At 41.8% G+C, this 284,243-nt stretch overlaps 1 protein-coding gene across 1 annotated transcript; it reads left to right on the top strand.

The window, feature by feature from the left end:
• Positions 1-40,921: 40,921 nt before the first annotated feature.
• Positions 40,922-175,310, top strand: LOC132400112 (uncharacterized). The gene is made up of 30 exons (XM_059981189.1): positions 40,922-41,011; positions 51,826-52,014; positions 52,734-52,973; positions 53,652-53,770; positions 54,780-54,908; positions 56,318-56,495; positions 57,250-57,385; positions 59,295-59,398; positions 60,706-60,948; positions 64,119-64,388; positions 66,135-66,295; positions 67,982-68,118; positions 72,029-72,164; positions 86,509-86,531; positions 87,295-87,436; positions 96,510-96,644; positions 97,454-97,714; positions 103,122-103,143; positions 146,457-146,639; positions 148,682-148,921; positions 152,238-152,356; positions 158,184-158,312; positions 160,257-160,434; positions 165,915-166,041; positions 167,210-167,313; positions 167,790-168,032; positions 169,071-169,343; positions 169,756-169,916; positions 172,593-172,726; positions 175,160-175,310. The coding sequence occupies exons 1-30, from the start codon at positions 41,002-41,004 to the stop codon at positions 175,308-175,310; spliced, it is 4,677 nt and encodes a 1,558-aa protein (XP_059837172.1). The 5' UTR covers positions 40,922-41,001.
• The last annotated feature ends 108,933 nt before the right edge of the window (positions 175,311-284,243 follow it).

The following is a 284,243-nucleotide window of genomic DNA, read 5'->3' as shown; positions in this document are numbered from 1 at the left end:
GAGGTAGATGAAAATCCAGTGCGGGGACGTCAGCAAATATTACATCGGCCAAACTGGGAGAAAACCATGCATTATGATCCATGAATATCAATAGGCTGTAAAGTGGCATGACCAACTCTCCTTAATCTCCAACCACGAAGATAGAGAGGGGCACAAATTGAACTGGGCATCAGTGAAAGTGATGGCACAAGCAAACACACAGAATTCCTAGAACCATGGTTTTCTGTGAACAATTCTGTAAATGAACACGTAGACCTCAATCCTGTTTGTGAGCCAATGTGGGCAAAATTCCAGACTGCAACACACAAATTTTCCCATACAACCAATCAGTGGACAAGATATCCTCCCCACATCACAAAAGATTTTTTGAAATGACAATCAATAAGCTGATTGACAAGTATATAAAGTCCAAATATTTGGAGGGCACACCACTACCAGCAGCACACTAATGATATCTATTCATATAAGAACATAAGTAATAGGAGTAGAAGTAGGGCATCCAACCGGTCAAGCCTGTTCTGCCTTTTAACAAGATCATGGCTGATCTGACCATGGATTCATTTCCACCTACCTGCCTTTTCCTCACAACCCTTAATTCCCCTACTATGTAAAAGTCTATCCAACCTTGTCTTAAACATATTTACTGAGGTAGCCCCCACTGCTTCATTGGCCAGAGAATTACACAGATTCACCACTCACTGGGGAAAGCAGTTCCTTCTCATCTCCATCCTAAATCTACTTCCCTGTATTTTGAGGCTATGTCCCCTAGTTCTAGTCTCACCTACCAGTGGAAACAACTTTCCTGCCTTTACCTTATCTATCCCTTTCATAATTTTACATGTTTCTATAAAATCTCCTCTCATCCTTCTGAATTTCAAAGAGTACAGGCCTAGGCAACTCAATCTTTCCTCATAATCTAACCCCCTTATCTCTGAAATCAACATGGTGAACCTCCTTGCACTACCTCCAAAGCCAGTATATCTTTCCTCAAGTAAGGAGACCAGAACTGCATGCAATACTCCAGGTGCAGCCTCACCAGTAATTCTATCCCTTAGCAATGAAGGCCAACATTCCATTTTCCATTTGCCAGCTGCACCTGCAAACCAACCTTTTGTGATTCATGCACAAGCACTCCCAAGTCACTCGGCACAGCAGCATGCTGCAACATTTGTATGTATTCTGGTGTGAAACGTTTGTAAGTAAATTGCCAAGATCAGAGAAAAACTCAACCAAACCATCAACCATCTGAGCTACACATTTTCCAAAATATTTCCAATCTCTATCTTTATTTTTGACAGCTATGGACTGTGATGGAAAAATAAAGAATCGCTGTAGTGCTTTAGTGACGTAGTCACCTATGGTTTGGGTCTTAGGAGGGGAACGGGAGAACAGATTACCTCGGGGAGGTCTGAAGAAGGTTGCTAGTGCAGTTATGTGGTCTGTGGGGCAGCAGGGTGCTGGCTTCCACTTTACTGAAGGCAATGGCTAAGATATATATGAGTTTGGTGAAGTTGCGATTTTCCTCAGTCTCCATAGATTTACGGAGTGAAGTCAGCTGGGGTTACAACTCAGCAGTGAACTGCATGACCAGGCAACATGAAGGTTGTGAGTGGAGAGGACAGTTGGGTGAGTCAATCAGGAAGAACTGGAGGGATTTGTGGTGCTTTCCAATGTTCGTGTGATGCTGACGGGGTGAGAGGTAGATTCGCTTGGGAGCACATGCTGCACATACAGATTTTGTGACAGAATCCACTAGAGCCCCCTGTGCATAAAGGCGTTGGGGTGTGGAGGAAGACAGAGAAAGTGAGTTGGGCAGAGGTGCTGGAATGAAATGCCAGGGAGACACTATTGTATAAAAGGCCCCTCATCTCTACCTATTGTGATGTTTTCGTTAAGTCACATTTATTGTCATTTTGACCATATCTGCTGGTACAGTACACAGTAAAAATGAGACAACGTTTTTCAGGACCATGGTGCTACATGAAACAGTACAAAAACTACGCTGAACTACGTGAAAACAACACAGTAGCAGGGATGATGGCAGAACAGGCCGGTTTAACAACCTTGAATTCAGAAGGTGCAGAATGGATATATCCCCAAGTAGAAGAAATATCTAAAGCCAGGATGATGCAACCATAGCCTACAACGGAAGTCTAAAACAACATAAAAGTGAAAGAGAAGGCATATAATAGAGCAAAAATGAGTGGAAGTTAAAGGATTGGGAAGCCTTTAAAACCCAAAGAAAGCCAAATTTTAAAAAAGCTATAAGAAGGGAGAAGATGAAATATGAAGGTAAGCTAACCAGTAATATCAAAGACGACACCAAAAATCTTTTTTACCCTGATAGTTACCTACCGACCCAACTGATTGGCAGACAATGCAATAACCACAGCTCTACACACCATCCTTACACATCTGGAGAAGAAGGGTGCTATTATTGACAGATGATAGGATAATAAGAAGGATGCTTATGTGAGAATGCTATTCTTGGACTACAGTTCAGCATTCAACACCATAATTCCCTCCAGGCTCGACAAGAAACTCAGAGACCTCAGTCTTGACCTTGCCTTGTGCAGCTGGATCCTGGACTTCCTGTCAGATCACTAGCAGGTTGTAAGAGTGGGCTCCCTCACCTCCAACCCTCTGACTCTCAACACAGGTGCCCCTCAGTGTCCTAAGCCCCCTCCTTTACTCTCTGTATACTCTTGACTGTGTCGCCACCCATAGCTCCAATCTGTTTATTAATTTTGCTGATGACACCACTGATTGGCCTAATGTTAAAAAACAATGAGGCAGCTTGCAACGAAGAAGTTGTCTAAAAACAACCTCTCGCTCAATATCACAAAAACAAAGGAGCTGATTGTGGACTACTGAAGGAATAGATACAGGCTAACCCCTATTGACATCAGTGGATCTAGGATTGAGAGAGTGAACAGCTTTAAGTTCCTCAGCATAAACATCACCAAGGATCTTACATGGTCTGCACATGCTGGCTGTGTGGTGAAGAAGTTTGGTTTGGGCCCCCAAGTGCTGAGGACTTTCTATAGGGGTACATCTGAGAGCATCCAGACTGGCTGCATCACTGCCTGGTATGGAAACTGTACTTCCTCAATCGCAGGACTCTGCAGAGAGTGGTGCGGACAGCCTAGCGTATCTGTAGTTGTGAACTTCCCACTATTCAGGACATTTATCAGGACAGGTGTGTAAAAAAGATCACTGGGTATCCAAGTCAACCCACCCACAAACTGTTCCAACTGCTACAATCCGGGAAACGGTACCACAGCATAAAAGCCAGGACAAACAGATTCTTCCACCAGACCATCAGACTGCTTATTTAATGCTGACACAACTGTATTTCTGTGTTATATTGACTATCCTGTTGTAGATAACATTTATTATAAATTACTATAAATTGCACAGTGCACAATTAGATGGAGATGTAACGTAAAGATCTTTACTCCTCATGTGTATGAAAGATGTAAGTAATAAAGTCAATTCAATTTGATTCAATTCATACAGACAGTTCAAAAGCTTAACTCCAAAGAGAAGATACAGGCTATTGATTGCTGGGATCTTTTTTCCCAGAAAGAGTAGTTTTATTTGCTGCCAGCAAGGCGTCATTGTGTTCCTCCAGCACCATCTTGAACCAGAGCTTGATATCACCATAAACCTGATAACAATCATGAATACAGACACACTTTTGATCAACCGTTTTTTAAGTGAGTTCAGCTACCATTACAATCTATTTCAACAAGCTTGTCAAGCTTCTTGGTAGAACTATCCAGCCTGTTAGCGGTTAAAGGGTGGCATTGAAGCACAGCGGCAGTATAATGCTTTACTGCGTCAGATATAAGATGGTGGTTTAATTCCCTCCATTGTCTGTAAGGACTTCGTATTTTCTTCCTGTGACTGCTTGGGTTGCTTTCAAGTCCTCTGCTTTCCTCCCATGTTTCAATACATACAGGTTAGGGTTGGTAATTTGTAGTCCTGCTGTGTAAGTGCTGGAAAAATCGTTACACTTACAAGATGCTCACAGTGCATTCTCAGACTTTGTTATCGTTGATGCCATTAATATCTGTGTTGATTTTTTATTGTATATATGCCAAATTTACTTGTTTATTGAGATATAGTACAGAATAGGCCCTTCTCGCCTATTTAACCGTGCCACCAGCAATACCTGAATTAGCTCTATCTTAACTGAGTGACATTTTACAGTAGCCAATTAATCTATTCACTGGAAAGTCTTTGAACTGTGGGAGGAAAGTGGAGCAGACAGAGAAAACCAATACGTTCCATGTACAGACTCCTTACAGATGTCTTGGAAATGCACTCCAAACTCTGACGTCCCAGCTGTAATAGGGTCCCTTTCATGGCTACACTACCACGGTGACCAAATAAAGCCAATTTTTAAAGAAAATGTCTTTAGGGAAAAATTGATCACAAAATAGTCTGCGTTCTGCTAATATTACAACATTATTCACCACCTATACTGCATCAAGCGTCTTGCTGAGGAACTTGACCATTTAATCTACTGTATTTTGAGTTACATTGTACATGTATACGGCTTAATTTGCAAGGTTTAAACAGGGTCAACAGGATAATTTATCTGATACGAGGTGTCAGGTGTCTTTTGGCTGTTGGCGTTTTGCATAATGGGTGTGGATGCATTTTTTGACTGAAATTTTGGACTGAACCCAGGAAACTGAAAAGGAGTGAAGCATATGAGTCTTGTTTGCCTGAATCAATTTAGGCACTAACTCCAAAAGTAGTAGGTAAATTTAAATAAAAAATGTAGATTCTGCAAACCTGAAATAAAAAAGAAAATGATGAATGGCTCAACAAGTCAGGTAGCATTTGTGGAAGAAGCAATAGACTTAATTTTTCGTTGTCAGAACTGGATAATCAGAATCAGGTTTATTATCACTGACATATGAGGTGGTGTTCATGGATTCATAGGGCATTCAGAAACTGATGGAAGAGGGGAAGAAACTGTTCCTAAAATGCTGATTGTGGGTCTTCAGGCTCCTGTGCATGAAACCAGCTGAACCTCCAAGCTTCTGCAGCATTTTGCGATTCTGTGCATTGGAGCCTCTACGAGGAGTGACAATTCAACCAGTCAGAATATCCTCCACAGTACATGTGTAGAAATTTGCAAGAGTGCTAGCTGATGCACCAAAAAAGAGAAAACACGTTCTCATTGGAGAGAGGGTAGGATAAAAGGAATATCTCTGATAGGATGAGACCAGGTGAAATGGGTGCCTGTGGTGCTGAGAGGCAGATTATTGCCCCTGTTATGTTGCTAATAGCAATGCTGTGGGACATACCTAGCAGGTTAGATTCTACTAACGGAGAGAGGAAAACTGAGCCAGATCACAGATGAATGACTGGCAAATACAGAGAAGCCATGAGACTTCTGAAAACCCTGCTACCACCCAGCACAGGTTATTCATGACAGTGCCAGTAGCATTTAGGGGGCAAAGAAAAGTTACAATGGTGCTAAATGGCAACTCCTTTGCTTGCATCTTTGGAAACTGCTCTATTTCTGTCTTTGATATCTCTTTCTTTCCATTTCAAGGTTCTTTTGAAGACCCTGACCTAGAGTTAGGTTCTGACTTCACATCTTTGCAGGAATGGGACCCCCCTCTCAGGGCCTCATGTCCAGCCACTTTCAGCATCCCAAGGACACGGCCTGGAAGACTAGCATGCCTTCAGGGTGCCGGATATTTGTGGCTCTGGAGTCAGGCTGATTCGATGCTGGGGCAGGGTGGATCAGTAGTTTTTTGGGTGCTGCAGTCTGTGCCTTTATTAATATTTGCCGCAAGCTGGAGTGTTCGGTGGGGGGCAACGATGCTTTTTTTTACTGGTGGAGTTGGGGGTAGGGAGGTCGTTGCCTTGTTGCTGCTTTTGCGCAGGAGGGGAGAGCTGGAGAGGGGCTTTGGGGTTCTAACTTTTAACTGTCATTCATTCTTTGGGGCATGCCTCTGTTTTCAAGGATGTTTGTGAAGAGAAAGAATTTCAGGATGTATATTGTATACATGCCTCTGACATTAAATGTACCCATTGGGCCTATTGGTTATGCTGTTCAGAGCTCAAAGTTCAAAGTTAATTTATTATGAAAGTACATATATGTCACCATATACAATCCTGAGATTAGAATCCTTGTGGGCATATTCAATAAATCCAAAACAGAGTAATTACCCTAATACAGGGTTTCCCAAACATTCTTAGTCTAATGTCCCCCCCAAAGCACCTTCATACTTAACAACACCCACCTTAAGCACAATGTACTTTCCGGCACCCCTGTAGTGTAAAAACATGTGTAGCATATATTGACATGAGAAAAAGGATTCTGCTTTAAATTTTTATTTGTCTTTAAACTTAGCTTACAGAGTACCTGTGCACTATACAGCAGCTTCAATATCAATGTGATCCTTGAGCTTGATGGCTTTTAGCAAGAGTTCAAATATCTGGTTCAAGTCGTGTCAGCAAAAACCTCAAGTCCCCACGTGTAACAGTGTCCAAGTGGTTTGTTTTTTTTTTGTGAGTATGTGGTTCACTGCACTGAAGCCTCTTAACAAGGTAGGAGGATGGAAATACAATGAAGAGCAGTTTGGCTCTTCTTCAAACACCAGGAAATGTTGTATGACAGTGTAGCCACATACCACAAAAGCAGACATGTTTGAAAAGCATTTTTGCTTCTTCGACATTCTGAATTTTGCTAATTTATTCTTGTAAACATTCTTCCTGTTCTTTCACCTTGCAAAGAAATAGGTCACCGTAAATTCAGGTGTATAAAGTGACCCAGAGAATTAGATGACCCCTCATTTTCAAGGTTTAAAAAGTGACTTTTACATGTTACCTTTGTATAAGCCGACCCCTTTTGTAGAGGTTTTTGATTCAACCAGAAAAGCTCACAAGATCTCACATGCTGGTACTCAGCTTTGCCGGATCCAGAGCCTGGAAACTTGGTGAACCAGTACCTGCTAAGAAAACAGGCCTTCACATTGTAGAGCGTTATAAGTGAATTCTTAATAAATAAATCAGGGAGGAAAGCTTTGGATTAGGCTCCCAATGGTAAAAAATCCCCTGAAGTGTAACCCCTGTTAATCCATTGTAATCTCAGTAAAACATAACACAGGGTGACGAGATCAGTACATATACTCAGTATTGAGTTTATGACCTCCATGTACAAAAGATTAAAATGAATACAATATGATACTGGCTTCAAGCTGAAGGTTGTTGATTTTGCTAAAGGAGAGAATAATTCTGCAGCTGCAGAGAAGTTTAGTGTAAATGAGAAACAAGTGAGAGAGTGGAGACAGGCAGAGGACATGCTGAAGGAAATGCCAAAGCCGAAAAACATATCAGAGGCCAGAACTGGAAGAAAAAGTTTTAGAGAGGGTGAATCACCAGCGATCGTCTGGGTGCATTATTTCCAGGGAAATGATTTGAGTTCAAGCATTGAAATGGGCTGAAAAACATTGTGAGGTCAGTGAAAATTACAAAGCTACACGAAATTGGTGCACCCAATTTATGAATAGACGTGATCTTGTGTTGAGACAAAAAACAAAGATTGCTCAGTAAATTCCCACGAGATGTTCTTTACGTTCAAGGATGCTGCTGGATGGACAAAGCACGTTGCTTGAAGTGGGCTAAAGAGGTGTGGCGTCAACATCCCAAAGGTTTCAGGAAGGAAAAGTCGCTACTTTTCTGGGACATGTTCAAAGCGCACGTGGTGACCAGTAATACCTGAATTAACCCTATCTTAATTGTGCGACAGTTTACAGTGGCCAATTAACCTATTCACTGGAAAGTCTTTGAACTGTGGGAGGAAAGTGGAGCAGACAGAGAAAACCAATACGTTCCATGTACAGACTCCTTACAGATGTCTTGGAAATGCACTCCAAACTCTGACGTCCCAGCTGTAATAGGGTCCCTTTCATGGCTACACTACCACGGTGACCAAATAAAGCCAATCTTTAAAGAAAATGTCTTTAGGGAAAAATTGATCACAAAATGGCCTGCGTTCTGCTAATATTACAACATTATTCACCACCTATACTGCATCAACAGTGTCTTGCTGAGGAACTTCTTGTCCATTTAATCTACTGTATTTTGAGTTGCATTGTACATGTATACGGCTTAATTTGCAAGTTTTAAACAGGGTCAACAGGATAATTTATCTGATACGAGGTGTCAGGTGTCTTTTGGCTGTTGGCGTTTTGCATAATGGGTGTGGATGCATTTTTTGACTGAAATTTTGGACTGAACCCAGGAAACTGAAAAGGAGTGAAGCATATCAGTCTTGCTTGCCTGAATCAATTTAGGCACTAACTCCAAAAGTAGTAGGTAAATTTAAATAAAAAATGCAGATTCTGCAAACCTGAAATAAAAAAGAAAATGACGAATGGCTCAACAAGTCAGGTAGCATTTGTGGAAGAAGCAATAGACTTAATTTTTCGTTGTCAGAACTGGATAATCAGAATCAGGTTTATTATCACTGACATATGAGGTGGTGTTCATGGATTCATAGGGCATTCAGAAACTGATGGAAGAGGGGAAGAAAATGTTCCTAAAATGCTGATTGTGGGTCTTCAGGCTCCTGTGCCTCGTCCTTGATGGCAGTAATGAAAAGAGGCATGTCCCAGATGGTGAGGGTGCTTGAAGATAGATTCTGCCTTCTTGATGGTGGTGAGGATTGTACCCGTAATGAAACCAGCTGAATCTCCAAGCCTCTGCAGCCTTTTGCAATTCTGTGTATTGGAGCCTCTACGAGCAGTGACAATTCAACCAGTCAGAATATCCTCCACAGTACATGTGTAAAAATTTGCAAGAGTGCTAGCTGATGCACCAAAAAAAGAGAAAACATGTTCTTATTGGAGAGACGGTAGGATAAAGGGAATATCTCTGATAGGATGAGACCAGGTGAAATGGGTGCCTGTGGTGCTGAGAGGCAGATTATTGCCCCTGTTATGTTGCTAATAGCAATGCTGTGGGACATACCTAGCAGGTTAGATTCTACTAACGGAGAGAGGAAAACTGAGCCAGATCACAGATGAATGACTGGCAAATACGGAGAAGCCATGAGACTTCTGAAAACCCTGCTACCACCCAGCACAGGTTATTCATGACAGTGCCAGTAGCATTTAGAGGGCAAAGAAAAGTTACAATGGTGCTAAATGGCAACTCCTTTGCTTGCATCTTTGGAAACTGCTCTATTTCTGTCTTTGATATCTCTTTCTTTCCATTTCAAGGTTCTTTTGAAGACCCTGACCTAGAGTTAGGTTCTGACTTCACATCTTTGCAGGAATGGGACCCCCCTCTCAGGGCCTCATGTCCAGCCACTTTCAGCATCCCAAGGACACGGCCTGGAAGACTAGCATGCCTTCAGGGTGCCGGATATTTGTGGCTCTGGAGTCAGGCTGATTCGATGCTGGGGCAGGGTGGATCAGTAGTTTTTTGGGTGCTGCAGTCTGTGCCTTTATTAATATTTGCCGCAAGCTGGAGTGTTCGGTGGGGGGCAACGATGCTTTTTTTTACTGGTGGAGTTGGGGGTAGGGAGGTCGTTGCCTTGTTGCTGCTTTTGCGCAGGAGGGGAGAGCTGGAGAGGGGCTTTGGGGTTCTAACTTTTAACTGTCATTCATTCTTTGGGGCATGCCTCTGTTTTCAAGGATGTTTGTGAAGAGAAAGAATTTCAGGATGTATATTGTATACATGCCTCTGACATTAAGTGTACCCATTGGGCCTATTGGTTATGCTGTTCAGAGCTCAAAGTTCAAAGTTAATTTATTATGAAAGTACATATATGTCACCATATACAATCCTGAGATTAGAATCCTTGTGGGCATATTCAATAAATCCAAAACAGAGTAATTACCCTAATACAGGGTTTCCCAAACATTTTTAGTCTAATGTCCCCCCAAAGCATCTTCATTCTTAACAACACCCACCTTAAGCACAATGTACTTTCCGGCACCCCTGTAGTGTAAAAACATGTGTAACAAATACAGACATGAGGAAAAGGATTTTGCTTTAGATTTTTATTTGTCTTTAAACTTAGCTTACACAGTACCTGTGCACAGTACAACAGCTTCGATATCAATGTGATCCTTGAGCTTGTTGGCTTTTAGCAAGAGTTGAAATATCTGGTTCAAGTCGTGTCAGCAAAAACCTCAAGTCCCCACGTGTAACAGTGTCCAAGTGGTTTGTTTTTTTTGTGAGTATGTGGTTCACTGCACTGAAGCCTCTTTCAACAAGGTAGGAGGATGGAAATTCAGTGAAGAGCACTTTGGCTCTTCTTCAAACAGCAAGAAATGTCATATGACAGTGTATGACATGTCACAAAATCCAACAGTTTGGAAAAGCATTTTGGCTTCATCATTCTGAATTTTGCTAATTTATTCTTGTAAACTTTCTTCCTGTTCTTCCACCTTGCAAAGAAATAGGTTATTTGCCTAGTCTGGAATTTCCAGATCGTTTAAGTCCTTGAATCTATTCTGAAAATCCTTCTTCAGTGACTGCAGACGTAAGCAGTGCTCTGGCAGATCAGCGTCTGTGAGAGAGAGTGCTGTGGCGACCCATGTCCTGGCACATCCGAACCGGCTCACAATTAGACAGCCTACGGGGGTTTGCGAGCACAGAGCTTTGGAGCCTCTGCGCCACGGGGGGGGCAGGTTGAGGCAGGCTTAAAAGTGAGGCTGAGGATTTCGAATAAAGTTTTTTCCTTCGACCGCAGTTACCGACTCCGTGTCGTAATTTTAGCGCTGCGTGTAGCACACCGCTACAATTGGTGACCCCGACGGTCCAAACGATTTTTGGACCAGAAATGACTGACGCCGCCTCTGTTCATGCGGTTTCGTTGAAACTGCCGGGTTTCTGGACACAGCGACCTAACCTATGGTTCCAGCAAACCGAAGCCCAATTCCACGTTCGCCAGATCACCTCAGAAGACACCCGCTACTACTACGTGGTGAGCTCCCTCGACCAGGACACAGCGGCCCAGGTCGCGGAGTTCGTACAGTCGTCCCCGGCAGACGGCAAGTACACGGAATTCAAAGCCCTGCTCCTCAGGACTTTCGGACTCTCACAGCGCGAGCGGGCTGCCCGTTTACTGCATCTGGATGGCTTGGGCGACAGACCTCCTTCGGCTTTAATGAATGAGATGTTGTCTCTGGCTGACGGACACACACCCTGCTTGATGTTTGAGCAGGCGTTCCTGGAGCAGCTGCCCAAGGACATACGCCTGCTGCTGTCCGACGCGGATTTCAGTGACCCCCGGAAGGTGGCAGCCCGGGCGGACTTGCTGTGGAACGTCAAAAAGGTGAGCAGGGCGTCCATCGCACAGATCTCCCAGCCACGCTCCCGGCAGCAAACCAGTCCAGGCCCGGCCGCAGAGCCCACTAACCCCCGGCCCAATGAACACTGGTGCTTCTACCACCAGCGGTGGGGCGCAGAAGCCCGCCGTTGTCGCCCGCCCTGCAAGTTCCCGGGAAACGCCAGGGCCAGCTGCCGCTGATGGCTACGGCAGCTGGCCATCGGGATAGCCTCCTGTATGTGTGGGACAGAAGGTCGGGACGCCGGTTTTTGGTCGACACTGGTGCCGAGATCAGCGTTTTACCTCCGACGAGTTACGACACCCGCAGCAGGGCACCGGGGCCCCCCCTGAGGGCCGTGAACAGCAGCACTGTAAGGACCTATGGCACCCATCAGGTGCAGCTACAGTTCAGCTCCAGCCAGTTCACGTGGGACTTTACACTGGCCGCCGTAGCCCAACCGCTTCTGGGTGCGGATTTTTTGCGGGCTCACAGCCTACTGGTCGACCTGCCCAGGAAGAGACTGGTACACGCCGAGACCTTTCAGACGTTCTCCCTGGGTGCAGCCCAGTTGCCAGTCCCTCACCTCGGCTCCATCACGCTGTCCGACAACGACTTCACCAGGGTCCTGGCAGATTTCCCATCGGTTCTGGCACCGCAGTTCACAGCGGCCATGCCCCGACACGGCGTACAGCACCACATCCCGACCCAGGGACCACCCCTCCACGCCCACGCTCGGCGGCTTCCCCCGGACAAGCTCCGACTGGTGAAGGAGGAGTTCCAGAGGATGGAGGAATTGGGGATCATCCGGCGGTCCGACAGCCCATGGGCCTCCCCCCTGCACATGGTGCCCAAAGCGACGGGAGGCTGGAGACCGTGCGGCGACTACCGGAGGCTGAACGAGGCTACCACACCGGACCGCTACCCTGTGCCGCACATTCAGGACTTTGCAGCAAACCTGCACGGCGCACGGATCTTCTCCAAGGTAGACCTCGTCCGAGGGTACCATCAAATCCTGATGCATCCTGACGACGTCCCCAAAACGACTCTCATCACCCCGTTTGGCCTTTTCGAGTTCCTCTGCATGCCGTTCGGTCTGAAGAATGCCACACAGACGTTCCAGCGGTTAATGGACGCGGTGGGATGGGACCTGGACTTCGCGTTCACCTATTTGAATGACATCCTCATAGCCAGCAGCAGTCATCAGGAGCATCTGTCCCAGCTCCGTTAACTCTACGCCCGACTGAGTGAGTACGGTCTTACAATCAACCCCGCCAAATGCCAGTTCGGACTCGATACCATTGACTTCCTGGGCCACAGGATTACTAAAGACGGGGCAACCCCTCTGCCCGCTAAGGTAGATGCGGTCCGCCACTTCCCCCGACCCACCACGATCAAAGGCCTTCAGGAATTCGTAGGTATGGTCAATTTCTACCACCGCTTCCTCCCTTCAGCTGCCCAGATCATGCACCCCCTGTTCGCCCTGATGTCGGGTCCGAGCAAGGACATTACCTGGGACGAGGAGTCCGCCGCTGCTTTCGTTCAAACGAAGGAAGCTTTGGCGAACGCCGCAATGCTAGTACATCCCAGAATGGATGCCCCTACCGCCCTCACAGTGGACGCATCTAACACAGCAGTCGGTGGGGTGCTGGAGCAACTCATCGCAGGTCGCTGGCAACCCCTGGCGTTTTTCAGCAAACACCTGCGGCCACCCGAGCTCAAGTACAGTGCTTTCGACCGGGAACTGTTGGCGCTCTACCTGGTAATCCGGCATTTCAGGTACTTCCTAGAAGGTCGGCCCTTCACCGCGTTCACGGACCACAAACCGCTTACTTTTGCGTTTACGAAAGCGTCTGACCCCTGGTCGTCCCACCAGCAATGCCACCTGTCCTACATCTCTGAATACACGACGGATGTCCGGCACGTCTCGGGTAAGGACAATGTCATGGCGGATGCGCTCTCTCGCCCTACCGTTCATGCCCTTTCCCAAGGGGTAGACTTTGAGGCACTGGCAGAGGCACAGCAGGCAGATGAGGAGATTCCGAGTTACAGAACCACAGTCTCCGGTTTGCAGCTCCAGGACCTCCCCGTAGGCCCGGGTGAGAGGACCCTACTCTGTGACGTCGCCACCGGCCAGCCCCGTCCCGTCTTCCCGACAGCCTGGCGGCGCCGTGTTTTTGACTCCATTCATAACTTGGCGCATCCCTCCATCCGGACGACTGTCCGAATGGTTTCCAGCACAGACTCCGCAAACAGGTCAGCGAATGGGCCAAAACGTGCATGCACTGCCAGACGGCCAAGGTGCAGCGGCACACCAAAGCCCCACCGCAGCAGTTCCATCCTGCCCACCGGCATTTCGACCACATTCATGTGGATATCGTGGGCCCCCTGCCAGTGTCGCGCGGAGCACGGCACCTCCTGACTATCGTGGACCGGTTCACAAGATGGCCAGAGGCAGTCCCGCTCACCGACACCACCTCCGAATCTTGCGCCCGAGCCCTGATCACCACCTGGATATCTCGCTTTGGTGTACCGGCCCACATTACCTCCGACAGAGGCGCCCAGTTCACCTCCAGCCTGTGGTCAGCTATGGCCAGCCTTTTGGGGACACAGCTGCACCACACAACTGCCTACCACCAACAGTCGAACGGGCTAGTGGAGCATTTCCACCGTCACCTGAAGTCGGCCCTCATGGCCCGCCTGCGAGGAGCCAACTGGGCGGATGAGCTTCCCTGGGTCCTACTCGGCATCCGCACAGCGCCCAGGGACGACCTGCACGCCTCGTCGGCCGAGTTGGTATACGGCGCGCCCCTGGTCGTCCCCGGGGAGTTCCTACCAGCCCCACGGGGGCAAGAGGAAGACCCAGCAGCAGTCCTGGGCAGACTACACGAGAAGCTCGGTAACCTGACCCCCATACCCACTTCACAGCACAGGCGGAACCCGACCTGCGTACCCAAAGACCTGCAGAACTGTAAGTTTGTGTTTGTACGAAGGGACGGGCATCGGCTACCGCTGCAGCGGCCATACGAGGGGCCGTTTATGGTGCTCCGGAACAACTGGTCCACGTTCGTGCTGGACGTTGGGGGGAAAGAGGAGGTTTTCATGGTGGACCGCCTCAAACCGGCCCATGTGGACCTGGTGCAACCGGCCGAGTTTCCGGCACCTCGGCGCAGAGGCCGACCTCCCAAGCAGGTTCCAGCCCAGATTGTGGACATTGGGGGGTGTATCGCCGGTTCTGGGGTGGGGGGGTGTTATGTGGCGACCCATTTCCTGGCACATCCGAACCGGCTCACAATTAGACAGCCTACGGGGGTTTGCGAGCACAGAGCTTTGGAGCCTCTGCGCCACGGGGGGCAGGTTGAGGGAGGCTTAAAAGTGAGGCTGAGGATTTCAAATAAAGTTTTTTCCTTTGACCGCAGTTACCGACTCCGTGTCGTAATTTTCGCGCTGCATGTAGCACACCGCTACAGTGCCCTACTTTCCGTGCAAGGAAACTGAGAACATTCTTCTGCCAGTGTTTTGTTTATATATTTCTAATCTTTCCATAAAAGTGGAGACTGTACTTTTTATCTGGATTAAATTATCCTGTTCCAGGAGATCAGTGCTGAGTGTATACCTATGTTTGGAAGTGTTGGATCTCCTAATAAGGTGGTTAAGACCCCAGGGCCTGATGGGATTTATCTCAGGTTATTGATGGAGGCAAGAGATGAGATAGGTGGGGCCTTGACTGGTATCTTTATGTCCTCTCTAGCCACACACAAGGTTCTGGAGGACTGGCAAATGATTAATGTTTGTCTCTGTTTAAAAATTGCACATCTCCTGTGAACTTACCCCTTCTGACCTTAAATCCATGTAGATACTGCAGTGTTAGATGTTTATTCCCTGGGGGATGATCCTGATGATGGGTCGGCCCAAAACTTTGACTCAATTCCTCTCGATAATGCTGCCTGATCTGCTGAGTTCCTCCAGCATTTCTTGTGTTCCTCTGGATTACCATCATCTGTTGAATCTCTTGTGTTTATGATTATTAGCTGTCTAGTCTATTGATGCTTCTTATATTCCTATAAACCTATATCAGATCTCCTCTCAACTTCCAGCGCTTCAGAGAAAACAACCCAATTTTGTCCAACCTCTCTTATATGGAACTAGGTGAGAGTAAGCGTTCGGCACAGACTAGAAGGGCTGAGATGGCCTGTTTCCGTGCTGTAATTGTTATATGGTTATATGGAGTTTAATACTGATAAGTGTGAGGTGCTACATTTTGGTAGGACTAATCAAACTAGGACATACATGGTAAATGATAGGGCATTGAGGAATGCAGTAGAACAGAGTGATCTAGGAATAATGGTGCATAGTTCCCTGAAGGTGGAATCTCATGTGGATAGGGTGGTGAAGAAAGCTTTTGGTATGTTGGCCTTTATAAATCAGAGCATTGAGTATAGGAGTTGGGATGTAATATTAAAATTGTACAAGGCATTGGTGAGGCCAAATTTGGAGTATTGTGCACAGTTCTGGTCACCAAATTATAGGAAAGATGTCAACAAAATAGAGAGAGTACAGAGGAGATTTACTAGAATGTTACCTGGGTTTCAACACCTAAGTTACAGAGAAAGGTTGAACAAGCTAGGTCTTAATTCTTTGGAGCGTAGAAGGTTGAGGGGGGACTTGACGGAGGTATCTAAAATTATGAGGGGGATAGAGAGAGTTGACTTGGATAGGCTTTTTCCATTAAGAGTAGAAGAGATTCAAACAAGAGGACATGAGTTGAGAGTTAAGGGTCAAAAGTTTAAGGGTAACATGAGGGGGAACTTCTTTACTCAGAGAGTGGTAGCTGTGTGGAATGAGCTTCCAGTAGAAGTGGTAGAGGCAGGTTCGATTTTGTCATAAAAAAAAATTGGATAGTTATATGGACAGGAAAAGAATGGAAAGTTATGGTCTGAATGCAGGTAGGTGGGACAAGGTGAGAGTAAGTGTTTGGCATGGATTAGAAGGGCCGAGATGGCCTGTTTCCATGCTGTAATTGTTATATATGCTTTATATCTTATGTCTACAAAGCCAAACATCATCTGGTAATCTTCTTGCATACCATCGCCATTGACAATAGACAATAGGTGCAGAAGTAGACCATTCAGCCCTTCGAGCCTCCACCGCCATTTTGAGATCATGGCTGATCAACTACTATCAATACCTGGTTCCTGCCTTGTCCCCGTATCCCTTGATTCCCCTATCCATAAGATACCTATCTAGCTCCTTCTTGAAAGCATCCAGAGAATTGGCCTCCACTACCTTCCGAGGCAGTGCATTCTAGACCCCCACAACTCTCTGGAAGAAGAAGTTTTTCCTTAATTTTGTCCTAAATGACCTACCCCTTATTCTCAAACCATGCCCTCTGGTACTGGACTCTCCCAGCATCTGGAACATATTTCCTGCCTCTATCTTGTCCAATCCCTTAATAATCTTATATGTTTCAATCAGATCCCCTCTCAATCTCCTTAATTCATGCCTTCATATCCTTCCTATAATGATGCAGACAGACCTAGCAGAGGAATGTTACAGCAGACTCTGGCACTGAGTCCAGCTCAGTCTGACTTAGATGGAAGATGGAACAAGGGAGGAGCGGTAGTAGCAGGAGATTCATTGGTTAGGGGAAAAAGACAGAAGGTTCTGTGGACAAGAACCAGATTCCTGGACGGTATATTGATCTCAGGTGACAGGGTCACGGACATCTCAGATAAAGTCCATTCTTATGGGGCAGGTGAGTAGCCAGAGGTCTTGTTTTGCATCATTAACAATGATGTAGACAGAAAGGGCGATGAGGTCCTGAAAAATGAATTTAGGAGCTAAGTTAAAGGACAAGATTTCCAGAGTGGTGATCTCAGGATATCTACCTGTGCCATCTGCTAACGAGGCAAGAAGTAGGAACATAATACAGTTTCAAGTGTGGCTAAGGAGATGGTGCAGAAAGGAAGGCTTCAGAGGGCTCTCTTCCAGTGAATGTAGAACTTCTACAAAGGGATGGTTTGCACCTGAACTGGAAAGGATTGCGAGGGCTGCTCCAGGAAGGGGGAGGGGGTTAAACTAGAGTTGTAGAAGGATGCAAACCAGTGTGCCAGGGCAACTAGTGGAGTGAACATAGAATATAAAACAAAGAACCTTATCGCACAGTACAGGCCTTTTGGCCCACTATGCTATGCCAACCTTTTAATCTACTCCAGGAACAATGTAACCTTTCTCCCTTATGTATCCCCGTATTTTTATATGATCTATGTATCAATATAAGAATTCCGTAAGTGCATCTAAATCTGCCTCAACCACCACCCTTAGCAGGCATTCCACACATCTAACACTCTCTGCATAAAAAAATTTAACTGAGATTCCCCCCATACTTTCCTCTAATCACCTTAAAATTAACCATTTCCATCCAGTGAGAAAATTTCTGGGTATCCACTCAATCTACATTTCTTGTTTCGTTGTACACTTGTGTCAAATCACTTCTCAACCTCCTTTGCTGCAGCGAGAAAAGCCCAAGTTTGCTAAAGCTTACCCTCTTGGGCCATAGACGTTTAAATCCTGGTAAATCTCTTCTGCAACCTCCTAAAGCTTCCACATTCTTCCTATAATGAAGTGATTAGAAATAAACACAATACTCCATGTGTGGTCTAATCACTAATTTGTACAGTTGCAAAATTACCTTATGGCCCTTGAACTCAATCCCAGGACTATTTAAAGCCAACACAACACTCATCTTCTTAACTTGTGTGGCAACTTTGAGGAATCTATGGATGTGGACTCAAAGATCACTCCGTTCTTCCTCACTGCTAAGAATCCTGCTGATAACCTTGTATTATGCCATCAAATCTGACCTTTCCAAGTGAATCACTTGATACTTCTCTGGGTTGAGTACTGTCTACCATTTCTTAGCCCAGATCTACATCTTGTCAATATCTACAACATCCACAACTCCACCAACCTTCATGCCATCTGCACACCCTTACTAACCCACTCTTCCACTTCCTCATCCAAGTCATTTATAAAGATCACAAAGAACAGGGATCTCAGTACAGATCCTGGTGGAACACCAGTAATTACTGACCTCCAGGCTGAATATGCTCCATTTACAACCACCTTCTACTTTCTATGGGCAAGCCAATTCTACACCCACACAGCCAAGTATCACTGGATCTCATGCCTTTGACTTTCTGAATGAGCCTACTATGGGGAACCTTCTATAATGCCTTACTAAAATCCATATGCACCACATCGTGGAGATCGATGTTCTTGTTGCTTTTTTAAGTTAGTTTCTTCAGAAAACAGAGCAAATGTACAGGCCCTTCAGCCCACAAGTGTCCCTACCTTGGAAATGATTAGGCTTACACATAGCCCTCTATTTTTCTAAGCTCCATGTACCTATCCAAAAGTCTCTTAAAAGACCCTATCATATCCACTTCCACCAATACTCACCACTCTCTGAGTAAAAACTTAACCCTGTGGGAAGAAAGGGATTTGGAGGCCACTGTTCTTTTTGCATTTCATGCGGGGGAAGGGGTTTGTGGTCCATGGTCTTGTCGCGTTTTTGTTCATTTTTTTGTGTGTGGGGAGGGGCATTTGGGGGCCTATGTTCATATTGCGTTCCAAGTGGGGAAGTGGGGGGGGTTGAGGGTTAATGATCGTGTGCCATTCTTTTTTTTCTTGGTTTCAAGACCATTTGGAAAGGAAGCATCTCAGGATTGCATACTTTGATAATAAATGAACCTTGGAATCTTTTGAACCCTTTGAACCACCAAAAGTGCTGCTGATTCTCGGCACCATCAAAGGAGGGCAGCTGAAAGTAGACACCAATCACACAGGTAAGAATGCACATTCCAGCCAATTAAGGTTCCTTTTGTAGTTGTATTTAACACCTGTCTTTTGTTCCGGTCTTTTCAAGTCTTGACTGAACCACAGCAACAGCAATGCTCCCTGCTTACCTTGGTCAGTTCCAGAAAGAAGATTAGTGATTTAGATTGACACTGTTTAAGGAGTGGTACTAATTTAATACCAGGTTACTGCTTGCAAACCGCAGTGAATGCATTAGTTTTTAGATTGAGATTTTCCAGTTAGCAGCCCTGTTGGCCTGGCATGTATTATTTTTCTTGTGCTGTACATTTCTTATTAAAACTCTTTCCATTGCTCTGTCACTTCCTCTGCACTTGTGCCAACACTGAATTCTTGTCAGATCAGCACGTGGAGTTATCATATTGTAGCCATTAATGAGTCTTGGCTGCAGGAGAGGTAGGACTGGCAGCTCAATGTCCCTGTGTTCTGTTGTTCTGGACATGACAGAGTGGAAAGGATTAAAGGGGGAGTGCTGGCATTATTAGTTAGGAAAATCCTAACAGCAGTGTTCAGACAGGACAGACTGGAGAGGTCTTCAATATGGGTGGAACTGAGGAATAAAAAAGGGAAGATTATGTTAATGGGATTAAAATATAGACCACCAAATTAGAGGAGCAGATTTATAGAGATTGCAGACTGTTGTTAGAAACATAAGGTAGTGATTGCAGATGATTATAACTTTCCACATATTGACAAGGATAGAGTTTGTCAAATGGATTCAGGGAAGTTTCCTTAATTATACATTGATGTCTCAATTAGAGAAAGTGTGATACTAAATCTTCTGTTAGGGAATGAGACAGGGCAGGTGACAGAAGTTTGTGTGGGGGTATACTTTGCATCTAGTTGTTTTCTGGCAAAGGTGTGCTTAGTAACTAGGAGTCCTCCAAAATTGAAAATTTCAGAATCCAGTACTTGTATGCTCCTGCCAGAATAATAGGTAAGGAAAACAAGTTTAGGGAACTTTAGTTTTCAAAGGATCTTAAGGGTTTGGTTAAGAAGTAGAAGGAAGTGCATTGCAGGAATAGCCAAGAAGGAATGAATGTGATACCAGAGGAGTATAAGAAATGCAAGTGAACATGAGAAGGAAACCAGGAGGGCTAAGAGAAGCTATGAGCTTGCTGTAGCAGAGAAGGTGAAGGAGAATCCCAAGGGCATCTACAGATTTATTTACAGCAAACAGATAGCAAGGAACACCGTTGTTCCTCTGGAAAATCAGAGTGGTCATCTATGCATGGAGTTGAAAGAGATGGGACGATCTTAACTGGATGATAGCTTCTGTATGCTTTTCTGGAGCTGAACACAGAGTCTATAAAAGTGAGTCAAAACAGTAGGGAGGTTATTGACGATATACAGATTACAGAGGAGGAGGTGTTTACTGTTCTGTGGAAAACTAGGGTGGATATATCACCAGGGCCTGACAAAGTGTTCCCTTGGACCTTGTGGGAAGCTAGTGCAGAAATTGCCAGGGCCCCATTGGAGTTATTTAAATCATCCTTATCAACTGGTGAGGTGCCATGGAATTGGGGAATAGCTAATCTTGTTCCATGTTTAAGAAAGGCTCCAAGAATAAACCAAAACCATGAAATTATCAGCTGAGGAACCTGGCATCAGAAGTGGGTAAATTATTGGAAAGTATTCTAAGGGTCCAGCTACATAAATACATGGATGGACTGGGACAGGTTAGGGATAGTCAACATAGTGTGTGTGGTAGGTCATGTCTAACAAACATCAAAGAACTTCTTGAGGAATTTACCAAGAAAATTGACGAAGGCAAAGCAGTGGATGTTGTCTATATGGACTTTAGCAAGTCCTTTGACAAGGTTTCCCATGGAAGGTTAAACAATAGCGATTGGTTGCTTGCATTCAAGATGAGGTTGTAAATTGGATTAGACATTGATTTTGCAGAAGCAGCCGAAGAGTGGTAGCCTGGTGACTAGAGACTTGTGACTAGTGGTGTGCCATAGGGATCGGTGGTGGGTCCATTATTCTTTGTTATCTATATCAATGGACTGGATGCTAAATGTAGATTTCACCAAGTTTGGGTGCATATTGGATTGCAAGGAAGCCTATCAAATCTTGTACAGGAATCTGGACCAGTTGGAAAAGTGGGTGAGAAACGGTAGTTGGAATTCAATGTAGAAAAGTGTGAGGTTTTGCACTTTGGAAGAACAAACCAGGGTAGGAATTACACAGTGAACGGTAGGTCACTGAAGAGTGTTGTAGAACAGAAGGATCTGGAAACATATGTCCATAATTCCTTGAAAGTGGTGTCACAGGTAGATAGGTTCATAGACAAAGTTTTTGGCCTGGGCCCTCAGCATGAAGTTGGCTGCTTAAGAGATATGATTTATAAACTGATGTGATCATGAAAGGTTCTAATATTCATTGGGCAAATATAATACAATAGGATATGTTAATTGTCCTACGAAATGCTGCTAGGAGTGAGGGATCTGAGTTCCCAGGAGATGTTTGGCAGGCTAGAACCTTACTCTTTTAGTTGGGGGTCTGAATGGTGATGTCACAGAAGCATATAGAGTCAAAGAAGTGCATAGATCGGGTACATATATTCAGTATGTTTCCTAGGGAAGAGGAATCAAGATCTAGAGGGAAAAGGTTTAATATAAGGATGGAAAGATTTAAAATAGACCTAAGGGGCAGATTCTTTATAAAGGTCATGTGCAAATGGAATGAGCAGCTCGAGGATATGGTTGAGGAAGGCACAAGAACAGCATTTAAAAGACACATGGATAGGAACATAAATATGAAAGGTTTGGAGAGATATGGGCAAAATGTGGGCAAATGTAGATGGGCATCTTGATCTGCACAGATGAGTTCAACTGAAGGGCATGTTTCCATACTGATTTAGACCATAAAACATAGGAGCAGAATTAGGCCATTCGGCTCATAGAAATATCAGATTCAGAATCAAAATCAGGTTTATTATCACTGGCATGTGACGTGAAATTTGTTAACTTAGCAGCAGCAGTTCAATGCAATGCATAATCCAGCAGAGAAATAATAATAAATAAATCAATCAATCAATGACGGTATACATATATTGAATAGATTTTTAAAATATGTGCAAAAGTAGAAATACTATATAATAAAAAAAGTGAGGTAGTGTCCAAAGATTCAATGTCCATTTAGGAATCGGATGGCAGAGGGGAAGAAGCTGTTCCTGAATTGCTGAGTGTGTGCCTTCAGGCTTCTGTACCTCCTACCTGATGGGAACAGTGAGAAAAAGGCGTGCCCTGAATGCTGGAGGTCCTTAATAATGGACACTGCCTTTCTGAGAAACCACTCTTTGAAGATGTCCTGGGTGCTTTGTAGGCTAGTATCCAAGATGGAGCTGATCAGATTTACAACCTTCTGCAGCTTTTTTCAGTCCTGTGCAGTAGCCCCTCCATACCAGACAGTGATGCAGCCTGTCAGAATGCTCTCCATGTTACAACTATAGAAGTTTTTGAGTGTATTTTTTGACATGCCAAATCTCTTGAAGTTCCTATTAAAGTATAGCCACTGTCTCGCCTTCTTTATAACTACATCAATATGTTGGGACCAGGTTAGATCCTCAGAGATCTTGACACCCAGGAACTTGAAGCTGCTCACTCTCTCCACTTCTGATCCCTCTATGAGGATTGGTATGTGTTCCTTCGTCTTACCCTTCCTGAAGTCCACAATCAGCTCTTCTGTCTTACTGACGTTGAGTACCAGGGTGTTGCTGCAGCACCACTCCACTAGTTGGAGTATCTCCCTCTTGTCACCACTTGAAATTCTACCAACAATGGTTGTATCATCAACAAATTTATAGATGGTATTTGAGCTATGCGTAGCCACACAGTCATGTATATATAGAGAGTAGAGCAGTGGGCTAAGAACACACCCAACCCGAGGTGCGCCAGTGTTGATCGTCAGTGAGGAGGAGATGTTATCACCAATCTTCACAGATTATGGTCTTTTGGTTAGGAGGTCAAGGATCCAATTGCAGAGGGAGGTACAGAGGCCCAGGTTCTGCAACTTCTCAATCAGGATTGTGGGAATGATGGTATTAAATGCTGAGCTATAATCGATGAACAGCATCCTGACGTAGGTGTTTGTGTTGTCCAGGTGGTCTAAAGCAGGGTGGAGAGCCATTGAGATTGCGTCTGCCATTGACCTACTGTGGTGATAGGCAAATTGCAATGGGTTCAAGTCCTTTCTGAAGCAAGAGTTCAGTCTGGTCATGACCAGCCTCTCAAAGCACTGTCAATGTGAGTGCTACCAGGTGATAGTCATTAAGGCAGCTCACATTATTCTTCTTAGGCACTGGTATAATTGTTGCCTTTTTAAAGCAAGTGGGAACTTCTGCCTGTAGCAGTGAGAGGCTGAAAATGTCATTAAACTCTCCCACTAGTTGGTTTGCAACAGGCTTTCAGAGTCTTACCAGGTATTCCATTGGGACCTTCCTCCTTGCAAAGATTCTCTCTCTTTAAAGACAGCCTAACCCTGGCCTCTGAGACGGAGATCACAGGGTCATCAGGTGCAGCCGGCATCTTCACAGCTGTAGTTGTGTTCTCCCTTTCAAAGCAGGCATAGAAGGTGTTGAGTTCATCTGGTAGTGAAGCATCGCTGTCATTCATGCTATTGGGTTTCGCTTTGTAGGAAGTAACGTCTTGCAGACTCTGTCAAAGTTGCTGTGCATCTGATGTCACCTCCAACCTCATTTGAAATTGCCTCTTCACCCTTGAAATAGCCCTCTGCAAATCATAGCTGGTTTTCTGGTTTAGTCCTGGGTCACCAGACTTGAATGCCACAGATCTAGCCTTCAGCAGTGATGCACCATCAATAACTCTCGGAGACTGGAAGTGAACGATAGACTTTTATTAACAGCAAAAGGGAGCATGACATCTCAGAGACTGAGGGAGGAGCAGTGCCTCCAATTGCCTTTATACAGGGGTCTGTGGGAGGAGCCACAGCAGCAGCCAGCAGAGGGGCATGTCCAATCAGCTATACATAGTTTACTACAAGCAGACAACATACCTCCTGATTCATTCAAGGCTTTTGCTTTGGGAATGTACAGTAAGTCTTTGTGGGCACATACTCATCCACACAGGTTTTAATGAAGTCAGTAACAACAGCAGCATTACCCTACGACTCTATGGCACCAATAAAATTCAATCACACTGTTGGGAATCAGCATTATGTTAAGGCCAGGCAACATGAGAACAGGCAAAGTGCATTGGTTAATAAAGAGTTTTAAAAATCCAATCCCATCGTACTGTGAGATCAGTTTACTAAATATACTCTATTTAAATCCTCCAAGTAGAAACTGAATATATACCTATAGTTGAGGCCTACTGGAACAGAAGTCCAGTGATATAAATTGTTTTGCTATTAGCCATGTTCTTCAGACTTGACCCAAAAGGTGCATGACCACAACAGCCATTGAACAACCTGATTAAACATGGAAACTAGATTAGCAGATAGATAATCTGATTTAGTGTGGACCCCTGTGTTTATGAATATAAATATAAGCAAATATCCTTTAGCCCTCCGGCCAATACATAGGTTAAGGACTAGTAGATCGCTGAAGCTATTAACTTAAAATAGATATGAAAGGAAACTTGATTTTTTTCATAAAGCATGCTTAGCCCCACCTTAGTTTGTTTTAAAATGACAGCTGCTGAGCAGAAAACACAGATGCAAATTATTGACCTGGGTGCTCGAGGCTTGTCCTTAAGGAATCAGTGAAGCAGACCAGCGGGAGTTCATTATGTACCAATTCAAATTTGACATCTGCTTCATACCACACAGATTTTTTTCTTTCATTGAATTCAAATTGATAGAGCAGCCAAATATTCCAGAGGCATTTTTATTTGCAATGGAATTACAATTGCACTGTATATTTTTAACATAGTCTCACATTTTATCATATTATTATCATGCAAAATAGACAACTAAACAGCAGTTGTTTTTAGCTATTCTTATCTCTGACATGCATACTCAAATGGGTAAGCTTAAAACAAAATGCAAAATGTTTCCTAAATGGTTTGGGGAATCTTTCTTCCATTGTTGAATTGATATGATATTTGGGGGAATCTGTTTCACAGTTCAGAAACATACTGTTATTACTTCTTGTGAATGTCATCAGTGTTTCACAGTGATTCAAAGGCCTGAAGATTTCTACCTTAACAGAGCATTATATCATGTAAATGAATTTGGTTCTGTGGAGGAGCTGCGATAATTTCAATGAAGTTAAATACCCTAGACAAATCAGCAAGGTTACCTGCTGTTTTACTTAGCATTCCTTATATTTTTAAAAGACATTTGCCTCCAGTCTAGTGTAGATTTTAAACTGCTCAAAATCCATTTGTAACAGACACTTCACTTCCAAGTACATTAACTAAAAAATCTCATCTATTGACTTTTAACACCTCTGTTATGAATGGTGATTGTTCTTGCAAGTAGGGAATTCAAACATATAAGCCATTTCATCTGTCATCTCCATCTGGTTCCAATAGATATTCTGAAAACATGGAAGTAGAGAAGCTGTGCCTTTATGCAACTATTTGTTTACCAACCTTTTTTAAGCAAAATGCCCCTCTAATGCACCTTCATACTTGCCAACATCCCTCTTAGGCACAATATACTTTCCGGCATCCCCTTGGTGTCAACCATACGCTGACATAAGAAAAATGATTCTGCTTCAAATTTCAGTTGTCTTTAAATCTAGCTTACACAGCATCTGTGTGCTGTACAGCAGCTTCATTATCAATGTGATCCTTGAGCTTGGTGGTTTTTAGCAAAAGCTGAAATATCTGGTTCAAGTTGTGACAGCAAAAGCCTTAAGACCCATGTGTAACAATGTTCAAGAGGTTTCTGTTTTTTTATGTGAGTACAGTATGTGGCTTACTGCACTGAAGCCTCTTTCAACAAGGTAGGAGGATGGAAATGAAAATGAAGAGCAGCTTGACTATTTTCCAAAAGCCAACATATTTGAAAAGCATTTTTGCTTTTTCATCATTCCGAATTTCAATAATTTTGTCTTACACGCTCGCTTTCTGTTTTTCCATCTTGCAAAGAAATGGGTTAATTACCCATTCTGGAATTTCCAGATCATTCAAATATTTGAATCAATTCTGAAAATCCTTTTTCAGTGAATGCAAGTGTAAGCAGTACTCTTGCAAATCACTGTTTGTGAAAGAGTGTGCCATAATTTCATGCAGGAGAAATGAGAACATTTTTCTCATTTTGCTCATATAGTTCCAGTCACTCAAAGAGTGGTTGGTGCATGGAATGCACTGCCTGAATCAGTGGTGGAGGCAGATACACTAGTGAAGTTTAAGAGACTACTAGACAGGTATATGGAGAAATTTAAGGTGGAGGTTATACGGGAGGCAGATTTTGAGGGTCGGCACAACATTGTGGGCCGAAGGGCCTGTAATGTGCTGTACTATTCTATGTTCTATGTTCTGTGAAGCCTCAAAAGGATTCCTTGGGATCGGCAGGTTCACTGATTGCCTCTATATCGCTGTTTGGTTTCGGCCAGCACTGTATCATTGCACGAGCTGTTTTCCGTAGACCTGTAGAGAAAGTTAGGAGTGTGTACCTGACTTACCAAATGTTAAATTGCATGAACTCATTCCATGCTGCGTCAACTGTTGGTACCCTGCATGCTAAATTATGCATCAGGTCAGATAAGATTGCCGAATTTTAGACACGTTATGACAATGAATGCTCACTGTCCCCAGAACTGTGGTTCTTCCTGTATTCTAGTGGCCTTGTCCTTTTTTTTTGCAAGTCTCAGCTCTACTAACATTCAGTCAGGTCTTTAGTCTCAAACAAGAGAAAATTTGCAGGTGCTGCAAATCCAAGTAACACACACAAAATGCTGGAGGAAATCAGCAGGTTAGGCAGCATCTATGGAAAAGAGTAGTCGATGTTTCGGGCTGACACCCTTCAGGCTCTTGGCCTGATATGTCGAATGTACTTTTCCAGAGATGCTGCCTGGCCTGCTGATTTCAGTATTTTATGGTATGTTACTTGTGTCTCAAGTTAGGGATGCTGCTTACTGCCCCCGAAGAATCTTAAATGACACCCTCTCCTGATGACTTCTAGTTCTCCTAATGCCCCCTGAGGACACATAACCACCCCCATTGGGAATCACTAATTTAATTGTACAAAACTCTGATGTAAATAATTAAATAACTTCTATTACTGAATTGCTTTACATGAACATCTGATGATCAAATTGTCAATGACAGAACTGCAGGGGGTACTGGTGTGCCACTTGGAGTTTCACAAGTTATTTCCTTTGTAGTGCGTCCTCAAGCCAGGCGAGTGAGGTCTCTGTAAGCGAGACTTTTCTATAAAGGTCTTCCTAAAACAAACCATCCCTTTACACAATAGGGGTGCCAGAGACAGACGAGATAGGAATAATGGAAGGATGTTAAATACACCCTACAACTAAGGGACAATTGCTTTACTAACTTCAAAATATTGTCGGCTTGAAGTTTCGACTGACTTTTAACACCTCTATTGTGAATGGTAATTGAACTTGTAAGTAAGGAATTCAAACATATGCAATTTACCAGATGATCAATATCCATAAATGATAAAGGAATTCTGTATAAAAATGCATCTTACTGTCATAGAAACATAGAAAACCTACAGCACAATACACAAAGCTGTGCCAAACATCTCCTTACCTTAGAAGTTACCTAGGGTTATCCATAGCCCTCTATGTTTCTAATAAATTTACTGTCCTGGCTTCAGAATAGTGTGGGTGACAGGGGTCATGGTGTTCTCCCTGTACACAAGTAAAATGTAAGGCATGGTTGAGTTGTAACAGTGTGATTATAATGGGTCCAGTTATTTTAGTTATTTTATTTTGTTCTCAATGACGACACTGCAGGTGCAATAGACCTGAGAAAGATTATGTTTCCTCATTTCCTTTATCAGTCATGGAGAAAAAGCTTGTATCTATTGATGAAATTGCGATAGCAGAGTACTTAGAAATAATACAATAGATATTAAAGGAGAAATTGTGCTGAAGAATTTCAATTAGCATTTTTTGAGTTTGTAATAAGCAGCAGGAAATAAAATAATAGATAGGGTACAAATAAGAGAAAATCTGCAGATGCTGGAAATCCAAGTAACACACACAAAATGCTGGAGGAACTCAGCAGCCCAGGCAGCATCTATGGAAAAAAGTAGTTAACGTTTGGGTGGACTCCAAACTGACGAGGTGAACATCGACTTCTCAAACTTCTGGTAATGCCCCCCAACAACCCCCCCTCACCATTTCCCATCTCCTTTTCCCTCTCTCATCTTATCTCCTTGTCTGCCCATCAGCCCCCTTTTTCTTTCTTCCATGGCCTTCTGTTTCTTTCACCAATCAACTTCCCAGTTCTTTACTTCATTCCTCCCCCTCCAGGTTTCACTTGGTGCTTCTCTCTCCCCTCCCTCCACCTTTTAAATCTACTCCTCAGCTTTTTCTCTCCAGTCCTATCAAAGGTTTTCAGCCCAAAACGCTGACCGTACTTATTTCCATTTCTTATCACTGGCATAAATCCAGTAGCATAATTGCACCCACATTGTTCTTTGAGTCTGAAAGGGTAGGTGTTGTCTTTCACCACTTTGGGAAATTAACAGTGTACAAGGTGGAGCAAAGCGCTCCCTTGACATTTTGTCCAATGTTGCTCCCTCAGTAGATGATGATCCAGGTAAAATATCTATTATTGTCCAACTATGGAGCAATTTACCCTATAGGAACATGTTTGGGTAGCTGAGTCATCGCTGAATAAGGGTTTGTCCAATTAACTTCTGTAGACAGTCGCTGCATCTTTTGTACATCTATTTTGTACGTGAGTCGAATTCTCAGAGTGAGGTTGGGCTTCTCATTAGTGATGCCAGAACAACAACATCAATGTCAGCAAAATGAAAGAACAGCTTGTTGACGTCAAGCAGGGCGGGAGGAGAACATGTCCCAGTGTGCACAATGGGATCAGTGATGGTGTGAATCAGCAGTTTTTAAATCCTGGACATTGACAGCTTAGGGTCTGAGGAAAGGGATTTACTAAGGACTTGAGAGGGAGGCCAGTAAATGGAATGATTGAAGAAGATACATGAACAACATTTAATAGGCACTTGGGCAGGTAAATGGACAAGAATGGTTTAGAGGGACATGGCCAAATGCAGGGATATAGGATGGACTTAGTAATCTTGGTTGGCCGGAACCAGTTGGGCCATGTCGTGTGCCTCTCTATTATCTCACTTCAAGAGCTGGCTCAGATACTTTCACTTGGGAGGAATTAGCAAAAAGTGCTATAGATTAAATTACTTGGTACAAGACAACCAAATAAATAGGGTGCAGGTACTACCTAAACTGGGGTGGCATGGTTAACGCAATGCTTTACAGAACACCAGCTGTAAAATCAGGGATCAATTGCTGTTGCTGCCCGCAAGGAGTTTGTGCATTTTCCCCATGACCGTGTGGGTTTCCTCCCCCATTATCGGGTTGTGAGCACATTATTTTTGGTGCTGGAAGAGCGGCAACACTTGCGGGCTGCCAGGGACAGTCCTTACAAATTTGATTTGATGCAACCAACATGTTTCATCACGTGCTTCGATGTGCATGTGACAAATAAAGCTAATTTTTAAAATCATCTTCAGATCGAATGCCACTTGGAGTGGACTCAGAATTTCTGGATAATGCAGCTGATGATAAAATGTCATTGTACCTAAATTCAGCTTAAAGGCTCAGTCTCTGAGGGTGTATGCCCACTAACAATTGTGCCTTGAATAGGTAATTTACTGATCCTGTGATATTTGGAAGGTTTATATTGTGACAAATGTTACTGAACTGTGCAGCAGTTCCACTACAATATGCAGCAGACCTTTGCTGAAGTAACCAGGGACCTTTGGTACCTCCCTTTCTATGGAGAAGTCCAACATTTCACCACTTGCCTGGGGAGTGCATGCAATAGGATTTTATGTGCTCTTGTCTGCTCCCTACTTATCTGAAATTCTGAAGAGTTTTGATTTTAAGGAATGAGTGAGACCAGTTTCACAAATATTAGCCAATATATCTGTAGGAGTTCCCAGGCTAACATGAAATTTTGAGTTGGTGATTCAGCATTAGTTGATCTGACTTTCTGCACCCCAGAAGCTTATGGAATCATGTGAATTTCTGGACATTAGGACCAAGGAATATTTTATAAACAAAGATACCTCCACTCCCTAAAAAAGCAGCATAGAATAAGAAAATAATTGTTTGGGAAAATCCTCCACCCATGTCATTGATAATATAATGGTTCCTGATAGATAGATAGATCACAAAGGAAATTACAGTGTCACAGTAATATTACAAGTGCACAGGTATACAAATATACAAATATTAGAAGAAAAGTAAAAAAGAATAAAAAGTAAGTTACCGCAAATAGTCTAACAGGAAGGGGTCATCACTTCCCCAGCTATAGGTTGACTCATTGTAGAGCCTAATGCCCAAGCATATGGCACACTTTGGAGCAGCACAGTTGTCTTAGTCTGTTACTAAAAGTGCTCCACTGTTCAGTCAAGGTGGCATGCAGAGGGTGCGAAACATTGTCCAGAATTGACAGGATTTTCCACGGGGTTCTTAGTTCTACCACAGCCTCCAGTGCATCCAGTTTGACTCCTGTAACAGAGCCAGTCTTTCATAAGAAGTAGGAGCAGGAGTAGGCCATCCAGCCCATCAAACCTGCCCCACCATTCAATAAGATCATGGCTGATCTGTCCATAAATTCAGCTCCATTGACCTGCCTTTTCCCCATAACCCTAAATTCCCCTACTATGTAAGAATCTGTCTAACTGTGTCTGGAATATATTTAGTGAAGACGCCTCAACTGCTTTCCTGGGCAGAGAATTCCACAGATTCATCACTCTCTGGGAATAACAATTTCTCCTCAACTCTGTCCTAAATCTTCTCCCCTGGATCTTGAGGCAATGTCCCCTAGTTCTGGTCTCACCTACCAATGGAAACAATTTTCCTACTTCTATCCCTTTCAAAATTTTGTATGTTCCTATAAGATTCTCTCTCATTCTTCTGAATTTCAGACAGTATAGTCCTAGGTGACTCAATCGCTCATCATAGGTTAACTCCTTCATCTCTGGAACTTGGTGAACTTCCTCTGCACTGCTTCCAAAGCCAGTATATCCTTCCTCAAGTATGGAGACTAGAAGTGCACATTGCACTCCAGGTGCAGCCTCACCAGTACCCTGTATAGTTGCAACATGACCTCCCTGCTCTTGAATTCAATCCCTCTGGCAATGAAGGCCAACATTCCATTTGCCTTCTTAGAGAGTATAGGCTACAAAAAAAAAGGGAAAAAGGAATTCTGCTGATATCTGGCATTGATTGGCAGGGCAAATGTCTTTGTGCTATATTTTGCAAAGTGTAGAAAATGTGGAATATGAAATTAAGGAAACACCTACATAGAGGGATAAAGCCATATCACCTGTATGATACAGTAAGTTGTGGCAGAACTGCTACCTGCTGTACTGGAACAGAACTGGGCAGTTAATAGATAATGACAAATAACTTCTTAGTCATGATCTACCTCTAATTTGATCAACAGATTACAATATCTGTAGAATGGCTGTCATTACAGTCATCAATACTCTTCCAGACTTTGTGCAGCCAAATTTGTTTCTTTTCTATGCACTTGTGAGTGTTATCATCAGCAAAATAACACCAAAGAAAAACTTCAAATGAATGTCAGTCCTTCCTGCAGATCTATCATTGGCAATTTAATCATTAAGATATTCATTGCAGAGCAGCTTGCTTTCTCACTGCATGCTAGTGGATTAAGTTTCGTCAATTTTCAACGAGACTACCTTGACTATACAATGACTGGTCCCTTTAATATTGATTTAATTTTCTTGCTGGACATTTGCTTCACAAAATGGCTGACATTCTGATTCCTCGGAGAACCAGTTGCATTGAGTCTAAATCTTTCTGTTAAAAAAATTTAGGCAGTAAGTACGGTAACAGGCCATTTCGGCCCAGCAAACCTGCAATGTCCAATTATGCCCATGTGACCAAATAAGCTACTAACCTGTATATGTTTGGAATGTGGGAGGAATCCAGAGCACATGGTCAAAGGGGAATGTACCAGCTCCTTACAGATAGCAGTGCAAATTGGATCTGGGTCACTAGCACTGTAATAGTGTTACAATAACAGCTACTCTCCTGTGTTACGTATCCCGTAACTGGATAACTTACCAGCAAAGATAGAGAGGTCTGTTGAAGTCTGATGTCACTATTTTCAAACGTTTTTATTTATAAAGGGGCACAAAAGTAAGGTTAATGCAAACATTCAGATAATGCACATCACCAATACGCAATCTAAAGCCTGGATATAGTCATAATCATCATTAATCTCGGCTGTTGTCTAGGGGATAATATTTTTCTGTCCATTGGAAATCTAAAGAGTCATTCAAAAGTCTTTCGAGGAATTTCTGGGTGTCACGTGTCTTAGAGGGATCAGTGAGAACGAAAAGAAGACTTGCCCGTGTCTTTTTGACCACTCCGTTAAAATCAGGGGAGCGTTGGTTTCCCCGTTGTTAGTTCGAAGTCCTTCTCGGTATTATCAGCCACCCGCTCCCCAGGCAAAGGGGTTAGGAGCGCACGTGGCATTGAGTGGCTTCCAGCTCTCCCGGGAGCGTTGAGCGAGCAAGTTCCTCTGGTGCATCGCTAGGGTACTGCCTCCTGCAGTCCGCTTTTATCTTTACTTGCAGAGTTGTAGCTGTCCATCAAAGTGGGGGGATGCAATCTCCACCCCCACATGGCCCGAGGGTGTTCAGGTTCATGGTAGTTGTCACGTAGCCGGGACTTGCACGTGACACAGGTGCCTCGAAGAACAAATGGTCAAAACCGTTGCATTGTCTCTCACTTCCAAGTCCCGAATTAATAGCGATCTTGCGATTCTCTGGAAGGAGGGGGCTGCTCCCGCTCCTTCGGCCCCTCAGAGCTGTGGTACCTTCATAACACCTGTTCTTGCTGATCCAGTCTTTCTGCATTATCCTTTCTCAACTTGAGCTCAAGTAGAAGCCTCCTTTTAGTTTGCTGCCATTATATTTGAAATGGATTCAGGCCAAATTGTCCTTCTATACCTCTGAGATCAGAGAAAGCCTTAAATTCAGAAGTGCTTCTGTTGTGATAGGGTTCTAATCCCCCAATAAAATTAAAGATTAAAGATTTAGAATGTTCAATATTCCATTGGAATAAATTACTTCTCAACTTCTTGCTTTCTTTTTTTCTCAGATCAGAGTGTAATAATACATTTGTAACTGATTAGCTCAGTTTATCAACTCTATCAAATGGACTAAAAATGATGGAGGTCCATTTCCAATCCATGCTTCATGAAACTACAGTACATTTGAAAATGAGTTAAGAAATCCAGTAGAGGCTTCTTGAGTCCCTCTAACATCATGGCATTTAATTGTCTGTGCAAGTGCATGCTTAATAACACATACTCTAAGTGTCACATGCTGGATCAGAGAAAGGCAAAACATTTTCAATGGAACAGGACAGCTCAGTTTATTGCCTTTCTTTTACTTCTGATCCAGAGTGGTTATACAATATTTCCTTCTACCTTGGCAGGTTGACTGCAAGGAAAGACTCTGGCTTGGAGTTCCTATTATGGTACGGTTCAAGGACTCCTGCGTGGGTTTTCTCCAGGTCCATGTAACTATCCTTCATGTGCCCCAATTTCCTCTCACATTGCAAAGGCATATAGTTGAGTAATGGTTCATAACTTGTGGACATGTTCTTTTCACACCAGGAGCATGGTAACACTTGTAGGCTACCGCTGCACACCTTCAGACTCTGTTAGTCATTAACACAAACAATGCATTTTGCTTGTTTTTGATATTTTGATATACATGTGACAAATCAAGTTAATCTTTAAATCCTTATTCTAAACAAGCTCATATATAGATAGGTATAGCATACTCCATAATCTAATAAGAAAGGAGATGCATATTTCTGGTTTGAATACATCTTGTCAGATTGGGAATGATCAGGTTATTCCAAGCTCCATCATTATGTTATTTGCTGGAACATTATATTCCGTCAGAGTCTTTCAGGATCTGATTATACATTACATCTGCCCTCCCTACTCAAACTCCCCAATTAAATCTTAACCTTACTCATGTCTATTCTTGCTTACTCTTATTTATCCTATGATGTGGCATTCATTTCCTCACTACACTAAGATCTACTTTTCTCCTTGTCCGAATCACGAAAACGTAATGATTGGTAACACAGGAGATTCGGCAGTTTCTGGAAATCTTGAGCAGAACGCACAAAATGATGGAGGAAATTAGAAATAACCAGTTGACCCTTCATCAGGACTGGAAAAGAAGAGGACAAAAGCCAGAAATAGAAAGTGGGTGGAGGGGGATATGTAAAAACTAGTGATAGTTGGGACTAGGTGTAGGATCCCATTGGAGACGGTGGATGTTGCGGAGAATGATATGCTGGATATGAAGGTTTTGGAGTAGTTTCCATTGCATCTGATGGAATCATGTGACCAGACATCTCTCCCCACGCTCCTCCACCCTGTTTTTCACAGGGAATGATCTCTGCATGACTTCTTTCACTCATCCCTCCCTACATAGCTCCCTTCTGGCACCTAACTCCTCAATCATAATAAATGCTTTACCGTCCCCTACACCTTAACCCTCACCGCCATTCAGGGTCCTAAACAGTCCTTCCCAGTGAGGCAGTGCTTCAGCTGCAGTCTCTTTTGGAGTAATCTACTGCCCATTACCGCTCTCCCGTTCACACCTCCTTTGTTTATTCTCCTATCAGATTCCTTTCTCTTTAGCTCTTTGCCTCTATCAGCTCCCAGCTTCTCTCATCATCCCACCTTTGCCACCCACCCACTTCCACCCTCATCTAGTTTCACTTATCACTTTTTAGCTAATACTCCACCACCCTACACTTGCTTATTCTGACTTCTATCCCCTTTCTTTCCTGTCTAGATGAAGTGCTTCAGGCCGAAATTTCCTGTCTTTATTCCTCCAGATTAGATGCTGCCAGACGTGCCGAATTCCTCCAGCATTTTGTGAGTTTTGCTTAATGATTGGTTGCAGGGTCCAATCTTTTATCCTCTAAAGCGGATTGAAAATGTACATATTTACTGAATGGTGGAATTCTTTCCATTTCACAGGATTTTGATTTACGATATTCCATGTTGAATTTGCAGCAACACAGGCAGGTCACACAGTGAGAATTCTCTGTTGTTCCATCAACAAAATACATGAGATTATACCACCACTTTCAGTTCTCCATTCTTTGAATGGTTGCACAACTTAAAGCTTCATTTCTTGGACTCATATGTCCTCCTACACTGATTGGTTGTATTGCGAAGATGAATATCAGAGTTGTATTGTACATGCATACTTTGACAATAAAAATGAACCTATGAACTTTAAGAGTCATAGAGTTGTAGGTTTTCACAAATAAAATGAAGAGAGGTATTTTACATTTAATGTAACCCTTAACACATTTTATTAAACTCCAAAAGCTAAACACCAAAGCGTGCAACAAAATCTTTACATAATAATGTAGATACGTCAGACCAGCCTCTTAAAGTGAAATCTCAACTCAATGTCAATGGTTGTGAATTATGTACATTTCTGCTAATTCCATTACCCTACACAGCCCTGCAGAGAATTCACTGAAACCGACATTGTGAGTTTGTCTGGAGCTTGGACAAACCATTCAGCTTGGGTTCTGTGTTCCATGGGTGGAGGAAGAGCAGGAGCCTTTGGCTCATCTGGAAGTGTATCAGCACGCTCATGGCCATGTTGTGAATCCAGGGGCGTGGCAGCAGACTTCACCAAATCTTGGCGGGCCAGTTTAAGGTGATCTACTGAAATACTTTCAGATTTGCCCTCTTATCTATGATGAAAGTCTTTTCTCCCTGTTCCAGATTATGGAACATGCTATTGTAAGGGGGTCTAAGGGGATGTTGGTATGCATCATGTTGGACAAAAACAAATAAGGTAGAATGTAGGTCACAGGAACCCACAAGTGCTGTATGTCATGATGGGAGGTAGTAATGGGTGAAAAGGAATGGAGTTTACTGAAGTGGGTGGAACACTGTTGAGAGGCTGAACGGTTTCTTTAGGCATTAGGTCATGGCATTAGGAATGAAATCACCTGGCTTGTAATGGCTGCCGATATTCCAACTCTACCACAGATGTCCTCAGGTCTTCTGTTGGAGCAGGTCTGAACCCGAGCAGGACCCACTGGAGACAATTATGTCAACACTCATTGGTCAGGGAAGCCCTCAGAGCAGCCTTTATGGACCGGTGAAACCACCCACGTAGGCCATTGGGCTGTGGGAGAATACACTGTGGTGTGATGTAGCCTAATGCCGAGGTTCTGGGCCATCATAGCCCTGAGGTCTGAAATGAATTGGGGACCGCAGTCAGAGAAAATATCAAATGGGGTGTCAAACCAAGTGACCCAAGTGCTGATGAATGGTTGACACATGTCTGCTGCTGTCATCAATGCTCAAGGGATGACCTCTGGCTACTTGATAAGAAGGTGCATGACACAGTGGGAGGGAGGAAGAGGACCAACAAGGTCCACATTGACATGGTCAAACTGTGGCTCAGGGACCTCAAAAAGTGGCAATGGCGCCTGAACATGACGGCTAATTTTTGCCCACTGGCACTCCACATAAGCTGCAGTCCAGTCACTCATGTCCTTCCTGAGGTTGTGCCATACAAACGTTAGTGCAACCATTTGCTGTGAGACCTTCCAGCCTGGATGTGAGAGGCCATGTACGGAGTTGAAAACATTCCATCTCCAGTTTGCAGGCACGATGGGGCAAGGGTTGAGACTTTGCAGAGAACAGAAACCCCATTTTCCTCAAACTTCATATCAGCCAACTGCAGACCAGTGACTGCTGTTCAGTAAGCCTGGTCATTATCTTGGTCAGCTGCCATGCTGGCATAGTCAATCCCTATGTGTATGGCCTCAACGGCTGACCATGAGAGGCAACCAGCCACGGCATTATTTTTCCCTTTGACATGCTTTATATCAGTGGTGAACTCTGATATGTAGGCCTGGTCTTATATGCAGACCAATGGTCTGATATTTTGGTCATCACATGCACGAGGGGTTTGTGTTCAATAAACACTGTGAAATGGTGACCCACTAGAAGAAAAAAAAATGGTGGACAGCTAGATAGAGACCGAGAAGCTCATGGTCAAATGTTCTGCACTTCCTTTCGGGGGGACGGAGCTGTTGGCTGAAGAAAGAGAGTGGCTGCCACATGCCTCCAACCAACTGTTCATGCAAAACACCAATAGCATAGCCTGAGTCATCAGCTTAATGGCTATTGCTGCTTTGGGGAGTGGGTGTTCCAATGGGGTGGCATTAGTAGGTGCTTATTTGATATCATTGAATGCTCTGGTCATATCTGCTGACTAGTCAAGTATTTGATTCAAGGTATTGCCTTTTTGCACACTACACAGGGGGAGCATAAATTCAGCAGCTCACAGAATGGAAGATGATGGACTGGCAGGCCTTTTGTGGATATGTAGTGCTCGATCCCATGTTTTATGACTGTAGTGGAGAATGTGGGCTTGGTAAGATTTGGGAATTCGCCCAGCGGTCGAATAAACTCACCTGCAGTGGTGCATGCACTTGACAGAGTCATTGTGGAGAACTTACTGCTTGGAGTCAAGGATTCAAGGACCGCACCCTATCACCCACGGGGTGATCCCCAGCCAGAGACCTTTCCAGAAACGCTCTGGACCCTGGACATTAGCAAGAAGAGCAGGTGGAGTCAACATATTGGGCATCTGGTTCACAGTTATAATTGTACGCGAAGTGAAGCTATTGGGTACTCGCCATATTATCTGTTGTTCGGGTGCGAGGCGAGGTTGCCCTTTGACCTTTGTTTTGGGACTGACAAGGGTGACTTACCACCAAAGGCTTACCTGAAGTATGTGTCTGACATGAGAAAAGAGTTGAAAACGGCTTATGAATTAGCTGGGGTTGCGGCTGCCCAGCAGAATCAAGGGAATAAGAGAAGGTATGATCAAAAAATGAGGTTCTCCCAACTCCTGCCAGAAGACAGACTCCTCATAAGGAATTTGGGTCTACCTGGAATGCATAAGCTGGCTGACCGCTGGGTGGCTACGCCCCATGTGGTGGAGAGTCAGATGCCAAACCTAGCAGTTTTCCGGGTGAAACCAGAGGATAGGACTGGGCCTGTCAAGATTTTGCATCGGAACCACCTGTTGCCTCTGGTTCAAGAGGTGCAGATAGACCCAAGGCCCGACTTGGAGCCTACACCTAGTAAGAGAACTCTTCGTAATGTGCGGGGGCTTCTGGGCCCCCAACAGGCGAGGTTAGGCTGGTCCCCACCCCTGAGAGGAATAATGAGGACCTAAATGTATGGTATATGCTGCCTTTCGCTAACTCCCCAGTGATTCAGGAAGAGACTCCTGACCCTTCTCCTGCTGAGTCAGGTGAAGTGGGCAGCCTGGGTTACAGTGGGACACTGAAGGAGAGGAAGCGGAGCCTGGCCACAGGACAGAGGGCTCTGAGTTGCAGGGGGGGCATGAGTGACAGGTCGGGGGAGGACTCGCCAGGTAGACCAGAAGTATCCCCAGTAGCATCTGAGCCTGAAGAGGTAGGTGGGGAGGTACAGAGGTTTCAGAGAATTAGGAGATCACCAGATAGGCTGGCCTATGTAGCGCCAAGGGAACAGGGTGTGATCTCTACCATTTTGGGGAGCTAAGTCACTGCCTTTTACACCTGGATTGGGCTTTGTGTTTTGCAGGAAGTGTTGGCAAATTATCTCAATGTCATGAGGACATGACTAAATTTGGTGGGGGGGGGGGGAGAGTGTAATGCGCTGTAAGGAGTCACTGCTAATGTAATGGCAATAAAAATATTGAAAAAGGAAAGGCAATGACCAAGATACTACCTGAACTAGAGGACAGGGGTTATCTTGAGCAAGATATGGTTTTTCTCTTTGGACTGATGGAGCAAGAGATGTGACCTGGATTGCGGTGTACAAGGGTGATAAGAGTGAGAGCCAGAGACTAGAGGAAAGTAGTGGGGAGATGTTGGAGGTAATTTCTTTACACGGGGTGGTGGTATAGCAGATCTATTAGGGGCATTTAAGAAATTCTTAGATAGGCACATGGATGAAAGACAAACAGATGGCTATGTAGAAGAGAAGAGTTGTGTTGATCTTAGAGTACGTTAAAAGGTCAGCACAGCATCATGAATCGAAGGGCATGTACTGTGCTATGATATTCTATGCTCTATTTCTATTATAGTAATGGATAAAAAGGAATTGCTAATGAAGCAGCACACAGTCTCATATTTGTTTCCTTAGTTAAGTACCACAGAGTATTTCCTTCATCATCCTTCTGCATAGTGGATGAATTATTTCATTCCATTGCTGATTGAAGGATTTCATTTCCAAAGGCTTTTGTGAGTAAATATGGATTTGTTATAGCCAATTTTTTGTCTTGTGGAGAACTAAAAACACCAGAAGTATAGAGTGTAAATTTGCTTGTAAAACTTCAGCATCAATTGGTCCAACTCTCCTACTCCCCTTCAGCTCAAGGCTAAGTCATAGAACTATAATGTTCTGTAGCATGGAGTTGCACATTAAGCCAACTATCAAGCATGCATCTACACTAATTCTATTTTTAAGAATTCTGTCTACATTCCCATCAATCCCCTGAGATTTTATTACTCATTTGCACACTGGGGTGATTTGCAGTAGTCAGTTATCCCATGAACATTACAGACTCATGTCTACTACCATCCAGAAGAATGAAAACAGCAGAGAGCTGGGAACACCACCACTTGGAAATACCCCACCGAGTTACTCACCATCCTTTCGTGAAAACGTTCCTTCATTGCCGCTGGGTCAAAATCATGGAATTCCCTCCCTAACAGCTCTGCTGGTGTACCTACACCTCAGGGACTACAATGGTTCAAGAAGGCAGCTCATTACCACCTTTTCAAGGGCAACTAGGGATGGGCAATAAATGCTGACTTAGCTGGCAACGCCCACATCCCGTGAATGAATAAATTTAAAAATTTGAGGCAGTAGAATTGGGAACACCTGATTATTACCCATATGGTCATGGACCACTACAAACTTTTAAGTGAAGGCCACCCTAAAGGGAAATTCTTTTTGTAGAAAAAGGGGTTCTTTTTGATAATATTTCTGATACTCAGTATTATGTGAGCTTGTTTGTATCTGTTGTCTTTCCACTTCCAAAAGGCAGAGAATACCTGAATTCTTTCAGTCTTGCAACAGGAAGACATAGGGAGCTGCTCTATCCCAGGAGTTGTGCAAGGAACTTGACATTGTGCAAGTGTGGTTGCCCTTTTTGGATGGTTGTGCATCACATCTTTACTGACAGTTATTGTGGTTGAGTATTGGGTTATTTTACAAAAATCAGTAAACCATGGCTTCAAAAAGAAGATAACTGCATTCTGTCTTTTTATAGTCACAGCCCAAGGATGTAACAGGGTGGAACTGTGTGCATGTTTAGAATATACTGGATATTCTTTCAAAGATTAGCTTATTTGAGCGACTGGTTAAACAAAAGTAGCAGTTACATAATGTTTACGTGGATTCCTACTTAAGCACCCTCCTACTGGGGTGTGGCGATGGTTAGGTGCTGAAGCTATAGATATAAGCAGGACCTGCAGAAGTGGAAGTGACTTTTTCATTTGGAGACGTTGGTCAGAGCATTTGAGAAAAAGAATAAGAGATTACCTTGTTGCAACAGCATGGAGACTTGTGAGTTTGAAGTTTTAATGCTAAAAGATTGCTTGCTTTGCTTCCTGTATTTGTGGCAAATGATTTCTCTCTTCTGCTTTATGTAATTAGCTTGTGGTACAATTAAAGAATGCCTGCCACAGTGATTGACAATGGTGTCTAATTCTGTCCTGTGCTCCTATTTGTTCCGCATTTTGTTTTGAAAGCATGAACTCCTTTCTTTTTGGTATTATTTTGATCATGGATGTAAGTTTAAAATGTTTTGTACCTAGGCTTTTCTTCTAGATGTTTATACTTAGCTTATGTGCTTAACATGTGTTTTTAAGAGCGTTAGAACATTTTTTAGAAAAGACAGTTGGAGTGAACTTTATGAGTCATTTTAATGTTAGCAAAGGCACTCCTTCACAATGATAATCAGTGAACTCAGCAAGAAAAAAACAAGGATGTTGAAGCAAGATTGGGATACAATCTACAAATGTTTGTATTTGTATGCACATGGTATATAGATAGCTGTGCTAGTATCAGTTTATATGGGGGGCTAGAGCATGGTAGGTATTGGTATGATTGCCTCCAGGGTAGCAAGATGGTGTAGCAACAACTTACATTAGTTTATTGTTGTCACGTGTACTAAGATTCAGTGGAAAATTTGTCTTGCATGTTGTTAATACATCATTACATCATTGTTAATAAATCATTGCACTGTGCATTGAGCTTGAGTAGGTGGAAAAATAGCAAAGCAAGATAAAATCTAAACGCTACCAAAAAGTGCAGTGCATGTTAGCATAAAGTGTAAGTTCATAACAAGGTAGATTGTGATTTCTAGAGTCCATCTTATTGCACTAGAGGTCCAGTCAAGAGTCTGACTGATAACTGTGGGATAGAAGCTGTCCTTGAGCATGGTGGGACATGCTTTTGTATCTTCTGCGCAATGGGAGAGGGCAGATGAGAGACTGTCCAGTGTGGCTGGGGTCTTTTATTACAAGAATTATATTTGGAAACAGTGGGATGAGTGGAGTGGGGTAGGTTGGTTCCTTTGATGTGTTGAGCAGTGTCTACAACTCTCTGTAGTTTCTTGTGGTCATATGCAGAGCAATTGGCATATCAAGATGTTATTCATTCAGACAGAATGCTTTCTCTGGTGCATTGATAAAACATGATAAGAGTTGATGGGGACATGCTGAAATTCTTTAGCCTCCAGAGGAAGTAGAGGCACTGTTGTCTTTTTTTGGCCATGATATCAATGTGGTTGGACCAGGGAGGTCTATAGGTGATCTTCACATCTAGGAACTTGTAGCAGCTGTGTACGCTCTGAACCTCAACACCACTGATGTGAACCAACCCCCCCACTCCCACCTCAGCTGTCTGGAGTCAATGACCACTTCATTTGATTTTTGACATTGAGGAAAAGGTCATTGTCATGATAACATTTCCGCCTGTATCCTGACTCATTGTTATTTGAGATGTGGCCCACTGCAGTGGTATCATCTCCAAACTTGTAGATGGAGTTAGCGCAGAATCTAGCCATGCAGTCTTGAGTGTTCAGGGAGTGGAGCAGGGGGCTCAGAATACAAACTTGTGGAGCATCAGTGTTTAGAATCGTTGTGGCAGAGGTGGTGGTACTTATCCTAATTGTGGTCAGAAGGAAAAGGATCCAGTAACAGAGGGAAGCATTAACTCTCAGGGTTGGAATGTGGTGATGAGCTTGCTTGGAACGATAGTATTGAAAGCAAAAATGTAGTCAGTTATCAACAGTCTTCCACGGGTGTCTTTACTGTCTAGTTGCTTCATAAATGAGTGTGTGGTCTCTGCTGTTGATCTGTTTTGATAGTAGGCAAATTGTGAAAGGTCAACAGTGTTTGGAAAGCAGGAGTTGATGAGTCACTACTGAAACACCAAAGCTGGTGAAATAAAGATCTTTATTCATCACAATAAGCAGGAATTCTACTTGAATGCCCTCTCTGAAGACTCTTCCAAACTCAAAAAATACCATATATTATACCGTTAACATCAAAGGTAAGAGCTGGTAATTCAATACAATTTTTCATTAGTTACAATGACATCACTTCAATTTCTTGGGCTGACAATTCCTCCTTTGAATTACAGAGGTACAGTAGGAGACACATCTGGATGTTTAAATGCAGGGCCTCTTCATCCATCCTACCTATGTCATTGTTAGCAAACATGGATCACAACCTCTGGCTGCTCACTCTCCCACTTAAAGTGTGCTGTGGACTGTTTCTGAGGTGTCCCTGATCTGGAACACAGGAGGCAACAAATTACCCCAGAACCTCATTCTCATCTGTAGAACCTCTTTTCTGTTCCCCTAACCAATGAATCCACTCTCACTACCATTCATCCCTCTCCCTCCTTCCCTTCTGAGGGGCAGAGTCAGACTCATAGCCAATAACCTGACCCCTGTGGCTTTTCTCTGCTGGATCATCTCCCCAATAGTATCCAAAGCGGTAGGCCTGTTATTGAGGGGAATGGCCACAGGGAGATTCAGCACTGGCTGCCTATCCCCTTTCCCCTGCCTGATAGTTATCCAGTTACCGGCGTCCTGCACTTGGGATACAACTACTTACTTGTATGCCCTGTTTTTCAAACCCTCAGCTTCCTGTTCATCCAGTTCCAGCTCCAACTGCATAGTACAGTCTGTTGGAAGCTGCAGCTGGATACACTTCTTGCAAATGAGGGCATCAGGGACACTGGAGGTCTCCCTACATTCCCACACCCACTAGGGGAGCATTCCAGTATCCTGTCTGGAATCCACACTAAATGGGCAATAAGAAATAACTATCCTCACTGGAATTCAGGAGAGTGGGAGGAGATCTTATAGAAACATATAAAATTATGAAAGGGATAGATAAGATGGAGGCAGGAAAGTTGTTTCCACTGGTAGGTGAGACTAGAGTTAGGGGATGGTTTGGGGGAGTAGATTTAGGACGGAGATGAGGAGGAGGTGCTTTTTCCAGAGGTTGGCCAGATCTGCCATGATCTTATTGAATGTTGGAGCAGGCTTGATGAGCCAGAAAGAATAAATAATGAAAAATAATCTACCTACGGATGAGTCTCTCCTCGCTAAAGCCTCAACTTCCCACTCTGACATTAGCCTACTCTTACAATGGCCACTCTGCTTAAACGTTTTTTGATTAGTCCTTGCCAAGTGCCTAATAATGTGTAATCCAATGTCTCCTCAAGAATGTGACATGCAAAATGTTCCGACTACCTCCGCTTGCTTCTTTTAAACTTTCTCTCCCCAAGCAATCCGGTGCCTCCTTAATTTAAAGCTGTGGTATCTTCCCTCATTACTGCCATTTCCACCAGTTGACCACGTATCGCTCCACACTCCTGAGCTGGATCGTTTCCCATATTCCACCGTCATTTCACCTTAACCACTTGGCAAACCATATCTCTTGAGAAGCCAACATTTTGCTGCGGGCTATCAACTTGTGCAGTATAGACAGTACTGTATGTAAAGCTATACTTTCAACTTCAGACTGATTACTGCTTGCAATTTGCATTAAGAACTGAAGACTGGCTCTTGTTTGAATTAATACATTATATGCTGTATTCACATAACTCCAGAATATTCTTTAAAATATCTCATGACTAAGCTCTCGACGCTCTTCATGATGGTACATGTTAGAGCCATTAATGACTGTGCGGAAGTCATTAATGCACATTACCTAATGTTGCTACTCATAGCTCCACGGACCTGCATTCAACCTTGTTGTTAGGTCTATCTTTGTGGAGTTGCAGTTTCTTCCTGTTAAGGGATAGGTTCCTTTAATTGATGACAGTAAATTGCCCTTTGACGTAGGGAGGTCACAAATGACCCAAACATTGGTTGATAAGCAAATGAGAAAGTAAAAGCTGGAGGCAACAAGGAACGGAGCAATGAACCTGATGAGATCCTTCTATTGAGAGTTGGCATAAACTTCATGAGCAGAATGTATTGCGCATCATCTCAAATTAGATTCAGACAATGTGCCACATTGGAGTGAAACCAATGGCATTACTTGCCATTGCACTGGATAAGTCGAGCATGACAGGTTACTGTTTCAGACTTATTCCTGACGTATAATGGGTTGATGATTGGTACTTGTAGGATTATTTGAGGGTGGGGTTGGAAGGAGTGTTATTGCACCCAGAACAATGATCAGCTAAAATGCATATCGGGCAAATATCTTCTAGTTATGATAGATAGCTGAATTTAAATTTGAACAGCCACCACCTTAAAGCAAATGTGTCACAGTCAAATTTGATATCTGCAGGAAGGGAGAGGATGAGAATGACTGGGCAGATTACATGAGAATCAGAAATCAGGAACTAACAACACCTACAAAACCAGCTGAAGCAAATTATCCTAAAGAGATAATCAGAACAGTGTCGCACTCTAAGATTACAGGAAAATAAACTCAGGAATGAACTCCACCATGGATGCTCCCAAGGCAGACTGCGGAAGGAGAAGGGTTGGGCATGGGGCTAGTAACCCCGTCATGTAAAATTCAGAATTACAGAAACACTAACAGAAACTCTAAAGCCCAGACCACTGGGAGAGGGAGGATATCCAAAGATGGGCTACACCTGGGAACAACTTGAAAAACTGGCCCAGGAGAGGGGCTAAGGCAAGCTGCTTTCAATGGCTTATGTTCCAGTAGGGGTGTTGAGTTTAAGTGAGTAAGTTCAGTAATGGGATTGATAGGAATGCTTTGAGAGCAGAAAGGAGTCTAATCTACAATTGTTATGATACAGCAACAATGAATATAGAATTGAGGCAGGTTTTTTAATAAACAGATAAAACATTTATTAAACACTGCTCAATAAAGAAACCAAAAGTGAATAAACGACTAACTTAACCAGAAGTTAATGGCTCTATGGCAACTTGAACAGTTCTTAAAGCGATAAATGCAAAAGTCCAAATGATTTACACAGTCATTAAGGAGAGACTTTCCTGCAGTAATGAATTCCTTGACGATGTGACGTTACTGCTGATCCCAGCCAAAATATGTCTTGCCTGAAGGATTTACAATGAAGGAAATAAAAACAGCTTAAAAGAACTGACCTTCTCTTGACAAATAACACTGCGCACAGCTCTTTCTGCTTTCACAACACAGGAGCTATCTCGGATGTGGGTTACTACCCTCTGAATGTGGAATCAATAACGTCAATCCTGTACTACCAATGACTACACCAACTTTACTCAATCTTTCGGGTCTCCATACTTACATAAATTCTGCACTCTCCGACTGGACTAAACTGGCAGCATTTGGTGAGACTGCCAGCAATAACCTTTGAGACTTAAGGCAGAGAGTAAAACTCCACTTTAAAACAAAACTGCGTCATGAGATGAATACGCAGCATAACAGAGTCACTGACGAATTAAACCATGAACTGACCTGCGTCACAGCAGGCTTTCCCCTTTTATACCTGTTGAAACAGGCCATCACATGACCTCTTACTGATTGGAAAATTACATCATGTGATCTCACACTGGTGGGAAACTACATCACCCCACCATCACCAGATCATTACATCATGCTCACCAGATATTCAATTATGTTATGGCCATAAGACAGTCACAAGATACCCGCAGGGTATGTAACATAGTAAATAAATCAATTATGAGAACTCAGTCATATTAGTTTAAAAAAATTAACCAAATAGAAGCAAGAAACTATTTAGAAGAAACAGTATAATGGCTTATAAAATTCAAATCTTGTGTTAGTACACTTTATATCATGTGACTTAAAAACACATTTAAACTTACCTTGTCATTTTCCTTTAAAGCCCTGTATTTCAAACCAGACAGCTGGAGAATCAATACAACATTGAGACCATCGGACTTAATGAAGGTGTAGTGTTACGTACCCTGTAACTGGGTGTCTAACCAGCAGAGAAAGAAGAATCCGTTGGAGTCTGGTGGTACTATATTCAAAAGTGTTTATTAATAAAAATAAGCAAAAACCATATCAATAATGCAAATATATAGATAACACGAGTTAGCAATAATAAACCTCAAAGTGTAGGAATAATAATAAGCAATAATAAACAAGCTCTATCGATGTCTAGGGGTAAATGAATTGTCATAGAATATAAAGTTAAGTTCAGTTCATGTGTGCTGAGGTAGATATTGGTTGTTGTGTTGTAATCGTTGGAGAGAGCGAGAGAGAGAGCAAGTGAGAAGTAACAGCTACAGCAGTCAAACCTTCCTTTGCATTCTTGATCCGTCATGTCATTGTGGCTATTCAGTTATGACCCCTCTGTCCTTCAGCTAGATTGTTCTTCTGTGGTCTCAACTATCAATCAATTTTGAATGACAGACTCCATCAAACCAGCCCACTCTGGCTGTCGACTGAGGAATGTTAACGAACAGAATGGTATAAGATAAGTAACCCTCTCAGAAGTCATAATACGGTGAATCAACAAGTCTCTCTGCCCTCTCTTATCTGTAGCAGATGTTCTTGCATGTTTTCATCTCTCTCTCTCATGAGCAGCATAGCAACAGTAATGGTTCGTGATTCTCCCGGGGGGGGGGGGAATATGGGCAACTCTGCCCCCCATTGTCCATCAGAACTGTTCATCCTTCATAACAGTAGAAAGATTTTGATTCCCCCAGGGGATTTCCCAAGTTATCAGGTACACCAACTTAAAAAAAACTGTGCCTGTGTGAAATTCATAGAACACATTTAATAGTATATGCCTACATTTGAATATAAACCACAGTGGATTTCTGTCAACAGAGCTATACAGCGTGGAAGCAGGATCTTCCATTCATCAGGTCCGCGGCGACACTTAAGCATTCACAGAACATAAAACACTGAGCGGCACATGAGCATGACATTTGACCCATGACGTCTGCACCAAACAAGGTGCCGAATTAAATCTTTTCTGTGGTATGATCGATATTCCACCATTCCCTATGGATTCATGTATAAACACCACTATCATATCTTCTTCCTCTACCACTCTTGGCAGCACATTTCAGGGACCCACCACTCTCTGTGTAAGAACTTTACCCCTCACACCTCCTTTGAACTTTTCCTATCTCATCTTATAACCATATAACAATTACAGCACGGAAACAGGTCATCTCAGCCCTTCTAGTCTGTGCCTAGTCCCACCGACCCACACTCAGCCCATAACCCTCCATTCCTTTCCTGTCCATATACCTATTTAATTTTGCTTTAAATGACAATACCAAACCTGCCTCTACCACTTCTACTGGAAGCTCATTCCAGCATATCTTACATATATGCTGTCTAGTATTTGGCATTTCTACCCTGGGAGAAAGATTCCAACTATATACCCAATCCATGCTTCATTTTCATTTTATATTAAGTTCCCCCTCAGCCCCAGATTCTCCATAGAAAGCAACCCAAATATCTCCTTATAGAACACGCCCTTTAATCCAGGCAGCATCCTGGTAAACATTTTCTCCACCCTTTCACAAGCCTTAAATTCCTCTCTATCCTCCCTGTAATGGGGTGACCAGAATTGCACACAATCCTCCATGCAGCCTAACCAAAGATTTATGTAGCTGCAACATGACCTCTTTATCACACACAAAAATACAACTGCAGATGCTGTGGATCAAAGAATATGTACACGACGCTGGAAGAACTCAGCAGGTCAGGCAGCATCCGTGAGAAAAGAGTAGCCAACGTTTCGGGCTGAGACCCTTCATCAGGAATTTCCTGATGAATGGCCTCGGCCCGAAACGTTGGCTACTCTTTTCTCACGGATGCTGCCTGACCTGCTGAGTTCCTCCAGCGTTGTGTATGTATGACCTCTTTATCATTATTTTTTAACTCAATGCCTCATTCAGTGAAAGCAAGCATGTCATTTACAATACCTTCTTTTCTACCCTTAACTACTTGTGTGATCATTATCAGTGAGACATTTACTTTCACTCCTGATAAACTAATCCCATTTGATTCTTTCCACATTCCCATCGATTCTCACTGAATTCCATCATTTACTTATAGACTACGAGTAATATATAGTGGCCAATTAACCTTCCAAACAACACAATATTGTGATGTGAGTAGAAAGTTAAACATCCAGACAAGGCTTTATGAAGCACTGGTGTGCTCGCACTTGAAATATTGTGAACAGTTTTGAGCCCTTTAGCCAAGAAAGGATGTGTTGACATTACAGAGGTTTCAAATGAGGTCCATGAAAATAATCCAGAACTTAAAGGCTTGTCATATGAAGAGCATTTGATGGCTCTGGGCCTGCATTCTCTGGAATTCAGAAGAATGAGAGGTGGCCTCATTGGAACCTACTGAATGTTGAAAAGCCTCGACAGAGTGGATATGGAGAGGATACTTTCTATGGTGGGGGAGTCTAAGATCAGAGGACGCAGCCTCAGAAAAGTGGAGTTATCTTTTTAGAAGTGAGATGAGCAGGATTTTCTTTAGCCGGAGAATGGTGAATCTGTTGTATTTGTTGCCACAGGCAGCTATGGTGGCCAAGTCATTTGGTGTATTTAAGGCAGAGGTTGATAGATTCTCAATTAGGGAGGGCATAAAAGGATATATGGGGAGAAAGCAGGAGATTGGGACTGAGAGGGAAAATAGATAAGCCATGATAAAATGGCAGAGCAGACTCAATGAGCTATATAACCTATTTCTGCTCTTATATCTTGTGGTCTTATGGTCTAAATGCATGCAGTCATAGGGAGACCCCACACAGCCCTGGGTTGCTGGAGGCCTGAGGCAGCAGCAATACTAGCTGCACCTATGTGCCTTGCAAGTTTAGCTACTTTCATTAAAAATAGATGTTTTCCTCAAGGAACCAAGATGTAGCAGGTAGTGCAGCTGCTGCACAGAGCCAGTGACTTGAGTTCAGCCAGCGCCATCTGTGTGGAATTTACACATTCTACCTGTCATCATGTGGGTTTCCTGTGCATGCTCTCATACTCTCATTTCCTCCAAATCCACCAGATATACTGGCTGCAGGTTAATCGACTACTGCAGATTATCTCAGTATGGGTGGCTGGGAGGAAAATCAGGGAATTTGTGAAAGTTAACGCATGTGAGAGAGTATAGGTTATAGTGAAGTAAATGGGAGAGTGGAATTGACAGGATTTCTCTGCAAACTGGTGTTGGCTCCGTAGGTAATACTCCCTTCTTTATCATAAGGAAATAAATGCCAAAACTTGCACTGACTAAATTTATGAATGAGAAGAATGGCCCAGTTTTTGCAGGTAATGCAGGTGATATTTCCCCATTTGCAAATCAGCAGCTTTAGAATTTCTGATATACAAAGCGACAGGTGAAATCTCCATAAAGAGGAGATATTTGAGACCTTAGCATGCTTAAAGGGGAATAAATCCCCAGGGCTGTGAGTTGATCTCAGGTTGCTCTCCCAGACAAGGGAAGAAGTTGCTGGGGTGTTAATTGGGATTTTTAAAGCTTGCTGGCTATAAGTAACGTACCAGATGGCTGATGGAGAGCAAATGTGATCCACTTTTTCAAGAAAGCAACAGAGAAAAGCTTGGTGATTACAGACCTGGGAGCCTGACATCAGTAGCAGGGAAGTTAGTGGAAAAGGTTCTGAGAGGTAGGGGTAATGATCATTTAAAAAACAATAGCAGATTTTGCTTGACCATTCTAAAATTTTTTTTTTGAAGAGGTGTACTGAGTGCAGCATTGCGGTGGACATGTTTTACATGGATTTCAATAAGAGACTGGACTAAGGAGTTAGGGTCCGAAGAATCCAAGGAAAATTGGTAAATTGGATCCAAAATTGACTAGGCAATAGAAGATAAAGGGCGATCATATAAGGTCGTTTTTCATGTTTGGATGCCTCATACTAGTGGTGTTCCACACTGATCAGACCTTTGCTATTTGTAAAACATGAATATCTTTGATACAAGTGAAGGAAGCGTGATCAGCAAGATTTTACAAAGATTTTACAAAGGTTGCTGGAGTTGTTAATATGGAGGGTACACTTATGCTACTGGATGCTATCAGTCTGTTGGTGAAAAGGAACAAGAAATGGCAGATGGAGTATAGTCCAGATAAATGTGTGATGATGCAGATGGGGAGAGCTAATGAGGACATAACTTGTAGAGTTTGAGGGAGCACCAAGGAACAAAGTGGCCTTGCTGTACAAGTTCAAAGATCTTTGAAGGTGGCAGCATAGGTAGATCATTTGGGTATGGAGGCATATGGGATACTGGCCTTTGTTGGTTGCAACATTGAATAAAACAGGGAGTTCATGCTCCAAATTTATAAAAGATTGGCCAGAGCTCAGATGGAATAGAGCATCTGGTCCTGGTTTCCACACTATTGAAAGATGCATAGGCAATTCACCAGGTTGTTGCCTGCCATGGAATGCTTTTGCCTTAGGGAGAGATTGTAGAGATTAGTTGGACATGGTCTGTTCTCCTTGGTACAGTGATGTTAACAGGAGACAGGATTGTGATACATAAAATTTGGAGTGGTATAGATTGTGTGTCTTCATATTAGATGTAAATAAATCCAGAGAACATTCTGTAGCTTTAGGGTCAAAGGTAAGAGATGGATGAGAGAGGATCGAAGGGAGGACCTACTTCACCCAGAGAGTGGAGAGTTTTTTTTGCTGTCTGGTATGTATAAGCTAAATCCAAAGTTTTTTCAGTGCTAAGGCATCAATACTCATGACAAAAATTGATGGCAAGCATGATTAGCTACTGCCCGCCATGAATTCTGTCCCATTACTTCTCTTCAATTCATGTTATAGGTATTTTTATTCTTCCAGAATCACGGAGTCACAGAATCCACAATCAGGAGAGCTCAGCAACATTTAAAACTTTATCAGTAAATCTTTAATAATTCTTCTTAAAGCTGACAGGTGCCCAGCTGACAGGTGCCAAGTTGACTTCCAGTTTGAAAAGAATAACAAGGAACATCGAACAATTGAGATTAGCAACAAGCGACTGATAGTCAGAAGGGGACAAACCTTCAATATTAAGGTGACCTTCAAAGATGGATTCAATCCCCAAGACGGCAAAGTAATCTTGATTTTAGAAGCAGGTAATGAGACGTGCACTTTAAAATGTACTGCAATATTTCAATGCAACATGAAAGATATAAAAGATATATGTTAAAATTACTCTTATGATGTGATATTTATTTAATAAATGAACAAATATGATATATTTACTTGAATGTATAGTTGCACTAGCTTCCACCAAAATGCTCCCATGGGAGTCCGGTTAATAGTTATCCAATGCGCGTGATTGGGGAAAACTGCTTTGGACTAAAGCCAGAGCCTGTCCCCGGATATGAACTGAACGCTTAGAATTGGTACAATTTTCAATGTTTTCAGTGTATTAAAGTTGTACTGTAGGAGAATTATAAGTTCTAACAAACTATTATCTTGCAAAGGATTCGAGTCAGTATATACTTAAATACAAGAGATTCTGCAGATGCTGGAAATCCAGAGTAACACACACAAAATGCTGGAAGAGTTTGTCAAGTCAGGCAACACCTGTGGAGATGGATAAACAGTCAGCATTTTGGGCCAAGACCTTCTGTCCTGATGTGTGGTCTCAGCCTGAGATGCTTATTCCTCTCCATAGATGCTGCCTGACCTGTTCAGTTCCGTAGTATTTGCTACAGTGTATACTAAAATAAAATTGCACTGCCTTTACAAAATAGTTTGGTTCAAAGAGAATTATTATTGCATTTTCAAAACAAAATACTATTTGCTTTTGATATATGTTTAATTATTTCTGTTGGTCTTGCTTTAGGTCAACAAGCTAAGAGATCAAACAATTCCAAAATAGAGGTTCGCTTCACTGAGTCAATAAATACAAAAAGATGGAGTGGAGTAATCTCCTCTGCCACCACAGATGAATTATGCTTGGCCATATCACCATCGCCACAAGCCATAATTGGTTACTACAGATTATTTCTGCAGCATGCTTACAAAGAGGATGTGAAGTACTGTCTTGGAAATTTTGTTGTACTCTTCAACCCCTGGTGCTCAGGTACATCTCATTTTAGGTAACTGTATTTCTGCAGTTAGTGACTCATTGCAATAAACACTTTGATGAATTTTCCCAATGTAAGTTTGACTATGTTTAACAGATGGCACTGAAGCTAGTGCTTTGTAAGTTTCAGTTGAATTTGCATTGTTAATATCTTACAAATCAGAATCGGGTTTAATATCATGAGCGCATGTTGTGAAATCTGTTAACTTTACAGTAGCAGTAAAATGAAATATGTGATAAATAAATAAATAGAAAAAAATTAAGTTCCATTAAGTATGTGTGTGTGTGTATGTATATATATATATTTATAAAATTGTTAAGTTAAAATAAGTAGTGCAGAAGAAAACAGAAAGTAGTGAGATGGTGTTCATGGGTTCAATGTCCATTTCGGAATTGGATGGCGGAGGGGAAGAAGCTGTTCCTCAATCACTGAGTGTGTACCTTCAGGCTTCTGTACCTCCTACCTGATGGTAACAATGGGAAGTGGGTATGTCCTGGGTGGTGGGGATCCTTAATGATGGACACTGCCTTCCCTAGGCACCGCGCCTTGAAGATGACTTGGATACTATGGAGTCTAGTACCCATGATGTAGCTGACTAATTTTACAAGTTTCTGCAACTTACTTTGATATTGTCATGATCATATGATTATTGCCTTGTCTTCTTTATCTTTCAGAGGATGAAGTTTTTCTCAACAGTGATGTTCAACGAAATGAATATTTGTTGAATGAAAATGGAGTTATTTATGTTGGTAGTGGTGATTATATCAGTGACAGAAAATGGAATTTTGGACAGGTATATGAGTGTTAGGAAATATTTTATTGCTTTACTTTGGTGGACAGAGTAACATCACATAACATTTTTATATTTCTACTGGTTAGCATGGAAAGAGCTCTTCTGATTCCGTGGTCATGTATCTTTGTGTTAAATAATTTAAAGAACTAAATGTATTCATTTTGCACTAAAATAGTGGAAATCAGCTGAGAAATGCTCATTTCCAGAGTACATTAGTGTTTCAAAGTGCTGATTTGGGTTAGAATATTGTACATAGAACAATGTAGCACTGTCTGGGCTCTTTGATCACTGATTTTGTGCTGATCTAGATCAGCCAACTTCTTTATCCCTTCCCTCCTACATATTCCATAACTCTTCAATTTTTTTCCATCCATGCGCCTATATAAGAGTCTCTTAAAAGCCACTGCGACTACCACCAGCACACACAACTCTGACATCTCTAGAAAACTTTCCATCACTCAGCTTTTAGGGTTGCATGTTCCAGAGCGTCTTTTTCACATTACATAACAAACTGAAGTTAAGCTGTATATACTGTTCCTGTAACCAAAGACTTGCTGATTCTTGCTTTGGGCCTATGTCTGAATACTGAAAGTGTGAATGCTTGAGTTGTATAGCCATGAGTACAGAATCCTGATCTGCAAATAAAAAACTGTTACATGAAATAATCACTGCAGTAAGCTAGCTTTACGTTTGATAGCAGAAATTGTCAGATGGCCTTTGAAATTGAAACAAAGGAAGAAGGCAGCTGCCTCCAATGTTGGGATTAAAAATCTGTACTTTAATTGACAAGGCAAGTGAAGTGAGAAAGGATGAGCCACTTATGGATTCAAGGTCAAAAGACTGAAGAAAAAATGCTAAGAGCAGCTGAAACATTACTTTCTTAATTACCGGAGAAAAGGAAAACACAATTAAATAACTCTAAGTTAAATTTAAATGAATATAGCATGGGAATAACTCTGGGAATTAAATTTGTGATGTTTAATGCTGATATAAACATTCATTTCTCTAGTTTGAAGAAGATATTTTGGACATCTGCCTGAAGATATTGAACAACACTCCCAAATATCTAAAATCACCGAACAAGGAGATTCGAAAGCGATGCTCTGCTGTGTACATTGCTAGAACTGTGTCTGCCATGGTAAGCATTTAAATGTCAAGGATAAAGCTACGGCATCCCTGGTGTACTCCTGGCAGAGTCACTCTGTCAGAAATAGTGCAAGCATGAAGGTATCTTAACTGATCTAGGATAGAAAGACCATTTTTGCACACCAGTTAGCCCCAGCCTCTGGGTCAAGGAAGAGTGAATATGGTCAGGTTCAGATACTGCACTCCTGCGGAGGTCTATTGAGAGAATTAGTGGTACATTAATTTGCCAATTCTCACTTTGAATAAGTACCACTTTGATGAGGAACTGAAGAATGCATGACATTGAACGAAACCCACAAGGCAGGAAACTCAGAAAAGGAGGAGGAGAATAAAACATTGAGCATTGACAATACAGCACAGTACAGCCCCTTTAGTCCACAATGCTGTGCCAACCCTTTAACCTATTTTAAGATCAATCTACTCCTTCCCTCCCACATAGCCCTCCATTTTTCTTTCATCCAAGTGCCTATCTAAGATTCTCTTATATGTTGCTAATATATCTGTCTCTACCCCCACTACAAGCAGCGCATTCCATGCACCAACGTCTCTTTATGTGAAACAAAAAACTATCTCTGATATCCCACCCACACCCCACCATGCTTTCTACCAAACATCTTCAAATTATTCCCCTTTGCAATTAGCCATTCCCTTCCAGGGGAAAAATGTCTCTGATGCTCACAAACACTCAATGAACCATTTATTAGATAAATCCTGTTATTAATAAAGTGGCCACTGAGTATATGTTCATGTGAGGGAAATGGACAATCAATGCCTGGAATCAGAACCTTTATCTGAACTGATCTGGACTGGATGTAGATTTCTTTATGTTTTCTCACTAATAGCAAAACTGTGATTTAATAGTCTATCCCATGCCTTTGGTCCAAACAAAATCTTGTCTGCTCACCCCTGGACACTCATCTTCTATTTTCTCTTTTCTGCCACCTTGATTCTAGCTTAGGTATTAATAGGGACTTTTCACAGTGATTTGACTTCAAATGCATGTCAGCTCAGGAAATATTGAGGGTGGGGGGTGTTGCAGAAGATAGGAGATTGGGGCTGAGAGGAAAATTGGATCAGTCGTGATGAAATATCGGAGTAGACGAAGAGCCAAATAGCCTAATTCTGCTCCTATATTTTATGGTCTTAAAATAAATAAGGTTATCCCTTACCACCATGTTTGTGGATTATTAATTTCCTTAGCAGTAGACCCAGAAAAATAATATGATGTAGGACCAAATAATATGTTGAAAAAAGTGAAATTGTCATGACTGTCAGATACAAAAATGGGAGCTAGTTTTTTGTAAGTGATTGTAAATTATCCAATATACTCATTCTTTTTATTTGTTTATCATTGTCACATTTTTGCATTTTCAAAAAATATCTGTACACATTTATTTCCAGGTGAATTCTTCAGATGATAAAGGAGTTCTGACTGGTAGATGGAGTCCCCCATATACTGACGGAGTGTATCCAGGGAGATGGAATGGAAGTGTTGCAATTCTTCGGAAATGGAATGATGGGAACTGTAGAGCAGTTTGCTATGGGCAGTGCTGGGTGTTTGCTGCAGTGACTTGCACAGGTAGAGAGACAATTGGCATTTGAGCTATCAACAAAAATGACAGGTGAAATTTGTGTTAAATGTACATATATATTTAAACATTTCTAAGTATAATTAAAATATATTTTTCATTAGTAAGTGGTTATAGAAAAATATTTTAATATTAAATGACATATTCCCACATTTTGCATGGGAACAGCATTTCAGTAGCAGATTAACATAAATCCAATGGAATAGTACAAACAACAGTTTACATAATGTCACTAATGGTAAGAACTCAGGAGAGTATGAAAATATAAGTAGTGTGTGAAGAGGCTGGTTCTCTATATCAAAGTAAGCATATGGTAAAAATAGAGGAAAAAGCTCCAAAGCATGCACCATAGGCTCAAGTGATATTAACTAGTGATATTATGCCTTTGTCACAACAGAAAATATGATAACCTGACAGATTTAATGAATGAAATCAGAGAAGTACAACTGGTTGCAATGAGCAGTGTCCTGGAATTTACTCTGCAGATGATCCACATTAAAGTGAAAGATTTTATTATAACTTTTTTTACTGCCAGTAAAAAAGCAGTTACTGAAATCAATTTTCCATCTGAATTATTAGCTGGTTACTTTGAATTTGCTATTGACATTTAAATCGCTGATGATAATTTTCAGTGGAAATATTTATTATTTTAAATTTTAAAATTTCATTCACTCAACCAAGAAGATATTTTGGCACTACTGGAAACATATGCACAATATTTAAATTAATAACTTCTTTCTTCAGTTTTAAGATGCTTAGGAATTCCAACCCGTGTGGTTACAAACTTTGACTCTGCTCACGATGCTGATGCAAACTTAACCATTGACAAATACTATAATGTTGAAGGATATAACACCGGAGAATCATCTGACAGTGTTTGGTGAGTTAAAAGATATGAATGTTGAAATAGAACCATGCTTTGCTACCAAATGCATTCTGCAAAACATTGTAATATGAATTCTAATTGTAGAAAATTTCATTGCAACAATCCCTTGAGTCATGGAAGAATGGGGGGGGTGTATGGGTTGAGGGTGATGAACATCCTTCTTTGTATCATTAAGTTATTGAGCCGCACAGCACAGAAATAAGCTTTATGACCCAATTTTTCCAGGTCAAATAAGTTGCTTACCTGAGCTAGTTCTATCTTCTTGCATTTGGCCCCTCAACTTCAACCTTCCCTGTATGTGTACATCTAAGTAATTTTAAATGTTACGATTTTACTCACTTCTATCACGTCCTCTGGCAACTTGTTCCATATACCTAAAATTGTCTGAGTAGAAAAGTTGTCCATCAGTTACCTTTTAAGTCTCTCACAACACCTCTGTCTTCTAGTTTTAGATTCCCATATCTTGGGAAAAGACTGTGACTATTCACCTTTTCTATGCTCCTCGTGATTTATAAACCTCCAAAAGGTCATGCTTGATAGTCAGTATATAGTACCAGAAGTAAAACCAAAGGATAGGAAGAAAGGAAATTGAAATGAAAGAAGAATGAAACTAAGAAGAAGGGCATATCCAATCAACAGGTGGAGCTAGACTGGGAAATATTCCAGCCGCACTTCTGAGTGCAGTGATAGTTTTGGTAATAGAGAATATTTTAGTACTGCAGAAAAAATGTCTAGCTGTCAACATTTCAGAAGTTGAAGTAAAGTTTGTGTTGTAAGTATGTTGCTACTCACATATATAGATTCACTGATCTGTATGAAGTTACTAAGTCTGTGAAATTTCTGAAAGTGTTCAAGTACCTGTAAGATTTGGGAATATTACTAATTGCTCTTGTCAACTGGAACTCTATAAATGTACCCAACTATTGACAAGCATTGCCATCACAAAATATTTAGTTGAGGTTGTCAGTTATAAATATTTATAAAAATAGTGTAGTTTAAGAGCTCAACATAAGATGTTAATATTGAAAGAGGGTGCATTGCATGTAAAATATTAAATGCATTGGTAGTTTAGTCACAGTTAGATGTTTGCTTGGAGTACCTAGTGAATAACCGTTTAAACTAAAGAGCAACAAAGCAAGCTCATTGATGTACACCAGGGTAGTAACCTCTGGACTGCTGCCTGTATCACATGCCTGTGAGGATGAGAGCAGGAAGATTTGGCAGGTGAATGTGTGGCTGAGAAATTGGTGCAGGGCGGCAGGAAGTTGGGGGGGGGGTGTTGCTGAAGAGCAGGACCACCAAGGTAGTAAATTCTGGATTAATCCAGGTATCACATGCTAATCAGGGCAGGAATAGGATGATAGTACAGATGAATGAGTGGTTGGAGAAGTGGTGCAAGGGGCAGAGTGACAGATTTCTAGATCATTGGGATCTCTTCTGGGGAAGGAATGGCCTGTACATGAGAGACCACATGCAGATGATAGGACAAAACTCTAGTCAGTGAGATGAGTTGAAATGTAACATGGAGGCAAAAGCAGATGATAGAGCTGACTAATTTTACAATTCTGCTCCTTATTTTGATCTTGTGCAGTAGACTCCTCATCCCCCCCATACCAGGTGGTGATGCAGCCTGTCAGAATGCTCTCCACATTACATCTATAGAAGTTTTTGAGTATTTTTGTTTACAAACCAATTCTCCCCAAACTCCCAATGAAATATAGCTGCTGCCTTGTCTTCTTTACAGCTGCGTCGATAAGTTGTGACCAGGTTAGGTTCTCAGAGATACTGACACCTAGGAACTTGAAATTACTCACTCTCTCCACTTTTGATCCCTCTATGAAGATTGGTTTGTGTTCCCTCATCTTACCCTTCCCCTGATTCATGCCTATTCCTTTTTTTTCAGGAACTTTCATGTTTGGGATGAGTGCTGGATAGCACGAAATGACTTACCCTCAGGATTTGATGGATGGCAGGTTGTGGATGCCACACCACAGGAGGAAAGTGGAGGTAATGCAGGCTGGGGCATGCTATATGCACCAGGAACATGGCAAGATCCCTGGATTCCAGTCTGGTATTTAATTAAATCTCAGTTTAGTCTTTCTTTTCTCCTATTGAATCCTTAAAGAAAGGAATCACAGGGGAAGCGATCTTTGAAACATCTCTTCACTTTTTTAAGAATAATTAGGAATTTTACCCTGTAGCCAATGGTCTGGGTAGAACTGACAATGCCTTGGGAAGACTGGATTGAGGAGGTGTTTGAATGTAAGAAAGCCAAATACCAGGAACTGGTAAGCAGTGCCAGAGACAGTCGTGGGGGGCACCATGTGAGCCCATAAAGGTGACGTATAGAGGTTTTGCTGGTTTCTTGCTCTGCAGAACCTACTCTCTCCTTGTCATTATGGGAGTAGCAAAGAAATGGGCTATCAGGACTGTCAGATAGGCTGATGCGAGAACCTACAGATGGCTATGGATCAAGAGGTGTAACCTGTGAATCCTGGGACTTAAGCCAAGGCCTGATCAATCCTGGCTGGATTACCTGGCGAGAGTATTTTATGTTGAAAGACCTGAAACAGCCGATGATCCCAGGTTACATCACTGATGATGTCCCCATCCTAGGATGCATCTCAGCATCTTACAGAAATGTAGCTCCAGAGTTACCTCATTTAAGGGAATGGTTCTAGTTTTAGCAGATTTGCCTGTATAGTTCCTTCTGTCAAAGTACATGAGACAGCTAGCCTATTTACATACAATATTAATAGGAGTAGATGTGTTTGCTAAGATAACAACTTTCTACAGGAGCACAACTGAGAGCATCCTGACTGGCTGATCATTGCCTGATATGAGAACTTAATCACAGGATTCTGTAGAGAGTGATGGATAGCCCAGTGCATCTGTAGTTGTGGACTTCCAATGATTCAGGACATTTACAAAGACAGGTGGGTAAAAAGGGCCCGAAGGATCATTGGCAACCTGAGTCACCCCAACTACAATCTATTCCAGTTGCTACCAACCGGGAAGTAGTACCGCAGCACAAAAGCCAAGACCAGCAGACTCCAGAACAGCTTCTTCCACCAGGCTATCAGACTGATTAACTCAAGCTGAATCGAGTGTATTTTCATGTTGCATTGACTGTTCTATTTATTATAAATTACTATGATTGCACATTGAACATTTAGATGGAGACGTAAGGTAAAGATTGGTATTCCTCACATATCTGAAGGATGTAAACAGTAAAATCAATTCCATTCAGTTAATTGTTATACTTATTTTGATATCATTTATTTGAATTCTCAATAATTTGTTCATACTTTAAGGTATTTATCGCTGTGGTCCAGCACCAGTAAGAGCAATCAAAGAGGGAGACGTGCACATGAATTATGATGTGCCATTTGTTTTCGCTGAAGTGAATGCACAATGTGTGAGCTGGCTGGTGTTCGAAGATGGAACAAAAATGAAAATTGACGTTGATACAGAAAAGGTTGGCCACCATGTGAGCACAAAGAAGTGTGGCAGTGATGACCTTGAGGACATCACACATCTCTACAAATATCCTGATGGTAAGAAAATAAAAATTAGCACAAAGTAAATAGAGGCAAAGAAAATTTTATCTCCAAACTCAAGATTGAAGATTATTTATTATGTGTACCTTGAAAACGTGCCAGTTGTGTAAACAACCAATGTACCTGAGGGTCACCACTCATTCCAGCTCCAACATAGCATACCCACAATGCTCAGAACACAATCAAACAGAACAGATGAAGCAATAACAGTGAAACAAGTCACATTTTTCCCTCCACCCACAGACTGCTCACCCTCGCACATAAACAGCTCTCTAACCCCAGGATAGGCTGACTTTGGTCTCCAGCCTCAAGCAGCCTGTGACTCTGCATACACAAGGCCCCAACTACCCCAGTGAACTCAGCCAGGCTTTCAGACCTTGGGCTCTGGCCATTTGGCCTAGACCAGACTTCCAAATGACTTTCAGGGTTCAATAATGGGCCTCCTATCAACTGGACATTGAAATGGACCTCTGGTCGATCTTCAAGCTTTAATCTGTGGTATTGACCCAGCACTCACAGATGATGACAAATTAAAACCTTGGATCGGGGCCTGAACTCCAGGCCTCAAATACCAGACTCACTGATAATGGGGCCTTAAAACCCAGACCTCGAACACTCATTAGCTCATGCCACTGGTCTTTGAACATGCAGTAGTTTAGACTTTTACTCCAGCCTGTCCTCTAAATATCCCCCAAGTCTGTCTCTAACCTAACCTGACCCCTAATCTCCCTTTCTGTCTCCAAAACTATCCTCATGAAACTAAAAAAACTAAAAACTGAGTAAATCTGAGCTGTGACCTCAAAGGAGACCACAGCTTTGGTACATTTTGACCCACAGCTCTCTACTCTTTACTTCCAAGTGTTTTAAAAACCGTGATAAGAAAAAAGAGATAGTAAAACCTGCCAAGGATATCATCGGGATCTTCCTCTCCTCCTATCTGTGATATTTATCGGAAGCACTGTATACAAAGGATCGAAGCATGGTTGAGGATCCCTACCACCCATCCTACAATCACTTTGACTCACCACCATCAGGAAGGAGGTACAGGAACATCGAGACTAGGACTGTCAGACTGGGTAACAGTTTCTCCCCTCAGCCTGTGACCCTGCCACCACCAAGGTCTCCTCACGAGGGCAGCAAGCTATTTATGGTTTATTCTTTACCTGCACTGTGCACTATACACACTTCGAGTTCCATATTATTAACTTATTTGTGTGGGTGTACCGTGGCCTGGAACAACAGTGTTTCATTTGGTTGTATACATGTACAGTACAGTCAGATGACAGTAACCTTGACCGAGAACTTCTACTTGAAATAAGCTGAAATGCCATATATTGTGCAATGAACTTTGTTACCTTTTTGAGCCCACTCCTGCTGTTGTAAAATCCACATTCCCTCAAAAAACAGCTTGTTTTTAACAACGTGCTATTTGGATACTTCAATGAAACTAGTAAGTCAAGGGAAAGAAAAGGAAATCTGCTTTTTTCGGTAATCTGGTCCAGAATGATCTGTGTTCTAGATTCTTAACTGCTTCCTCATTTTCAGGACCATTAGGGTTGGTCAATAAATGCTGGCATTGACAGCAGTATCCATATTACTCAAAAGAGTGAATAAACCAATATCATAAATGAGTCAATTCAACAAAACAAAACAAGATCAACAATTTTCTGTTCATGCTGAAGTTAAAATTTTGTCAAAGGGGAACTGGAAGAGGATCGTGGGGGGTGAGGTGGTGTCAGGGAAATATCTGAGAATAAGATTTTATTACCATCCACAGATTCTTAATCACCTCCAACACAACAACTCTCTAAGAAATTTACACTTCTCTTTTTCTTGGCTGGTTTGAATTGCCTTTTTATTTGCAACATCACTAGCACAATCTTTTAAAGTAATCCAAATCCTAAACTACAAAATTCTCTCTCTAAACTTCACCTGCCTCTCTGTCCCTATTTTAACCAATATACAAATTAAGTACTCTGTATATAAGTACCAAATTTTACCTTGTAAGCGTCTTTCTGAGTCAGTGTTTTGAAGTAACTAAGATATAGTTGAGTTGTATCTTACTGCAAATGTTCAGTGCTAACTGAGGTTGTGGACTGCAAGTAATGGGCTCCTGGACCGGCTGCAGTGATGACTGACCTTTTGGCTGCAAACTCACTTTTGTGAACTTTAGTTCTGAATGTAATTTGCTTACTTTATATTGTTTGCACAATTTGTTTCTTTTTGCACTTTGGGTGTTTGACAATCATCTTTTATTTTAATGGGTTGTATTGGGTTTCTTTGCATTCTGGCTGCCTGTAAGGAGATGTAAGGTTGGATATAATATATAATTTGATAATAAATGTACTTTGAACTTTTAGTTTCAATATATATCCTGAAATTCTTTTTCTTCGCAAACATCCACGAAAACAGAGGGGTGCCCCAAAGAATGAATGACAGTTAAACGTTAGAAAGCCAAAGTCCCCCCCACTCCCCCTCCCACACACAAGCAGCAGCAATGCAACGACCCACCCCCCACCAGCAAAGAAGCATTGTGCCCTCCAATGAATACTCAAGTGTGCAGCAAAGCCTCAATAAATACAGACTTGCAGTACCCCAAAGCCTACTTTTTCACCTGGTAACTCGACATACCACAGGCTCTCTCTCTCTCTCCCTAGTAATGGAAAAAGAGGTGATCCCCCCTTTATTCCCACTGATAAGTCAGGAGTTCTGGTAGACTTGAATTACAACAATTCAGGGATAAAATTTCACTTGTTGAGTCTAACAATGTAATGAAATCTGCCAATGTTTAACCTTACAAATTTTTTGGGAATTAAAAAAAAGGTTTCTTAAAGCATGTGTTTAAAGAGTAGAGTGACAGTATCTTGTAAAAATGAATTAGTTTAAAGGAAAGCTTGAAACTGACATAAGTATTTAATAATTAAGACCATAAGACCTTAAACCAGAATTCAAAAAACTTGTCAGATTATGAAACTATTAAATTCTAAAAACAAGAACAATCGATCTTAATCGTGTAGCTATCAGAATGTGATTAGGTACTGAAGGTTTCAATATTGGGTCATTTGATTTTGGTGCCAATGGATACAGCTCTGTCAGAATACAATTATAAAATAAAAATAGCAGCTGTTTCTATTTTACACAACGACACTTTTTTTTTTAATTCTAAGGCTCCACGCAAGAAGCAGAAGTGTTTGAAAAGGCTAACAAGAAACAAAATATTCCACCGCCCAAAAAGTCACTACAAGTGTCTCTGCTCACTGAGCAGCCCATTTACACTGGAAGTTCTGTTCCAATCTCCATAGTAGTTACCAACAAGTCTTCAGAGAAAAAGGTCTATGACCTCAAATTTTGGGCTAAGAAAAGAAAATATAATGGAGATACAGAGAAACAATGCTTCAAGAAACATAAAGAAGAGATCAAACTTGGCCCTGATCAAGGTAATAAAAGACATTTCAAGGGGAATTTTAATTAATTGCTAAATTACTAGGGATCCAGTTCTTTATTCCACTACTGAGGGACCGCAGAATATTTTGAATTAAATAAATTATAAACACAAGAGGTTCTGCAGATGCGGGAAGTCCAGAACAAAACATACAGTATGCAGGAGGAGCTCAGCAGATCAGACAACATTTATGAAAATTAATAGTTGACATTTCAGGCCAAGTTCCTTCTTCAGGACTGGAAGGAAAGGGGGTGATGCCAGAATAAAAAGGTGGGGGGAGGGGAAAGAAGACTAGCTAGAAGGTGATAGGTGGGAAAGGTAAAGCGTGTGAGAAGAAAGGATCTGATAGAATAGGAGAGGAGAGGACCATGGAAGAAAGAGATGAAGGAGAGGCACTAATGGGAGGTGATAGGCAGGTGAGAAGAAGAGTTAAGAGGCCAGAGTGGAGAATAGAAGAAGAAGGAAAGGGGAGGGGAATAATTTACTGGAAGGAGAACTTTTTTTCATGAATGCTTCATAGACAGAATATGAGATGTTGCTCCTCCATCCTGAGTGTGGTCTCATTGTGGCAAAAGAGGAGGCCATTTGTTGGTATGTTGGAATGGGAATAAGAATAAGACTTTATGTAGTTGGCCACCGAGAAATTCTGCTTTTGGTGGATGGAGCAGAGGTGCTTTCAGAGTGGCCATCCAATTTACGCTAAGTCCCACCTATGTAGAGGAAGCCGCATTGGCAGCACCATATGCAACAGAGAACTCCAACAGTTCAGCACGTGAAATGTTGCCTCACCAAGAAGAACTGTTTGGAGCTCTGAGTGAAGATAAGGGAGGAGGTGAATGGGCAAGTGCAGCATACCTGTTGCTTGCAAGAATATGTGCCAGGAAGGAGGTTAGTGGGAAGGGACAAATGGACTAGGGAGTCATGGAGGAAGCAATCCTTACAGAAAGCAGAGAGAGGGAAGAAGGTAGGATCTTATTGAAGATGGCAGAAGTTTCAGAGAATGATGTATTGGATGTCTTGGAAAGGGAACCCTCATCCTAGGAACAAATGAAGTGAAGATAAAGGAAATGAAAAAAGGGAATGGATTAAATTAAAAAGAATAAATTTAATGAGTTAAATTTGAGAAAGTGACAATTTTCTTCTGGCATTTTGAAAGTAATCTTTCAGTCAGCACCAATGCTTCACATTAGCTAGACATCTGTTTCCTGATTACATCAAAAGTCTTGCTATATGCATTATTACTGCATGTGTAATATATAGTCTCAGCACTTCAGAAGTAACCGTAAGTATGTATTGACATTTTCTTGTGCATTCTCTTATTTAAAGTTTTAACAGACTTTCAAGTATAATTCTCTTAAAATAATAACTTCTTTGAAAATAATCTATTATTGACATCAGGCATTCATCAGTTAACAATGGCACTACAAAGCCTTGGTGAAATCTGTGCTCACCTTCATTTAACTGGAGCCGGAATTATATAACCCACATAGAAGTCGAGGTGCAGTGTATTGTTTCAACTTGAATTCATGAGTAGACAGCTTTGCTACGGAATATAGCCTTATTACTGTTGCGAAGGGGGATCAGCTCTGTTAGCATTTTTGTCAAATACCTGATTCAGAGGAAATAATATTTGAGCCTATATTTGCACCCCCCCTCACCCCCAAATCTATAGCTGGTTTGTATCAAAAATTCCATATGATCCTTAAGTATAAGCCATTTGCTATTTCCTAATATTTCATAGTTAAGAACATTTCTTTGGAAGTGAGCTACAAAGAATATGGATCATTCCCTGACATGTACAACCTGATGAAGCTGATAACTATTGTAACTGACAAAAAATCTCAAGAGAATGCAGCTGTTATAAAAGATCTTGGTTTGATCAACCCTCCCCTCACAATTAAGGTAAGGATCTATTTATGTCTTCCTCACTGAAGTCAAAAGTAAATTGATGTTTCTTACAATGCCAGGGCAGATTATGTGCTGATGAACTTTATCATACTGAATGGAAATCAATGTATGAGTGTCAGGAAATCAAATCAAATTGCCTGAGTTTTATTGCACAAAATATATAAGAAGTATTCCAAACTTATCAAGAATGTCATTGTCCAATTAGACATTCGACATTAGGCTCTAGCCTATTGGGGAAATGAGCATGAACAGATTACTCTATGGATTAAAATCAAGTATAGTGACAGTTCAGGCAAATTGTATGGCACATCTTCAAGGACCAGGAAGAAACCATTCTGGTGGGAAATTTGTTCACCTTTTCATATGAAGAGTTGTAGATGTTAAAGAGCTGACAACTTTAAGACTAAGAGAAGCTTTTGGCTAAGAGATGTAGATCAAGTATAGACAAATTACACTGAACTGGAGATCAGCCGAATAAATCAAAAACAGAAAACAATTAAACTAAATAAATCAGAAAAAAACCATAAAATTTATTTAAAACATGCCTATCTTCATAATTATTCATCTTTATTGAAATGAATGCAGTTCCTAAATCTGTGCTAGATCTCACAGGAAACTGTTGTAAGATTTTCTTTTGCAATTGAGCTCCATGAGGAGTCCAGCCTTGGAAAGAGCGCTGAAATAGATCCTTTGGTCTGTCATGCTTATGCCAGCCATAAATTTCCTCAGTGCTTTAAGTACTGATATGAATGTTTCACAGTTGTTGTGAGACTATCTGCCTCTTTCGCCAATAGGAATACCTGAATGTTTTCAAATACAGTTTACTAGAGATTTTGTAGATGCTGAAAATCCAGAGTGACAAACTCAAAATCAGCATCAATATAAAGGAATAAAGAGTCAACATTTCAGGCTGAAAACCTTCATTATTCCTAATGAGGAGTCTTAGCCCAAAACATTAATTCTTCACTACTTTTCTATAGATGCTGTCTGATCTGCATCTGAAGATTTTCATAATCTTTTCACAGTTACTAACCCATGAGGTGTGACTTAGCTGGTTTCCAAAACGATGATGGGAATTGATCTTTCTACTTCCAGAGCAAAACACGTTGACGATCAGGCCCAGATTGGCCCAGATTGCTACACTGTAAAAGAGAGAACCATGAAGCAATAGAAGGGGCAACATGTAGTTTATTGAAACCAAGTTGGATTAAAGCAGTCTTTTGTTATATTATGCATCAAGGATTTAAAATTAATGACAGGGCTTGGTTTTATAGAAACTTCCAAGAAGCTTTAAAGCTAAGCAAGACCTGCCTGTGTGCTTGTAACTTTGTCTCCCTTCATCTATTGGTTAAGCCACCAATCATATCTACAAACCTTGCCAGATGTCAGCAATAATATCTAACTTCACTAATATCAGGTCTGAAAATTGTGATAGCTGTGTTGGGTGACCAAGGTTTGCATACTTATTTTTTTTCAATACTCAGTTGCCTACCATCCTTTTATGACCTGTTTCTGGTATCTGAGTTGAAAATTTAAAATGTAAACTAGATATATTGATTTTATATGTTGTTTTCATTTGGTTCCCATTTATTCGTGAATTGAGTCATGACTAAGCCGTTCGATTAATCTTTATGTTCCAAAGTATCAGTTACAATGCTAAAAATTGATTTACTTCATCAGATGCTGGACAATCGTGCTACCATGAATAGAATGATATTCATACAGGTCAGCTTTAAGAACCCTTTTCCTGATGTACTGAAGGATTGTGTCATGACCCTTGAGGGAAAAGGTCTGATTAAAGATGAAATGAGTGTAACGTAAGTTGACATTGAAAAGAACATGAACCACACATATCTGTGATGTCTGGTTACTAGTAATTATGTTGTAAGACTTGATAAAATAATTAAGGATGACAGAGAGTGCAAACAAGTTTTTGAAACGTTATGTTAGGGACTACTGGTGAATGCACAAAGGTTCTAAAATCTGCTTTAATACGCTTAGCCAGATGGTAACTCAGCTTCTCCTGAAATCAGACTGAAGTCTGGTCTCCTAGAGAGTGAGTGCCAGCATGGAGACTCCTGTCCAAGGGCTCCAGTCGGCAGCACACTCTTCGTCAGATTTCCCACACCGTATGCAGGGAGATCTGCCAGCTGAGTCTGTGGCAAGTTCACCTGGAAAGTGCAAGTGTATCTACTGAAATGAAGGTACTAAGGAGGGGGAAAAGGCAATTTCCTATTTTTACAGTTACTTTAAATGGATTTGAATGCTCTTAGTATGATTTTGTGTATGTGGTGTGTGCGTGTGTGTGTAAAAGGCAATTGCAGGTGTTGAATTTAAACACGATCAGTGAGCTTGGGGCACACTTTTCTAGGAGGGAGCTGGTCCATTATGCTCAGGAAGCTCCAGTGCTACACTGCTTCACTCTGATCAGCTAGCATTTGGTCTACTAGGACAGTGGTCACCAACCTTTTTTTGCACCGTGGACCAGCTTAATATTGGCAATATTCTTGCGGACCGGCCAATGTGGGGGAGGGATGTAGGTGTTAATCATGACTGGAATATAGGTGATATGTCAACTATAAGTCACTGTTAATTGACTAATACACTCAATTTTGTTTCTGAAAGAGTTTATCTAACAAATTTAATATTAAACACACAGCGCATATTTTCCTCACATAAACATAGTGATAAGTCAATTATAACTCACTTGTAAGTCAATAGCATCATAACATTTTAAGTGACGTTTGGATATTAAACACACAGTGCTTATTTTCCTCGTATGAACATATAAAATCATTGCAAAACACCAGTGAGAGGACAAGGTAAGGGCTGGAGGTCCCCATACTGGAGCCACAGCGGTCGCAGTCCGGAGAGAATGACTGACTGAGCGAGGAGTGCGATAGGGCGTGTGCCTGCCACCCCTTGTAGGATCTATCAGCTGACAAAAGTTTGGCTCAAGGGATGACTTTCAGTAGATCACCGTGAGGTAGCTGCTCTGTTACTTTTGAAACCCTGAGCCTGAATTAGGTTGTCTGCGAAAACTTTAGCACCGGGTTCCCCACAAACATTCCGTGTGCTAAACAGGTTTAGAGGCGGCGCCCATCTGTCCGCGCTCCAGGCTGGTAACAGCAGCACTTCTCGCCGGCTATGCAGGGCAGCCGGTTACCCAAGGCCAACCAGTGATCCCTGGTGCTAGGGTATCACTGTGTTTAAGCGACGGATGACCTCGCATGGGTAATGACTTCGCGTGCATAATGACCTCAAGTGCGTTCAAGTTCAACAGTGGGCATGACAGGGAATGAGGAAAGGTGCAGCTGACTCATATAATTTCATATTGACAAATCATCTCGTTTCCTCGTGGCCCGATAGCGCATGCTTTGCGGCCCGGTGGTTGGGGACCACTGTACTAGAAGACTGTGCTGGGCATTAGAATAGTACATCTTGTAAGGGGAGTTGTTGGTGAGCTCAGACATTTGGCAGCCAGTACAAGATCGGGGTCTGTCTGAGAATATGTGAGAAGCATCCAAGTCCTTACAGGAGGATTTCTTTTATAACCATATAACAATTACAGCACGGAAACAGGACACCTCAGTCCTTCTAGTCCATGCTGAACATTTACTCTCACCTAGTCCCACCTACCCGCACTCAGTCCATAACCCTCCATTCCTTTCCTGTCCATATACCTATCCAATTTTACTTTGACAAAATCGAAACTGCCTCTACCACTTCTACTGGAAGCTCGTTCCACACAGCTACCACTCTCTGAGTAAAGAAGTTCCCCCTCATGTTACCCCTAAACTTTTGCCCTCTAACTCTCAACTCATGTCACCTTGTTTGAATTTCCCCTACTTTCAGTGGAAAAAGCCTATCCATGTCAACTCTATCTATCCCCCTCATAATTTTAAATACCTCTATCAAGCCCCCCCCCCCCCACAATCTTCTATGCTCCAAAGAATAAAGACCTAACTTGTTCAACCTTTCTCTGTAACTTAGGCACTGAAACCCAGGTAACATTCTAGCAAATCTCCTCTGTATTCTCTCTATTTTGTTTTGACATCTTTCCTATAATTCAGTGACCAGAACTGTACATAATACTCCAAATTTGGCCTTACCAATGCCTTGAACAATTTTAACATTACATCCCAACTCCTGTACTCCTGACTATTCTCTTTGCAACTATTGTGACTGTGATCAAAGTCACTGGAGACACATAGAAGTTGGTGATTTAGGTCACCACAAGCATTGTGGAGATGCTTTCAGTTGAGGCTCAAGAGCTCCAAAGTACATTGTATTTAATACCCTTCAGATCAATAGGTGATTCTACACCATTTCAATAGTTACAAATGACATCATTTACTTAAGTACTTTGGGTGAACAGTGCTTCCTTTGAATTCTATTTCTACAGTGGAAGACATATTCAAATACCTTTTCTAATTGCAAGCTTGCTTGAGCTTATTTACATTGGTGCAAATTACATAAATCTATAATTTCCTGGTCTGATGCAGGTCAATTAACACAACCCCATTGTCTTAACATTTGGTTCATGCATACACAAATGTCTCCTGTCATAATTTTGCAAAGCATATCTCGTAGTCTGTGTGCTTTAACTCTAGTTTACTGCTTGTCAATGCAGGCTAGTGGCAAGCTTCCTGAACTTAATTTTACATTTACAATAAGAACTGAAGCCTGGTTCATGTTTAAATTAATATCTGCTCTATTCCCATAACTCCAGAATATTTGCTAACACCAACCATTTTCGCTTCTGAACAAGAAATGTAGTGTAATTCACTTTCAACCGTGCTTTCCAAATTGCAACTCTTTATTCCTCCTCTCGTCATGACATTCCTATGACATCACTTAGCTCCTTCTGTGATGACCTGTTTGCATTAAAGTTATCGCTCCCCTTGGCCATTATCCCTATTATAGCCTTCACCTCAATTTCATAATGCCATGGATATAGATTTAAATCAATATGGAAGACAACCATGCATCATCAGATCTGTCAGGACCACATTAAGCAACACCAGGACCTATCTACTGTCAAAACTGTTCCTTGTTTTAGGATTTCCTTGGAATACAATGACATGCTATCAGTGTTTTGCTGCAAATGGCCTTCTCAAAATTCCTTTATCCTGCCTCATCCCTTATCACATCTCACATATGTAATAAATACAGTTGTCCGGGAGGATATAATTAAGCTAATGTCTTTGATTTCTTTTCTAAACATCATGTTGAGGCCAAACAAGACTTGCTTTTTCTGTATCTTTACCACTCCAGTTCAGTTAGGAACCTAATAAAATGTGACAAAATTAAAAATGCTTGATTGTGCAACGTTTTGGGTGAGCTGGTGTTTGGGTGCCTGCCAGTCTTCTGTGGAAGCTCGGTGCCTTGTGAAGAACAAAGACACCATATGTTAGACAGTGGTTTTAGAAGCTGTTGGACCTTTTTATGCATGAACAGGAGTTATTTCAGTGAATAGATTGATTAGTGAATTGTGTTGTTAAAAAGATGAATATGATTGTATTTTTGGAATATGGACAAAGTTTCAGCCAAGTGCTTATGTTTAATGCTTATCCTCCAAAGAATTGATTTTCCTTTTTAAATATTCAAACAGAAACTGGAGTTATTATGATGTAGTTATTGATAGTGGCTAGCCATGCATTAGTCTTGACTTAATAATTTCATATATTTAAGTAAAGATCATTTTGTTTCCCTTGATTTTTTTAGGTTTAAAGATGTAGAAGCAAATGGAAATGCGAAAGTGAATTGTAACTTCACTCCCATTAAGGCAGGGAAAAGAAATCTCCTTGTGGATATTGACTGCAATCTAATGAAAAATATAAAAGGTAGCTTGGAGATTGATGTCCATGAAGAATAGAGAAAGAAGACAATATGAAAAGTTTTTTGTTTTATTTAATGTATTTCTGTGATTTTTGCATATCATTATGTATCTGTGGACAGTCTACATGTTTGAATGTGCTTGGCTATAATTGTAATAATGGTTCAGCTTTGGTAAATGGTAATATGGTTGTGGGAGATTTTATTGGAGTAAGCTTATCCAGATATCCAGGCTGCAGAAGGAGTATTGAAAGACTGAAGAGTCAGTCAAACAGTACAAACGATGCTTACATGAACTTTTAGACAGTTACCTATTGTACTCACATCTGTTCTCTCTGTGGCCAGAAAAGTTCAGTTCAAAGGAGAATGGAGATAAGTTTCCCCCAGTCACCTATTATTATTAAATTTATTTTTCACATAGCACTACTGTCTATAGAATATGGAAATTTTGCCACCTGGAAGGTCCCGTTGTGTGGACCTGATACCTGAATAATTGAATTAGTTTTAGATTTTTGAAATAATGCAAGGAGATATTTGTATTCCTTGTTCTTAGGTTTCATTTAATTCTCTTTGAGGTATGACAATATGAAAAGCTGGTTCCAAATTGCTGATATGGCTAATGTCACATTTTCCTCTTTCCCTGTCTATTTGTGCACAGTGCAATTTTGATTTTAGTTGAATGATCTCTGTGCCTGTTGATTTTGGTTTTCTTGCAAACTGATAACTTGCATTTGACAAAATAGTGAATGCCAAATTGAAGTATCCTTGAGGCAAATTAAATTGATTGTTTGGTTTTGGTGCTAAGTATTTTAACAGCTAATAGCAAGGGTAAATTTCTGCCACAAATGAGGCATGCTTCATCATATACCTGCATGGATTTTGGGATTTCTGTTGCTCTGAGTTATGTCATGCTTTTCATGAAATAATAAAATTGACATAGAAATCCTAAATATATTCTGACATCGGGAAACTATTTAAAAAAATTTCTGGATGCATATTCTTTCCACAAGCAATGATGTAAGCTAATTAATTTTGTGTACACTCTGCTTCTAGTTAAACATTTCCACACTGAGTTCCTGTAACTAATTGTAATTGAAATACCTTTTTGGCAGTAGACTCTAGAAATGTTACAGCACAGTTAGCAAGTGTAAGCCAAAAGATTGCAAGTTCAAAGTTTACTCCAGGAACTTGAGAATATGTGTCGAAGCAGCCCTGCCAGTGTGACACTGAGGAAATGCTGTTGTTGGAAGAGCTGGTATTCCGAGGAGGGTGATAAGCCTGAGTTCTGTCTGCCCATTCAGATGGATGTTAAATAGCCCACGTTACAACTGTGATGAAAAGGTATTCAAGGCAAATGTGTTAATATCAGAATCCAGAGAATCAAAATCAGGTTTATTATCAGAGTCTCGGCCCGAAACATCGACAGTGCTTCTCCTATTGATGTTGCCTGGCCTGCTGTGTTCCACCAGCATTTTGTGTGTGTTGTTTGAATTTCCAGCATCTGCAGATTTCCTCGTGTTATTATCAACATCATGAGTTGTGAAATTTGTTAGCATAGCAGCAGCAGTACAATGCAAAACATCGAAACAAAAAGAATAAAGGAAATCAATTACAGTAAGTGTGTGTGTGTGTGTGCTCATGGGTTCAATATCCATTTAGGAATAAAATAGCAGTGGGGAGGAAGGTATTCATGAATTGCTGAGTGTGTCCCTTCAAGCTTCTGTACCACTTTCCTGACAGTAACAATGAGAAGAGGCCATATCCTAGGTGATGGGGGTCCTTAACAATGGACGCTGCCTTTCTGAGACACCGCTCCTAGAAGATGTCTTGGATACTATGCAAGTTAGCACCCAAGATAGAGCTGATTAAATTTACAACTTTCTATTGTTTTTTTCGGTCCTTTGCTATAGTTCTCACACCCACAGCTCCCCCCCCCCCCCCACCTCCCATACCAGACAGTAATGAGGAATGCAGCCTGACAGAATGCTCTCCACGGTACATCTATAGAAGTTTTTGAGTGTTTTAGATGACAAACCAACTCTCTTCAAACTCTCAAAGAAATATACCCATTGTCTTGCCTTCTTTACAGCTGCGTAAATATGCCGGTACCTGGTTAGATCCTCAGAGATCTTAACACTCTGGAACTTAAAATTGCTCACTCTGTCTACTTCTGAACCCTCGATGAGGATTGGTTCATTTTCCTTTGCCTTACCCTTCCTGAAGTCCACAATCAGTTCTTTCCCCTTACTGACGTCAAGTGCAAGGTTGTTGCTGCGACTCCACTCAACCAAATGGTATATCTTGCTCCCATGCACCCTCTCATCTCCATCTGAGATTCTATCAGCAATGCTTGTGTCATCAGCAAATTTATAGATGGCATTTGAGCTATACTGAGCACACAGTCATGGGTATAAAGGGAGTAGAGAGCTAAGCACACACCTCTGAGGTGTACCAGTGTTGATCTTCAGTGAGGAGGAGGTATTATCATCAATCTGCACAGATTGTGGTCTGTAGACTTCCTGTACAAATGGGATGGGTTGCACTTGAATCAGAGGGTGACCAAAATCCTTGCAGGCAGATTTACTAGAGCTGTTGGGAGTGGTTTAAACTAATATGGCAGGAATATAAAAAGTAAGATGATAGAGCTGAGGATGAGCCAGCAGATTTACAAGTAGGTTATTGGTGTAACATGAATCTAAGGAAGGACAAGCCAGTGATTGAGTACAAATGGAACAGAGCAAAGTGTTATGTTGTACCAAAGTAACAAAATTCAAAAGGGTGAAGAATGCAGGACTGAAGGTGCTGTATTTTAATGCGTGTAGTATTTGGAATAAGGTGGACGAACTTGTGGCACATTTGAGATTGGTCGGTGTGACATTGTGAGCATCACTGAGTTGTGGCTGAAAGAAGGACACAGTTGGGATCTTAACATGAAAGGATATACTTTGTATTGAAAGGACAGGCAGGAAGGCATAGGCAGTGGTGTGGCTCTGTTGGTAAGAGATGGAATTATGTCTTTAGAAAGAGGTGACATAGGGTCAGAGAATGTTGAATCTTTGTGGGTGAAGTTAAGAAACTGCAAAGGTAAAAAAAAAAAATCATTTATAGACCTACAAATAGTAGCCAAGATGTGGGGTTGAGATTGCAAAGGGATCTGGTAAAGGCATGCAATAACAGGGATACAATTGTAAAGGAGGACTTCAATATGCAAGGGAATTGGGAAAATCAGGTTGGCATCAAATTGCAAGAGAAGGAATTTGTTGTATGCCTATGAGATGGCATTTTAGAGAGGCTTGTGCATGAGCCTACTTGGAGAAAGGCCATCTTAGTTGGAAAGTGCTGGAGTCTATCATTAAGGGGACTTAGAAACTAATGATAAAATAAGTCAAAGTTATTAGTAAGTTAATAAGTCATATCTTTCCTGACCAATTTGTTAGAGTTCTTCAAGGAAGTTATAAGCAGGGTGGATGAAGGAGTGGCTGTAGATGCAATTAACTTGGATTTTCAGAAGGTATTTGATAAAGTGTCACACATGAGACTGCTTAACAAGGGAAATCCTCTGATGTTACAGGAAAGATACTGGCATGGATAGAGAGATGGCTGACAGGCTGGAGGCAATAAGTAGGCATAAAAGGGGTCTTTTCTGGTTGGCTATCAGTGGCTAATGGTCAGTACTGGGACCTCTACTTTTCACATTGTTTGATTGGATAATGGAATTGATGGCTTTGTGGCAAAGTTTGTGAATGATACAAAGATAGGTGGAGGGGTAGGTGGTGCTGAGGAAGCAAAAGGACTTAGCCAAATTGGAAGAATGGGCAAAAAAGTGGCAGATTGAATAGAATGTTTGGATATGTATAAGAATGCATTTTGGTAAAAGGAACAATTGTGCCAACTGTCATCTAAATGGGGAGAAGGCTCAAACATCAGAGGTGCAGAGGGTCTTGGGAGTCCTCGTATAAGCCTCCTAGAAGGTTAATTTACAGTTTGAGTCTGTGGCATAGAAGGCAAGTGCAATGTTGGCATTTATTTCAAGAGGAATGAAATATAAAAGCATGGAGATGATGCTGAGCCTTTTTAAGGCACTAGTCAGGCTGCACTTGGAGTATTGTCAACAGGTATCGAATCAATATCTCAGAAAGGGTGTGTTGTCATTGGAGACAGTCCAGAAGAAGGTCACAAGAATGAAGGGGTTAACATATGAGGAGCATTTGGCAGCCTTGGGTTTGCACTCACTAGAATTTAGAAGAATGCCTGAGGATCTCTTTGAAACCTACCGAATATTGAAAGGACTAGACAGGGTTGATATGGAGGGGATGTTTCCTATGATGGGGATATCCAGAACTAGAGGGCACAGCCTCAAAATTAAGTGGTGACCATTTAGAACAGAGGAAAGGAGGATTTTTTTTTTTAGCTAGAGAGTAGTGACTCTGTGGAATGCTCTGCCACAGACTGGAGTGAGGCCAAGTTCATGGGTATATCGGAAGTTGATCATTTCCTGATCGGTCAGGGCATCAGAAGATTATGGTGAGAAGACAGCTATATAGGGTTGAGTGAGATCCGGGATCAGCCATGATGGAGTGACAGAGCAGACTTGATGGACTGAATGGCCTAATTCTGCTCCTAAGTCTTATGATCTTAAGGTTAAGGTAGAAGAATGGGGTTGAGAGGAATAATAAATTAGTCATGATGGAATGGGCCGAATGGCCTAATTCTGCCCTGGGTCTTTTGGACTTCCTGTGTAAGCCAATTCTATATCCAATTAGCTAGCTGTCCCTGGATCCCATGGAAACAGACTTTACATGACAGTCTACCATCCAGAAACTTATTAAAGGCTTTACTATAATTAATATATACTACATTTCCCATGCTGTCTCAATAAGCACCTTGGTTACTTCTTTAAAAAAAATCTCATCAATTTTTTTAGACATGATCTTTCATGCAAAATGCTGCATTGATTTGTTCTGATCAACTATTGCCTTTACAAATGAATACATGTCTCATCCCTCAGAATTCCTTCTTATAACTTGCCCATCACAAATATTAGGCTTACTACTGTATAGTCCCCAGGTTTCTCTAAGCAGCTTTTCTTAAGTTAAGGCACAACATTACTCACCCTTCAGTCTTCTAGCACTTCACCGATAATTAATGATAATGCCAAATATCAAAGCCAAAGCTCCTGCATGTTCTTTTCCAAATTTGCAGTATTCTTTTTCATACCTGAACACATCCTGGAGATTTATCTACCCTCATATGCTTCATGACATCCAGTATCTCCTCTGGTTTAATGCAGTCTACCTCCATTAGCTACTCAAGTTCTGAAGTCTTTATTTACTTCTCCATGATAACAACAGAAGAGAATTATTAATTGATGGTCTCACCCATCTCCTGCATCTCCACACAAAGATGTCCATTTTGATCTCTGAGACCCCTAGTTTCTCTCTAGTTAATCTCTTTTCCTGTAATCTTTCTGCCATAGCTATCTCATGCTCCTTTTTATTTTGGATTTCTGGTTTTATTCCCTGATTCAATCATGGATATTAAGAAATCTGTATATTTATAATGGTAGTGTAATTTGCATTCTAAATAATGAAGAATAATTGACTATAGTTTTAGACAAGCTTGACAGATTTGTGGGTCAGCTCCTATTTTTAATATTCAGTGTTTCCAATGAAGTTCTTTCTTTCTTTCTTTCTTTCTTTCTTTCTTTTTCAATCTTTTTATTGATTTTCATATATACACAAAAAAAACATAACATAATAATAAGTAAATTATAAATACAATAGACTTGAAATCACATTGATAATAAGATAACAATATCCTATTAAACATCAACAGAACAAAATACCTTAATCAATCAAGTCCATATGATTATATGAAAAGAAAACAAAAATAACCATTAAAAAAGAAAAAAAAATTGAAAATATGTGAAAAAAAGTATATATTAAGAAAAATAAAACACTAAACTAAACTAACATGGGCAATAATAACAGTTTACAAGTATATGATAGTGTCAAAGAACTCCGGAACTCCATACCTGAACAAGAATAAACAAAGAGAAGGTCTGGGAAAGGCCAAATTAATTCATATGAAAATGTCGGATGAACGGTCCCCAAGTTTCAATGAAGTTACATGAGTTTTTATGAACTGTATTAGATACTATGGGTGTAGTAACCAACTGACATTTTAACTTACCTACCACAAATGTTAGGCTTACTGCTGTATAGCCCCCAGGTTTTAAAATGTACCATTTTCTCCAGCAGGTGTATTCATTCAATTTTCCATATGTCTATTACAAACACTTTGCTCTGCAAGTTTAATCATGTGAAAATGAATATAATGAGCATTTTGTCATTTGACTCTGACACATTAAACAAATAGCTTATTATAAATGTCATAGTTGCGCAGTTCATTGCTCTTCTCAATAGAATTAGAAAACAAAAAGCAAGCAGGAAGAGAAAAAAAAACTTATATTATTCCTATTTATTCCTTCAGGATTAAAAACTATTTGGAGTAGCTCCATAAAATCTGCAAAGGCAGCTCCTTATATATTTTATGATCAGATAGTATTTCAGACAGAGTATATGCTGATTCCACGTAATCATGGTAGATAGCCAGAGATTTGCTTTGATCTTTTTACCGTAAGACAAAAAACACCTCTGAACAGAGGAGCAGATTGATAATAGTTATGATTGTCCCTGGGACTATCATAAGGTGATGATTTCAGAGAGATTTCCACAGAGGGTTGAGCAATAACATGACAGGGCAACAGATTTTCTAGAATTATGTTCATAATGCATCGACAGATCCTGTAGAACACTACAATGTAAATGAACCTGAGTACCTCATATCATTCTGACAGGTGATTGCTTCAAAATACTGCCCTTGTAGAAGGTTTACAATGAGAGATTGTCTTGCATTCTGCAATGTTTACAAGTGTAATAGTAGTGAATTTATTGAAATCTGCAATAGCTAGATATGATCCGGAACTTTGTGTACACCTTGGCAAATGTCTGGATTTTAGGTATGTGTGATGCACATAAGCATGAAGGCTGCTCAGCACAAGCACAGTATCAAATGGTGCATAATGCATGCTCTGAAGCCAACTGTGCAAACTTCTTCAGCCTTAGAAATAGACCTTAGTTGAATCTTTGAGATCTGCTTTGATTATTATCCAAATGGGTTAAACTCAGCTGATGAGTCACGGGGCTTGGTATTCATAGTCCTAGAGGAAGTCCTTCTTTCATATTTCTTCTTTCTTTGATGTTTCTTCATACCTGATGTCCTCAGGTTTCCTAATAGCACACTGAATGGAGCTTCTCATCTCCTCATCCAGATCCGTTTTGGCTCATTCAGTTGTCAGCCAGTTGGGATTCTTCTCCCATGATACCATGTTCTTACCCAATATACCCAATGTTTAATACTTCTTTCTTTGAAGGTCCCTGATGCTTCCTGCTATGAATGTTCCCAGTGCTCTTTATGCTGATATTTCCTGTGTCCCATAATGCTTCCAACTTCTTGATCTGCTCTCCTCCAGCAGGACAGTTCTTTTCAAAATTCAAAAGTTCAATGTGAATTTATTATCAAATCACAAATGTGTCACCATATGCTATGCTGAGATTCATTTTCTTGCGCACATTTACAGTAGATGTGAAGAAACACAATAGAATCAATGAAAAACCGATCATAACAAAGATGTAGATATAGTCAATTCAAGCACACATAACATAATACAGAAATCAGTAAGTAAAAAACATCAGAAAAATGTTAAATTAAAAGAGGAAATTGAAAGACTATGGAACATCAACAGCTGTACATTGTCCCAATCGTAATATCTATGGCTGGTGTAATCCCTAAGTCTCTATACAATAACATTAAACAATTAGGTCTACACAGCAATATTTATGTAAATCTTCAGAAAGCCGCAATACTAAACACCATTAGAATGGTCCGAAAGCTCCTAGTAATCGAGAAATGAGTGGTGCTTGGCTATGCCAGTACCTCTGGTTTTACCAGCTTGAGCTAAGGAAAATAAAAGTATAACAGCAACAATAAACAAATGAATGAATAATAAATAAATGCATAAATACCCATGAAATAAATATCAAGAACCTGAGTAAAAGATTGTAGAATCAGTTTAGTGCTGGGTGAGTGAAGTTCAAGAGCCTAATAGTTGAGGGGTAATAACTGTTCCTGAACCTGGTGGTGTGAGACTTGAGGCTCCTTGACCACTTTCCTGATGGTATCAGTGAGAAGAGAGCATGACCTGTTTGGTGGGGGGCCTTGGGGATGGATGTTGCTTTCCCGCAATGAGCTCCTTGTAAATGTCATTACCATCGCATAAATCACAAAGGTTGAAAACATAAGGATGAACATACAACTATCTTTTTTTCATCAACACTGTTAACTTAAGTGTGATGCCATCATTAAGTTCTACCTGATTAGAATAGCTCTTTAAAGTTTGCTCCTTGTGATATACCAGAGCTAATCTGCTGATTCTGCAGGGTGCCCACTTTATGCCATGAGAATGAACATAGACCATTCTCTCTAAACCAAAAGAACCTCAGTTTCCGTAAATCTCTCGGTTGTAAAATGAAAGGGTGATAAAATTAAGTTTTGCAGTTCTGTTTTGTTCAACCACTGCAAAGCACAAGAAGGAAGTTGGCTTTTTATCAATTTCTAAGAAGGAAGTAATGTGAAATGAATCTTTTGTGGTTGGGGATTTTGTCTAAAGCAGATAAACAGTGTGCAAAGCGCAACAAGCTGTACCTAATAAGAGATCGGTATCAATTGACAGAAAAGCCTTCATCAGTTATTGAAGGATACAATCCAAAAAAGGATGGAGTTGGAGTAATTGATGTGACAGGTTAGGAATGATGATAAATGAATTAAAACTAAGATTAAAAATAAGTCTAACATGCATTCGAATGAGAAGACAAACACATAAATTTATTTTTGACCCTTTAATCTTTTCTGTCGATAATCAAACTGGGAAATCTATACATTCCTTTATATGTAGAGTCTTCAGTTTGCTGATGTATTTCTTGTTAAATAGTCCACAAGAAACAGATGAGATTGTGATTAGACCTAATACTATGTAATTAGCAACATAGTACCTTCAATCTTTAAATAAGATTATGGATTAAAATCTATTTCAATTCTTCTTTCCATCCATAGCTCAATGCACTCTGTGCTCCATTACAGTCATTAATGAATGTTCTATCTTTGACCTCCTGATGAGGCAGCTAAATATAAGCTTAGGATACTGCCCTAAGGAGAATTTGTGACGATATCCTGGGGATGAAATGATCACCCATATTGAACTATAACTATCTTTTCTGTGCAAATTATGCCTCCACTCATTGGGGGTGAAGGTGGAGGGAGTCCTGCTGATACCCATGACTTTGTTTTTCCTTGATGCCATATTTGGCTATATGATGCCTGATGTCAAGTGCAGTCACTCTTACTTCGCCCATGAAAAGCATCCAGCACAGACAGGGTACCTGGTCAACTACTGAGGACCTGTGCTGATCAAATGGCTGGAGTGTTCACTGAGATCTTTAACACCTTGCTTCAAGCAGCTTTCCATTATGCTGATGCCAAAGAAGAACATGGGAACATGTCTCAATGACTATCATCTAGTAGTTCTTACATCCACAATGACCAAAGGTATGAGAGGCTGGTGGTGAAACATACCAACTTTAGGAAGGATATACTGACACTGGAGAGGGTTCAGAGAAGATTCATGAGAATGATTCCAGGAATGAAAGGGTTACCATAAGAGGAACATCTGGAAGCTCTTGGGCTGTATTTCCTGGAGTTCAGGAGAATGAGGGGGGATTTTATAGAAACATTCTGAATGTTTAAAAGCCTGAACAGATTAGATATGGCAAAATTATTTCCCATTGTAGGGGATTCTAGGACAAGAGGTCACAACTTCAGGACTGAAGGATGTCCTTTTAGAATTGAGATGTAGAGAAATTACTTTGGTCAGAGGGTGGTATATCTGTGGAATTTGTTGCCACAAGCGGCTGAGGAGGCCAAGTTATTGGGTGTATTTAAGGGAGAGATAGATAGGTTCTTGATTAGCCAGGACATCAAATGTTATGGGATGAAAGCAGGGGAATGGGGATGACTGGAGGAATTGGATCAGCCCATGATTGAATGACAGAGCAGACTCTAAGGGCCAAATGACCCAAATAGGTTGGATGGAAGCGACCAACAACGCTGATAGAGGCAGATGCCAAGTTGCTAGGGAAACTGTCCTGTCTCCCTTTCTCTTCACCATGTACACCTCAGACTTCAACTACTGCACAGAGTCTTGCCATCTTCAGAGTCTGCCATAGTTGGATGCATCAGCATGGGAGATGAGGCTGAGTACAGGGCTACGGTGGGAAACTTTGTCACATGGTGTGAGCAGAATCATCTGCAGCTTAATGTGAAAAAGACTAAGGAGCTGGTGGTGGACCTGAGGAGGGTAAGGCACTGGTGACCCCTGTTTCCATCAAGGGGTCAGAGTGGACATGGTGGAGGATTACAAATACCTGGGGATATGAATTGACAATAAATTGGACTGGTCAAAGAACACTGAGGCTGTCTACAAGAAGGGTCAGAGCCGTCTCTACTTCCTGAGGAGACTGAGGTCCTTTAGCATCTGCTGGACGATGCTGAGGATGTTCTATGAGGCTGTGGTGGCCAGTGCTATCATGTTTGCTGTTGTGCGCTGGGGCAGCAGGCTGAGGGTAGCAGACACCAAAAGAATCAACAAGCTCATTTGTAAGGCCAGTGATGTTGTGGGGGTGGAACTGGACTCTCTGACGGTGGTGTCTGAAAAGAGGATGCTGTCCAAGTTGCATGCCATCTTGGGCAATGACTCCCATTCACTCCATAATGTACTGGTTAGGCACAGGAATACATTCAACCAAAGTCTCATGCCACCGAGATGCAAGCGTCATAAGAAGTCATTCCTCCCTGCGGCCATCAAACTTTACAACTCCTCCTTCGGAGTGTCAGACACCCTGAGCCAATAGGCTGGTCCTGGATTTATTTCCACATGACATAATTTACCTATTATTATTTAATTATTTGTGGTTTTATATTGCTATATTGTCTACACTATTCTTCATTGGTGTGACTGTAACGAAACCCAATTTCCCTGGGGATCAATAACGTCTGTCTGTCTGTCTGTTTGCTAAGCTCACCAGTGGGAGGTGGTGCTTTAGCACTGCTGGCCCACCACCTTGAGGGAGTCTTGATCATAGGCGGGCTGAAACTCCTGAAGACAGGTGGCAGATCAACTGATGATCCCACTGATGACAGCACAGGACAGTTAACATCTTAGTTCATGTGTTTTCTCAATTCATTCTTGGTCTTCTGGTCTAAGACCTGCCTGAGAACGGACTTGGATCCAGTCCAACCTGCCTACCAGAGCAAAAGGCCCACGCCAGATGTCATCTCGTTAGCTCTTCACTCAACCCTGGAACATCTCGACAGCAAATATGAATACATAAGGATGCTCTTTATAGACTACAGCTTAGCATTTAATACCATCATCCCCTCAAACTAATCAATAAGCTTCAAAATGCCTCCTTGTGCAATTGGATCCTGACTTTCCTCACTTGCAGGTCCCAATCAGTTTGGATTGAGAACAACATTTCCTCCACGATCTCCATCAATCCAAGTGCACCTCAAGGCTGTATGCTTTGCTGCCTTCTGCTCTGTTTGTTTTACACTTGCAACTGTGTGGCTACGCACAGCTCCAAAGCCATATTCAAGTTTGCTGACGACATCACTGTCATGGGCCTAATCAAAGATGGTGATGAATCAGCATATAGAATGGTGATTAAAAATCTGGCTGAGTGGTTCTATAACAACACCTTCCCTTGCAATGTCAGCAAGACCAAACAGCAGATTATTGACTTCAGGAGGACAATAACAAAGGTTGATGAGCCAGTCCACATTGGAGGATCATAGGTGGACAGAGTGAGCAACTTTAAATTCCTCAGTGTTATTACTTCAGAGAACTTGTCCTGGGCCCAGCATGTAAGTGCAATCACAAAGAAAGCGCAGCAGTGCCTCTACTTCCTTAGGAGTCTGCAAAAATTTGGCATGACATCTACAACTTTGACAAACTTCTGTAGATGTGTGGTGGAATATATTGACTGGCTGCCTAGAATGGAAAAACAAATGCCCTTCAATGGAAAATCCTACAAAAAGTAGTGGATACAACCCTGTCCATCATGGGTAAAAGCTTCCCCAACATTGAGCACATCTAGATGAAGCACTGCTGCAGGAAAGCAATATCCATCATTTGGGACCTCCACCACCCACGATTTCTTCTCCTCTCACTGTTACCATCAGGAAGAACATACAAAAACCTCAGGACTCACACCACCAGATTCAGGAACAATTATTACCTCTCAACAATCAGGCTCTTGAACCAAATGGGATAACTTAACTCAACTTCACCTGTCCCATCATTGAAACGTTCTCACAACATTTGGACTTTTCATCTGATATTCTTGATATTTATTGCTTATTTATTATTATTATTATTATGTTTCTTTTTGTATTTTCACAGTTTGTATTTTGCACACTGAACTCCCTAGATTGTGTGATCTTGCATTAATTCTTTGATGGTTATTTTTCTATTTTGGATTTATTGTGCATATCCACAAGAAAATGAATCTCAAAGTTGTAAATGGTGATATATATATATATATATATATATATATATATACTTTGTTAATGAATTTACTTTGAATGCTGAACTTTGAACTTCAAACATGTTTGTATCAAGGCTTTGACGAGTCTAGAGACGAATGAGGATGAGGAAATCTGCAGATTCTTGAAATCCAAGTAACAAACACAAAATGCTGGAGGAACTTGGCAGGCCAGGCTGCATCGATGGAAAAGAGTAATGACGAAGTCTGGGCTCAAAATGTCAACTGCTTACCCTTTTCCATCGATGCTGCCTGGCGGGGGCAACAATAACTGCCACTGGTCTCTCAGGGGCCTGCTGCCATGCAGCACACCCCACAGCAGCCCAGCACAAGGCAGCAGAACCAGGATCAAATGGTGGTGGTGGCACTGACGGCAACATAGACCTCCACAGCATTGACCAGCTGCTGTCCAGCGAGCAGGTGAATGATCTGCGATGGCTCAATTGAAGGGATGGTTGAGCACGGGACAACAGGCAGGATGGGAAGAGCTTTCCGACCGGGATCCGGAGATCTACTCTCAGCGGGACACACTGGAGATGCACAAAGGGTTGCTGTTCCATCAGTGGCCATTTTCGGATGATGACAGACATCTCCTTCGGGTGGTGATCCCTCGGGGGTCCGCGCCACGGTGCTGCGGTCAGTGCACGGGCTGGTGGGGGCTGGTCGCAAAGCTGTTGGGCAAGTTGCATGAACGTGTCCACTGGCCTGGGTACAGGCAGGATGTGGAGCTGCTCGTGCTCTGTCCCGATGCTTGCACGTCCCAGAAGGGGCCGGGCCGCCATTGCAGCAGTACCTGGTGGGGACCCCACATGGAAGAAGGATCTATGTCCTGAGCTTGGAAGCTGTTGGAAGGGGCCTGGAACGATGCTTGATTGTGTCTGCAATGTGGTATATCAGTCACAACTGCCCGATTGGCAGAAGCCAGTCATACTGCACTGGGACTGGCTGGGATCGTGTTGGCCCTCAGCCACCCCTAACCCAGTGAGGCTGAAGGAAGGAAATACACTCTGGGACTTTGGGCAGCAGAAAAGGAGGATCTGTGAAATGCTGGGAGTAGGACTAACATAGCTAAAGGCTTCCTTTTGCCTCACCAAACAGTGTCTCCTAATTGGCAGGGGCAGGGGGGATCCACAGGCTCCCCAAAGTGCTCCAGGCAGCAGAGTCGAACACTTTTAGACTTTGTTGTGAACTCTAGGGTTGCCAAGGATGGCTGACTCCTCAGGAGGGGGCGCGTGTAGTGCTCCAGGTGGGGTGGGGGGGGCAGTGTAGTTGAGAACACAACCTCAACAAACATTCATAGTGGCTAGTTCTAATTATTGTTCTTGTTTTACACTGCTTTCATGGGATTATAGTGGGATGTTCTTCTTACATTTTAGCTTGGATTATACAGTTACTTGCATGTGTATTTGTCGGCCACTCTGAATGTAAATGGGGTGTGTAATAATCACTTCCCCCCCTGTATGCGGCAAAGTGGGTACTCTCCCAGGGTCTTAACGTCCAGTCTGTTTTTGTGCTTGTCGCAATCAAGATGTCAGTTGAGACAAACGAGTTTTTCTCATCTGTCATCATGGACCGAATGTTAGCCATTTACTGCTGAATTGTCTCCACTCTTCTGATTTTGGGTTAACATTTTGTGATACCTTTCTTCAGAGCTCTGAAAATTCAGATGACAGGTATGTCAGTGCAGTTCTAATTAAAGTCATTAAACTGTTCAGCCACTTCAGTGCCTCACTCCCTGCTCTTGGGCCACATCCGAATATTTTGGCAGCACAGCCTGACCATGAAAATGGATCCAGAAAAGAGTGCAGCTGACCTTGGTCCTGAGACTCATTGGCCAGGCCGTGAAGATACAGGTGATCGGATCTGTGTTGAGTGTAGTGACCGAAGCAATGCGACAGATAAACTCAGTTCAACATCTCCAGTCTCCGCTGGAGAAACGGGTGTCATCCATCCCTCTCGGCAACGGTTTGGCAGCTCACCACAAACGATCAGGTGGCAGTGACCTCTGCTCGCACAGCCACAGTCCATGACCTTACAGCTGACAGCTTTTAGCATTCTCACAAATGCAATTCAGAAGCCTTTGGCTATGTTAGCCCAACTCCCATTTCTGCTGCCCTAACAACCTCAACCACTAATGTCCCAACTCCTGTATCTGGACCAGAGCCAAGTATTCCTCCACTGGGCATATACTCTGGTGGCCCCAACAGCTGCTGGAATTTCATTGCCCAGTGTGAGCTGACTTTCCACCCTGGTCAGTTTGGTAATGATGCACACAAACTGGCATTCATGGTAAATTTCCTGGATGGCCTGTTCAATGCTCAATCTGAGATTTTTGACCTTCTAGTACAGGATCAGAGGCTGCCCACTGACCCCTGAACTTGCACCAAGGTAGAGGGAAAGTGAGGGACGAAGCAGTTAAATTCCACACGCTTGCAGTGGAGACAGGATGGAACAAAAGATCCCTCATTGCTACCTTCCAGAACGAACTGAACGCAGGGTCTGGCACGAGATCACTGTCCGTGATGAGCAGGATGACCCGGATGACCTGATTAATCTGGTCATTCGAGTTGGCAACCAGGTAACTGAGTGAATGACTTGAGCTTCATACTCATTGGATCACCATCTGTCTCTACCCAATACCCAGTCCATGAAGGAGCCTGCGTGAGTGTGGTGCATGTGCCTATCTCAGGAGGAATGAGATCAGCAGAAGAGAACAGCTTCCTGCCTCTATTGTGGCAATGCAGGACACTTCTTGTGTCACATCCCAAGCAAACTGTAGAACAGAATTCTCGCCATTAGGGAGGGGAGCTCTGATAGATCAGTTCTCCTGTAATCAGCCTCTGCTAATCATGTTATGATCCCACCTTTCTTGTCATGGGGGCCTCAGATCTGTGAATGTCAGGCATTTATCCACTCCAGGGCAGCTGGGAATCTCATGGACATTTCTCTGGTTCAAAGATGGGGAGTTCTGACTCAGAAATAGTGAGAAAAGATTGACGTCACGGACCTGGATGGTTGACCTCTGGGCACTGGCCATATCCACCTTTCCACCGAATTCTTTCAACTTGTGCTAGAAGGCAACTAAAGGGAACAACTATCCTTCTATCTGGTTAATTCACCTGAACTGACACTGGTGCTTGGTCTTCTCTGGTTATCCCTACATAACCCATGAATTGATTGGTCCCTTGAAGCACTCCAAGAGCGGAGACTGACATGCTTGCTTACCTGTCTGGGTCCAGCTCAAGCTCCAATCTGTGAATCCCCTCCTGTCTATTATTGATGTGGACCTGTCTGGCCTTCTGGCTGAATATACTGATCTTCTTGAGGTCTTCAGTAACAAGAATGCTACTTCACCCTCCACCATGGCCATGAAGAGTACATCAATGGGGCATTGGCCTAGGTGTTTATTCATTCCGTCAACCTCGCCAATGGAGGTAGGCTTCTTTTTTGTGAGCAAGAAGGATGGTGAGCTCCATCATTGCGTTGATTATTGGCCCCTTGGCACATTACCATGACGAACTACCATCCTCTTCTCTGTTTGCCTTTGCTTTCGAACACCTCCAGACAGGCAATCATATTTTCCAAGACAGATCTGCATACTGTTTATAATCTTGTTCATGTCAGAGAAGGGGACAATTGGAAGAGTACTTTTAACACCTCCACTGGCCACTATGAGCCCTTTGTGATGCAGTTCAGACTGGCCAATGCCCTCACTTTTTTTCAGGTCATGTTGAATCAGTTTGTTTTCATGTTCTTGGATGACGTTCTGACTGTTCGTTTCCCCCTCTCACAAGGAAAACCCAACAGTCCGGAGAACTCCTTGAGAATAACCTGTATGCCAAGCCAGAGACGTGTGAGTTCCATAAAGAACAGCTGTCATTTTTGGGCTATATACTTACCTCCTCCAGTGTTCAGATGGACCCAAGTAAAGTTCAGATGGTCACACAGTGGCCAAACCATCTACAGTCAATCAGGTTCTGTCCGTCATGGGATCTGTGAACTTTTATTGGTCCTCCATCTGAAATTTCAGCTCTATTGCAGCCTCCATAAATGCATTCACCAGGATGACCTCTACAGCATACCATCAGACCAAGTATTCTTGCATCTTAAGCTACACTTTACTACTGCACAGTGCGACACACCTGTACCCATCCCACCCATTTATTGTTGAGGTGGATGCATCGGATGTCAGCATAGAAGCTGTACTCTCTCCATGCTCTTCTGCAGATAGTTGGCTGCACCCTTACACCTTTCTCTTCTGTCACTTGACTCTAGAGTAAATACAATGTTGGGAACCGAGAACTTCTGGTTGTCGAGGAGGCCTTGGAAGTATGGTGATGCTGGCTAGAGGGAGCAGAACATCCCTCTTTGGTTTGGACAGAACGCAAGAATATCTCCTACATTTAGTTCACTAAGAGACTCAACTCCCATTAAGTCCGTTGAGTTCTCTTCTTCAACCAGTTTAATTTCATCCCTATTTCTCATCCCAGTTGCAAGAATACCAAGGCCAATGCATTCTCCCAACAGTTCGACATGTCTGAGGACGACACCAATCCGGAGCCATCGTTCCTCACTCATACATTCACGCTCTGGTAATTTGGGGAATAGAAGTGCAGGTGAGGGCCGCCCAACAGTCGGACTCAGGCCCAGGAGAGGGACCTCCCAACCAGCTGTTTGTCCCTGCTATAGTGTGTTCCGAAGTGTTGGGATGGGGTCAATCCTCCCATCTAGTTGGCCATCTGGGAATTCAACAGACCTGGGAGTTTATCAAGAAACTATTTTGATGGCTATCTATATTCCTGCATGTATACAACATTGTCTCTGCTTGTCTTACTTGTCCTCAGAACAAGACATCACGCCAATGCCCTGCGAGTCTGCTATGTCCGCTGCCTGTGCCCCACTGCCTCTGGTCCCACCTCTTGGTGGATTTCATCACTGGCTGCCCCCGTCTTTTGGAAACACCACCATTCTGGTTGTTGTGGATTGATTCTCTAAGACTGCTCACTTCATTTCTCTCACTAAATTCATGTTGGCGTGTGAGACTGCCATCCCCATAGTTTAACATGTGTTCAGGCTTCCATCAGGACAACAGTTCACATCCCATTTTTGCAAGGCTTTCTGTTCTCTTGTGTGAGCCACGGCCAACCTCTCATCTGGTTTCGAACCCCTGTCTAATGGCCAGACTGAGAGAGTGAATTAGGAGTTGGGGACAGCCCTGCACTGTCTCACCTCTTCCAACCACATGTTCTGGAGCTCCTAACTGGTTTGGGTAGAGATTGCCCACAATAACCTCCAGTTGTCCTCCACTAGTATATCCCCCTTTGAATGCCAGAAGACATTCCAGGCACCGCCTTGCTTGACCAGGAGACTGATGTGGCAGTTCCTGCTGCTAAGCAGTTGATCCAATGCTAGAAGCCCACGTGGAGACGAGCCAGGGCTTCTCTGCTGTGCGTTCAGTAGCAACATGCCTGGTGGGTTGATTGGTTGCGCTGACATCTGATGCCTCAAAGCCAGGAGAGAAAGTCTGGCTGGCATAGAGGAATCTTGCCCTGAAAGCTGAGAGCTGTGTTCATTGTGAGAAAAACTATCAACTAGGTCTCATACAGATCATGCTTACCATCATCAATGAAGATCCACCCAGTGTTCCATGTTTCCTCACTCAAGTTGGTTACTACCTTCCTGCTGGCTCCTGTCATCCTACCTCCCTATTCCACCCTCCTTGGTGAGTGGTTCACTGGCCTATACTGTGCATCTCACCAAGTGTGGGGCAAGGTCCAATACCTCATGGTTTGGGAGAGGTATGGTCCTGAGGAACATTCTTGGATCCTGGCCGATGACATCCTGGACAAATCTCTCATCTGGGAGCACAGGACCGTGGCATCTTAGGAACTGTGCCTAGGAGTGGTACCCTGTCACAATCACAGAATCTTCTGTGGGGTTTACATGCCCATGCAGGTAGACTGTGGAACAGATTTAGCAATCACGGTCCTAAGTACGCATGTTCCAGCCACTTAGTGATATTTAAATCCCTCCTTTTCCTTCTAGCCTTGTCGAAACATGACCAAAAGAACCCTGCTCACTCGGGAAAGAAAACTAGCATTTCGACAGATGTGCTAAAGAAATTTAGCATTTAGTTATTGCTTCCAGCCACAATGCTGGCATGTAACATTCAGTTTGGGAGTTTTAGTTAATGGCCCTGTTCACCTCACGTTTATTGTTTTTCTTTTCCTTTACAATAGCTCTCATTAAAGTCAGTAAACTGCTGACCTGCTTCTGTTCTCTCTCTGCCCTTGAGCCATATCCAAACTTTTTGACAAACAGGCTGCATAATGTAAATGGAGAAAAATACAGATTTACAAATATCTTAATAACAGGCCCTTTCAGCTCCTTTCAAATTTGTGTTAACCCCATTTGTTTGTAAAGTCTGCACAATCCCATCAACTCATCCCAAGTTCTAACATTCACCTGTACAGTTTCGACAACTTACAGTGACCAATTAACCTATTAATGAACACATCAGTGAGATGTGGGAAGAAAACAGAGCACTGGGGGTGGGCAGAGGGAACACGCCCAGTCAAAGGAAGAATTTGCAAACATCTTACAGACTACACCTGAGGTCAGGACTGAATCTGAGTCTTCGGCACTGGGAGACAGTGGTTCCACTAAGCTGCACCAAAGTTCATCAAAGAAACAAAATCATAAATTGGTAAGAAAAATAATTGATTGGGGTTACAAGCACATGAACAATACAATGACAGGAAATGAAGATTCCTCTCGCCTATTGTTTTCGCCTTAACATTGTGAAAGAAGTAACATTTGTTGAAGTCTGATTTGCTCAACGTTACCAGAGCAGAGCAAGTGTCCTATTCCTGGAGCGGAGACATACAAACTTTCAGCTCCAGACACTTCCTTCTGTAAAACTAGCTGATCCTGAGATGTGTTCAGTTATCTCACTGAAGAGATGAGAACAAAGGTGGACAATGATATGTGTTCAATAAGATGCTGCATAAAAGACCTATCCATAAGATAAGAATGCATGCAGTTGAGGTTAATGTAGTAGCATGGATAAGGGGTTGGTTAACCATTGGAGTTGATAATGATTGGCTTTGACAGCAAGACAACAAGTGAGGCTTCAAGGTGCCCTGGAAAAACTAACTTAATGTGCATCCATAGAGAAACAACATGGTGGATGGTACATAGCAGTTAGTTATTGGAAGCCAAACATACTAGGATCACTACGTTTCTAAAAGATCTTCACTTGCTTCATTAATGACTTTGGTCCCATCTTGAGGAGATTTGTGAGGATGTTTCTTGTGATTGCACAATGCCCAATTCCATTCACAATTCCTCAACAAATGAAGCCAGTCAAGGATGAGGTTCAGGCATGGGTTGATTGGTGATAAGTAGCATTCATGCCACCGAAGTTCCAGACAATAGCCATAAGAATAGATGAAAGCAACAAAAAAAATTCTTAAGAAACATGACATCATAAGAAGCAGTGCCAAAAATGGCGTCACAGGGCGATTTCTCCCAGCCCATCAGCAAAACAGTTAAATTTTTCCTCCACTAATGTCTCTATTTCCCTTTTCAGGGTGGATGAGGTCCTGTTGGGGTCTTTGATCTACATTGGCATTTAAACAGCAGTTCTGCACTATGCTGTGTTCCTGTTCTTGGAGCGCGCCGATAGGCCATGTGTTTGATAGGTCCAAGTTTAGCCTTAGTCAGGTGCCTTCAGGGTGCAGCTTTGCATGGCCCTGTTGACATGAATTCTCACTGGTGTCGTGAAATGAAACGTAGCGGGAGCCAGAACATCGAAGGCAGTGAGGGCGGTTGTCAGAGGCCTCACAACTCTGTGAGCGATAGCTTTCTCTCGATGGTGAATAGAAGTTTGCTGCCAATTCTCCAATCAGGGAATTCAAAATAAAAACAATGATTCAGACTGACTGTAACATCGAAACAATGACTGCCTATCTTTCCTTTCGCTGTGGAGGAGGGTGATCTCTATCTCTCCCTTATTTGTGAGAGAGAGAGCCTGTGGGATGTTGAAATGCTGGAGTGAGCAGTTAGTTTTTAAAGTATTGTAGACCATGGCGGTCTCCGTTTGAGAGCTTTACTGTTGTTTGCATGATGGGTGGTGGGAATGCTGATGGTTTGTGCTAGAATAAGTAGGGAGAAGGTTGATGCTGTTTGCTGATGGGAGTCGGGAGCGGGTTTAGGAGTTCTTACTTTTTCTCTGTCGTTCATTCCTTGGGACTTTTGTTTTGAGGATGTCTACAGAGAGTGAGAATTTCAGACTGTATATTGTATGCATTTTCTGATATTAAATGGGATCATTGAAGCAGCCAGGACAAAGCCGTTCACTTGACTGGCATCCTTTCCTGTAGCCTGAACATCCTCTCCCTCCAGAAGCATCGCCCAGTGGTTGCCTCACATGCCATCCACAAAATGCACTGAAGTTACTCATTGAGGCTACTTTAGCAACACCTCTTAAACCTTTCCCACTAAGACGGACAAAGGCAAAATACACAGGTGAATGCCACGTTGTTGTGACTGTGACTAAGTCACTGGAGAAGCTGGAGAAACTGTAGGCAGCGCGGCACACGGCAGCTGTGGCCTTTCAGATCTGGTGCTGCTTTAATTTAGTTTTTTAATTTAATTTTAAGGCACAATTAGGGTTTAGCGCAATGGATAACAGAGCGACTATCTACCATCGCCAGATACTGCTACAATACAGAGATCGCCCAAAAACAAACCTTATTGAAAGTCTGATGGTTAGGTTGCGCAACCTCGGCTTGCTGAGCAAATCAGGCCTGCAGTCCTTGGAGTCACCTGATGCTGATGTCCGGAGTTGGGGACGTTGTAAGCGGTGTGCGAGGAAGCGGAAGTGAGGCAAGCGGGCAGGAATCCGTGCCAGGAAAAAAGTAAGCCCTAGCCAGCTGGCTCTCCTGTCCATCCTGCTTGCTGAGTGAATCAGGCCTGCAGCCCTTGGAGTTGCCTGATGCTGGTGTCCGGAGTTAGGGACTTCATAAGCGATGTGTGAGGAAGCGGAAGCGAGGCGAGCGGGCAAGAGTCCATGCCAGGTAAAAAGCAAGCCCTAGCCAGCTGGCTCTCCTGTCCATCCTGCTCTCCAGTGGACATTAAATTGGACTACATCTGTGGTAACGAAATACTCGGTGGGAGTACAGAAATGGACGGAATCCCAGATGCCGCCATTCAGCTGTTCTGTGTACTTTATGCAGTCCTGGGTAGGTCTGTAGTCTAGTGTAGTTTTTGTGTAAGTTTACGTAGTTCAGTGTAGTTTTTGTATTGTTCATGTAGCACTGTGGTCCTGAAAAACCTCTCATTTTTACTGTGTACTGCACCAGCAGTTATGGTCAAAATGGCAATAAAAAGTGACTTGACTTGACTTGAAACAGATGGATATACAAGTTTTTAAGGCAACAGAGATTCTCTTGGAGACTCTCCTTGGTAGAGTCTCCCTAACTCAAAGCAGATCAAGATTTTATTCTCTTAAATACCTTGAAGTATATGATCCAATACAATTTTAAAAAGTAAAATGTTATAACTTGCTTCAGTATTTTGATTCTGACAAATAGTTCCTTTGAAGTACATTTTTACACTGGAGCACATTGTAAGGCAGTTCAGAAGAATCAAATACCTTGTTGGGACAAAGTAATTCATCCAGGTCACTGAAACGCAGAGAACCGGGCACCCTTTATTAGTTTTGTAAGGGTTGACTCTCTGAGTACACAGATATTCTAGTTATTGACAGAGCAAAATTCCAATGACTATATGTGATAAGCTGAAACAAAATTTGTCTGGTTTGGCTGCCCTGTCTAAAATAATTTAGCTGTGTACGTTCATAGCTCCAACCTGATGGTATAAACATTGATTTTTATAAATTCCGGTAATTACTTCCCCGGCCTCCAATCTCTTTTGCAATTTTTCATTCTGGATACCCTCTCACTCCTTCTCTTCTCCTCATCTGCCCAACAACCCCCTTTGGTTTCCCTCCCCCATTCCCTTTGTTCCATGTTGCACTGTCCTCTCCTATTAGATTCCTGCTTCAGCTCTTTACCTCTTCCATCTATCATTTCCAACTTCTTACTTCATCCCCATTCCCTCAGCCACTCTCACCTGGTCTTACTCCTGCAAGTTTGTTCTTCTACCCTTTCCCCTCCTTTTAAATCCGGCGTCTGTTCATTCCACTCTTTCCATTCTCAATGTGAAATCATGGGAGTTGGAAGATCTATGGCTGTGTGCCCAGAGACCTGAGATCTTTGGGCTCAGAGCTTGGAAAAAGCAATCCAATGGACTTTTAACATCTTTGTTTGTTATGTCTCCCCTCTTGCTGTGAAACGGAGACATCTCTTTCTCTGTTATTGTATGTCGAATACCAGGTGAACGAGTAGTCTTTGGGGTACTACAAGCCTGTGTCTTTGCTGTTGCCTAGCTGCATGCTTGAGAGCTTGGTGGTTGGTGCCAATGCTTTTTTTTGCTGGTGGGGAGGGGGATCAGCACTTGCTGCACTTATGTGTGGGAGGGAGAGAAGCTGGGGGGAATCTAGGGTTCTAACATTTAAGTCTCATTCATTTTTAGGGGCACTCTTCTGTTTTCATGGATAGTTGTGAAGAAAAAGCATTTCAAGGTATGTTGTATGCATTTCCCTGACATTAAATGTGCCTTTGAAACTTTAAAGACTTTGAAAATATCATATGTTTATTCATCTCCATGGATGTTGCCTGATTTGCTAAGTTTCTCCAACATATTGTGTGTGCAGCTATAAGTGCCTGTCTTGAGGTTGGCCAGTTAATTAGGACCTGTGTCTTATGTTTTGCTGAAGCAGATGAGAACATTTCATGGCCACGATCACTTTACAGATCATATTGCTTGAGGAGCCTGCCCCCTGTTGGACTATAGCCAAGGGCTGACTCTGTAGATTCCTTTTAACTTCAGAACTGATTAATGCTCTTACTTTATATTTCAACAAGTTTATTTTAGAAGACTGTTTGTTTCTTGTTGATATACAGTACCTGCTATCACTATACCATAACCCCATAAAAAATGACCCAAGTCTGACAGTTCCCTAACACAGGTCCCCTCCAAGCTGCACATCATCCTGATGGAGAAATACATCACCAGAACTTCTATGTTACTGACTTTAAAATCATTAAGCTGCTTTAACTTGATCTTACTCAAAGTTCTAAGTTCAATGTACATTTATTATCAAGGTATGTATGCTATATATGACCTTTAAATTTGTCTCCTTACAGGGAGCCACAAAAGAAGTAATCGCAATAGAACCCATTAAAAAAGAGGGCCATCATACACCAATGTGCAGTGTGGATATGTACTTTACCTGTAGTAACAAAATGGCATTCTTGTCTGTAACAAAATGGAACATGTATTCTACCAGAGTGCTTTGCTGATAATATACATGCAGAATGTATAACAAACTGCAGAAAGTCAAGTATACTAATTAAGCAGTCTAACAGAATGCACCCTGTACCTGAGCTGACAGGGGTAGATGACATTTGTATATAAAGGAATGACTACGCTATGTGATTTTTTTTGAAGCTCTTGTGCATTGTTGCCTTTCATTACAGCTGGTAAGACATATGTCCCTATGAGTTAATTGTTGTTTGTTATAGGATATAGTGAAAAGGTGCTTGACAGAAACTGGAGGTGCACTGAGATCGCTTGTTAAGGTGCGCAAACAGACAAGGGGAATTGCTGGTGACTGTCGGCTCCCGGGGACACTCCAGCAGAGGAGTGATCACCAACAAGTAAGTTTGCTTTTTGCCCTGTGTGACCTTTCCAGGCAAGTATCGAATACGGGGTTCTGCCCCGCTCCTGCTATACTGTACGATCTATGTTACTATCTATCGAGTGAATCGATTTCTCTCATTGTGATTCTAACACATTCTGCACAGTGACCAGAAACATATGGGTATCAATGATTAGATTTGACCAAAAGGAGCGTCAGGGACACCTATGACATCAGGGACACACCAAATTGGTACAGTAAGTGTGTCATGCACACCTATGGCATCACAGACGCACGAAATCAGTACAGTAAGTGTGTCAGGAACACCTGCAACATCAGATAGACACCACATCAGTACAGTAAGTGTGTCAGGGATGCACCAAATCAGTATGGTAAGAGTGTCAGGGACACAGTGGTACCAGTAAAAAGAGTAAGTAAGAGTGTTATTTGTGGAAACTGAGCTCATAAATTTTACCCAATGGAACACTGTAGTGAACAAAACAAAGAGAAGATCGGTAAGTAGGGTGAGGAAGGAGAAACTAGAAAATGATAATAATGGGACAAGGACAGTCCTTCCCTGTAGCAAATAAGAGGACACCTTAATAGTTATAGGAAGAGATTGGTGGAAGAATTACGGATGGGGAACTAAGGGATGTACATGGACCTTGGATGGCAGGAGAGTTACCTGAGCCAGAGACAGATTTGGAGAAAGCTATTCAGAAACTTAAAACTATTGATTTGAATAATGAACCTAGTATTGTGGATTTAGAAACCTCAATGAGGACATGGTTAGACCTCAAATTTGAATTTTATGAAGTTAAATTTCAGGACTTTCAAGAAGACTACCTGAATCATGTTATCACTATAATCAAGGGCAAGGCGGAAGAAGTAGACTTGCCTGTGGAGAAGGTGGACATTATCAATAGTGAGTGGATAGTCTACTGCCTCTTCTATGAGTCGATGCTGAACACAGTTATCTACACTCGCGACAAGTGGTTGCGACCAGATGGCCTGATTTTCCCTGACCGGGCTGCTTTATACGTTACAGCCATTGAGGATAAACAATACAAGGATTATAAGATAACACTGGTGGGAGAATGTCTATGGTTTTGATATGTCCTGTATCAAGGATGTTGCCATCAAGGAGCCACTAGTGGATGTGGTGGATCCCAAGCAACTGGTGACCAATGCCTGTTTCATCAAGGAGGTGGATATTTACACAATGAAAGTAGACGACCTGTCCTTCACATCTTTCTGCCTTCAAGTTACTACATCCACGCGCTAGTAACATACTTCAACATCGAGTTTGCCCACTGTCACAAGAGGACAGGGTTCTTGACAGCCCCTGATGCCCCTTACACTCACTGGAAACAGACCGTTTTCTACATGGAGGACTATCTGACAGTCAAATGAGGCGAGGAAATCTTTGGAATGGTTGGCATGAAACCCAATGCTAAGAACAATCGAGATCTCGACTTCACCGTTGACATCGAATTCAAAGGACAGCTGTGTGAAATGTCCAGTTCCATTGACTACAGGATGCGTTAGATCCACCTCTACCCGTCCACCCCTCCAGCCCACCCCATCCACGTCGTACCATTTGCAGGCTCAATTGCAACTACTGTAGTATCCGATATATAGATACTTTTGTTTTTCAAAGGAAACTGCTATTTGGTTGTGTGACTGACTGTCCTCCAAATTGGTTGACCTCCATTGGCATGGCAACTGGCCTGTGAAGTGATGGGAATGTTATGAATGTACCACAGCTCTAAGGGGCCGAAGGGTGCGGAGTAGCCCCCTCCTTTGTGAGATTCACAAGAGCATTATTGGGTTGGGTCAGAGGACCCAGGAAATGAGAGAGAGAGACCTGGTCATTGTCTCCTGGAGACAACGTTTGTGGATTGGGGACTATGCTACGTGCAAGCCCTCGGGCAAAGTGGGCTGGTTGAGAGAGAGATTGCATCATCCCAACCTGATTGACATCTACTACCCGGCGAGTTAAGATAAAAGGGGGGCTGTAGGGACAGCCCCTCAGACACACCAGAAGAAACGCTAGCGATCCCGTAATAGCAGGAAGCCATTTGAAGGAAGCCCATGTGCGTTTGGTTCCCTTGCCTGGGGACTGGTGGTTGGTACCACGGAAAATGACTTGGAACTAACAACGGGGAACCAACTCCCCCCGACTCAACGGATTGGCCTCATAAAAGACCCGGGCAAGTTTAAAACCGTCTCTCTTAAACCCAAAGAGCTGCAGCTTGAAAGGACAGTGACTTTTATCTTTCCATCGGACAATACAATATCCCCTAGACAAACGATAGAGCTATTGCTTAATTGATGATTATTATGATACCCGCGTTTTTAGATTGAGTATTGACGACGTATATTATCTGAATGTCTGTAATAATCTAATCTTTGTGCCCCTTTATAAATAAAGACTTTTAAAAATAGTATCATCAGACTTCAACAGACCTCTCTATCTTTGCTGGTAAGTGATCCAGTTAATGGAATTTTGTAACAGTTGGGGTTCTCGTCTCAAGAGTTGAAACCAAATTGGGGAGCCAGTGAATCGGGCTTGTAAGTCCAAACTTGGATCTGGTATGTGGGTAGCCAGACAGGAAAGCAGCAAAGATGGACGTGGATGAATTTATAGAAAACCCGACTCTGGAGGCGCTAGAGGCAGCCACCAAATCAGACTTGGTAAATTTGGCGAAAGGGTTAAACCTCGCAGAGGTGAGGTCGTCAATGAAAAAGTGGGAGGTGCGAAGGGCAATAACTCAGTATTATATTGGGAAGAATGTGTTTGCAGCTGAGGCATTGGAAAATATCCCTGAAAAGGTACCAGCTAGTGGGATGGCTTAGTTAGAGTTGGAGAAATTAAGGTTGGAACATGAAATTAAGTTAAAGCAGCTGGAAGCAGCCGAGAAAGAGAGAGAGAGAGAAAGAGAGAGAGAGAGAGAGAGAGAGAGAGAGAGAGAGAGAGAGAGAGAGAGAGAGAGAGAGAGAGAGAGAGAGAGAGAGAGAGAGAGAGAGAGAGAGAGAGAGAGAGAGAGAGAGAGAGAGAGAGAGAGAGCCGAGAAAGAGAGAGAGAGAGAGAGAGAGAGAGAGAGAGAGAGAGAGAGAGAAAGGGCCGACAAACAAAGGGAGCATACGCGCCAGCTAAAGGAGTTAGAGCTGAAACGGGATCAGGAGCTCCAGCTAAAGACGTTAGAGGTGAAAAGGGAGCAGGAAAGAGCTGAGAAACAAAGAGAGCATGAACTTCAGTTAAAAAGCTGGAAGCAGCTGAAAGGGAGAGGGAGGCAGAGAGACAGAGGAAACATGACTTGAAGATGGAGAAGCTAAAGCAAGAGCAACGCGGTCAGGGGTCAGACCGAGAGGAGCGGTTTGATGTTAGTCAGGCGTTGAGGTTAGTACCCCCATTCGAGGAGACGGATGTCGATAGTTATTTCTTGCATTTTGAAAAGGTGGCAGTGAGTCAGAAGTGGCCCAAAGAGCAATGGGTGGCGTTGTCACAAAGTGTGTTAAAAGGGAAGGCACAGCAGGCATATGCGGCGTTGTCCATGGAGGAGGAGAGTTATGACAAAGTAAAGGCGGCCATTCTCCGGGGTTACGAGCTAGTACCTGAAGCATATAGACAAAAGTTCAGAAATTTACGGAAAGGGTGGAATCAGACGTATACCGAGTTTGCCCATGAGAAGGGTGTGCTCTTGGACCATTGGTGCACCGCAGAAATAGTGGATGAGGATTATGGGTGACTCAGGGAGTTAATTTTGATTGAGGAATTTAAAGGTTGTGTTCCGGAGGAGATCCGGATGTATTTGAATGAGAAGCCGAATAAGTCCATCTCAGAATTTGCTAGGTTCACAGATGAATATGCCCTAACCCACAAGACAAAGTTTTCCTCGAATAAAAGTTCCCCGAGAGACCGCGGGAACGATCGAGAAAGTCTGCCGGCTGAGGCAGAGGTCCCGCCGGGAGCTAGTGGTAAGGTTGAGGGGGAAAGGCCAGACGGCCAGAGATTTCAGGGCTTGACCTGTTCTAATTGTGGGAAGAGCGGGCATGTTGTGTCTCGGTGCTTTGCTCCGAGGAGGGAGACGGGAAAAGGGATAGCAGCAGTCCCTCTCGGATGTGCAGTGGTAATCAGTAAATCGACAAGAGAGCAACGGGTAGACAGAGTATGAGAAGGGTCTGAGACTTGTCTGTCACACTGAACCGTGTCTTTGAGGAAGGGGGACCCACCAATTTCTGTACGAATCTAGAGAGACACGGGGGTTGATCAGCAGTAAGGTACTAGAATTTGGTTGGAAAATGGGAATGGTAGCGGTGAGGGGAATAAGTAAAAGGATAGAAATGGTGGCCTTACATGAGGTCATTATGGATTGTGAGCTAGTGTCTGGACCCGTTGAAATAGGGGTGCCATCAGAATTCCCGAGAACTGACGCAGACGTCCTTCTCGGTAACGATTTAGCAGGTGGTAAGGTTTGGGCAGCCAGGACGAGGACCGGCCGGCCGGTGAATGTTAAGGCTCCGCCCCCTAGAGTCCCAGATCTATCCCGCATGCGCGGTTACTCGCAGCATGTCGAGAAAGGCAGCTGAGAGTGAGAGCAGTTTAAATCTGGTCCGTTTTGATTTGGCTGAGACGTTTCTACTGACCCTGTACCACGAGGGTTTAGAGGGTGGTAAAACGAAGAGTAGTAAAGTGAAATAGGGTAAGGGAGCGGAGGTAGATCTGCCCTTAGCGAGGAGAAAGGTCCTAGAGGCAGAAAATAAAGATGAGGAACCGATAGAGCAGTTAAGAGGTCCAGAGTTGGACAGGGATGATCTGTCTGGTTTGGCAGAAGTTTGAAGAAATTGAACATTCTAAAGGTGTTCCCGATAATGAAATGAGGGCAGCCCTAGATGAAAAGGGTGCCCTTACCTCGAAAAAGTCTGCTGGGTTGGCAGATGAGGTTGTTTCAGCCCGCGGGGTTGAGTTTACTCCAGAAGGGAGTTGCCCAGAGAGTAGCTGGGAGGATCAGGGGAACTTAGAATTTGAAAAGGGTATGGGTATTGAAAGCCTGGAAGAGGCCAATATCCCATTGGAGTGTGTCCAAGATGGGGATGCACGTGGTACTGAACCTAGTAACGGAGCTCAGAAAAAGTCTGAGGTATTTGATTCAGTGGAATGGGACAGCCGTCCTTGTGGGTCAGATAGACTTGGTTCAGTGAAAAAAGGGTTAACCTTGGTAACAGTGGGAAGTGAGAGTTCCCAGGTGTTTGTGCTCAAAGGTGTGTTCAAACTTAATGCGGAGCTCAGGAATGGGGAGATAAATATTATTATTGAAGGAAATGGAAAGTCTGTAGTTCCCAAGTTGAATGAAGAAATTTTAATAAACCCGGCAGATCGCTTACAGAGTAAGCCGGGAGATAGCGGGGTGGGGGGGGGGGGCACGCTATTGTTATGCCAGGATGTGGTGTGAGGAGGCCGAATTCGAAATGCTGCTTGAACAAAGAGTTCAAATTAAAATCCAATAGCCTGAAGGGTCCTGACGAGAGGGCTAGCCACCTGTGTAAAATTAAAGAATTGGGTGGAAATGGTCTAAGTTTGGGACACGGTGTAGATAAAATAACCTCTCTGAAAAAGGCGGGCAGGAGTTTACCTCGCCAGATTACTCAAGTTCCCCACATGGGAACTCACCAGAAAAGAGGCGACGGTTAATGGGGATGCCATTTTAAATAGCAAAGCAGGTTGTACGGGATTTCGCCACAGCCTGTGAATAATAAAGACAACCCCCTTGGAAGTCTGCCTGTTAAGTTGAAAACGACCGAAAAGATTAGTATTCACATAAACTTTTGTAGATGCACATAAGCTAAGATCACAACTCCTTAGTTTTGTTGCTGAAAAAAAAGGTGGTTATTAAGTTGAAGTCTGATGCTACAAGACTTTAGTAAGGTACAAGATGTTAAAATATTAAAGGAAATGCCACTGTAATAGTTAACCGTTTGGATGCTGAATTGAATATATCACTGTATTACTCTGTAGAAAAAAAAACTTTTGTATTATGTTAGATTCCAAAACCCTGTAAGACTCTGTACTACTTCATTTCACCACTGGTGAAAACGCTTTGAAGAAAGGGGGTGTTATGAATGTACCACAGCTCTGAGGGGCCGAAGGGTGTGGGGTAGCACCCTCCTTTGTGAGAATCGCAAGAGCATTAATGCTATTGCTTAATTGATGATTATTATTATACCCGCGTTTTTAGATTGAGTATTGACAACGTATATTATCTGAATGTCTGTATTAATCTTATCTTTGTGCCCCTTTATAAATAAAGACATAAAAATAGTACCATCAGACTTCAACGGATCTCTCTATCTTTGCTGGTAAGTGATCCAGTTACGGGAATTTCGTAACAGGAGAAAGAGGACGTCTAGAATTATAGTTGCCATTTGAGTTACTCAAATGAAACTCAAGAGAAACCATTCTTACTCTGCTTTATTGTTTTTTATTGCTTTTCAGACAGAAACATTTGAAGACAAATGTATGATAATCGTCTATCTTTGTGGGGGAAGAGGGGTTAAGATCTAGGTTATGCCATGAAAAGAGCTGTGATTTGTTTTAAAAGAATGGTACTTCAGTTTTCCTACGAATTCTTTAATTTGACAAGTCATTCATTCATCAACAAAGCGATTCTGGCACATCTTGACAAGTGGATCGTAGTTCTGCGTAGATATCTTTGGGACCTTGTTAACTGTTTGGAGAACTGTTGTATAGTGGAGAGCATCTCAACATGCAGTATTATGAAGAAGGATGTTAACTGCAGAAACCATCTGGCAGAGAAAGTAGGGTAAAAACTGAGATCTCAAACCTTAGCTGGGCAAATGCATTTGAAGTAAAGAAGTTGTTGGTAGTTATTAGTCATTTTCTGAGCTGGTTTCCAGTGTGGAGAACCGTGAGACCCACCTGCCAATTCTGTTTTGCCTCCCCTCGCCCCCCCTTTAGTTTGTGTTACTGATAACGTCTTGGGTTAAAATATGACTTGCTACAAGACACTCGATTGTTAATGGGATCATAATGCCCTGAGGTTACATATGAGAAGCTGCTGATTTCTTGTTCACTCTGATTAGTTGTCTCTGTCCTCTTTTTAAAAAGTGTTCAGCATAACCACATTTATTTTCAAGAAATTAAATAATTTCCCCCCAGTGACTTGTCCAATCATTAAATCATCAATATTTTGAAATTACCCTGCTTTTTTTAAAAAAAACATTATCTTTCTCAAGGAATTGCCTTGTGATTTTAGTAGTAACTTAGTGACTTGAGTCTAATACATATCCATATTGTTACCCAATTATTCCCTGCATGGGGCTCTTGCTCGTGGAGCCTCCAGGTCTGAATTTCTTCGGCAAAGGTTTGTGGCAATGTGCTTTGCCCCTGGTATTGCAAGGGGTATTACTGTGAAGCATGGTCCAGCCAAGTCAGAGACTTCATAATCGTAATTACCTTAGCAAAGTAAAATATTTGGTCGATGCAAGTTTGTTGCATAGCTAATTGGTTATCTGTTGTGAAATGTGGGGTGGGAAGAGAAAATTTTGGAGCTCCTTTAAGCTCCAAAAATGTTTCCTGGGAACAGGTCTGTGATGCCACATAAAATCTCCATTTTCAGAAGAGTTGTTTTAAAAAACACGGAAATGGTTATGGATCCCTTTTCCTCCTAACACCTGCCTCCCCCCCCCCGCCCCGAGAGAAATCACCTCATTATTTCCTCCCAACAAGTGTACTCACATTTGGCAGCTTGTATTTTCTTATATTGTAACAATTTAAGAAAACATTGCAAAGTGATCTGATTCTAGCACACACTAGTGGTCCTTATCTGTGATTTTTTTTAGTTTAATTCTTTCTTTATAACTTGAACAGTTATTTCAGCATAATCCTCTTTCCTTAGTGAATCATCTGGAGAAATGGGCCTTTAGTTACTTTTGGCACCCGAGACAAGTTTAAAACACTTTTTAAAACACTAATTTCTTTTTGTCCTTTCTCTAATTGGCCTGGACTGTTTCAAGAGCCAGCCTTAAAGGTGGATGTCATTTATGATTGGTGACTCTCCACCCAGCCCTTATTCACTGCATGCACTCTAGTCATGCTTTCTTTATCTTTGCAGCGGCTACTTTGAGTGTGACCAGTGTTGACAAGCTCCCCTGCTTTTGACAGTGCCCAGTTTTGCTCCCTGCGTTCACTGCCCAGCAAAGGCCACTCCAAGCTAGAGCACTGGTTGACTTACCGCTTTCTACCTATGACAGCTTCAAGCGGCTTGCGCTCATTTTAACTCTACTCACTGCCTGCAATGTGCTGCTTACTTTGAGTTCCGTATAGATTGCGTGGCTCTGGACTGTCATGTTTTGCAACTACCCAGTTAGACCAATGACAGTTCCAAAGTTATCCTGTCACTTTATATTTAGGCAAGGCTATTCTAGGGCACAACGCCACCGGCGCACACATGCTTGCAACCTATTGGTCTGGGGATGGGAGGGGCAATAAGGGTTTGAGTGGGGGTAGGGTAATTGATGGGGGGAGGGGGGTTTGCTGATGTTTGTTGAAGCTGACTTGTTAAGCTTGCTGAACAGGTCTGCAGATGAAACTAGAAACCAGACTCTGCCTTGCTATACAGGTTTTCTTGATGTGTGGGTATAGTGCTAATGGATATGGACAATGGGAGATATCCAAAGGCTACAACAAAGCTTGGACTTGGTTGCCAGGACTGACTGATATGCCTCGGTTGGCAGAGGATCTGATCATCAGTCCTGGCATCATCAGTGTTAACTGAGCCAAGACTGGGGTTGTTTAGTGGACTGCTGTGACAGCTTTAAAATTGCCTATGGTTCCTTTTGAAATCAGGATCAGACAGGACAGCGGAAGTTGGGTTGTATCAGATGTTCATGTCAGTCCTCAGGATTGGGTTAGGATTCCGTTTTTTTGTTTCAACAGGGAGAAGGAACTTCATTCCCCCCACTCCCTGAGCTTTATGGGGCAGTTGCATTTCCAAAGCTTTGTTGCAGTCATGACTTGTACCTAAAATCTTTTTAAGTATTAGTGCATTGGGGCTGTCATGTTGGTCTTTTGAACCCCCAAAGTACAAACAGACCAAACTTTGTGGCTGTGTAGTAAATTATGTTTTTTTTAAATATATGGTGACATTCATTGAGAATAAAAAAATAACTTAAAAAAAATGAACAACGAATTATATGCTGCTTTTCCTGAAAGACTAAATGGCCCAAGATTAAGGAGACACGACAAGGTGGAGGTGAGTCTTTGTATTGAAGAAGATAGTATAGAAATGGAACAATAATCAGGACTGACGGAAGAGCAGGCTATGGGCCCTACAAATAGTATAATTGGAAATGGTCTTTGATCTGAATTGCATTTTGTGCTTACCAAACCGAAGACATCATATTAATGTCCTGAGATCAGACCCAGTGGAGATTCATATAGGGAAATAGGTTCCTGAGCTTATAAATTTATGTGGAAGCAATGTATTGTTTAAAATGCAATCTGCTATTACTGGCTAGAGAGCCTTTGTGAACTGTATTATTTAAGTGCTAGTTAATCTATTTAGTATAAGTGGCAATTACTCACTACCCACTTATCAAGGAGTTTGGTACATTTTTCTTTACGAGGTAGTTACAATTCTATTTACCACAGGAATTCTCATGTGTAATCTGAACTGCAGAGTCTATACCACTGAACTATAATCAAACACTGGTGACATTGCATGATGCCATCTCCAAAATGAAACAGCTAATCCCAACACGTTTCATATTATACTCAAAGACTTCAACCAAGCTTGCTTGAAGAAAACCCTGCCCAATTATCACCAACATATCACCTGCAGCATCAGAGGTCCCAACACACTAGACCACTGCTACACTAAGACAAGGAATCCCCGCCATTCCTTGCCAAGACCACATCTTGGTAAACTGGATTACCTGTCTGTCCCCCTCCTGCCTCATACAGGCAGAGCATAAAAAGCAAATCTCCAGAGATTAGGACAACTAAGAGTGTTTGTGGGATGCAGAGGAGTGATTATGGGATTATTTTGAGTCAGTCAACTGGGTTGTGTTCAAGCGCTCATTTAGAGATCTGAATGAATACACTATGGCTGTAATGAACTTCATTAAAACTGTTGTGGATGCTGTCGTGGTTTTTCGTGCCTCACAAATGACTAGGAGACGCAGAAGATTCTTCAAGAAGGGTTAAACTTTCATTTGCAAATCAAAGCTGAGACAGTCATTGAGCTAGTCACTGATTGCCCACCAATCTCTGGACACAGCATTTTTTATAGTATTTGTCCAGTTGTATTAGCATATGTAATCGAACTATAGTTGCGTATTACACGTACTACACGTACGTCATGTCCCTATTGTACCTATCAATTGGCTTATTCATATTCTAATCTACATCTCTTAGCTACCTCTCATTAACATACCATTGTCTTCTACATTCCTAAGACTTCAGTCTCCTACCAAATTGAGTACATGCATAGCAAACTGACTAGTTACACAGCAAATGATACAAGTTTTATACTCCATAATATTTTTATACTCCAATACTCCAATAATGAGTGTGCCCCACTAAATCATTCAGCGTCTTCCCCAGTCAGAAGCCGTGGATGAACCATGAGATCGCAAATGCCCTGAAAGCCAAATCAGAGGCGTTCAAGTCCAAAGACTAAGAATGCAATGAAAGGTGCAGATAGGATCTCCGGAGAGCCATCTCATGGGTGAAGTGGAAATTCTGGACCAAACATTTCTAGGAAGGATGCTCAACAACTTTGGCAGGAATTGAAGTTGGTGATGACACATAGAAGCTCCTGCCTGAGAGGCAAAGAGAACTCGAGCCAATTTGCTTACCAGTCCAACAGGTCCACAGCAGATGCCATCTCATTGGCTGTTCGTTCAGTCCTGGAACATCTGGACATCAAAAATGCATACATCATGGGTCTCCTTAGAAGTTAATTCTGTAAAAAATACCTCTATTGTCTCTCTTCTTGGATCATACTCTTCTTTTTCAGCTAATAAAGCAACAGATAACATAATTGTTAAGCAAACTTTAAGGATCTGGTCTCAATTTAGAAATTTTTTTGGTTTAGCGAATTTTTCACTATTATCTCCCATTCTTCTTAATTTTTTTTTTATCCCTTCCATGACTGATAAAGTCTTTAAAGATTGGGATGAACTAGGTATTAAGTGTTCTTGAGACCATTTTATCTCAGGATCTCTTGCTTCATTTGACCAATTGTCAAATAAATTTGCACTCCCAAAAACACATTTTTACAGATACCTTCAAATTAGAGATTTTCTACATTTCCAATTAGCTACTTTTCCTATAGGTCCTGATAAAAATTTACTGGACGATCTTTTAAATTTAAAATCTTTTGTTAATGGTTCTATTACCGGTATCTATAACTTGTTGATTGATTCTAGACAAGACTTTTTAGATAAAATAAAAAAAAGCTTGGGAGGATGACCTAAATAGTCATATTTCTGATGATAGATGGAATAAAATTCTTAAACGGGTTAATAAATCATCTTTCTGTGCTTGTCATTCTCTTCTACAATTTAAAGTGGTTCATAGAGCTTACATTTCTAAACAGAAGTTCTCCAGTTTTTACCCGAATGTTTCTCCACTTTGTAATAAATGCAACTCTGCTGATGTCTCTTTAATTCATATGTTTTGGTTTTGCCCTACAATTAAAAAGTTTTGGCGGGAAGTATTTCATACCTTCTCTCAACTTTTTAGGGTCCAATTTGACCTAAATCCCCTTACTGCCTTGTTTGGTATTATTGCAAATGAAGATATAACTTTAAATACTCCTAACCTACAGGTTTTAGTTTTTACCTCTCTTTTAGCAAGAAAAGCAACCTTGCTTAAATGGAAGGAGTCTACCCCTCCTACACATCTTCAATGGCTATGTGATATTATGTCTTATTTAAATTTAGAAAAGATCCACTGCTCAGTCTTAAATTTGAAAGAATATTTTTATGATATCTGGGGACCTTTCCAATTTACAATGTTTAACAGTGCACAGACTTTTATGTATATTTTTATCTTCTCTTCTTAAGTGAATATGTTTTTTTTCTAATTATCCATTGTCATCCATCAGCTTTTTTCTTTAGTAGTTGGTAGGGGGTTGACTTTTTTATATAAAAAAAATATTTTATGATATATGACTTATCTTTAAGTTTTTGATTACAGAGTGGTATACCTTTATGTGCTATGCTATAACATTTTGATCAATTTTATTACAATATATGAACGTACACAAGTTATGTTGAGATATATCTATGTGTTGCACTCTGTAAATCTTGTTTTTTTTTCTTCTATATTATAAGAAGAAAGAAAGGATGCTCTTCATTGATTACAGCTTAGTTTATTAAAACATCATTCCCTTAAAACTGATCAATAAGCTCTAAGACCTTGGCCTCAATACCTCCTTGTGCAATTGGATCCTGGATTTTCTCACTTGCAGACCCCAGTCAGCTTGAATAGGCAACAACATCTCCTCCACGATCTCCATCAACACAGGTGCACCACAAGGTTGTCTGCTTTATCCCTAGTTCAACTTGCTTTTTATCTATGACTGTGTGGCTAAGCACAGCTCCAATACCATAGTCGAGTTTGTTGATGTCATGGGCCAGATCAAAGGTGATGATGGATCAGCATATAGGAGGGATATTGAAAATCTGGCTGAGCGGTGTCATAACAAAAACCTTTCACTCAATATCAGCAAGACCAAGGAAACAATTATAGAATTCGGGAGAGGGAAACCAGAGGTCCATGAATCAATCCTCATCCATTATCAGAGATCCCCACCACCCAGGTCATGCTTTCTTCTTGCTGCTGCCATCAGTTAGAAGCTACAGGAGCTGCAGGACACATACTATCAAGTTCAAAGTCAGTTACTACCCCTCAACCATCAGGCTTTTGAATAAAAGTGGATAACTACACTCACTTGCCACATCATTGAAATGATCCTACAACCAATAATCTCACTTTAAGGACTCTTTATCTCATTATTTCATATTCTTGGTATTTATTGCAATTTATTTATATATGCAGTTTGTTGCCTTCTGCATTCTGGTTGGTCTTTCATTTGTCCTGTTATAGTTACTATTCTATAGATTTGTTGAGTATGCCCACAAGGAAATTAATGTCATGGTTGTATATCGCAACATACGTGTACTTTGATAATAAAACCTTCATTGAAGTTTGATGATAGGAAGGTTGTGATAATGGTGAACTGGCTGTTTCCAACTTACTGTAGTCTCCTGTGAGCCTGGGCACTGGTGCCTCCATTGCAGGCAGTGACACAGCCAGTCAGAAAGCTCCCCACCATACATCTATGGAAATGTACAAGTCTTCATTGACTTACCAGATGAAAAGCAGGAATTTCATATGAAATAAGATAAAGTGCGCCTTCAGTTAAATTTTCTAAATAGTTCCATCTCTATTATGTCTGCAGAATGCATGCAAAAATGTGGCAAAACAGGCTACTCATGGGGGAGTATGAACATGTATTTGTGCTTTCTGGGAAATGTGAAATGTAGACCAGCAAGGGAGTGTCTGAGTATGGTCAAAGACAGCTGAACAGGACCACAACATACCTCAGGCCTGATTGTGATCTGTTTGGGCTTAATGTTTTAACTAGAAAGTTCAGAGTAGGTTTATCAAAGCACATATATATCACCATATATTGTCAAGTCACTTTTATTGTCATTTCGACCATAACTGCTATGAACAGTACATAGTAAAAATGACACAATGTTTTTCAGGGCCATGGTGTTACATGGCACAGTACAAAACTAGACTGAGCTACATAAAAAACAACACAGAGCAAAAAGGCAACTACACTAGACTACAGACCTACCCAGAACTGCATAAAGTGCACAAAACAGTGCAGGCACTACAGTAAATAATAAACAGGACAATAGGGCAGTAAGTTGTCAGTCCAGGCTCTGGGTATTGAGGAGTCTGATAGCTTGGGGGAAGAAACTGTTACATAGTCTGGTCGTGAGAGCCCAAATGCTTCGGTGCCTTTTCCCAGATGGCAGGAGGGGGAAGAGTTTGTATGAGGGGTGTGTGGGGTCCTTCATAATGCTGTTTGCTTTGCGGATGCAGTGTGTATTGTAAATGTCCATGATGGCGGGAAGAGATGATCTTCTCAGCTGACCTCACTATCCGCTGCAGGGTCTTGCGATCCAAGATAGTGCAATTTCTGAACTAGGCAGTGATACAGCTGCTCAGGATGCTCTCAATACAACCCCTGTAGAAAGTGGTGAGGATGGGTGGGGGGGGGGGGGAGATGGACTTTCCTCAGCCTTTGCAGAAAGTAGAGACGCTGCTGGGTTTTCTTTGTTGAGGAAGGGAGCTGGTGTTGAGGGACCAAGTGAGATTCTCCACCAGGTGAACACCAAGAAACTTGGTGCTCTTAACGATCTCTACCGAGGAGCCATCGATGTTCAGCGGGGAGTGGTCGCTCTGTGCCCTCCTGAAGTCAACAACCATCTCTTTTGTTTTGTTCACGTTCAGAGACAGGTTGTTGGCTCTGCACCAGTCTGTTAGCCACTGCACCTCCTCTCTGTAAGCTGATTCGTTGTTCTTGCTGGTGAGACACACCACGGTCGTGTCGTTGGTGAACTTGATGTGGTTCGAGCTGTGGTTAGCAGAGTGAATAGCAGTGGACTGAGCACACAGCTGATCCCATGAGGCAGTGTGGCACGGCAGCAGCAGCCTTTCAACCCTGGTGTTACTTTAATATATTAGCCAGAGGTTCATTTTCTTATGGTCATTCATGATGGATTCAAATAAAAACAATGAAAAACCACACACGACAAAGATGAACAATCGATGTGCAAAAGAGAACAAACTGTACAAATGCAAAACATAAGAAAATAATAATAATAAATAAATAAGCATTAATTATCAAGAATATGAGTTGTAGAGTCCTTAAGAGTGAGTCAATTGATTGTGGAATCAGTTTAGTGTAGGGGGTGAGTGAAGTTAGACCCTCTGATTCAAGGACTTTATGGCTGATGGGCAATAACTGCCCCTGAATCTGGTGGTACGGAATTTGAGACTTCCATACCTCCTTCCTAGTGGCAGTAGTATGAAGAAAGCATAGGATGGAGGCTTATAGATTATTTTATTGTTAAAACACTCTATTAAACTGTCATCAATGTAAAGAAGAAGAACTTATCCATTGACAATAACAATTCAATCTCATGCAACTGCTTATTATGTTCAGTTGCCATTAGAGATAAGTATGATTTTCTAACAGTGTTTTTGGTACAGCAGAAATTTGAACTGTGTATTGCAATTAGTGAGTTCAAACCTGCTCCCAAACTGCAAATACTTTCCCTTCAGCATGAACTAATATTTATATTTCATGTCTGTTTAGTTTAAGATCTATCATAATGTCCTTGAGGATGATGCTGTCGATACTATAATCTTGATGAAAGAAAGGAGAAGACATTGAGAAAGGGCTTTTCACATAGAGCATACCATAACTGGTTCAAAAACAAAAGAAGAGTATGCTGGAAATGTTCAGAAAGAGACAAGTTGATAAACTTCAATGAACTTCGCATTCCACTGAGGCAGCCTGATGGGAAGAGGGAGAAGTGAGAATGTCCAGGCTGGGAGGGGTATTTGGTTAGGTTTACCAAGGCAGTGAAAAGTGTAGACAGGGTCCATGGAGAGTAGACTTGTTTTTGTGATTTGTTGAGCTGTGTCCACAGCTCATTGCTGTTTCTGTGGTGAACACATGGCAGCACATTCCAGACTCTCACCACCTTCTCATGCAAAAACATTTCTCTTAACATAACCTCTAAACATCCTACCACTCAGCTTAAACTCATGTATTCTTATCTTTGAAACCCCTGTCATGGAAAATCAGGAATCTATCATCTTCCACTTCAAATATACCCATGGACTTGGTCTCCACTTCAGTCTGTGTCAGAGCATTCCACAGATTCACAGAATACATCCTTACCTCTGTTCTGAAAGGTCGCTCCTCAGTTTTGAGGCTGTGCCCTCTAGTTCTGCATACCTCCACCAAAGGAAACACTTGCATGGGGTTCTTTATAGCATTATCCAATCCAGTGTAGGGTAATGAAACCATTAGAACTGCTACTCCCATTGATCTGCACCAGGACCATGACTCTCTATATCCCTTCTATCCATGTACCTAAACAAACTTCTCTCGAACATTGAAATCAAGATCACTTGTGCAGACAGATCATTTACCATAGAACCATAGAACCATAGAACATTACAGCACAGTACAGGTCCTTCAGCCTTCCATGTTGTGCCAACCCATATAATCCTTAAAAAATTACTAAACCTACACTACCCCATAACCCTCTATTTTTCTTTCATCCATGTGCCTGTCCAAGAGGCTCTTAAATACCCCTAATGTTTTAGCCTCCACCACCATCCCTGTCATTCCAGACACTCACAACCCTCTGTGTAAAAAAAAACTTACCCCTGATGTCTCCCCTAAACTTCCCTCCCTTAATTTTGTATATATGTCTTCTGGTGTTTGCTATTGGTGCCCTGGGAAACAGGTACTGAATATCCACCCTATCTATGCCTCTCATAATCTTGTTGACCTCTATCAAGTCCCCTCTCATTCTTCTATGCTCCAAAGAGAAAAGTCCCAGCTCTGCTAACCTTGCTTCATATGGCTTGTTCTCCAAACCAGGCAACATCCTGTTAAATCTCCTCTGCACCCTCTCCATTGCTTCCACATCCGTCCTATAATGAGGTGACCAGAATTGAACACAATACTCTAAGTGCAGTCTCACCAGAGAGTTGTAGAGTTGCAACATGACCTCTCTACTCAATCCCCATGTAAATGAAGCCTAGCATCCCATAGGCCTTCTTAACTACCCTATCAACCTGCGCAGCGACCTTGAGGGATGTATGGATTTGAACCCCAAGGTCCCTTTGTTCATCCACACTCTTAAGTAACTGACCATTATTCCTATATTCAGTCTTCTGGTTTGTCCTTCCAAAATGCATCACCTCACACTTATCCGGATTGAAGTCCATCTGCGATTTTTCTGCCCAACTCTGCAGCCTGTCTATATCCTCTTGTAACCTTCGACAACCTGCAGCTCCATCCACAACTCCTCCAATCTTCGTGTCATCCGCAAACTTACTCACCCATCCTTCCGCCTCTACATCCAGGTCATTAATAAAAATCACAAATAGCAGGGGACCCAGGACAGATCCCTGTGGCACTCCAATAGTCACCGACCTCCAGGCAGAATACTTTCCTTCCACAACTGCCCTCTGCTGTCTTCCTTTAAGCCAATTTTTTATCCAAACAGCCAAGGTTCCACTTATCCTATGCTTCATGACTTTCTGGATGAGAAGAAGTTTCCCTTCATGTTCCCCTTAAACTTCTCACCTTTCACCCTAAACCCATGACTTTTAGTTGTAGTCTCATCCAACCTCAATGGAAAAAGCCTGCTTGCGTTTACCCTAGCTATACCCCTGAAAATTTTATATATCTCTATCAAAACCCTTCTCAATCTTCTATGTTCCAAAGAATACAGTCCAGACCTATTCAATCTTTCTTCAGTCTTTCCTTATAAACCAGGTCCTCCAGACTCAGCAACATCCTTGTAAATTTTCTTTGCACTCGTTCAACCTTGTTTACATCTTTCCTGTAGGTAGGTGATGAAACTGCACAGAACACTCCAAGTTAGACAATTTATTATACAATTTCAACATAACTTCTTACCTCTGTTCTCAATACATTGATTTAAGAAGGCCAATGTGCCAAAAGCTTTCCTTACAACTCTAACCTGCGATGCCACTTTAAACAATTACATAAGACCATAAGACTATAAGACATAGGAGCAGAATTAGGCCATCTGGCCCATTGAGTCTGCTCTGCCATTCAATCATGGCTGATCCTTTTTTCTATCTCCTCAATGGTTAATTCCACAAATTAACCATCCTTTGGCTAAAGAAAATTCTCTGCATTTCTGTTTTGAAAGGGCGCTTCTTAATGCTGAGACTGTGCCCTCTTGTCCTAGACTCTTCCAGCATAGGAAACATCCTTTCCACGTCAACTCTGTCTAGGCCTTTCAACATCCGAAAGGTTTCAATGAGATCTCTCCCTCATCCTTCTGAATTCCAGCGAGTGCAGACACCGAGCCATCAAACGTTCCTTGTGTTATAACCTTTTCATTCCTGGAATCATCCTTGTGAACTCTTCTGGACCCGCTCCAATGCCAACACATCTTTTCTAAGATGAGGGGCGCAAAACTGTTAACAATAGTCAAGGTGAGGCCTCACCAGTACCTTATGAAGCCTCAACATCACATGCTTGCTCTTGTATTCTAGACTTCTTGAGATGAATGCTGACATGTACCTCTATTCCCTGATATATTTCTCCTATCATACTCCTCAGTGCCCTATTGTTCACTGTGGAAGACCTACCCTTGTTGATCCTACCAAAGTGCAAAACCTTGCACTTGTCTGCATTAAATTCCATTTGCCATTTTCCGCCCATCTTTCCAGCTGATGCTGATCCCTCTGCAAGCCACGTTAGCTTTCCTCACTGTCCACTATTCCCCCAATCTTGGAGTCATCCACAAATTTGCTGACCCAGTTGACCACATTATTGTCCAGATCATTGATACAGATGACAAACGACAAAGGACACAGCACCGAACCCTGCAGCACACCACCAGTCACAGCCTGCAGTCAGAGGGGCAAGCCTCTACTACCACTCTCTGGTTTCTCCCACAAAGCCAATGTCTAATCCAATTTACTCATCCTGAATGCCAGGCGACTGAACCTTTTTGACCAGCCTCCCATGTGGGACCTTGTCAAATACCTTTCTAAAGACCATATAGACAACATTCACTGCCTTGGCTTCAGCCACTTTCCTGATAACTTTCTTGACAAGCTCTATAAGATAGGCTAGGCATGACCTACCATATATGAAGCCATGTTGTTTATCCTTAATTACTCTGTGTATACCCAAATACTTATATATCCGGACCCTTAGAATACCTTTCAATAACATTCCCATGACTGTTGTCAGACTCACCAACCTATAATTTCCAAGTTTCTGTTCAGACTCTTTTGTCAACAATGGAACAATATTGACTAACCATCAATTCTCTGCTACCTCTCCAGTCACTAAGGAAATTTTAAATATCTCTGCTAGGGCTTTGGCAATTTCGGCACTTGCCTTCCGAAGGGTTCTTGTCTGTCCCTGGGGATTTGCCTCAGGGTAGCAAGCACCTCGTCTTCTGTAATCTGTACAGAATTCATGAAGTTGGTGCTGCTTTGCCTCACTTCTATTGACTCCATACCCATGTCCCAAGTAAATAAAGATGTAAAGAATGCATTTAAGATCGCGATCTGTTTTGGCTCCACACATGGATTACCATTCTGGTCTTCCAGAGGACCTAGTTTGACCCTTGTTATCATTTTGCTCTTAACATATCTGTAGAATCCCTTAGCATTCTCCTTCACCTTGTCTGCAAGAGCAACTTCATGCCTTCTTTTAGCCTTCCTGCTTTATTTCCTAAGTGTTCTCTTGCACTTCTTGCATTCCACAAGCACATCATTTGTTCTTACTTGCCTATACCTGCTATGCATCTCTTTTTTTCTTTAACCAGGACCTGAATCTCTTGAAAACCCAGGCATCCTACACTTGTTATCTTTACCTTTTATTCTGACAGGCACATACAAGCTTTGTACTCTCAGAATTTCATTTCTGAAGGTCTTCCATTTTCCATGTACACCTTTACCAGAAAACAGCCCTTCCCAATCCACACCTGACAGATCATTTCTGGTACCATCAGTTCTTGGGCATTGGCATGATTAATATGTCTTTTGAAACTAGTAGGAACCTCTGACTGCAGTGTGAGTGATGGAAGATGCCCGTGAACATTCCCTCAGTTGGGTGGTACAGGTTTTCAGTATCCTACCTGGTACCCTAGTGGGGCTTGATATATTGTGAGGGTTCACCCTTATGAAAGATGTTCTGACAGTGGCCTCCAAGTCAGCAGATGTTTCAGGGATTTACATAAGTGTTATTTTATTCTTAAAGTGTGCATAAAAGTGAAGCATTGCCACCTTGTATGATGTTAGTTTCTGCCATGTAGGAAGTAATAAACTGCAAACCCTACCAGACCTGACGTGCATCTGATTCCATCTCTAACTTCAAACAGAGTTGCTTTTTTGTTCTTAACATTGCTTTCTGAAGGTCATATCTGGACTTCTTGTATATTTCTGAATCACTGAATCAATGAATGCCAGGGATCTAGACCTCAACAGACTACAGATCCTCTGGTTCATCATGGCTTTTGGTCTGGATGTGGCCAGTATGCTGTTGAAGGTACACACTCTTCAATACAGGCCATGATGAAGCTGATGACAACTGTGGCATATTCATTCAGATTTGCTGTTGATCCCCTGAATACTGTTCAGTCCACCAATTCAAAGCAGTTCTATAAATGCTCCTCCACCTCCAATGACCACACCATCATGGTCCTCACCACTGGTGCTCTGGTCCTCAGTCTCCACCTGTGTGCCAGGAGTAGAAGTACAGTCAGGTAAATGAACCTGCCAAAGAGTGGGTGTGAGATGGCACAGTAAGTGTTCCTCATGGTGGTGTAACAGCATTCAAGTGTGCTGGCTCCTCTGGCTCCATAGGTGATATGTTGGTAATAGTTGTTCAAAGACTTCTTCATGCTGGCCTGATTGATATCCCTTACAATTATTGGGAATGCATTGGTATTTCGTGACTGCTGACCATGGTTCCCAACTCCTTCAGTGCCGGTCTGAAGATGGCCAGGGTGTAATATACACTGCTACCGGGATGAAGGCAAAAATAAGCTCCATTGGCAGCAAAAATAGACATCACGTGACCATTGGATGTTCCAGGTCGGGTGAAGAGGATTAGAATCAGAATCAGAATCAGGTTTATTGTCACCAGACTGTGACATGAAATTTGTTAACTTTGCAGCAGCAGTTCAATGCAATACATAATATAGAAAAGAAAAGAAAAATAAATAATAAATAAAAATAAATAATAAATAGATAAATACATCAATTACAGAAATACTGTATATTTTTAAAAAATTGAGGTAGTATCCAAGGGTTCAGTGTTCATTTAGGAATCGGATGGAAGAGGGGAAGAAGCTGTTCCTGAATCATTGAGTGGGTGCCTTCAGGCTTCTGTACTTCGTATCTGATGGTAACAGTGAGAAAAGGGCATGCTCTGGGTGCTAGAGGTCCTTAATAATGGAAGCTGCCTTTCTGAGACACTGCTCCCTGAAGATGTCCTGAGTACTTTGTAGGTTAGTACCCAAGATGGAGTTGACTACATCTATAACCCTTTGCAGCTTCATTCAGTCCTGTGCAATAGCATCCCCATACCAGGCAGTCATGCAGCCTGTCAGAATGCTCTCCACAGTACATCTATCGAAGTTTTTGAGTGTATTTGTTGACATGCCAAATCTCTTCAAACTCCTAATGAAGTATAGCTGCTGTCTTGCTTTCTTTATAACTACATCAATATATTGGGACCAGGTTAAAACTTCAGAGATCCTGACACACAAGAACTTGAAACTACTCACACCCTCCACTTCTGATCCCTCTGTGAGGATTGGTATATGTTCCCTCGGCTTACCCTTCCTGAAGTCCACAATCAGCTCTTTTATCTTACTGACATTGAGTGCCAGGCTGTTGCTGTGACACCATTCCACTAGTTGGCGTACATCGCTCCTGTACGCCTTCTCAACCTGAGATTTTACCAACAATGATTGTACCATCAGCAGATTTATAGATGGTATTTGAGCTATGCCTAGCCCTACAGTCATGTGTATACAGAAAGCAGAGCAGTGGGCTAAGCACACACCCCTGAGGTGCGCTAGTGTGATTCATCAGCAAGGAAGATCTGTTATCACCAATCCACACAGACTGTGGTCTTCCAGTTGAGAAGTCGAGGATCCAATTGTAGAGGGAGGTACAGAGGCGCAGAGTCTGCAACTTCTCACAGAATTGTGAGAATGATGATTGAGACAGAACCACCACATCTGTGCACCACAATGCGTTAGTAAGCAATTTCCACCTCCTCTACCTTTAAGGGACTCTGCTGCCCTGTCCATGTGGTGCATGGTGCAGCACCTCATTCAGAGCGTGAGGAAAGAGACAGGTATCTGTATAGCCAAGTATGCAGCATTCCCTCATGTTCTTTCTGGTACTGTCATCTTGCTCTAATGTTACTTTCCAATGACCCCAGGGCCCTGCATTTCAATCTAACGAGGGGTGATTGATGATCGTGGCCTAAGGTAGAAGGAGATGAGTTATTAACTTCAAACTTTCCGCATTTTCACTCAAAGAGTTAAAGTGTATGTGCATGTAACGAGAGCTGTATTACTCATCTCCTACCTTAGGCCACAAACTTATCAATCACCCCTGCTGTGGACCACCTGGAGGTCCAAGATGCTCTTGTTACATGCACGTGCAGTTCAACTCTTTGAGTGAAAATGCAGGTGTTGTATTTAAATATACTTTGGATTCAGAATAAGTGGATGAACTCGTGGCACAATTGGAGATTGGTCAGTATGTCATTGTGAGCATCACTGAGTTGTGGCTGAAAGAAGGCCATAGTTGGGAGCTTAATATCAAAGGATATACTTTGTATTGAAAGGACAGGCAGGAAGGCATAAGCAGTGGTTGACTCTGTTGGTAAGAGATGGAATTACATCTTTAGAAAGAGGTGACATAGGGTCAGAAAATGTTGAATCTTTGTGGGTCGGGTTAAGAAATTCAAGGGTAAAAAACCCATTATGTGAATTATATACAGGCCTCCAAATAGTAACCTGGAAAAGGCATATAATAAGGGTAATGACACAATTGTAATGGGGTACTTTAATTTGGAAGAGAATTGGGAAAATCAAGTTGGTGTTGGATCGCAAGAGAGGGAATTTGTTGAATGCCTGTGAGATGGCTTTTTAGAGCGGCTTGAGCTTGAGCCTACTCAGGGAAAGGCTAATCTTAGATTTGGTGTTGTGTAATGACCTATATCTTATTAGTCAACTTAACATAAAGGAACCCTTAGGAGGCAGTGATCATAAATTGATTGAATTCATACTGCAATTTGTGAGGGAGAATCATAACTCGCACGTATCTGTATCACAATGGAATAAAAGGATTTACAGAGACATGAGAGAGGAGCTTGCCCAGGTGGATTGGAGGAGGATACTGGCAGAGATAAAGGCAGAACAGAGGTGGCTGAAGTTTGTAGGGATAGTGCACAAGGTGCAGGATAGATATATCCCACACAGGAAGAACTTCTCAAGTGGCAGAGGTAGGCAACCGTGGCTGACAATGGAAGTGAAGGACTGCATAAAAGCCAAGGAAAGGGCATATAAGGTAGCAAAATTGAGTTCGAAGTTGGATGATTGGGAAGTTTTAAAAATCCAATAAAAGGCAAGTAAAAACTCATGTCAGGGACCAGTACTGAGTGCCATTTCTATTTACAATTTCTATTACAACGGAAAATGTGCAAGACAAACTCAAAGGTCTAATGTGGATAAAACACCTGGGCTAAATGGACTACATCCCAGAGTCCTGAGACAGGTTGCTGAAGAGACAGCAGATGCATTGGTCATGATCTTTCAAAAATTACTTGAATTCTGGCATGGTCCCAGAGGACTGGAAGATTACAAATGTCAGTTTACACTTTAAGAAGGGAGGAATGCAAAAGAAAGGAAATTATAAGCCAGTTAGCCTAAACTCAGTGGTTGGGAAAGTGATGGACTCTATTATTAAGGATGAGGTTTCAAGGAATTTGGAGACTAATGATAAAAATGGAGTCAAAGTCAGCCTCATTTCTGTAAAGGGAAATCTTGCCTGACAAATCTGTTAGAGATCTGTTAAGGTGGAAGTTGATAGTTTCCTGATCGGTCAGGGCATCAAAGGATACGGCGAGGAGGCAGATGTATTGGGTTGAGTGGGATATAGGATCAGCCATGATGGAATGGTGAAGCAGACTTCCTGATTGGCCTAACTCTGCTTCTATGTTTTATGATCTTATGGTCATACACCTCCTCCCTCACTACCATTCAGGGCCCCAAACAGTCCTTCCAGGTGAGGTGACACTTCATCTGAGAGTCTGTTTTGGTCATCTACTGTCTCCGGTGTGGCCTCCTTTATATTGGTGAGACCCAATGCAGATTGGGGCACCGCTTTGCCAAGCACCTAAGCTCTACTCACCAGAAAAAAATGATATCTCCCAGTGGCCACCTTTTTAAATTCCATTTCCCATTCCGGCATGTCAGTCCATGGCCTTCTCTACTGTTCCAACTCACTTTGTTGGAACATAAGCTGTTGCTTCTCCAACCTGATAGCATGAAGAGCAATTTCACGATCTTCTGGTAATGCTGCTTCCCTCTCCTTCACCATTTCCCAGTCCCATTTCCTTCTCTCACCTTATCTCCTTGCCTGCCCATCACCTCCCTCTGGTGCTCCTCCCCCTTTTCTTTCTTCCACGGCCTTCTGTCCTCTCCTACCAGAATCCCCCTTCTCCAGTCTAGAATCTCTTTCATGATCAACTTCCCAGCTCCTTACTTCACCTCACCCCCTCCCACACTAGTTTCACCTATCACCATGTGGTTCTTCCTCCCTCCCCCCACTTTCTTACTCTGACTCCTCATCTTTTCTTCCAGTCCTGATGAAGGGTCTCGGCCAAAAGGTCAACTGTACTCTTTTCTATACCAACTGCCCCATCCTCAATTATATCACTCTGGTTCCTATCCCCCTGGCAAATGATTTGAAACCCAGCCCAACAGCTCTAGCAAACCTGCCTACAAGGATATTGGTTCCCCTCAGGTTTAGGTGTAAGCTGTTCTTTTTGTACAGGACTAACCTTCCCCAGAAGAGATCTCAATGATTCAGAAGTCTGAAGCTTTGCCCTCTGCATCAATTTTTAGCCAAGCATTAATCTGATAAATCATCCTATTTTTACCTTCACTGGCGTGTGGCACAGGCAGAATCCAGACATCACTAAGCTGGAAATCCTGCTTTCAGCTTTCTACCAAACTCCTTATATTCTTTATTTTGGACCTCCTTTCTTTTTCCCATCTATGCTACTTGTACCATTATGTACCATGACTTTCAGTTGTTCACCCTCCCCTTTAGAAAGCTCTGAAATCAATCTGAGACCTCTCTGACCCTAGCACCTGGCATGTGCCTTTTACGTCCACAGAATCTGCTGTCTGTTCCTCTTATTATGGAATCCCATATGACTACTCGTCCAATAGGATCACAAGCACGTCTGGGTTTGAAGGCTGTCGTGCATCGATGACCTGGAAAGCTACATCAGGGATTTCTGCTCTGGCTCTTGGTGGGGTCACCCATGCCAAAAAGGCCAAAGAGCGGAGGCCAGGCTGAGAGTGTTTCACTGGTCCTCCAGGTTCAGGGGTGGGGGAGGGGGGGGGGGTGTCAGCTCAGGGCTAAGAAGCTGACTGGTAAAACAAAACTGCTATGGAAACAGCAATGAAGAACACTTCTACATCTGATTGGCCAAGGACAGACAGCCTTGGAGGATCATCATTGCTACCCTAAATACCAGTGGCATATTGGGCAGTAACTAAGTACTATTACTACAGATTGAGTTCAGCTTGGAAGAAGTGTGAAATGCAAATTGATTCTCTGTGGAAGGTCAAGTTTGAATGCAGAATACAAGGTGAATGGCACAATTCTTAACAGTGTGGAACAACTGAAGGATCTTGGAGTCCATGTGCATTGGACCCTCAAAGCAGCCACACAATTTGTTTGGGTGGTCAAGAAAGCTTATGGTGTGTTTCCCTTCATTTGTGGGGGATTGGCCTCAGGTGCAGTGTGGTGATGTTGCAGCTCTGCAAAACCCTGGTTAGACCTCACAGTTCAGTCATGGTCAGAAGTATGCAGAAGCTTTAGAGAGAGTGCACAGTAGATTTACCAGACTGTTGTCTGGTTGAGAGAGTTTGTTTTATGAAAATAGTTTGAGTGAGCTAGGGCTTTTCTCTTTAGAGTGAAGGAAGATGAGGGGTGACTTAATGGAGGTGTACAAGATGATAAGAGGCATAGATGGAGTGGATAGCCACAGGCTTCTTCTCAGGGCAGAAATGGCTTATATGAGGGGGTATAATTTTTAGGTGATTGGAGTAAAGTATAAAAGGGGAATGTCAAAGTTAAGTTCTTTACACAGAGAGTGGTGAAGGCATGGAACCCTCTGCCAGGGGTGGTGGTGGCTCTTGGATGTTAGAATAATAGAGGACCACATAGGCGGAAAAGGTTAGATAATTCTTAGAGCAGGTTAAAGAGGTCAGAATGACATTGTGGGCTGAAGGGTCTGTACTGCGCTGTAGTGTCAGATGTATCAGTATTACAGTAGAGGAAAGGGAATTACAGAGGCATGAGCCAGAATTGATTGAAAGGGAACAGTAGCAATGGCTGAAATTTCTGGGAGCAATTTGGAAGGCCCAGGATAGGTGCATCCCAAAGAAGTATTCTCAAGGCAGGATGACACAACCGTGGCTAACAAGAGAAGCCAGAGCCAACATAAAAGCCAAAGAGAAGGCGTATAATAGAGCAAAAATTAGTGAGAAGTTAGAGGATTAGGAAGCTTTTAAAAACCAACAGAAAGCAACTAAGAAAGTGATAAGGAGGAACAGATGGCATATGAAGCTAAGCTAGACAATATTATTAAAGAGTAGACCAAAGAGTTTCTTCAGACACAAAAAAATGTAAAAGAGAGTTGAGAATGGATATTGGGCTGCTGGAAAATGATGCTGGAGAGGTTGTAATGGTGGACAAACAGAATAAGTATTTTGCATCAGTCTTCATGGTGGAAGACACTAACAGTATGTCAGAAATTCGGAAGTGTTGGGGGAAGGAGGGGAAGAACTGTGTAGAGTTGCCTTCACTTGGGAGAAGGTTCTTGGGATACTGAAAGGTCTGAATTTAGGCAAGTCACTTGCACCAGATGGTGTACACCCTAGCATTCTGAACTAGGTGACTACAGAACTTGGAGGCATTAATAATGATCTTTCAAGAATCAATTGATTCTTGCACAGTTCTGGAGGGCTGAAAAATTACAAATGTCAGTCCACTCTTCAAGAGGGGAGAGAGGCAGAAGGAAGGAAATTATAGGCCACCTTGGTGATTGAGAAGACAGTCATGTTGATTGCTAAGGATGCAGTTTCAGGATATTTGGAGGCACCTCATAAATAGCCCATAACCAATATGGGTCCCTTAAGGTAAAATCTTGCCTGGCAATTCTGTTGGAATAACAAGCATAATTGGTGGATGCTGTATATTTTGATTTTCAGAAGGTCTTTGACAAGGTGCCACACATGACACTGCTTAACAAGTTAAAAGCCCCAGAATTACAGGAATAATACTAATATGGATAAAGAATTGGCTGATGGGAAGAGGCAAAGTGTGGGAATAAAAGGAGCCCTCATGCAGGATTAACTACAGATAATTTTGCAGATTAGGTCAGTAGTGAGAAAGGCAAATTCCTTTCGAGGGGACTAGAATATAAAATCAAGGATATAATGTTGAGTCTTTATAAAGCACTGGTGAGGCATAACTTGGGAGTATTGTGAGCAGTTTTGGGTTCCTTATCTAAGAAAGGATGTGCTGACATTGGAGATAGTTCAAAGGAGGTTCATTAAAATGATTCTGGGATTGAAAGGCTTGTCATATAAGGAGCATTTGTTGGGTCTGGAACTCCACTCACTGGAATTCAGAAGAATGAGGTCTGACCTCATTGAAACCCATTGAATGTTGAAAGGCCTTAACAGAGCTGATATGAAGAGGATATTTCCTATGGCGATAGAGTCTAAGACCAAAGGACACTGCCTCAGAATAGAGGGGTGTCCTTTTATAATCGAGATAAGGAGGAATTTCTTTAGTCAGAGAGTGGCGAATCTGTAAAATTTGTTGCCACAGGCAGCTGTAGAGGCCAAGTCATTGGGTTTATGCAAGACAGAGGTTGTTAGATACTTGATTCATTAAGGCAAGAAGGGATATGCAGAGAAGGCAGGAGGTTAGAGCTGAGAAGGAGAATGGATCAGACATGGTGAAATGGCAGAGCACACTTGATGGGCCAAATGACTTAAGTGCAGGCTCTCTGTTTCCTCAAACTACCCTCTCCTCCAGCTATCTTTGTATCATTGGCAAATTTAGCCACAAATCCATTAATCCCATAGTCTAAATGATTGACGTACATTGTAAATTTTATGGTATAAGTTTGTAATACCTGACCTCTCCCAGCCATAACATAAAAACACCACACACACAAAATGCTGGTGGAACACAACAGGCCAGGCAGCATCTATAGGAAGAAGTACAGTTGATGTTTCTGGCTGAGACCCTTCATCAGGACTAACTGAAATAAGAGATAGTAAGAGATTTGAAAGTGGGAGGGGGAGGGGGAGGTACGAAATGATATGAGAAGACAGGAGGGGAGGAATGAAGCTAAGAGCTGGAAAGTTGATTGGCAAAAGGGACATAGAGATGGAGAAGGGGGAGGATCATGGGACAGGAGGCCTGGGGAGAAAGAAAGGGATGGAGCACCAGAGGAAGATGGAGAACAGGCAAGGAGTTATTGTGAGAGGTACAGAGAGAGAAAAAAAGAGAGAAAAGGCAAATAATAAATAGATAGATAATGGATGGATGGATGGATAAATACATACATACATACATACACACACACACACACACACACACACACACACACACACATAAATAAATAAATAAATAAATAGATAAATAAGGGATGGGGTAAGAAGGGGAGGAGGGGCATTAAAAGAAGTTAGAGGAATCAATTTCATGCCATCAGGTTGGAGGCTACCCAGCTGGTATATAAGGTGCTGCTCCTCCAACCTGAGTGTGGCTTCATCTTGACAATTGACGAGACCATGGATAGACATATCATAATGGAAATGGGACAGTGTGGCCACTGGGAGATCCTGCTTTCTCTGGCAGACAGAGTATAGGTGTTCAGTAAAACGGTCTCCCAGTCTGCGTGGGGTCACACCAATATATAGAAGGCTGCACCGGGAGCACCGGACGCAGTATATCACACCAGACAACTCACAGGTGAAGTGTTGCCTCACCTGGAAGGACTGACTGGGGTCCTGAATGTTGGTGAGGGAGGAAGTGTAAGGGCAGGTGTAGCATTTGTTCCACTTACTAGGATAAGTGATGGGAGGGAGATCGGTAGGAAGGGATGGGGGGGACGAGTGGACAAGGGAGTCGTGTAGGAAGCGATCCCTGCAGAAAGCAGAAAGAGGGCAAAGGGAAAGATGTGCTTGGTGGTGGGATCCTGTTGGAGGTGGCAGAAGTTACGGATAATTATATGTTGGACCTGGACCTGGTGGAGTGGTCATTGAAGACAAGAGGAACCCTATCCCTAGGGGGGTGGTAGGAGGATAGGGTGAGAGCAGATGCATGTGAAATGGGAGAGATGCACAGTTGGGAGTGTCATCGTTTTTCTGCATAAACCCTGCTCACCTTTTCACCTTCATATTTCTGGTATGTCTATTTATATACTGCCCCAGAAAATCTGCACTGAAGCTTGAAAATCATGATGGGTATCAGACAGTGTATCTGCTTATATCTGTAATGCACAGCAATTTTAAGAATACTGGCCCCGCATCACAGAAGATGTTATATGATAATGTTCATATGAATAGAGATTGTGCTTGAAGGACATTTAACTAGAGTCTTGTATTTCAAAGTTAATGTAGGGGTCATATTTTCAACTGTGCTGGCTTTATTGGGCCATCTATACACATGCTTCAGAGTGATAATTTTTTTTTCAGGTTTTAACCTATATTGTGTCACCAGTACTGTAAAACATTGGCCGTGGACCACTTAGATTTCTGCTACTGATTGAAAGGAGTTCATTTTCACTCCATGCATGGTAAAGTACTTACTTCATAAGTGATTTTGATCCACAGTATTCCATGCTGGTGTTTCAGCAACACAGCAGACCACATGATGAGCATCCCTCAAAACTTCATGAAGTCACTTCATCTGCAAAATACAAGAGGAAATGTGATGTAATCATTATTTGTATTTCTTTGTCTGTGACACTGGTCACGCTGTTATACAATATATTTCCTTCCAACTTCAGGTTTGTGTGTCCTTCCAGACTATCATTTATACATTTGGTCATTTTAAATGACATTCTAATCTGGAACCAGGAGTGGAGCAGGCATCAAACCATGAAACCAACCACCCACATCTCTGTAAGGATCTTCTCACAACTTTTTATTTTCATTCTTATTTTATTCCATCATAAATTACCTTCAGGTGACAAACCCACCTGAAATGCTAATTGCTATTACTTGACAAATTTACGTGAGTATAAACACCCAAATTACATGGTAACAAGGAGGGGTACAGGAGTGAGATAGATCAGCTGGTTGAGTGGTGTCACTACAACAACCTTTACTCAATTCCAATAAGACCAAGGGATTGATTTGGACTTCTGGAAGGGTAAGTCATGGGAACACACTCCAGTCCTCATCAGAAGTGGAAAGGGTGAGCAGTTTCAAGCTCTTGGATGTCAACATCTCTGAATCAATTCTGGATGCAACATATTGATGTGATTACAAATAAGGTATGACAGAGGCTGTATTTCATTGGGAGTCTGAGGAGAATTGGTATGTCACTAAAGACACTGTCAAATTTTAACATATGTACCATGGAGAGCATTCTAACTGGTTGCATCACCATTTGGTATGGAGGTGCCACTGGAGAAGATCGGAAAAAGTTGGGGAAAGTTGTAAACTCAATGGGCCCTAGCCTCCCCAGCATCTAAGATACCTTTAAAAAGCTATGCCTCAAAAAGATGTCATCCATCTTTCAGCACCCCCATCACCCAGGACATGCCCCCTTCTCATTGCTTCTATCAAGGAAGAGAAACAGGAGCCTGAAGACACACAGTCAATGTTTCAGATGGTTCAGGAACAGCTTCTTCCCCTTGGCCATCAGATTCCTGAATGAACAATGAACCCATGAACACTACCTCCATATTTCCAGCTTTTCACACTGTTTATTTAATTTATATTGTTACAGATTCAAGCAACAATAAATATATGAGTTAGGCAGGGGTTTTTATAACAAACAACACATTTATTAAACACTGAAAACAAACCCCCCAAAACTAAACAAATCACCAACGTAACCGGAAATCACTGCTGTGCGTCAGCTTAAACAGTTCTTAAAGCGATGTTGCAAAAACAGTTCTTCAAAGTAGTATTGCAAGAGTTCAAAATGCTTACAGTCCATTTAAGGGAGAGACTTCTTAAGACGATTTAAATTCTCTTTCACGTCGTGTTGTTGCAATTCCCAGTCAAACTACTTTTTCCACGAAGAATTTTATGAAGATGATATGTAAAGGCTTAAAAGCACTGACCTTTCCTTCACAAAACTGTTCCCAATCCTTTCTGCTGTTTTACAGGGATTAACACGAGAACAGTCAACAAATCCCTTCCGAATGAGGATCAAACAAGGTCGAACCTGTTTCACCATCGAAATCGATTCTCCTTGATCTTTTAACTCCTGAACTCCGATCTTCACTCTCCACTGACTCTCAACTAGCAGTAATATAAAGAAACTGCTGGCAATGACCTTCTAAACTTTAGGCATTAGATAAAACTTCATCTTTCAACTAAACTGCGTCATAACATTAAATCACGCAGTGGCATGAAGTCAACATGGCAAATCCAGCCACGAACTGCCCCTCCTCACAGGGAGGGGTCCTCCTTTTTATACCCTGTAAAAGAAACCTGTCACATGACCTCTACTGGCGGGAAAATGATGTCACTCCACCATCACAAGATCATTACCTCAAGTCCAGTATAGCTTCAACCCCAGTTACGTGACAAGGGTACCACTGTCACGTGTCACGGGTATGTAACAATATCTTTTTGTATACTCTTCTTATTGTAATTTCTTTTCTTTTTCAATCTTTTTATTGAGCTTCATATATATATATATATAAAAAAACATAACATAATAATGAATAGGTTATGAATACAATAGACTTGAAATTGTATTAGTAATAAGATAATAATATCCTATTAAACATCAACAAAAAAAGTACATTGATCAATCAAGTCTATATAATTATATATGAAAAAAAACAAAAATAATCGTCAAAAGAAAAAAAAATTGAAAATATGTAAAAAAAATATATATTGAGAAAAAAAACACTAAACTAAACTAACATGGGCAATAATAACAGTTTATAAGTATATGATAGTGTCAAAAAACTCCGGAACTCCATACCAGAACAAAATTAATAAGAGTAAAGGTCTGGAAGAAGTCAAATTAATTCATATGAAAGTGTCGAATGAACGGTCCCCAAGTTTCTTCAAATTTAATTGATGAGTCAAAAATAGTGCTTCTAATTTTTTCCAAGCTCAGATAAGAAATAGTTTGAGAAAACCACTGAGACGTGGTAGGAGGATTTACTTCTTTCCAGTTTTGTAATATAGACCTTCTGGCCATTAATGTTACAAAAGCAATCATTCATCTGATTGAAGGGGAAAATTGATTACCATCCTCATTTGGTATACCAAAAATTGCAGTAATAAAATGAGGTTGTAAATCGATATTCCAAATTGAGGAAATGGTAGCAAATATGTCCTTCCAATAGTTATGTAAAGTGGGACATGACCAAAACATGTGGGTCAATGAAGCCACTTCTGAATGACATCTGTCACATTGAGGGTTAATATGAGAATAGAATCGAGCAAGCTTATCTTTAGACATATAAGCTCTATGTACAATTTTAAATTGTATTAAAGCATGTTTAGCACATATAGAAGAGGAATTAACCATTTGTAAAATTTTTCCCATTTATCTGTTGACATATTATATCGAAGTTCTTTTTCCCATTCTTGTTTAATTCTATCTGATATTTCTGGTTGTATCCTCATAATCATATTATAAATAAAAGCTACTAATCCCTTCTGACAAGGATTTAAAGTAAAAATCAAATCTGAGAAATCCATTGAAGTTGAATTGGGAAAAGATGGTAGAACTTTATGTAAAAAATTTCTGACTTGTAGATATCTGAAAAAATTAGATTTAGGTAATTTAAATTTGTTGGAAAGTTGGTCGAAAGACATCAAAGTACCTTCAGAAAAAAGATCACGAAAACATTTTATACCTTTCCTTTTCCATATGCTAAAAGCTTGATCTGTCAAGGAAGGTTTGAAAAAAAAATTAAGTAAAATAGGGCTATCAAGAACAAAGTTTTTCAGAGTAAAAAACTTAAGAAATTGAAACCAAATTCGTAATGTATGTTTGATAACAGGATTAGATATTCTTTTTATTGAATTTAACTAAATCAGCAGGAAGAAAAGAACCAAGAACGGAGAATAGAGAATATCCCTTTACCTCATTACATTCCAAATTTACCCACTGTGGGCACAATGGTGAATCCAAATCTAATTTCCAATACATTAGGTTATGAATATTATTCACCGAATAGTAAAATCTAAAGTTAGGTAAAGCTAAACCACCATCCTTTTTTAGATTTTTGTAATTGCCTTTTACTTAACCTGGGGTTTTTATTTTGCCACACAAATGAGGAAATTTTTGGATCAATGTTGTCAAAAAAAGATTTAGGAATAAAAATTGGTAAGGCTTGAAATAAATATAAAAATTTCGGTAAAATCATCATTTTAATAGCATTAATCCAACCAACTAATGATAAGGATAAGGGGGACCATCTTGTAGTAAGTTGTTGAATTTGATGAAGCATAGGTAAAAAATTCAGTCTAAATAAATCTTTATATTTCTTGGTAATTTTTATACCTAAATAGATAAAGTTATCAGTAACAACTTTAAATGGTATCCTGTCATTCAATAAAGTTTGCGCGTTTAAGGGGAATAATTCACTCTTATCCAAGTTTAATTTATAACCAGAAAAACTACCAAATTGAGCCAACAAGGATAAAATAGCAGGAATAGACCTGTCAGGATCAGAAATATATAACAGCAAGTCATCAGCATAAAGTGATAACTTGTATAACTTCTCATTACGGGTAATACCAAAAATATTAGGAGATTCACGAATAACAATGGCTAAAGGTTCTAATGCGATATTAAATAATAAAGGACTTAAGGGACAACCTTGTCTCGTACCACAAGATAATTGAAAAAAAGAGGATCTATAATTATTTGTAAGAACAGAAGCAACAGGTTTATAATATATTAATTTAATCCATGATATAAAATTAGGACTAAAATTAAAATTTCTCAATGCATTAAATAAGTATGTCCATTCAACTCTATCAAAAGCTTTTTCAGCATCTAATGATGCTGGGATCACATTCTGGGATCACATTCTGGGAATCACATTCTGGGATTGTGGGTGATGAAGTATAAATTATATTAATCAATTTTCTAACATTAAAAAAGGAATACCGATTCCTGGTGAAACCAGTTTGGTCTTATTCTTATTGTAATTTAGAGAAGTTATTATTATGTATTGCAATTTACTGCTACCACAAAGCAGCAAGTGTGACAGCATAACCTGGTGATATTAAGGCTGAGTCTGATTCTGAACAGGACCTATCCATTTGGCTCCTCAGCCATGCTACAGCATATCGTAAGATCACGACTGACTTATTGCATTGTTACCTGAACCTGGAATTGAGCCACATTGCAATCACAACTGGTGATGAAGCTTATCAGTTCATGTCTGAGTGGTGACTTGGATCTTTTCCACTTTGCCTAGCAGAGCAATATATCTGCAGCAGATACCATCTCATTGGCTCAGTTCACAACTCTGGAACAGCTGGACAGCAGAGGTCCATTCATCAGGATGCTCTTTATCAATTACAGCTCAGCATTTAATACCATTATCTCCTCAGAACTAATCAATAAGCTCCATATCCTGGGCCTCAATACCCCCTTGGATTTCCTCACTTGCAGACCCCAGTCAGTTTGGATTGGCATAAACACCTCATACACAATTTCTCTCAGCACACGCGCATCATAAGGCTGTGTGCTTAGCCCCCTTCTCTACTCACTTTACACCTATGACTAAGCACAGCTCCATCATCATCTTCAAGTTTGCTGATGACACCACTGTTGTGGGCTGTATTAAAGGTGGTAATGAATCAGCATAGAGGAGAGAGAATGAAAATTTGGCTGAGTGATATCAATACAACAACCTCACACTCAATGTCAGTAGGGCAGTAAGACCGAGGAACTGATTATAGACTTCAGGAGAGGGAAACCAAAGGTCCATGAGCCAGTTCTCATCGGAGGATCAGAGGTGAAGAGGGTTAGCAACTTCAAATTCCTGGGGGTTACTATTTCAGAGGATCTGTCCTGGACCAAGCACACAAGTACAAATGCGAAGAAAGCACAGTAGCACCTCTACTTCCTTAGGTGTCTGCGCAGGTGCAGCATGACATCAAAAACTTTGATAAACTTCTGGAGATACGTGGCGGAAAGTGTGCTGACTGGCTGCATAACAAGCTGGTATGGAAACACTGATGCCTTTGAACAGAAAAATCCTAGATAAGATAGTGGATTCAGTCCAGTACATGACAGGTAAAGCCATCCCAACTATCGAGTACGTCCACATGAAACACTGTAATCAGAAAGCAGCATCCATCATCAGAAATCCTCATCACCCAGGCCAAGCTATTTCCTCACTGCTGCCATCAGGTAGAAGGTACAAGAGACTCAGACTCACACCAAGAGGTTCAAGAACAGTTACTACTCCTCAACCATCAGGCTCCTGAACAAAAGGGGATCACTTGCCCATCCATTGAGATGTTCTCACAATCAATTAACTCACTTGAAGGACTCCTTATCTTGTTATTTCATACTCTCATTATTTACTTAAATTTGCTTTTGCCCAGTTTGCTGTTATCTGTACTCTATTCGATCCTTCACTGATCCTGTTATAGTTACTATTCTAGGGATTTGTTAAGTATGCCTGCAGGAAAATGAAACTCAGGGTTGCATGTGGTGACATATATGTATTCTGATAATAAAAATTTACTTTAAACTTTGAACTTTGATACCTTGTCATTTTAGCTCAGGTATTCTATCATTGGCTTGCTTATCAAGAATTTGTTTGCTTCTACCTTAAAAAAATTCTAAAACCCTACTTTCCACATTCTTTCAGGAAGATGGTCCCACAGAACAACAATCTTCAGAGGAAAAAAATGTTCCCTCTCTCTTAAATGGATGCAGTAGCTGTGGCTACTATAATAAGAGCAGTGTTTGACTATAATAAGGCATAATATGACATAATATGATATGTTTTAACCTATGATTTGAGAAGGAGAAGGGAAAATCGGATGTGTCAGTATTGCAGTTGAACAAAGGGAACTATGGAGCTATGAGGGAGGAGCTGGCCAAAGTTCAATGGAACAATACCCTAGCAGGGAAGACAGTGGAACAACAATGGCAGGTATTTCTGGGAATAATGCAGAAGGTGCAGGATTGGTTCATTCCAAAGAGGAAGAAAGATCCACAGGGGAGTAAGAGGTGGCCGTAGCTGATGAAGGAAGTAAAGGACAGTATAAAAATAAAAGAGAAGTATAACATAGCAAAGATGAGTGGGAAGCCAGAGGATTGGGAAACTTTTAAAGAGCAACAGAAGATAACAAAAAAGGCAATAAGCCAAGAAAAAATGAGGTACGAAGGTAAACTAGCCAAGAATATAGAGGATAGCAAAAGCTTCTTTAGGTATGTGGAAAGCAAAAAAATAGTTAAGACCAAAATTGGGTCATTGAAGACAGAAACAGGTGAATTTATTATGGGGAACAAGGAAATGGCCGATGAGTTGAACAGGTACTTTGGATCTGTCTTCACTAGGGAAGACACAAACAATCTCCCAGATGTAATAGTGGCCAAAGGAACTAGGGTAATGGATGAACTGGAGGAAATTTATATTAGGCAAGAAATGGTGTCGGATAGACTGTTGTGTCTGAAGGCTGATAAGTCCCTGGGACCAGATGGTCTGCATCCCAGGGTACTTAGAAGTGGCTCTAGAAATCATGGATGCATTGTTAATCATTTTCCAATGTTCTATAGATTCAGGATCAGTTCCTGTGGATTGGAGAGTGGCTAATATTGTCCCACTTTTCCAGAAAGGAGGGAGAGAGAAAACAGGGAATTATAGCCTGACCTCAGTGCTGGGAAAGATGCTGGAGTCAATTATCAAAGAGGAAATTACAACACATTTGGATAGCAGTAGAAGGATCAGTCTGAGTCAGCATGGATTTATGAAGGGAAAATCTTGCTTGACTAATCTTCTGGAATTTTTTGAGGATGTAACTATGAAAATGGACAAGGGAGAGCCAGTGGATAGTGTACCTGGACTTTCAGAAAGCTTTTGATAAAGTCCCACATAGAAGATTAGTGGGCAAAATTAGAGCACATGGTATTGAGGGCAGAGTACTGACATGGATTGAAAATTGGCTGGCTGACAGGAATCAAAGTGTAGCAATTAACGGGTCCCTTTCGGAATGGCAGGCTGCGATCAGTGGGGTACTGCAAGGTTCGGTGCTGGGACCGCAGCTGTTTACAATATCCATCAATGATTTAGATGAAGGGATTAAAAGTAACATTAGTAAATTTGCCGATGACACAAAGCTGGGTGGCAGTGTGAAATGTCAGGAGGATGTTATGAGAATGCAGGGTGACTTGGACAGGTTGGGTGAGTGGGCAAATGTATGGCAGATGCAGTTTAATGTGGATAAATGTAAGGTTATCCAATGGTGACAAGGACAGGAAGGTAGGTTACTATCTGAATGGTGTCAAGTTAGGAAAAGGGGAAGTACAATGAGATCTGGGTGTTCTTGTACATCAGTCAATGAAAACAAGCATGCAGGTACAGCAGGCAGTGAAGAAAGCTAATGGCATGCTGGCCTTTATAACAAAAGGAACTAAGTATAGGAGTAAAGAGGTCCTTCTGCAGCTGTACAGGGCCCTGGTGAGACCCCACCTGGAGTATTGTGTGCAGATTTGGTCTCCAAATTTGAGGAAGGACATTCTTGCTATTGAGAGAGTGCAACGTAGGTTCACAAGGTTAATTCCTGGAATGGCGGGACTGTCATCTGTTGAAAGATTGGAGCGACCGGGATTGTATACACCGGAATTTAGAAGAATGAGAGAGGATCTGATTGAAACATATAAGATTATTAAGGGATTGGACATGCTGGAGGCAGAAAACATGTTCCCACTGATGGGTGAGTCCAGAACTAGAGGCCACAGTTTAAGAATAAGTGGTAGGCCATTTAGAACAGAGATGCGGAAAAACTTTTTCACCCAGAGAGTGGTGGATATGTGGAATGCTCTGCCCCAGAGGGCAGTGGAGGTCAGGTCTCTGGATACATTCAAGAGAGAGTTAGATAGAGCTCTTATAGATAGCAGGGTCAAGGGATATGGGGAGAGGGCAGGAACGGGATACTGATTGTGTATGATCAGCCATGATCACAGTGAATGGTGGTGCTGGTTAGAAGGGCCAAATGGCCAACTCCTGCACCTACTGTCTATTGTCTACTGTCTATTGTCTATAAGGCTGGAAGGTTGAGCATGTCTAGCAAAGTTTCTGACATATTCCAGGAATTGGCTGAAAAGTTGTAATTCCCCTCCTTTGATAGCTCAAGGGAACTTGGCTTTCATAATCTCTGTTTACCTGGAAAAAAATACAACTTTATCGACACTCACATGCAGAAGACAGGGATGCTGGTTTTACTGTCCACTCAGGACACACAAGCTTAATTTGGCATCAAATTCAAACTGCTAAAAGGGAAAGCAGAGACCTCTATGTTTTGGACCTAGCCAATGCCTTTGGGTTGGTCTCACATAACCTCCTGTGGTCTTCATTTGAGTTCTTCTGTGTACCAGAAAGTGTTACAATCCTGGTCAAAGCTTACTTCCAAGATCCCAGTTCTTATTGATAACCACAGAGTTAAACACAGCTTGGCAGCCTGTGGAGATAAAGCATATTGGCAGGCTGCCTATCTCTCCGCTGGCCTTTACCATGGCAAAGGAAGTAATCATTAGAGCTTCTAAATGAGTATTAGGAGGAGAATGACTGTAGTCAGTACCACACTTACCACCAATCTGGGCATTTATGGATGATTTAACCATCCTGACAATGACCATCCCACATACCAAATGGTTGCATGAAGAGCTCCATTCAAACATCAAATGAGCCCGAATGATGATTAAAACAATGAAGCCTAGGAGCATTTCTATAGTCAAGGGAAGGCTGGGCAACTATAAACTCCATGTGGATGAGAAGGTAATTCCTACTGCGTCAGAAATGCCAGTTAAAAAGCTTGGGATGTTGGTATGATGTAAACCTCAATGATACAAATCAAGTGAAACTGCTAAGACAAAAAATCATCAAAGGACTTAAAGTCATCAATAAGGCCTTGCTGCCGGGAAATCTCAAGCTCTGGCGCCTTCAGTTTGGATTGCTCCCTAAGGTGTTGTGGCCACTGACTCTGTATGAAGTCCCCATCACTTGTGTTGAAAAGCTGGAGAGGACAGTTAGTTCCTTCATTAAGAAGTGGTTGGGCCTACCAAGATCACTAAGTAATATCTACCTGTATGGGAAAGGAGCTCTGGAGTTGCCTGTCACGGGGCTGACTGAAGAGTTCAAGTGTGCCAAGGTGAGGTTTGAGATGACTCTCTCAAAATCCCATGGCACTGTGTCCAGGATATTGCACCCAGGACCTTAACAGGGAGAAGGTGGTGTATTTATATTTATTGTGCTTTTTTATTATTGCAAACTTTATCTTATTGTGCTTTTTTTAAGCTGCATCTGATCTAGAGTAACAATTATTTGGTTCTCCTTTACACTTGTTCTGAAAGAGACATTAAACAATCTTGAATCTTGATCCTTGTCTGTAAAGCATGAGACTCCACTGGTTCAGTGAGGGGAGAGGCAAACAGGTGAAAAGTGCAATTAGAAACCAAAACTGCATAGTTAGCAGAATATTTCCAAGCTATGAATTACAGGTCACAGCTAATCATTGTCCATTCAGATGGAGTAGGGGAATTATTTGAAAATCTTTCCTAATAGAATGAGACAACATTCTTGTCTGCAAGCAAAACAGGTTTGGCAACATTTCACCAGGCTAATAAGAGGCCCAAATGTGTCAATCACATCATGTCAACAGTATAAATTTGAGTGGAAATTTGCCTAGAATCAGTGAAACTGAAGGAGCAGCAGAAAGGACAATTGCTTTATTGATAGCAGCATGGCAGCATGTGAGTCACTAATACTCTTCTTGTTTATGGGGAGAGGGGCTGTAGAGGTGGGTGGGTGGCACAGAAGTGGAAAGATTTGCTTAAAATAAGTTCAATGTTCAAATTAAATTTATTATCTTCAAATTGAATTAAATATTAAATTTAAATCAAAGCAAGAAGCGGAGAGGGAAGAGGTAAAAGAAGCTTGGAGAGAATCTGTTTTTTAACTGTTCGGGGAAAAGAGGCTAGACTGCACAGGTGCATGATGTAGTGCGCCAAAGGTTTAAAAGAAAGACTGCCATATACAGCGGCCATCGTTGTAGTGGCCATTGTCAGAGTGGACTGAGGCAGAGTGGGATGGCTTTGGCTCAACAAGCTTCGGCGAGAACAGACAGAGGTGAGGTTTGAACGGGGCACGACTGCGCAAGCGCATGGAAGTCGGCCTCTGAGATTAGCGAGGGAATTTAAAAAGCGAGTAGAGGCTGAGTTCGAGCTTCACTCCAGGTGACGTAAGGCCTGGTAAGCACCTTTAATTAATCTGATTAGCTTAGGAGTAGGTAATGGAGGCAGCATTTAGGGCAGGAGAGTACTCCATTTGCAGTATGTGGGAAGTCAGGGCGAGCACTGTTGTCCCTGATGACTACACCTACAAAAGGTGCATCCAGCTGCGGCTCCTGACAAACCGTGTTAGGGAGCTGGAACTGGAGCTGGATGAACTTCGGATCATTCGGGAGGCAGAGGCAGAAATAGACAGGAGTTTCAGGGAGATAGTCACCCCTAGGAGTCAGGAGACAGGTGGCTGGGTGACCGTCAGGAGAGGGAAGGGGAATAGACAGGAAGAGCAGAGCACCCCTGTGGCCGTTCCTATACCGTTTTGGATACTGTTGGTGGGGACGACCTACCAGGGACAAGTTGCAGTGGTTGTGTCTCTGGCACCGAGACTGGACCCTCAACTCAGAAGGGAAGGAGGGAAAAGAGGAGAGCAGTAGTGACAGGGAATTCGATAGTTAGGGGGACAGATGGGAGGTTCTGTGGAAGAGAATGTGAATCCCGGATGGTGTGTTGCCTCCCTGGTGCCAGGGTCCGTTGTATCTTGGATCGAGTTCTCAGTATTCTCAAATGGAAGGGTGAGCAGCCGGATGTTGTGGTCCATATAGGGACCGATGACTTGGGTAGGAAGAGTGAGAAGGTCCTGAAAGGTGAGTTTAGGGAGCTAGGTGCCAAGTTAAAGGACAGGACCTCCAGGATAGCAATCTCAGGATTGCTACCAGTGCCACATGCAGATGGGTTTAGAAATAGTAAGGTAGTGCAGATCAGTAAGTGGCTGAAGCCATGGTGCAGGAGGAAGGACTTCAGATTTATAGATAATTGGGCAGTTTTCCAGGGAAGGTGGGACCTGTTCCGGTGCGACGATTTACATTTGAACTGGAGGGGGACAAGTATTCTTGCAGGTATGTTTGCTAGAGAGGCTTCAGTGGATTTAAACTAGATACGAGAGGGGAGGGGAACCAGAGTGTAGGAACAGATGTATGGGAGAAGGAAGATAAAGAAGACAGTAAAGTTCTTTGTACTGTTAGAGATAAACAGAGAGGAAGAGGTGGAGAATTTCTTAAATGCATTTATTTTAATGCTAGGAGCATTGTAAGAAAGGTGGATGAGCTTAGAGCATGGATTGATACCTGGAAATATGATGTTGCAGCTATTAGTGAAACATGGTTGCAGGAGAGATGTGATTGGCAACTAAATATTCCTGGATTTTGTTGCTTCAGGTGTGATAGAATCGGAGGGACAAGAGGGGGAGGTGTTGTGTTGCTTGTCAGTGAAAATATTACAGTGGTTCTCTGGCAGGATAGATTAGAGGGGTCATCTAGGGAGACTATTTGGGTGGAATTGAGGAATGGGAATGGTGTAGTAACTCTTATAGGGGTGTATTATAGCCCACCTAATGGGGAATGAGAACTGGAGGAGCAAATTTGCAAGGAGATAGCAGATATTTGTAGTAAGCACAGGGTTGTGATTGTGGGAGATTTTTATTTTCCACACATAGATTGGGAAGCCCATTCTGTAAAAGGGCTGGATGGTTTGGAGTTCGTAAAATGTGTGCAGGATAGTTTTTTGCAGCAATACATAGAGGCACCAACTAGAGAAGGGGCAGTCTTGGATCTCCTGTTAGGGAATGAGATAGGTCAGGTGATGGAGGTATGTGTTGGGGAGCACTTCGGGTCCAGTGATCACAATGCCATTAGTTTCAATATAATTATGGAGAAGGATAGGACTGGACCCAGGGTTGAGATTTTTGATTGGAGAAAGGCTAACTTTGAGGAGATGTGAAAGGATTTAGAAGGAGTGGATTGGGACAATTTGTTTTATGGGAAGGATGTAATAGAGAAATGGAGGTCATTTAAAGGTGAAATTTTGAGGGTACAGAATCTTTATGTTCCTGTTAGGTTGAAAGGAAAGGTTAAAGGTTGAGAGAGTCATGGTTTTCAAGGGATATTGGAGACTTGGTGAGGAAAAAGAGAGATATCTACAATAAAGATAGGCAGCATGGAGTAAATAAGTTGCTCGAAGAATATAAAGAAAGTAGGAAGAATGTCAAGAAAGAAATCAGAAAAGCTGAAAGAAGATACGAGGTTGCTTTGGCAAGTAAGGTGAAAATAAATCTGAATGGTTTCTACAGTTATATTAAAGGCAAAAGGGTAGCGAGGAATAAAATTGGTCCCTTCGAGAAACAGAGTGGACAGCTATGTGTGGAGCTGAAAGAGATGGGGGAGATTTTGAACAATTTCTTTTCTTCTGTATTCACTAAGGAGAAGGATATTGAATTGTGTAAGGTAAGCGAAACAAGTAGGGAAGTTATGGAAACTATAATGATTAAAGAGAAGGAAGGCACTTTTAAGGAATATAAAAGTGAATAAATCTCTGGGTCATGACAGGATATTCCCTATGACCTTGAGGGAAGTTAGTGTAGAAATAGCAGGGGCTCTGACAGAAATATTTCAAATGTCATTAGAACCGGGGATGGTGCCTGAGGATTGGTGCATTGCTCATGTGGTTCCATTGTTTAAAAAGAGTTCTAAGAGTAAACCTAGTAATTACAGGCCTGTTAGTGGTGGGTAAATTAACGGAAAGTATTCTTAGAGATGATATATATAATTATCTGGATAGACAGGATCTGATTAGGAACAGTCAACATGGATTTGTGCGTGGAAGGTCATGTTTGACAAATCTTATTGAATTTTTTGAAGAGGTTACGAAGAAAGTTAACGGGGGTAAAGCAGTGGATGTTGTTTATATGGACTTCAGTAAGGCCTTTGACAAGGTTCTGCATGGAAGGTTAGTTAGGAAGGTTCAATCATTAGTTATTAATATTGAAGTAGTACAATGGATTCAACAGTGGCTGGATGGGAGATGCCAGAGAGTAGTGGTGGATAACTGTTTGTCAGGTTGGAGGTCGGTGACTAGTGGTGTGCCTCAAGGATCTGTATTGGGTCCAATGTTTTTTGTCATATACATTAATGATCTAGATGATGGGTTGGTAAACTGGATTAGTAAGTATGCAATAAGGTAGGTGGCGTTGTGGATAATGAAGTAGGTTTTCAAAGCTTGCAGAGAGATCTAGGCCAGTTAGAAGAGTGGGCTGAGCGATGGCAGATGGAGTTTAATGCTGATAAGTGTGAGCTGCTACATTTTGGTAGGAATAATCCAAATAGGACATACATGGTAAATAGTAGGGTATTAAAGAATGCAGTAGAACAGAGTGATCCAGGAATAATGGTGCATAGTTCCCTGAAGGTGGAATCTCATGTGGATAGGGTGGTGAAGAAAGCTTTTGGTATGTTGGCCTTTATAAATCAGAGCATTGAGTTTAGGAGTTGGGATGTAATGTTAAAATTATACAAGGCATTGGTAAGGCCGAATTTGGAGTATTGTGTACAGTTGTCATCACTGAATTATAGGAAAGATGTCAACAAAATAGAGAGAGTATAGAGAAGATTTACTAGAATATTACCTGGGTTTCAGCACCTAAGTGACAGGGAAAGTTTGAACAAGTTAGGTCTTCATTCTTTGGAGCATAGAAGGTTGGGGGGGGGGGCGGACTTGATAGAGGTATTTAAAATTATGAGGGGGATAGATAGAGTTGACGTGGGTAGGCTTTTTTTCCGCTCAGAGTAGGGGAGATTCAAACAAGAGGACATGAGTTGAGAGTTAGGGGGCAAAAGTTTAAGGGTAACATGAGGGGGAATTTCTTTACTCAGAGAGTGGTAGCTGTGTAGAATGAGCTTCCAGTAGAAGTGGTAGAGGTAGGTTCGATATTGTCATTTAAAGTAAAATTGGATAGGTATATGGACAGGAAAGGAATGGAGGGTTATGGGCTGAGCAGGGGCCAGTGGGACTAGCTAAGAGTAAGCATTCGGCACGGACTAGAAGGGCTGAGATGGCCTGTTTCTGTGCTGTAATTGTTATATGGTTATATGGTTGTTATCAAAGTACATTCATGATTGTGTAAATGTCTTAGGCACATATGCACAGCTAGGGTGTCTTGGACCTTTGCACAGTACTGTATTTGGTCAATATGGAGCAGAGAGTGAGTTTGTAAATCTGGCAGGAGCAAAAGATGTTGGGAATGGCAAGGATGGAGTGCCGTAGGAAGGGTGTGAGATAGGTGGCAGTAGAGTGCCAGGGGTGGGTGTGACATGGGTACAGGCATACCCAGCCCTGAGACACCAGGCAGTTTTTTCGATTCCAAATAATCGGTTGATTGATCATTAAAGATTGCCTCTCTGGTGCTTTCTGCTCCCTCCCCTCTCCCTTCCCATTTTCTCAACCATGATTCCCCCTCTCCCTACCCCCTTCCCATTCTCAGTTCACAATAGAGACCCATAGCAGGATCAGGTTTATCATCACTCACATATGTGATGAATTTTTCTTTTTGTGGCTGCAGTACAGTGCAAATACTACCCTAAAATTACTATCCTATCTAAATATAGCTGCCTAAGACCTTTGCACAGTATTGAATTCACCATATACTACCCTCAGATTTGCATTCTTGCAAGCATTCACAGTAATTACATGAAACACAACAGAATTAATGAAACAACAACACACACAAAATGCTGGTGGAACACAGCAGGCCAGGCAGCATCTATAGGGAGAAGCACTTTCGGGCCGAGACCCTGCCCCATTAAGACAAACAACTAACGTGCTAAAGACAACAACCTGTGCAAACGCAAAGAGAAAAATATCTTAATTGTAAATAACTATGCAATAAATATTGAAAACATGAGATGAAGATTCCTTGAAAGTGATTCGATAGGTTGTGAGAACAGTTCAGTGATAGGGCGAGTGCAGTTGAGTGAATTTATAGGCTTTGGTTCAAGAGCCAAATGGTTGAAGGGTATTAACTGTTCCTGAACCTAGTGGTATGAGTCCTGAGGCTCCTGTACCTTCTTCCTGATGGCAGCAGTGAGAAGCAAGCATGACCTGGGTGGTGGGGGTCCCTGATGATGGATGCTGCTTTCCTGCCACAGCGCTTCATATAAATGTGCTCAGTGGAGGGAAGGGCTTTACCCATGATGGATTGTGCCATGTCCACTGATTTTTTTATATGTTTTGTAACTACTTTTTATAATGTAGTTAACAACTTTATGGGAGTTTTAGAGAGATTGATTTGCTGAAGCCATATTTTTTAAGGAATAAATTTGCAAATGTGCCTGTATTCAAAACATTTAAGAAGAGCAGACTTTTATTTTCAACTTTTCTTTTGACTTACTGTGTTGGGAGATGTATCTATGGAAAATACAGACATGTTATTGCAGATCCAACTGCCTCATGTAAAAGAGCACGTTCATCTCTTTCTCCTGGACCTATTTTTAAAGAAATTCATAATTCTGTCCCACCAGCACTTCCTTCATAACATGTTAACCTTTATTTTCCATACAAATTTGGTTTTCCATCACTACTTCTGAAAGGGACCTCGAGCAAACGGGTAGTCTCTGAAACATTCAGATAGCAAATTCATTCCTTCTCACAGTCATCATCGATTGGCCTCTTGAGGAGGATTAGTGCAATTTCCATGTAGCATGTCTTATTTTGCATGAGTTCCTCCGCTATTTCTGGTGCATCCTAATCTAGATGCAGCATCAGGCACAAACAAGGTAATTATCCTGTTCACCTTTATGCACAATAGGAGGAGAAACAGTCCATGGATGTTATCAAAAGTAATGTGTCACCAAGTAATATCAAATGCTCATAATGTGATATAAAAGGTCCAGGAGTGGCATGTTCCTGTTATGATGAAGGGTAAACTTGGCAAATTAAAGGAACCTTGACTGACAGTAGATATTGAGTCTCTGTTCAGCGAAGTTTCCGAGATCATTTTTGAGTGAGATTCATGATGACAATAAAAAGATGAAGAATATTCTTCAGGGGCAAATTAAAATAGCAAGGAGATGGTACAAATAGATCTGACAGGTAAGTTCAAGAAAATCCCAAAGAAATTCCATAGCTGTATTAAGAGTAAAGGGGTGGCTACTGAGAGAAGAAGTCCACTTAGAGATCAGCGGTCTTAGCCGGAGGAAATGGGTGGGAGTTTTAATAAATATTCCCCCTCAGGGTTTAGCGAGGAGAAAATCATGGTTGCTCAAAAAATCCCAGAAACAACTGGAGATGTTTTGCAAAGCATTCACATTACTAGGGAGAAGTTATTTGCAGTTTTATAATGCGTTATGTTCGATAAATCCCTAGGACCTACCCAAGAGCATTACTGGACTTTGTATCAGGTTAGAGAAGAAATTCAGGAGGCCTTTATAGAAATATCTGCTTCACTGTTAGCTAGTGGTGAAGTTCCTGAAGATTGAAAGACAGCTAATATTGTTCTGTTGTTTAACCGGGGAGCAAAAGGCTAGTCGGTATGACATTAGTAGTGGGGAAGTTACTGGAGCGAAATCTGTGGACCAGGATGAGAACGAGTCAGCATGACTCTACATGAAAAGTCATGCTTTATTAAAATATTATAATTTTAGAATTTAAAAAAGATAGATGAGGGTAGAGCAGTGAATGCTGTTCATTTCAACTTTATCTTGGCTTTTGACCAAGTCCCACATGGTAGGCTGGTCTAGAAAATTAGGTCCTTTGGAATCTAGGGAGCGCTAGTTACGAGCATTCAAAATTTTCTCAGAGGTAGGAGGAAGAGGGTGTGGTTGAAGGTTGTTTCTTGGAATGAAGGCAGGCTGGTAACTAATGGTGTACTGCAGGGGTCGGTGTCAGAACCTTGTTACCTGTTTTTTTATGTAAATGCCCTGGAGGTGAATGCACAATACCTGATCAGTAAGTTTGCAGGTGTCACAAAATTACAAGGAGTTGCTGATAATGAAGAAGGTTACCATAAATTAGAGGGATTTAAATTAGTTATGGAGATGGGCCAAAGTATAGCAAAAGGATTTTAACAAAGGTAAGTGTGAGGTGATGCACTTTGGAAAGTCATACCAGTGTAGTATTCATATTATGTACTTTAGCACACTGGGATATGTAATGGAACAGAAGGACCCTGAAGTACAAACACATATTGCTGATTGAAATCAGTGTCACAGATAGGCAGTGTGATGAAAAAGGTGCTTAACACATTGAAGTCATAGCACTGCGCACTGGAATTTGGATTTTATGTTGTTGAAAAGCCTGTACTGTGCACAGCTTTGATCACCCTGTCAGAGGAAACATGAGGTTAAACTGGAAGAGTAAGGTAAGCTTTATTAGCTTGTTACAAGGACTAGAAGGCTTGAGTTGAACGGAGAGGTTGGCCAGGCTAGGTCTGTATTCCTTGAAGTGCAAGAGAGATGGGGGTGATGTTAGAGAGATTTATAAAATCATGAGGGGCATAGACATAGTGGATGGCAGCAGTCTTTTCCCCAGGGGAGGGCATAGGTGTAGGGTGAGAGGAGAAAGACTTAAAAGGGATCTGAGGGGCAACTTTTTCACCCAAGGGTACTGAATATGTGAGATGAGCTGCCAGTGGAAGTGGTTGAGGCAGGTTCAATGGTATCACTTCAGAAGCACTTAGATAAGTCCATGGAAGGCAGGGTGATGTACCATCAATAACTCTCTGAGACGTGAGGCGAGATATAGGCTTTTATTGGCTGGAAGAAAGAACAAGCAGCAATTGACCACTACACTCATCCTGGAGACTGAGGCTGGGGCGGAGTTCCCAATCGCCTTTATTCTGGGGTCCGTGGGAGGAGCCACAGGAGCAGTCAGCAGGGGGGCGTGTCCAGACAGGTATATGTAGTTCACCACACAGGAGCTGAGGGGTATGCGGGCTGGACACAGTAAACCGGGACCAGCAGGGTGCGTATGTATGGTAAACCATGTATATCTGCCAGGATCTGCCTAGACACATCCCTCTGCTGACTGTTCCTGTGGCTCCTCCCACAGACCCCTGAATAAAGGTGATTGTGTCACTGCTCCTCCCACTGTCCAGGAGAGTCGTGCAGCATGGACGTAGATCCATTTTGTTGTTCATAAAAGCCTTTCAGTATTTACTCTACTTCCAGTCTTTTGGAGTAATTGATAGTGCATCAATTTTATTAACAATAAGCTGAGACCGTAGTTGATTTGAGTTCATGATTGTACAAGGGAGGAATACTGACGTGGTTTCCCGTTGCCTTCTTCAGTTGCTGTGTCCACACTGGACGGGTAACCCTGGCCATTGATCAGCCATTGATTCATCTACCCAGCGTTTTCAGTTTTACAACCATAAATTCCAATTGTAGAATTTGCTTGCAAAACCATCCACCACTTGCAAACCATGGCTTCATGTGACCCTGATTGGGAGGCTAAACCTTGCCCAAGGGTGACTTGTAGGCTATCGGATGGAAGGAGAGCCTCACACCTCTCTTTGCTGAGGAATTGCACAGCACCGACACCAATAGAGTGAATTAGCTTCTGTAATCTTACGCCAGGAACATTATCAAGCTACTACCTGAGTGTACACATCTGCTTGTTTCAACCACTCCCACAGAAGAACTCCCCCTTATTGCAGAATAAACTGACGAGGAAATGGGTTGATTCGATCTGTCAGCACACCCATGTTCAAAAAGATGGCAATAGAAGCACTTCCTGCAGATGCAGTCATCTCACAATTAATAATTATATTAACACATCACCCAGAAGAACCATTCCTTTCAATAGAAAATAAAGCTAAGATGTTGCACATTATTTAAAGGTGTGAAGAACCTTCCACACATCAAATAAGACAACTACGCCACATTACCACTCTCAGAGATGCTCCTAACTGCTTCTTTCTTACTTCCACTTTTCTACAAGGAAGCTCTTCTAATTGTTGAGCACTAACATTGTGTGAAGTAGAAGATGACAACAAATCTTTAGTCCATAACTAATGAATCCCCAAATATTTAACATCAAATTATACAGTATTTTCTCCTTAAAAGGTAAAATGGAATATATTGTAGTTCACTTTAATCTTATCTGTTAAATTTCCTTCTGGTGTGGATTCTGTTACAGTTGCTGAAGTGAAATACACTGCCGACTTTCACTGTGAGGAGAACAACCAGCAGCACAGGACCGATGAGATCACCACCAAGCGACTGATCATCAGGAGAGGAGAAACTTTCCAAATCTCTGTGCAAGTGGACAGGGATGAATGTCTCATAGACCACAACAATATTTTCTTCACTGTTGAGACAGGTAGTAGTCATGAACAAAATAGAGAGGGTTGCAATGTAAGATAAAAGCAATGTATAATTTCAATATGGTATTTCTGTAACAAAGGTAATACACGGCAAATTCTACTGAACCAGAAGTGCATGTTTTAGTTTCTTGTTATAAGTTGTACTAAGAATTCATTGAGGGGTTAAACACTCCTCAGAAAGGAAGCATAATCCACACTTTCACATAAATTTGAAATACTTTATCCAAAATAGCCTACAATATCAAGCTTCACTCCTTAAATGAGACTAAACTATGGGAAATGTTGCTGTCACATCGTTCCATGTTTGTTAGGTAAGGATGTTAGAAGATAAAACATACAACACAACACAGCACAGTACAGGCCTCTCAGCTCACAATTTTCTGCTAAACTAACCTACTCCAAGATCAATCTAACACTTCCCAGATAGCCCCCCCCCCCCATATTTTAGAAAGGATATACTGACATTGGAGAGGGTTCAGAGAAGATTCACAAGAATGATTCCAAGAATGGAAGTGTTACCATGTCAGGAATGTCTGGCAGCTCTTGGACTTTATTCTTGGGAGTTCAGGAGAAAGAAGCGGGATCTCAGAAAAACATTCTGAATGTTAAAATGCCTGAACAGATTAGATATGGCAAAGTTATGTCCCATGGTAGGGGATTCTAGGACAAGAGGGCACGACTTCAGGATTGAAGGATATCCTTTTAGAACTGAGAACTGAGACGGAGAAATTATTTTAGTGAGAGGGTGGTAAATCTGTGGAATTTGTTGCCACAAGTGGCTGTGGAGGCCAAGTCATTGGATGTATTTAAGGCAGAGATAGATAGGTTCTTGATGAGCCAGGGCATCAAAGGGCATGGGGTGAGAGCAGGGAAGTGGGGATGACTGGAAGGACTGGATCAGCCCATGCATGAATGGCGAAGCAGACTCGATCAGCCAAATGGCCTACTTCTGCTCCTATATCTCACGGCCTAATGGTCTTAATGAGGTGACCAGAACTGAATACAATACTCCAAATACAGTCTATAGAGTTTTATAGAGCTGCAACATTTCCTCATTGCTCTTGCACTCAATCCCCCAACTAATAAAGGCCAACACATTATACCATCCTATCAACTCATGCAGCATCTTTCAGGGACCTATGGACATGGACCCCAAGATCCCTCTGTACCTCTGCTCTGCTCAGAATCCTGTAATTAACCCTGCAAAGACATGCAGGTGAAGCTCTGCCTCAATTGGAGGGACTGTTTGGGGCCCTGAATGGTAGTGAGGGAGGAAATGAAGGGGCAAGTGCAACACCCACCCCGCTTCCAGGGATACGTTTCAGGAGGGAGATCAGTGGGGAGTGATGAATGGGCAGGGGAGTCTCAGAGATAACAATCCCCATGGAAAGCGGAGAGTGAGGGTGTGTTGAGAAAGATGTGTTTAGAGGTAGGATTCCATTAAAGATGGTGGAGGTTACAGAGAATTTCCACATACCAACATGTCAGTCCATCGCCTCCTCTATTGCCATGAGAAAGCAGCACTCAGGTTGGAGGAGCAACACCTCATTTTCAATATGGGTAGGCTCCATGCTGATGGCATGAAATTTGGTTTCTCTAACTTCCCCTAATCTCTCCCCCAACCTTCCATTCCCCATTCTGACTCCCTTCTTATAGTTTTCTTCTCCTCACCTGCCTCAGGTGCACCTCTTCCTACTCCTTCACCCATGGTCCACTCTCATCTCTTATCAGATTCCTTCTTCTTCACCCCTTTACCCTTTCCACTTATCATCCTCAAACTTCTCTCTTCATTAACTTTCCCCTCCCTCTGACTTGCCCCCTCACCCGGCTTCACTTGTACTTCTTCCCCTCCATCCACCTTTTTATTCTGGATTCTTCCCCCTTACTTTCCAGTCCGGATGAAAGGTCTCAGCCCAAAATACCTACTGAGTAGTTCTCTGCATAAATGCTTCCTGACCTGTTGAGTTCCTCTAGCATATTGTGTGTGTTATAGTCTGACTAAATGTTGAATTAACTTTTTTTCCTTATCCTATGTTAGGGTTAAAACCTACAGAACTAACTGGAACAAAAGCCTTGTTTAAAATAAGTTCAATTAATCGAAGACGGTGGAGTGGAGCAGTTGTTCCCAGCACTGGAACCACATTGGTCCTAACTGTATTCCCACCACCAAGTGCCAAGATTGGACGATACACTTTAGCACTCCTGAGGCCCATAGGATTTCAGATGATGAGGGTCGAACTAGGACAGTTCATACTACTTTTCAACCCATGGTGCAAAGGTATGTATCATTTTAATGCTGTGACTTACGGAGTTCAAAGCACGTAATTTACTGGAGAGGCTGCTACTACACCAATATTATGTAATTCATGAAAACCTTGTTGAGCTATTGGCAATTTGTGGCGTTGCCATAAGTAGTTGCTTCCAATTGCCGAAATTCTTCAAGACGTATAGGAATTCCAATCATGAAACATGCTTTAGATATTCTAAATGGAATTTCTTTTTCCAGAGAATGGTGAAATAATAGAAATTGTTTGCATATGGAGCAATTGGGAGGAAGTACTTAGATGATTTAAAGAGAAAGCCAAATCAATATAAGAAAGAGGAAAGAATAGAAGGTTATGCTGAGATAATTCAATGAACTAGGATGAAAAATATATAAGCATTGAATAATCAGATCATTTGGCCCATTTCTCTGCTTTAATTTCCAAATTTGACCATTTATTAATAAATGTGTATAACATGTCAGAGTCACTACGTTTCATAGTGCCAAACTGAATTCCACAGCAGATACCACCTTGTTAATTTGAATGACTGGAAACATCATTCTCTTTGCAATGCACTCTTCCAAATGTATAAGGCATAGAAGTATATTTCTAGGGCCATTCTCCTAACATTGGTGAAGTCACCCTCTACACAGAAAAGGCCACACATTCATTCTGTTTTACTTTGAAGATGAACTTGGCAACATATTGGTTCAGCTTTTATTGGAATGCCAATAACATTCTGCTGTCTTTCATAGCCCCAGCTTTACAGTTTTTCCAAAGTAGTTGCACTTCAAACAGTGGACCCTCCCTGTCCCTGCTTCCATTTTGCATCACAAGTGGAGACTTGCTGTTGTTTTAATTGAGTATAAGACCCATTTTCCCCCCCTTAAAGTCGTTATAGTTAGAGTTCCCTTGTCAGGAAGTCAAGGCACTGTGAATTGATGCAGAAATGATAAATGAAGTATGAATATTAATTGCATATAAAATGAGCAGTGGTGCAAATTGACATGAGCAACAATATGGGAATCCCTGTTGTACATGTTTAAATGTGTTGTTCAGGAGATGAGTTTGATCATGAATTCAGCCAGTTTTTAATGTCAAGAAAAATGAACTCAAAAAACTCATGCAGCTGAGAGGTATACTGCTCTAGAAGCTGAAGTAGAGATCACTAGCCGGTCACAGGTGAAGACCTTCAGAGAGAATTGGTAATATGAAGACCATCAGTTGGGTGGCCAAGCAGCTCATTCCAGTAACATCCTGGTAAATATGTACTGCACTCTGCCTGAGTGGGTGGTAAATGCAGAGTCCTCACAATAGTTAACAAGTATCTAAGCGAGCACTTGAAATACCAAGGCATAGTAGACTAGAGACCAAGATAAGTCTAGATGGGTACTTCATCAGCTACAGGAATGAGGTGGGCTAAGGCACTTGCTTCCCTCCAGCCTGACTTTATGATTCTATGATGCTAGGTTAATTGAAAAAGAACCATATCTGTTTCAAGGCCATGTGTAAAATTATACTGCAACTGACTGGAGCACACCTTTCACCTACTGAAGCTGATGGATCCAGATATTCTCCAGTTTGCCAACAAACTATCAATCAAAGCTTATTTTCTGACTGTACTATGATTTGTCAGCATTCTTCTGTCCCAACTCCACCAACTGACACTCTCCCTCCACGTTCCAATAATTATTTTTCATATTTAGAAACATAGCGCAGTATCAGTCTATTACAGCAGAATGGCCCCATGAGACTCTGCATCCAATACATCATTCGCCATAACTATTGACATCTTCAACTAGATTCTACCACCAAACATATCTTCACCTCCCCTTCCATCTCTACTTTCTGCAAGGATTGCTTCTTCCATGATCCCCTTGTCCATTTTTCTCCTTCCCCCACTAACCTCCCACCTGGTAACTATCCCTGAAGGTATCAGATATGCTACACTTGCTCATTTATCTTCTCTCTTACCTCCATTCAGTGCCCCAAACAGTTCACCTGTATATCTGTTGGAGTTGCCTATGGTATTCCATGCTCCCAATGTGACCTCCTCTACAAAGGTGAGACCAGTCGTAAATTGGGAGACGGCTTTGTCAAGAACCTCTGCTCCATCTGCCAAAAGCTGTACTTCCCGGTGGCCAACCATTTTCATTCCTATCTCCATTCAATTTCTGACATGTTGGTCTATGGCCTCCTTTTTTGCCATGATAATAGCACTCTCAGAGTGACAGGGTAACACCTCATATTCTGTCTAGGTGATCTCAAACCTAATAGCATAAAGATCAATTTCTCCTTCCGGTAAACTTTTTTTCCCTCCACCTTCTCTCTCTTCTATTCCCCACTCTGGTCTCTTATCTCTTCCTCTCACCCTGTTCCCTTCTTTCTTCCCTTTCTCCCATGGTCTACTCTCTTCTTCTATCAGATTCCTTTTTTTCCAGGCCTTTACCTTTCCTACCCACCTGGCTTCTCCTATCATTCTCTAGCTGTTCCTTCTTTCCCTCTCCTCATCTTTTTCATCTGGCATCTTCTCCCTTTCTTTCCAGTCTTGAAGAAAGGGTTCGGTCTGAAACATTGACTATTTACTCATTTCCATAAATGCCGCTTGACCTGCTGAGTTCCTCCTGAATTTTGTGTGTATAGTACTTGTATTTTTAAGTCCTTCAGTTCCATTACTCTCCCTTGTACCCTTACCATAGTAAAAGTCTTACGTTGGCCTGATTTTCCAAAATATATCAGCTCGGTTGTATCTGAATTGAAATCCATTTTCCACACCTTGGCTCACTTTCTGAATCAATCAAGATTCCTCTCTAATCTATGGTAACCTTCTTCACTATAAACAATATTGTGTCATCTGCAAAGTTACTGATTTGTGCACTCACAGCAAAATCATTTCTATAAATAGCCAATAACTGGGTCTCAAAGCTGAACCCTATGGCACACTTCTAGTCACTGGCCTCCCTTCAGAGAAGCAACCTTCAACCAACACCCTCCCTACTTCCAGGCTAATTTTGAATCCAATACTGATGTCCAGCTGACTAACTTGTAGTTCTCTGACTTGTCTTTCTGCACTTCTTAAACAGCAAAGCAACTGTAGCCACCTTCCAATCTTTGGTAATTTCACCAGTGGCAAAAGTATTCCTATCGCATGTATATTATATACATATCTTTTATCAATATTCTGATTATAACAAATAGTCTTCATTTTTCTGCATTTGAAATTTCAGTTTCCCAGTATGGGTCAGAAGAAATTTTTGTGCAGTTCTTTTTAATTCATGTGTACACTTTGCAAAGAAATTGATAAGTTATTAAAGCTGTTTACCATGTTAGAGGATGAAGTCTTTCTGGATAGTGAGGAACAACGAAAAGAATATGTGCTAAATGAAGATGGAATCATCTACATTGGCAGTTGCTACCAGATTAATGATCGCTCGTGGTACTTTGGACAGGTATGTGAAATCCTGAATTAATTTTCTATTGCAATCTGATTATTCAGTAAGGTTCTTGCATTCATGTGAGCTTCATTTATTTATCACAGCTCCTCTCATGACCCTCATTGCCTCCTGATCTAGCAATGCTTGGAGCTCATTCTTGGAGGCCTTTAACTCCTTAATTCTTTCCTTATCATCTGCATCCTTTGGTACACTAATTGAAAGCGATATATTTGACCATTCTTGTGTTCTCTGTTCCAATTTTTCAACATGGTGTTAATTTTCTGTCTACTCCTGTGAATATTTTGGAATATTTTACCACGATTGAGATGCAACCCATGTAAACTATCATTTTTCAGATGAATGAATTACATTTGGACGTTGGAGGGCTGAGAAACCATTCAACACTAGAGCAACACTAAAAATACTCAAACCTCTTGATGAACAAGTATCATTTATCTTGGAATATTTGTAGCTCAAATCCTGCAGCAAGTGTTGGCTTCCTACCAAGGATTCCAAACTGAAGATGAATGCTCTGAAAGTAAATGTAAAACCTCACAAGTAAAAACTCATAATTAATTTAATTCCACTGTTAAGTATCCTGTGTCAGCAGGATTGGCTGAGAGAAAGTAAATCAATGAATTTATTCCTCCAGTGTTGCATTAAACAAATTCATACAGTACAGAGGAAGGGCACTCTGTCAAGCCCTTTGCCAGTTATAACCCAATTAGTTTTGAATTCTTTCCCAGCAGCCTATCAGGAGTGTCATCCAAATGTTAACACTGTTTTCTCTTACATTACTCTACTTCTTCGACCAATCACCTTATCTCTGGCCTCACTTTAATAATCAAGAAATATCTTTTTGATAAACCACATTGGTTTAAACACCACTCACAGGACTCCTCAAATGTGAATGTTCTAAAAGAAACACCAATAAACCTCCAGCTAATTAATTTAACTGTAATCATTTAACAATGGAAGCATTCTTCAAAGTTTACACCCTCTCCAAAATACTCTCATTCTTCCCAAAGTGTGAGACACTTGTTATATATAATTCTTTGACTTTTTTTCTATGCCTCAGCAGAGACTATAGAGCATGGAACAATACAGCACAGAAACAGGCCATTCAACCAACAATATTGTGATGAACCAACTAAAGAGCGAATCAAGAACACCCAAATGCTAATCGTCCTACCTACACAATGTCTATATCCCTCCATCTTGCTCACATCCATGTGTCTATCTAAATGTCTTTCAAAAGCCTCCAATGCTTTTGCCTCTGCCACCATACCAGGCAGTGCATTCTAGGCATCCACCACTCTTTGAATAAAAATTTACCCCTCACATCCCCTTTGAACCTACTCCCTCAGGTATTAGACATTTCAACACTAGGAACCAGATACTCCTTGTCTACTCTATCTATGCCTCTCATCATCTTAAAACCTCTATCAGATTTCCCCTCAGCCTCTGACACTCCAGAGAAAATAACCCAAGTTTATTCAGCCTGTCATTAGACGCATGCTCTCTAAACCAGGCAGCACCCTCTACAAATCCTCAACATTCTTCCTGTAGTTGGGCAAATTGAACTGTATGCAATACTCCAGATGAGGCCTAACCAGAGTTGTACGCATAAAGTTGCAACATGACCTCTTGACCTTTGAACTCAATGCTTTGACTAATAAAAGAAAACATCTCATAAGCCTTCTTAACCACCTTATCAACCTGTGTAGCCACTATCAATAAACTAAGAACTTGGATCCCAAGATCTCTCTGTTCAGCAATGCTGTTAATAATTTTGCCCATAATAGTACATTGTCCCCTTGCCTTTGCCCTACCAAGGTGCAGCACCTCACATTTATCTGGGTTAAACTCCATCTGCCATTTCTCTGCCCATATCTGCAGCTGATCTTTAACGCTCTGTATTCTTTGCCAGTCTTCTATACTATCTACAATTCTACCAATTTTGATATCATCAGCAAACTTGCCAGCCCACACATCTACATTTTCATCTATAAATAAATAAATCAACTTCGCTTTGACTAGAGGTTGGATTGTATAGCACTTCAGTGTTGTTTGGTATTCAAACTATGTTCCATTAATAATATAACCATATAACAATTACAGCACGGAAACAGGCCATCTTGGCCCTTCTAGTCTGTGCCGAATGCTTACTCTCACCTAGTCCCACTGGCCCACACTCATCCCATAACCCTCCATTCCTTTCCTGTCCATATACCTATCCAATTTTACATTAAATGACAATACCAAATCTGCCTTTACCACTTCAACTGGAAGCTCATTCCACACAGCTACCACTCTCTGGGTAAAGAAATACCCCCTCATGTTCCCTTAAACTTTTGCCCCCTAAGTCTCAGCTCATATCCTCTTGTTTGAATCTCCCCTACTCTCAATGGAAAAAGCCTACCCATGTCAATTCTATCTATACCTCTCATAATTTTAAATGCCTCTATCAAGTCCCCCCTCAACCTTCTATGCTCCAAAGAATAAAGACTTAACTTGTTCAAACTTTCCCTGGAACTTAGGTGCTGAAACCCAGGTAACATTCCAGTAAATCTTCTCTGTACTATTTTGTTGATATCTATCCTATAATTTGGTGAACAGAACTGTACACAATACTCCAAATTCGGCCTTACCAATGCCTTGTACAATTTTAACATTACATCCCAACTCCTATGCTCAATGCTCTGATTTATAAAGGCCAGCATACCAAAAGCTTTTTTTCACCACCCTATCCACATGAGATTCCACCTTCAGGGAACTATGCACCATTATTCCTGGATCTCTCTGTTCTACTGCATTCTTTAATACCCTACTATTTACCATGTATGTCCTATTTGGATTATTCCTACCAAAATGTAGCACCTCACACTTATCAGCATTAAACTCCATCTGCCATCGCTCAGCCCACTCTTCTAACTGGCCTAAATCTCTCTGCAAACTTTGAAAATCTACTTCATTATCCACAATGCCACCTACCTTACTGCATACTTACTAATCCAGTTTACCAACCCATCATCCAGATCATTAATGTATATGACAAACAACATTGGACCCAGTACACTAGTCACCGACCTCCAACCTGACAAACAGTTATCCACCACTACTCTCTGGCATCTCCCATCCAGCCACTGTTGAATCCATTGTACTACTTCAATATTAATACCTAATGATTGAATCTTCCTAACTAACCATCCATGCAGAACCTTGTCAAAGGCCTTACTGAGGTCCATATAAACAACATCCACTGCTTTACCCCCATTAACTTTCTTCGTAACCTCTTCAAAAAATTCAATAAGATTTGTCAAACATGACCTTCCACTCACAAATCCATGTTGACTGTTCCTAATCAGACCCTGTCTATCCAGATAATTATATATACCATCTCTAAGAATACTTTCCATTAATTTACCCACCACTGACAGGCCTATAATTGCTAGGTTTACTCTTAGAACCCTTTTTAATCAATGGAACCACATGAGCAATGCACCAATCCTCAGGCACCATCCCCGGTTCTAATGACATTTGAAATATTTCTGTCAGAGCCCCTGCTATTTCTACACTAACCTCCTTCAAGGTCCTAGGGAACATCTTGTCAGGATCTGGAGATTTATCCACTTTTATATTCCTTAAAAGCGCCAGTAATTCCTCCTCTTTAATCGTCATAGTTTCCATAACTTCCCTACTTGTTTCCCTTACCTTACACAATTCAATATCCTTCTCCTTAGTGAATACAGAAGAAAAGAAATTGTTCAAAATCTCTCCCATCTCTTTCAGCTCCACACATAGCTGTCCTCTCTGATTCTCTAAAGGACCAATTTTATCCCTCACTATCCTTTTGCTATTAATATAACTGTAGAAACCCTTTGGATTTATTTTCACTTCACTTGCCCAAGCAACCTCGTATCTTCTTTTAGCTTTTCTAATTTCTTTCTTAAGATTCTTCTTACATTCTTTATATTTCTTGAGCAACTCATTTACTCCATGCTGCTTATCTTTATTGTAGATATCTCTCTTTTTCCTAACCAAGTTTCCAATATCCCTTGAAAACCATGGCTCTGTCAAACTTAACCTTTCCTTTCAACCTAACAGAAACGTAAAGAATCTGTACCCTCAAAATTTCACCTTTAAATGACAGCCACTTCTCTATTACATCCTTCCCATAAAACAAATTGTCCCAATCCACTCCTTCTAAATTCTTTCACATCTCCTCAAAGATAACCTTTCTCCAATCAAAAATCTCAACCCTGGGTCCAGTCCTATCCTTCTCCATAATTATATTGAAAGTGATCAAGAGGAGGAGGTGTTGCATTGCTTGTCAGTGAAAATATTACAGTGGTTCTCTGGCAGGATAGATTAGAGGGGTCATCTAGGGAGACTATTTGGGTGGAATTGAGGAATGGGAATGGTGTAGTAACTCTTACAGAACCTGCTATATGTCCCCCTAACTACCGAATCCCCTATCACTGCTGCTCTCCTCTTTTCCCTCCTTTCGTTCTGAGCTGATGAAGACAATAATGAAGACAAATGGATTTGTAGACTTATTTTATTAATTGCAAAATCTGCAGTTATTTAAGATGCCTTTATGTACCTGTTGCATAATACATTATGGGCCTTGGATGACACAATGGATGATCCATTGCCCATTTACCATTTCCAAACGCTTCAGCCATTCCTGCATGACTCATATAGTCCACATGCTTCTCATGCAGGAGCAGGTTCTCAATGCACCCATGAGGTCAGATAAGCTTTTACATTTCTCTTGTTCTCCCTCCAGTTTCTCCAGGTCATAGGCTTCCCACCATCATACTTACCTTTGCACATATGTATATGGTATGCAAATTTGTCCCCAATATAATTTTCAATTTATCCAACAACTGCAACTGAGCTTAGGATGACTGCTGGGTCATCGACAACTTGGCTGATGTTGTTTTTCACCGCGGTTTTCCCCATCTAAGTCCTGATAACATTGCTGGTTGCTTCCAAAAGGTTGAATCACAAGTAGATCAATTTGCAGTGAAAGCTTGTCAAGTGAGCATCTATTTTGGATTACACCAATGATATGATAACAAGGGTTACTAAAGCAAACATGTACATTGATATGAATGTCAGCAAGAGAAAATGAACCTGGAGATGACCATATGGGCAAAATGAATAATCTAAAAAAACAATTCAAAGTGGAGCACATCTATTGTCAAAGACAGAAATGATCATTCACTTGAGCAGGGGAACAGTCTTGAAACTTCTGCATACACTGTTTCTTCTTTGATAAATGTAAGTTGGAGAGAGCTTCAGAAATCGAGAATGCTCAATTTGTAAAGATTTATGCTTTGGGCTTTTAGACAATTGTTGAGATAAGAGTGATTGCTATGTTAGGAGATACCAGTAAAATGGGTCAGAAGCCCTGCTACACTACACCTAATGGATGAGGTAAATGGTTGTAATCCAGGGGCCACCATCTTTGCAGTTGCTTCAGATTTCAGTGGCAGAAAAGGGCAGGTCAGCATTGTATTCTATTGTGGCAAGATGACTCCCAAGAGATGCCCATTTTTGAAGTCTGGAGTAGGACTGATGATTATCTGTTTTTGGTGGGGGGAAGATGAGGGTGGTAGTGGGGAGAAGAGGACAGAAACACGTCAAGGAAATGGCCATATTAGTTTTACACTGGAAGAACATCATGCATTATTTCAGAAACTAAATGGCAATCTGTCCTGAAGATTAACCTTCATTCTTATTATTGCACTTTTAATAATTGTACAAAAATTATTATCACTAAGTTTTTCTCAAACAGTGTTCTCAGAAATATTAAAATGCTTTTACATTTCAGTTTGAAGAAGATATTGTGGATATCTGCCTTACAATGTTGGAAAAAAGCAACAAATGTTTGTATAATCCAGCAAAGGATTATATACGCAGAAATGATCCTGTTTATATCAGTAGAGTTGTGACAGCTATGGTGAGTCTTGAACAAGTATTAGTAAGAATAGTATTTGCAAGGATAAAGGTGCGGATGACTTGTGGTAGTTCTAACTATGGTCTGTTTTCGTTCTGTCGCATGTTCACCTCTGTAATCTGAATAGGGTCCATGAAGTTGATGCCGCTTTCCCTCATTTCTATAGACTCTGTGCCCATCTCCTGAGCAAAAGCAGATGTAAAATTATTTTAAGATCTCCCCCATCTCTTCTGGCTCCACATATGGATTACCATTCTGATCTTGCAGAGGACCAATTTTGTCTCTTGCAATCCTTTTGCTCTTAGCATATCTGTAGAATCCCTTAAGATTTTCCTTCACCTTGTCTGCTAGGGAAACCTCATGTCTTCTTTTAGCCTTCCTGATTTCTTCCTTAAGTGTTCTCTTCCATTTCTTACACTCCAGAAGCATCTCATTTCTTCCTATATGCCTATACCTGCTAGGCACCTCCTTTTTTTTCCTAACCAGGACCTCATTATCTCTTGAAAACTAAGGTTCCTTACACATTTTATCTTTATCTTTTATTCTGACAGACACATACAAGTTTGTGCTTTCAAAATTTCACTTTTGAAGGCCTCATACTTACCAAGTACATCTTTGCCAGCAAACAGCCTGCTGAAATCCACACATGACAGATCCTTTCTGATACCATCAAAATTAGTCTTTCTCCAATTTAGAATCACTACCCGTGCATATTTACTTTGAGCCTAGTGGCATTGTGATCACTAAATGTGAAGTGTTTCCCTACATTCAGTAATAGCAGATCAAGTTTCACACCCTCTCTTATTGGGACTTCTACCTACTGACAAAGGAAATTTATTAAATGCATTTGACAAACTCTATCTCAACTAGTCCTTTTACTGTACGGGAGTCCCAGTCAATCTGTGGAAAGTTAAAATCACCTACTATTACAACCTTATGTTTCTTGCAACAGTCTACACAACCTCTACAAATTTGGTCCTCTAAATCCTTCAGGCTCAGTGGTTTGTAATATAGCCCCAATAACCTAGCCACGTTTTTCTTATTTCTCAGTTCCTCCCATAACGCCTCACTAGAAGAGTTCTCCAGTCTGTCCTGACTGAGCACTGCCCTGAGTAGTAACACCACGCCACCTCCTTTAATCCCACCTATTCTCTTACGTTTAAAATAATGGAAACAAGAATATTTAGTTGCCAGCCCTGCCCTTCCTGCAAACAAGTCTCAGTAATGACTACAATATCATAATTCCAGGTTTTGATCCATGCCCCGAGCCCATCCACCTTTTGTACAATACTTCTTATATTGAAATATATACTGTACAGCTCAGGACATTCGTCGCATCATGTTTAACCTTTTGATTTCTGTCTTTGTCTCCACAACCTCTTCACTAACTGTTCTGGCACTCTGGTTCCCATCCCCCTGCAACTCAAGTTTAAATCCCACTGTGCAGCCCTAGCTAGGATAGTGCTGCTCAGTGGGGATATTCCTACTAGGATATTAGTTCCCTTCCAGTTCAAGTGCAATCTGTCCTGTCTGCACAGGTCCCACCTTCCCCATTCTTTCTTTTTGTATTTGCACAATATTTTGTATGTTTTTTCTACAAATTAGTTATTTGTCGAACCTGTTGGGTGCAGTCTTACATTGATTCTATTGTGTCTCTTATATTTACTGTGACTGTACAGAAGAAAATTAATTTCAGGTTTGTATGCGTATGGTGACATATGTGTACCTTGATAATAAATTTACTTTGAACTTTGATCTTTGAGTTACAAAGGAAGAAAACAGTAAGATTTATATAGGATGATATGCTTTACATGTTCGAAGGGATTTGGGAAGTCTGACATGTTCAATGTAAGAAATGTTCACTGAAAAAGTGGAATGCAATAACTTATGAATACCCCCTGCAGGTGGAGCTTTCATATGACAGATATATCATTCATCTTTTTTCAGATAAATTCTGCTGATGACAGAGGGGTGCTTGCTGGCAAATGGAGTGAGCCATACACTGGAGGGGAGTACCCTTGGTCATGGAATGGAAGTGTTGCAATCCTCCGTCAGTGGTATAAAGGAGGCTTTGGGGCAGTTCGCTACGGACAGTGTTGGGTGTTTGCAGCAGTGGCTTGCACAGGTGAGGATTTTATTCTGAAATTGAATTTATTTCTAAACTTCCTTTCAGAAGGTGAGAGTGACTAGTGATAGGAACACAAGTAACTACACAAGCTTCATTAAGTGCAAATATAAAGAAAGAAAGGCAAGTGGGGACAAACAGGGGCCTCTTGAAAAGAGAGACAATTATTAATAATGTGAACAAGCAATTGGAAGAGCAGCACAGTGACACATGGTAGAACTGCTACCTCTCAGCTCCAGTAAAATGGGTGCTGGCCATGCCAGGGTTTACACACACTCTCTCTGACTGTATGGGGTTCCTCCATATGCTCAATTTTCCTCTCACATTACAAAGGCAACTGGAGAAGTTTCTTGGAGGCAGGATTTCTCAAATCTTAGAGAAACAAGGAGAGTTAGTACGGCTTTGTGAGTGGTAGCCTGATTGAATTCTTAGAGGATGTAACAAGCACATTGATGAAGATAGAGCAGTGGATGTGGTGTTTGATAAGCTTCCCATTGGTCGGCTCAGTCAGAAAGTCAGGAGGCATGGGATCCAATCATGGCTGCATGGATTCAGAGCACAGCTGCTCTTAGAAGATAGAGGGTGGTAGTATGTACTGCCTGGAGGTCAGTGGCCAGTGGCGTTCTACAAGAATTTGTTCTGGGACCCTTGCTTTAATGGCGAATCCATGGAAAGCATCCAGCCTAGACAGTGTACCTGGTCAAGAACTGAAGACCTTTGCTAATCAACTGGCTGGAGTGTTTACTGACATCTTCAAACTCTTGCTTCTGCAGTCTGAGGTTCCCACCTGCTTCGTGCAGGCTTCAATCATACTGGTGCCCAAGAAGAACAAGGTAACCTACCTCAATGACTACCTTCCAGATGTACTTACATCTGTGTGATAAAGTACTTTGAGAGGCTGGTTATGAAATATATAAACTCTTGCTGGAAGTTCTGAAAAAATCTGAAGTTGGTAATGCAATAAATAAGATGAAGAAAGGCTAGGCAGCAGTTCCTGATGAATTAGTAATAGAACAAATTAGTGCCCTTGAAGATTATGGAATTGAAAAACTTACTGATCTAATCAATGACATTTATGAGACTGGAATAATACCAGAAGAAATGAAAAAATCATTATTTATCACTCTTCCTAAGAAACCTGGAGCAATAGAATGTGAATTACATAGGATCACAAGTTTAATGAGTCATATCACTAAGATACTTCTAAGAATCTTGATGACAAGAGCTAAAAGTAAGATACAAGCTGAAGTAGGTAAAGAACAATGTGGTTTTGTGAAAGACAAAGGTACAAGAAATGTGATATTGATGTTAAGGATACTATCAGAAGGAGCTATTCAAGTGCAAAAAGATTTGTCTGCTTGTTTTATCAACTACACAAAAACATTTGATAAAGTGAAACACAATACATTATTTGAAATATTACAGGAAACTCTAGATCTAGATTTGAAAGACCTCCGCTAATCAAAAATCTGTACTGGGAACAAACTGTCACTGTAAGAATAGATGGAGAAGTGAGTCAGTTTATGAAAATCAAGAGAGGTGTTAGGCAAGGGTATGTTTTCTCCCCTGATTTGTTTAATGTGTACAGTGAAACAATATTACAAAAAATAAGAGAAATCTTGGGTATTAAAGTTGGGGGTGAAAACATCAATAATTTTAGATATGTGGGTGACACTGTGTTAATTGCAAGTACGGAGGAAGAACTAGAAAACTTAATTGATATAGTTGTTGAAGGAAGTGCAAAAATGGGTCTATCTAACAATTGCAAAAGGACAGAATGTATGGTGATATCCGAAAAGAAAGAGAATCCTATCTGCAGGCTGAGAATAAACAAGGAAGACATAACACAAGTACAGGACTTTTGCTACTTAGGAAGCTGGGTGACATCAGCTGGCAGGTGTGACATGGACATCAAAAGAAGAATAGGGATGGCAAAAGACACCTTTATGAGAATGAAGAGTATACTGACCAACAATAAACTAGGCATGAGATGTGATTTTTGAGGAGGGTGCAAAGAATATCATGGATGAAACGGATATTTAATGAGGATGTCATGAACAGCGCAAGCACAAAAGAGAAATAATGTATAAGATAATGAAAAAGCAATGTAACTTCATTGGACATGTGATTAGGAAAGAGGAGTTAGAATGCACAGTAATTACGGGAAAGATCGAAGGGAAGAAAGCAAGAGGAAGGCAAAGGCAAATCATGATGGAGAGAGCAGCCAGAGAACTGGAAATGAATACCAATGAATTGATCCACTTGACCCGAAACAGGAGTGTGTGGACCATGGCAGTCAAAGCTCAAACTGGGCATGGCACCTGATGATGATGATGACGAAACTCCAGCCTGGGGATCTGCTCAAATGTTGACTCTGCTATAACAAGTTATCAGCAAATGCCACTTCACTGGCTCTTCACTCAGCTCTGGAACATGTAGAGCATGAAGTTGCATGCATTGGAATGCTCTTCAAGTTCAAATTTAATTACCAACCAACCATATACATGAATACAGCCAAATGAAGCAGCATTCCTCTAGAGCTAAGGTGCAAAACACAGAACTATAGCACACAGCACAAAACACATATATAATTAGGATAGCAGAAGAAACACAGTTACAAAAAAATGATACTATAGCTGAAGATTCTGAGTGTTGAGGTCTGTAGATTGATAGTGCGTGGATATTGTCCTGGAGCCACTTTTCTGCCAGAACAGCCTGAAGTAGTTCCCCTCATCTTGCAGTGCAGCTGCAGTTGAACGCAATCCAGCTTCTCTTCCACCAAGTGACCACAACAGAAACGTCCAGGACAATCATTGGATTGTCCTTGAGATTATGCACTGTGTCCATGTGCCACTAATGCCTCCGTCCCTTGGTGGCTGAACAGGTTGCAATATGGTGCACAACAAGTCCAGCTCCATCGCAAGTGGGCTAGACCCACAGTATCTCATGTTCATACTATCCAGCAGTGTCTTGTGATAAAAAAAAGACATAAAGGACAAACAATCATACCTTTGGTTAGACCTAGGGAGGCTACTGCATCCAATGGCACCACCATCGTACTGCCCTCTCCTTTCATGTCAGTAATGTCAAGGAAGTCCTTCTGTAGACTTGCTGCTTCCTGACTGCCATCTGTCAACCACCCCACCCCCCGCCAACCTATCTTTGTATCATCATCATTGACTACAGCTCAGTATTCAACACTCTCATCCCCTCAAAACTAACCACTAAGCTCCAAGACCTAGCCCTTGATACCTCCCTGTGCAACAGGGTCTTCAATTTCCTCACTTGGAGAAGGGGGAGTATCATAGGACAAAGGGCCTTGAAAGAAACAAAGGGGGAAGGGAGCACCAGAGGAAAATGGAGAACAAGCAAGGAGTTATTGTGAGAGAGAAAGAGAGAATTTTTTTAAAAATTAAACATAAAGGATGGGGTAAGAAGGGGAGGAGGGGAATTAATGGAAGTTAGATAAATCAATGTTCATGCTATCAGGTTAGAGGCTATCTTCTCCAGCCTTGTATCCCTTTTGCCAAACAACTTCCCAGCTCTTAGCTTCATCCCTCCCCCTCCTGTCTTCTCCTACCATTTCGGGTCTCCCCCTCCCTGTCCCACTTTCAAATCTCTTACTATCTCTTTTTTCCATTAGTCCTGATGAAGGGTCTTGACCTGAAATGTTGACTGTATTTCTTCCTATACATGCTGCCTGGCCTGCTGCGTTCCATCAGCATTTTATGTGTGTTGCTTGAATTTCCAGCATCTGCAGATTTTCTTGAGTTTCCAGTGATAATAAACTTGACTCTGATTCTGGACAGTTCTCTGACCCAGGAGTCTCTGATATTCTATGGCAAGTGAATAGAACTTTCAGGTGCTGTAGAACTGCTGCTGAGGATGTAGAGGACAGCTTGGACACTTCAACATTCCATGAGTAGTAATCATGTGAGAAGATATTTGTCTCTTTTCGATCCAAAAATCTCTATGCCTGCAATTTGCTACAAAGCGGCTGGGAATTCTGTGAGGCAGAAAGTCTCAGCATGATTTTTGTGCCATTTTCTGCATGCTTCACAACACTTTACATAATCTCCCATTGTGAGAAATTTTGGGACAGCACCATGTGAGAAAATGAAGAGCATGCATGATCTCAGACACAGAGCAAATCCTTTGTCAACACTCAAGAGTAGCGAAGCTGTTTGGGTTTCAGACCAATTCACTAAAGGAACAATAGTCCACCTGGTTTGACTTGCTCATAGGCAACAGTTTTCAATGCCTTGATGTGCTTGGTGGATTTGACTGCTGATTTTTGGTGTGCTGAGAATTAGAATTTATTTAGATCTTACATCCATCCCACAATGTGAGGGGGTAAAAATCTTTGCTTTGTGACTCCGTTGCAATGTCCAGACAAGTGAATTTGTAAGTCTAATAGTCTTTCTAATAGATGGTCCTGGCTTTAATGCTGTGGTACCATATGCCAGGCAGAAGCAGCTGGAACAGTTTATAGTTGGGCTAACTGGTGTCCCTAATGATCTCACAGGCCTTCTTTTTGCACTTGCTGCTATAAATGTCCTCAATGGAGGGAAGTTCACATCCACAGATGGGCTGGGTTGTTGGTACCACTGTCTGCAGTTCCCAGTGATCAAGGTTGGAGCAGTTCCAGTATCAGGCAGTGATACAGCCAGTCTGGATGCTATCAATGGTGCTTTGTCGAAGGTCTTAAGGATCTGGGAGTTCATGCCAAACTTCTTCAGTCACTTGAGGCGGGAGAGACGCTGTTGTGCTTTTTATGCCACAAAGCGGGTGTATGTAGTCCAGGTGAGATCATCAGTATGTGTATATCGAGGAACTTGAAACTACTCACCCTCTCAACTGCAGACTCATTGATGTTGATCGAGCCAAGCCTATCTCTGTTCCTCCTGTAATCCACAATCAGCTCTTTTGTTTTTTGGACATTGATGGAGAGTACCACCGTGTCAGGGTGTCAATCTCTCCTCTGTAGGCTGTCTCATCACCACTAGAAATAAGGCTGATCAAAGTCATGTCATATGTGAATTTGATTAGCAGATTGGAGCTGTGTGTGGCAGCACAGTCATGGATGTAAAGGGAGTAGAGAAGGGAGCCCAAACCTTCAATAACCATCCTTCACAATTGGTGGATCCATCTTACCACTTAACAGACAAAGTTTTGTCTGTTAAATAAACACACATGCACGTGCACACACACTACTTTAATATCTACCAGTTCGGCTCTTCGTGTTTGTGATGCCTCGTGTTCCCATGTATAGGCACCCAAATACACACAAGAAATGAATTTAAGTCAGCGTTGCCTACCCATTGTTTCAGATTTTATCTTCAATGCATATTTGAATCTGAAGACCAGTGCCTGAAGTTAATTAATTGCTACATGGGCTAACCCCAATAGCCCTCTAACAGGGTATAGTGGATGATTCTTCAGCAGTTTTATTCAATTCTATTTCTTTTACATTCCTGCAGTTTTGAGATGCCTGGGAATTCCTTCTCGTGTTGTCACAAACTTTAACTCTGCTCATGACACAAACGGCAACTTAACAATCGAGGAAGAAATAGATGACTCTGGGAAACTGCTTGGTGAACAAACATGGTGAGTCACAATGGTATTAATTAAAATTTAATACAGGAATAATTTCAATTGTTATTACTTTAAATTGAAACTCATAATCAAACCTATTGGATTAGACAGTGTATATGATTTCATTCTAAAATGAAAATGTTAGTTTAAGCTCTTGGATATTTATCCTTCAGAAATTATGCTCCAATGTTTGAGACCAACATCCATCAAGCACATTTAATCCATTATTTTCTGTAGAAATGTGCATCTGCTCTGTCTGAGGTGAACATTTATACTTATGTACCTATACTGTGACTTGGGAGAAGGTATGTTTGCCAGAAAGGCAATGACCCAAAGCAAAAAGCAAAAGCCACACCAGAATGGCTTATAAACAAAGTTAATACTCTGGAGTGGCCAAGTCTGAGTCCAGACCTCAATTTGTGGCTGGACTTGAAAAGGGCTGTTCACTCTTGTTTCCCGTGCCATCTGACAGAGCTTGAGCCGTTTTGTAAAGAAGAACGGGGATGTGTCCAGATGTGCAAAGCTGATAGAGACCTATCCACACAGACTCAAGGCTGTCATTGCTGCCAAAGGTGCATCTACTAAATACTGACTTGAAGGGGGTGACTACTTAAGCAATCAATTTATTTTGTGTTTTATATTTGTAATTAATTTAGATCACTTTGTAGAGATCTTTGACACAAAAAAGTATTTTTCTGTTGATCAGTATCAAAAGAACCAAATTAAATCCACTGTGGTTCAATGTTGTAAAACAATAAAACATGAGAACGTCTTGGGGGGGGGGGGCGGTGTTGGTGGTGAATGTTTTTATAGGCACTCTATATACTCTGATAACAAATTTACTTTGAACTTTGAGAGGACATTGCCAGATATCTAATCTTCCCCACAAATAGTTCTGAAATATTCATGTTACATGCTTTGCTCTTAGAACAATTCATCATTCAAAGTCCTGCTGAATACATTTTCAACCGAGAGATAAAAATTTATCAGACCTATCACAAATACATTACTGGGAGTAGGTATAAATGCTTTAAGATAAAGACTGGGATTCACTTTGTAAAAGGAAATGTTCACTTTCTTTTTAATGAAATGAAAGAGACTGAATTTGTGACTAGAGTTACTAGGAAATGAACCAATCACCTATAGTATCTGTGTTGCGATATTTCTTCCTATGATGCAGGAACTTCCACGTCTGGGTGGAGAGTTGGATGGCACGAAATGACCTAAAGGCAGGTTATGATGGATGGCAGGTTCTGGACCCAACTCCACAGGAGAAGAGTGAAGGTATGGCTAAAATAAAATATTGGGTCATTGCCCGGACTATAAATATAAAAGCCAACAGCAGAGGAAGTTTGTAAAATAATTCAACTGCAAGATCTTGCATCAAGATTATAGTTCTCCTCATGCATTTCATCTCTTTTCATAATCCTGACTTAGTCACTCTGATATGATCAATAACAGGTTAATTGGTTTTGGGCTTCTCGGAGAAATTTGACTTTTATTTGTTAAGTTGGCCCAGTAAGTACCAAAATCTAATGTTTTCATGTCATTTTTGCTGCTTCCAGATGTGAGGGTGCACAATTATTTCAATGCTCTTGCCTAGCAAAGCATGAAAGTGGAGGCTTGCAGATCCATAGCAGTATGTCATTTCTAAACACCTCTAGCCAGTCTGGGCTTCTGGAAGGGACTTGTTAAATTGAAGATTATTCTTACATTGATTAATTATTTTTTCTCAATCATGTCCGTGCTTTTCTTTTTAGGAATTTACTGCTGTGGACCTGCCCCAGTGAAAGCAATTCAAGAAGGGGCAGTGGAGATGAAGTATGATGTCCCTTTCGTTTTTGCGGAGGTCAATGCAGATGTGGTAACATGGTTAAGATTAAGGAACGGCAAAAAAACGAAGCTATCTGTTGACACTCGTCGTGTAGGCAAATGTATCAGCACCAAGAGCTGCAACAGTAGTTATCGTGAAGACATCACTCACAATTACAAGCATCGTGAGGGTAAGCAAAGGAAGTACCTGTGAGAAAATATACTTGTTAGAAATTTTTATTACTCCAGCATATCATAATACAACATTAAAAAATCACGTTTTATAGCAAATACAAAAAAATAGCTGCATGAAATCCTGAGCTGTTCCCAAAGCTCCCTGTAGTTTCATGCAGTCATATAGAGCAGTTGCCATTTCAAGCTGTTATGCATCCAGATAGGATGCTTTCTATGGTGCTTCAATAAAAATTGTTAGGAGTTGATGAGGCATTCCAGATTTCCTTAGCCTCCTGAGGAAGTCGAAGCGCTGGTGAACTTTCTTGACCATGATGTCTATGTGGATGCATTAAGGCAGGCTATTGGTAATGTTCATTTCTAGGAACTTGAAGCTCTCAATCCTCTCAACCCGAATTCCATTGATGTAAGCTGGAGCAGAGCACCAACCCCCTCCCCTTCCTAATGTCAGTGACCAGACTTTTTCTACTACAGTACTGACATTGAGGGGGATAGTTTATACTACAAGGCTCTCAACCTTCTTCCTGTACTCCAACATGATATTGTTTGTAATACAGCCCACTACAGTGGTATAATTTGCAAACTTATAAATGGAGTTAGAGCAGATTCAACCCACGGAGCCATGAGTATGCAGGCTTGTGGAGCACTGGTATTTAGAATAATCGAGCCAGAGGTGTCACTGCCTAGAGTTACTGATTGTAATGTCAGTCGGGAAGTCAAAGATCCAATTGCAGAGGGAGGCATTTATAACTAGGGTCCAGAGATTGGCTATGACTCACTTAAAATGTTGAGCTGTAGTCAATAAGCAATAGTCTGTCAAAGGTGTCTTTACCATCCAGGTGCTTGAGAGATGTGTTGGGCCAGGAGACGGGGAGATGACATCTTCTGTAGACAGTGTTCTGAGGCAGGCAAATTGCAGTAGGTCAAGGATGTAAAAAATCTGTTCATAATTTCAAACAAAGCAATCAGAAAAATGAATAAATTATCTATTGCCTGCTTTTTCTTGTTTTAATAAATGTGTTTTTCAATATATTTAGGGTCTCAAGAAGAAAGAGAAATAGTTAATGAAGCCCGATTGAGAAATAAACTGGAACCTGCACAAGAAGTGCAATTCCTTGTGCAACTGAAAGCTGATGCATCAGTAAAACATGGATCTGATATTCATGCTTTTGTGAACATCTCCAATCACAGCTTAGAAAGGAGGATTTTCAACCTTCACCTTACCTCCCAAATACTGAGATATACTGGACAACCTGTGAAACAAGTTATGGCTCAGAGTATGAACAGAATTGTAGTTGATAAGAATGAAGGTAACGAAATTTCTAGTGATATTGCGTTGTGCCTCTGTTCTTTTGCTATTTTAGGAAATAATCTCTTTTAAGATTTAGTCGTATCTGCCCAAATACCCGAATGACATTTGAAAACATCACACTTACAACACCAGCTGCTCATTAGTGATCTTCTTTCCATCATAAAGACAACAGTGGGAATGTTCACTGATATTATAGAATGTTCTGTCCATTCAGAGCTCTCAGCACACAAAGCAAGACCAAGTAAATATTCAGGCATAGGCTGATAAATGGCTCTCTTAATCTTATTCCATAACTTCAACTCCTTTGTGATGCATTGAGGCTTGTGAATATATATGTAGGTGTGAAATTAATATTTCATATAAACTATTACATTATTTTAATATTCCCTGTTTTATATTTTTTATTTCAGTCAAAACAGTGCATCTAGACATTCCTTTCAGAGAATTTTGCAACTGTCTGGAAAATCATCAACTGATCAAGCTGATTGCTGTGGTAGCTGATGCAAGAACAAATGAAAGTGTGGTGGCAATGAGGGACATTATTGTGGTCAGACCTGCTGTCAGCATAAAAGTAATAAACTTCAACAAACTATGAACTACATTTTCACCGCAGACACCAAAATTATCAGTCCATCTATGGGGATACTTCATCATATTCCCTGATCTCATTCAATAGTGTAATTGCCTTGTTTTGATAGAGAGAAAGTTTTGCAACCATAACCTTTCACAGCATAAGACCACATGTGAATTGACATGAAGCTAAACTGGACTGCTTTCATTAATAACTTAATTTAAAAATGATTAGGCTTTTAGAAACAACCTAAACAATTTGGGTTGTTTATAGGTTTTTATAAACAATTTAGAGCTCCAAGTCATCAACTTAGTAAGAGAATGTTCCCCAGTAGTGAAGAAGAGTGATTGTTCTCTTATTCTTTAGAAATCTTTAAGATAAAATTTTATGTTACTTAGAAACAGAAAATACAGTGCAGTTGTATTTAATGCTAGAATACAAGAAATTTCTTCTTCTTTTCCCATTCTCTTTTTGGGAACAGTACACTGGTGCAGCTGATAGAACTGCAGCCACACAACTCAAGTAGCCCAGGATCACTTCTGAATCTCAGGTGATGCCTGTGGGAAATTTCTTCAAAAGCTGACATGGGTTTCTCTCTGCTTTCCTCCCTCTTCCCAGAAACAACCAAGTTGGTAGGTTAATTAGTCGCTGTAAATTGCCCCTAATGGATAGATGTATGGTAGCATTAGGGAGAAGAGACAAATGGGAATGAAAGTTCAAATTCAAAATAAATTTATTATCAAAGTATGTATTTGTCACCATATGCTACCCTGAGATCCGTCAGAACAAAGATATATAATGGAAAAGATACAAACATGTTTTATAAGGTATCAATGAGGCCTAATCTGGAGTATTGTGTGCAGTTTTGGTCACCTACTTTACAAGAAAGATGTGAATAAGTTTGAGAGAGTACAAAGAAAATTTACAAGGTTGTTACCAGTACTGGAGGACTGGAGTTATTAGGAAAGATTGAATAGGTGAGGACTTTATTCCTTGGAATGCAGAAGTTTGAGGGGAGATTTGATAGAGTTGTACAAAATTATGAGGGGTATAGATAGGGTAAATGCAAGCAGGCTTTTTCCACTGAGGTTGGTTGAAAGTACAACTAGAGGTCATGGGTTAAGAGTGAAAAGTTTAATGGAAAATGAGAGGAACCTTCTTCACTCAGAGGGTTGTGAGAGTGTGGAATGAGAGGCTAATGCAAGAACTGCATGCAAGCTAGATTTCAATGTTTGAGAGAAGTTTGGACAGGTACAGTACATGGATGATTCGGGTGTGGAAATTCATGGGATGGTATGTTAGGAAACGAGGAATTCTATCCCTGTTAAGTCAGCAGGAGGATGGGGTGATCTGGAAAATGGAGATGTAGGTGAGAGCAGCATCAATGGTGGAGGAAGAGAAACACCATTCTTTGAAGAAGGAGATGTCCTCTGATGTCCTAGAAAGGGAAGCCTCACTCTGGGAACAGATCAGGCAGAGACGAAGGAATTGAATAAACTGAGTAATATTTTTGCAGGAGACAGGGTGGGAAGAGGTATCTTCAAGATAGCCATGGTAGCATTAGGTATTGGTAGACAGCTTGTCTCCAGAGACGAAGACAGAGAGATTGAGAAAGAGGAGGGAGGTGTCAGAAATGAACCAAGTGAATTTAAGGGCAGGCTGGAAGTTGGAGGCAAAGTTGATGAAATTTACGAACCCCAAAGCAGTCATCAATGGAGCAAAGGAAGAGTTGAGGAGCATGGAGAGTTGGTTAAGGCTAGTGAAGTTACCCACACTGGTTCAGGAGATAGATGGATGAAGGATAATCGTTGTTCCTGACCCTGGACTTCTCTGCAATGTCAGCAATGAGAAAAGAACATGGCCTGGATGGTGACTAGTGTAAAATGTGTACTTATGGGACAGCATGAATTGTTTACATATTGCATCTACCACCCTCCCCCCCCCCCCCCCACCCTTCAGAGCTGACCTGCTTTGTGCTGGCACTGTCCCTCACACTGCTTTTAGCTGACACTGGGATTCATTCAGCACTGTTTCCCATTCATCCCAAAGCACCACCTCCAGGTCCTCCCATCCATCACAGAGCTATGACTAAAATTGTGAGAATTGTCCTCCCCCTTTCCATCCAACATCAACGCCTTTGGCTTTTCCTCTTTCTTCTCCAATATTCTTAATTACTCTTGCTTTGTCTTTTACCCTCTCACTTTCTGCTTAAACTAGAAACCATCTGCACATAGATCGATTCAGCTTAATAAACAGACAATGCAAAAGCCTTCATTTTCATGGAAATTTCCAGTTAAACAGTGCAGTGGCTAAAATTACTTCAAACTAACTGAATGTGGCAAATAAGAGTAATCGTGAGGGAAGGAGGATTCCAAGCACATTTTCCATCTCTACTGACATTGTGAATTCTCTATCAAAACTGCTGGCATCAGCTTCAAATACATATGGATGGAAAGCAATTTAGAGCTCCAAGTCTTCAAATCAGTAAGAGAATATTCCCCGGTAGTGAAGACGAGTTCTCTTACTCTTTAGAAATCTTTAAGATAAGATTTTATCTTACTTGGAAACAGAAAATATTACATTAGGGCCATGGACATATAACATAAATTAATTTGACCTTTTTTAGCAGTTTGGAATAATGAATAATCACAGCATGTAACAAATTTGTTTCTTCAGATATCGGGGAATGCCTTTCTGATGCGTGAGATAACTGCAGAAATCACTTTCCAGAATCCACTGTCTGAGCCACTCTTTGATTGCGTCTTCACGATAGAAGGAGCAGGACTGATTGATGGCATGTTAAAAATCAGGTAAGGAGAAGGAGCAGCTTCTGAACACAGTATGGAACAAATAAATAATCAGCTTTTGAATGCAAAAATCTCTCAGGTATCCCTTTGAATTGTGCACCATATTTCTGTCTTCTCTCTGTAAGCCTGCGCAAAGCAAAAATCACTTTCACCAGCATGAAATAATTCAGCTTCTTCTGACATATAGCAGACATAGAGGACAGCTGAGGATAAAGTTCAACTTCAAGTGTGGAATGAAATGGATGGCTTCATACCAGCAAAGAAAATAACAACCAACCATTGACCAATCTTTATAAATAGTCAACAGAGAAAATTTTAAAAAACACGAAATGCTGGCAGAACTCAGCAGGCCAGACAGCATCTATGGGAGGAGGTAATAACGATGTTTCGGGCCGAAACCCTTCATCAGAGAAAATTTATTGCTTGGAAATACAGTGGATTCTAGTTAATCAGGCCACTGGTTAATCAGGGCAGCCACTATTTGGGACAGCACTTAAAGGGAAAAAAAAATCAAGAAAATAGTCAGGATCCTGTTTGCTTATTTGGGACACTATGCTGCTTACTTGTGACAGGAGACTGTTGCTAAGCAGTTTCTAACTGGTGTCAGATGCATACATTTGTGTGGCCATTAGAGTCTACATCATGCTTAGAGTGAAGAATTTTTTTACGGTTTCAAGCAGTCAGGCTAGGAGATGCCAAAAAGGGCTGGGAGTGAAAATGAAACGATTTTCACAACTTCAACAAGCTAGGAACTATGAAGAATTTGAAGGTGTCAACAATCATCTTGAATGTTACAATGAAAAGGAAGATTCCAATAACACTGGAAAAAGGTGCCTACGCTGATTTTCTTAATTTACAGTCAATCAAAAGAAGGCAGCAGCATACACTGTATGAATTCCTCTGTCAAGAACTATTAGGAACAAATGTACTCATAATTTTATAGTACTGTGGCGACCTACTTCCTAGCGCACTCGAACCAGCTCACAAATAGCCAGTGCGCCAGCACAAAGGCCAGTTCCAAAAGGGCGCCAGGTCTGCTTCACCAACAAAGGGAAAAGCCTGCGGGGGATTGTGAGTACGTGCCCCTACAGCATCCGCGCCCGGGGAGGGCAGGATCAGGGAGGCTTTAAAGCAAGGCTGTGAAGTTCGAATAAGATCTTTCTTTAACTGTAGTTTACCGACTCCGTGTCGTTATTTTAACGCTGCGTGTAAAACACAGCTACAGTACTATAGTACTATCGATTGTGTTCTAATTTGTTCTGTATTTCATTTAAATACATAATTCGATACTCAGTTAAATGGTAGTTGACTTTTTTTTATACATTTTTAACTATTTCTGTGAAACTTCACCTAATTTGGATGGCTGCTTAGTGGAGCCAAGCTGTCCAAAATATCTGATTTGTCCCTTTTAACTGGAATTCACTGCACATTTAAAAGTTGATCCAATTTGCTGCCTCAAAATATTCCTTTTGTCCAGTAAAGGAATAAAACTTCAAACAACAAAAATAAAAATTCCAAAAGATCATGGCTGGATTTGAGGTAAATATAAGGACTGGGTGGTGGTGGAAGATGGTTCTTCATAATGTCAGAAGAAATGCAATGTTTGGGAGATGGAAAAGGTTATACCATTAAAGAATGCTATAAAGGCTCCCACAATGTCCTGAAGTATGGAAATATAAGATTTTCATCTATCAGTGTTTCAGGTTTAAATTTTGTTTGTTTATTTTCAAATTCTTCCATAGATTACTTTATGTATTCTTTCTATTTCACACTGCCCTAGAATCTGTTAAGGTATCTGAACTCTTCCAGCTCTTATCCATGGATGCGTGTTAAATTTAACTAAATTACCATGACAATTTTCTTTTGGAGGATCTAAGCTCCAAACTCCTCCCAAAAGCTCTACAATTCCCAAACCCTCAGAGTCACAGAATCATACAGCATCGTAGGAACAGGCTCTTTATTCCACCAAGTCCATGCCACAGGTCAAACATCCATCGTCACTAAATCTCTTCTCTGGAGAGGTGATTGAACCAATTGACATCTTTGGGATATAAGTGAAAACTAGAGCACCAAGTGAGAAAATGGCCAGTCCTCGGGAGAATGTGTAAATATGTTAGCTCCTCTTAGACAGCACAAGAGATCGGGATCAGACTTGGGTTACTGGAGATGTGAGGCAGCAGCCATGAATCCTTTCTTCTTTTTAAGCTACTCATTAAAATCTCTTGCTTTCTCCAAGACTTTGACTAGCTGCCCAAGTCTCTCCCTGAATATTGCAGTATCAAAGGCTCTGCTGACAAATGGTTTTGGGTATGATAAATGAATGCTGAGAATTCTACAGATCAATACTATTTTACAGCTTTGCTATAGACTGATTTTAATTTCTTTCAAAATCCCTAAAAATGTTTAACCAGTAATGTTGTCTTTGTATTGTACCAGGGTCCCAGAGATAAAGGCCAACGATAAAATTAGAAGTGAATTTCCATTCGTCCCCTATAAAGCAGGATTACGGAAATTAATGGTGGATTTTGACTGCAACAGAATGAAGGATGTGAAAGGATTCTGTAATATTCCAGTCCAATGGCGTTAAACTAAACTGATTAACTGATAGCTAATCCTATAAGCTTACTGACAAAAGTTGTGTCTGTTACCTTATATAAACTGTTTCAATCACCATTAATCAGAATGTTTATGATTATGAATCTATATTTCTGTTGTATCAGTGATTGTGATTGTGCATTCTAAGGATGGGAATTGTTGATGAGAACTTAGTCTACACAGTGTCCAATTTCTAGGTAAAATGCCCAACAATCAGATTGTTATTAGACTTTGTTCAAAATTCATTCTTTGATTTTAAGTAGGATAATCAGTTCCCAATGTTTCTTTTGGAATTTTCTGCTACATTGGAGAGAAACAAAAACATAGCAATCTTTTTCAGGACTAGGGCAACTTGACCAGCGCCCAAGCCCAATAAAGAGCAGTTTATTCATTACCTCTGTTTTGTGCTTAATGCAGAGTGAGAGAAGTAAGTTCATTTCTGATGTCTTCACAGCAACTATTCTCCCCCTCCACCAACATAACATCCAGATGCCTGAGACAGATAATTCACAAAGCTACTGATGTAGGAACAGCATCAGGGAACACTATTTACATCTGCAGTTGGCCATTATACAGATGAGGCTTCATTTCCAGCAAACCTTAGGCCTCCATATTTAGGCAAGTATGGTGGTTCTCCTGTCCACTCATTGCCATTTTTTGACATAGGACTACTCATTAGTACACTATTCAAATCTGTGTACATTTCAAATTTATCTCCATTAAATATTTCCACATTATGATTTTTACCATCTGGACATTTTTATCACTGCCTTGCTTTCATTGCACATGAAAGGTATGGTTACTGCTAAAGAATAGCGTAAAAAAGAAGACATTACTATTGTTGATAAGAGATTATTAATTTAAAATAATATTTCTCTGCCCACAAATCTGATCTCACTTGTAGAGAATTCTCAATATTTTGTGATTACATTAGAAATCTAGCATGTACTGTATTTTCCTTTCAGTTATTGATTTTCAGAGTACTGACAATTGTATAATTTGTATTCAAATAATGAAGAAAATAAAGCAGATTCTGGTGAATTAATTCTAAGCATGTTTGGACTGGGCTATAATAACTATATTAACAATATAATTGAATTAATCAATAATTTGAGCATAGAGATTTGCATTTGCAAAGAAATTGCATTTGATTAGCGGAGCAGACTCAATGGGCCGGATGACCTCCGTCCTCTCCTATATCTTATTTTCTTATGGAATACTCCTCGTACGCTCAATATTTATGTTCTGCATAACTGAAGGCTGTTTCATCAGCTCTTTGAATTACTGCCATTATCACTCCCGAGTTACTCTCACCTCCCCCCAGTCACTACTCTCTTCCCCTTTGAAGAAGCGATATCTTCATTCATTCTTGGCATTTCCTGTAGTTGGCTTTATACCATCCCACACCCCCTGGGCCATATTGTCCCACATATTCCTTGGGCACTTTGTTTTTACCAAAATGTGTGTATCTTTGGTGTGCATCTGGTGAATTTCAAATACTTCCTCGAGCTTGCACCAGAATTCTGACTTTAAGTGAGGGCAACTCTGACAAAAGGCTTTGTTTTTCCCTGAGGATGAAGGGCTTATGAATGATCAGAGTCAAGGACTGGATTGGATCACCAGGGTCCTCAACCTGACATTGCCACCCTAACAGATATATCTGGGTAAAACCTCTCTCTGAAATATCTCCACATTAATTCCCACTCTCTGCAAAATATAATGACGGCTACCTGTTAATTACATAATTAACAGCACATAATTAAAACTGCAGAGTATGTACTCCGCAATCTGCCACTTCTGAGCACCTGAACTCATGCAGCCTGCTGTATTCCGTTGCATCACACTTGCCAAGCGCATAGGTTAAAATGCAGCTCCTGAACGAGTATACAAGACCCCACTCTGGTGTCCCAAACCTTCGGTAACCACACTTCACAACTTGTAGTTCCATCACACCAAAATAACACACAAAATTTTGTCTCTTACACACACACACACACACACACACACACACACACACACACACACACACACACACACACACACGCACGTGCACACACTACTTTTATATCTACCAGTTCAGCTCTCTGTGTATGTGTTACCTCATGTTCCTGTTGACCACCGACCTGACCAGTAACTTTAAAAATACTCACCCACTTAGACTGCTAAGATTGCTGGCCATGCAACGTTTGCATGAAGGTATCCCACTTCTGACACCAAATGTTGTTGCATGGATGAAGTCACTAGAGAAATGGGAAGCAGGTAGATGGAAAGCAGCTTCTTTATTCTTCAAAACGAGGTACATCAGGTATCATATGGAGACGCTTTAGGTCAAAAGGTCTGCTGGCCCAAAATGGGGCTCGACATTTCATTTGCTAAACATCAAAAGACAATTTCATATTTACAGTGTATTGACAATGCTTTCTTTGAAACTGCACATAACCTGCTCACCTCCTGATTTACAACCACACCACAGACATCCAAATGAAGTTTAATCAGCATTTTCTGGTCTGGGTTTCATGACTTGTAGGAAACCATTGTTCAGAGCTGCACTCAAAATTAAATCCACAATTTGCCTGTCACCACAATATGGCAATTGCAGATGCAATCTCAATGGCTCTCCACACGGCCTTAGACCACACAGACAATAAAAACACCTACATGAGGATGCTGTTCATCAACTATAGCTCAGTATTTAAGACCATCATTCCCACAATAGTGAAAGGTTACAGAACCTGGGCCTCTGTACCTCTCTCTGTATTTGAATCCTTGACTTTCTAACTGAAAGATCACAATCTGTGAAGATTGGTGATAACATCTCCTCCTCACTGACAATCAACACTGGTGCAAGTCAGGTGTGTGTGCTTAGCCCACTGCTCTACTCTCTCTATACCCATGACTATATCACTAGGCATAGCTGAAATACCATCTACAAATTTGCTAGTGATTCAACCATTGTTGGTGGAATCTCAGATGGAGATGAGAGGGCATTCAGGAGCAAGATATGCCAACTAGTGGAGTGGTGTTGCAGCAACAACCTTGCATTCAACGTCAGTAAGACGAAAGAGCTGATCATGGACTTCAGGAAGGATAAAATGAAGGAACACTCGCCAATCTCATAGAGGGATGTGAAGTAGAGAGAGTGAGCAGTTTCAAGTTCCTGGGTGTCAAGATGTTCCGCAGGGATCGCTGTTGGTACACTTCTTTTTATGCTTTATATAAATGATTTAGATGAAGAAATAGATGGCTTTGTTGCCAAGTTTGCAGATGACACGAAAATTGGTGGAGGGGCAGGTAGTGTTGATGAAACAAGCAGGATGCAGAAGGACTTAGACAGATTAGGAGAATGGGCAAGATAGTGGCAAATGAAATATAATGTTGGAAAATGCATGTTCATGCACTTTGGTAGTAGAAATAAATGTGCAGACTATTTGCTAAATAGGGAGAAAATCCAAAAATCTGAGATACAGAGGGACTTGGGAGTCATTGTGTAGAACACCCTAAAGGTTAACTTGCAGATTGAGTCAGTGGTGAGGAAGGCAAATGAAATGTTAGCATTCATTTCAAGGGTTCTAGAATACGTGAGCAAGGATGTGATACTGAGGCTTTATAAGGCACTGGTGAGGCCTCACCTTGAGTATTGTGAACAGTTTTGGGCTTCTCATCTTGAAGAAATATGCTGGCATTGGAGCAGGTTCAGAGGAGGTTCACATGAATGATTCCAGGAATGAAAGGGTTATCATATGAGGAATGTTTGATGGCTCTGAGACTGTACTCCTGGAATTTAGAAGGATGAGGGGGGATCTCATTAAAACTTTTTGAATACTGAAAGGCCTAGACAGAGTAGATGTGGAAAGGATGTTTCCCATGGTGGGAGAGTCTAGGACAAGAGGGCACAGTCTCAGCATTAAGAAGCGCCCTTTCAAAACAGAATGCGGAGAAATTTCTTTAGCCAGAAGGTGGTGAGCTTGCGGAATTTGTTGCCACATTCAGTTGTGGCAGTTAGGTTGTTGGGTTTTTTTAAGGTAGAGATTGATAGGTTCTTGATTGGACTTAGCATCAAAGGTTACGTGGAAAAGGCAGGAAAATGGGGTTGAGGAGGAGAAAAAAAGCATCAGCCATGATTAAATGGTGGAGCAGACTCAAGGAGCCAAATGGCCTAATTCTGCTCCCATATCTTATGGTCTTATAGTGTAAGATCTCTGAGGAGCTAACCCAGTCCCAGCATATCGATGCAGTTATAAAGATGGCAAGAGAGTGACTATACTTCATTAGGAGTTTAAAGAGATTTGATATATCAACAGACACACTCAAAAACTTTTCTCCATGTACAGTGGAGAGCATTCTGACAGGCTGCATCATTGTCTGGTATGGTGGGGGGGGGGGGGGGAGCTACTACGCAGGATCGAAAGAAGCTGCAGAGGGTTGTAAATTTAGTCAGCTCCATCTTCGGTACCAGCCTATAAAGTACCCAGGACATCTTCAAGCAGTGGTGTCTCAGAAAGGCAGCTTCCATTAATAAGGACTTCCAGCACCTAGGGTATGCCCTTTTCTCACTGTTACTTTCAGTTAGGAGGTACAGAAGCCTGAAGGCACACACTCAGCGATTCAGGAACAGCTTCTTCCCCCTGCCATCTGATTCCTAAATGGACTGAACCCATGAACACTATCTCACTTTTTTAATATATATTATTTCTGTTTTTTGCATTATTTTTAATCTATTGAATATATGTATACTACAATTGACTTACTTATTTATTATTATTATTATTATTATTATTTTGTTTTCTTCTATATTATGTATTGTATTGAACTGCTGGTGTTAAAAATTTCATGATGCATGCTGGTGATAATAAACCTGATTCTGGTTGTGATTCTGAATTTATACTCAGATGTGAAGCCTGGTAGCTGAAGTCATTTGCTAAATGTAAATATGCTCACCGAAAAATAGCTCTAGCAACCATTTCTCTTCTAATATTTCCAGGTTCAGTTTAGCTTTACTTCTCACAGAGGCCACAGTAAGGGCAAAACTGCTTCTTGAGCCTAAGAACGAAGCTGTGACTTAGTTTTTTTCACACCTTTGCTTATTGTCAGTGATGTAGCATCTTGTATATTCCCAAACCCTTGGTATGTAGCAATATTTACTTGTCTTTCAATAAAATCAACAATGTCATCAAAAGTAATCTGATAGCTGTGTCTTTCTTGCATTTCACAGACTCCCATTCTTCATGTATCCATAAACATATACAGCAATTTCTTTATAACAATTGACATATTGGCAGGCATGTCCAGCTCACATGTGTACTGAATTTCTCCCATGGCTTTACAACAGCCTCTAAGAAAACGACTGTAGTTTTGAAGAGCTTTCACATCTTCAGATTTGATAAGTAACCAAGAAAGAGCCTTTTGCATGTAGGCAGGCATAAGTTTCTGTTCATTATCAAAATTTTCCTGTAGTAAAGCCTTAGCTTTTACATATCCTTCCTTGGGATCAACATGCTGGCAACTTCTGACAAGCTCTCTAGGGTGATCTATACTGTACTGTTCAAGGAAATAAGGACAGTCTCTATAGCTGTCAGTCTTACCAAAAGGCCTCTTGAATGCAAAATACTGAAATGGATATTGTATAGGTAAGCGTATAATGAGTAAATGGGTAGAGTGAGTGGATATGAAAATGGATATGGTAAAGGAATGGTTAACAATTAGGAATTTGTGGGCCTGTGATTGTGTTGGGCAGATTGACCCTTGATACTAAATAAGGGAAGAACAATACATGCCTCTGGTCTATCGGATAACATGCTTGAGAGCAAGCTAAAAGTGCTGATTTGCGTAAAAGCCATCAATGACCTCATCTCTAAAATTTTTTTTTTACATTGTTTGGTTGTAAACTTAATAGGATGCATTGCCCCTGGGGAGGCAGAGGCCAATTGTTGAAGGTCATATTGACCTTGGTACTTGAAAGTGTGGAGGATGTATGGTCACTTAATATGTGACCAGGACTTGGACTGGCTAAGTTGGGGTCATGTAAGCGTCGGATTGGAGGCCTAGCCCCTTCCAGCTGGACTGGGAGGTGGTGATAGTGCTATAAACGTGGGCAAGTTCCTTCTTGGGGAGACCACTCGCCTGGGTCCCACCTTTGGGCCGAGCAGTTGAACTGGCGCCAAGGACTTCCACTCTAGCCAGCCCATGTCCGATCGACAGCTTCAGGGACCATGTAGACGTTGCTAAGTATATTTGGCGGTGCAGAGCTCTAGGGGTTGCTTAAATTAGCCCTACCTATCAGTGGTATAGGTAGTGTCCAATATAACACGTTTCTCACAACTCTCTATTTCTTCTCTGTGTTAACAATAAAGTGGGTTTTGAAGGAACTATCAAGTTTGGGTCCATTTATTCAAGCGAAACCAAATAGTTGCAACATCCACCTGTTACTATTATTCTATTTAGATCTTAGATTTGAGAAACAGATGTCTGTTAAGGATTTGAATCTCTTTTTTAGGCAAAGAATTTCTTCTGTTGTTATGCCACAAGTTCTGCTGTTGTACCAATAAGATTGTCATTTCATTTTGCTTTCTCATAATATTAATAATATTCTTTTGACTTCTATTGTCTGAAACAAGAGTATCTCCATGCTGTAAATTAAAGTACCCATGAGCGCTTTGAGCTGTTGAATATGACATGGGTTCAGAGTGCTACATTCATACAAGCTGAGAGTAAGCATCCTGAACTACCTGTTGGTCGTCCTATACATGTTTCACTGACACTTGAGGAATGAGTAAATCAGCATTGACACTGGGTGTTTTTGTTTTTCTTTGTGCTTTTTCAGTACAGGAACTCACAGTATATGACTGTCCTACTGGAGCACTTACCACACTTAAAACTCTTAGCACGTCAATTTTAGCCAGATTGACAACAACTTCTCCCTCCAATTTAAACAGTTAAACAGTTCCTTCCTTTCCGTAACTTTTCCAAGAGGTACAGCTCTTGCTCTTCCAGCACATCTTTGTCCTTCAATGACACTGGACAACATAGATTTTGCTTCCTGAAAACTTTTGGGTGTATCTTAAGGATTTTGGGATGCTTATCATGAAAATCACAGTGGAATTTCTCTATCACACACCACTTTTTGAAATAGGCTGTATTTGTTATTTCAATTCATAATTCAAGTCATTTAAAATGTTGTTCACAATGTAAGCTGAAAAGTTTTCCATCTTGTTTATGGGAATGGTTATAAAAGCATCACAAGCACACTGTTTTGTGCATTGCATTTACATGTATATCAGTTTGTGATCATGTTGATGCACATGCCCTACACCCGTAGCATATTGTGAGTAGTAATTATAATGAAGTAATTGTCTTTTCAGGAGTATTTGTGATAGCAAAATGTCTCACCAATGCTGCAACAACCACGATACATTCTGTTATATTTGTGGTGAGTATGCACTTAAATCTCAAAGGCAGATTATGACTGTTATTAAGAAAGCCTCTGAGCTCTACTTTGGGTGTAAAATTGGTGACCAAGACAAAGCCTGGGTTGCTCACATCTGTTGTGCTATGTGTGCTATCTGTCAAACTTAGAGCTTGGCTGAGATGTACTTGGAAGTCAGTGCTGTTCATTACCCTGGTGATATTGAGAGAACAGAAGGATCATGTGAGAGACTACTACTTCTTTCTGACCAGTTAGGTTTCGCTGCTAAAGACAAGAAATCCTTTGAATACCCCAATCTCCCTTCAACCATGAAACCTGTGCTGCATGATGATAGTCTTCCAGTACCAGAGCCACCAGAGACATGGAATCTGGAGTAGGCAGATGAAGATGCCATGATGAACAAGCCAGGAATGGGAGATAACACTGATACTGATTTTGATCCCTTTATGTCAAGTAAGCCTCATCTGATACTCAATCTGAGTTAAATATCCTTGTCAGAGACTCAGAGTTTGTCAAAGGCAAAAGCAGAATTATAGGGTTCAAGACTGTAAGGATAGAATTTGCTGATACCAGACATAAAAATGTCCATGAAGCATTTTGATATTTGAGACAGATCTTTCCCAGAATAACTGATTCTAAGATTAAGGAAGGCATTTTTGTTGGTTCGCAAATCAAATAGGTCATCAATAGCAGGCAATTCAATGAACTTCAAGGATGTTGTTGAAAATTTTCTTAGCAGCTACCAAGCATGAAACTACATGCAGCTGGTTGTCAACATGCTTTAAGCATACAAAACAATGAAGTGTAACATGTCACTAAAGATTCATTTTCTGCATTTCCATTTAGACTTCTTCCCTGCGAATCCTGGTGCTATCAGCGATAAAAACATGGTGAAAGGTTTTACCAGTATGTTGTAGTCACGGAAAAATGGTATCGAATTTACTTTACTTTATTGTCACCAGACAATTGATACTACAGCGTACAATCATCACAGTAATATTTGATTCTGCGCTTCGTGCTCCCTGAAATACAAATCGAAGAAAATATAATAGAAGTTTAAATTATAAATCATAGTTAGAAAATAGAAAAGGGGAAGTAAGGTCCGGATATTTGGAAGGTACGGCCCTGATCCAGGTCTGGATCTGTTCAGCAGTCTTATCACAGTTGGAAAGAAGCTGTTCCCAAATCTGGCTGTATAAATCTTCAAGCTCCTGAACCTTCTCCCAGAGGGAAGAGGGACAAAAAGTGTGACAAAAATGAGCAACTGGAATCCATCAATGCTGGTTGATTATTGTTGGACACTTAAGTGAGAAGCCTCAGACAGTGAGTGCAAATGAAAATCATCAACAAAACATTTTTAGCTTAGTTGAACTACTGCAAAGTATTAGTATCATTGTGCAAATAAATGCATTATATTCAATAAAAGTTATTTTCTTGTGTCTCCAATTCCTATGTGATACAAGTAGTCTGAAATTACATGTGATCAGCTTCAAGTGGTCTATTATAACAAAAAAGGTATTTTTGAGGAAGCAACAGCTTCAAAAAATTTGCTGTTCAGTATAATCATTGATTCGCAATTAATGCAGCTAAATTGACCTCTGTTTAATGTGTTAAGAGGAAGTAGAAGATAAAGATTTTTTTCCTGCAACAGAAATTCGAGTGCTGATGTTAAACACACTATCTTTCAATTTCACATCATTCTGTGGGTCATCTGCTCTATGCGTAGTCAAAATGTTTTGGAATTTGAAAAACATTGTCTGATGGAAGGTGAGACACATATTGACTTTTTGCAACTACATGACCTTCAATATAACATGTTTGGTTCAACCATTGTTTCACATCTCCTGTGAACACACTACAATAGCGATCAATGTTTGTAAAACATCAATTTTGTGTTTCTTGCTCAAGCTTGGGAAGTAATGAGATTAGCATGTGATGTTGCTTAGCAACAGCTTCACTGAGATTAGTCAAGTCCTCAAGACAAGATTTCACTTGTAAGACATTTTCTTTAATTTTCAGAAGATCATTAATTGATGGTATGAAGCCTTTAATTTTGTTCACGTTTGTTTCATGCTCCTTTTGAAGACTTTCCAATTAGATTAGCCTTAGCTTTAGCTTCAATTTCTTTTTGAAAGCCCCATCTGCTGGATCTTTTGCACCAATTCCATGCTTCAATACACACGTTAATTTCTCTGTTTGCATGACTTGTAATGAACTCTTTTTTCACCCACAGCACTGGTGATAATCGATTCAATAAACATAGCTAACAAGCAAACTGTCTGTGCCTCCACAGTGCTTAAAGCAGACCAAACAAACAGCCTTCATTCAAATATTGGCAAGTGAAATATTTCAGCACTTCAATAAAACAAAGCAACAAAACCTCAGGCAAACACTGCACAATCAAGTAATGGTCCCCAGTGGAGGCAGCATTGACCTTTCAAAATGTGCTCAAACCACAAATACACAGAATGAATCAATGAAAGGGATTTGCTTTCCACAAGCCACTCCTGTTTCTGACATGTTTTTCTCAGTGTTGAGATTCCAATTTCACTAACGAGTCTGAGGTAATCTTTAGCTGTAGACTGGTATTTGTTTGGAATATATATATATATATATATATATATATATAGTTGACAAAATGTCACAGTTAATTTAAAACAAGCCATAACTACTCAGAGACTGACCAAGAGAGTTGACTGTATAATACGCTTCAAATAACAAACTTTCAATCAAAAGAAGTATGTTTGGTCCTTTATTACAAAAAGAACTTATACAATAAAAAACTAACAAACTAAAACTAGTAATATAGTGATTAGTGATACTAGATGGTATAATAACACTCCAATTAGCATAGTAAGCAGGTCAAGCTAAATTAGCAACACTAAGTGCAATAAGAATGTAGTAATAGTGGTATGATATTTTTCCAATTAACAGTCTAATTATGTTCCAATTAGTGATACTGGGTGTAATAATAGCAGTCAACAAAATATCATTTTCTGTGGCTCAAGCGCTCACCACCGAACTAAACAATTAATTAACCACAAGCATGAATTCATAACTATACTCATTTGCTTCTACCACATCCCAACCTAGGTGACCGATTACTATAATAAACATGTCACAAAAAAAATATAGATAGAAAATAGATACATGGGTTCGACAGAAGGCATTAACACATGGGCCTTCATCAGTCAGGGCATCAAGTTTCAGATTAAGAAAATTAATTAGCAGGTATTTTCTGTAAGTTGAGGCCACTCTTAGAGTATTGTATATAGTTTATGGTAAAAATATTGTCAAGCTGGAAAGGATGCAGAAGGGAGTTCTAAGGATGTTGCCTGGGATAGAAGGTCTGAGTTATAGGAAGAAGTTGTGTAGAGTGTTGGGAATGAGGGCAGACCTCATAGAAGTTTATAAAATCATGAGAGGAATGCATAAAGTGGATGGACAGCCATCGTCTTTTCACCAGGGTTAGAGAGTCCACAGCAGAGGGCACAGATAAAGTTTCAGAGAGGAAAGATTTAAATGAGAGCCAAGAGGTAATTTCTTTATATCATAGTGTAGTAGTGGCTGGAGTGAGCTGCAAGTAGAATTGGCAAATGCAGGTACAATTTAACAGACATATGGATAGGTATGTGGAATAGAGGTTCATGAGCTCAGCACAAGCAGGGTCCAGCAGGGAGGATTCTGTGGTCGGCATGAACAAGCTTCAAATATATCTATCCCCTCAGATCTTTAAAGCATTTCACTTTGATTTAACCTGCTAATGACTAATTTATCATACTCTTTTTATCCAAAAATATATTTTACAGTTTGCTTATTATTTTTCTCATTTCTGTTCTTTGTGTGCACTCCATGACTCCCTGAATGAGGCTGACATATTTATCACAAATCTGTCACAAAGTTCACCTACTTCAATGACGTGATTCATGTTCTCTTTTGTTCTATCCATTCTTAATTAGTGTGGCCCTAATGCAGTTGTTTCAATGTACTGTTCCTCATTGACATTTTCCTGGTAGATTTAATGAAGTTGCTCTGTAACAGACTCTTTGTCCAGCATTCAATACTAATTCTCCAACTTTAGGTAATTTACCATTCTTATTTGGTCATTTTTATCTGACATTTTGTCTCATTTGTTTCTCTCCTTTCTTTCCTTGTTTCTATTTCGGTTGTCTCACCTGCTGGATATGTCCCATGGCCTTAATATGAGCAACACATTTTACTGGCAAAGAAGCCCAATTTGTTCATCTTCTAACTGCCACATTAGGTCATCTGACTCCCTCCTTCCAGATTTGTCTCTTTTGTCCTCTGCATCTTTTGCCATCACCTTCTCTGTTAGCTATAACTACCTTTCTTCTCTCTCAGGTCAAATGAAATGCTCCAGAGGTAAAACTGTTTCACTTTCCACGGAAGCTTACTGACACGTTGAATGTTTACATCATTTTCTGTTTTTAGTACCGAAGGTGTCCGAGGAATCCCAATGTAGTTGGAAAAAAGATCAAAACACAGGATCAAATAGTGACAAACATGTTTGCCATCTTGTAAGTAAATAGATTAGGTTCTCTTTCCCAAATTCATTGCACTTAACAATTTTTATTTCATTTATTCTAACTCAGGGAGCACAATTGTGATTACAATAAACCACCCAGAATTCAGGCACAATGATTATAATGATTATACTTAGCAACAAGTTTACTAAGTAAGTGCATCCAATAGAAGTAAACTTAACTATTAACCACAATTGCCACAATACATTCCTCAGAAGCTTGGAGGCCCAGCTGAAAATGGTTATAGCTCTAGTCCTTTTCCTCCTGTTGTGTTCTGTTGTTTGCAGATTCTCTTTGTTTTTCTTTTATGTTTGCTCACCCTCAATCCCCATACTTTACGCACCTTCTTCTATCTTTCTTGCTAACTACCAATTCAAAAATTCTGTCACGCTTCAGTGACACGCTTGTTGGATATTTCAACCTCAGCTTTGTTCTTTCTGCTCCTTAATCAGTAGTTTTGACTCTATTTATTTCAAGTACTGTACTTTACCAGCATGTGATGAAAGAAGATACAATCGTGGCATTGAAAAGACTGCTAAACAGACTCAAGAATACATAGAGAATGGGGGGATATGGTACATGGACAGGCAGAAGAAGGTTAATTTGGCATTCCGCTTGGCTCAGACGTGCTGGCTCAAGGGTCCTATTCCTGTGCAGTCAGGGCAACTTCTTTATCATCTTCATATTGGCACCTGAGGTTATGCTCACAAACTCGTTGGAAAAACTTTAACATTAGACTGTAAGCAGTAGAAGCCATTCGGCCTCTCATGCCTATTCTAGGTCTTCCCCCTTCCTTTCTGGTCCTGAGTTTGATCTCAGCCCAAAACATTGACTGTTTATTTATTTCCATAGACACTGCTTGACTTGCTGTATTCCACCAGTATTTTATGTGTCTTGGACTTCCAGCATCTGTAAAAGTTCTTGTGTTTTACAAAATTTTTAACTCCCCCCCCCCCCAATTTCCTTATTTTCTTTATAATTTCTCTTATCCCTTCCTTTAAATTTAGTAACCTTAATAAAAGTAATTTCAATAAATTTAATAACTTTAACTGATCTTTTCCATTTTTATAAGTAGGTACATTAAATGTCAGAGAAATATATACAATATACATCCTGAAATTCCTTTTCTTCGCAAACATCCATGAGAACAGAGGAGTGCCCCAAGGAATGAATGACAGTTAATTGTTAGAACCCCAAAGCCCCCCCAGCTCCCCTTCCATGCACAAGCAGCAGCAGCTGTAAGGCAACAACCCCACCCACCCCACCCCCCCCCCGTACCAGCAAAAACACCCCCTGTGCTAAGCACTCAAGTGTGCAGCAAAGCATTAATAAAGACACAGGCCTGCAGTACCCCAAAGACTACTTGTTTGACCGTATTCGACATGCCATAGGCTCTCTCTCCCTGATAAGGAAAAAAGAAGTTTCCCATTTCACAGCGAGAGGGGAGACATAACAAAGCAACTCGCTGAGTTATGATGTCAGAAGTCTGTTGCATCGATTTTTCTGAGCTCAGTGCCTCCCGGCTCACAGACAGCGGCAAGCCCGCTGCTTCTGATCTTCCTTGTTCTCCCGTGACGCATCAGTCGGCGGCACCAGCCTTGAATCAGCCTGACTCCAGAGCCACAAAAAACCGGCACCCTGAAGGCACGCTAGTCTTCCAGGCCGCGTCCCTGGGATGTCAAAAAGCAGCTGGTCGTGAGGCCCTGAGAGTGGGTTCCATTCCTGCAACGACCAGAAGTCAGGGTGTAGCTCTAGGTCAGAGTCTTCAAAAGGGCCTTGAAAGGGAATAAAAGAGATATCAAAGATAAGAATAAAACTGTTTGTGAAGATGCAAGCAAAGGATTCACCATTTAGTGCTCTCTTCTGATAGTTTGAAAATAGTTTTTACATAGTGTGATATAATATTTCTTGTGAGTCTACTCTTGAATACTGCTTTCTCTTTCCTGCTCCTCTGTTGAATTCTGATAATTTCCCATTCCACATGCTTCGTATTCTTTCAGCAATGTAGTAATCCTTTTTCATTACTATACTTACTTTTCCTTCATCTTGTGACTGAACCACTTTTTTGTCTTTAAGAAGATATATGTTATGTGTAATATTCATTCTTTGGTACATTTGTGATTCCAAGATTGAAAGGCTTTTTGATGGCTCTGGGCCAATATTCACTAGAATTCAGAAGAATGAGGGGTGACCTCATTGAAATCTATCGAATGGTGAAAAGGCTTGACAGAGTGATGTGGAGAGGATGGTTTCTATGGTAAGTGAGTCTAAGACCAGAGGGCACAGCCTCTGAATAGAGGGGCATCTTTTAGAATGGAGATGAGGAGGAATTTCTTTAACCAGAGAGTGGTGAATCTGGAATTCTTTGCCACAGGCATCTGTGGAGATAAAGTCTTCATGTATATTTAAGGCAGAGGTTGATAGATTCTTGATTTGTCAGGGCATGAAGGGATATGGGGAGAAAGCAGGAGATTGGGCTGAGAGGAAAATTGGATCAGCCATGATGAAATGGCAGAGCAGACATGATGGGCCAAATGGCCTAATTCTGATCCGATATCTTATGGCCTTACGGACTTTATTACCAGGGCAACAATGTTAAATGACATTACGTACTGGTTTTGAGCATTCTTAAGCAGATGATAAGCTTTGTAAACAATAATACTCGCATGATCAGTAGGATGGGATTTAATTTCTAGTCATTCATAAGAAGACAGCGACATGCTTAGCACATTTAAATGATTGAGACCAAGTCTAGGAAAGGAATACAGGAGTAAGTAATGGAGGTCCAGAACATCAAATTATTATTGGCAAAGAGAGCCTGTCTGCTGGAAAATTAGACCAGGTGTAGTGAATCTCAATAACAGGATCATTGTTACAATTCTGCACTGAAGATGTGCGAGTGCAGCGGCCTCTCGGGGGCCAACTAAAGGTGTTTTTTTCTTTATAAAGTTAACTTTTTTATGATCGCAAGGCAATTCTACTCCAAGAACTTCAGGTACTGGAGGTTTACTCCATTCTTGAGCTGCTCAATGATCAGACTGGCTGGACTGGTGTCAGTGGAGCCATCGAACATAGGGAAAGGAAACTATCGGGATATTGGAGGAACCTGACAAGACGTTGGAGGAGCTGGTCAATATGTCGGCAGAACCGGCTTGGGTTTGGAGGAGCTGACCTGGCTGCAAACATCAGAGTTGGTGCAGTATAACCGTGGGAGATTGTCTCGGACATTTCATTTGTGATCACAAGACTCTGTTGGGCAGTGATAATGTAAGTTGCTGCAGGCATGTTACCCTTGTCTGGTGGAGGGACAGATGACATGGGAACAGCGTTGTCTTGGCTGTAGCAGGGACTAGGCCTCAAGCCGGAGGCTTGCTTGCTGCTGCAGAGCAGCTGAGAGATGCTGAAGCGCTGCAGCATTGTGTCCACAATCGGCTGTGGCCTAGCCTCTCCCGTGTTTGAGCAGTGGAATAACAGGCTGGATTGTGGGCAACTGCACACTACCAAGATACTGTACCATTGATTGTCAGACATTGTCATTCAAGGTCTTGGATTATATTAGTGGGATTTTTGACTGAGTATGCTTCTTTGCTCACTACTTTTGAATTATGTTACTTGCTATTTTGAAGTTTGCTTCCTATTTTGAATGTTTTGCTCCTTGGCCTCAGATGAACACTGTCTCATTCAGCTGTATCTGTGTATGGTTTGAATGATAATTGAGCTTGGTTTGATTTGAGAACCTGGTCCTATTGAAGACTGTTGCTGATAATTCACGAGGACTGGATAGGTGTCAATGTAAAATACTATTTTCCATTTAGATTATTCTTTCTCTGTAAAACAACTCAGGAAATTTATGTCTATGGTATTGTATAAATGCAAATTGTTTTGTTTTAGAATTTTCCAAACAAAAAAAAAGAGACCTTGAAACATATGTTAACGTTTTCATAGAATGAATGAACTTTAAAAAATAAATTACTTGCTTCAAGGAGCAGCAAGACTTGTGCTTCAATTATGTTTGGCTTTGGGCATCATTGTTATTTATTTTACTGCAAAATAGGGAAGTGTTTTCTTTTAAGCAACCACTTGCATGGCAATGAATATCTGTATCAATTACCATCTATATGAATTAGCAATGACAGCATTTTTGTTGAAAGTTAGTAGTGCATTAAAACTTATTAATCAACACATAACTCATAATTTGCCGTTATCACCAATTTTATGCCAGCTAAATGTGTGGAAACTTTATTAACAGTTCATAAATTTGATCTTATTCTCTTGAGAAAACCCTATAGTTATTTTCTGTGTCATCAGTTCATAGAGACATAGAGTTATACTGCACAGAAGCAGGCAACCAAGTTGCCCCCCGCCTCACCCCACAGCTCATGCCAGTTCTCTGAGTTTGGCTCCTAGCCCTCTAAAATTGTTCTATTCTATCCAAACATTCCTGTCTGTAGAAATATCTTTTTAATATTGCACAGTACATCCTAACACTCCAATACTTATTTTGTTGGCTCACTCAATAAACCCACTAACCTTTTTGTGGAAACCCTACTACTCAGATCCCTTGTAAAACTTTCTGCTTTCACCTTAAACCTGTGCTCTTTAGTTTTATGCTCACCTCTCCTTGGAAAAATATAGTGACAGTTTTCCTTATTTATGTCATGATTTGATGTACCTCTCTAATGTCTCCCTCAGCCTCTGATGCTCCAGCCTTTCCTGTCTCTCCATTTAACTTAAGCACTCCAGTGCGAGTAGCATTTTTGTTACTCTCTTCTGCACACTTCCCAGTTTAACAGCAAGCTTCCTGTAGTTAGGCCATTAGAAGTGCACACAGAACTCAGAGTATAGTTTCATCAGCCTCACTTATACCCGGTACATGTTGTCCTAACTTTTCCACTCAGTGAATTAGTAAGTGACATCACAGCGTTGAAGTTATGGGGTGGAAATAGCTCTGTAAAATAAGAGTTTGCGAAAAAAAATCTGTAGGTTTTATAAATACAGGAAGTTACTTCAGTGGTGGGAAAGTTGTTAGAGAAAATCCTGAGAGGCAGGTTTCACGAGCATTTGGGGAGACATAATCTGATTAGGGATAGTCAACATGGCCTTGTGAAGGGCAAGCCCTGCCTTACGAGCCTGATTGAATTAGACCATAAGACAAAGGAGCAGAAGTCAGCCATTCAGCCCATCGAGTCTGCTCCGCCATTTTATCATGAGCTGATTGATTCTCCCATTTAGTCCCACTCCCCTGCCTTCTCACCATAACCTTTGATGCCCTGGCTACTCAGATACCTATCAATCTCTGCCTTAAATACACCCAATGACTTGGCCTCCACTGCCGCCCGTGGCAACAAATTCCATAGATTCACCACCCTCTGGCTAAAAAAATTTCTTCACATCTCTATTCTGAATGGGTGCCCTTCAATCTTTAAGTCATGCCCTCTTGTACTAGGCTCCCCCACCATGGGAAACAATTTTCCCACATCCACTCTGTCCATGCCTTTCAACATTCAAAATGTTTCTATGAGGTCCCCCTCATTCCTCTAATCTCCAAGGAGTACAGTCCAAGAGCAGTCAAACATTCCTCATAGGTTAACCCTCTCATTCCCAGAATCATTCTAGTAAATCTTCTCTGAACCCTCTCCAATGTTAGCACATCCTTTCTTAAATAAGAAGCCCAAAACTGCACACAGTACTCCAAGTGCGGTCTTACCAATGCCTTATAGAGCTTCAACATCACATCCCTGCTCCTATACTCTATTCCTCTAGAAATGAATGCCAACATTGCATTCACATTCTTCACCACCAACTCAACCTGAAGGTTAACCTTAAGGGTATCCTGCACAAGGACTCCCAAGTCTCATTGCATCTCAGAACTTTGAATTCTCTCCCCACTTAAATAATAGTCTGCCTGTTTATTTCTTCTACCAAAGTGCACAACCATACACTTTCCAACATTGTATTTCATTTGCTACTTCTTTGTCCATTCTTCTGATCTATCCAAGTCTCTCTGCAGACTCTGTGTTTCCTCAGCGCTACTGGCCCCTCCACCTGTCTTTGTATCATCAGAAAACTTATCCACAACCCATCTATTCCATAATCCTAATTGTTGATATACAACGTAAAAAGAAGCGGCCCCAACACTGACCCCTATGGAACACCACTAGTATCTGGCAGCCAACCAGAATGGGATCCCTTTATTCCCACTCTGTTTCCTGCCAATCAGCCAACGCTCTATCCACGTATGTAACTTCCCCGTAATTCCATGGGCTCTTATCTTGTTTAGCAGCCTCATGTGCGGCACCTTGTCAAAGGCCTTCTGAAAATCCAAATACACAATATCCACTGCATCTCCTTTGTCTAGCCTACTCGTAATTTCCTCAAAAGATTGCAATAGGTTTGTCAGGCAGGGTTTTCCTTTAAGGAAACCATGCTGAGGACGTAACAAAACACATTGATGAAGGTAGAGCAGTGGATGTAGCGCATATGGATTTCAATAAGGCATTTGATAGGGTTCCCCATGCAAGCCTCCTTCAGAAAGAAAGGAGGCATGGAATCTAAAAAGACCTTGCTTTGTGAATCCAGAAATGGCTTGCTCACACAAGGAAAAGAGTTTGTATTCTGCATGGTTGGTGACCAATGGTGTTCTGGAATGGTGACCAATCAATCTGTTCTGGAACCCCTCCTCTTTGTGATTTTTATAAATGACCTGGATGAAGAAGCAGAAAGGTGGGTTAGTAAGTTTGCTGATGACACAAACAATGGAGGTGTTGTGGATAGTCTGGAGGATTGTCAGAGGTTACACTGCGACAATGATAGGATGCAGAACTGGGCTGAGAAGTGGCTGATGGAGTTCAACCTAGATAAATGTGAAGTATTGGGTAGGTCAAATTTGAAGACAGGATATAGTAGTAATAGTAAGACTCTTGACAGTATGGAGGGTCAGAGAGAGATCTTGGTGTCCATAGGACATTCAATGCTGCTGTGCAGGCTGACAGTGCTGTTAAGAAGGCGTACAGTGTGTTGGCATTCATCAGCCGTGGGACTGAGTTCAAGAGCTGTAAGGTAATGTGACAATTATATAAGACCTTGATCAGATCCCACTTGGAGTACTACATTCAGCTCTGGTCACCTCACTAGAGGAAGGATGTGGATACTATAGAAAAAGTGCAGAGGAGATTTACAAGGATGTTCCTGCATTGGAGAGCATGACTTATGAGAATAGGTTGAGTGAACTCGGCCTTTTCCCCTTGGAGTGATGGGGGATAAGGGATGACCTGACAGAGGTATATAAAAGACATATATGAGAGACATTAATCATGTGGGTAGCCAGAGGCTTTTTCCCAGGGATGAAATGGCTAACATGAGAGGGCATAGTTTTAAGGTGCTTAGAAGAAGGTTACGGAGGGAATGTCAGGAGTAGGTTTTACACACAGAGAGCGATGGGTGCATGGAATGCACAACCAGCAATGGTGGTGGAGGCGGATACAATAGGGTTTTTTTAGAGACTCTTAGATAGATAATGGAGCTTCGACAAATAAAGGGCTATGTGGTAGGGTAACTCTAGGCAGTTTCTAGAGCAGGTTACATAGTCGGCATAACATTGTGGGTCGAAGGGCCTGTAATGTGCTGTAGTTTTCTATGTTCTATTCTGCAGATGCTGGAGATATTGAGCACACATAAAAGATACCGGAGGAACTCAGCAAGTCAGAGAAACGAACAAGGCTGGAGAGAGAAGGAGCAGGAGCTAGAATAACAATAAGGTGGGGGGGGAAGGGAAGGAGTAGGCAGTGGATGAGCGTAAAGTATGGACCAGAACGTTTAGTCTTTAGTGAGATTTAGTTGGAGGAGGGGCAGGACAGACAGCCCAATGTTCCAGAACCCATTGTTTTAAACATTATAGATGGGAGTGGCTGAATGGAAAGGCATGGCATTACTAGTCAGGTAAAATATCACAGCAGTGCTCACGTAGGACACACTGGAGCACTCATGTAGTGAGGATATAAGGATGATACTGAGGAATGAAAAGGGATGACCACATTAATGGGATTATGTTGTAGACCACCCAATAGTCTGTGGGATTTGGGGGAGCAAATTTGTAGAGAGCTATTGGACAGCTGCAAGAAAAATAAGGTTGTGATAGCAAGTGATTTTAACTTTTCATATATTGACTGCAACTCACATAATGTAAAAATATTGGATGGGATGGAGTTTATTAAATGTGTTCAGGAAAATTCCCTTAATCGATATATAGAGGTTCCGACTAGGAGAGTGTGATACTGGATCTTCTATCAGGGACTGAAACAGGACGGGTGATAGAAGTGTGTGCAGGGGAACATTTTGGATCAAGTTTTCATAATTTCATTATTCAAGATAATTATGGAGGATAGATTTGGTCCTCAGTTTGAGGTTCTAAATTGGTGGAAGGCTAATTTTGATGGTATTAGAAAGGATACGGCAGGAGTGAATTGGAATAGATTGTTCTGTGGTAAACGGATGCTTTGAAAGTGGGAAGCTTTCAAAAGTGAAATTTTGAGAATACAGAGTTAATGTCTTCTAGTCGGAATAAAAGGCAAGTCTACCAATATTAAGAAACCTTGATTTTCAAGAGTATTGTTGCCCTTGCTATGTATTTAGAAGGAGTTGCATTTCAGGTACTGGCAGCTAGCAACAAAGAAGGTATTTGAGGAGTATTAGAAGTATAGAACAGCCGAGAGAAATTGTGAGGGCTAAAGGAAGGCATGAGGTTGATCTAGCAGAAAAGTAGAAGGAGTATCCTAAGGCACATATATATCCTACAGATATATTAAGAGTAATAGGGTAGCAAGGGACAAATTTGGTCCTCTGGAAGATAAGAGTGGTCATCTACAGAACAGTGGCAAAGCAGCAGTGAGCAACAGCTTACAGAGGAGGAGGTGCTTGCTCTCGTTTGATGGCTCTGGATCTGCAGTAGGTGGAGTCTCGAAGAATGATGGAGGTCGCATCAAAACCTATTGAATGTTAGATTGGAACTGGAGATGATATTTCCAGTAGTGGGGAGTCTAGGATCAGAAGGCATTAAATAGAACTACATGCATTTAGAACAGAAATGACCAGGAATTTCTTTAACCAAAGAGTAGTGGTTCTGTGGAATTCATTGCTACAGACCACTGTGGAATAAGACCATTCAGTCCACTGAGTCTGCACCAAGGGATCAAGCATCTCCTCCTCTGTAAGCTGTTTAGTCTCTGCTCTCAGTGCTGCTTTGCCACCATTCTATAGATGACCACCCTTATCTTCAAGAGACCAAATTTGTCCCTTGCTACCTTATTACTCTTAATATCGCCCAGTCAAAAAAGAGAAATGATGAGTGGCTGAGCTCTAGCCTGGGCCACCGCTAAGTGGGACAACAAAACTATTTTTCCACTGAGATACATTGGGATGTTGACCATCTAAGAAGTGGAAGGAGGGCAGCAGATCGGATACTTCGCTGGCATCAAGGCTCACGCTCGGTGCTGGATTACACCTCTGATGTGGAATTAAGGACTGTAGTAGCACTGCTGGCCCATTACCATCACAGCCTCTCAGATCAATAGAAAGATGAGCTGTCTACCTGGGAGATGCCCACAAGCCTCAAAAGCCTATTCACTCTGGCCCTCCAAATTGTCAAGCTTCTTATGAATGACCCTCCAGACCATCAGCCTGTTCCATTTCCAAAATCATTTCAGGCTGCAAGGACCCTCATCATCAAAACCTTCAGAACCCATGGAGGTAGAAAGAGCTCCCATAACCCTCTCAAGAACATGAACATCAGTGGAGGAACAACTTGTGCAGTTACTGCAGAGTGGCCAATCATCCACACATCCAATGGCCACTACATCCAGGAAAATGGCACCACCTGGTAGAGACAATGGGTTTTCTGTCTGGTAGCATCCCCTGGCACCTCAATCCAGTGCCACAGCCTGACCCACTTTCTCTGTACTTGTCCAAATCCCGATGGCTCTACATGTATTGAAGGCTCCAGTAGAATCTGGTGCAACAGGAAACTTACTTGACTGGACACTGTGTGTGCAGCTTGGACTCCCTACTCTCACACTTCTTGCATCATTGCCATTGATGGGCATCCCTTGGAGTCTGAGACAACTTGCGCACATACGCATGAGAGAGCACAATGCGTCTATCCAATTCATCATGATCAACTCTCCCAACACTACTCTCACCTTGGGCTATCCCAGGCTCTCTACTCATGGCCCTCTCTTAGTCTGGTGATATAGTTTACTGCTCAGCCAAGGACACTCCCACTGGACCACTTGCCTGCAACCTCATTTGACTTCACCCCGTAAACCCATGGAGTTCGAGGAACCCATCAACCTCATCAAAATCCTACAGAAATACCACGACTTGGCCATCCTTTTCAGTAAAAAGGATGCCAACACTCTGCCCCCTCACAAACCACATGACTGCATGATCAATCTCCTCCTGGGCACCACTTGTCACAGAGGTCATCTGTACTCCCTCTCCTCTTCGGAGACCCAAGCTCTGAATGACCACCCCACTCCTCACGTTGCAACATTCTTTTTTGTTAAGAAGAAATATAGAGTTCTTTGCCCCTCTATTGACTACTATGGACAAAGTGAACATTAAGAAATGCTGCCATCTCCCCTTGATGAATAATGCATTCAAAACCCTTTGCTGGGCCCAGATCTTCACCAAAGTGGATCTATGGATTGCTTACAACCTGATTTGCACCTGCAGGGGGATGAGTAGAGGACAACATTCATAAACCTAAGTTCTCTTTAAGTTCTCATAAACATAAGTTCTCTTTTGGAAGAGGACAGCGAGGCTTGAGAGGAAGTGCGGCGGCGGCCATTTTCAAATTGTCCAATTTCTTCTCAGATCGGAGTTCTGAGAGGCGGGACTGCGCAGGCGCGTGAAGGAGGCCTGGGAAGGAGGGAAGATATATAAAGAACTCAGCCTTAAGAAGCGGGCAGCGGAGTGAGCCAGGCGCAGAGTGTAGGGCTTGGGCTCAGGGGGCTTAAGCGGAAGAGGGCACAGTAGGCTTATCTTTTAGTTCTTGTATTTTCAGTTATTTGGGAGGTATGAGTGTGAGGGCAGCTTGTTGTTCTCAGTGTCGGATGTGGGAGATCCTGGAGTCTCCGAGCCTCCCGGACGTCCACATCTGCGCCAGGTGCGCTGAACTGCAGCTCCTGAGGGACTGAGTTAGGGAACTGGAGCTGCAGCTCGATGACCTTCGCCTGGTCAGGGAGAGTGAGGAGGTTAGAGAGGAGTTACAGGCAGGTGGTCACTACGGGACCATGGGAGGCAGATAGGTGGGTTACAGTCAGGAAGGGGAAGAGGCAGGTACTAGAGAGTACCCCAGTGGCTGTACCCCTTGACAATAAGTACTCATGTTTGAGTACTGTTGGGGGGACAGCCTACCTGGTGAGAGTGACAGTGGCCGAGCCTCTGGCACAGAGGACAGCCCTGTAGCTCAGAAGGGTAGGGTTAGAAGAAAGAGGTCCATAGTAATAGGGGACTCAACAGTCAGGGGCTCAGACAGGCGTTTCTGTGGAGGTGACCGGGAGTCCCGGATGGTAATTTGCCTCCCTGGTGCCAGGTTTCGGGATGTTTCTGATCGCGTCCAAGATATCCTGAAGTGGGAGGGTGAAGAGCCAGAGGTCGTGGTACATGTAGGTACCAATGACATAGGAAGGAAAGGGGAAGAGGTCCTGAAACGAGAGTATAGGGAGTTAGGAAGGCAGTTAAGAAGAAGGACCGCAAAGGTAGTAATCTCGGGATTACTGCCTGTGCCACGCGACAGTGAGAGTAGGAATAGAATTAGGTGGAGGATGAATGCGTGGCTGTGGGATTGGAGCAGGGGGCAGGGATTCAAGTTTCTGGATCATTGGGACCTCTTCTGGGGCAGGAGTGACCTGTTCAAGAAGGACGGGTTACACTTGAATCGTGGGGGGACCAATATCCTAGCGGGGAGGTTTGCTAGGGCTACAGGGCGGACTTTAAACTAGTAAGATGGGGGGGCGGGAGACTATTTGAGGAGACTATGGGAGAGGAGGTTAGTTCACCAGTGGAGCAAGTAAATAGACAGTGTGTGAGGGAGGAAAGGCAGGTGATGGAGAAGGGATGCGCTCAGCCCGAAGATGTAGGGGAGAAGAAAGAAAAGGATAATAAATTTGAATGCATTGTTAGGGATGGAAAGAGAGGAGGAGATGGAGAGTATCTTAAATGTATCTATTTTAATGCTAGGAGCATTGTAAGAAAGGTGGATGAGCTTAAAGCGTGGATTGATACCTGGAATTATGATGTTGTAGCTATTAGTGAAACATGGTTGCAGGAAGGGTGTGATTGGCAACTAAATATTCCTGGATTTAGTTGCTTCAGGTGTGATAGAGTAGGAGGGGCCAGAGGAGGAGGTGTTGCATTGCTTGTCCGAGAAAATCTTATGGCGGTGCTTTGGAAGGATAGAGTAGAGAGCTCCTCTAGGGAGGCCATTTGGGTGGAATTGAAGAATGGGAAAGGTGCAGTAACACTGATAGGAGTGTATTATAGGCCACCTAATGGGGTGCGTGAGTTGGAAGAGCAAATGTGTAAGGAGATAGCAGATATTTGTAGTAAACACAAGGTGGTGATTGTGGGAGATTTTAATTTTCCACACGTAGACTGGGAAGCTCATTCTGTAAAAGGGCTGGATGGTTTAGAGTTTGTGAAATGTGTGCAGGATAGTTTTTTGCAACAATACATAAAAGTACCGTCTAGGGATGGGGCAGTGTTGGATCTCCTGTTAGGGAATGCGATAGGTCAGCTGACAGATGTATGTGTTGGGGAGCACTTCGGGTCCAGTGATCACAATAGCATTAGCTTCAATATAATTATGGAGAAGGACAGGACTGGACCTAGAGTTGAGATCTTTGATTGGAGAAAGGCTAACTTTGAGGGGATGCGAAGGGATTTAGAGAGAGTGGATTGGGTCAAGTTGTTTTATGGGAAGGATGTAATAGAGAAATGGAGGTCATTTAAGGGTGAAATTATGAGGGTACAGAATCTTTATGTTCCTGTTAGGGTGAAAGGAAAGGTTAAAGGTTTGAGAGCACCATGGTTTTCAAGAGATATTAGAAATTTGGTTCAGAAAAAGAGGGATGTCTACAATAGATATAGGCAGCATGGAGTAAAGGAATTGCTCGAGGAATATAAAGAATGTAAAAGGAATCTTAAGAAAATTAGAAAAGCTAAAAGAAGATATGAGGTTGGTTTGGCAAATAAGGTGAAAGTAAATCCGAAAGGTTTCTACAGTTATATTAAAAGCAAGAGGATAGTGAGGGATAAAATTGGCCCTTAGAGAATCAGAGTGGTCAGCTATGTGTGGAACCGAAGGAGATGGAAGAGATTTTGAATGATTTCTTCTCTTCGGTATTCACTAAGGAGAAGGATATTAAATTGTCTAAGGTGTGGGAAACAAGTAAGGAAGTTATGGAACCTATGACAATTAAAGAGGTGGAGGTACTGGCGCTTTTAAGAAATTTAAAAGTGGATAAATCTCCGGGTCCTGACAGGATATTCCCCAGGACCTTGAGGGAAGTTTGTGTAGAAATAGCAGGAGCTCTGACGGAGATCTTTAATATGTCATTAGAAACGGGGATTGTGCCGGAGGATTGGCGTATTGCTCATGTGGTTCCATTGTTTAAAAAGGGTTCTAGAAGGAAGCCTAGCAATTATAGACCTGTCAGTTTGACATCAGTGGTGGGTAAATTAATGGAAAGTATTCTTAGAGATAGTATTTATAATTATCTGGATAGACGGGATCTGATTAGAAGTAGCCAGCATGGATTTGTGTGTGGAAGGTCATGTTTGACAAACCTTATTGAATTTTTTGAAGAAGTTACGAGGAATGTTGATGAGGGTAAGGCAGTGGATGTAGTCTATATGGACTTCAACAAAGCCTTTGACAAAGTTCCACATGGAAGGTTAGTTAAGAAGGTTCAGTCGTTAGGTATTAATGCTGGAGTAATAAAATGGATTCAACAGTGGCTAGATGGGAGATGCCAGAGAGTAGTGGTGGATAATTGTTTATCGGGATGGAGGCCGGTGACTAGCAGGGTGCCTCAGGGATCTGTTTTGGGCCCAATGTTGTTTGTAATATACATAAATGATCTGGATGATGGGGTGGTAAATTGGATTAGTAAGTATGCCGATGATACTAAGGTAGGAGGTGTTGTGGATAATGAGGTGGATTTTCAAAGCTTGCAGGGAGATTTATGCTGGTTAGAAGAATGGGCTGAACGTTGGCAGATGGAGTTTAATGCTGAGAAGTGTGAGGTTCTACATTTTGGCAGGAATAATCCAAATAGAACATACAGAGTAAATGGTAGGCCATTGAGGAATGCAGAGGAACAGAGAGATCTAGGAATAACTGTGCATAGTTCCCTGAAAGTGGAGTCTCATGTAGATAGGGTGGTGAAGAGGGCTTTTGGAACGCTGGCCTTTATAAATCAAAGCATTGAGTACAGAAGTTGGGATGTAATGCTAAAGTTGTACAAGGCATTGGTAAGGCCAAATTTGGAATATTGTGTACAGTTCTGGTCACTGAATTATAGGAAAGATATCAATAAATTAGAGAGAGTGCAGAGACGATTTACTTGGATGTTACCTGGGTTTCAGCAATTAAGTTACAGAGAAAGGTTGAACAAGTTAGGTCTCTATTCATTGGAGCATAGAAGGTTGAGGGGGGATTTGATCGAGGTATTTAAAATTTTGAGAGGGATAGATAGAGTTGACGTGAACAGGCTGTTTCCATTGAGAGTAGGGGAGATTCAAACTAGAGGACATGATTTGAGAGTTAGGGGGCAGAAGTTTAAGGGAAACACGAGGGGGTATTTCTTTACTCAAAGAGTGATAGCTGTGTGGAATGAGCTTCCTGTAGAAGTAGTAGAGGCCAGTTCAGTTGTGTCATTTAAGGTAAAATTGGATAGGTATATGGACAGGAAAGGAGTGGAGGGTTATGGGCTGAGTGCGGGTAGGTGGGACTAGGTGAGATTAAGGGTTCGGCACGGACTAGGGGGGCCAAGATGGCCTGTTTCCGTGCTGTGATTGTTATATGGTTATATGGTTATATAACCCCACTGAATACTTAGTGATGCCTTTCCAACAGTCCAGCAATTTTCCAACCCTTCATCAACGATATCCTCTAACAGATAGTGCCCAGGTATATGTGAACCACAATGGCATCATCATCTCCCCCAAGAGCCCCAAAACCCACATCTGTCATATCCATTCAGTCTATTGCATCTCCTTGAAAACGAGCAGTGCTGCAAGTTAGAGAAATGCCAGTTACACACCTTAGTCATTTCCTTCCTGGTTTGCACCCTTTCACCCAAAAGCATAGCCATGGATCCAGAGGAAGTGCCCACCATCAGTGAAGGTCTCAACCATACTCCATCAAACAGCTACAGTGCTTCTTAAACTTCTCCACCTTCCACCGCCAGTTCATCAGAAACTCCAACCAAATTGCCACTCCTCATATCCATAACCATGTCACCTACTTCATGGATAACCTGGCATGCTTTCATTGAGCTCAGGGAACACTTCTCCTGCACTCCCACTCTCTGCCATACAGAAATTTTGTGGTGGAGGTGGATACCTCTGAGATGGGTGCTGGGGTCATCCTCTCCAAGCAAGGACCAGACAGGAAGATACAACTTCTTCCCATACAAGTCTAACTCTACACGATGTCATTATGGGGAAGGAGGCAGGGAGCCAATTGGCATCAAATAGGCATTGGAGGAATGGAGATATGGGCTGATGAGAAACACCCAGCACATCTGGACTGACAATCCTCATATTCATTCAACGGACCCACCAACTCAACCCACGCCAAGCTTGTAAGGCCAGCTTCTTTCTGCACTTCTTCTCCCACTGACCTGGCTCCAAGAACACTAAGGTGGATGCCCTGAAGTGAGAGTTTGACTCAGCTGAAATGGAGTTCAACCCTCAGCTCAGATCTTCACCCCGATCGACTGGGACCTTGAATACCAAGCCCGACAGCATAAGTCTGCTCCAACCAACACACCTGACAACGGCATGTACAAGCCAGTGGCCTTGCTCTCTGAGGCACTCCGGTGGGACCAGTCCTCCCTCCTGTAGGGCTGACCAGGTGCACAACGGACTCTGGATTTTCTGCAACACTGAGTCTGGTGACCCACTGCGATTGCATATGTACATCAATTCATTGCTGCCTGCCTTCAGTGTGCCCAGTCCAATTCCTTCAACCAGTGGCACTCTGGCTACCTGCAGCTACTGCAGGACCCACAACATCTGTGGTTTCACATTGTCACTTTCCAATGGGGCCACAGTGACCATGACCGTGGTGGACTGGTTCTCCAAGGTGCCCACTTCATTGCTCTCCCCATATTTTCATCAGCCTCTGAGAGGGCATTCTTGGTTCTGCAGCATATAGCTCACCTCCATAGTTTCTCTCAGGATTTTGTGTCAGATTGGGACCCACCATTCATCTCTTGCTTCCGGTGAGCCTACTGCTCCCTCCTCCACACTTCAGTGAGTTGGTCCTCTGGCTATCATCCTTAAGTTCCAATCAGCAAGTGGACAGCTTGCTCTTCACCAAGCTGTCCCACAATCTATAAGCCTCTTCTGCCATGGGTATCTCCCCTTTTGAAGTGCTTCATGGCTAGCAACCTCTGCTGAAGAGTCAACGGTGGAGATTTCATCTGCCAGGTTCACAACTGCCAGAATGCTCGGAGGAGGGCACAGAGGGCCAACTGTGTTTACTGTCACCAGTCTGGTTGCAGTTGACTACTCTGGCCTGGGAACTTTGTCTGGATGAGAACTTGAAATCTGCCCCTGTGCACTGACTCCCACAAACGCTCAAACTGGCTCACTGATCATTTCTAGCTTACTTATCACATCAATCCAGTCACTTAGTCACTGTTTGCCACTGGCTCTCAGGATCACACCTACCTTCCATGTGTTCTGCCTTAAGCCCAAGTCCAAGAACCTACAACTCATCGGATCCTGCACCTCCAGAAGCTAGGATAGTGGAAGGAGGTAAAACTTCACCAGCTGATGGGTTCATGTTGACATGTGCAGTACCTGGTGGACTGGGCAGGGTATGGCCTGGAGGAGAAATCTTGGGTGTCATTCAGTTACATTTTGGATCCACCGCTCATTGAGAAGTTCCACCTGACCCATCCAGATCATCCTGGGACTGTCAGGGGATGGCTGTGGAGGTAGGGTTTTCTAAGACCTGCACACAAAGGGTTCTGCTAGTCTCCACCCAGTGAACAGAAATCATCACCTGCCGCTTGTTTCCAACTCATCACCTGCAGCCTATTTAAACCCAGTTTGCATCCACAATCTATGTTCACTCATACAAACCAGCCAGCCTCAACCAGATGCTCCTAACCTTCAGTTCCCTTGTTGCCTTGTTGTGTTACGTGCCTGTTCTCTCTTATTTTGTGGTTTGTCATTTTGTGGTTTATTATTAGAGCTCACCACTAAATTGTCTCTGCTGCTCTGCATTTGGTCAAGCCTCCTGTATATTTCCTGATAGTAATAAGGACAATATGCCAGTCACCTCTCACTCAGTGCCTATGCCTCTGGGCTGCCATAAGTACATCATTAACAGCATTAACTAGTGCAGTTACAAATTAGCTGGTATGATGTTGGAGGTATGGTTGAAAGAAGATCATAGATGAAAGGACAGGCAGGTAAGCAGAAGGAGTGTGATATTTCTAAGGGTTAAAAAATGAAATCAGCTTCCTTGAAAGAGGTGACATGGGATTGGAAAACATAACCATATAACAACTACAGCACAGAAACAGGCCATCTCGGCCCTTCTAGTCCGTGCCGAATGCTTACTCTCACCTAGTCCCACTGACCCCCACTCAGCCCATAGCCCTCCATTCCTTTCCTGTCCATATACCTATCCAATTTTACTTTAAATGGCAATACCAAACCTGCCTCTACCACTTCTACTGGAAGCTCATTCCACACAGCTACCAGTCTCTGAGTAAAGAAATTCCCCCTCGTGTTACCCTTAAACTTTTGCCCCCTAAATCTCAACTCATGTCCTCTTGTTTGAATCTCCCCTAATCTCAATGGAAAAAGCCTATCCACGTCAACTCTCTCTATCTCCCTCATAATTTTAAATACCTCTATCAAGTCCCCCCTCAAACTTCTATGCCCCAAAGAATAAAGACCTAACTTGTTCAACCTTTCCTTGTAACTGAGGTGCTGAAACCCAGGTAACATTCTAGTAAATCTTCTCTGTACTCTCTCTATTTTGTTGACATCTTTCCTATAATTTGGTGACCAGAACTGTACACAATTCTCCAAATTCGGCCTTACCAATGCCTTGTACAATTTTTACATTACATCCCAACTCCTATACTTAATGCTCTGATTTATAAAGGCCAACATACCAAAAGCTTTCTTCACCACCCTATCCACATGAGATTCCACCTTCAGGGAACTATGCACCATTATTCCTAGATCACTCTGTTCTACTGCATTCTTCAATGCCCTACCATTTACCATGTATGTCCTATTTGAATTATTCCTACCAAAATGTAGCACTTCACACTTATCAGCATTGAACTCCATCTGCCATCGTTCAGCCCACTCTTCTAACTGGCCTAAATCTTTCTGCAAACTTTGAAAACCTACTTCATTATCCACAACGACACCTATCTTAGTATCATCTGCATACTTACTAATCCAATTTACCACCCCATCATTCAGATCATTAATGTATATGACAATCAACAGTGGACCCAGTACAGATCCCTGAGCACACTGGTGAAATGTAGAACACTGGTGTATAGAGTTAAGACACTGAAAGCGTAAAAAAAATCTGTTGGGTGTTATATACAGTGTCTATAAAATGTCCTCAGCCTCTTTGTAAGTTTTCATGTGTTATTGTTTAACAATATTGATTCACAGTGAATTCAATTTGGCTTTTTTAACACTGATCAACAGAAAAATACTTTATTATGGCAAAGTGATCTAAGTTAATGACAAATATAAAACACAAAATAATTGATTGTGTAAGTATTCACCCCCTTCAAGATAGTATTTAGTAAAAGCACCTTTGCAGCAATTACAGCCACTCCATTAACTTTGTTGTTCCTGTGTAGCTTTGGCTTTATGTTTGGGGTCATTGTCTTGTGGGAAAACAAATCTTCTCCTAAGTCACAGTTCTCTTGCGGGCTGTATCAGGCTTTCTTCCAGGATTTCCCTGTATTTTGCTGCATTCATTTTACCCTCTACCTTCACAAGTCTTCCAGGCCCAGCTGCAACAAAGCATCTCAACAGCATGATGCAACCACTACCATTCTTCACTGTAGAGATGACATGTTTTTGATGATGTGCAGTGTTCGGCTTATGCCAAACATATCATTTAGCCTGATGGCCTAAAAGCTCAATTTTGGTTTCATCAGACTATCGAACCTTCTTCCAGCTGACTTCAGAGTCTCCTACATGCCTTCTGGCAAACTCTAGCTGAGATTTCATGTGATTTTATTCAATAGTGGATTTCCCTTTGTCCCTCTCCCATAAAACTGTGACTGGTGAAGAACCTGGACAACAGTTGTTGTATCCACAGTCTTTCCCATCTCAGCCACTGAAACTTATACCTCCTCTAGAGCTGTCATTCATCTCTTGGTAGTCTCCCTCACTAGTCCCCATCTTGGGAGGTCACACAGTTTTTGAAGATGGCCTGCTCTTTGTAGATTTACAGCTGTGCCATATTCTTCTCATTTCTTGATGATTGACTTAACTGTACCCCAAGGGATACTCAGTGACTTAAAATTTTTCTTGTATCCATTTCCTGACTTGTGCTTTGCAATAATCTTTTCACGGAGTTGTTCGGAGTGTTCTTTTGTCTTCATGGTGTAGTTTTTTGCCAGGATACTGATTCACCAGCAGTTAGAACTTCCAGATACAGGTGTATTTTTACTACAATCAGTTGAAACACCCTGACTGCACTGAGGTCTCCAAAAACAGATCTCCATTTAACTAATCATGTGACTTCTAAAACTAATTGGCTACATCAGTGATGATTTGGTATGTCATACTAAAGGGGATGAATACTTATGCCATCAATTATTTTGTGTTTTATATTTGTAATTATTGGATCACTTTGTAGAGATCTGTTTACACTTTGACAAAAAAGAGTATTTTTCTGTTGATCAATATCAAAAAAAAAACGAATTAAATCCAGTGATTTATTGTTGTAGAAACATAGAAAACCTACAGCACAATACAGGCCCTTCAGCCCACAAATCTATGCCGAATACGTCTTTACCTTAGAACTACCTAGGCTTACCCAAAGCCCTTTAGTTTTCTAAGCTCCTTGTATCCATCCAGGAGTCTCTTAAAAGACCCTATCATTTCCGCCTCCACCACCGCTGCCGGTAGCTCATTCCACACACACACCACTCTCTGTAAAAAGCTTACTCCTGACATCTCCTCTGTACTTACTTACAAGCACATTAAAACTATGCCCTCTTGTGCTAGCCTTTTCAGCCCTGGGAAAAAGCCTCTGACTCTCTACACAATCAATGCCTATGTGGTATAATAATAAAACATGAAAACTTCCAAGGTGGGGTGGTGAATACTTTTTATAGGCACTGTATATACAGGCCTCTGAACAGTAGCCAAGATGTTTGGTACAAATTATAACAGGAGATAGAAAAGGCATCTAGACATGGGGGGACTTCAACATTCAGGTAGATTATGAAAATCAGGTTGGTGCTCAATGCAAAGAGGATGAATTTGCCTACAGCATGGCTTTGTAGAGCAGCTTGCAGGTGAACCCACTGGAAAAAAGGAAATTCTCAATCGGGTGCCATGTAATGAACCAGATTGAATAGAGAGCTTAAACTAAAGGATGGTGATCGTAATATGACAGAGTTCATCCTGCAGATTGAAAGGGAGAAGCTAAAATCAGATGTATCAGTATTACAATGGAGTAAAGGAAATTACAGAGGCATAGGAGTGGAGCAAGTCAAAATTGACTGGAAGGGGACACTAACGAGGATGACGGCAGATAATAACAGATGGAGTTTCTGGAAGCATTTTGGAAAGTGCAGGATAAATACATCCCAAAAAATAATTATTCTTAAGGGAAAGTGAGTCAACTGTGGTTGACAAGGGGAGTCAAAGACAGCATAAAAGCAAATTAGAGAGCATGTAATATAACAAATCTGATCGGGAAGTTTTTAAAAACCAACAGAGGGTAGCTAGATAAATGATAAGGAGAGAAAAGATGAAATATGAAGTTAAGGTAGCCAATAATATGAAAGATACCAAAGATTTTTTCAGATGTATAACGATTAAAAGAGAGGACAGAGTGGATATCGGACTGCTGGAAAATTACACTGGAGAGATAGTAATGGGGGACAAAGAAATAGTAGACATACTAATTAAGTATTTTGCGTTGGTCCCTACTGTGGAAAATGCCAGGAGTATGCCAGAAATTGGACACTGTTGGGTGGGGGTGTGGCAGAAATGTGTGTAGTTGCTGTTACTAAGGGGAAGGTGCTTGAAAAGCTGAGAGGTCTGAAGGTAGATAAGTCCACCTAGGGCAGATGGACTATACCCCAGTATTCTGAAAGATGTAGTTGAAAAGATTGTGGAGCCATTAGTAATGATCTTTCAAGAATCGTGGAATCCTGGAATGGTTCTAGAGGATGGAAAATTGCAAATATCACTCCAGTCTTTAAGAAGGAAGGGAGGTGATGCACCATCAATAATTCTTGGAGACAGGAAGTGAATGATAGGCTTTTATTAACAGCAAAAGGGAGCACGGAATCTCGAAGACTGAGGGAGGAGCAGTGCCCCAAACGTCTTTATACAGGGGCCTGTGGGAGGAGCCACAGGAGCAGTCAGCAGAGGGGTGTGTCCAGACAGATATACATAGTTCACCACAGGAAGCAAAAAAAAAACAGAATATTATAGGCCAGTTTGCCTAACTTCAGTTTAAGAAGTTTCAGTTCATGATTTAGAATAAGGTTTCAGAGTAACTGGAGGCTCATGATAAAATGGACTGAAATCAGCAGAATAATCTTGCCTGGCAACTCTGTTGGAATTCTTTCAGGAGCCCATGGTATTACAGGAAAGAATAGCATGGATAGAAGATTGGCAAGAGACAAAAGTGGGAATAAAGGGGGTCTTTATGGATGACTGCCGGTGACTAGTGGCATTCCTCAGGGGTCAATGTTTGGATGTCAAATTATATGTCAATGATTTGGATGATGGAATTGATGGCTTTGCAGCCAAGTTTGCAGTTGATACAAATATAGATGTAGGAGCAGGTAGTAGTGAGGAAGCAGGGAAGCTGCTGAAGAACTAAGATTAGAAAACTGGGCAAAGAAGGGGCAGATGGAATACAGAGTAGGGAAGTACATAGTCAAGTGTATAGTAAAAGGAATAAAAGCTTAGACTATTTTTGAAAGAACTACATTAAAAGGCATTTGTCAGACTTGGAGTGTGCAAGCAGTTTTGGGCCTCCATTCTAAGAAAAGATATGCTGTCATTGGAGAGGGTCCAGAGGAGGGTCAGAAGAATGATTCCATGAATGAAAGGTTTAATGTATGATCAGTTTTTGATGACTCTCAGCCTGTACTCACTGGAGTTTAAATCAGATATTGAAAGGCTTGGGTAGAGTGGATGTGGAGATGATGTTTCCTGTAGTGGAGGAATCTAGGATCTGAGGGCACAGCTTCAGGACAAAAAAGAAATGAGGAGGAATTTCTTTAGCCAGAGGGTGGTGAACATATGGAATCCATTGCCACAGACAGCTGTGGAGGCCATGTTATTGGGTAGAGGTTGACAGGCTCTTGCTCAGTAAGATTCTCAGAGATTATGTGGAGAAAGCAGGAGAATGGAGTTGTGAAAGATAATAAATCACCCATGATGGAATAGCAGAACAGAATTGATGGGCTGAATGGCATAATTTTGCTCCTATGCCTTATGGTCTTATAAGAGAAGAATATCATTAATCCCTGGACAGGATAAACATTCTAATATTTGTGTGTTTTTTCTGCAATTTTATTAATCTTGTCCAGTGTGTTTACTCGCTCTAGAGCAACATAAGCACTTTTGATTTCCTTCATAAACCTTGCAACACCATACATTGTAAATAAGATCCCTGCAAAACAATGTCCTTATGAAATAATACACATAAAATCCTTATCTCACAATCTTGAATGCAGATATAAATGTGTTATTTCAGACCAGTTTGTAGTGTAAAAAGAAAGCATATGCTTGAGTTCCTTTCTTACTTCTTGCCTAGGTTCCTGGTAGAGGATGACTATGAATGACAAGTAGCACGATGTCCACTATCAATATGGACGATAAGAATATTTTCATCTCAGTCTTGACTTCCAAAAAAGCTTTCAGACTGCATCATCCCCAGATTCTGCATTGACTTCAGGGATTGGGGCAACTCATATGCCCCATTGGTATCTATGGTGCTGAGGGGGAGATATTGATAGCTTCAAGTTTCTAGGTTAAACATTGCCAGTACCTTGTCTTGGTCCAAACATTTAGACATTATGGCCAAAAGAACATAACAGCTCCTCTACTCACTCAGGAGGCTCAGAGAGTCAGCACATCCCTATTGAATCTCAACAACTTCTCTAGGTGCACCACAGAAAGCATCCTATCAGATTACTAGATGGGGGAAAATCTTATTCCTTTGTTCAAAAAATGGAGTAGGGATAACCCTGGGATCCATAGACCAGTGAGTCTTACTTCAATGGTGGGAAAATCATTGGAGAAGATTCTTGAGCTAGGATTTTCGAGCATTTGGAAAAGCATAGCCTGATTAGGGATAGTCAGCTTGGCTTTGTGAGGTGCAGGTCATGCCTCACAAGTTTGATTGAATTGGTGGAGAATGTGATAATGCTTATTGATGAAGGCAGAGTAGTGAAGGTGGTGTATATGGATATTAGTAAAACATTTGAGAAGGTTTCCTATGGCAGGCTCATTGAGAAAGTCAGAGGGTATGAGACCCACAGAAACTTGACAGTGCTAATTCAGAATTGATTTGCCCTTAGACGGGAGAGAATGCTTGTTGATAGACCATATACTGCCAGGAGGTCAGTGACCAGTGGTGTTCTGCAGGGATCTGTTCTGGGACACCTTCTCTTAGTGAATTTCATAAATGACTTGGATGAAGAAGTCGAAGGGTGGGTTAGTAAGTTTGCAGATGACATGCATGTTGATGGAGTTGTCAATGACGTAGAAGGTTGTCGTAGCTTGCAATGGGTCATTAATAGGATACAGAGCTGGGTTGAGAAGTGGCCGATGGAGTTCAATCCGGAAAAGTCTTAAGTGATTCACTTCGGACAATCAAATTTGAAGACACAATACAGATTTAATGGCAGGATTCTTAGCAATAGGGAGGAAAAGCGAGATATTGGGATCATGTCCATAGAATGCTCAAAGTTGTTGTGCAACTTGATCGACTGGTTTAGAAGGAGTCGGCATTCATTAGACAGGCCATTGAGTTTAAGAGCCAAAAGATGAACAGTTCTATCAAACTCTTGATTCGACCACATTTGGAATACAGGTGGCCCTGCTTTTCAAACGTTCGCTTTACGACAACTCGCTGTTATGAAAGACCTACATTAGTACCTGTTTTTGCTAACCAAAGAGGATTTTTGTTTTTACGAAAAAAGACGCCCGCTTTATATGTGTGTTTACCCGGAGAAAGACTACAATGACCCTGAAGCAGTTGTTTGCGTATGCGTGTACGTGCCAATTTTTTTTCTCCAAATCGATTTTGGCTCACTGCCTTCCAGAGTTTGTTAAGTGAAACTACACAGTACGTACAATATTTCTGCTTTATATAGGGTGTAAATTTATCATATCATTCCTGCTTTTACTATATGTTAGTGTTATTTTAGGTTTTATGTGCTATTTGCTTTGATTTGGTAGGTTTTTTTTGGGCCTGGGAACACTCAAAAATTTTTCCCATACAAATTAATATTAATTGCTTCTTCTATTTACGACATTTCGGATTACAAACGGTTTCATAGGAATGCTCTACCTTCGGATTGCGGGGGAAACCTATTGTCCTGATGAAGAGTTTCAGCCCGAAACATTGACTGTTCATTTACTTCCGTAGATGCTGCCTGACCAGCAGAGTTAGTCCAGCATTTTATGTGTGCTCCTCTGAAATTCCAGCATCTGCAGGATCACTTGTGTTTGGAATATTGTGTTCAGTTCTGGCCACCTGGATATAGGAAAGATATGAAGGGAGGGGGAGCAGCCAGATGTCCTGGTACATATTGGCACCAATGACAGAGGTAGGAAAAGCAAGAAAGTCCTGGAAAGATTTTAGAGGGTTAGAAAAAAAGTTGAAAAGCAGGATTACCAGGGTAGTCATCTCTGGAATGCTGCCTGTACCAAGCACCTGTGAGGGTAAGAATAGGAACATTTGGCAGATAAATCCATGGCTGAGGAAATGGTGCAGGGGTCAGGGACTCAGATTTCTGCATTAGGATCTCTTCTGGGGAAGGTAGAACCTGTACCAAAGGGATGGGTTTCACTTGAACTGGATCATTCAATCATGGCTGATTTGCTTTACAAGTCCTTCTTCCTTTCTTCTCTCTGTAACCCGTTACTTCCTCCAATGGCCTCTGCTCGAAATGCCACTCCATTGCAACAATGAGCGCCCTATAGTCACACTGCTTAGCTGGCACTTGGTCGAATAGGCAACCCCCTTCAGCACCAGGGCAGTGTGCACCACTGTCTCAGTGGGGCTCCACCCATTATGCCATGTGGCAAGTTTGACGTGCCAGGTAAAGCCTCAGACAGCTGGTACCATTGTATCTGGGAGCTTCAGGGTGAACTTTGTGGCATGAGTTGCTGAGGTCTTCCTCTTGCCCTGGTGGCATCAGTGGTGCCTGTCATGTTGCCCGTCCTCCCATGGCTGCGGTGCCCTAGGTTTCCCGGTTCAGGTCATGTGCGTTTGAGAGGCTGGGTGCACTTGCCCCAGAAGGGTTCCCTGGGAAGGAATGATGCTCTGTTTCCAGTTACTCACTGTGGGTCCTGCCTCATTAACCTGGCCCGGAGATGCGGGGCAGGCATACTGCTCAGTTCTTTGATTTGTTCCCCGGGTCTTAAGGTGCTCCATCTGATGTCAGCTCTTTAAATTTCTAATTTCACCATCAATTTATAATCCTTCTCCTGACAGCAGCGGGGCAAGTTTTCTCATCCATAATGACAGACCAGTAAAGTGAGTTTAACTCAACTGTTACAAGTGCAGGGCACAGACACAGAACAGTGCTAATTGATAGTTACTAGGAAGGCCAGGGAGCGAGGACAAAAATGTCAACGTGAATGTAAACAATGGATAACAAACTGGGAACCTGGACTAGGACTTGGACTTGGAAATTGGATCTTGACTCGGACTCAGAACTGAACTGGGACTCAGCCTGGACTCAGAACTCGACTCAGAGACTAGAATTGGAACACAAAGCCTGGAACTGGAACGTGGGTTGGAGGACTTGGACAACGGGGAGTCAGACTACCCAACTCGGAGTGGTGACAAATGGCCAGATCTACTCAGCTGGAAGGACAAGGAGACAAAATACTCAACTCGGAATAGCGGCAAACGGCAGGGCCTACTCAGCTGGAAGGACTAGGACAACAGGCACTCGACTCGACCCAGGAACAGCAGACAACAGGCTCTCAACTCGACCCAGGAACAGCGGGCGACAGGCTCTCGACTCGACCCAGGAACTGCACACATCAGGCTCTCGACTCGACCCAGGAACAGCAGACGACAGGCTCTCGACTCGACCCAGGAACAGCGGACGACAGGCTCTCGACTCGACCCAGGAACTGTACACATCAGGCTCTCAACTCGACCCAGGCACAGCGAGCGACAGGCTCTCGACTCGACCCAGGAACAGCGGACGACAGGCTCTCGACTCGACCCAGGAACAGCAGACGACAGGCTCTCGACTCAACCCAGGAACTGTACACATCAGGCTCTCAACTCGACCCAGGCACAGCGAGCAACAGGCTCTCGACTCGACCCAGGAACAGCGGACGACAGGCTCTCGACTCGACCCAGGAACAGCGGACGACAGGCTCTCGACTCAACCCAGGAACTGCACACATCAGGCTCTCGACTCGACCCAGGAACTGCACACATCAGGCTCTCGACTCGACCCAGGAACAGCAGACGACAGGCTCTCGACTCGACCCAGGAACAGCAGACGACACGCTCTCGACTCGACCCAGGAACTGCACACATCAGGCTCTCGACTCGACCCAGGAACAGCACACATCAGGCTCTCAACTCGACCCAGGAACAGCGGGCGACAGGCTCTCGATTCGACCCAGGAACTGCAGACGACAGGCTCTCGACTCGACCCAGGAACAGCACACATCAGGCTCTCAACTCAACCCAGGCACAGCGGGCGACAGGCTCTCGACTCGGCCCAGGAACAGCACACATCAGGCTCTCAACTCAACCCAGGCACAGCGGGCGACAGGCTCTCGACTCGACCCAGGAACTGCACACATCAGGCTCTCAACTTGGCCCAGGAACAGCAGACGGCAGGCTCTCGACTCGACCCAGGAACAGCAGACGGCAGGCTCTCGACTCGACCCAGGAACAGCAGACGACAGGGTCTCGACTCGACCCAGGAACAGCAGACGGCAGGCTCTCGACTCGACCCAGGAACAGCAGACGACAGGGTCTCGACTCGACCCAGGAACAGCAGACATTAGGCTCTCGACTCGACCCAGGAACAGCAGACGACACACTCTCGACTCGACCCAGGAACTGCACACATCAGGCTCTCGACTCGACCCAGGAACAGCAGACGACAGGCTCTCGACTCGACCCAGGAACTGCACACATCAGGCTCTCGACTCGACCCAGGAACAGCAGACGACAGGCTCTCGACTCGACCCAGGAACAGCGGACGACAGGCTCTCGACTCGACCCAAGAACAGCGGACGACAGGCTCTCGACTCGACCCAAGAACTGCGCACGACAAGTTCCCGACTCAACCCAGTCTCAGCCAGCCATGAAAACGACAGAATTCGACTCTTACTTGGATTAGCGGCAAAACGGCCGGCAATCCAGCTGGACATGAAAACGACAGAATTCACTAAGCAGTCACGGCACTGAAGCAATTAGATTCTACGATTCTTGGCAGCCCCAGGATAAGCATAGCCGCCTTGCTGAGATAACTGGCTTCCGGTGACTGGTTACCGGTGATGAACTACCGATGACAGGCCAGCCACTGAGTAGCTGTAACCCGGAGCCTTTTATGCTGTCTGTTCGAAATGAAGATCAGGTGCCTTAATCCAGGTGCCCAGCAGAACACGGGGAAAGGGAAATAACTGGAATGAGGAGTCCACGGACCGGACCGTGACATCAACTGCCGTTTTTATTGCAACAAGTACAAAATCAGGCCGAGCGTGATGACCTGGGCAGAGAACTCACTCAGTCACATACAAACAGGGAGGAGGTGACCTTCACACACCCTGGGTACTGTCAGAGTGACCCACAAATACACATACGAACAACTGTATAACCCAAGCTAAGATGAACTGGAATAAATGAACTGGAATTTCCCACCATAATCCCATGAAAGCATTTTAATGCAATAAATAGCACTACTCGTTAGATATGCTGACTATGCTTCCCCCACCTCCCTGGGTACTACAATGTTATGTGCTTTGATTCATCTAGTAATGTGAATCTGAGGACTCCTGTAGCTACCTTGCAGTAACACCTGATCTTTCCCAGTTAGCACTCAAAATCTCTACTCACCTGAACTGTTCAAACACAGCTGATTTTCTTGTTCTATTTCCAGTGGTCCTCAGTGCCAACAGGAGCTCATTGCATTTGGACGGATGGTCCTCCAGCTACAAACACTTCCCGCCTGAGGTCTAACTAGTCTCCATCACGCTCCACACCATTTCAGAGCGACAGGTCACGATACCCCGACATTCTCAACTTACTTTGCCTCACTTACATGGAAATTTTGAAACACTTGTCACCAGGTGATTTTGTCTTTTTTAATTTATTTGAACTTGTTATTATTGTCGATCTTACACCTGCAGCTTTTGACTAAAATTATTCCCTTGTTCCGCCCCGGGAAGCAACAAAGTGTCATACTCAGCATCCAGTCACTGGTCTCTGTTGTCCTCCCTCTCAGGCTGATCTGTAGTTCCCTTCTTCTTTTATTCTTGATTTCTTACACATCTTTGCTGCTTTCTCTCCACACACTTGCTTACTTTCTTCTCTACTTTCTCTTCACTCAGTCTGTTTCTCTATCTCTTCTCTCTCTCTTTCTCTCCTTTCTTTCCTTTTCTTATATCATTTGTTCTCTCCCTCCTTTCTCTTCACTCAGTCCATTTCTCTCTCCTCACTCACTTTCTTTTCCCTTTTTTCCTCTCATTTCCTCACTCTCTCACTTTTTTATCCCTGTAATCTCTCCTTCTCTTCCTCTTTTTATTCTCCTCACACACTCTCATTCTCTCAGGTAACATCTGTGGTGAGAGAAGCAAAAAGGTGAAAAATTGGGATAAAAGGCCATGCAGCTGAACTATTTTGGAGTTTTTCAGTGTCTTCATAGCTATTGCTTTGCTAATGGGGTTGTCTGTTGGTGATTTAATACATGGTATGTAAATTGGTTTACACCTCAATGATTCTGGAGATTTTTTGAGATTTCTGTGAGTTGAAAATTATTAAAACATGATCTGATTTCTTGAAGCTGATGGTAATACTGATGTATTGTGATTTCATAAACAATTACAAAGATTTTTGCACTATATGGGAGTGTATGTCATTTAAAATGGTACTGAATAAGATGCATATTTTTGAAAGGAGGATGAAAATTAAAAGAATAGATTAAATTAAATATTATGCAATTGGATTCCATTTAATTTAACTTTTTAAGTGGAAAAATTCTGTTTGTGAGGGTTTTATGAGCACAGATTTAAAAGGTAGTGTCCTGGACAAGAGGATTAAGGAATACTTAAGGCATGTTATGCATGGATGAAAATCAAAAAGTAGCTCGAGAGGGTAAGACCATTCAAGGCCAAAGTAGGAAATTTGTGCCTGGACCTAGCGGACCTAGGGTGTGGTACTAAATTACTTCTTTATATTGGTATTCATCAAGAAGAAGGGCCAACCTGGAAGGTAGCAAAATTATTTTGGGGTATGCTAATATTCTAGAGTATGTTCAAATCAAGGAGAAGAACTGTTGGATCCATTGAAGAATATTAAGATGGATCAAGCCCCAGGGCCTGATGGGCTCTATCCCAGGTTATTCAGAGAATCAAGAAAGGAGATTACTGGGGTGTTAATGAGTTTCCAGAGGACTCTAGAGTAGTCAATGTTGATTCTTTGTTTAGATAATCCAACAAATTATAAATTGGTGAAATTTACATCAGTGGTATGGTAACCATTTTAAAGGATTCTCAGACATAGGATTTACTTACATGGAAAAGCATGAGCTTAATCGTGACAACATGGCTTTACATGAGGCCAATCATGTCTTGTGAACTTGACTGAGTTATTTCAGGAGGAGACGAAGATGATTGTAAAGGTAATGGTTATTGTCTGTGCAGACTTTAGTGACAAGGTCTCTAATGATGGTGTGATCCAGAAGATTAAGATAGTTAGTGTAGTGTTAGAGGGTTAGCCTGACTGGAGAACAGTAACCAGTGGTATTCCACCAGGATTAGTGTTTGGAAGTTATTTTGGTCAAAACTGTAAATGATCTGATTAGAAAGTTTCTAGACGACACAAAAATCTGGAGTTGAGGATAGTGAAGAAGGTTATCAGAAAATACAGTAAGATATAAACCAGTTGGAAATGCGAATGTAGAAATGGCAGATGGAGATTAACCAGGAGAAATGTGAGGTGTTGCTCTTTGAAAGGTGAAATGTAAGGGGAAAGTATACAGTAAATGGCAGTAACATGAGGACCATTTATCACAGAGGAATCTTGAGATATAAGGTCCATAGCTGAAAGTGGTAACACAAATAGACAGGGTGGTAAAGAAGATATAACCATATAACAAATACAGCACAGAAACAGGCCATCTCGGCCCTTCGAGTCCATGCTGAACTCTTACTCTCACCTAGTCCCACCTACTGCACAGCCCATAACCCTCCATTCCCTTCCTGTTCATATACCTATCCAATTTTTTTTAAATAACAAAATTGAACCTGCCTCTACCACTTCTACTGGAAGCTTGTTCCATGCAGCTACCACTCTCTGAGTAAAGAAGTTCCCCCTTGTGTTACCCCTAAACTTTTGCCCGTTTACTCTCAACTCGTGCCCTTTTGTTTGAATCTCCCCTACTCTCAATGGAAAAAGCCTATCCACGTCAACTCTATCTATCCCCCTCATAATTTTAAATACCTCTATCAAGTCCCCCCCACAACCTTCTACGCTCCAAGGAATAAAGACCTAACTCGTTCAACCTTTCCCTGTAACTTAGGTGCTGAAACCCAGGTAACATTCTAATAAATCTTCTCTGTACTCTCTCTATTTTGTTGACATCTTTCCTATAATTCAGTGACCAGAACTGTACACAATACTCCAAATTCGGCCTTACCAATGCCTTGTACAATTTTAACTTTACATCCCAACTCCTATACTCAATGCTCTGATTTATAAAGGCCAGCATACCAAAAGCTTTCTTCACCACCCTATCCACGTGAGATTCCAAGATCTATGGCATGTTTGTCTTAATTGGTCGGTGTATTGGGTAGCACAAAAAAGAGAAAATCTGGAGATGCTGAAAATCCGAGCAACACAATTATGTATCCACATGGCCAGCTCTCCCTGGATCCCCTGTGATTTAACATTCTAGACTAGCTTCCAAAGAGGATCTTGGTAAAATTCTTGCCAAAGTCCATATAGATAATATCCACTGCCCCACTGCCCTGTCCTCATTAATCTGCTTAGTTGCCTCTTCCAGAAAGCGTGCCTTATGAAAATAGGTTGAGTGAACTTGGCCTTTTCTCCTTGGAGTGATGCAGGATGAGAAGTGACCTGATAGAGGTGTATCAGGTGATGAGAGGCATTGATCATATGGACAGCCAGAGGCTTTTTCCCATTGCTGAAATGGCTAACATAAGGGGGCATAGTTTTAAGGTGCTTGGAAGTAGGTACCGAAGGGATGTCAGGGGTACGTTTTTCACACAGAGAGTGGTAGGTGCATTGTATGCAATACCAGCAATGGTAGTGGAAGCAGATACGATACGGTTTTTAAGAAACTCTTGGATAGGTACATGGAGCTTAGAAAACTAGGCTATGCGGTAGGGAATTTCTAGGCAGTTTCTAGAGTAGGTTATATGGTTGGCACAACATTGTGGGCCAAAAGGCCTTTAATATGCTATAGATTTCTATGGTCTATGTTCTATGTCCTCTTTCCCTACTGTGATGTCATGCAGTGTCAGAATGGAAACCATGACAACAGTGTGATGAGTGTTGGTTGTCAGCTGGTACTAACCATCCAACAAGAAAGAGGCAAAGTGTGTTCAGCTCGGCAAATATTTGTGAGGAATTGTGAAGCAGTAAAGAATCAAGAAAATGTGTGACCTCTGCTCAATTCTCCCGCTCAATTCCATAATGCAACTTTTATACTTCTTCCCTTGCTGTTCTCCATCTCTCATAGTCTTGCTGCTTTGTACTCCACATTGTAGTCTGCTTCTTCCTCCTTTCTCTCTCGTTCCCTCACTGCTTTGTTTTCTTTCTCTCTTATTCTCCTTTCTCACTCTCTTGTTTCTTGGTCCTTTCTCCCTCACTTTCTTGTTCACACATTTTCTTGATTCTTTACTGCTTCACAACTCCTCACAAATATTTGCCGAGCTGAACACACTTTGCCTCTTTCTTGTTGGATGGTTAGTACCAACTGACAACCAACACTCATCACACTGTTGTTATGGTTTCCATTCTGACACTGCATGACATCACATCCATCGATATTTAAATTCAGATTTAGTTCCAGAATTTTGGAAATAAGTAGAACAATTAGCATTGTGACAAAGGAGAACCCGATTATGGTATAAACATATTGTGTGATGTCAGATCCTTCAGGGGAGGAAATCATCCACGACATAACCTGCCAACACCTATACTCAGTGCCCTTATTGACGAAGGCCAGAGTTCCCCACACTTCCTTCACCTCCTTATCAATCTGCAATGCTTCTTTCACTGAAATATGCACCTGGTCTCTCTGTTCCATAACATGACCCAGGGCACTAATATTCACTGTATAATTCCTACAATAGGCTGATGGCCCAAAAGGCAATGCCTCACATTTATCTGGATTGAAAGACACTGGGCAATTTCTGGCCCTGTGATCGAGCTGATCTGTAACTCATCACTACCTACTTCACCATCTACAAGACCAAATTATTTGTATATATTACAACCACTAGACACAGGCCTCCACTTTTAGAGAAAAACCCTCCGTCATCACCCACTGCTTCCAGCTACTGTCTATTATGAACCAATCTGCCATCTCCCCTGGGCTCCATACAACCTAACCTTCCCGGCTAGCCTGCCTTGAGGGACCTTGTCAAAGTCCTTGATGAAGTCCATACAGACAATATGCACTGACCTACCCTCATCTACCTGCTGATTACCTCCTCAAAGGAGTCCAGTACACGTCTCTGACATGACTTCACATGCACAAAGCTGTTATGCATTTTCAGCTCTGATAGGTTAAGTTAATGTGGTGGAGGATGGGAACCACTTCAGTGGGACTACAGGTGGTAGGGCAGAGGGCAAGAAGGATGGTGTGACAAGTAATACTGAAAGGAAGGACAGACATAAAAGTCTGGTACTGACAGGCTGAAATGTGCTGATTAAATGTAAGGTGAAATAATTTACAGCCTGGATCAGAGCATGGAATTACTATTTTGCCTATACAGAGACTTGATTGCATGAGGAACAGAACTGGCAGCTCTTTGTTCCTGTGCTTCCCTGTTTTAGATGTGATAGAGAGGACAGTTAAAAAGGTGGAGGATTTGCAGTACTGATAAGGGAGAATGTTACACCAGTACTCAGAGACAACATACTGGAGGGTCATCCACAGAGACAATTGCAGAGTACATGCATTTGTAGTGACAGGATTGTTCTTCAGGCCTCTGGTTGCCATCGAGTCATGCAGAAGCAAATGTGTAGGCAGATTATGGAAAGATGCAGAAACAACAGGGTAGTCACGCTGAGGGAGTTTTCACTTCCCTATCATTGATTGGAGTGTCCTTAATACAAGAAGCTTAAACGGTCAGCATTTCTTCATAGTATCCAAGTCAGGTCACAGAAACACGATGTGGAGACTAGCTGGAGGGGAGAACATACTGGACTTCAAAATGAGTCAGGCCAGGTGATAGACCTGACAGTGGGTGAACAGTTGAGGAATGGTGACTATAATTCCTTTTGTTTTAAGATCCTTACGAGTAAAGATAAATTGAATCTTTTAAGAAGTTACTAAATTCGGGGAGACAAATTCATCACAGGATAAAATGGAGCAAAGAAGCATTGTTTGGGAGAAGCTGCTGTCTGACAAGCACAGATCTGAAATTTGTTCCAATATACCTCATTGGCAGTGGACTTAATAATGCTGTTCCATCCCAGTCTATTTATTTAGTGTATCCTTTTTCTGAGAACATATGGTCTCATTGTAGATACTCGATCAAAAACTCTGGGCTGATTCTTCCTTGGAACAAAGGGTGAATGGTGCCATCCCTTTAAAAGGAATGTGATACCGGGAGTTTAAGAGATTTGTTCATTCCAAGGTAAAACACAAAACTTATAAATATATTCTTTAATGGCTTGAAGTATGATTGGACTGATACCCATCATAGATAGAAATACTCTGGAAAGAAAGAAGGAGAAAAAAGATTGACAACTCTCAGCAGTTTGATCATGTTTATGTCAATCGCTGCTCATATAAAAATGAGCTGATCAATGACTTCATGCATAAATTTCTCTTCTGCCCTCCAACAGGCATGCAACATCTTACAACAAAACATTAGAAATATGAAATTGTCGGAAGTTTATGGACTGTCTTTCATGCTGAGTTTGAAATATTCTGGGCATTGTTTGTATGAGTTCCACAAGAGTTGATCTTTCATGCTTCAATATATATCTTTAAAAATCATATTCATCAGTGCGAACTTCACAAAGCTGCTTTGTATGTGAGGAAATATGATTTCAATTTTTCATTTCTTGGTTGAAATTGACAGCACTATGAAAATGTAGTAGGTTGGTATCCATTAATTTTCCAGCAAGTATCTCAATGGAAGACTACATAATCAGGCCATAAAAGTATTATTTACGCTTTGTCTCTGTTTTGCTTGTGCTGCTCACAACACACAGCTTGTTCTGTGTTGCCCAGTTTGGTCTGCATGCGATTCCAAACCCGCCCAGGTGTTTGAGTCTTAAATGTCCTTTGAAATTAACAAGAAACTATTCACGTGTGTGATTGCTGCTACACTTAGTGAAAGAACAGTAAAATCACAATACTGTTGTGAACCCGCCTATGTGTTTGTATGTTTTGATAGTATCTATTTACAATTATGACTCTTCGCCACAGGGCACTGTGAATGATAGAAATGAAACTGGCAGCTCAGCAAGATGTAAAAATGAAGTTAACGCCCTATTATCAAAGAAACACAAAATCCCAACACACGCAATATTTATTTTAAGGATATAAAAGGGATGGTGTGGTGGAGTCTATTTATATCTACATTTCAGATAAGCGGAATATCTTCTGAGTGATCAGTAGAACAGAAATTACATGAACTACTAAGCTGTTTTCAATTCAGTATTAATTCTTTTTTATTTAAGTCTTACATGGGTTATGAACATTGTCTGCAAGGTTAGTATTTAAAGTCCAGCCATAATTCAATTGGAGACTGAAAGCATAAGTGGCCTCTTAGAACCAGAGCAGATCCTGTAAATGAGGAACTGACCTGATTGCACTGGAACTTTGTATCCAGAAGTGTTTTCATTTTTCAAGAGACAAGTGTATATGCATAGAACAACGAAAGTCTTCACTCTTGTATTGTCCACAAAGTATGGTACTTGGGAATGTAGAAATAGGAGTTTACCACTGATCATCAGACACTGTTCTCTTATTCAGGAATATCATTGTGACCCATAACATACTGTAATATTTTAACTCCATGACATGTAGTATATAATGTGGTATTTTAACAATATTTACCATAGAAATGTGTCTGAAACACTTCCACATGGATTGAAATCCACAAGTAAAAGCACTGCAGATGCTGGATGTATGATATAAAAATTATAAATGTTGAAAAACCCCATAATGTCAAGCAGCCTACATGGAGAGTGAAGCAGACCAAATACATCTCAGTTTCTATTTTCTATTTCTATTTTCCATCCACACGTGATAACTTGTCCCCTTCTTATCAAAAATCCATGTCTCTGATGTCACAACTATATCCAAGTTCAATATCCAACAGACCTAGACCTGATCCTAATTCACTCCTAGGCAAATGTTATGGCATAAAATGAATTATAATTTATTGGTTTTGTATGTCACAATAGGCTGCTAAGTGTTTTGTTTCACATTAGGCACAGAGTATGTACAAAGTAGCTGAGTATGTGCAGAATGACGGATTTCTTACCTAAAAGACGTTAGTGAACCGATTGCATAATTTGTTTTTGAAAATCTGAAAATTTCATGAGCAGCTTCTTTGATACTACTTTTCTAAATGGATATCCTCTAAATAGCTTGAAATTACGTCCCAGAATATTGAAAGAAGTAAGTGAGGAGATTGTTGAGGCTTTGGCTAAGGTTATTTTGTACTCCCTAGCATCAGGTGAGGTTTCAGAGAACTAGAGAATAGCAAATGCTGTACCTTTGTTCATGGAAGTACAGTAATTAGAGATAATCCAGGAAGTTGAAGACCAGGGAGCTTCAAGTCAGTGGTAGGAAAACAGCTGGAGTGTACACTTTGAAAGCAAGGATTTATGAGCATTTGGAAAGGCATGGCCTGACTAGCAACAATCAAGGTAATGCTTTTCCAAACTTGATTAAGAATTTTAACTCAATTTACCATAAAAATGTGTCTGAAACATTTCCACATTGAATTAAATCTACAAATAAATTCAAAGGAGCTTAATGAAGGTAAGGCAGTGAACGTTATTTTCATGGGCATTTGATAAGGTCCCACGTGGACTGTTGATTCAGAAGGTGCCTGGCATTCAGGGTGAACTACCTTTGAATTGCCAACAGGAGACAAAGGGTCGACATGAAAGTATATTATTCTAGCTGGAGGTCCAGAACCAATGGTGTTCTGCAAGTACTGATGATGGCAATTCTGCAGATTGTGATAAAGATGTAGTTGCATGGATTAACATGATTGATGGAATTGTGGAGAATATGAAGATTATCAAAGAATACAGTGGAATATAGATCAGTTACAGACATGGGCAGAGAAGTTGTATAAAAGAAACTTGATCCAAGCATTGAACATTGGCCAATCAGAGATCGGGAGTGACAGGAAAAGTGACTTATACAAGTCAGAGCGTCTGCATTAAAAAGAAGCGATTCATGAAAGTTTCAATGTTTGAATATTGTAAGTGCAAACTAAAATAAGGCAGTGTCAGCAGAGTGGCATTTATTGGAGTGAACAGAGTTAGAGTGGGGATTTTGAGGCTTGAGATCTCTGAGGCTTCAGCGAGGAAAGACTTGAGTGAGAGAAGGCGAAATGCTGTCAGCAGATTTTTTTCAGTTTATTTATTGTTTCCTTCTTTATAATTGCATTGTAAGAGCACTAGGGTGCCAGGTAGGATAGCTGAATGCTCCTCCTGTAGGACGTGGGAAGTCAGTGTCCCTAACAACTTCCCCTGCAAGAAGTGCATCCAGCTCTGGCTAATAACACTCCACTTGCCTCTGCCTTGAGGAGTTGGACCTAGAAATGGATGAACTCCAGATCATTATGAAGGCTGAGGGAGTGATAAACTGGACATGTAGAGCGGTAGCTATGCCCAAGGTGCAGGACAAAGGGTGAAAGTGGATAAGAAGCCAGTGAAGAGTACCCCTGTAGCCATTCCCTCTCAGCAACAGGTGTACCACTTTTGATACTCTTGCTGGGGGATGACCTAGCAGAGGAAAGTCACAGCAGCCAGTTCTCTGGCACTGAGTCTGGCTCTGTGGCTCAGAAGGCAAGCGGGGAAAAGAAGCAAGCTGTGGTGATAAGAGATTCGTTAGTTGGGGAAACAGAAAGGATGTTCTTTGGATAAGAATGAGATTCCAGATGGTACATTACCTCCAGGGTGCCAAGATCCAGGACTTCTCAGATCAAGTCTTCAGCATTAAGTGCAAGGGTGAGAAGCCATACAATGACATAGGTAGGAAGAAGAACGAGGTTCTACAAAGTGTGTTTAGAGAGTTAGGTGCTAAGTTTAAGGACAGGACCTCCAAGGTTGTGATCTCAGGATTGCTATCCATTCCACGTGCTATTGATGCCAGAAATGTGAAGATCATACAGTTTAACACGTGGCTAAGGAGTAGGTGTATGAGGGAGGGCTTCAGATTTTGGATCTTTAAGCTCAATTCCATGGAACTTGGGACATCTATAGAAGTTTCACCTAAACTGGAGGAGGACGAATTTCCCAGGAGGAAGGTTTGCTAGTACTGCATGGCTGGGGGTTGGGGTTCTTAAACTAGATATGCAGCGGGATGGGAACCAGAGTGCCAGAACAGATAGTGGTGTGATTGTGGAGACAGATGTTGTTCAAGTCCTCAAACAAAGTCAGGAAGCGATAGTTTGTGAATGGTGGGACTAATATTCTGAGTTGTGTATATTTCAATGTAAGAAATATTGTAAGAAAGGCATATAAGCTCAGGGAATGGATCAACACATAGAATTAGGATACTGTAGCCATTAGTAAGACTTGGTTGCAAGGAGGGGTGGGACTGGCAGTTCAATATTCCGGAGTTCCTTTGTTTTAGGTATGATAGAGATGGAGGTATTAAAAGGAGAGGGGTGGCGTGACTAGGCAGAGAAAATGTCACAGCAGCATTTAGTCGGGACAGACTGGAAAACTCATCTAATGAGGCTTTATGAATGGATCTGAGGCGTAAGAAAGATATGACCACATTAATGGGGCTATATAATAGCCCAGCAAACGGTCTGTGAGGAACAAATATGCAGCACAAACTGTTGCAAGAAACATAAGATTGTGACAGTAAGTGATTTTAACTTTAGAACATCAGAAATAGAAGCAGGGGGATGCCATCTGGTCTACTAAACCTGTTCCGCCATTCAATAAGATCATGGCTGATCTGACCATGGACTCATCTCTAACTACCTGGCTTTTCTCCACAACCCTTAATTCCCCTACTATGCAAACATCTATCCAACCTTGTCTTAAATATATTTACTGAGGTAGCCTCCACTGCTTCATTGGGCAGAGAATTCCACAGATTCACCACTCTCTGAGAAAAGCAGTTTCTCCTCATCTCCATTCTAAGTCTACTCCTCCGAATCTTGAGGCTGTGTCCCCTAGTTCTAGTCTCACCTACTTGTGGAAATAATGTTCCTGCCTCTTTCTTATCTATCCCTTTCATAATTATATATGTTTCTATAAGTTCTCCTCTTATCCTTCTGAATTCCAGCAAGTATAGTCCCAGGCGACTCATTCTCTCCTCATAGTCGAACCCCATCATCTCTGGAATCAACCTGACAAACGTCTTCTGCACTGCCTCCAAAGTCACTATATCATTCCTCAAATAAAGAGACCAGAAGTGCACACAGTACTCCAGGTGTGGCCTCACCAGTACCCTGTACAGTTGCAGCATAACCTCCCTGCTCTTGAATTCAATCCCCCTAACAATGAAGGCCAACATTCTATTTGCCTTCTTGATAGCCTGCTGCACCTGCAAACCAACCTTCTGCAATTATTGCACAAGCATTCCCAAGTCCTTCTGCACAGCAGCATGCTGCAATCTTTTACCATTTAAGTAATAATCTGATCTTCCATTTTTCTGTCCAAAGTGGATAATCTCGCGTTTACCAATATTGTATTCCATCTGTCCACTCACTTAAACTATGTATATCTCTCTGCAGACTCTACATATCCTCTGCAAAGTTTGCTTTTTCACTCAATTTAGTATCACCATCAAACTTACTACTACACTCGGTTCCCTTTTCCAGATCATTAACGTATATCGTGAACAGTTGCAGGCCCAGCACTGACCCCTGTGGCACACCGCTCACCACTGATTGCCAACCAGAGAAACACCCATGTATTTCAACTCTCTGCTTTCTATTGGTTAACCAATTCTCTATCCATGCTAATACATCACCCCAACTCTCTGCACCATTATCTTATGGATAAGTCATTTATGTGGCACCTTATCAAATGCCTTCTAAAAATCCAAGTAAATAATGTCCATCTGTTCCCCTCTATCCACTGCGCTTGTTACATCCTCAAAGAACTCCAGTGAGTTTGCCAAACAGGACCTGCCTTTGCTGAACCCATGCTGTGCCTGCCCGATAGATCCATTTCTTTCTAGATGCCTTGCCATTCCTTTTTTAATGATAGCTTCAAGCATTCTCCCTACTGCAGATGTTAAACTAATTGGCCTATAGTTACCTGCCTTTTGCTTACATCCTCTTTTGAATGGTGGCATGACATTCACCTTCTTCCAGTCTGCTGGGACCTGCCCAGAGTCCAGAGAATTTTGGTAAATTATCACCAAAGCCTTAACTATAACCTCTGCCACTTCTTGCAGTACCCTAGGATATATTCCATCAGGACCAGGGTCTTTGGGCCCACAAGTTTGCTCGGCCCTACCTCTTTAGTGATAGCTATTGTATTGAGGTCCCAACCTCCCATCTTATCCATATCATCTCTCCTCGGCATGTTTGATGTGTCCTCCACTGTGTCCTCCAACTTTCCACATATTGACTGGAACTTCTACACAGAAAATGGACTAGATGAGATAGGGTTTGTCAAATATGTTCAGGTACTTGAGGAGTATAAGAAGTGCAAGGGAACACTTTAGAAATAAATCAGATGGGCTAAAGAAAAGCATGAGGTTTCTCTAGCAAACAAGTGAAGGAGAATCCTAAGCGCTTCCATGGATATGTTATGAACAAAAGGATAGCAAGGGACAAAACTGGTTCTCTGTAAGATCAGAATAGTAATCTATGTGTAGGACTCTCAGTCCCAGTACAGTGGTGTTAACTGTTCAGGCTAACAAAATGGCTTCTCTGTAATGCTGTAATGGGTTTCTGTGTCTGGTATGCTTGAGTTATGATTACCGATGAGGGGGAAAATAACCAATAGAGAATTGTTATGCTATCTTGAATGTGTGAGCTGAGCGGGAGTTCACGGTCTTTTTCAGGAGGAGAGCAAGGAGGATGGACATGTGAGGAGCGGACAGCAGTTCCAGGGCGACGGATAGGACGTCAACGGTTCGGACGGTGGCCGAAAGCTCAGGAAGTCATTGTGGATGGAACCTAAGGCGTGAGCTCCAACGTATTAAAATATTATGTGCACAAACTGATAAATATATTCATTTGGCACCTTTAGATATCCATTTCTACTAACCCATCACCAAGAGATAACTATAAAGTTGCAATTATTTACTCACTTTTGGTGTATTGTCTGGTATTTGTGTTGCGAGCGTGTACTGGGGGGAATTACACCATATTTACACCAAAGTATTGCATTATTGGCGGGGCAATGGCAGTTCACCCTAGGCAAACGGGGGCCAACTGGGAGCACGGATTCTACATATATGTGGAGCCAAAAGAGAGGGTGGAGATCTTAAATTGATTATTTTGCATCTATATTTACTCGGGAGATGGACACAGAGTCTATGAAGAAACAATGAGGTCATGGCCACTAGGCAGATTATAGAGGAGGAGGTGTTGCTGTTTTGAGGCAAGTGCAGGAACTGCAGTATCCCTAACAAAGATATTTGATTCATCCTTAGTGTCAGGTGAGGTAGTGATGGACTGGAGGATAGCTAATGTTGTTTCAACTTTTAAGAAAGGCTTTAAGAATAAACCAGGGAATAATAGACTGATGAGTCTGAACGTTATTGGAAGATATTCCAAGAGACTAGATATATGAGTATTTGGATAGGCAAGGATTGATTTGGGATAGTCAGCATGTCTTTGTGCATGGTAGGTTGTGTATAATGAATCTTATGAATTTTTTTGAGGATGCTACCAGGAAAAGTTGAAGAAGGCAAGACAGTGGATGCTGCCTAAACGGACTTCAGCAAGGTGGTTGACAAGGTCCTGCTTGGGAGGTTGGTCAAGAAGGTTCAGTCACTTAGTATTCGCAAAGAGGTAGTAAATTGGATTTGACATTAGCTTAGTGCAAGTAGCCACAGAGTGGTCGTAGATGGTTTCCTGTCTGGCTGGATGCCTGTGACTCATGGCGTGCCACAGGGATTGATGTTGGGTTCGTTGTTGTTTGTCATCTATATCAATGATCTGGATGATAACGTGCTCAACTGGATCAGCAAATTTGCAGATGGCACCAAAATTGGGGGTGTAGTAGACAGCAAGGAAGACTATCAAGGTTTGCAAACGGGATTTGGACCTGCTGGAAAAATGGACTGGAAAACAGCAGGTGGAATTCAATGCAGACAAGCGTGAGGTGTTGCTGTTTGGGTGGACTACCCAGGGTAGGTCTTACTCAGTGAGTCGTAGGGAATTGAGGAGTGCGTAGAACAAAGTGATCTGGGAATAACGGTCCATATTTCATTGAAAGTGTCATCAGAAGTAAATAAAGAAAGCTTTTGGGCACATTGGCTTCCACTGAGGGTTAGGTGGGACTACAACTAGAGGTCATAGGTTAAGAGTGAAAGGTGAACTGTTTAAAGGGAACATGAAGGAAAACTTCTTCACTCAGAGGATCATGGGAGTGTGGAATGAGCTTCCGGTGCAACAAGTGGATGCAATTTCAATTTAAATGTTTAAGAGATATTTGGATAGGTATATGAATGGGCCATGGTCCCACTGCAGGGCAATGGGATTAGGCAGTTTAAAGGTCTCAGCATGGACTAGAAGGGCCGATGGGTCTGTTTCTGTGCAGCAGCTTTCTATGACTCTGACTCTATCAATGTGAAGTGTTGCTCTTTGGTAGCTCAAATGATAGGAGAACCTGTACTTAATGGGAGATACTTTAGTAGCATTGAGGTACAGAGGGATTTTGGAGTCTTGCCTAGGCAAATGGATAAGGTGACAAAGATGGTGCATGGAATGTTGAGTGAAAGAAGAAGAAAGTCATGCTGCAGCTGTATAAAACCTTAGTCAGACTGCACTTGGAGTACCATGTTGTAACATTATATGAAGATCATGGAAACAGTGGAAAGGGTGCAGATGGGATTTACCAAATGTTACCCGGATTAGAGGCTACAAGCTATATGAGCTTTAAGGAAAGGTTGGACAAATCTAGGTTGTTTGGGCAAACTTCTCCAAACCCACTGATTCCACTACTACCACTGGTAACCAAATCCAAGTCTTTACACAGAGAGTTGTGCATGGCAGGATTTGGTTACCAAGGGTAGTCATGGAATCAGACAGACTGGTAGCGCTTAATTGGCTTTTAGATAGTTTCATGAATATGAAGGGAATGGAGGGATATGGATGATACACAGGAGGAGGACAGTTAGTATAAATTGGTAAAACAAATCAAAGAATTTCAGGTGCATAGGAGCACTGGTCTGAAGAGTTCATAGCACTATTTCATCCATTTCTGCTCACACCCTCATCTCTCTTTCTCTTCCTTATCCCCACCATCTCTCCAACCCATTCTCCTTTTCTCTCCCCACCCTCCCTCATTCACTCATTTCTCTCTGCTCACCCATTCACTCCTTTCTCTCCACTGCCTCACTCGATTCCACAATGTTGAAATTGAAATTGAAATTGAAAATTGAAATTAAAATTTTATTTATTTCGGTCAGTACAAACATAAATCATTTTCAACAATGATTTCATAAGACAAAATTAAACAATAAAGTCTTTAAAAGAGACCGAAAGGGTGTAGGCTGAAGCTACAGCTTATTACGCCTATCCCTCTTGCTTATAAAAAAACATATTTAGCAACAATCATCACATCAAAGCAAAAAATCTCATAATCTTTTAATACAAAATCCGATTCCAAGTATAATTTATTTACATTACTCCCATTCATATTAAATCATGTATTGTATATTTGTTCATTAAATTATTATTAAATAATTTTTTAAACTTGTTAAGTATGGTGCATGCTTTTAAATTCTCAAGGCAACTGTTCCATAGATTCACCCCTCTGACTGAAATACAATGATTTTTCACATTTGTTCTTATCCTTTGTTTTAGAAATCTACATGTTCCTCTCAAATCATGTTGACTTTCTTTCATTTCAAACAAAATTTCAAACAAAACGTTATACATAATTTGTATTATTTTAAAATCTACAAATTCTTTGAATTTTGAGTGTTTAGTTGAATAAATAGTGGATTAGTTGGCTCATAATAACTTGTCTTATTTGCAATTCATCTGGATTTCTTTTAGAGTAGAAAAATTGAGTTTGTATTTGTTTTTTATGCATTTCCCCATACCTCTACATAGTAAGTCATGTATAGGGCTATAAGTGAACAGTATAATGTATACAAAGATCCCTGATTTAAAGATTCCTGATTTTAAAAATCTTGCACTTTGTACAGTATTGCAATAGATTTTGACATTTTTGCTTTGACATCATTTATATGTGGTTTCCAGCTTAATTTATTATCTATTACCTCTCCTAAAAATTAGTTTTATACTTTCTTGTTCCTTTCCAGTTTTCCCATTTCTTGTAGATTTGCTGCTTTCTGCTCTCCCCTGTAGTATTGCTTCTTCAGCCTTCATCTCTCGACCCCACCGCCATGTTTTGTTTCTTTTCTCTCATAGTCTTGCTTCTCTCTTCTCTCACTCTCTAATTTTCTTATTTCTTTCTCTCCCACTCCCTCATTTTCATACTTTCCTGAATCTTTGATGTTTCACAAATCCTCACAAACCTTTGCAGAATCTGAATAAATCTTGCTTACGGTCCTGACGAAGGGTCTCAGCCCGAAACATCGACAGTTAGATGCTGCCTGGCCTGCTGTGATCCACCAGCATTTTGTGTGTGTTGCTTACTTCATTGGTTGGTTCTTCCCAAATGACAACCAACCCTTATCACACTGTTGTCATGGATTCCATTCTGATGCCGCATGACATCACATCCACTAAAATTTAAATTCAGTCCTAATTCAAGAATATGGAAACAAATAACAAACTTTGTAACAATGGAGAGTCAATTTGTGGTAAAAACATGTTGTGTGGTGTCAGATCCTTCAAGAGAGGAAAACACTCACAACATAACCTGTCAACACCTAACATGACCCAGAGCCTTAATATTCACTGTATAATTTCTACAATAGGCCGATGGCCCAAAATGCATCTATCAGGATTGAACACCATTGTGTAAACCCTGGTCCAGTGAACTAGCAGATCTATATCCCCCTGTAACTCATCAATACCTACTTCACCATCTACATCACCATCATGCCTTATGCATTCACATCCAACTTGTTTGTATAAATTACAACCACTAGACAAAGTCCTCCACTTTGAGAAAAAAAACCCTCAATCATCACCCTCCACTTCCAGCTACTGTCTATTATGAACCAATCAGCCATCTCCCCTGGGCTCCATACAACCTAACCTTCCCGGTTAGCCTGCCTTGAGACCTTGATAAAGTCCATACAGACAACATGCACAGTCCTACCCTCATCTACCTGTTGAATACCTCTTCAAGGAAGTCCAATATATTTCTCTGACATGACTTCGCACGTACAAAGCTGTGCTGTTTTTCCACTCGGATAGGTTTAAGTCAATCTGGCAGGGGATGGGAACCACAATAAAAGGACCACAGGTGGTATGGAAGAGGGCAAGAAAGATGCCCTGTTCCTAGTGGACTCAATAAAATTCTTCTATCCCAGGCTATTTGCTCAGTGTGTCTCTGAGAGTATATGGTCTCATTGTAGATATTTGGTTAAAAACTCCAGGCTGATTCTTCTGTGGAACAAAGAGTGAATGCTGTCCTGTTGGAAGTGCCATCCCTTTAAATGGCAAACCAGGATTTGTTCATTCCATAGGAAGACACAAAACTTATAAATATGTTCTTTAATGGATTGGGGTATGATTGGACTGATACCCATCACAGATAGAAATACTCTGGAAAGACAGAGGAGAATAAAGGTTAACTACTCCAAACAGCTTGTTCATGTTTATGGCAATCACTGTTCATTTATAAATACACTGATCAAGGACAGTCTGACACAAGTTTCTCTCTGGCCTCCAAGAGATATGCAGCATTTTATAACAAAATATTGGAAGTGTAAATCTGCAGGGAATATATGTCGCTGCATATATCGGCCAGATGGGATGCACAGTGGAAACCTGCATTAAGGAGCATAGGAGGTGTATCCATTCAGGTTACCTGGAGAAATCATCAGTAGTGAAACATTGCATTCACAATGGCCTTAGGACTGACTTCAACAGCACAAAACTACTGTGCCACACCAATGGCTTTTGGGACCATTGAAGTAAAACTAGACGAAAAGAATTTTAACAAAGATGAAGTTCTTGCTCTAAGTAAGAACTGGAATTCGACTGTAAATGAGCAGGGAGTGGAAATCTGATTGGATGCAGATTAACCAATCAGGAGGGTAGAATACAGGGATATAAATACCACTGGACCAGACTTGCCCAGACATCACTCCTGAAGAAGATGGTAGAGTTTGTCATTGAAACATCAGTTACAATTGATAACTGTACCTGGCTGGGAGTCCGGGAAGAGTTTATTCATCATATACACTGAAAAAACACTAGATTCTTTTTAAATGTCATTTGAAATTACCAGAAAGCTATTCAGGTGTGTGATTGCTGCTACACTCAGACAGTGAAAGATCAGTAAAGTCATAGTACTGTTGTGAACCCGCGTGCTGATTCCATGTGGCAGCTCAACAACATGTAAACAATTAACATTTGAGAATCAACATTTGGCACTCATACAAGCTGAATTGTATTACAGTCAAAATGAGGTACACACTATATTAACAAGGAACCATGAAACGCCAACACATACGATGTTATTTTAAGGATATGAAAAAGATGGAGGGGTGGAGTCTATTTATATCCACATTTCAGATAAGCAAAATAGCTTCAGTAGAACACAAATTACATAAACTAGTAAGCAGTTTTGAAATCAGTTGTAGTTGCTTTTTAATTTAACTCTTACATGGGCTATGAAAATTGTCTGCAAGGTTAGTATTTATAGTCCAGACATAATTCAACTGGAGACTGAAAGTTTAAGTGGCCTCTTAGAACCAGAGCAGATCTTGTAAATGAGGAACAGACCTGATTGCACTGGAACTTTGTATCCAGAACTGTTTTCATTTTTCAGGGGATGAGTGTACATGCATAGAACAATCACAATCTTCACACCTATATTGTCCACAATGTATGGTACTTGGGAATGTAGAAATAGGTGTTTGCCACTGATCTCTAGACACTATTCTGCGATTCAGGAATATAATTGTGACCCATAACATACTGTAGTATTTTACCTCCATGACATGTAGTATATAATGTGGTATTTTAACAGCATTTACCATAAAAATATATCTGAAGCATTTCCACATGGATTGAAATCCACAAGTAAATACAAAAGTGGTTGATGCAGGCAAGGCAATGAACATTATTTACATGGACATTTGATAAAGTCCCACATGGACAGTTGATTCAGAAGATAAAAGTACATGGCAGAAGGTGCTTTCAATGTTTGACTTCATTGGTATGAATGTTGAATAATAAAAAATTAAGGAAGTCATGCTGCAGCTGTATAAAACTTCAGGCAGACTGCACTTGGAGTATTGTGCAATTCTGGTTGTCCTATTATAGGAAGGATGTGGAAACTAGGGAGAGAGTGCAGAGTGGTTTACCAAGAAGCTACCTGGCTTAGGGGCTATGAGCAATCTGAACGATATGGAAAGATTGGACAAACCTGGGTTGCTTGGATTGTTTGTACAAACTACACCAGAGTAGCTGATTCCACTACTACCCCACTGACCAAATCCAAGATTTTATGCAGAGATTTGTGGGTGTCTGGATTTTGCACTTCTGACAAAAATTATTCCTTTGTCCCACCCCAGAAAGCAACTATCTGCCCCACTAAGAATCAAGCCACTGACCTGATTCAGCAGAAATAAATGTCACCCTGGAAAGTCCCTCGTTTCCTCCCTGCTCCCTGTCAATCAATCTGCACCCTTGGAGCTTGCTCGCTCGCTCTCGTCACTCTGACTGGTCTCTGTGTTCCTCTTTACCATGCTGGTCTCTTGTTTTGCCATGCTGATGTTGGTTTCTGGTCCCCTCCTTCTTAGTCTAAACACTGTTTTCTTCTTCTTTTATCCTGGATGCTCGTGCTTCACTCTTTCCAATCTTGCTCGTTCTCTCTCATTTATCTTCTCTCTCCTCTCACTCCCTTTCCATTTTTTCTTTTCTCCTTTCACTCCTCATTTTCTCTCTCTCTTCTCTCCCCACAATCTCTGCTACAATTCTCTTTTTCTCCTCACAATCTGTCATCGTCTCTCCTTTGTTTTGCTTCTTTCTGCAGAAAGTTGTAAACGCAACCAGCTCCATCATGAGCAGCATCTAGGACACCTTCAAAAGGCAACAACTCAGAAAGGCGGCATCCATCATTAAGGACCCCAATTCCACAATACGTGCTCTTTTCACATTGCTGCCAGCAAGGAGGAGCTACAGAAGATTGAAGACACAAACTCAATGTTTCAGGAACAGCTTCTTCCCCTCCATCATCAGATTTCTGAATAGACATTAAACCCATGTGCACTACCTCACTACTTAGTATTTGCTCTCTTTTTTGCACTAATTTAAATTAATTTTTAAAGTATATTTCTCATTGTAATTTATACCTTATTATTATGTATGCTGCAAACAATTGTACAATTTATGCCACTGATATTAAACCCGATTTAGATTTCGATTTCAGATTTCTTGGTGTTCATCTGGCGGAGAATCTCACCTGGTCCCTCAACACCAGCTCCATAGCAAAGAAAGCCCAGCAATGTCTCTACTTTCTGCAAAGGCTGAGGGAAGTCCATCTCCCAGCCCCCATCCTCATTCTACAGGGGTTGTACTGAGAACATCCTGAGCATCTGCATCACTGCCTGGTTCGGAAGTTGCACCATCTCGGATCAGAAGACCCTGCAGCGGATAGTGAGGTCAGCTGAGCAGATCATCGGGGTCTCTCTTCCCACTATCATGGACATTTACGCTACACGCTGCATCCGCATTATGAAGGACCCCACGCACCCCTCATACAAACTCTTCTCCCTCCTGCCATCTGGGAAAAGGCTCTGCAGCATTCGGGCTCTCACAACCAGACTATTTAACAGTTTCTTCCCCCAAGCTATCAAACTCCTCAATACCCAAAGCCTGGTCTGACACTTTGCCCTACTGTCCAGTTTATTATTTATTGTAATGCCTGCACTGGTTTTGTGCACTTTATGCAGTCCAGTGTAGGTCTGTAGTCTAGTGTAGTTTTCTCTGTGTTGTTTTTTAAGTAGTTCAGTCTAGTTTTTGTATTGTATCATGTAACACCATGGACCTGAAAAGCATTGTCTCATTTTTACTATGTACTGTACCAGTAGCTATGGTTGAAATGACAATAAAAGTGACTTGACTTGACTTGATTCTGGCTCTCCTCTCACTCTCTTGGTTTCTTCTTCCTTTCTCCCTCAATTTCTTGTTCACACACTTTCCTGATTTGTTGCTACCTCACAATTCTTCAAAACCTTTGCTGAGCTGAAGAAGCCAGAGTTCTTTGGAGGCATGACGACAACTCGCTGACACCTCCTCTTATCTACCCCTGGACAATGACCCCACTAGGGAGCACCAGTCCATTGTCTCCCAAACCATTTCCGATCTCATCAGCTTGGGAGATCTCCCATCCACGGCCACCAAACTTATAGTTCCCACACCCCGCACTTCCCGTTTCTACCTCCTACCTAAGATTCACAAACCTGCCTGTCCAGGCAGACCCATTGTCTCTGCTTGCTCCTGCCCCACTGAACTCATTTCTGCCTATCGACTCTGTTTTATCTCCCCTTGTTCAATCCCTTCCCACCTATGTCCATGATACTTCCCACGTTTTACATCTCTTCAAAGATTTCAAGTTCCCTGGCCCCCACCGCCTCATTTTCACCATGGACGTCCATTCCCTATATACCTCTATCCCCCACCAGGAAGGTCTCCAAGCTCTCCATTTCTTCCTGGATTCCAGACCCAGCTAGTCACCTACCACCACTCTTCTCTGCCTTGCGGAATTAGTGCTCGACCCTTAACAATGTCTCCTTTGGCTCCTCCCACTTCCTCCAAACTAAAGGTGTAGCCATGTGCACCCGCATGGGTCCCAGCTATGCCTGCCTTTTTGTCGGACATGTGGAGCAATCTATGTTCCAAGCTTACACCGGTATCTGTCCTCCTCTTGCGTTATATCGACGACTGCATCAGTGCTGCTTCCTGCATGCATACTGAGCTCGTCGACTTCATTAACTTCACCTCCAACTTTCACCCTGTCCTCAAGTTCACCTGGTCTATTTCCGACACCTCCATCCCCTTTCTAGATCTTTCTGTTTCTATCTCTGGAGACAGCCTATCCACCGACACCTACTACAAACCTACTAACTCCCACAGCTACCTAGACTATTCCTCCTCCCACCCTGTCTCCTGCAAAAATGCTGTCCCTTTCTCTCAATTCCTCTGCCTCCGCCGCATCTGCTCTGAGGATGAGGCCTTTCATTCTAGGGCAAAGGAGATGTCTTACTTTTTTAAAGAAAGGGGCTTCCCTTCGTCCAGTCTCAACTCTGTTCTCCATCGCGTCTCACGTATTTCACACACCTCTGCCCTCACCCCATCCTCCCTGCCAGCCCACTAGGGATAGAGTCGCCCTATCACCCTACCAGCCTACAGATCCAATGCATAATCCTCCGTAACTTCTGCCACCTCCTATGGGATCCCACCACCAACCACATCTTCCCCTCCCCCCCACTCGGCTTTCCGCAGGGATCGCTCCCTACGCGACTCCCTTGTCCATTCATCCCCCCCATCCCTCCCCACCGACGTCCCTCCAGGCACACATCCCTGCAAATGGAAGAAGTGCTACACCTGCCCCCACACTTCTTCCCTCACCACCATCCCAGGCCCCAGACAGTCCTTTCAGGTGAGGCACCTCTTCACCTGCGAGTCAGCTGGGGTGATATACTGTATCTGGTGCTCCCGATGTGGCCATTTATACATTGGGGAGACCCGCCACAGACTGGGAGACAATTTCGCAGAACACCGGCGCTCAGTCCTCCAGCAGTGGTGGGATCTCCCTGTGGCCACACGCTTCAATTCCACAGACCACTCCCACTCCGACATGTCTGTCCATGGCCTCCTCTACCGTCAAGATGAGGCCACACGCAGGTCGATGGAGCAATACCTTATCTCCCGCCTAGGTAGCCTCCTACCTGCCGGCATGAACATTCAACTCACAGACCTCCGTTGATACCCCTGCCCCCCACCCCTTACCCCCATCCCTATCTATTATTTTAGTCTGGTTCTCTTTCTCTCTCTCTTTTCCCCCCTCACTATAATCTCCCCCCAGCCCTACCTTTCTTTCTCTTTCATTTCCCATAATTCTCCACCTTCCCCAAAGCCCATTTCCCTCCAACCTATCACTTCCCAGCTCTCTACTTCATCCCTCCCCCCACTTCTTATCCCCCCTCAACCATCCCATGTTACTTCACTCCTGATGAAGGGTTTCAGCCTGAAACATCGTCACTACCTCCTCCCATAGTTGCTGTCTGGCTTGCTGAGTTCTGCCAGCATTTTGTGTTTTTATAGGCTTCTTTCTTGTTGGATGGCTCTTCCCAACTGAGAGCCAAAACTCGTTGCACTGTTGTTATGGTTTCCATTCTGATGCTGCATGACATCACATCCATTGATATTTAAATACAGTTTCTATTCCAGAATTTGGAAAGCAATATCAACATTTGTAACAAGGGAGAGACAGATATTGGTACAAACATGACAGGTGATGTCAGATCCTTCAGGAGAGGAAATTTCTTGCACCATAACATCCCAACTTCTCCACTCAGTTTCCTCACTCTACCTTGGACTGATCACCCAAAATGCCAAGGGGATGTGTAGGGCTGGATTTTTACAGAGGGTGCTGGGTACACTGCCAGGAGTGGTAACAAAGCCAAATTACTAGCTTACTTTTAATTTTGGGACAAAGGGCCTGTTCCTGTGGTGTACTGTTCTCTGTTCTGACAATGCACCCACCAAGTTCCACAATCCTTAACTTCCCCACCAAACCATCAGCATTGCACACACTTCATACCCCCTCAAACACCAATCCCTCACACCCATCCCTACCACACACTTCAAACTCCCTCAAACACCAATCCCTCACACCCATCCCTGCCGCACACTTCATACCCCCTCAAACACCAATCCCTCACACCCATCCCTACCACACACTTCATACCCCCTCAAACACCAATCCCTCACACCCATCCCTACCACACACTTCATACCCCCTCAAACACCAATCCCTCACACCCATCCCTACCACACACTTCATATTCCCTCAATCACCAATCCCTCACACCCATCCCTACCACACACTTCATACCCCCTCAAACACCAATCCCTCACACCCATCCCTACCACACACTTCATACTCCCTCAATCACCAATCCCTCACACGCATCCCTACCACACACTTCATACCCCCTCAAACACCAATCCCTCACACCCATCCCTACCTCACACTTCATACTCCCTCAAACACCAATCCCTCACACCCATCCCTGCCACACACTTCAAATTCCCTCAAACACCAATCCCTCACACCCATCCCTACCACACATTTCATACCCCCTCAAACACCAATCCCTCACACCCATCCCTACCACACACTTCATACTCCCTCAATCACCAATCCCTCACACCCACCCCTACCACACACTTCAAACTCCCTCAAACACCAATCCCTCACACCCATCCCTGCCACACACTTCATACCCCCTCAAACACCAATCCCTCACACCCATCCCTACCACACACTTCATACCCCCTCAAACACCAATCCCTCACACCCATCCCTACCACACACTTCATACCCCCTCAAACACCAATCCCTCACACCCATCCCTACCACACACTTCATACCCCCTCAAACACCAATCCCTCACACCCATCCCTACCACACACTTCATACCCCCTCAAACACCAATCCCTCACACCCATCCCTACCACACACTTCATATTCTCTCAATCACCAATCCCTCACACCCATCCCTACCTCACACTTCATACTCCCTCAAACACCAATCCCTCACACCCACCCCTACCACACACTTCAAATTCCCTCAATCACCAATCCCTCACACCCACCCCTACCACACACTTCAAACTCCCTCAAACACCAATCCCTCACACCCATCCCTGCCACACACTTCATACCCCCTCAAACACCAATCCCTCACACCCATCCCTACCACACACTTCATACCCCCTCAAACACCAATCCCTCACACCCATCCCTACCACACACTTCAAATTCCCTCAAACACCAATCCCTCACACCCATCCCTACCACACACTTCATACCCCCTCAAACACCAATCCCTCACACCCATCCCTACCACACACTTCATACCCCCTCAAACACCAATCCCTCACACCCATCCCTGCCACACACTTCATACCCCCTCAAACACCAATCCCTCACACCCATCCCTACCACACACTTCATATTCCCTCAATCACCAATCCCTCACACCCATCCCTACCACACACTTCATACTCCCTCAAACACCAATCCCTACCACACACTTCATACTCCACACAAACACCAATCCCTCACACCCATCCCTACCACACACTTCATACTCCCTCAAACACCAATCCCTACCACACACTTCATACTCCACACAAACACCAATCCCCCACACCCATCCCTACCACACACTTCATACTCCCTCAAACACCAATCCCTACCACACACTTCATACTCCACACAAACACCAATCCCTCACACCCATCCCTACCACACACTTCAAACTCCCTCAAACACCAATCCGTGCCACACACTTCATACTCCCTCAAACACCAATCCCTACCACACACTTCATACTCCACACAAACACCAATCCCTCAAACCCATCCCTACCACACACTTCATACTCCCTCAAACACCAATCCCTGCCACACACTTCATACTCCCTCAAACACCAATCCCTACCACACACTTCATACTCCACACAAACACCAATCCCTCATACTCATCGCCACGACACACTTCACACTGTAGAAATTTTCTAGAGTCTTTGGTAACACACCAAATTTCCTCAATATCCTCATGAAATCTAGCCTCTGCTGTGCCTTCTTTGTAATTACATCAATATGTTGGGTTCAGAAGAGATCTTCAGCAATGTTGACACCTACGTATTTATACAATTTTCTTTTAACTTTTAAATCAAGCCTGCATCCACCATCGCGTTGGTAATTCCTTCCAACATTTTCACCCTGAGTGAAGAGGCTCCCCTTCTTTTTCCTGTTACATATTTCACATTTTACCCTTTTCCCGTGGCCTTTAATTCTTTAGTTTTAAATATATCCAACCTCAATCAACGAAAGCCTGTTTGCATTTGCTCTATCTATAAAACTCATCATTTTGTATGCCTTAGTCAAATCTTTCCTCATCCTCCTATGCTTCATGGAATAATGTCCTAAAATATTTAACCTTTCTCTAAAATTCAAGCAACATCCTTGTATATTTTCTCCGTACTCTTTTAATCTTAATATCCTTCTCGTAGGTAGGTGACCAGAACTTCACACAATACTTCAAATTAGACCTCACCAATGTCTTATACAACTTTAACATAACATCTCAACTACTGTACACAATGAGCACAATAAATCAATATACACAAAATGCTGGAGAACTCAGCACGTCAGGCAGCATCTATGGAAGTGAATAAACAGTCGATGTTTCAGGCCGAGGTCCTTCTTCAGGACTGAAAATGAAGTGAGTAATAAGGTGGAGGAGGGGAAGGAGGCTAGCTAGAAGGTGATTGGTGAGGCCAGGTGGGTGGGAAAGGTAAAGGGCTGGAGAAGAAGGAATCTGATAGGGGAAGAGAGTGGACCATGGGAGAAAGTGAAGGAGGAGGAGTGAACAGGAGGTGATAGGTAGGCAAGAAGAGGTAAGAATCCAGAATGGGAAATAGAAGAAGAGAAGAGAGGGAGAGATTTTGTTTTAAAGTGGAAGGAGAAATTGATATTCATGCCATCAGGTTGGAGGCTACCCAGCTGGAATATAAGGTGTTGTTCTTCTGCTCTGAGGGTGGCCTCATCTTGGTACTAGAGGAGGCCATAGATCAACATGTCAGAATAGGAATGGGAATTGGAATTTAAATGTTTGGCAACTAGGAAGTTCCACTTTTAGTGCATGGAGCAGAGCTGTTCAACAAAGCTGTCGCCCAATTCATCATGGGTCTCAGCATTGTAGAGGAGACAGCATCAGGATCACTGGACAGAACGGTCAACCCCAGCAGATTCACAGGTGAAGTGTTGCCTCAAATGTAAGGATTGCCTGGGGTCCTGAATGAATGTGAGGGAGGAGGTGAATGGGCAGGTGAGGCACTTCAGCAGCTTGCAGGGTTAAGTGCCGGGAGGGAGATATTGGGGAGTGACGAATGGACAAGAGATTCACGGAAAGAGTGATCCTTGTGGAAAGTGGAGAGAGGGATGGAGGTAAAGATATGTTTGGTGGTAGTATCCCTCTGGAGATGCCATTAGTTGTGGAGGATGATGTGTTGGATGTGGAGACACATGGGGTGGTAGGTAAAGACAAGAGAAACTCTATCACCTTTAAGGCTATGGAATGATCGGGTGAGCACGGATGTTCAGAAAATGGAGAAGTTGTGGGTGAGGTTAGCATCTGTGGTGGAGGAAGGGAAACCCCATTCTTTGAAGAAGGAGGACATCTCTGATGTCCTGGAAAGAAAAGCCACATCTTGGAACAGATGCTGCAGCGACAAAGGGACTGAGAAAAGGGAATAGCAGTTTTTTTGCAGGAGACAGGGTGTAAAGAGATATAGTCAAAATAACCATGGGAATCGATACGTTTATAAAAGACTAGACAATGGGGTGACCCGTTGGGACACCCTTTGAGAGAAGGATAGTGCAGTCTGATGTGACCAGAATGAACATTACGTATCGCTTTGCTTTGGAAATTGAAGAAGTAAACCTCAATTTATTAAAGAAGAATGACACGTAACAAAGCAAATATAGTTCCTTCTTGTTTAACGAAGGACACTTTTGATGGCATCATTTCTGGTTGATCTGCCAAGGCACAAGGGTGTGTCTCTTGTTGTCATTCTGGAGACATGCAGTCCTTTCATCCGCCATCTCTTCATCTCTTCTACTGTTTATTCATTGTCTCTGAGCTCAGAGACGTGCATTTCTCAGCTCCTTTGTCTCTTCCTCTCTCCTCCTCCTGTATCTGTTTTTGACATTCTGGAGATGGGCAGCCCTTTCATCCCTCGTCTCTTCATCTCTTCTGCTGTTTGTTTTTTGTCTCTGATCCTGGAGATATGCATTTCTCAGCTTCTTTGTCTCTTCCTTTCTCCTCCTTCTATGCCAGTTGTTGTCATTTTGGAGATGTGGATGCCTCTCCTCTGTATCTTCTTCTCTTATCTTTTTTTGTCCTGACTCTTTGATCCTCGACCAGTGCGGCCCTGGCCTCATCCGATTCTTGTTCTCTCCCTCTCCTTGCCACTTCCTGACGATGTTTGGAGTCATCTCTTGACCATAATGTCCCCCTTCTCTTTCCACTCAGCATAATTAGGCTGACCATATTTTTTTACCCTAATGCTGGATAGAAGATACAAAGCAGTAACAGCAAAGCCTCCAGGATGCTGATTATTCTTGATGATGTGGTTGGTGTTCTCCTAAATGGATGTGATAAAAGGACGCTGTCCTTTGACTACAGCAAAAGGTTTGATGGGTGTCTCGAAGTATGTCATTACAATAAGATTTAATTATCTCTTATTGATGGGTGGCAGTTAGATCTGTCCCAATCCTGCACATGCTGATGCTGATTAGCAGAATGTGACCGCTCGAAATAGAGCTGCCCAGCCCTTTTGCTCCGGTTGGTGTCACTGCTGTGAGCATCGTGAGTCGCTTCTGAGGCTGGCCATACGCATGTGTTGTGGTGTTGCATCACAGTTTCCATCATGGCTGACATCGGCTGTCACATGAAAGCGGTGTTGTTGATTTCGGCGAGTGAGCAATTTTATACGAATATATAACCCTGAACTTTGCCTGCATTCTGTAAGTTAGCGCATTTTAAGTCGATTTAGCCAAAAATAGTGCTGCTGTAATGCTCCGTTTGGGCTAATTGGAGGTCACAAACAGACAAACACAGCATGAGAGTATTAGTAGTATATAGATGTCAATTTGTCTCCAGAGATGGAAATAAAGAGATCTAGAATGGGGTTGAACGTGTCAGAAATGGATGAAATGAATTTAAGTGCAGGGTGGAAGTTAGAGGCAAAAATGATGAAACTCTTTGGGTACTGTACTCAGTACTTTTGCTTTTGAAGGCCAATGTGCCAAAAAGTCTCTTTCTGACCTTATCTACCTGTGGTAACACTTTCAAGGAGCTAATGATCAGTATTCCCAGACCCCTCTGTCCTACTGTAATGTTTTATGTTGTTCATAATCCTTGCCATTTGAATGAAGGGAAAGAACATTCAATCTTTCATACTCCATAATCTTTCAAATTACAAATTAATTGTTAACTCTTCCACTCACAGAATGCGGTAGGAGACAGGACAACTTCAATTGGAGCCTGTAGTTAAAAACAAAGCATATACTTCACTGAGGATCTCACGTGGTCTGTACATATCAGCTGTGTGGTGAAAAAGGCACCACAGTGCCTTTCACCTCAGACGGTTGAAGAAGTTTTGTGTGGCCCCCAAATCCTAAGAACTTTCATTGGGGCACAACTGAGAGCATCTGAACTAGCTGCATCACTGCCTGGAATGGAAGCTGTACTTCACTCAATCATAGGACTCTGCAGAGAGTGGTGCGGACAGCCCAGCACATCTGTAGGTGTGAATTTCCCACTATTCAGGACATTTACAAAGACAGGTGTGTAAAAAGGGCCCGAAGGATCATTGGGGACCCAAGTCATCCCAGTCTATTCCAGCTGCTACCATCCAGGAGACAGTACTACAGCATAAAAGCCAGGACCAGCAGGCTCCGAGACAGCTTCTTCCACCAGGCCATCAGACTACTTAATTCATACTGACACAACTGCATTTTTATGTTATATTGACTATCCTGTTGTACATAATATTTATTATCAATTACTATAAGTTGCACATTGCACAGTTGGATGGAGACGTAACAAAGATTTTTGCTCCTCATGTATATGAAGTATGTAAAAGTCAATTCAATGTCCAGTCCCTATCCACTTCTATCTCCCATCAAGAAGGTCTTACAGCTCTTTGCTTCTTTCTTGATAACAGACCCAACCAGTTCACTTCCTCCCTCCATCATCTGGTGGAACTGGTCCTCCCCCTCAACAATTTCTCTTTTGGCTCCACCAATTTTCTCCAAAGTGGAAGTGTAACCATGGGCACTCTCGTAGGCCGCAACTATGCCTGTCTTTTCACTGGTTATGTAGAACATTGAGTGTTCCAGCCCTTCTCTTGTGATGCTCCCCAACTCTTTCTATGCTATGTTGATGACTGCTTCATGCACCCATGCTGAGCTTGTCAATTTCAGCAATTTTACTTCCAACTTCCACCCTGCCCTTCAATTCACTTGGTCCATTTCTGACGCCTCTCCCCTTTCTCAATCTCTCTGATTCCATCACTAGAGACAAACTTTCTACCAATATCTTTTATAAATCCATCAATCCCACAGCTATCTTAACTGTACCTGTTCCCACCCTGTCTCCTGTAACAATGCCATTCCCTTTTCTCAGTTCCTTCGTATCAACCACATCTGTTCCCAGAGTGAGGCTTTTGTTTCAAGACATCAGAGATGTTCTCCTTCTTGAAAGAATCGATTTCCCTTCCTCCACTATTGGTGCTGCCCTTACCCACATGTCCTCCATTTCCCAAATATCCATGCTCATCCCATCCTCCTGCCCCTTAACAGGGATAGAATTCCTCTTGTCCTCACCTTCTACCCCATGATCCTCTGTATCCAACAGCTTCTTTTTCCTCAACTCCTTCCATCATCAATGTGACCCTATCACCAAAACCATCTTTACTCCCCCCACCCTCGATTTTCTGCAGTGATCATTCCCTCTGAGATTCCTTTGTCCATTCATCACTCTTCACTAATCTTCTTCCTACTTATCCTTGCAAGTGGATGAAGTGCCATGCCTGCACATTCACTTCCTCCCTCACCTCCATTCAGGGTTCCAAACAGTCCTTCCAGGTGAGGCAGCACATCACCTGTGAAGCTGTTGGGGTTGTCTATTTTATGCAGTGCTCCGGAAGCAGCCTCCTGTAAATTGGTGAGACCTGATGTAGATCAGGGGACTGCTTTGGAGAACCTCAGCTTCATACACAGAAAGGAAATTTCCCAGTGGCTAACCATTCCCATCCCCATTCCCATTCTGATATGTCAGTCCATAGCCTCCTCTTCTGCCTTGAGGTTACCCTCAGTTTGAAGGAGTAATACATCATATTCCATTTACGTAGCCTCCAACCTGATGGCATGAACATTGATTTCTTCATCTTCTGTTAATATTTACCCCTCCCCACTTCACTCATCTTCATTTCCCCACTCTGGCCTCTTACCCCTTCTTTTAACCTGCCTATTCCCCGATGCCTTCCTCCCTCTCTTTCTCTCATGATCCACTCTCCTCTCCTGTCAGATTCCTCTTCGTCAGCTGTTTACTTTTTCCAGTTACCATCTTCCAACTTCTTCATCCCCATAAGCTTTACCTATCACCTTCTACCTGTCCTCCTTCCCTTTCTCCCAGTTTCTTATTCTGGCATCTACCCCCTTCCTTTCCCAAAATGTTGACTTCTTTTTATTTCCATAAATGCTCCTTGACCTGCTGAATTCCTTCAGCTTTTTGAACGTGTTGCAATGGATTTCCAGCATCTGCAAGATCTCTTGTATTCCAATTCAATCCCATTATTTCCCCTTCAGAGATTATGAAATTTGCATTGACCTGACTATTATTTCAGGAAATTTGTTTTGGATTACAAATCCATTGAAGTAACTTTCATTTCTTTAGATATCTAGGTGGGCATTTTAAATGAAAGATTGCAATGCCTGTAAAAAGTATTTGTAATTAATTTAGCTCACGTTGTAGAGATCTGCTTTCACTTTAACGTGAAAGAGTCTTTTTCTGTTGATCAGTGCCAAAAAAAGCCAAATTAAATCCACTGAGGTTCAATGTTATAAAACAATAAAACATGAAAACCTTCAAGGGGGTGAATACTTTTTATAAGCAATGTTTGTTCAATGTGCAAAGGAACAATTAGTTATGGATATCTGAGAGACACGGAACTGGAACACAATGACAATGGAACAACCAGACTCTGCCATGGAGTCTGGCAGGCAGCTGAATGGGATCAGCAATCATGCTTATCAGTATGCATGTTCCAGCTAATTAGTGTTTCATTATGGTTTTATTCTGTCTTGTTGAGGCTTGACCAGAGCACAGCAATGGCTACACTTACTGCCCTCCTTCCCTTAATCTTCATTCTGGGAAAGAAGAATACTACTTAGATCGAAGCTGTAGAGGAACAGAAATAACTTAGTATTAAGACACTGCTTCCAAACCACAATATCAGTGTTAGTAAAAACACAAAATGCTGGCAGAACTCAGCAGGCCAGACAGCGTCTATGGGAGGAGGTAGTAGTTCGTCACTACCTCCTCCCATAGATGCTGTCTGGCCTGCTGAGTTCTGTCTGCATTTTGTGTTTTTATTTATTTCCAGCATCTGCAGATTCACTTGTGTTGTCTTTGAATATCAGTGTTAGCTTTAGTTTGGGAGTGCTATTGGCCGAATGTTTTTTTATGTTTCCTTTAGTTTTGTTCAATGTTACCTGCCCACAGCTTGAACACGGAACAGTGGGATAATGTAATTGTCTCTTGACCATGGGGTGATGTGATGTCATGTAATGTCATGTTCCAAACCGTCTTTAAACCAACCCATAGTTTATGATGCAGTTCTCATCTTTATTTTTAATGCAATGTTGTTGTTACCAGTTTTGTGTGTTGCACGTTTATTTTTCCCTTACAGTCCAGTATCGGAGAGTGAAGGCATTACCGGAGTTATCTGAGTTCAAAGGATTGGATAAAGTTAATGTCGTTCAGCGTTTTGGGGAATGGTAGACATTTGACTTCGTTGAGGAACTGTGGCATGCATATTTGAGTTAAACCCCTGCAAGGTCAGGAAGGTTTGTACAGTGACCACCCTCCAGTGAAAAGGTCAGTTCCTTTTTATTTCCTCATGATTTCTTTGAACAAGGCATCTCCCAGCTGTGGAACCAGCAGATCATCAATACTTCAAAGGAATCATTTGTTTTGGGGAATTCTCTCGTTACTGACTGTATAAATCACACGGACTTTTGAATTTATCACTTCAAGTCTGTGCTTGGATGAGAACTCATTAAGAACAGTTTCTAAGTTTGAATGTTTGTGCCGCCTAACTGTTAACTCCCGGTTAAGCTAGTCATTTGTTTACTTTTCTAAGTTTGAGCAGAGGTTAATAAATCTCGGGATATGTTTTAAACCCTGTCTCAGTTTCATATTCATTGCTGTTGCATTCATAACATCAGTTCTTATTAAAATTCAGTGTATTATTCATTCCACTTCATCCTTGCCTTCTCCCTCTCCCTCTCCATTTTCCACTTCATTTTCTCTCTCTCTCTCTCTCTCTCTCTCTCTTTCTCTCTCCTCCATACACACACACAATAAAAAACTTACTTGCAACTGAATCACAGGCACATAGCAGCATTAGCAAGAAAAAGTAAATATGAGACCTAATTTATTCCCAGCTTTTAGCAGAAAACAAGAATAAAATGAAAGTAAACAGCATCCATTATGTTGTGAACCGCTTGAGGTAGTCATTGTGTTGGTAAACTCTGGTGATTAGCATTGTGCCTATAGGGTCTAGAACCAAATGGTTGAAGGGAAAAAGCTGTCCTTGAATATGATGGCTTGAGGCTTCAGGCTTCTGTACCTCTTGATTTTGGATTTTGACTTCTTAAGGAAAGGCCTCATATATCAACTACCATGATGTTGTCCAGAAGTTTCTTCAAAAATCAACAATGAGACAACATTTAATGACTACTGACATTTTAATAGATGGCCAGCATTGTACAGGTGAGAAAAGGTCAGCCTGAAAGGCAGAGAGGTAACAAGGGAACTGTAGCTGTGAGTATAAGTAGCTGTAACTGGCTGCAAAAAAATGTATTGTAACTGCACACAAAATACTGGAGGAACTGAGCATTTCAGGCTTTTTCCATGTAAATGAACAAATGTTTTGGTCGGAAACCCTTCTTCAAGAATGGAATTTCTTGTGTTTGTAACTAACTGACTGTAATAAGGGAATATGAAATAAAGGACTGTAATAAAGGACTCCACAGGTGGAGCTTCCTAACATTACATCTTTGGGTTTAGTTAACTTGGGTTGCATATGCTTTTTCCATCTCTGATTTCAATTTGCAGCCCGCATCCTGGCTACCGTTTGGAGGCCTGTATATACCCATTGCAGTTTTTCAACTCTACCCACATGATTCTACATAATCTGATCCCATTTCACCTTTTTTTTAACCAAAGAGGCAACCCACACCCGTCTGCCTATCAGCCTTTTCTTTGGATTCAATGTGTATCCTTGGATGTTAAACTCCCAACTTTGGACTTTCAGCCTTGACTTAGTGATGCTTACAGCATCTCTAACTGCACTACAAGTTTATCCATCTTATTCCACATACTGTCCAATTCAAATTTAACACCTTCAGTTCTGTATTTGTCACCCCTTTCAGTTTTGTTTCCATGTTACACTGCAGCTCATCCCCGACTACAATTTTGCTCTATCATCTGCCTCTCCTTCCTGACCATCTCACTACACACTACATCTGATTACCAACCAACTGCTGCATCCTCATCCCTATCACTTCAGTACCTACCCCCAACAAATTAGTTGAAACCCTCTCCAAATGCTCTAACAAACCTGTCTACAAGGATATTTCCCCCTCATAGGTTCAGATGTAACCCATTCCTTTTGTACAGGTTATACCTTCCTCAGAAGAGACCCCAATGATCCAGAAATCTGAAGCCGTGCCCCATGCAGCAATTCCTCAGCCACACATCCATCTGCCAAATCATCCTATTCTTACCCTCACTGGAACGTGGTACAGGCAGCAGTCCCAAGATTACTACCCTGGAGGTCCTGTTTTTCAGCTTTTTATCTGTCTCTCTGAGTACTTTCTTTATGATCTCCCTTTTCCCACCTAAGTTAATGGTACCATGATGGGCCAAGGCTTTTGGTTGCTCACCCTCCCCCCCCTCCCCCTTAGAATGCCATAGACCCAATCCAAGTCTTCCCTGACCCTGGCAGCAGGGAAGCTCCTGGGAGGAAAATAGCATCAGGGTGTTTCTTTCACATCCGCAGAATCCAGTGCTGAATCTTGGTGTCATCCACAATTTTGCTGGTTCAGTTTACCACATTATCATCCAGATCATAGATATTGATAACAATTAACAACGGATACAGCACTGATCTTTGCAGCATACTTCTGGTCACAGGCCTCCAGTCAGAGAGGCAACCATCTACTACAATATTGAAGCTAGTTTACTACCTCATCCTGAATTTCAAGCAACTGAACCTTATTGACCAATCTCCCAAGTGGAACCTTGGCAAAGGCCTTGCTAAAGTCCGTGTAAACAACATCCACTGTCTTTTCTTAATTTTCCTAGTACCTTCTCAAAAAACTCTAAGATTGGTTAGCTATAACCTCCCACACTCAAAGCTGTGTTGATAATCCCTATTCAGGCCTTGTCTATCCAAATGCCTATTTATTCAGTCCCTTAGATGAGCTTCGAATAGTTTACCCACTATTAACATCAGGCTCACTGGCCTATAATTTCCTAATTTATTCTTAGAGCTTTACTTGAAAAATGGAAGAACACTAACTATCCTCTTGCCCTTGGGCACCCACCCATGGTTAAGGAGATTTTAAGTATCACTGCTAGGGCCCATGCAATTTCTGCACTAACCTCCCACAGGGTCTGAGGGGTCACCTTGTCAGGTTCTGGAGATCTACCCGCCCTAATTTGCCTCAAGACAGCAAACACCTCCTTCTCTGTAATCTGGATACAGTCCATGACCTCACTGCTTTACCTCATTTCTACAAACTCTGTGTCCAGCTTTCAAGTAAATACAGATGAAAAAAAGATCAGTTTAAGACCACCTTAATTTTTTTCAGCTCCACAAGTTGATGTCCATACTGATCTTCAAGTGGATCAATTTTGTCCCTTGTTATCGTTTTGCTCTTAATGTACCAGTAGAAACCCTTGGAATTCTCTTCATCTTGACTGCCAGAGCAATTTCATGCCTTCTTTTAACTCTCTTGATTTACATAAGAGTTTTCTTGCAATTCTTATAGTCTTCAGGAACCTTATTGTCTATACATACTATGTGCTATCACCTTCTTTTTAATTTTTTAGGTTAATGTGCTGGCAAGCTCTGACACAGTGCCTATGCCTCAGGTCCGCTGTGAATAACAAACTTGCTAACCACTAGATATGATTACTTCTTATACCCAAGACTGGCACCATAAGATTTATTTTACATCTGAATTCTTAGATGTCCTGATTTAAAATGTTTCATTTAGAATCAAAGGTGGACTGTGGATTAGGGTCCAGATTGTTGTTTTCATTATGTGTTTTTCCCAGTTGTTTTACCTTTCCTCACACTTGCTTTTGTGTTTCTATAAGCCCTTCCTTGCCTTTAGTCTTCTGTGACCTTTTAGGTCTCATTTTCTGTGTAGTTTTTTTTTGTCTGCAGAGCCAAAGTCAGTCAATTCTTGCCAAAACAAGAGGTCCAAACTAGTTTGTATTATGAAAGGAAATGATACTGAAACACCGTTACTGAACTTTAAAAAATGAGAACTTGAAACAAAAATAGCTATGTGAGAATGAGGCATGGCTGATGCAGGCTTGGACAAGTTACAAAAAAGCAGCAAACTATAGAAATTAACTGAAGATATAAACCATTAAAAGTGGAATTAGTAGTTAGTATCTCTCCCCTACTTACAGGAAATCCTCAGCGTGAAACACCTGGAGGAAAGACGATATCGATAAAAGATTTATTGAAGCTATGGCTATAACAAGCACCAGCTATAGCAAGATGATGTCAGCAGAGAGTAGTATCCAAGAGCTCTGCCATGTAACTGGGAATTAGTTCTGTTAAATCATACCAAGGGACTTGGTCAAATTTTTTTTGTGCAAGTACTATGAATCAACTTTCTATGAATGACCCACCATTTATCCAATGAACCAAAAAACAAGATGGCGAGCCACTTCAGATTGAAGAACCAGTGTGGGAACGAAATGGTTTAAACATAGAGTATTTAATGCAATTGGATATATAAGTTTCTTTCTCATTTGAAGGATCTGAATTGACTTTCTGGAAGAACTGATTATTTTTGTAGACTTTGATAAATTACTGAATGAGATTTACTTTGTTTAAAAGTTGTGATGTTGGAGAATTGTAGTGAAAGCTGTATGTATTTTTTTTCTTTGAAGGGAAAAGATTGAATTTGAGTTTGCAGACATACTGACCTGAAACTGAAACTAAGGTTAACCATAATACTTAAAAATAGGAATTCAATTTGTTTCCTAACTAACCAGAGATAAATAAACAGGCAAATGTTAGTCTGTAAACCTTTAAATAGGAAATAACACTAGATCTAATGAGTTAGAGAAATTGGAGTGATAAGGTTATTCAAATGAATCTGACTAAAAAGGAATTTCGTTTTCATTTGATATCTGAGGTTTAGAAGCTAAACAAAATGTTGGAATTTTGAATTGTTCTTAATCATGTAAGTATTTAGTATATATTGCTATTTTTATATACAAAACTTACCTCTAGAAATGTGTGACTTTTATTCACTGCCTCCTTTCAATACCTACCTAGAGCTTCTGATGAGCTTCTATAGTAATATGTAATTAGATTTTCCTCATAAAGAGTGAAGTGACATGAGATAAGACAAGCATTACACAGGTGTCAAAAGGGTAATGTTACAAAAGTCATGAGGGATTTCAATATGTAGGAAAATGGGAAAATCAGGTTGGTGCTGAATCCCAAGAGAGAGAATTTGTAGAAGGCTTGTGAGATGGCCTATGACAGGATACCAAGTCTTTTTTTTGATACATAAAGAGTATAAGGGAAGCAAGAGTAGGTTTTGCAGCACTGTAAAATGATGCTGGAGAGGTAGTAATGGGGGAGAAGGAAATAATGGACATACTGCAAGTAATGGGCTCTCACAATGGCTGCATTGAAGAAATGGCTTCGTGGATATGAACTCACTTTTGTGAACTTTAGTGTGTTATTTGTTTACTTTTTATTGTTTTCACGATTTGCTCTTTTTTCGTACAATGGATGTTTGACTGTCTTTTTTAATGGGTTCTATTCGGTTTCTTTCTTCATGAAAGAAGATGAATTTAAAGGTTGTATATAGTACACATAATTAGCCTGACCTCAGTGGTTGGGAAGATGCTGGAGTCAATTGTTAAGGATGAGGTCTCATGGTACATGGAGGCACATGATAAAATAAGCCTAAGTCAGCATGGTTTCCTTAAGTGAAAAACTTGCCTGACAAATCTGTTGGAATTTGTTGAGGAAATAACAGACAGGATAGAGAACAGAGAGTCAATAGATGTTATGCACTTGGATTTTCAGAAGGCCTTTGATAAGGCCTTCTGAAGTGGATGTGGAGAAGATGGAGAGGGAGAATGTAGGACCAGTGGTCACAGAATAGAACAGAGATGAAGAGGAATTTCTTTAGCCAGAGGGTGGTGAATCTGTGGAATTCTTTGTCACAAGCCGCTGTGGAGGCCAGAACATTGGGTGTATTTAAGGCAGAGTTTGATCACTTCTTGATTAGTCAGGGCATGAAAGGTTACAGGGAGAAGGTAGGAGTATGGGATTTAGAGAGATGATGATAAACCATGATGAAATGGCAGAGCAAACACAATGGGCTGAATGGCCTAATTCTTCTCTGATGTCTTATGGTCTTTACCTGTTGTAGTTTTATTTAATTATTTAGTGATACAGTCCTTTTGCCCCATGAACTCGTACTGTGCAATTACACCCATGTGACCAAATAACCTACTAACCTGTATGTGTTTGGAATGCAAGAGGAAAGCAGAAGATCTGAAGGAAATCCACGTGGTTATGAGAAGAATATGCAAGCTCCTTACATTCAGTGGCAAGAACTGACCCCGTGTCACCGGTGCTGTAATAGTGTTACACTAACCGCTATGCTTCATTGCCACCCAATACAAATCAGGGTCAGACTTGCACAGGGAATGCTAGGGCACTGCGGAACGTCGAGCAGCAGATGGATCTGTGAATACTTCCCCATATTTCCTTGAAAGTGCTGTTACAGGCAGATAGAGTTGTAAAGAGAGCTTTTGGTGCATTGGCCTTCATAAATCAAAGTACTGAGTACAGGAGTGGGGATGGTATACAATATTGAAGTTCTATAAGATTTTGGTGAGGCCTAATTTGGAGTTCGGTGTGCATTTCTGATCACTTACAGGAATGATATCAATAAGATTCATAGATTGCTGTGAAAATTTACAAGCATGGTTCAGGGACTTGAGGACCTGAGTTACAGGGTAACATTGTGTAGGTTTGGACTTTATTCCCTGGGGCATAGGCGAGTGAAGGGAGATTTGGAAGAGATATACAAAATTATGATGGGTATAGATAAGATGTATGCAAGCAGGCTTTTTTCACTGGCGTTGGGTGAGACTAAAATTAGAGGTCATAGATTGAGGGTGAAAGGTGAAATATTTAAGGGGAACTTGAGGGGGAACTTCTTCACTCAAAGTGTGTTGCGAATGTGGAATGAGCTGCTAGTGGAAGTGGCAGATGTGGGTTTGATTTCAATATTTAAGAGAAGTTTGGATAAGTACATGGATGAAAGGGATATGGAGGCTATGCTCCATATGCAGCTTTATGGGACTAGGCAGAATAACATGTTGGTAAGGACAAGATGGGCTGAAGGGCCTTTTTCTATGCTATGGTGCTCCATGACTCTCTGACTATATCTTGCTAACTCCACCTTCATTTCCTGGTGCCACCTAAACTATTTCCTTTGAGCTTTACTGCTGAATTAGTAATCATCAGAACCTATTAAGGCCCATCCTACTGAGCACCTAGTGGCTCGTTGTATGGCTTTTTGATCAGGACACACTCACCAGGAACAAAGTGTGTCCTTCAACTGCAGGATTTCTCCCAGGTGGCAAAAACCTGTTGAGAAGCAGGCTTAACAGCTTAGGCTACTTTCACACTATAGTCAACTGAGCTGTCAGTTGAAAGGCCTAGGTAGAGTGGATGTGGAAAAGTTGTTTCCTATAGAGGGGGAGTCTAAGACCAGAGGGTACAGCCCCAGAATAGAAGGATGTCCATTTAGAACAGGGATGAGAAGGAACTTCTTGAGGTCAATAGCTTTGGATGATCTTATAGGCCACCCTCAAAGGACAGCCTGGTCTTTCTGCTTCAGGTTGCTTTGATGATGCATAAGACCGTGGGGAGGCTGTAGGTAGTGTTTGTTTAATAGTCACATTTATTTGTTCCACTTGTCCTGATGAGTCTGAATGACGTGGACAGTAGAAGGGCAATTCAGTATTCATCAGGGGACTTAACACTTATCATACACTTTCAGTGAAGTGGCCTTTGCTTGTATTGCGACAGAGCAATCCCCGTTAACGACGTAGCCTTTTTGGTGGCTGTACAGCAGTGGGACAGCCTCCACCCTCCTTGAGATCATGGCCACAATTATCATTATGTCTGAGTAATCTTGGCACTTTGGCAATATAATGCAATTCTGTTCTACTGTAGGAGCAGGAATGATCCAGGTAGCTAGAAGCTCTTTAATGTGGAAGCTTTTCCACTGCCCCCAGTTCTGTTTGACATCACCAATAGCTTGTTCTGTAGCAATTCTGTGAACCATGTTTAAGGTCAAAGCTCAATGATATGATATGATTTCCTGCTCCTTAAAATAGGCCCACCTTCCTATTGAACATTCATGAATTGTTTGTGTCCATCCTTGGTCCAATTCATTTCTCTCCACACAAAGTTGCATTTATTCAACTAAAGGTTAGTGCAATGCTCTTGAAGCCTCATGAGTACCTCTTCAAATATTTGGAGAATAATTGTGGCTAAGAGGTCAGCTTGGTTAACTGGCAATGTTGAACACCGTTCAACATCTAGTCCATGGTGACACATAACATTTTATGTGCTCGTTATGTAATAGCCCATTTTATGAATAAAGCATCATATAGCTATAGATTGTTAGATGCCTCTTGCTTTCTTTATCCTTATACAGGATAAGGATAAGTATACTTTCTTTATACGGTACTGATCCAGGTTGATAGAAGACGCTGGACTCTGCCTATACAGCTGACACATCCCTGCTTCAGTACAGCTTTACACTATAATCTCAAAGAAGCCATACAGCTTTGTCTTCAGTGGGAAGCCACCCCCCCCCCCACCCCCGAAGCATTCCATGGAGTTTGAGCAATACACCAAATAATTTGCTTCTTCAGTTCCATCTCTGCTTGAGCCTTTGAAGTTTATGGTACCCACCTAGGAATGCAGTACTTGCCTTTAGCTCAATGTGCATGTGGGATTGTGTCTTTTATGCTGGTCTACAACTCTTTCAACATAGGCTTGTTTCTATTTGTAAAGTGCTTATGCTAAACACATTGCTCAGACCTTTCCCTTACATAATTGTTCTGCGTGTGTTTTGTGATTCTTTCTGACTGTGACTGTTGACTTCGCTTTTGACTATTATGAGAAACATTGCATCTGACCTAGCATTTTCTGATGAGTAAATGATGTTTAAAAATCTCCAAATACCTATCTTCTCCAGTGCCATCTAAAATTACAAAAGGTTAATTTCCAGCTCTCCTCATCAATCTTTATCTGCCAGAATTTATTCCGTGTATCCAGTGCAATCAAACAATTTCTTTCTCTTAAATTCGCACAGTAACAAATTCCTTCTGGACCTCCATAAAATCTCTGGACAGGTGTTCAGCTTGTTGTGAGATTTCTCAACATAGAAACATTGGAGTGAAAGATGCTGGCCTGCTTACTGGGTCTACTATCTCTGCTTTCATCAGTCTTCCTGATTTGACTTTGGATTTATCCCTAGGATCTATCCTACCTAAGAGTGCTACTACCTGTTATAAATCATCTAGAACTACATGGTATTTAAAGAGTTTGAGGAGAATTGGTATGTCACCAAAAGCACTTACAACTTTCTACAGCGAGCATTCTAACTGGTTGCATTGCCGCCTGGTCCAGAGGGGCCACGGCACATGATCAGATCAAAATGCTTAAAGCTATTAACTCAGCCAGCTCCACTATGGGCTCTAGCCTCCCTTGCACTCAGGTCACCTTTAAAAGGTGATGCCTCAAAAAATAGCATCCATCATTAAGGACTCCCATAACCCAGGACATGCTCTCTTCTCATTGCTACCATCAAGGAGAAGGTACAGGATCCTGAAGACACACATTCAATGTCTCAGGAACACCTTCTCCCTTCAGACATTGGATTTCTGAATGGACAGTGAACCCATGGACACTTGCTCAGTGCTTTTTTGCTCTCTTTTGGCTCTACTTATTTAATCTATTTTTATATCTACCTGTAGATTGTAATTTATATTTTAAATGGTATTTTAATTTATATTTTATTGTAATTTATATTTTTATTATGTATTGCAATGTACTGCTGCTGCAAAACAACAAATTTCATGACATATGCCAATGATTCTGATTCTGATGCTGATTATCTTTTGATTTTTTGATTAGAGGTTACAGTGTATTCATCTCGTGGTGGCGTGGCTGAAGAGGTTACTTGTCTTGAAGTGATTCTGTATCTTTACCATTCCCTTCTATCCCACTCCCAATGAAGGGCATGGCACCATGCAGGTTTAAAATGATGAAAACCACCTCAGAGTACTTTGTATTCTCTATCTTCATAAAATATCTCCATACAGCTTAAGTGTAGTGTTGTATATCAACTGCATGTAACTCAGTGCTTTTAACTGCTCTACCTTGATGGTTTGGGAGGGACACACATGAAGATCTAAGGCCAAAACCACAAGGTACCCATGCCAGCTTGCACCTTCTCCAGAAGTGAGCTTCTTCAATTGAATCTAAAACTGTATCTGAGCCTGTATCCCTCATCTCATCCCCTCGATCTACTATATTTTTATAATGCCATGCTCATAGGAATGGTTTTATATTATACATTGCAAGTACTTTCTCTGCATACTTTCACATTTCTTTCCTGATATTTCATGTTGATGTTCCCAGTTCTTCCAATACCAGAGGCATCTGCTCTGTATTTTCCCTTACCTCTTCTTCCTGCATCATTCCATTTGATTCATTCTACTGGGCATCTAGTACTTCCTGTCAGGTGTTAGATTGTTCTCATTCCAAGCAGAGAATCTTCATCAGGACTGGGCCTGAAGAGTAACTGTTTATTCCCCTCCATGGATGTTGCCTGGCCTGCTGGGTTCCTCCAGAGTTTTATGCCTTTTTCTCTGGATTTCCAGCATCTGAAGAATCTGTAGAAGGCTTTAGGCCCGAAATGTTGTCAAATATGATGGCAGAATATAGTATTAAAGGTAAGATTCTTGGCAGTGTGGAGAATCAGAGCGATCTTGGGGTCCAAGTCTGCAGGACACTAAAATCTGCAGTGCAGGTTGATTCTGTGGTTAAGAAAGCATAGGTGCATTGATCTTCATCAATCATGGGACTGAGTTTAGGAGCTGACAGGTAATGTTGCAGCTATATAGGACCCTACTCAGACCCCACTTGGAGACCCCAATTGGACCCCACTTGAGTACAGTTCTGGTTGCTTCACTGCAGGAAGGATGTGGAAGCCATAGAAAGGGTGCAGAGGAGATTTACAAGGATGTTGCCTGGATTGGGGAGCATGCTTTATGAGAATAGGCTGAGTGAACTCGGCCTTTTTTCCTTGGAGTGATGGAGGATGAGAGGTGACCTGATAGAGGTGTACAAGATGATGAGAGGCATTGATCGTGTAGATAGTCAGAGGCTTTTTCCCAGGGCTGAAATGGCTAGCACAAGAGGGCACAGTTTTAAGGTGCTTGGAAGTAGGTACAGAGGAGATGTCAGGGGTAAGTTTTTTACGCAGAGAGTGGTGAGTGCGTGGAATGGGCTGCCGGCAACAGTGGTGGAGGTGGATACAATTTACAGTTTTAAGAGACTCCTGGACAGGTACATGGAACTCAGAAAAGTAGAGGGCTATGGGTAACCCTAGGTAATTTCTAAGATAAGGACATGTTCGGCACAGTTTTGTGGGCCAAAGGGCCTGTATTGTGCTGTAGGTTTTCTATGTTTCTAATACTCTTTTCCATAGATGCTGCCTGGCCTGCTGAGTTCTTCCAGCATTTTGTGTGTGTTAATTGAAGAATTTCTTGTGTTGGATAGTTCTCTAGTTGGCCTGTCTGTAAGTACCTTTCTAGAGTCAATTCTATTTCGTGTTTGAGTCTCAGCGAAAGGATGGGCACAAGGATTCCAGGAATAATCTGATCTCACAGGCAACATTCATAGATAAATGCATGCATTTCTCCAAGAGAAAGTAACTAATTAATTATTCTTGACTAAATATTTCACGACTTAATCTTAGCCTCAATATCAGTGTTGTTACGTATTCGTGACACATGACAGTGGTACCCTTGTCACGTGACTGAGGTTGAAGCTATACTGGACTTGAGGTAATGGTCTTGTGATGGTGGAGTAACGTCATTTTCCCGCCAGTAGAGATCATGTGACAGGTTTTTTTTACAGGTTATAAAAGGAAGACCCCACCCTGTGAGGAGGGGCAGTTCGTGGCTGGATTTGCCAAGTTGACTTCATGCCACGGCGTGATTTAATGTGATGACGCAGTTTAGTTGAAGGATGAAGTTTTTATCTACTGCCTAAAGTTTAAAAGGTCATTGCCAGCAGTTTCGTTACAATACTGCTAGTTCAGAAGTCAGTGGAGAGTAAAGATTGGAGTTCAGGAATTAAAGATCGAGGAGAATCTATTTTCAACGGTGAAACGGGGTCGACCTTATTTAATCCTTATTTGAAAGGAATTCGTTGACTGTTCTTGTGTTAATCTCTGCAGGATAGCAGAAGATTGAGGACAGTGTGGTAAAGGAAAGGTCAGTGCCTTTAAGCCATTTCGTTTTGCAAATACTTCGTGGGAAAAGTTCGACGTCGGGGATCGAAGCAAAACGACGTGAAAGAGAATTTAAATCTTCTTAAAAAGTCTCTCCCTTAAATGGACTGTGAGCATTTCGAACTTTTGGCAATACTACTTTAAAGAACTGTTTTTGCTGCATCGCTTTAAGAATTGTTTAAGCTGCCGCACAGCAGCTGATTTCCAGTTACGTTAGTGTTTGTTTACTTTTGGGGGGGTTGTTTTCAGTGTTTAATAAACGTGTTGTTTGTTATATAAACCCTTGCCGAACTCATATATTCATTGTTGCCTGAATACGTAACAGTGTTTAAAACTTCATATCAGTCTTATGATATCTTTAAAAGATTATTGATTGATTAATTAAATTTTGGAAATGTTCCATAAAAAGCATCAATATATTGCATCGTTTCTATCTTTTAATAATCAAGATTCCCAATCTAAGCTTTTTTTTTGTACTAAGGTGATTTAATTTCCACTATTAAAATGAACATAGATGGAATGCCTACATCTACACACATCATGTTACGAGGTTGTTCACCGCAGCTAGCCAAGAGGTTGCTTTGGACAAACCAGCCTCCAACATTCTTTCTCATTCTAAAGATACTTTTTCACTTGCTGGGTGTTTCCAGCATTTTTGTCAGATTATTTCCATCAGCAGTACTTTATTTTTGAATATTTACTTTTAAGCATCCTGGTTATCATTAAATACTGTAATAATCAACAATATGTGGTTATTTTATATTTTTTTCCATTTCAAGTAATTTTATTAAGTGTCAGATAAACAACAAGAATATGAAGATTACGTGAGCTAACAAGAAAGTCGAGAGGATTGAAGCATGTAGTCATGCTGCTGTGAGGCCAAGTTTCATGGAGCAGTTAGAGTGAACCTGCCTGCCAATTCTGCATGTTTGTTCCTGCAATTTTGAAAAGCCACTTATGTTAAATAACTAAATCAGGAAGCTTGTCAAGGTATAAATTACTCAAATTAAAATATCATGATAGCTATAAATCTGAATTTAATTTTCATTAACGAGTATAATTGTTCTTGACAGATCATTATATCACATCTAGACTGCTGAATTGTTTTGTTTAGAATATGGAGGGGTACATGGAATCTGTTAGGGATTATTGAGAAATTATTAAATTATGTGAATATGCTAAATATTAATTCAAATGAGAAAGAACCTTGAGTTCTTATTGTAAATTTAAAGGAATAATTAGTTTAAAGTTAAAAGAACACCTTTGGAAATAAACAATACCATCAGCGGAGCATAGTAGGGTGCTGGCTAGTAAGAGATTTTGTTTGCAAAATGAAGTGATTATGAGACGTTCTCATGCATTAGCCAGAGGTTATATGTTAACTATCCTGCCACAAAACAGGCAACTAGACTTAAATAATTTGCACCATTGTAAACCAGTTCAAGGAAGTTTAAAACCAAACTGATATGATCACTTAGCACATCAAATAGCTGATCTAACAATAGTTGGGAGAATTGTCTACTCAGAGTCAGCTGTCTCAACACTAATTTTGGGCATCTGTCTCTCTATCCTCAGAATTTTTTAGACTATCTGTTAATTACTTTGTTTCAGCAAAGGTGTTTGTAACTATTGAAATTGTGTTGAATCTCCTGCTGTCACCTTCGATCTTAGGGCATAAAAAAGGTGATGCACGTTGAGTTTGGCAGACTCCACCAGGAGCTTCTCAAAGAAAATGTCTGCTGTGAGGAATAAAACCCTTCACTTTCACTATCTTCTCTCCAGTTTCTCCAGCAACTGAGTCACTGGGGGATCATCCAGGATACGCTCACGATCCAGTTGCGCTGTGAGCAAACCTGGCGCCCTAACCGGTTGAGCATTTTTAATCATGACATCCAGTGCTTGGATCTGCTTGGGCCAACGACCACGGGATCGTGAAGTATCAAAGAGCATGGAGGACAGCTGGAGCAATAGATGTGCAAGTGTGGTGGTGTGTCAGTAGGCATGTGTGTGCTTGTGTTTGTGTAAGGGACAGCTGGGTCTGTGGATAGTTCGGTATGTCAGGGTTACCATAGTCGACCATTCAGGATGCCAGAGCATGTATACTCATTCAGTGGACAAAGATCTAACTGTACCGTAGCGACTGAGAACACTTTGGTAGAGTGGAAGGTACAGTTTGGCAAGCCAGAGGGGTTGAGAAACCATACAGCCGTGCAATGTTTGTCAGTGTGTATCTGACTGTGTGTTTCGAAAATCCTTAGTTTCAAAGCCCAAAAGGGACGAGGGTGCAGGAATGTTTAATGGTCTACATAAACAGGAATGCAGCATTATCAACATGCTAGCAATGAGGAGGGATGTTGAAACTTGAACGTGAGGCAACGACTTGGAGGAAGACAGAGTAACTGGGAAATGAGAATGTCAGTTGTTCAGAAGGCTGGTAAACACTCCATGGACTAAGTAGAGTGAAAATACTGGGCCAATGAGGAATACCCAAGGTTGGACAACCCAACGAGGGATGATCCATTCTTCCTGAAAATGCTCAAGGAAGGGGTGAGCTCAGCCCTCCAGGAGGCTTTAGATTTGGCGATAGATGTGGGATGCAACTATTCCACAATATTTTTATGGGCCAGGGAAATAGACTGAAGGAGAGAGGTGAGGGGTTGTAAGGTGGTTGTGACAGTTTAAGCTGCTGTGAGGATTCAGGGATATTGATGTGTTTACCACCCACTGGGGAAACTAGCAAAAGACTGCCAAGCATAGATGATTTGTTACAGCTGTGGCCTCTCACTCCGTGGTCAGAGGCAACGTTGCACGAAGGAGAGGAGGTCATGGCAGGCAGAAACCAGAGCAGAATCATCTCCACCCACACTGCCTGCTGACCAGACTATAGAACTAGCAGAATCTTCTCCACCCACACTGACTGCTGATCAGACTATAGAACTAGCAGAATCTTCTCCACCCACACTGACTGCTGACCAGACTATAGAACTAGCGAACTAGCAAAGACAGAATCCAAGCCAGTCAAACAGCTTTCAGCAGCCCCCATTGCCTGTACTGCTCACCCACAGGTGTGCACAAGATCTCTAAAAAGGGTGTCAGCAATGTGATATGTTAGTGGACACAGAAGCTTCAGTGTCCTTCCCCAAGACTGGAAACCCAACTTGTCTTACAGGAGCGGTGGGGGGGGGGGGTGGTTGTTGAAACAGTGAGGGCAGAAAAAGAGAACCTCAGGTCCTTGAACTAGAGGGAACACACTTTCCGGTGATTTCTGGATGTGCCAGAACAATGGAGATACAGTCCTGGAGATAGTTGTACCTAGTAAGGCAGGTACCATCATAGATCCAGGGATGGGACAGATTACCCTGTACAAGTCAGGGTCAGCAAACATGTAGAATTCACAGATCTGATAAAATGGCCACAGCAGCCCTGATGAACAGGATGGTGATGATTAGAACAGAAAAACCGTATAAACCCACACATACATACAATATTCCAAGCAACAGAGGGAGCAAGTGTCTGAGCTAAAAGTTGTCCTAGAAGAATCAGAATCAGGCTTATTATCACTGACATTTGTCGCGAAATTCGTTATCTTAGCAGCAGCAGTACAATGCAATACATAATATAGAAGAAGAAATAAATAAATTACAGTATATGTATATTGAATAGATTAAAAATCGTGCAAAAACAGAAATAACATATTTATAAAGTGAGGTAGAGCTCACTGTTTCAATGCCCATGTAGGAATTGGATGGCAGAGGGGAAGGAGCTGTTCCTGTATCACTGAGTGTGTGCCTTTAGGCTCCTGTACCTCCTACCTGATGGCAACAGTGAGAAAAGGGCATGCCCTGGGTGCTGGAGGTCCTTAATAATGCATGCAGTCTTTCTGAGACACCGCTCCTTGAAGATGTCCTGGGTACTTTGTAGGCTAGTACCAAGATGGAGTTGACTAGATTTACAACCCTCTGCAGCTTCTTTCGGTCCTGTGCAGTAGCCACCCATCCCCCATACTAGACAGTGATGCAGCCTGTCAGAATACTCTCCACGGTACATCTATAGAAATTTTTGAGTGCTTTTGTTGACATACCAAATCTCTTCAAACTCCTAATAAAGTATAGTTACTGTCTTGCCTTCTTTATAACTACATCGATATGTTGGGACCAGGTTAGATCCTCAGAGATCCTGACACCCAGGAAATGGAAGCTGCTCACTCTCTCCACTTCTGATCCCTCTATGAGGATTGGTATGTGTTCCTTCGTCTCACCCTTCCTGAAGTCCACAATCAGCTCTTTCGTCTTACTGACGTTGAGTGCCAGGTTGTTGCTGCGACACTACCAGAAAGAGTTTGTCTAAAGTAGGTCTCATCTCCCAAGACAGTAAGATGAACAGTTCATATATCAGAATTCTATAGATCAGAGATTTGAATTTGAGAAAGCTCAGAAGATGTTGGAATTTTGATTGATATGAGGGGAGTTGAATGTTTGCTTGTCCATGACCAATATTTTTCAGCACATTTTGCGAATAGATCAGACATTAAATTAAACATGAACCACTCTTCAGTTTTTAATACAAATGGCAAACAGTAGTTACAAGAAACCATTTGCAAATAAAAAATACTCTATGTGGCACAGGCTGGCCCACAGGAGACATTCTCATGCATTAGCCAGATATTATATGTTCATTGGCATACATCAAACCAGGCAATGATGGGTTTAAGTAATTTGCACCAATGTAAGCCAGTTCAAAGAAGCTTACAGACCAGATAGATGTTATCATTTAGCACATCAAATCACTGATTTATCAATAGCTGGGTGATTTGTGTACTTGGAGAGTCAGTTCTCACAACACTAATCTTGGACACCTGACTCTCCGTCCTCAGAAGTGTTTACACTATCTGTTCTTTGTTTATTTATTTAGTTAACAATGCAGTGTGAAGTAGGACCAACCAGTCCCTCAAATCATAGTGCCCCAGCAACCCCACAATCCTGATTAACCCTAATCAATACCGGGACAATTTACAATGACTCGTCCAGTATGACTGTGGGAGGAAACCAGAGCACCCAGGGAAAACCCACGCATTCCATGGCGAGAATGTACAAAGCGTCCTTACAGAATGACACCAGCATTGAACACCAGATTCCAGAATGCCTGAGCTGTTGTGGCGTTGCGCTAACTGCTGTTACTGTGGTGCCCAGCAAAGGTGTTTGAACAAAGAGAGCTGCCTGCCTTTTTGTCACAGCTAAGGTGTTTGAATATTTAGAACTACCTGCCTCTGTAAATAAGTAATTCAAAGCAAGAATTGTTAACCCAAAATACTGATCTTCATATCCACCAGTTTCTCCAGTTCTCCAGTTTCTCCAGTGACTTAGTCACAGTCACAACTAAATCCTTTTCTTGAATTTGAGAAGCCAAACTACTTCTGGTCCTGTTCCCTCATAGTTGGATTCCTGATACTTTTCCTCTACCGTTTGTTTAGATTATGTAGGTGAGCATTGAGATTTGGTATTCCATCAAGAACTCTTGAAAATGTCTATCTATGTACAGTGAAGAGCATTCCGAGTAGTTGCATCACAGCCTATTACGGAGGCTCCAATGCACAGGATGGCAGGAGTTGCAGAGGGTTATAGACCCAGTGAGCTCTACCATGGGAACGACATTCCTCACCATCGAGGAAATCCTCAGGAGGCAGTGCCTCAAGAAGGTGGCATCCACACTGAGGTCCCTGCCCATTTGGTACATGCCCTCTTCTCATTACTACCTTCAGGGAGGAGGTACAGGACTCAGAAAGAGCTTCTTCCTCGCTACCATGCATGAATACTGTCTTATTGTTTTTTTTATTTACACTTTATTTTGGTAATTTATCATTATTTCAAATCTTTTCCAAAGCAATGAGTTTCACATCACATGACTGTGAACAATAAATCTGATTCTGAAGTTTGTTACGGTTCAGTCTACAACTACAACTCAGTTAACAATTCCCATATTTATTCTTACATAACCTTTATTCTATCTTACTTTACAGCTGTTTCACTGAACATAGATAAAAGTCTGTAGAGAAAGCACAGGAAACATAGGAGTATTTCATTCGAAAGCTACAGAGTTCTTCCCTTTGAGGCATCTTTGCTATTATCAAGCTCTTAAGGAAATATGTCCATTTAAGTAATGTTTCACTTGAGCATGGTAATCATGGGCATGGGTAGATTAAAAATACAGTAACTGTTGTAATATAAGAAATCAAGAGGTCGGTTAGTACACAGTAAGAACATACAACTGTATTGCACTCTTCTCTTTTTATCGATACTGGTTTATTAATAACGATTTACTAGGAGATTATTCTCCCAATATACAGAATAATTCAAAGTGTTACCCATCCCCAGTCCAAAGACATCATTCTCTGGAAATTTTCAGAGTTGATAAGCATGTAGATGTCATAAGTGTGGCTACACTTAACACATCTGAAAAATATGCAGGTTAAGTTCCAAGTTTCAATCATTAAATGCTAAAGGCACTGATTGTACTGCCTCTTGAATAGGCACATCAGTCGGACTGTCTGAGATCACGTGAGCTGTTGTCTTGTGGTGAGTGAGCGTGAGAATTAAAAAGTGAGTGGGGCTAGTCGGAACATTTAGCAGGCTTGAGATCGTATGAGTCAATGTCTTGTGGTGAGTGAACGTGAGAGTTAAATGTAAGCAGGGCCAGTCAGGACATTTCACAGGCTTGAGATGGCGCAAGTCGATGGCTTGTGGTGTGTGAGCGCAAGATTTTTGAGACCATAAGACACGGGAGCAGATCTAGGCCATTCAGCCCATGGAGCCTGATCTTCCATTTCATCCTGGCTGATTTATTCAACCACAGAGTCTACTTTTCTAACCAATAAGTCCTCTACAACTCGCCTCTTCTTTTCCCTTCCCTCCTGAGCCAAAGAGCCAGAGTCAGTGGCAGAGACCTGACTGCTAAGGCTTTCCACTGCTATGTCATCCCTCCAGCAGTATCCAAAGCAACATCCTGTTGTTGAGGAGAACGACCACAGGGTACTCTGCTCTATCCCCTTTTACCCTCCTGACAGTCATCCAGGTAAATGTGTCCTGCTCCTTGGGTGTAACTACCTCCCTGGCCTGTCCTGCCTGACAACACCCAGTCTCCCAAATGATCCAGAGTTCTTGCAGTTCCAGCTCCAACTCCTTAACACAGTTTGTTAAAAGCTGTGCTGCAATGCACTTCTTGCAGGTGTCATTGTCAGGGACACTGGAGGTCTCCCACCCTTCCCATATCCTTCAAGAAGAGCATTTCAATATCCTGCCTGGCATCCTCACTGCTCTATGTGTGCAAAAAGAAAGAAATAAAGAATAAATAAATAAATAAATAAAATATCCTTCCGCCTACGCCTCTCTTCACCAAAACCTTCGAGAAGTCAAAGCCTCAACACCCCACTCCATCACTGCCCCATTCACATAATGGTCACTTCTACAACGGCTGCTCCACCTAAACACAACTTATTTTTATTGATCTTTGCCATGCACCTAATTATGTGCAATCCAAAGTCTCCTCGGGAACTGTGGCATACAATTGAACTGCCCCTGCTCGCTCCTTTTAAACTCTCTCCCTTTATACAGTCCAGTGTCTCCTCAGGACTGTGGAGTGCAAAAAGAACCAACTGCCCCCACTTATTTCAAACTCTCTCTCTCCCTCTACGCAATCTGCTGTCTCCTTCAAACTGTAGTATACAAAAATTAGCACTCACAGAGTTAAAATAAATGCCAGTTGCTCAAGACAGAGGTAAGAAGAAATTTCTTCACTTGGAGTGAGTGAAATTGGGAACCATCTTACCCAGGATTCACTCACTGAATATATTCACGATGTTTTTGGATATTATGGAGTTAAGAGATATGGGTCAGTGCAGGAATTTGCAACTATGCTGAAGATCAGCCTTGGCCTGATACTATGGCAGAGCAGTCATGAGGACTGAAATGATCGATCCTGCTTCGATTCTTTCAACAGATTTGTGAACATAATCTTGAATGCCAGTTTGAACATAGAGAAGGAAATTACTCATTGAGTCTCGATCCCATTCCCACTGGTCTGTTATTTAAACCTGCATTACCTGATACACTTACTTAACTTAAACAATTCTATCAGTTTCAATTGACTCAGTACTGATGCTTCTGTGGCCATGCTCCAGCTTGAATCCACTGTTTTGGGATTTAATTCTCTTGATTTCACTGATGGACAGCCTCACTTTTATTCAGGGAAAATAGTTCAATTTCTTCTTCTCCAATGGATCCTTTGATGATTTTAAAACACCTTAATTAGATCACATTTTGAAACTCAATCATTCAAAGCTGGTTCATGTAAACTTCCATCATAAATGAACTGCTGCAAAACAGAGAACCATTCAGAAGATTACTACTATATTTTTATCGAGATCATTTATTATCCCTGAGGAACCACATCTGAAAATGAATGTTATACTCTGCTGGAAGGGAAATTTTGCTCAATGAGATGAAAACTAACACTCCTTCACTTGAATTCTCATCTGTAACTTTTCACTACATGTTAAGTATACAATGGACCAAGGACCAGAGCTATAGAGAATGGTTGAATAGGGTCCGATTTTTTCCTTGGAGCATAGGAGAATGAGAGGAGATTTGACAGAAGTACTTAAAATTATGAAGCCTATTGATGGGGTAAATGCGAGCAGGCTTTTTCCTGTTGAGGATGGTGAGATTAGAACTAGAGGTCATAGGTTGAGGATGAACAGTTAAATATTTAATGGGCAACACTAAGAGAAAATTGGAGATGTACATGGATGGGACATGTATGGAACTGCAGTCCAGGTGTAAACAGAATAACAGTTTGACGTTTACAAGACGGAAGAGCCTGTTTTTGAACTGCAAGGCTCCCTGACCCTATGACTCATTTGGTGGAATCCCACACAACCACATGCAAACTTCACTGGGACGGCCTTGGAGGTCAGGATCACTGGAACCATGAGTCTGCAGCACTTGCTGCTGCGGCATGGTGCCACAATCCACAGTATATGGTCATTTGGCCGATCATGGCTACTGACTCCAAGGCATATATTCCTGTTTCCCCTTCTCATTTCCCTCCGCCTGGGCAATAAGAAGAGAAAAGACTAAATATGAAGGTAAACTAGCTAACAATAGAAAGGAAGATGCCAATCAAGACCATAAGACTCTAAGATATAGGAGCAGAATTAGGCCACTTGGCCCGTCGAGTCTGCTCCGCTATTTCATCATGGCTGATCCAACTTTCCTCTCAGCCCCAATTTCTTGCCTTCCTCTTGTATTCCTTCATGCCCTGACAAATCAAGAATCTATCAACTTCTGCTTTAAATATACATAAAGAATTGGCCTCAGCAGCTACTTGTGGCAATGAATTCCACAGATCCATCATTCACTGGCTAAGGAAATTCCTCCTCATCTGCGTTCTAAAAAGACACCTTGCTATTTTGAGGTTGTGCCTTCCGGTCTTAGACACTCCCACCACAGGAAGCATCCTCTGCACATCCACTCTATCAAGGCCTTTCACCATTTGATTGGTTTCAATGAGGTCACCCTTCATTCTTCTGAATCCCAGTGAATACAGCCCCAGAGTCATCAAATACTTTTCATATAACAAGCCACTTAATCCTGGAATAATATTTGTGAACTACCTTTGAACCTCCTGGTGATTCTTAAAAGATTATTACCAATGCCTCCACAATCTCTTCAGCCAGCTCATTCAGGACCCTGGGGGGGGGGGGGGGGAGGGTACAGCATCTGGTCCAGGTGACTTATCTACCTTCAAACCTGTCAGATTCCCAAGACAAAGGGTCCCTGACAAAGGGTTTTGGCCCAAAATGTCGACAGTGCTTCTCCTTATAGATGCAGCCTGGCCTCCTGTGTGTTCCACCAGCGTTTTGTGTGTGTTGCTTGAATTTCCAGCATCTGCAGATTTCCTCGTGTGAGATTCCCAAGAACCTTCTCTCTAGTTATGGTAACTTCACACACTTCACGATCTCTGACACCTGGAACTTCCACCATACTGCTAGTGTCTTCCACAGTGAAGACTGATGTAAAATACATATTCAGTTCATCTGCCATTTCCTTGTCCCCCATTACTACCTCTGAAGCATGACTTTCCAGTGGTCTGATATCCGCTCTCACTTCTCGTTTACACTTTATGTATTTGAAGAAGCTTTGGTATCCTCTTTAATATTATTGGCCAGTTTACTTTTGTATTCCATCCTTTCCTTCTTAATGACTTTTTTTTAGTTGCCCTTCTGTTGTTTTTAAAAGCATCCCAATCCCCTAACAGCCCACTAAATTTTACTTTATTATATGCCCTCTCTTTGTTTTTTATGTTGGCTTTGACTTCTCTTGTTAGCCACAGTGTGTTATCTTTCCTTTAGAATACTTCATCCTCTTTGCACTGCATATATCCTGTGCCTTCCAATTTGCTTATAGAAATTCCAGCAATTGCTGCTCTGCCTTCACCCCTGCCAGTGTTCTTCTCCAATCAGCTCTGGTCAACCCCTCTCTCATACCTCTGCAATTTCCTATACTCCACTGTAATAGTAATGCATATTAAGTTTCTCCTTCTCAAATTGCAAGGTGAATTTGATCATATTATGATCATTTCCCCAAAAGGTTCTTTTACCTGAAGCTCTCGAATCAATTTGGTTTCACTGCACAACACCCAATCAAGAAGAGTTGATCCCCTACCGAGCTCAACCATGAATTGCTCCTAAAATGCCATCTCATAGGCATTTTGGAAAAACCCCTTCTTGAAACCCCACACCAACCTGATTTTCCCAATCTACATGCATATTGAAATCCTCCATGACTATTGTAACATTGCACTTTTGGCATGCACTTTCTCTCTCTCATTGTAGCTTATAGACCACATCCTTACAACTGCTCAGGGGTCTGTATATAACTCCTATCAGGGTCTTTTTACCCTTGCAGTTACTTAGCTCTATCCACAATGATTGAACACCGTCTGATCCTATGCCCCCTCTTTCTACTGATATAATTTCATTTTTTTATTAACAAAATCTTTAGGTTCTTCGGCATAAACATCACTGAGGATCTCACATGGTCTGTACATACTGGCTATGTGGTGTAAAAAGCACAACAGTGCCTCTTTCACCTCAGACGGTTGAAGTTTAGTGTATGCCCCCAAATCCTAAGAACTTTCTATAGCAGCACAATTGAGAGCATCCTGACTGGCTGCATCACTGCCTGGTATGGGAACTGTACTTCCCTCAATCACAGGGCTCTACAGAGAGTAGTGCAGACAGCCCAGCGCATCTGTAGTTGTGAACTTCTCACTATTTAGGACATTTACAAAGACAGGTGTGTAAAAAGCACCCAAAGGATCATTGGGAACTCGAGTCCCCTAACCACAAATTGTTCCAGCTTCTACCATCCGGGAATGGTACCGCAACATAAAAGCCATGACCAACAGGCTCCAGGACAGCTTCTTCCACCAGGCCATCAGACTGATTAATTCATGCTGATATAATTGTATTTCTATGTTATATTGACTGTCCTGTTGTACATGCTATTTATTACAATTTACTATAAATTGCATATTGCACATTTGGACAGAGATGTAGCATAAAGATTTGTACACCTCATGTATATGAAGGATGTACAATAATAAAATCAATTCAATTCAATTCAAAGCCACACCATCCCCGCTGCCTTCCTGCCTGTCCTTTTGACATAATGTGTATCTTTGGACATTAAGCTCCCGGCTATAGTCTCCTTTCAGCCTTGATTCAGTGATTTCTACAACATCATAGTTACCAACCTATAACTGTGCTACAAGTTCATTGACCTTTTTCCATATGCTGCGCATATTCAAGTATAACACTCTTAGTCCTGTATTCACCTTTTTCAATTTTGTCTACCTTTTATATTGCTGCTTATCCTGTTGACTGTAATTTTGCCCTATCATCAGCCTCTCCTTGCTAGGAATCTCACTACACGTTGCCTCTGTTTGTAAACCAACTCCCTCATCCTCAGCACTATCACACCAATTCCTATGTTCCTGCCAAATTATTTTAAATCCAGCCGAACATCTATAGGCAACCTGTCCGCAAGAATATTGGACCCCCTTAGGTTCAGGTGTAACCCATCCCTTTTGTACTGGTCATGCTTCCCCCAGAAGAGAACCCCTGCCTCCCTGCACCATTTCCTCAGCCACGTATTCACTTGCCAAAGTATCCTATGTTTACCCTCAATGGCGCCTGACACAGGCAGCATTCCAGAGAGGTCCTGTTCCTCATCTTTCGAACTAACTCCATAAATCTCTCTTCAGGACCGCCTCACCTAGTCTACCTACGTTATCGGTGCCAAAGTGAACAGTCCATGGCATCCTCAAGGGGAAGTGCTCACCCTTGCCATTGAGAATGCCATGGACTGTTCCGACACATCTCTGATCCTGGCACCAGGGAGGCAGCATACCATCCAGGTGTCTTGATCTGCTACTTCTCCAGGGCAGAGAAGTAGCAGCTGGAATACAGTGTAGAGAAATGTATTGTCATACACTTTGATAGAAGGAATAAAGGCATATACTACTTTCTAAACAGGAAGAAAATTCAGAAATCAGAGGTGCAAAGGGATTTGGGAGTCCTTGTGCAGGATTCTCTAAAGGTTAACTTGCAGATGGTGTTGGTGGTAAGGAAGGCAAATGCAACATTGGTCTTAATTTTCAGAGGACTAGAATATAAAAGCATGGGTGTAATACTGAGATTTTATGAGGTACTGGTCAGACTGCATATGACGTATTGTTGGCAGTTTTGGACCCCTTTTCTAAGAAAGGATGTGCTGACATTGGAGAGGGTCCAGAGGAGGTTCACAAGGATGATCCAGGGAATAAGAACGTTAATGTATGAGGAGCATTTTTTAAAATTAGTTTTTTAATGTATTTCTACAAAACAACTACAAACAAAAAACCCAACAGCGAAATGAAGATTAATACAATGCAAAATAAATGTGTCAAAAATGTAATTCATAACAATAAGTAAACAGCACCCAAAACAAAATCATATAAAGTTAGTATCCTCCCCACCCTCCCACTACAAAACTCAGGGCCAACTATTACAATATGTAAAGAAAATTAATCGGAGCGTTCAATCCCACAGAGCTATATATATATCTAAAATGTCTACTACCAAAATTATAACGTAACTCCCATCAAAAAGAAACCATAAAAGTTACAGAAAAAAAAGCTGAAAGTAAGGGATCATGGTACAGAAAAAAAGAATAAGCTTAATCCAAAGAGGAGTTATGGAATTATTTGAAAAAAGGTCCTCACACCTTATGAAACTTTATGTCCAAATTGAGGAGTGAATAATGAATTTTTTCAAGGTCTAAACAGGACATAATATCACTAACGCCATTAAGCATGAGTGGGTGGGGCAACATCGCTCCACCTAAGGAGAACTAAGTGTCTAGCCAAAAGAGAGGCAAAAGATAATGTTCGGCGTTTAGTCAGACTCAAATGCATGTCTGTCTCACCCAAGGTACCAAAAAGGGCAATCAGAGAATTAGGTTCTGAGTGGCAATTAAGAATATGAGATAAAGCTAAAAAGACTTCTCTCCAGAATTTCTCTAGACTAGGACAAGCCTAGCACACATGAATGAGAGAAGCCTCGCCCCCTTTACATTTGTCACAAACAGGACTAATGTCAGGATAAAATCGCGACAATTTAATTTTAGACCTTAAACTGTATAAGACAGTGGCAAGCACATAAAGAGGTTGAATTAACTGACTTAAGAATTGAATGCCAAACCTCATCATATAAAGAAATATTGAAATCATGCTCCCAAGCAGCTCTAATTTTATCAAAGGGGGTACAACTCAAGGTCACTAATTTATCACGAATAGAAGATATTAAGCCTTTACCCAATGGATTAACACAAAGAAACAGGTCCGCAATGTTTTCTCAGGCTTCTCAGGAAAATTGGATAATAAATTAGATACCTTCTAATTAGACATTTCATTAACCTTTTATTATCCAAATTTTCTGAGATGCCCAAGACAAATGTTGTGGACTAGATAACTTCAAATGAGGAGCATTTGATGAAGCTGAGTCTGTACTCGCTGGAGATTAGAAGAATGGGAGGGGATTTCATTGAAATCTATTGAATATTGAAAGGTCTAGATAGAGTAGACATGGAGAAGATGTTTCCTGCAGTGGGTGAATCTAGGACCAGAGGGCACAGTCTCAGAATTGAAGAATATCCATTTAGAACAGAGATGAGGAAGAATTTATTATGCCAGAGGATGGTAAATCTGTGGAATTCATTGCCACAGGTAGCTGTGGAGGCCAAATCATTGGTTATATTTAAAGCAGAGGTTGATAACTTCTTGATTAGTAAGGGTGTCACTGGTTATGGGGAGAAGGCAGAAGAAAGAGGTTAAGGGGGAATATAAATCTGCCATAAGTGAATGACAGAGCAGATTTGTTGGGACTGATGGCCCAATTCTGCTCCTAAGTCTTATGGTGTTCTGGTTTTATCTCCTCTCACAGATAGCCCTCAACTTCTTGCAAGTCCAGTGCAGATATTGTTTGAGGTCGGTATTGAACATGGATTCTAAAAACTGTGAGGCAGCAGAATGAGCTGCATACTCATTAACATTTATGACTTGAAGGATTAATATACAAATGGATTTTTGCATGGCAGGATTACAAAACATAGAAATATATTGAAAAGGCACTCACCTTCAGAAGGAATCTAAAGGAGGGGCTCATCAGCAGAACTCATTTCAGTTTAGCCTTAACATGTTTAAACTTGTTTACAGTTCTGTATTATTGCTTCAGCTCCATATTTGCTGCATATAAAAAAACATAAATCTAAAAAATAAACATTTGAACTCAGTAATGACGCTTATGAAAATGCAGTAAATACATCTGGGCCCTACTAACGTGGAAGTGGGCACTCACAAAGTGACATCAAGCCCGACTATTTCAGTGGGATTTTACATTTATAGAATTATGGAGTATAACAGCAAAGAAACATACCATTCAGGCCATCTATTCTGTTATTCTACATAGTCCCATCAGGCAATACCTGGACCATTGACCTCCATAACTTTCCCATCCATGTACTTGCCCAAACTTCTCTTAAATGTTGCAATTGAACTGCATTCACCACTTCTGCTGGCAGCTTGTTCCATACTTGAATCACATTCTAAATGAAAAACCTCCCCTTCAGGTTCCCTTTAAATATTTCACCTTTAACCCATGGCTTCTACTTCATGTCTCACAAAGACTCAAGAAGTCTGCTTGCATTAAACATATTTGTACTCCTCAGAATTTTATCTCCCTCTATTTAATCTCCATTCATTCTCCTACACTCCAGGAAATAAAGTCCAAACCTATTCAGCCTTTCCCTATAAGCTCAGGTCCTCAAGTCCCCGCACATCCTTGTAAATTTTCTCCATACTCCTTCAATCTTATTGATATCTTTCCTGTAGTAGGCGATCAGCACTGCAAACAATACTCCAAATTAGACTTCATCAATGTTTTATACTATGTCAAACTAGCATCCCAACACTGGTATTCAATATGAAATCCAATTTGATTAAAGCTCCCTTTATTACTCTACCTCTGCCAAATTACCCACCTCTCTTATGTCCACCAAAAGTTCTGAATAGTCCTGCTCATTCATTAAATTCGGCGGGATGCAATCAGCACAAGACATCATTGCTTGATGACACACCGCCAAGTTTCAAAAAGATCAGGTGCTTTTTCAGCAGGCTGCAGCCAGTGCAGGGCCAATAAGAAGAAGGGAGGTGTAAGCCAAGCCAAGCTGAGTGGGTTTTGGCTAAACAAGCTTGGGCAAGCACAGATATCGGTTCCAAGTTTCTACCAAGTATTTTTTATCTGGTAGTACATAGCCAGTGCACTGAAAATGAGTCCAGAGTTAGTGGTATGTTTTTTGTATGAGATTCAGGAACTCTAGGAGATCTGCAGTCTCCCGATAACAGCTTCTTCACAAAGGTGCACCAGCTCCTTAGAGAGTGTGCTGAGGAACAGAAGCTACAGCTGGGTGGTATATTGGAGCTACAAGGAGGTAGTCACCCCTGAGTTTCAGGACACAAACACAAGGAAATCTGCAGATGCTGGAAATTCAAGCAACACACACAAAATGCTGCTGGAACACAGCAGGCCAGGCAGCATCTATAGGGAGAAGTACAGTTGACGTTTCAGGCCGAGACCCTTCGTCAGGACTAACTGAAAGAAGAGATAGTAAGAGATTTGAAAGTGGGGGGGGGGGGGGGAATCTGAAATGATAGGAGAAGACAGGAAGGGGTGGGATGAAGCTGAGAGCTGGGAAGTTGATTGGCAAAAGGGATATACAGCTGGAGAAGGGAAAGGATCATGTGATGGGAGGACTAGGGAGAAAGAAAGGGGGAGGGGAGCACCAGAGGGAGATGGAGAACAGGCAAGGAGTGATTGTGAGAGGGACAGAGAGAGAAAAGAAAAGGGGGGGGGGGAAATAGATAAATAAATAAATAAGGGATGGGGTAAGAAGGGGAGGAGGGTCATTAACAGAAGTTAGAGATCTCCCAGTGGCCACACATTTTAATTCCCATTCTGATATGTCTATTTATGGCCTCCTCTACTGTCAAGATGAAGCCACACTCAGGTTAAAGGAACAAAGCCTTATATTCCATCTGGGTAGCCTCCAAATTGATGGTATGAACATTGATTTCTCTAACTTCTGTTAATTGATTTCTTCTAACTTCTCCCCTTCTTACCCCATCCCTTATTTATTTATTTATTTATTATTTCCCCACTCCCCATTTTTTTCTCTTTTTTTCTCTCTCTCTGTCCCTCTCACAATCACTCTTTGCCTGTTCTCCATCTCCCTCTCGTTCTCCCCTTTCCCTTTTCTTTCTCCCTAGGCCTCCCGTCCCATGATCCTCTCCCTTCTCCAGCTCTGTAGCCCTTTTGCCAGTCACCTTTCCAGCTCTTAGCTTCATTCCTCCCCCTCTTGTCCTCTCCTATCATTTCAGATTTCTCTCTATCCCTCCCACTTCCAAATCTCTTACTATCTTTTCCTTCAGTTAGTCCTGATGAAGGGTCTCTGCCAGAGACGTCGACTGTACTTCTCCCTATAGATGCTGCCTGGCCTGGTGTGTTCCACCAGCATTTTGTGGATGTTGCTTAAGTTTCAGGAGGTAGATACCTGGCTGACTATTAGGAGAAGGGAAGGGAATAGGCAGCCAGTAGGTGCTCTACTCAATAATAAGTATACTGCTTTGAATACTGTTGGGGAAGGGTGCAATGACAAGTCTTTGGCACTAAGTTTAGCTTTGTGGCTCAGTGCAGGGGGAAAGGCTTCAGATTTCAGGATCATTGGGATCTCTTCTGGGGAAGGAATGACCTGTATTAAAAGGACGGATTACACCCCAACCTAAGGGGGAGCAATTTCCTTGCCGGCAGGTATGCTAGAGCTGTTGGTGTGGGTTGATACCAATTAGGCAGGGGATGGGAACGGGTGTGACAGAGCTGAGAATGGAGTAGTTGGTAAACAACTTTACGCAGTGTGTAATCAGACTGTGAAGGAGGGCAGATGATAGGGCAAAACTGCAGTCAATGGGATAAGTTAAAGTGAAACATGGGTCAAAATCAAAAAGAGTGATGAATACAGGACTGAGGTTATTATATTTCAATGCACACAGTATGTGGAATAAGGTGGATAATATTGTAGCGCAGATGGAGATTAGCAGAAATGATGTTGTACGCATCACTGAATTGTTGCTGAAAGATCTTTGTTAGGAGCCTAACATCCAAGGATACGCATTGTATCAAAAGTACAGACATTGTACATTGTTTTTTTTCCCATTTGAGACATTGTAAATGTTACCTACTTCAATGTATCCTTGTTATTTTGGATAATAATAATTAAAAAAGATTTGAGAAGAAAGAAAAGTACAGGCAGATAGGCAGAGAGGCTGGTGTGCTATTTCAGTAGAAAATGAAATTAAATCCTTAGAAAGAGGTGACAGAGGATCAGAAAATATAGAATCCTTATGGGTAGAGTCAACAGTAAAAAGATCCTGATGGAAGTTACATACAGGCCTCTGAACAGTAGCCAGGATGTAGGCTACAAATTTCAATGGGTGATAGAAAAGGTATGCAAAAAGAGCGATGTTGTGACAACCATAGGGGATTTCCATATGCAGGTAGATTAGGAAAATCTTGTTGGTGCTGGATCCCAAGAGAGAGAATTTATAGAGTGTCTACGAGATGATGTTTTAGAGCAGCTTGTGGTTGAGTGCACTAGGGGATTCGGGATTGGGTGTCATGTAATGAATTGGAATTGATTAGTGAGCTTAAAGTAAAGGGACCCTTGATCAAATGTACTAAGATAGTTATGTAGAAGGATAGTTCTAGTCCTCAATTGGAGGAAGGAGCATTTTGAAGGCATCTGACAGTACCTGGCAAGTGTGGACTGGGACAGGTGATTTTCTGACAAAGATGTACTTGGTAAGTGGGAGGCCACCAAAAGTGAAATTTTGAAAGAACAGTGTTTGTATGTTTCTGTCAGAATAAAAAGCAAGGGTAGCAGGTTTAGGGAACCTTGGTTTCTGAGAGATATTGAGACACTGCCTAAGAAAAAGAAGGACTGTATAGCAGGTATAGGAAGGAAGGAGCAAATGCTGTACTTGAGGAGTACAAGAAATGCAAGAATAAAAGAAGGAAATCAGAAGGTAGCTAACCAAAACTGCAGCCAATGCTCCAAATTAAGCCTCACTAACATCATAAATAACTTCAACGTAACATCCCAACTCTTGTACTCAGTATATTAATATATGACGACCATGTGTCAAATGCTTACTTTACGACCCTATCAAACTGTGACAACATTTTCAAGGAATTATGGATCTGTATTCCCAGATCCCTCTTCTACAATGCTCCTCAATGTCGTACCATTCACTGTGTTTGTCCTACCCTGGTTTACCCTCTCAAAGTGCTAAATCTCACACTTGTCTGCATTAAATTCCTCCTGACATTTTTCAGCCCATTTTTTCAGCTGGTCCAGATCCTGCTGCAAGCTTTAGTAGTTGTGGTCGTTGTCCACTACACCCCTAATCTTGATGTTATCTTCAAATTTGCTGATCCACTTTACCAAATTATCATCCAGGTCTTTGATATAGGTGACAATGACCAATACCAGTCAGGGAGTTAGGTAGGAAGCTGAAAGGCAGGACCTCTAGGGTAGTAATCTCAGGATTGCTGCCTGTGCCACGTGATAGTGAGTGCAAGAATAGCATATTCAGGTGTATTAATGTGTGGCTGAGAGACTGGTGTAGGGGGCAGGACTTCAGATTCTTGGATCATTGGGGCTTCTTCTGGGGGAGGTATGACCTATGCAAAAAGGATGGGTTACACCTGAACCCAAAGAGATCCAATATCCTAACATGCAAGTTTAATAGAGCTGTTAGCGAGGGTTTGTCAGGGGTATGGGAACCAGAGTGATAGGGCTGAGGAAGGGAAAAACAGAAATAAATCAAAGATAGCGTGCAACAGGGATGCTAGAAAGGACAGGCAGGAGATGAGGCATAATCACAGCCTTAGCGGCAGGAGTTACAAGGAAATAGAGGTGTGGTACAGCTAAAACAGAAAGCAACAAATACTGCACTGAGAGTGTTGTAATCCAATGAGTCAGTATTTCAGTGGAATAAAGGAAATTACAATGGCATGAGAGGGGAACTGACCACAGTTGACTAGAAAGGGACATTTGCAGGAAGGACAGCAGAGCAGCAATGGCTGAGTTTCTGCGAAAAATGAGGGAAGTGCAAGACGGATATATTCCAAATTAAAAAAAGTTTTCAAGGGGAAGAAGGACAATACCATGGAGAGAAGTTAAGTCAGAGCCAAAGTAAAAGCAAAAGAGAGGGCATACAAGGAAGCCAGAGCTAGTAGGAAGATAGACAATTGGGAAGTTTTTAAAAACTTGCAGAAGGGAACTAAGAAGGTCATTAAGAAGGAAAATGTGAATTATGAAAGGAAGCTGGTGACTAATATCAAAGAAGATATTAAAAGCTTTTTTAAGTATATAAAGGGTAAAAGAATTGAGGGTAGATATAGGACCAATAGAAAATGACACTGGAGATATTGTAATGAGGGATGCAGAGATGTCAGAGGAACTGAATGCGTATTTTGCATCAGTCTTCACAGTGGAAGACATCTGCAGTATACTGGACGTTCTAGAGTGTCAGTGAGGTGAAGTATGTGCAGTGAAAATTATGACTGAGAAGGCGCACAGGAAGCTTACTGGTCTGAGGGTCGATAAATCTCCTGGACCTGATGGAATGTACCCTCGGGTTCTGAAGGAGATTGCGATAATTTTTCAAGAATCGATAGATTCTGGCTTTGTACTGGATGACTAGAAAATTGCAAGTATTACTCCGCTATTTAAGAAGGGTGGCAGGCAGCAGAAAGGAAACTATAGACCTGTTAGCCTGATGTCAATTGGTGGGAAGTTGTTGGAATCGTTTGTTAGGGATGAGATTATGGAGTACCTGGAGGCACATGACAAGATAGGCCAAAGCCAGCATGGTTTCCTGAAAGATAAATCCTGCCTGACAAACCTACTGCAATTCTTTGAGGAAATTACAAGCAGGGTAGACAAAGGAAATGCGGTAGACATGGTGTACTTGGATTTTCAGACGGCCTTTGATAAGGTGCTGCACATGAGGCTACTTAGCAAGTTAAGAGCACATGGAATTACAGGGAAGTTACTAGAATGGGTGGAGCATTGGCTGGTCAGCAGAAAACTGAGAGTGGGAATAAAAGGATCCTATTCTGGCTGGCTGCCGGTTAGCAGGGGAGTTCCACAGGGGTCAGTGTTGGGACTGCTGCTTTTTACGATGTATGTCAATGATTTGGACTATGGGATTAATGGGTTTCTGGCTAAGTTTGCCAGTGATACAAAGATAGGTGGAGGAGCAGGTAGTGTTGAGGAAACAGAGAGCCTGCAGAGAGGTTTAGATAGTTTAGGGGACTGGGCAAAGAAGCGGCAAATGAAATACAATGTTGGAAAGTGTAAAGTCATGCACTTTGATGGAAGAAACAAACAGGCAGACTATTAGCTAGATGGGAAGAGAATTCAAAATGCAGAGATGCAAGGGGACTTGGGAGTCCTTATGCAAGATACTTTAAAGGTTAACCTCCAGGTTGAGTTGGTGGTGAAGAAGGCAAATGCAATGTTGGCATTCATTTCTAGAGGTATAGAATATAAGAGCAGGGATGTGATGTTGAGGCTCTATAAGGCACTTGTGAGACCACACTTGGAGTATTGTGTGTAGTTTTGGGCTCTTTATTTTGGAAAGGATAAACTGACATTGGAGAGGGTTCAGAGAAGTTTCACAAGAATGATTCCAGGAATGAAAGGGTTACCACATGAGGAACATCTGGCAGCTCTTGGGCTATATTCCTGGAGTTCTGGAGAATGAAGGGGGGATCTCATAGAAACATTCCGAATGTTAAAAGGCCAAGCAGATTAGATGTGGCAAAGTTATTTCCTATGGTAGGAGATTCTAGGACAAGAGGGCATGACTTCAGGATTGAAGGACACCCATTTAGAACTGAGATGCAGAGAAATTACTTTAGTCAGAGGGTGGCAAATCTGTGGAAGTTCTTGCCATGAGTGGCTGTGGAGGTCAAGTCACTGAGTGTATTTAAGGCAGAGATAGATAGGTCCTTGATTAGCCAGGGCATCAAAGTGTATGGTGTGAAGGCAGGGGAGTGGGGGTGACTGGATGAATTGGATTAGCCCATGGTTGAATGGTGGAGCAGACTCGATGGGCCGAGTAGCCTACTTCTGCTTCCATTCTTATGGTTTTATGGTCTTCAGCCACCTCTTTCAGAACATTGGGGTGTACACCACTTGGTCTAGGTGACTTATCTACCTTGAAACCTTTCAGGTTCCCATTTGACCTACATATAGAACTCTCCCATGACTACTGGAGCATGGTCCTTTGATAATGCATTTTCTCTCTTCCGTTGTAATTTGCAGGCCACATCCTTGTTACTGTTTGGGGGTCTGTATATAACTCTCATCAGGTATTGTTACCCTTGCAGCTCCTTAGTTCTGCCTACAATGATTCAACACCTTCCGACCCTATGCCACCTCTTTCTAATGGTTTGATTTCAATTTTTACTAACAGAGCAATGTCACCCCCTTTGACTTCCTGCCTGTCCTTTCAATACAATGTGTATCCTTGGAAATTGAGCTCACAGCTACGATCTTTCAGCCATGATTCAGTGAAGCCTACAACATTATTCCTGCCAACCTGCAACTGTGCTGCAAGTTCATCTACCTTATTCCAAATACTGCGTACATTTAACTACAACACCTTCAGTCCTATATTCACCCTTTTCGATTTTGTCTGCCTTTTACATTGCAACTCATCCTGTTGACTGCAATTTTGCCCCATCAACAGCCTCTCCTCACTACACATTGCCTGTGTTTGTAAACCAGTTACCTCATCTTCACCACTGTTATCCACCTTTCCTATGATACCTCTTGCATTGAAATACAGGCAGCTCAGGACGCTAGATGCACCATGCTCAAACTTTTGATTCCCAACTTTTTCAGAGGTCTTACCAACTTCTGCCTCCATAACCTCTTTATTAACTGTTCAGGCATTCTGGTTCCCAACCCCCTGCAACTCCAGTTTAAACCCCAGTGTGCAGCATTAATAGACCTTTCCACTAGGATATTAGTTCTCCCTTCGGTTCTGGTGCAAACCATCCCTTCTGAACAGGTCCCACCTTCCCTGGAAGAGAGTCCAATGATTCAGAAATCTTATTCTCACCCTCCTATGCCAACACCTTAGCCAATACTTATGTTTAATCATCTTGGTAAACATTGAAACTGAGGCAACAATAGTGATCGTAAACAAGTTAAAGCATGTTGAGGCTAAGTTGATTGCTGTTCTGATGATAGGCCCCTTGTTCTCAAGATAAATGCCTTTTCAACATATTTCACTGCTTTATTTCACAGCCTGCTATTAAAAATGTTATTGTATATAAACCCTCCCATGACTAAATGCTTTTAACATTAATCCTCCTATTAGTTATGTTAAGTTAGATGCCATGTGTTCTGTATTTTATTTTAGATTCCCATCACTTGCAGTGATTCTTTGTTCAAATTCAGTAAATGTCTGAATATACTGTAAACATTTTTGTGCTAAGTTGTTAACTAAATCACACATACAGGTCAGCCTTAATTTTGTTGAATGCCAGAACAGAATCAAAAAGCTAAGTGGCTCATTCCTGTGGAGCATCACTGTTGAAATT

The sequence above is a fragment of the Hypanus sabinus genome, chromosome 9 (assembly GCF_030144855.1).
Source record: "Hypanus sabinus isolate sHypSab1 chromosome 9, sHypSab1.hap1, whole genome shotgun sequence".
In the NCBI taxonomy this organism is placed as follows: domain Eukaryota; kingdom Metazoa; phylum Chordata; class Chondrichthyes; order Myliobatiformes; family Dasyatidae; genus Hypanus; species Hypanus sabinus.
Note: the sequence above shows the minus strand (reverse complement) of the source record. Positions and strands in the feature narration are given on the sequence as shown.

What these genes read in the sequence shown, in the direction of transcription:
- LOC132400112 (XM_059981189.1), top strand. An exon ending in AATCTTGATTTTAGAAGCAG is followed by an intron (nt 52,015 to 52,733) that starts GTAATGAGACGT and finishes GTCTTGCTTTAG; the next exon opens with GTCAACAAGCTAAGAGATCA. An exon ending in CTAGAACTGTGTCTGCCATG is followed by an intron (nt 54,909 to 56,317) that starts GTAAGCATTTAA and finishes ATTTATTTCCAG; the next exon opens with GTGAATTCTTCAGATGATAA.